This window comes from Musca domestica, unplaced genomic scaffold (assembly GCF_030504385.1).
Source record: "Musca domestica strain aabys unplaced genomic scaffold, Musca_domestica.polishedcontigs.V.1.1 107, whole genome shotgun sequence".
Classification (NCBI taxonomy): Eukaryota; Metazoa; Arthropoda; class Insecta; order Diptera; family Muscidae; genus Musca; species Musca domestica.
The window spans coordinates 1,224,741-1,499,516 of record NW_026712125.1 but is presented as its reverse complement, the minus strand read 5'-3'; the positions used below and the strand labels follow the sequence as shown (position 1 = coordinate 1,499,516).

The following is a 274,776-nucleotide window of genomic DNA, read 5'->3' as shown; positions in this document are numbered from 1 at the left end:
TTTAATAAACCAAAACATTAAATGACGTCAAACACAAATACAGTGGAGTATATTGTTGGGCAAATCCTCTTATCGGTATCGGGCGGCAAGTAACGAGTCGATGATTTGATTCGAAATTATTTGTTATATTTAAGTTCTGTATAATTTCCAGATCCTTAAATTTCTTCTGGCATGGACTTTTTACAGACCTTTGAGGCATAACATAACATTTTATGGAAATTAGCCCCAGAAACCTGATAAAAAACCTCTTTTTTATAGGTCTAAGAGGTTTTTGAAACGTTTTCAGTTAGAAGATATTTATAAAACAAAAATCTTCAAAGCCTCAGAGGCTCATAAAAAAATGTGCTTGAAAAATGCTATAGATCGTAAAGACCTTCGAAAATTTGGGTATTTTTGCATTTTTAGGGTCTCATGTTTAAAAAATTACGTTCATTTCTTAAAAAGAATGCTTGAAAGAACCACGTTAAGTCCTTGAAGAAAACTCTTTAAAAAATCTACGTCTATTGGTCTGATGGTCCTTGAAGAAAATTCTTTAAAACCCACGTTTATTGGTCTGATGGCCTTTGAAGAACATTTTTTAAAACATCAAGGTTTATTGGTTTGAAGGTCCTTGAAAAAAAAATTCTTTAAAAAATTAACGTTTATTGGTCTGGTGGTCCTTATTTTTCTTTAATCCACACTTATCGGTTTGAAGGTCCCTGAAAAAATTCTTTAAAAAAAATCACGCTTATTGGTCTGTTGGCCCTTAATTATACCCTCCACCTTGGAAAGGAGGGTATATTAACTTCGTCATTCCGTTTGTAACATCCTTAAATATTCGTCTTAGACCCCATAAAGTATATATATTCATAATCAGCATAAAATTCTAAGTCGATTCAACTATGTCCGTCTGTCTGTCTGTCCGTTGAAATCACGATACAGCCCACATTATTTGACGTAGAGCGCCAAAATTTAGCAGATCAATTTGCGTTGTGTCTAGGGTGGTTGGTATTGAAAATGAGATATATCGGTCCACGTTCTGGTATAGTCCCCATATAACGGTACCTCCCGATATTCGGTATTTTGATGATTTATGCCACATTTTTTCACGGATTTGTCTGGAAATTGGTATTTGTAGGTCATAACGGGTCCCTGAGCGTGTGGCAAAACATTGCATGTATAGGTCCACGTTGTGGCATAGGCCCCATATAAAGGTACCTCCCGATATTCGGTATTTTATTTTTTTTGCCACATTTTTTAACGGATTTGTCTAAAAATTGGTATTTGTGGGTCATAATGGGTTCCAGCTCCGGTGACGAAACATTGCATGTAAGGGTCCATGTTTTGGTATAGCCCCCATATAACAATACCTCCCGATATTCGGCATTTTAATGGTTTTTGCCACATTTCTTCTAATGTTTCTTTTACCCTAAGGTGGAGGGTATTAAAAGTTTGGCCCGGCCGAACTTTATGTTTTTTTACTTGTTTTTTTTAATTCTCGTTTATTGTTCTAATGGTCCTTGGAGAAAATTCTTTAAAAAATCCACTTTCATTGGTCTAACAGATCTTAAAAAAATCCGGTTTATAAACGGTTTTAGATTCTAGGTCACTTTGGACCAAATCCGTTTCAGGTTATTTGGAGTCGATCTAGCGATGTCCGTCACGATAATTCCCGGACATCGGAATATTATTATAAACCTTAGATCGAATTAGGATATTGGTTCACTCTTTCTGGTACCTCCCCCACAAAGGATCAACATTTTGAATATCAATGAAGCTCATAAAACGCGAAATAAACATAGGATTTCATTCAGACCTGGTACATCGCAATATGTCTATCAACACAAGATCTGTTATAGAGAAGGTAGAAATCGGACCATTTCTCCTGGTACCTCCCATACAAAGGGTCAAAGTTTTGAATAACAAAAATGATTATAAAATCCGAAATAAGTATACGGTTCTTTTCATATTTCACACATCCCAATATTTCTACTAATACAACATCTTCTCTGAAGATGGGATATATCGTTCCGCTCCATCAGGTACCTCCCCCACAAAGGGTCAATATTTTTAATATCCATGAAGCTCATAAAACGCGATATTAAAATCTGATTTCATTCAGACTTGGTACATCACAATATTTCCATCAACACCAGATCTATAATAAAGATGGTAGAGATCGGACCATTTCTTCTGCTACCGGTCCCACATAAGGTTCAAGGTTTAAAAAAAGCGAAATAAGCATCCAACTCTCTTCAAATTTCACAGCATTTTGGTGAGAATTTCCCAGACAAAAAGTTATTCGTCATGGAATTCAAGCGTGATAGTGTGATTTCTTTATATTTGGCTGGAGACCCACAAGTGGCTATCGTTAGAGCATTCCAACATTAAAATGTGAATAAATCTTTTGTGTTTCGTACCATCGCTCGTTAGCGTGATACTGGCAGTGTAGCCCGACGTCAAGGAAGTGGACGGAAGAAAACAGAAAGATCAGAAGAAATGGTTCGAAAAGTAAAGAAGTGACCGAAAGCGATCGAAACCCGCGTCGCAGTGGCCGAAAAATGGCTCGTGAGCTGAACATATCGCAATGCTCCATTCGGCAAATATTTGAAAAATGAGCTCGGGGTAAAGCCATTGACATTCCAAAAAGTGTAAGAACTTACACCGCAACAGAAAGAAAATAAACTCAAAAGAGCTAAAGAGTTGCTTCGCTTGGCCGAAAGTAGTGAACTGCCGAATTTTGGTTTCCACGTTGAGCAGTTTTCCAGCAGTTTGTAAACAAACAAAATGATAGTGGTTACTTGCCAAAGAGGTCAGCTGAAAATGTGCACCTTCGGTTGGCCACCAGAACTCCAGCGCCGTCCATGGAGATGGTTTGAGCCGCCATAACAGCCGATGGTCGCTCTCCGCTCGTATAAATCGATCGTGGCATCAGAATAAATGCCGAATATTATCGTGAAAATACTCTGGAAGGTGTATTATGCCTATGGGCTTGTAAACATTTTGGTCGCAGACCTTGGACATTTCAACAAGACTCAGTCACAAAATGAGGTTCCTCTCTTCATTTCCAGCACACAATGGTCACCAAAATCTCCGGATATGAATTCGTTAGCCTATTGTGTCTGGAGTATTTTGGAAAGCAAGGTTGGCACTAAAAAATACCCAAGTGTCGATCATCTCAAGCAAGCGCTTCGCCAGGAATTGGCCAAAATACCGCAGAGTAACATTCAAGCGGCGTGTGACGGTTTCATTGGCCGTTTGAAGGCCATAATTCGTGCCAAAGGTGACCAATTCGAAAAAATCTAAACTTATTCTAAAATTTGATGCTATTTCCGATATTTTTTGCTTTCATTTAATAAAAAAAAAAACAAGTCAAAAAGCGGTAAGTACGGCCGGGCGGAACTTTGAATACCCTCCACCATTTGGAACGAATTTGGAAATAAAATCCTTAAAAAATTCTGTTAAAATTTTAAAAATACCGAATATAGCCGTTATATTGGTGTTTATACGACGTGGACCCACACAGGTATTGTTTGTCATAAGCCATTACCATATTCAAATTCGAAACTTTAAATAAACGCTGAATAATGTAGCTAAAATCATCAAAATATCGTATATAGGGAGGTACCGTTATATCGGAGCTGTGCGAAGACCTGGACCGACATAGACAATTTTCTGTCATAGGCTGTAGAATCCATTACGAACTAAAAATACCAAATTTTAAACATTTCCGGTTAATAATGTCGCTAAAATCAACAAAATACCGAATATCGTGAGGTACCGTTATATGGGGGCTATACGAAGACGTGGACCTGCACAGACAATTTAATATCTTAGACTGTAGTATTCATTACGAACTTCAAATACCAATTTTGAAACAATTCTGGTGAATAATGTCGCTAAAATCATCAAAATACCGAATATAGGGAGGTACTGATATACGGGGCCTATACGAAGACCTGGACCCGCACAGACAATTTTCTGTCACAGACTGTAGTTCCTATAACGAACTTCAAATACCAAATTTGAAACAATGCCGGTGAATAATGTCCCTGAAATCAGCAAAATACCGAATATAGGGAGGTACCGTTATATGGGGGCTATATGAAAACGTGGACCTACATGGCCCATTTACGAACTTAACCTGCCTACTGGAAAAATAAACATGTGTGCAAAATTTTAGCCATCTATCTCAATTCATTCGAAAGATAGCGTGATTACAACAGACAGACAGACAGACAGACGGACAGACAGACGGACATGGCTAAATCGACTTAGAATTTTACGCTGATCAAGAATATATATGCTTAGTTGGGTCTGACATGAGTATTTCGAGGAGTTACAAACGGAATGACAAAGTTAATATACCCTCCATAGTATGGTGGAGGGTATAAAAACATTAAGTTCGGCCAGGCCAAACTTACCCTCTACCCAAGGGTAAAGGAAACATTAGAGCCCATTATGACCCACATATACCAATTTTTAGACACATTCATGCGAAAATGTGCCAAAAATCATCAAAATACCGAATATCGAGAATTACGGCTATATGGGGCTATACAAAAACGTGGACCTATACATACAGTGTTTCGCCAAAAGAGCTAGAAACCATTAAGACCTACAAATACCATTTTCTAGACAAATCCACGAAGAAATATGGCAAAAACCATTAAAATGCCGAATATCGGGAGGTACCGTTATATGGGGCGATACTAAGGCGTGGACTTATACATGCAATGTTTCGCCAAAGGAGCTAGAACCCATTATGACCTACAAATACCAATTTTTAGACAAATACGTGAAAAAATGTGGCAAAAATAATGAAAATACCGAATATCGCGAGGTACCTTTATATGGGGGCTATACCAAAGCGTGGACCTATACATGTAATGTCTCGCCACACGAACTGGGACCCGTTATGACCTACAAATACCAATTTTCAGACACATCCGTGAAAAAATGTGGCATAAATCATCAAAATACCGAATATCGGGTGGTACCGTTATATCGGGACTATACCAAATCGTGGACCGATATATTTCATTTTCAATACCAACTATCCTAGATACAATACAAATTGCTCTGCTAAATTTTGGACCTCCACGTCAAATAATGTGGGCTGTATCGTGATTTCAACAGACAGACAGACGGACATCGTTAAATCGACTTTGAATTTTATGCTGATTATGGGGTCTGCGACGTATAATTAAGGCGTTTGACTTTGTTGCAGTTTTTTTATTTCTCCCTGTATTTAAATCATATTTATTTACGTCCCATACGAAATGGATAATATTAGCCCATTTCTTTGGAACCTTCTCCATAGAGGCTCCACAAATTTGAATAATCATGACACAAGTCAAAATATATTTAAATAATCGAACATTGGCTGGGGGTATACATCTGTCAACAAAATGGACTGATACTTTTTAAATAGTTTTGTGTAAATTTTCTATAAAATTGTATCAACATCAAAAACTTTAGCATTTTTATTTCCATGGAATTTTTTATTTACGATAAGTTTTCCATCTAAAATGTATAGGCCTCCGGGGCTTTTATGCCAGTTTCCTATTCATATAACATTTTAAGCTTCCTATACTTATTTATTTAATTATCTCTTTAATGTTCTTTTAATACAATTCCTATTGGGAATTATTAGAACAGCTTGTCAAATACGAATTCAAAATGGCAGAAGCACAGCAATAAATCACCAACTGTCACACACTTTCGTTTTCAAGTGGTTTCCGTATTGACAAAAAAAAAATCAATGCTCACAATATTAACTGATTTATTTATTTGTATTGAAATATTAAAAAAAAAAATAAATGCAAGTACATATTATTTTTAGCTTACGAAATGATAAAATTGAGATTGGGAATTATTTTGATAAACCGTTTCGCTAAGTCAGGGAGGGACAAATGAGTACAAAAAAATAAAGTGGAATATGAGGAAAAAAATATTCGATTATAGGCCTTCTAGAAGATCCTTTAATGTAATCCATAAACCCAGAAATTTTCACAAATCGTAATGGATACTACAGCCTAAGACAGAAAATTGTCTATACAGATCTACGTCTTCGTATAGCCCCCATATAAGCGTACCTCCCGATATTCGTAATTTTGATGATTTTAGCGACATTATTCAGCGGAATTGTTTCAAAGTTGTTATTTGAAGTTCGTAATGGATACTACAGCATATGACAGAAAATTGTCTATTCAGGTCAACGTTTTCGCATAGCCCCCCTATAACGGTACTTCCCGATATTCGGTATTTAGGTGATTTAAGCGGCATTATTTATAGGAATTGTTTCAAATTTGGTATTTGAAATTCGTCATGGATACTACAGCCTATGACAGAAAAGTTTCTTTGTAGGTCCACGTTTTCTTATAGCCCCCATATAAGGGTACCTCCCCATATTCGGTATTTTGATGATTTTAGCGACATTATTCACCGGAATTGTTTCAAATTTGCTATTTGAAGTTCGTAATGGATACTATAGCCTAAGACCGAAAATTGTCTGTGCAGGTCAACATCTTCGTATAGCCCATATAACGATACCTCCCGATATTCGGTATTTTGATGATTTTAGCGACATTATTCATCGGAATTGTTTCAAATTTGGTATTTGAAGTTCATAATGGATACTACAGTCCATGGTAAAATAAAAAGGTAAGGTAGAGCTAGCAGCTGATTACAATGTTTTGTAATTGTGCCCGACTTCTGCCAAATTTTGGTCCGTTCCAGAACTGCAAGAATGTAAAGGTTTTTGCTACAAAGTGGATTTTCCCTTTATGATATCGACAAAAAATTGCATAACTTATAGATTCTTGCAGGTTCTGGAACAGCCCTTTAATGTATGTATTTATCGTTGCGAACAATGAAAACAAACTGCAACAAAGTCAAACGCCATTATTTTTACATTTTTTGTTTAAATTTGATTGAATGAAAGCAAAAAATTTCGGAAATAGCATCACATTTTAGAATAAGTTTAGATTTGTTCGAATCGGTCACCTTTGACACGAATTATGGCCTTCAAACGACCAATGAAACCGTCACATGCTGCCCGAATGTTACTCTGCGACATTTTGGCCCATTCCCGGCGAAGCACTTGCTTGAGGTGATCGACACTTTGGTATTTTTTAGTGCCAACCTTGCCTTCCAAAATACTCCAGACACAATAGTCCAACGGATTGCTATCCGGAGATTTTTGGTGGCCATTGTGCACTGGAAATGGACCATTCTTGTGTGGCGCGTGCTGAGTACAATGGTGCTGAGTCCTGTTGGGTTGTCCAAGGTCTGCGGCAAAACGTTTGCGTGCCCAAGGCTTTAATACACCCTCCAGAATTTTTTCGCGATAATATTCGGTATTTATTCTGATGCCACGATCAATTAATGCGAGCGCAGAGCGACCATCGGCTGTTAATGCGGCACACACCATCACCATGGCCGGCGCTAGAGTTCGCTAGAGTTCCAACCGAAGGTGGCATTTATTCTGATGCCACGGTCGATTAATACGAGCGGAGAGCGACTATCGGCTGTTATGGCGGCCCACTCCATCACCATGGCCGGCGCTTGATTTCTGGTGGCCAACCGAAAGTGTACATTTTCAGCTGACCTCTTTAGCAAGTAAACACGATCATTTTGTTTGTTTACAAACTGCTGGACAACGAATGTTTTCTCATCAGAGATTGGAGAAAACCAAATTCGACAGTTCACCACTTTCGGCCAAGCGAAGCAACTCTTTAGCTCTTTTGAGTCTATTTTCTGTCTGTTGCGATGTAAGTTCTTGCACTTTTTGGAATTTCAATGGCTTTACCCCGAGCTCATTTTTCAAATATTTGCCGAATGGCATATTGCGATATGTTCAGCTCACGAGCCGCTTTTTCGGCCACTGCGAAGAGGGTTTCAAGTCGCTTCTTTACTTTTCGAACCATTTCAGCTGATGTTGCTGTTTTCTTCCGTCCACTTCCTTGACGTCGGGCTACGCTAACAGTATCACGGTAACGAGCGATACGGGTACGAGACACAAACGATTTATTCACATTTAAGTGCTGGAGTGCTCTAACGATAGACACTTGTGGTTTTCCAGCCAAATATAAAGAAATCACACTATCACTGTTGAATTCCGAACACGAATAACTTTTTTTCTGGAAAATTCTCACCAAAATGCTTTTGTACACTTGTAAACAATATAATGAGCTGTCACTGGAATAATTTTAATAGCTGTCGGAGGAGTGGCTTAGAAATGACAGTAGTCTGAAGTTGGTTGCAGTTTTTATACCCTCCACCTTGGAAAGGAGGGTATATTAACTTTGTCATTCCGTTTGTAACATCCTTAAATATTCATCGTAGACCCCATAAAGTATATATATGTTCATAATCAGCATAAAATTCTAAGTCGATTTAACGATGTCCCTCTGTCTGCCTGTCTGTCCGCCTATCTATCTTTCCTCTGTCTGTCTGTTGAAATTACGATACAGCCTACATTATTTGACGTAGAGTGCCAAAATTTAGCAGATCAATTTGCGTTGTGTCTAGGATGGTTGGTATTGAAAATGAGATATATCGGTCCACGTTTTGGTATAGTCCCCATATAACGGTACCTCCCAATATTCGGTATTTTAATGATTTATGCCACATTTTTTTCACGGATTTGTCTGAAAGTTGGTATTTGTAGGTCATAACGGGCCCCAGTTCGTGTGGCAAAACATTGCATGTATAGGTCCACGCTTTGGTATAGCCCCCATACAACGGTACCTCCCGATATTCGGTATTTTGATTATTTTTGCCACATTTTTTCACGGATTTGTCTAAAAATTGGTATTTGTTGGTCATAATGGATTCCAGCTCCGGTGGCGAAACATTGCATGTATGGGTCCACGATTTGGTATAGCGCCCATATAAAGGTACCTCCCGATATTCGGTATTGTGATGGTTTTTGCCACATTTTTCTCACGGATTTGTCTGAAAATTGGTATTTGTTGGTCATAATGGCTTCCAGCTCCGGTGGCGAAACATTGCATATATGGGTCTACGATTTGTTACAGCCCCCATACAACGGCACCTCCCGATTTTCGGCATTTTAATGGTTTTTGCCAGATTTTTTCACGAATTTATCTGAAAGTTGGTATTTGTAGGTCATAATGGGCTCTAATGTTTCCTTTGCCCTATAATGGAGGGTATTAAAGTTTGGCTCGGCCGAACTTAATGTTTTTTTACTTGTTTCATTTCACCCTATATCTGGTACCTTAAATTTTCTAAAAATTATAATGTCTCTCATACAAAGTGAATGAAGTAGTTGAAATAGTCCAAACCTGGCACGTGGCTTTATTTAAATCAAATTTATTTTGGTCCGATGCGAAATAGATAACATTGACCCATTCCTTCGGACCCTACTTCATATAGGGTCTTTGTAACAGAAGTCAAAATATATTTAAACAAGAAAAAGAGCTGTAAGTTCGGCCGGGCCGAACTTTTAATACCCCCACCATTTGATACAAAATTTGGTAATTTCCAAAAAAAAAAAAAAAATAAATAAATAAATAAATAAAATCCGTTAAAAATTGTGTTAAAATCTTAAAAGTACCGAATGCTTATACGACGACGAAGACCTGCATAGGTAACTTTTGTCATAAGTTATTACAATATTTAAATGCGAAACTTGAAGAAAAATCTGTTTATAATGTAGCTAAAATCATCAAAATACCGAATATAGGGGGTACCGTTATATGGGGGCTATATGAAGACGTGGAGCTACATGGCTCATTTTTTGACTTAGGGTGAAGTATCCATTACGAACTTCAAATACCAAATTTGAAACGATTTCGGTAAATAATGTCGCTAAAATCACCAAAATACCGAATATCGGGGGGTACCGTTATATGAGGGCTACACGAAGACGTGGAGCTGCACAGATAATTTTCTGTCTTAGGCTGTAATATCGATTACGAACTTCAAATGCCAAATTTGAAACAATTCCGATGAATAATGTCGCTAAAATTATCAAAATACCGAATATCGGGAGGTACCGTTATATGGGGGCTATATGATAACTTGGACCTACATGGCCCATTTACGAACTTAACTGCCTACTGGCAAAATATACACGTGTGCAAAATTTTAGCCTTCTATCTCAATTTGTTCGAAAGATAGCGTGATTACAACAGACAGACAGACAGACACACAGACAGACAGAGAGACGGACATGGCTAAATCGTCTTAGAATTTTACGCTGATCAAGAATATATACACTGTTGGGTCTGACGTGAGTATTTCGAGGAGTTACAAACGGAATGACAAAATTAATATACCCTCCATAATATGGTGGAGGGTATAATAATCGAACATTGTCTGAGGATATACATCTGTCGGGCAAGTCCGGCTGATACTTATTTACTTGTTTAGCTCTCCTTTGGTCTAGGAATAGAAAACCTTTGAACCCTTTTAAACGTTTTATTTTATTTTATTTTATTTTCTTTTTCATTTTTTAAAAGACCTTCAACAAATCTGCAGTTTTTGAATTTTTTTTCTACGAATTGCCAGATAAGACAATATATAATCAATTAAAATTCAATAGTTTTAGTATCGGAAAAAAAGCGACACATACGTTTCACTTTTTACTTTCACAAATTCTGAAAAGTTCCACATTTGAAGTATGAGAGATTTGACTGACATTCTCGCTCTCTCTCTCTTGAGAGAATGAGATACAAAAAGCATTTGTTGCTCTTAAGCCATACTAAAGGCCATACTCCTATAAATAATTAGTTTTCCTGCTTCCGCTTTGGTGGGGTGCTAGGCCTGTAACTAGCTACTTCCGTAGGAAACATGCCTCCTCATTCTCAATTTCCAGAGATAAAAGCTAACATCGGCAGAATATCATCTCAACAGTATGCATACATACGTACGTGTGTACCTCCACACATGCCTGAGTGTTTAGGCCAAAATCGGTGACAGAACCCAGATAAGGGTTGAATACTTCGCACCTCATTAAATGATAATAGCCGGTGGCGGTGTTGTGTAGATGAACACAGCGTTTGCGATTTTTTTTCCCCAATTGCTGTTGATGTTGTTGTTGGTGGTGCTGCTGCTGCTATTTTCGATTTTTCGTTGTTCCCCCACAAAAATCATTATCAATTGTCAATTGTTAGACAATTGACTGACGATAAGGCTCGTGTTTAAGGAATATAAGAAGTGTTTTAATCAAATGGCGTAACTAGTGAATATTTGTCTTTTGCGAAGTGAACGTTGAAGAGGAGCAGAACTCCAAAAGAAACCGGATTTTTGGAGCAAAGCTTCAGATAAATTTTCGCGAGTTATGAGAGAAAAAGGTAAGGGCGTTTTTACAACAAGCTGTTACCACCTCAGAACAACTAACTAACTAACCAACCGCACGGCCCTGCCTCCTTTCTTCCCTCCCTGCAGTTATTTTATCATGGCTCCTTGTGGGCCTAAGTGTGGGCCTCTTGGAGGCCGTAGATATTTGTCATACGGAACCGGATGGCACCATTGTACCGGATCCCCTGGATTGCAGTCAATTTCTAGTGTGCAGCGGTGGTGCCATTGAATACATAATGTCCTGTCCCAACGGTCTGCATTTCAATAATGACCTAAAGATTTGTGATTTCAAAGAAAATGCCGATTGTGTGCCGCTGGGTGTGAAAAATGCAGCTGCAAAATTATTGCCAGCATCGACAGGTCCGTCGGGTACGACATGCCTTAATAATGGGCAATGTGATGGTATGCCCGACGGTACCTTGTTTGCTGCACCCAATTCGAATGGTTATATTGTGTGTCAGTGTGAATGTGAAATTGTAATGCCATGTGCCCCAGGAACGGCCTTTAATGAGGCCTTGCAAGTGTGCGATTACATTGACTGCGATGGCAATGGAAATTGCAGTCCATCGCCTTCTCCTGGACCATCTCCCTCACCCTCGCCTTCTCCAGGGCCAACTCCATCGCCATCACCTACACCTGGGCCATCTCCAACGCCCTCACCTACACCTGGGCCATCTCCCTCGCCTTCCCCATCACCGGGCCCTGAATGTTCTGACAACGATAGTGGACTCTGCCAAGGAAAACCCAATGGTTACTTGCTTCCAGGAGCCAACTCCAACAGTTACATTCAATGTATAAATGAATGCGAAGTACCCGAAAAATGCCCATCCGGAACAGATTTTAATGCTGATTTACAGAAATGTGAAGAAGGTAGTGGAGGTGGTTCTCCGACCCCCTCACCGACGCCCTCACCCTCACCCTCACCTTCTCCTGGCCCATCTCCCTCGCCTTCCCCCGGCCCAAGCTGTTCTTCTTCCGACACAGGCCTATGTTCCGGAAAGCCCGATGGTACCCTTCTCAAGGATCCCAACACGACTGGTTACATACAATGCCAAAATGGCTGTGAAATTCCAATGTCCTGCCCCGCTGGAACAACCTACAATGAGGCCTTGAAGATTTGCGACCAAACGGAATGCTCTGGCAATGGCAGCTGCAGTGGAGGAGGTTCTCCCAGCCCCGCTTGCATTGATCCTGGTATGTGCGCTGGAAAACCTGCAGGAACCCTGCTCGCTGACCCCAATTCGATGGGTTACATTGTTTGTGTCCATGGATGCGAATATGCCATGCCATGTGCCCCAGGAACGGCCTTTAATGAGGCCTTGCAAGTGTGCGATCACATTGCGTGCGGTGGCAATGGAAACTGCAGTCCATCGCCTTCACCTTCTCCAGGACCAACGCCTTCACCTGCTCCAGGACCATCGCCTTCACCTTCCCCAGGACCAACGCCTTCACCTTCTCCAGGACCAACGCCTACACCTGCTCCAGGACCATCGCCTTCACCTTCTCCAGAACCAACGCCTTCACCTGCTCCAGGACCAACGCCTACTCCTGCTCCAGGACCAACGCCTTCACCTGCTCCAGGACCATCGCCTTCTCCAGGACCAACGCCTACTCCTGCTCCAGGACCAACGCCTTCACCTTCTCCAGGACCAACGCCTTCACCTGCTCCAGGACCATCGCCTTCACCTTCTCCAGGACCAACGCCTACTCCTGCTCCAGGACCATCGCCTTCACCTTCTCCAGGACCAACGCCTACTCCTGCTCCAGGACCATCGCCTTCTCCAGGACCAACGCCTACTCCTGCTCCAGGACCAACGCCTTCACCTTCTCCAGGACCAACGCCTTCACCTTCTCCAGGACCAACGCCTACTCCTGCTCCAGGACCAACGCCTACTCCTGCTCCAGGACCAACGCCTTCACCTGCTCCAGGACCATCTCCTTCGCCATCGCCTTCTCCTGGACCATCATGCTCCAGCATTGACACTGGTTTATGTGTGGGAAAACCCAACGGAACCCTGCTCAAAGATACCGATTCTAATGGCTTCATAAAATGTGAAAATGGTTGTGAAAACCGAATGACTTGTCCACCTGGAACCGCCTTCAATGAGCAAACTCAATGTTGCTGCGGCGAGGGCTCACCATCACCTTCCCCATCGCCAGGCCCATCACCTGGTCCAGAATGTTCTGACAACGATAGTGGTCTCTGCCAGGGAAAACCCAATGGTTATCTGCTTCCAGGAGCCAACTCAAACAGTTACATTCAATGTATAAATGAATGCGAAGTACCCGAGAAATGCCCACCCGGAACATATTTTAATGCTGATTTACAGAAATGTGAAGAAGGTAGTGGTGGTGGTTCTCCCACCCCCTCACCGACGCCCTCACCGTCACCTTCTCCTGGCCCATCTCCCTCGCCTTCCCCCGGCCCAAGCTGTTCTGCTTCCGACACAGGCCTATGTTCCGGAAAGCCCGATGGTACCCTTCTCAAGGATCCCAACACGACTGGTTACATACAATGCCAAAATGGCTGTGAAATTCCAATGTCCTGCCCCGCTGGAACAACCTACAATGAGGCCTTGAAGATTTGCGACCAAACAGAATGCTCTGGCAATGGCAGCTGCAGTGGAGGAGGTTCTCCCAGCCCCGCTTGCATTGATCCTGGTATGTGTGCTGGAAAGCCTGAAGGAACCCTGCTCGCCGACCCCAATTCGATGGGTTACATTGTTTGTGTCCATGGATGCGAATATGCCATGCCATGTGCTCCAGGAACGGCCTTTAATGAGGCCTTGCAAGTGTGCGATCACATTGCATGCGATGGCAATGGAAATTGCAATCCATCGCCTTCACCTGCTCCAGGACCATCGCCTTCACCTTCTCCAGGACCAACGCCTTCACCTGCTCCAGGACCATCGCCTTCACCTTCTCCAGGACCAACGCCTTCACCTTCTCCAGGACCAACGCCTTCACCTTCTCCAGGACCAACGCCTTCACCTGCTCCAGGACCATCGCCTTCACCTTCTCCAGGACCAACGCCTTCACCTTCTCCAGGACCAACGCCTTCACCTGCTCCAGGACCAACGCCTTCACCTGCTCCAGGACCAACGCCTTCACCTGCTCCAGGACCATCGCCTTCACCTTCCCCAGGACCAACGCCTTCACCTTCTCCAGGCCCATCTCCCTCGCCTTCCCCCGGTCCAAGCTGTTCTGCTTCCGACACAGGCCTATGTTCCGGAAAGCCCGATGGTACCCTTCTCAAGGATCCCAACACGACTGGTTACATACAATGCCAAAATGGCTGTGAAATTCCAATGTCCTGCCCCGCTGGAACAACGTACAATGAGGCCTTGAAGATTTGCGACCAAACGGAATGCTCTGGCAATGGCAGCTGCAGTGGAGGAGGTTCTCCTAGCCCCGCTTGCATTGATCCTGGTATGTGCTTTGGAAAGCCAGAAGGAACTCTGCTCGCCGACCCCAATTCGATGGGTTACATTGTGTGTGTCCATGGATGTGAATATGCCATGCCATGTGCCCCAGGAACGGCCTTTAATGAGGCCTTGCAAGTGTGCGATCACATTGCGTGCAATGACAATGGAAACTGCAGTCCATCGCCTTCTCCTGGACCATCTCCCTCACCCTCACCTACACCTGGGCCATCTCCCTCACCCTCGCCTTCTCCTGGACCAACTCCATCGCCCTCACCTACACCTGGGCCATCTCCAACGCCCTCACCTACACCTGGGCCATCTCCAACGCCCTCACCTACACCTGGGCCATCTCCCTCGCCTTCCCCAACGCCCGGCCCATCACCTGGTCCAGCATGTTCTGCCAACGATAGTGGTCTCTGCCAGGGAAAACCCAATGGTTACCTGCTTCCAGGAGCCAACTCCAACAGTTACATTCAATGTATAAATGAATGCGAAGTACCCGAAAAATGCCCATCCGGAACAGTTTTTAATGCTGATTTACAGAAATGTGAAGGTGGTAATGGAGGTGATTCTCCGACGCCCTCACCTTCCCCATCACCATCTCCTTCGCCATCCCCAGCCCCTACTTGCTCGGATTCTGGTCGATGCCAAGGAAAACCTGACGGCACTATGTTAACAGATCCCAATTCATCTGGCTACATTGTATGTGTATATGGATGTGAATATGCCATGCCCTGTGCTCCGGGAACCGCCTTCAATGAGGAACTGGAAACATGTGATCACATCGATTGCGAAGTGAATGGAAACTGCGGTGGTGACGGCAGTGGTAATGGTGGCGGCAATGGCAATGGCAATGGCAGCGGTAACGGTAGCGGAAATGGTGGCGGCAATGGTGGCGGCAATGGCAGCGGTAACGGTAGCGGAAATGGAGGCGGTGACGCCCCCTGGACTGGACCCTCCGGAACTACCTGCTCTCATGGCGGACGTTGTACCGGCCAACCGGATGGCACCCTGTTTGCCAATCCCGATACCAAGGGTTACATTGTCTGTCAATGTGAATGTGAAATGGCAATGTTATGTGCCCCCGGTACGGCATTCAATGAAGCCCTCCAGACTTGCGATCATATCTGAGCGAATTGCGAGAAAATTTTAATCTACAAACCTTGACCATAATGAGAAGCTATTTCGAGAATTTTTTATACGTCACGATTATTTGATTGATTGATTAATTGTTCGATTAATTTTACACACATAAATAAAAAAAATAGGAAAGCAATACTACACATTTTGTTGTAATATTTATTTAATTGATAAGGGAAAAGTGTTTTTCGTGCGACAAAAAAGAAAACAAACCTGGGAAAGATGACGAGTGTGTAAAAAAATATTTAAAACCAGTAAAGAAAGTCTTAAAGTCGGACGGGGCCGACTTTATGATACCCTACACCACTTTGCTAATTTAGTAGAGCTCCACATAACAATTAAAAGTTTTTATGGGAGAATTCAATCATACAAGCTATGATTATAATTATAATTTAAAGTTCAAAGGACTCAATATGCCGAAGCATTTGTTTCTTGCCCATTTGGTGCATAAATAATTTAAAATCGGAGCCATATCCAAATCTGAACCGATCTCGATACAATTTGGCAAAGATATTTCTCAGCTGTATTTGATATATTTCCTTGAATATCGTTGTTACGGAGTGCATATTACGGTTGTGGGTAATAAATATAACAAATCGGATGAACAATATATATGGAAGCTATAGCTATATCTGAACCGATCTTCAGCAAATTTGACACACTAGCTTCTAGACCCGATTCGGTCGTAAGTCCCAATTTCCATTCCATTTAGACAAATATTAGACGATTGGTGCACAATAAAAGGCAAATCGGACGAAGATATATATGGGAGCAATATTCAAATCTGAACAGATCTCAATAAAATTTGGCAAAGATATTTCTGAGCTGTATTTTCTATACTTATTTCCCCAAATATTGTTGTTGCAGAGTGCATACTACGGCTGCGGAGGACAAAAATAACAAATCGGATGAACAATATATATGGGAGCTATAGCTATATCTGAACCGATTTCGATGAAATTTGGCATACTTATTTTCAGGTCCAATCTGATCGTACGTGCAAAATTCCATACCATTCGGTCTGATATTACACGTTTGGTGCACAATAAAAGGTAAATCGGACAAAGTTATATATGGGAGCAATATCCAAATCTGAACCGATCTCGATAAAATTTGGCAAAGATATTTCTGAGCTGTATTTGATATATTTTCCCAAATATTGTTGTTGCAGAGTGCATATTACGGCTGCGGAGGACAAAAATAACAAATCGGATGAACAATATATATGGGAGCTATAGCTATATCTGAACCGATTTCGATCAAATTTGGCATAGTTATTTTTAGGCCTAATTTGGGTGTATATGCAAAATTCCATACTATTCGGGCTGATATTACACGTTTGGTGCACAATAAAAGCAAATCGGAGGAAGATATATATGGGAGCTATATATAAATTTTGAGCGATTATCTCCAATTTCAATAGGGATCGTCCTAGGGCCAATCAAATGATCTGTGCAAATTATCATCTGGATCGGGCAATAAATGCGATCTGTACTTTGTTTACAAAAATACATGAACAGACGGACAGACTGATGGACAGACGGACGGACATGCATAAATTGACTCAAAATGTGATTCTATGCAGATCTTCAAAAGGAACTATGGGTATGACATAAGTCTGGGAATAGAGTTGAAATTGTAGATTTTTCCTCGAGTGTAAGCATGGGTTAGTCCGGGGACATTTTTTTGGATATCCGTACTATGTAGTGTACAAAAATATACGCAATTCCGTATGCAAAGTAAATTTTGGTAAGTGTTTAGGGTTAAGGTTTAAGATAATGAGGTACTATAACGTGTACGAAAATTGCTGATTTTCTTACCTACTTAATCCCAAATCCGAAACGATACCAGATATGCCTTCCAAAAACTCTCCAAGTTAAATCAAATCTGAAAAAGGCTCCCTTCCCTCACCAAAAAAAAAAAACAAGTTAAAAAGCAGTAGGTTCGGCCGGGCCGAACTTTGAATACCCTCCACCTTTTGGGACGAATTTAAAAATTTTCAAAAAATAAAATTCTTAAAAAATTCTGTTAAAATTTTAAAAATACCAAATATAGCCATCTATTGGGGTCTATACGACGTGGACCTACATAGGCATTGTTTTTCATAAGCCATTGCCATATTCAAACTTGAAACTTGAAATAAACAGTGAATAATGTAGCTAAAATCGTCAAAATATCGCATATAGGGAGGTTACGTTATATCGGAGGTGTGCGAAGACCTGAACCTGCATTGACAATTATCTGTCACAGGCTGTAGCATCCATTACGAACTTCAAATACCACATCTCAAACAATTTCGATGGGTATTGTACCTAAAATCGTCAAAATACCGAATATAGGGAGGTACTGATACATGGGGCCTATACGAAGACCTGGACCTATATAGACAATTTTCTATCACAGATTGTAGTTCTCATAACGAACTCCAAATACGTAATTTGAAACAACTCTGGTGAATAATGACGCTAAAATCATAAAAATACCGAATATCGGGAGGTACCGTTATATGGGGGCTATATGAAAACGAGGACCTACATGACCCATTTACGAATCTAATCTGCCTACTTGAAAAATAAACATGTGTGCAAAATTTTAGCCATCTATATCAATTCATTCGAAAGATAGCGTAATTGCAACAGACGGACATCGCTAAATCGACTTAGAATTTTACGCTGATCAAGAATATATATACGTTGTTGGGTCTGACATGAGTATTTCGAGGAGTTACAAACGGAATGACAAAGTTAATATACCCTCCATAGTATGGTGGAGGTTATAAAAAAAACCTCCGAAAAGTGCTGATTTTATTACCACTAATCTTCAATCCTAAACCAATCAGGTATGCCTCCCAAAAAATATTCAAGTTAAAGCAAATCTCAAGATATTTTTTTCTAAAAATGTATTTTGCTTTTGTTTTTTGTTGTATTTTTATTTAGAAGAACAAATTATTTAACATTCGCTTGGCAGTTCGCATTATAAGGCCACTCACAACGCAAACTTTTGCTACTGAAATGCAAACCCTTCGGACAGGCCATGGTGTGGGCTTTCCCTTGTAGACAATAGATAAAACGGCTGCAGTCGTAGGGGTGCGGCAGGGTACGATTTGATTTGAAGACCGAACATAAAACGGACAGATCACGGGTTCGTTTGATGTTCAAAGGTGGTTGGCGGTGGCCAGCAACGTTCGTTGGCCCCTTGGCGGGTGCCGTTGACATTGGAACGGAACCTGTAGGTAATGCCATCAATTGATTCGGTTTTTTGGTAACCTTCGCCGCTGTGGCATTCATCGGCAATGGAATCGTATAGCTACACTGGGCCTTATCGATGTCCATGCATTTCCGTTCGATTAAATTGAAATGTTTCTGGGGTTGACAAACTCGTCGCACAGCATATTTCTGATAGCAAACATAGTATAGGGAACAAGATTGTTTTTTGCCAAAGCTAAAACCTGGCGAAGCCTTGGCACAGATGTCATTGGCTTCAATGTCGGTGGATGCTTCCAATATGGTTGGATCATTTTCTTGACACCTGGCATTCAGGGGATGATCACAGATAGCCAGATCAGCATTGAAATGATAGAAACTGCCACAAGAACTGGCAATGGCATTGCCATCCACACAGAAAAAGAAACCGGAACAGGAACCAGGCATGGCCACCATAACACCATCTTTGCCGGAACATAAGGAAATTGTGACCGGGGTCTTGGAAGCCTCATCATTGGCCTAAGGAGATACGAGATGTTAAACTTTTCTTGAGTATTTTTTTTGTGGTTTAAGCTGTAAAACTCAAACAAGGGCTTACTTCGGCCGCCGATGCTTGCAGGCCATAGGTGGCGGCAATCAGACAAATTATTAACAGCATAGCTGTCATGTTGGGTAAGAGAAACGTTGGATTTACAATTGTTTTGCTTAGACGAGAGTTCGTCAACATTTATATGGGGTGTTGGGAGCAACGCATTTCGTGATACCACCCTAGCTCCGGTGGCAGCATTACCAATCATTGATGCTACAGGATGATACAAAAAGAACTCATTTAATATTCATGTTCCCAGCTATTTGTAAACAGATAGTTTATCTTTTGTGATTGAGAATTGATTTCTTGAGACAATTCTACCATTACTGATATTTATATCTTGAAACAAAACAAAACAATAAACGAGACAATTGCCAAATGTAAATGAGAAAAGCGCAAGCCCCCACGGACCCCCTTCCCCCATACTATAGAGCAATCATATATGGCGTCTCAAAAATTAGTTGTTATCATCAGCTATTGATTTTTGCGAATGCCAACCATCATGTTCAAATTTCAACAGATACAGTGCATTATCTGATATGGATGACTTTTCTGACTTTTCCGAGTCGAATATCAACTTAAATTCTTCCAAGGTATTTGCAAAACCACCCCCTATTGTAGCGGATGTAAATGTATCAATGAAGGAAATTCAACTTTTGACCGGAGACGGATGTACTTACAAACGCACTTCCATCGGCACAAAAATATTTCCGCAAACGCAGGAAAAATATGATTTCTGCATCAAGGTATTAAAAGAAGGATTGATTGAGTTCCACACGTTTAATTCAAAATCAAACAAGCTGTATACCACTTTCCTATACGGTCTCCCTAGGTTAAATGTAGATGAAATCATAAAAGATCTCATAGCATACAACCTACCTCCAGCATCTGTAACTGAAGTTCAAACAAGATTTAGTAGTGCTGATAACGCTGTGTACAAGGTTCAGTTTAATAGGAAATCCTTTAACCCCAATAATTTAAAAAATATTAAACTAATTTGTAAAATCCACGCAACTTGGAAAAAATATAAACCAAAACAATCAGAGAGACCTACAATATGCTGGAATTGTCAGATGCATGGTCATGGTGGTGACCATTGTAATAGGAAATCAAATTGTATGACTTGTGCAAAAGCACACAGAACTGATGAATGCCCTCTTACAAAAGATAATAAACGGCCCCATGTGTTCTCCTGTTTTAATTGTATAAAGGCAGGTCAACCAAGATCGGATCATGCCGCGAATGATGTTAATTGTCCTATGCGCCAAAAATATATAGAAATAAGACAAAAAGTAACCGCAAATCAGAGAAATAGGCACACAGTTGTACGTCCCAGACAAGCACGTACCTCAGCAAATATAAACAACACACATCATGTTTCGCCGTTGCTTGCAAACAACAACAACAACTCAACAACCTATGCCTCGGCAGTAAGAAATGAATGTCCCAATCTATTTAACATTGATGAACTATTCAACATTTTTTCCTCTTCTCTTGATGACCTGTGCAGATGTACGTCCAAAGTACAACAAATTCAAATTGTAATGTCTCTTTTAAGATATGCCTATGATCTTAAATAATTGCATAGAGACATTAAATATTTTACACTGGAATGCCAACGGTATTACTTCATATTCTCATATGTTACAATTACAAAATATTCTTAAAGAAAATAATGTTCACATAGCCGGACTAAATGAAACATTTTACAAAGAAAACCACAGACCATATTTTGAAAATTACAAAATCTATCGTAATGACCGACAAAATAGGGGTGGTGGGGGTGTTGCAATTTTGGTACACAAAAATGTAAACCACCGTTTATTACCGATCATCAATACTGAATTAATAGAAAACCTTTCAATTGAAATTGTTGTGAATAACAGAAAGGTTATAATAACAACAGCATATTCACCTAGATTTGCATCTTCTTTTACAAACGACATCAAACGTCTCACTCCTGATAATGTTGACTTCATATTAATAGGCGACCTTAATGCCAAACATTGCTCATGGAATTGTTCTTCTAACAACACCGCCGGTTGTGCTCTTAACAATTTGCAGCAGCTACAGAACTACTTTGTGTATTATCCGGACAAACCCACTTTGTACCCCCATCGTCAAAACAGCAATCCGTCCACAGTAGATATCGTATTAAGCAATTTAACGATTCCGATGGCAATCACATCTATGGATTACGTAATTCCATCTGATCATCGCCCTGTTCTCTGTGCAATTTCGGCTTATGTTAAGAAAGAAAATGCTACTCCATATTCATATAAACATACGAATTGGAATTTGTTCCAAAACATAATTGAAAATAGTATCAACTTGACGTTAGATCATTATGGATCCGAAACTGCTATAGATAAAGAGATTAAAAAATTCATAAAACTTATACTAAAAGCCAGAGATATGTCAACTTCACAATGCGTTCCAAAAAGTTACAATAATTTTCCGCGGGATGTATTATATTTGATTGGACAAAGGAAAAAATTCAAAAGAAAGCAGCTCCGAGCTCGGGACAACTCAGAATATAATCATTATGGTCAGTACACCTCATTTCTCACAAAACATATAGATAAGAGATTGTACGAATATAAAAACAGGAAATGGTCAAAGCTCTTAGAAAATATGAAACCGGGTGATAAAAGGTTTTGGAAGATTAGTCGATCCTTGAGAAACAAAGGGAACCATACTATTCCTGATCTTTTTGATGGTCCTACAAAATTAATTACGGATCCAGAAAAAGCGGAGTTACTTGCAAAATCATTCAGTAATTCACATATACTTACCTCTTCGTTTAGCCATTCCGTCGATGACACTGTTAACTTATCTGCATCACAGTTAAACTCTGTACCCCCGTCCATAGAGAATATAACCTACATATCAAATAATGAAGTTATAGATATTATTTCCCTGTTAAAGCCGTCAAAATCACCAGGTTTTGACAAAGTACCCAACTTTGTACTAAAGCATCTACCAGAGAAGGCAACACAACTTCTTGTTCATCTTTTTAACAATTCTATGCGACTCAATTATTTTCCTTCCGTATTTAAAGAGGCAAAGGTCATTGCAGTGAGAAAACCTAATAAACCTGCTAGTGATCCAACGAGTTATAGACCCATTAGTCTACTAAGTAATTTGGGTAAAATTTACGAAAAAATAATTCATTCAAGACTTTTGAATCATGCAACTGAATTGAATATAATTTCTGATAACCAATTCGGGTTCAAGAAAAACCATAGCACTACCCACCAAATCGTCCGTTTAAAAAACAAAATACTTAAAAACAAAAATAGAAGAAAATCAACCGGATTAATTCTTCTTGATATAGAAAAAGCATTTGACACAGTGTGGCACAATGGTCTCCTACATAAATTGTTGAAGGCTAATTTACCCATCTACCTCTGTAAAATTATTGCACATTTCATAAAAAATAGATCATATGCTGTTGCAGTTAACCAAAGTAGGTCTTCATTTAAAAAAATTCCAGCTGGACTTCCACAAGGTTCCATATTATCTCCTACGCTATATTCCATTTATACATCGGATTTCAAACCACCTCGTGAAATTGATACTGCATACTACGCAGACGATACAGCACTTATATCTTCTAGTAAATTAACATCGGCTCTCCTTAAAAAAATGGAGTTAAGCTTAATGGCGTGCAACAAATATTTCAACAAATGGAAAATCAAATTGAATTATAATAAAACTCAAGCAATAATATTCCCATTCAACAAGTCTCCAAAAAGAATTCCTAGAAGACAATTACGGTTCTATAGAAATGATATTAGCATCGCCGATGAAATAAATTATCTCGGAGTAACACTGGACAAAAAACTGACATTTAAATATCATGTCCAATCATCGTGCCAGAAGGCGTTAAAAGCCTCTAGAGCCTTATGGCCCTTCCTTAATAGAAGATCCAAATTATGCTTGGAAAACAAAAATTTATTATATAAAGGTGTAATACGGCCAATTCTGTCGTACGGGTCCCCTATTTGGTATAGAGCTGCGAAATCGCATATAAAAAAGTTCCAGATAATTCAAAATAAATGCCTGAAGATAATATACGACAAAAACTGGCATTTTCCTACCTCTACGTTACATGAAGAAACAGGATATGAACTATTCGCCGATTTCATAAAACGCCTCAATGATAAATTTTTTATAAAAGTTTCGACATCTCGTTATTCTAAGATAAGAGAATGTATAGAAGAATTTTAATATATTTTATATGACAAATTAAAATTATCAATTTGAAATTTATTGTATTAAAATTTGTTATATTTATATAATCAATTTTAATCAATATAGTTTCTAATTATATTTGAAATCTATTTTGTAGTTCAAATATAGGTTTTGTATCCTTTTTCCTATAAATCAATTAAAATCTAGTGCTCTTATTTATAAATTATTACATGAAATTTAATTGCTGTAAATCACTACGATATATCTCAAAAATTGTATTATATGTTCCTTAGAAAATAGTTATTGGATAAATAAAATTGAATTGAATTGAATTGCTTCATTAGCATTGTCAACGTGATAAATGAACAGGTTGGACCACGAGGTAAACAACTCCAGAGGTGTTCATGTAATTTTTTTCTTTAGGAAATACAAAGATTTTATCGTAGCTACAGAGGATCATAATCTAAACATAGATTTGTAGCTACTTCTTTCAACAATGCATTACAGAGTTTAAAAATTAAAGCATACTTTCAGGCGTTATGTGTTTTATATCCTTTAAACAACATGTAAACATAAAACTAGTTCCAAACTCTCGGGAAAAGATTGTGAAAACATAATTTGGGTAGTAAAAGAGAAGGGTTTTTTAGAGAAATTATTCAAAAGCAGGCCCATATTGGGTCTCTTATTACAGGAAAAACTTGAGCACGTTTTCTAAATCTACGGAAAGAAATGTATTTTCGGCCAAGACGTCTATATATGTAACGCCTAAAAAACGCCTCGTATATAGGGCATGCCATATATACAGGGTGAGATAAAAAAAATTAAGTTCGGCCGGGCCGAACTTTTAATACCCTCCACCTTAGGGTAATGGAAACACTAGAACTAATTATGACCCACATATACCAATTTTTAGACATATTCATGGAAAAATGTGCCAAAAATCATCAAAATACCGAATATCGGAACGTACCATTATATGGGGGCTATACCAAATCGTAGACCTAAACATGCAATGTTTCACCAAAGGAGCCAGAACCTGTTATGACCTACAAATACCAATTTTCAGACAAATCCGTGAAAAAATATGGCAAAAATCATTAAAATACCGAATATCGAGAGGTACCTTTATATGGGGACTATATCAAAACGTGGACCTATACATACATTATGACCTACAAATCCGAATGTCGGGAGGTACCGTTATATGGGGGCTATACCACAACGTGGACCTATACATGCAATGTTTGGCCACAGGAGCTGGAACCCGTTATGACCTACAAATACCAATTTTCAGACAAATCCGTGAAAAAATGTGGCATAAATCATCAAAATACTGAAGATCGGGAGGTACCATTATATGGGGACTATACCAAAACGTGGACCGATATATCTCATTTTCAATACCAACCATCCTAGACGCAATGCAAATTGCTCTACTAAATTTTGGCGCTCTACGTCAAATAATGTATCGTGCCTGTATCGTGATTTCAACAGACAGACAGACGGACAGACAGACGGACATCGTAAAATCGACTTAGAATTTTATGCTGATTATGAATATATATACTTTATGGGGTCTACGACGAATATTTAAAGATGTTACAAACGGAATGACAAAGGTAATATACCCTCCTTTCCAAGGTGGAGGGTATAATGAAGAGGGAGCTCTTCTTAGGTAGTCTTGAAATTTTCTAGAGAAAGCTAAGAGTCCTTTCTAACGAAGTCTTGGAATTTTGTTTTGAAAATTGTGGCTACATATGGCGAAGCTTAATGGGAATTGAAATTCTCCATGGACAATTGTTTGGCTTCTCTTTGGGATATCAATAACTTTCCATAGGAAATTGTGCGCATCAGATTTGGGATGAAATTTGGGACCAAGATTTTCGAATATATAGGGTGAGATAAGAAAACTGTAACAAAGTCAAACGCCATTACGTTTACATTCTTTTTTTAAATTTTATGTCGGAAATAGCATCAAATTTTAGAATATGTTTAGATTTGTTCGAATTGGTCACCTTTTGCCAAATGGAATATTGCGATATGTTCAGCTCATGAGCCATTTCTCGGCCACTGCAACGAGGGGTTTCGATCAAGTCTCTTCTTTACTTTTCGAACCATTTCTGCTGATGTTGCTATTTTTTTCCGTCCACTTCCATGACGTCGGGCTACGCTGCCAGTATCACTGTAATGAGCGATGGTACGCGGCACGACAGATTTACCACATCAAGGTTTCCTATCATAGAAACATGGTCGGAGACTAAAGTTTTCTACCATCGAAACCTTGGTGGAGACCAAGGTTTTCTATCATAGAAACATGGGTGGGGATCAAGGTTGCATCATAGAAACCTGGGTGGAGATCAAGGATTTCTATCATATAAATCTGGGTGAAGACCAGGGTTTTCTGTCATAGAAACCTGGATGGAGACCAAGGATTTCTAATATAGAAAGCTGGGTGGAGACCAATGTCATCTATTATAGAAAGCTGAGTGGAGACCAAGATTTTCCATCAAAGGAAGCTGGGTTGGAGTCCAAGGTTTTCTATCATAGAAATCTGGGTGGAGACAAAGGTTTTGCATCATAGAAGCCTGGGTGGAGACTATGGTTTTCTATCATAGAAACCTGGGTGGAGATCAAGGTTTTGTATTATAAAAACCTGGGTGGAGAACAAGGTTTTCTATCATTGAAGCTGGGTGGAGACTATGGTTTTCTATCACAGAAACCTGGATGGAGATTAAGGACTTCTGACATAGACACCTGGTCGGAGACCGAGATTTTCTATCATAGAAACCTGGGTGGAGACCAAGGTTTTGCATCATAGAAACCTTGGTGGAGACCGAGATTTTCTATCATAGAAACTTGGGTTGAGACCGAGATTTTCTATCATAGAAACCTATATGGAGACCAAGGCTTTCTAGCACAGAAACCTGGGTGGAGATCAAGGTTTTGTATCATAGAAAGCTGGGTGGAGACCTAGGTTTTCTATCATAGAAACCTGGGTGGAGGCCAAGGCTTTCTATCATAGGAACCTGGGTGGAGACCAAGGTTTACTGTCATAGAAACCTGAGTGGAGACCAAGCTTTTCTATCATAGAAACCTGGGTGGAGACCAAGGTTTTCTATCATAGAAACCTGGGTGGAGACTAAGGTTTTCTATCACAGAAACCTGGATGGAGACCAAGGTTTTCTATCAAAGAAACCTGGGTGAAAACCAAGGTTTTCTATCATAGAAACCTTGGTGGAGACTATGGTTTTCTATCATAGAAACCTAGGTGGAGACCAAGGTTTTCTATCCTAGAAATCAAGGTTTTCTATCATGGAGACCAATGTTTTCTATCATAGAAATCTGGATGAAGACCAGGGTTTTCTATCATAGAAACCTGGGTGAAAACCAAGGTTTTCTATCATAGAAACCTTGGTGGAGACTAAGGTTTTCTATCATAGAAACCTAGGTTTTCTATCATGGAGACCAAGGTTTTCTGTCATAGAAACTGGGTGAAGACCAAGGTTTTCTATCATAGAAACCAGACGAAGGTTTTCTTAAAGAAAATTATTGAAGACAAACTTTTTCCATTATCCTCCCTAGAACATTTGGTGAAGACCACCTCTTTCCATTGAGAACTTTGTTGAAGGGCATGGAATGTCATTTGAAATCCAGTCTATCATTGAAATCCAAGTTTAAATTTTCTGCCTGACCAATTTCCCTACCAATTCCCAATATTTTTGTCGTTAATTGCTTTTGAATTTGGCCAAAGTCCATTAAATTATTTTTATCACAGTTTGGCTTTATAATAAAAAAAGAAAACAATAAATATTTAAATTTTTTCATACATTTCTATATTATATACATGCCCATGGAAACAATAACTGTAATTATTTTCAATTAAAGCTAATTAGATAACGCGTGATCGATTTCAAATCACATTTGGCGGCATTTTTCAATTGTGGGAAAACATGTCGATCAATCAAACCACCTATGTAATGCAAAAAAAAAAAAAAATAAATAAATATAAAAAATTTATATATTTTACAAAACTATTTTTGGTAAGACAGGGGACGTGTTAAAAATAGAACTTTCCATTTCCGGGTGTTTCCCCGTTCTACAACATGTGTTAACTAAATTAATCTTATCAATTGGTTTTGGAGAGAGAGAGAGAGGGAGAGAAAAAAATAGCCTGTAATACGTCACATTTCCCATGTTTGGCCCATTCACGATATTGATATTGTTATCAACCTGGCCTTAATAACACACCTCATCAATATTTCAAAGAAAAAAAGAAAAAAACTTAATAATTGTTTTATATTTACATACTTACTAATTTTGCCTTGCTAACACCTACTCGAATGCTGTTGTCCGGTCTGGTGTTTCTTTAAGTTTTTATAGAATGTTAACTAAGTGAATCAATGAAGTATGATCGAGTGAGTGTCTAAGTAGGGGAGAGAGATAAGAATTTGATAAGCAAAAGACATTCATAAAAAATAAATAAATTAGCTTTTGCAAAAAAAAAATGAAAGTAGTGGAAATCTCCTTTCTTTGTGCAACGTCATTTTTACACAGGTTAACAGTTCTCAATGGAAAGTCAAGGTCGAAAACTTTGGTCTCCACCCAGGTTTCTATGATAGAATACCTTGGTCTCCACCCAGGTTTCTATGATAGGAAACCTTGATCTCCACCCAGGTTCCTATGACCTTGATCTCCACCCAGGTTTCTATGATAGAAAACCTTCATCTCCACCCAGGTTTATGTAATAGAAACCCTTGGTCTCCATCCAGGTTTCTATGATAGGAAACCTTGGTCTCCACCCAGGTTTCTATGATAAAAAACCTTGGTCTCCACCCAGGTTTGTATGATAGAAAACCTTGGTCTCCACCCAGGTTTCTATGACAGAATTCCTTAGTCCCCAACCAGGTTTCTAGGATAGAAAACATTGGTATACACCCAGGGGTCTAGGATAGAAAACCAAGATCTCCACCCAGGTTTCTATGAAAGAAAACCTTGCTCTCCACCCAGGTTTCTATGATAGCAAACCTTAGTCTCCACCCAGGTTTCTGTGACAGAAAACCTTGCTCTACACCCAGGATTCTATGATAGAAAAACTTGGTCTCCACCCAGGTTTCTATGATAGAAAACCTTGGTCTCTACCCAGGTTTCTATGACAGAATACCTTGGTCTCCATCCAGGTTTCTATGACAGAATACCTTTCTATGATAGAAAACCTTGGCCTCCACCCAGGTTTCTATGATAAAAAAACCTTGGTCTCCACTCAGTTTCCTATGATAGAAAACCTCGGTCTCCACCCAGTTTCCTATGATAGAAAACCTCGGTCTCCACCCAGGTTTCTATGATAGAAAACCTTGGTCTCCAACCAGGTTTCTCTGACAAAATACCATGAACTCCGCCCAGGTTTCTCTGACAGAATACCTTTGTCTCCACCCAGGTTTCTAAGATAAAAAAACCTTGGTCTCCACCCAGTTTTCTATGAAAGGAAACCTTGGTCTCCACCCAGGTTTTTATGAAAGGAAACCATGGTCTCCACCCAGGTTTCTATGATAGGAAACCTTGGTGTACCTGCAGGTGTCTAGGATAGAAAACCTTGGTCTCCACACAGTTTTCTATAGAAATCTCTACCTTCCCCGCGAGGTTTTCCCTGCCAAACCGTTTTGTGGATGATGAAACTTTTTTTAGATTCACAATTATTTTTATTAATCCAACTCAACTATTGGGCGCCACAAATGGCGCTCTTTGGGGGATTTTCCCAAAATTGCTGTCGTGTGACATTCCGTTAAGACCTTTCGAGAATAAGTTACTAATTGAACGTTCGACATGAGTGACACACTATTGACTCTCCACATTACTACTTCCTTTAGATTACTCATCGAACGAAATCTTAAGCCGCCATCCATCAATCAAATTATTTGTGCAGTTCTTTTTTTTTTGGCAATTTCATTTTGTGTTGAAACCTACAAATGGCTGGCATATGATTCCAAAACGTTTAGTCTATAACGAAACTTTGGAGAAATTGTAGGCAAAGAACAATATTTCTGGAGAAGTGAAAAAAATCGAAATTAGAATTCCAAAAAAAAAAAATTAAGAAAAAATGGAGAAAGGTAGTTTTTGAAGAAGAAGAAAAAAAAGCGGTTTTGAAATTTTATTGGAAATAAAAAAATATTTTTTTATATTTTTTTCCAGTAAGTATTCTCCTTTTTGTGGCCCTGATGGCCCTCTCTGTGGATACTCTGAAGGCTGATAGCTTTGTCAGCGATACCCTTTGCTATTCGAAGGCGGACGGAACTCTGCTGAGAATTTCGGATACCTGTAGCAGCTACATTTATTGCCTGAGCCAAAAAGCCCTTACAATCAACTGTCCCTCCGGTATGGGTTTCAGTAGCATGGCTCGTGGTTGTGTCCAATATTCACAGTCGGACTGTGCCAATGAGAAATCGAATGTAGTGCACTTTGAAACACAAAGTTCCGTGAATACCGATTCGACGGCCGATTCCACTTTCAGTTGGAGTATTTGCTACTCTCAGCGTGATGGCGCCTCCTTCCCGATAAAGGGTGATTGCAGAATGTTCATCTATTGTCTGGCCGAAATGCCTCTACCGATACCGTGTCTGTTTGGTAAGGGCTATAGTACGGCCTTGGGTATATGTGTACCCTATGATCAGTCGGATTGTGTGATAACATCAACGACCAGTACAACAGTGGCAACATCGAGTAGTACATCGGATGAATACACCACATTATCGACTTTGACGACAACATCGGCAAATATTCTGCCGGTTACAACTCCAACTGGTTCTACAACATCTCAGGTTGAAACCACATCCGCAGCAACAACAACCGTAGCTCAGAGTACAACCTCTGAAACTACCACTGGAGCTCCAACCACAACCTCAGAGACCACCACTGAAGTTGCAACTACAACATCTGAAGGTACAACTCAAACCACAACACCTGCAACTACAACTTCAGTTCAGACTACCACCTCGGAGAGCACCACAACCCCTGAAACAACAACTGCAGCTCCAACCACAACCCCTGAAACAACAACTGCAGTTCCAACCACAACATCTCAAACTACGACAGAAACTGACACCACAACCTATCCCAGCACAACCACAACATCTGTCAATACAACAAATCCTACAGTGAACATTCCACTGACAGTGTTGCCACTTACGAGCACAACAGCTGGTCCTACAACAAATACCACAGCAGGAGATTCGACAACAGAAGAGCCTACAACTCAAACTGCAACCACAACAGTTGGTTCCACGACCACAACTTTCGAAACTACGGCATCGGAAACTCCAGTTACGACCCCAACAACCACATCGCCCCTTACATCACAACCCACTATTCCACCAATTACCACCCCCACCACACCCAATCCCAGCCTATCAATCCTGCAAGAACTTTGTAAAAATAAGACAGCCGGCAGCCATGTCCCATATCCTTATGACGACACCGAATATGTCATCTGTCCCAATCCCTCGCCGGAAATTGTTAAATGTCCCACACACTCGGAATATGATCCCAAGACGGGCCAATGTAAATCGGATATTGGTTTCATAAATATGCCCCATTGTTTGGAGGTCGCCTACGGTCAGGCCATACCGTTCATCGGTGATTGTACCAAATATTATCTTTGCTTTGGCAAAAAAGCAATGAATAAAATTTGGCAATGCGAAGTGAATTGGTTGTTCAATGCCGAACTGGCCAGCTGTGTACCCCAGGAACTTTATCAGTGTCCTTGGTAAACTTCCGAGTAATATTTAAAAAATCAAAACATTTAATCATTAATTTATTAAAACAACAACAACAAAAATCGAACAAATATTTAAAAATCAAAATAGAATAAAGGCTTAAAGAGAAAGAGAAAACATTTTGTGTGTCTTGGCTACTCGAGGCACTCTCTCGGGTCAGAGGAAAAGAGAGGGAGAGAGAGAGATAAGTAGATTTTGGGGTACATTGTTCAAGGGCCTGCTACGCTTTTGTATTTGACAAGTGATGCCGGCTACTCTGCAGAAATTGACAACAAAGCTTGCTAATCTACATAAGTTGGCAACTGGGGTCAACTATTCTGCAGTAGTATGCAACAGACTAGAACTACTCTACAACGACTTTAATTGGGGACAGTTACTTTACAGTAATTGGCAACTGAGACCAGCTTCGGCAGAATAGTTGGCAACTGTGGCCACACAAGCTGGCCAAGCTACTCTACACCAGTTTTCAGGTGAGGCGAGTTACTCGTCAGTTGTTTACAGCTGCTCTACAGTAGTTGGCAACTGAGGTCAGCAACTCTACAGTAATTGTAACTGATGCTTGCTAATATACATCAGTTGGCGAGCGAGGTTAGCTATCCTGAGGCCAGCTGTTCTAGAGTAGTTGAAAACTTTAGTACAGCTTCTGTTGAGTAATGGCAACATAGGCAAGCTACTCTTCACCAGGTCTCACTTGAAGGCCAGTTACTCAATAGTTGTTTACAACTGTCCCAGCTGCTCTACAGTAGTTGTCATGTACATTGCACTAGTTGGCAACTCAGGCAAGCTACACTGCAATAATTGGCAACTGAGCCTGGCTATTTTACAACAGTTTTTAAGTTATTTAATTGTAGTTGACAACTGAGGCCGGCTACTCTGCAATAGTTGGCAATTTTCCCTATTCTACATCAGTTGGCAACTTAGGAAAGTTACTCTACAGCAGTTGGCTACTCTTCACTAGTTGGCAACTGAGGCCAACTACTCCAGAACAAATTGGAATAAGAAGTCTTTGTGATGATCAACTCTACAATTTAGGGCTCTGATGCAAGCTGAACTATAATAGAGGCCATTTTTGATAGCTAGCCGGAAGAAGAGTCCTCTGAGACAAGTTATTCAATATTAATTAGGCTCACCAGATGCCAGATATTTCAAAGTACTTGGCAATTGAGGTGAGCCAAACCATAGTAAGTCCAGCTACTCAACACTAGAGGTATCTCAGGTCAGTCATTTCAGAAAAGAGATTTTGAGGGCAGATATTCTGTAATAGCAATTATTAAGGTCACTAGACTAATTCCAGGTATTCTCTATTCTACATCAGACCCGCTACTTCCGAGAAGTTGGCAACATTGACACATGTTGCCAACTTCTCCAGAAAAATATAGCTACCTGTCACTAGTTGGCAACAAAGGCTAGCTACTTCCGAGAAGTTGGCAACAGAGGCCAACTACACCAGAACAACTTGAAATAAGAGTTCTTTCAGATTAGCTACTCCACAACAGAGGTCAGTGAAGCCAGCTGAACTACAATAGATGTAATTTCTGATAGCTAGCCGGAAGAAGAGTCCTCTGAGACAAGTTATTCAATATTAATTAGACTCAAAAGATGCCAGATATTTCAAAGTAGTTGGCAATTGAGGTGAGCCAAACCATGGTAAGTCGAGCTTTTCAACACTAGAGGTCTCTCAGGTCTGTAATTTCAGAAAAGAGACTTTGAGGACAGCTTTCCGCAAAAGCGATTATTAAGGTCACTAGACTAATTCTAGGTATTCTCTATTCTACATCAGGCTAGCTACTTCCGAGAAGTTGACAACATTGCCCTCTGTTGCCAACTTCTCCAGAAAAATATTACTACCTTTCACTAGTTGGCAACTGAGGCTAGCTACTTCCGAGAAGTTGGCAACAGAGGCCAACTACACCAGAACAACTCGAAATAAGAGGTCATTGAAATTAGCTACTCCACAACAGAGGTCAGTGAAGCCAGCTGAACTACAATAGATGTCATAACTAGCCCGAAAAAGAGTCTTCTGAGGCAAACTAAAGCATAGTAAGGCCTGCTACTCTATACTTGAGGTCTCTAACGTCAGTAAATGCAGAAAATATACCTTTGAAATCAGTTACTCTATATTAGAGGTCTTTAAGGTTAGCTAACACTAAGGCCATGTATTATCTACTCTACAGGAGTGGGGAATTGTGGCCAACTATTCTACAGCAGTTGACAACTGAGGCCAGCTGGTTTCGAGAAGTTGGCAATTAAACCATATCCATAAACCATAGTTACACCTGCTACTCTACACTTGAGTTCTCTAAGGTCAGTAACTCTAGAAAAGAGACCTTCGAGATTAGGTACTCTATATTAGAGGTTCTTTAAGGTCAGCTAACACTAAGGTCATGTATTCTCCTCTCTACAGGGGTGGGCAATGGTGGCCAACTACTCTACAGCAGTTGGCAACTGACGCTAGATACATTCGAGAAGTTGGCAAACCATAGTGAGACCAACTAAATCATAGCAACGCCTGCTACTCTACACTTGAGGTCTCTAAGGTCCGTAACTAAAGAAAAGAGACGTTTGAGGCCAAAATAAGACCAGGAATTCTATACTCTACAGCTGTTGACAAATGAAGTCAGCTATTACACAGCAGTTAGCAACTTCCTAGCAACTCAAAAAAAGAGGATGGTGATATGAGCTACTCTACAATAGAGGTCTCTGCAGCCAGCTACTCTACAATAGAGTCAAATTTTAATAGAAACAATCAACTCCCTAAAAGAGTCCCCTGAGACAGGTTGCTCTATAGTAATTGGACTAGATTACCAGACATTTCAAGGTAGCAATTGATGCCAGGTAATCCACAGTAGAGGATGTTAACACCCACTACCCTACACTAGAAGAAAATGAGAATTTGAGACCAGCTACTCCACTCTAGAGGTCTCTAAATTCAGCTGCTCAAGACACAATATTTTTGAGGACCACCAGAAGTAAATGAGGTCAACTCTGGGTCAGTTTCTGTAGTAGAGACCTGTGAAGTAAAAATATTGTCTAAATTAATTACAGTATTTTACTACAAAATTGTTTTTATTTTTGCCAAATCATTTATTGTGTATTTATCGCATTTATGACTTACCTTGTTAAATTAATTAAAAAATGGGAAATAAAATCTCAAAACAATTTATTTGCCACAAATGTTGTGATACATGTTCTTAAAATAGATAATGTCCATAGCCGATGTTCGGCGAAAATTAGTTGAAACACTTATCGCTCCACTTGTAGCCGCACATTGTGTGCGCGCGGTAATCTAACAGGAAAATGATAAACAATTAATCAAACGATGTCTTAAGCCAAAATAATACACTTTTTCCTAGAAAGCACCTTATTAAACGAAAATTTTAATTTGATATTTTTAGTCTATAACGAAACTTGAAATCGATCGGTTATATTGTACTAAAAGAAAACTATCGAAGGCGGTCGTCGTAAAATTGAATATGAAAAATTGTTGAATTTCAAGAAAATCATAAAAACAGAAACATGATACCAAAAGGTGAACAATTTGTTAAAAATCCGTTGCACATAAAATAAATTATAAAAATTGTGCTTTGAGTGGGAATTAATTGAAAAAAGTTAAAATTGAACTGATATTTTTTTGTAGATTTAAAGGGAAAATAAGTGAAAAAATAATTTTTCCTAGGATTTCAAAAAGGATTTTTGAAATCATGTTTTTTTTTAAGAAAATTTGTTTTTCCAAGGATTAACAGACAACCAAACGAGATCTTTTTAGAAAGACTTTCCAAGACTAAAAGAATTTTTTCAAGAATCAAATGTTTAAAAACCTAGATTTTTTGGGAAGATCACCAATCGTAGATTCCTAAAAAGGATTCTTTGAAGGATCAATAGTCTAACAAAAGTGGATTTTTTCAAAAGATTTTGTCCAAGTTCGAACCTAAAGTTGATTTTTAAGAAGTGAATGATTGGTAGTTAAATTTCGGAAAAGAACTTTTTTTGGTGGTTGCAAACACCAAAAAAAGTTCTTTCCCGGAATTTAACTACCAATCATTCATTCCTTAAAAGATTTTTAATCCAAGAATTAACATGGATTTCTAAAATTTTTTTCCAATGACCAATGGACCACTGAACTTTGAATTAAAAAAAAAATTTAATCCAAGGATCAATCCAGATCACCGAACGTACATTTTTCTAGAGTATTTTTGCGAAATTTTCCTAAGTTTTAATATCTGCGTGGATTTCTATTTCCATGGAAATCTTTTTCCTGGGGTATACTGTCCTCGATCATAAATTATTAAGCAGAAATAATTTGCGACGATGGCAACGCGAATGGGTATTTTTCCTACCTTGTGTATCCATTTGTTGTGTAAATCGTTGCAAATTTAAATAGCTTTTGTTGTTTATCCCCGAACTTGAAGAGTGATATTCAGTCCAGTCATTAATTTTCGTGCGGAATTCTATTCTATTTTTTCCAAAGATAATTTATGCAATCATAAATAACAGAGGGAAAATAATTTGCGACGATGGCAACGCGAAAGGGATATTTTTGTACCTTGTGTATCCTATTTGTTGTGCAAATTGTTGTAAATTCAAAGTGTAATTTATAGTAATTTATATCCGCGAGGATTTCTATTCCCATTGAAATAAAATTTATTAAATCATAAATAATAGAAGAGAGTTAATTTGCGACGATGGGTCTTTTTCGTACCTTGTGTATCCTTTTTCTTGTGCAAGTTATTGCGAATTTAAAGCCTCCGAATTTCAAGTGTGATTATCAGCTAAGAAATTCTATTCCCACGGAAAATATTCTATCGAAAAATAATTTATTCAATCATTAATAATTGAGAAAAAATAATTTGCGACGATGGCAACGCGAATGGGCCTTTTTCGTACCTTGTGTATCCTATTTGTTGTGAAAATTGTTGCGAATTTAAAGCGTTTTTGTTGCCCATCCCCGAATTTGAACCAAGTGTGATATTCAACCCAGTAATTTATATCCGTGAGGAATTCTATTCCCACGAAAAATATTCTATCGAAATATAATTTATTAAATCATAAATAATTGAGAAAAATAATTTGCGACGATGGCAACGCGAAAGGGTTATTTTTGTACCTTGTGTATCCTATTTGTTGTGAAAATTGTTGCGAATTTAAAGCGTTTTTGTTGCCCATCCCCGAATTTGAACCAAGTGTGATATTCAACCCAGTAATTTATATCCGTGAGGAATTCTATTCCCATTGAAATATAATTTATTAAATCAATTTGCGACGATTTGTCTTTTTCGCACCTTTTGTATCCTATTTCTTGTGCAAATTATTGCGAATTTAAAGCCACCGAATTTTAAGTGTGATTATCAGCCCAGGAATTCTATTCCCACAGAAAATATTCTATGGAAATATAATTAATTAAATCATAAATAATGGAGGAGAAATAATTTGCCACGATGCCAACGCGAATGGGTCTTTTTCTTACCTTGTGTATCCTATTTGGTGTACAAATTGGAAAAACTTAAAATTGTTTTCCAGATCATTCCCGAACCTGTGTGTGATATTCAGCCAAGTCATTGATATCCGCGAGTAATTCTATTCCCTCGAAAAATATTCTATCGAAATATAATTTATTAAATCATAAATAACAGAAGAGAATTAATTTGCGACAATGGCAATGCGAATGGGTATTTTTCGTACCTTGTGTATCCTATTTTTTGTACAAATTGGTGCAAACTTAAAATGCTTTTGTTGCTCATTCCCGATTTGAGACGATGGCAATGCGAATAGGTCTTTCGCACCTTGTGTATCCTATTTGTTGTACAGATTGTTGCAAGTTTTAAGTGATTTTTTATAATAATCAAGTAAATTTAACCTTTGCTGCTTTGTAGTGGAGGCCTCTTTGATAAGGGGCCTTTAAAGCCAGCTGCTTTACATTGAAGATTTTTGAGACTAGCTACTTTACAATGGATACCTGTAATGTCAGCTATTCCATAGCAGAGTCTTCTGAGGCCAGGTCAGTGGCCTTACATTGAACATGTCCGAGGCCAGCTACTTTAGAGTATAGCTCTCAGTGGTTAGCTTATTCACATTTAAGGTTTCTGGGGCCACCTATTTTTTAGTGTAGAGCTCTTGAGTCCAGCTACTTCAAATTGAGATTAGCTACTCTAAAGTAAAAAGGCCTGAGGACTGTTGGATTACAGTACTGGATTATAAAGCCATTGGCTCTATAGTGTACAATAGGTAGTTTTTATTTATTCCACATTTAACTATTCTCTGTTCAGCTGCTATTGAACTAAGTAGTTGGCCTTCTACTCACTCGTATTTATTGCTCCTCACATATATACGAAAGTTTTGGGAATCATAATAATCCTGGTTATTGTAAAATATTTCAATGCAAAGACAAGTATGTCTAGTCTTCAACCTACATACTTTAACAAACAAATGCATGTAAACAACAAGGTGAAAAGTAGTTATAAATACGAGTGAGTGAGAGAGAGCCACTTATGTCGTCACAATGAGAACTGTAAAACTGAGACTAATACATAGAGAAAAACATATGGAAAAGACAACACAAAAACAAGTACAAAAGATATAAGTTCGACCGGGCCGAACTTTGAATACCCTCCACCATTTGGAACGAATTTGGCAATTTTCAAAATAAAAAAAAATCCGTAAACAATTCTAAAAACTACCGAATGTAGCCATTATTTTAGGGTCTATACAATGACGTGGACCTGCATCGGCGGATACCATTATATGGGGGCTATTGAAGACTTCGACCTGCACAGACAATTTTCTGTCTTCGACTATAGTATCCATTACGAATTTCAAATACCAAATTTAAAACAATTCCGGTGGCTGTAGTATCCATTACGAACTTCAAATACAAAATTTGAAACAATTTCGATGAATAATGTCGGTAAAATCATCAAAATACCGAATATGGGGAGGTACCGTTATATGGGGGCTATATGAAGATGTGGACCTGTACACAACATTTTCTGTCATAGGCTGTAGTATCCATTACGAACTTCAAATACCAAATTTGAAACAATTCCGGTGAATAATATCGCTAAAATCGTCAAAATACCGAATAGCGGGAGGTACCGTTATATGGGGTATATACCAAAACCTGGACCTACATGACCCATTTTCAATACCAAAAGTCCTGCAGACATAATATACATTTGAGTAAAATTTTATCAACCTGATTCACCCAGTCCACTGTACGGACCTTTGTGGTGTGGGCCACTTTTTCCAGTCCCATGGCCTTAAAATACACCTTTATGTAGGACAATTAATTTTTGCAATCCTTTGAAAATACAGTTTATAATTTTATTTAATTTTTATTAATCTCTTCATCTTTCTAGAAATTCTACCACTTCTACTTATTGTGGGTGCCATTGCCATCCAGGCCTCCTTTGTGGCAACCGAGTCATTTGACTCCGATTTGGATGAGTTGATGTGTACAAATGAAGCTGATGGCACTCTGCTGCCCTTAACGGATGATTGCGAAGCCTATGTCTATTGTCTGTCCGGTATTTCTTTGAAAATACCTTGCATTTCTGGCATGGGTTTCAGTACCGTGCGGGGCGGTTGTGTCGACTATGCCAAGTCGAATTGTGTGCCACAGTCGCAGGAGGATGTAAAGCCAACAACAAAGGGCACTTGTGACAACGAACAGCGTCCGGAAAATCAGGCTGCCTGCGCTGGTCAGGCCTATGGTGCCTTGGTGCCATATCCGGGAGATTGTTCGAAATTTTTGGTCTGTATGTGTGAATATCCCACGGTAAAGGATTGTGCCGCAGGTACCTGGTGGGATAATTCGCTGAAAACGTGTAACTACCCTCAGTATGTGGATTGTCCTTGGAGTGGAACGGGTGGCAGTAGTTCAACGCCTGGCATCACTACAGCCAGTACCCCGCCGACTACAGATGGTGGATGGGGACTAAATTGTGTGGCGTATCCTGGCATGAGTGCTGACGTTTGTGTGGACTATGTTAATGGATATCTGTTGCGTTATCCTTACAATTGCAATGTCTATTTGAATTGTACCATGGGTTGTCCGGTCATGACCGATTGTCCTGTCGACAAGGTATTTAATGATTTGCTCAAGATTTGTGATACCCCGGAGACGGCCCAATGTGAAGAGTTGCCGTTGCCCAGTCCAACCACCACCACCACCTCGACCTCAATTCCAACCACCACTACTACCACCCCAATAGCCCCTGATACGACAACGGAGGAGCCCGACATTAACACCACCTTGGATTGGGGCAACAATTGTGAGGCCCCACCTGGCATGCAGTCAGACATTTGTTGGGAGCTGAAGAATGGCGTGCTCATGAGCTATCCCTATGATTGTAATGTCTATATCAATTGTACCAAAGGATGTCCGGTTATGGACTATTGTCCTGCGGATAAGGTTTTCAATCCGATTCTATTGATTTGTGATACCCCGGAGACGGCTCATTGTGTAGAGTTGCCAATGCCCACAACTACCCCAGTGGTGAGCACCCATACCACGGAGCTGTCCACCACGACAACGGAGGTGTCCACTACGACCACCGAGGAGATCACCAGCACCACTGAAGTATCCACAACCACCACCGAAGAGGATGTCACAACCACTCCTGGAATATGCATTCATCCCCCTGGAATTCTTGAAAACTATTGTGACGATCTCGTAGAAGGATCGGTTTTGGTATATCCTTACAATTGCTCAGCCTATATTAGCTGTCGTCACAATTGTCCCTATCTGGAATACTGTGAGGAGTCGAAGCTATTCAACAGCCTCTTGGGAATTTGTGATGATGCCAATAATGTGGAATGCGAGGAGCAACCCTATCCAACCCCCAGTACACCTGGGTCAACCACCACACCCGAATTGTCGACAACGCCTCAGCCGCCCTTTACACCCACCTTGCCACCCAGCGTGGATCAGGAAATGTGTCGCGACGAACCTGACTATACCGTTTTTCCCTATGAGGGAAATTGTGGTCAATATTTGGTGTGTTTGGATTCCAAGGTGGAGCTGATGGATTGTCCCAATGGCTGGTTGTTTAATGCCCAAATGAAGATGTGTGACGAGGCCGGAGAGGAGGTTTGTTACACCGAGAGCACCACAACGCCAGAGCCTACCACAAGCACCACCACCATCATCAGCACCACCACTACCTCGGAACCCATATTGGATTTGTGTTTGGGTCAACCTTCGGGCACCAGCTTCCCCTATCCCGAGAATTGCCAGAAATACTACTATTGCCGCAACAATGGCACCTATTATGTCCTTAACTGTCCCTATAACAATTACTATGATCCCATATCGGGTAATTGTGGTCCGGACATCTCACCCACTGCCTGCCAGGAGGTATTGACCACCACCACGGTGGCTCCCACGGAACCCACCACCCTAAGCCCAGAGCAGAAATGTGCTGGACAAGAGTTTGGCACGACCTTCCCTTATGAGGCCAACTGTAAGCAGTACATAATGTGTACGAATAATGGGGCCTATAAGATCATGAATTGTCCGGGAAATAATTACTATTATCCGGACACGGGCAATTGTGGGCCAAGTGATAATGTGGATATATGTCGTGGTACAACTACCACCAGTACAACCACTACCACCACCACCACTACGACCACCACTACCACTCCGAAACCAACAACAACCACCACCACCACAACCCCCAGCTCCCCAATTTCCCAGGGCATCTGTGGCAACTACACCCAAGGTGAACTCATTGAATACCCCGACAACTGCCACAAATACATTAGCTGTGTTCGACCCATACCCATTGGATTCTATTGCCCGGGTAACCTTTATTTCAATGTCGAGGAACAAAAATGTGCCTTGGAAGCCGCTGAGGGTTCCGACTGCTCCAGTTATCCCTCTAATGAAACCACTGTGGCTCCACCCACCCACATCTGTCAGGGCATGTCCGAGGGAGATACCCAAATCTATCCCGCCGATTGTCAAATGTATTATCAATGTCTGGGCAATGGTTACTACATGCTCCAGATGTGTACCCAAGGAGAATATTTCAATCCGCTGACACAGCAATGTTCCCATGACGTGGGTCCAAATTATTGTAAACAAAATTTCGATACCACCACCAGCACAACGGCCAGTACCCCCGTCACACCAACTCCCAAACCCCAGGGCGGTATTTGTTGGGAAAAACCGAATGGCTATAAGGTAGCCTATCCCAATGATTGTTCCAAATACATTGTGTGTAATACTCCCATACCGACGGGATACTATTGTCCAGAGGGTTTGCAATTTAGTTCGGAGGCCCAAACCTGTGTCCAGCCCCAGGAATCGGATTGTGGTCTAATAACTACCACAGCTGAGCCTCCACTACCCACAATGCCATGGAATGAGTGTACCGGCAAACCGGATTATACCCTGCTGCCCTATGAGGCCAACTGTTCCCTATTCATTGTTTGCATAAAGAATCTGGAACACAAAGCCTATTGTCCTGCGGGGCAATATTTTGATGTTATTCAGGGAAATTGTAGCGCTCAGGCCCATTCGGACTCGTGTATTTATGATTATGACACAACGACCACAGAAATCACTACAAGTACCGCCGTTACAACAACACCAACAACAAGCACCACACCCACGACTCCAAAACCCAACCTGGGTCCATGTTATGGTCAAGCCGATGGCACCAAAGTACCCTACCCCAATAACTGTAGCAAATACATTGTTTGCCACGATCCCATACCTGTGGCAACAGAGTGCCCTGAGGGTTTGGAATTCAACAGCGACCTGGGAGAATGTGTTCGACCCGAAATTGCCAATTGCAGTATCAAGACCACAACAGAGCCGCCAACCACCACCACAACCACCGCCAGTACTACCACGGAAGTCACCACACCCAAGCCACCGAATGTGTGTACCAATCAACCATCTGGCACCACCATCACCTATCCCTCAGATTGCTCCAAATACTATATGTGCCTAAACGGCAATCCCACCCTAGTCAACTGCATGCCAAATTCCTATTACAATCCGTCGAGCGGCCAATGTGATAGCTCATCACCGACAATATGTCAGCCCCAGACACCCTGTAATGGCAAAGAAAATGGCTATACCTATAGCTACAGCCAAGATTGTTCGAAATTTTATATATGCCTAAATGATAAACCCTATCTAACACAATGTCCCAGCAGCTCGTATTATAATCCGGCACAGGGTGTATGTGATCCCCAGACATCGGAATCCGAGTGTCAAGGCGATCAAAATACTACAACTGAAATGCCAATTACAACGATAGGAACTAGCAGTGAGTTGCCAACTACGACAAGTGAAATGCCTACACAGGAAGTGCCAACTACGACAACAGAATTGCCAACTTCTACAACGGAAATAACGTCAACAGAGACTACCACCGAGTTGCCAACCACTACAACGGAATTACCAACCACAGAGACTACCACAGAATTGCCAACTTCTACCACGGAATTACCAACCACACCCACGACTGTTACAACCACAACCGCAGCCACAACAAGTACCACTGAACTAACAACTCCAACCACAACCGAATCAAATCCCCCATCTCAAAGCCAAGGCAACATCTGTTGTGGCCAAGAAATCGGCACTCTCTTACCCTATCCCGGAGATAATACCAAATATGTAGTGTGCCTATATCCGGTGCCAGAAGTAGCCCAGTGCTTGGCCAATTCCACCTATGATCCGGAAACACAGAGGTGTCAAGCCCAGGACGACGGTTATGTTAGCATGCCCAGCTGTGCCACGGTACCCTTTGGCCAGGGATTGGCATACGAGGGTGATTGTACCAAATATTATCAATGTTTCGGTACAATGGCGAAAATTATGACCTGCGGTAATGGTTGGTATTTCAACGCCCAACTGGGTAGCTGTGTTCCAGCCGAACTTTACAACTGTCCATGGGATATGTAATAATGTATTGCGATCACTATATAAATAAATATGCACAAGAAAAATGCTAGTATTCAAAAGAATAAGAGTTTTAATGTTTCAGATTTGAGAATCAAGGTCGGAAAATAAGTTTGAGGTACTAAGTGTGCGAACTGTACTAAATGGTACTCAATTTGGAACAGTTTCGATTAAGGCAAACGGGTGAAGCTGGAATTTTGAAATTTTATATTGGGGTCCCTGTTAGCGGTAGGTTTGTGATAGGGTGGTGGTTTTTGAAAATTTGTACTAGAATTGTACGAAAAGTACTGAATAGTACAAAATTTGTTATTGGGTGAAGGGATAGAGATATAATTTTGAAATTTGATATTTAGAATACTGATGGTATCTGTGTTTGAAATATGGCAGTGGTTTGTGGAACTGCTTCCCATATTAGTACGCAAAAGTACTAAATGGTACTAAATTTGGTACAAATTGGAATGGGGATGAACCGACGAAGCTGGAGTTCTGAAATTTGGAACGAGTGTCACTGAGGGAGTAATATATGAAGGTGGTTTTGAAACTGTGTACTAAGTTAGGGAACTGTACTAAATGTGGAACAATTTGGTTTAATCTGAATCTGGATGAAGCTGAAATTTTGAAATTTTAGTACTGGGGTCCCTTTTGGTGATAAGTTCGTAATAAAGAGGGTTTTTCAGAAATGTGTACAACAAGTGCACGAAAAGTACTAAAAAGTACCACAGTGGGAAGAACTTGATATTGGGCGTATAGAGAGTGCTTGAAATCTGAAATTTGACATTAGAATCGCTGTTTATGTGTAGCCTGCACATATGGTGAGGGTTTCGGATATATGTACTATAATTGTAAGAAAAGTACTAAATGGTACTAAATTTAATAATGGGAAAAGGGATAGAGATATAATTTTGAAATTTGATATTTAGAGTTCTGAGGGTATCTGTGTTTGAAATATGGCGGTGGTTTGAAAATGTTGCCTATATTTGTACGAAAAGTACTTAATAGTACTAAAATTGGTATTGCGTGCAGGAATAGAGTTTTAATCCTCAAATTTGATATTGAGGTCTCTGTTGGTATCTGGAATTGAGATATGGAAGTAATTTTGGAAATGTGTACTATAATTGTTCGGAAAGTACTAAATGGTACTAAATTTGGTATTGGGTGAAGGGATAGAGATGTAACCCCGAAATTTGCGATTGAGGTCTCTCTTGGTATCTGGGATTAAGATATGGTAGTGGCTTTGGAAATGTGTTCTATAATTGTTCGGAAAGTACTAAATAGTACTAAATTTGGTAGTGGGTGCAGGAATGGAGTTTTAATCCTCAAATTTGATATTGAGGTCTCTGTTGGTATCAGAGATTGAGATATGGAAGTGGTTTTGGAAATGCGTACTATAATTGTTCGGAATGTACTAAACGGTACTAAATTTGGTATTGGGTGAAGGGATAGAGCTGGAATCCCGAAATTTGATTTAGATGTCACAGTGGTTGAGAGAAGGAGATGGTTTAGGAAATATGTCCTATACTTGTACGAAAAGTACTAAACGGTACTAAATTTGGTATTGGGTGAAAGGATAGAGATGGAATCCCGAAATTTGAGATTGAGGTCTCTCTTGGTATCTGGGATTAAGATATGGTAGTGGTTTTGGGAATGTGTCCTATAATTGTTCGGAAAGTACTAAATAGTACTAAATTTGTTTTTGGGTATAGGGATAGACCTGGAATCCCGAAATTTGATATAGATGACTGTTAGTGTCAGTGGTTAAGAGAAAGATATGGTTTTGGAAATGCGTCCTATACTTGTACGAAAAGTACTAAACGGTACTAAATTTGGTATTGGGTGTAGGGATAAAGCTGGAATCCCGAAATTTGAGATTGAGGTCTATTTTGGTATCTGGAATTAAGATATGGTAGTGGTTTTGGAAAATGTGTCCTATAAATGTTCGGAAAGTACAAAATAGTACTAAATTTGGTACTGGGTGCAGGAATGGAGTTTTAATCCTCAAATTTGATATTGAGGTCCCCTGTTGGTATTTGGAATTGAAATATGGAGGTGGTTTTGGAAATGCGTACTATAATTGTTCGGAAAGTACTAAACGGTACTAAATTTGGTATTGGGTGAAGGGATAGACCTGGAATCCCGAAATTTGATATAGATATCACTGTTGGTGTCAGTGGTTGAGAGAAGGAGCTGGTTTTGGAAATGTGTCCTATACTTGTACGAAAAGTGCTAAACGGTACTAAATTTGGTATTGGGTGAAGGGATAGAGCTGGAATCCCGAAATTTGATTTAGATGTCGCAGTGGTTGAGAGAAGGAGATGGTTTGGAAATGTGTCCTATACTTGTACGAAAAGTACTAAACGGTACTAAATTTGGTATTAGGTGTAGGGATAAAGCTTGAATCCCGAAATTTGATATTGAGGCCTCTCTTGGTATCTGTGATTAAGATATGGTAGTGGTTTTGTAAATGTGTACTATAATTATTCGGAAAGTACTAAATAGTACTAAATTTGTTTTTGGGTATAGGGATAGAGCTGGAATCCCGAAATTTGATATAGATGTCACTGTTGGTGTCAGTGGTTGAGAAAAGGAGATAGTTTTGGAAATGTGTTCTATACTTGTACGAAAAGTACTAAACGGTACTAAATTTGGTATTGGGTGAAGGGATAGAGCTGGAATCCCGAAATTTGATTTAGATGTCGCAGTGGTTGAGAGAAGGAGATGGTTTGGAAATGTGTCCTATACTTGTACGAAAAGTACTAAACGGTACTAAATTTGGTATTAGGTGTAGGGATAAAGCTTGAATCCCGAAATTTGATATTGAGGCCTCTCTTGGTATCTGTGATTAAGATATGGTAGTGGTTTTGTAAATGTGTACTATAATTATTCGGAAAGTACTAAATAGTACTAAATTTGTTTTTGGGTGAAGGGATAGAGCTGGAATCCCGAAATTTGATTTAGATGTCGCAGTGGTTGAGAGAAGGAGATGGTTTCGGAAATGCGTCCTATACTTGTACGAAAAGTACTAAACGGTACTAAATTTGGTAGTGGGTGCAGGAATGGAGTTTTGATCCTCAAATTTGATATTGAGGTCTCTCTTGGTATCTGGAATTAAGATATGGTAGTGGTTTTGGAAAATGTGTCCTATAAATGTTCGGAAAGTACAAAATAGTACTAAATTTGGTACTGGGTGCAGGAATGGAGTTTTAATCCTCAAATTTGATATTGAGGTCCCCTGTTGGTATTTGGAATTGAAATATGGAGGTGGTTTTGGAAATGCGTACTATAATTGTTCGGAAAGTACTAAACGGTACTAAATTTGGTATTGGGTGAAGGGATAGACCTGGAATCCCGAAATTTGATATAGATATCACTGTTGGTGTCAGCGGATAAGAGAAAGATATGGTTTTGGAAATTTGTCCCATACTTGTACGAAAAGTACTAAACGGTACTAAATTTGGTATGGAGTTTGAGGAGTTTGAATGGAGTTTTAATCCTCAAATTTGATTTTGAGGTCTCTGTTGGTATCTGGAATTGAAATATGGAGGTGATTTCGGAAATGTGTACTACAATTCTTTTCCGCTAATATTGAAAAATGAGCTCGGGGAGAAGTTTTTGAAATGCCAAAAAGTGCAAGAACTTACACCGGAGCAGAAAGAAAATAGACTGAAAAGAGCTTCGCCACCACCAAAAGGGGTGAATTGCCGAATTTTGGGTTTCTCTGATCTCCGATGATAAAACATTCGTTGTCCAGCCGAACAATGTAAACAAACAAAATAATCGTGTTTACTTGCCAAAGAGGTCAGGTCAGCTGAAAATGTGCACCTTCGGTTGGTTGGTATTATCGCGAAAATATTCTGGAGGGAGGTATTAAAACCTTGGACACGCAAACATTTTGGCCGCAGACCTTGGACATTCCAACAGGACTCAGCACCATCGCTTCAAGTACGAAGTTAGAAACAATACAGGAAAAGAGGTTGGCCAAAATCTTCTAAATGCCCAATATAGGTAGGTATCGTTATATGGGGGCTACATGAAGACGTAGACCTGCATAGGCAATTTTTTTGTGTCACAGGCTGTAGTACCCATTACAAACTCCAAATACCAAAATATCGCACGCACCACCCAAGAATGGTTACAAAATGAGGTTTCTCGCTTCATTTCCAGCGTACAATGGCCACCAAAATCGAATCAGGATACCAATCCGTTGGACTATTGTGTCCGGAGTATTTTGGAAAACAAGGTTGGCACTAAAAAATTCCAAAGCAAGCACTTCGCCGGGAATGAGCCAAAATACCGCAGAGCAACATTCGGGCAGCATGTAATGGCTTCATTGGCCTTTTGAAGGCCATAATTCGTGCCAAAGGTGACCTACATTCGAACCAATCTAAACTTATTCTAAAATTTCAGGCTATTTTCGATATTTTTTCTTTAATTCAATAAAATTTAAAAAAAAAACAAATGGCTTTTGACTTTGTTGCAGTTTTTTTTTATCTCACCCTGTATTTTCGTCTAGATTTCGGTCGTTTTTCTTTTCTTGAATGCTTTGTAAAGCTTGTTCTCTTTCATAACAAATAAATGTCGAACTGTTCATGTATCGCCATCTGAAGCCCAATGAGTTTTCATTCGAAACTATCGCACCTGTGAGCCACCGTACAATCTTGTAAGATATTTGCAAAACAAGATCAAATTGTTTTCTGATTCGAAATTAATTATCTGTAACACAATGTAGATAACATTTGTTTTGTTTTTATTTTTCTGGTAGTCATCAATTTTGGGAATTTTCTCCAGAACCTCCGAAGCAAATAAAAAGCAAAGACCGAATAAAATTTTCAATACATTCAACAATAACGTTGCAGAATGAGAGGAATAGCTTGCCTTCAACTTGGAATCGTCTTTCTTTTGCTTCATGGCGCCATGTGTGGTGACATAAGTTCAGAAAGTGAGGATGGAACCAACGACAATGGATCAAGCGGAGAACAAGGAACGAATAGAAGCAGCAGCATTGAAGAACTTGAAAATCCAGGGGATGTGTCGAAACCGGCGGTCACTCCCGATAATAAAGAACTTTTGGAGGTGAATTTTTTTTATTTTATTTTTTTTTTTTTTTTTTTTTGATTCTGAAAATATATTTTATTTTTACCTTCTTTACTCTTCTTCCTCTCAAGCTATGTGAAAATGCCCAAAAAGGCATCATACCATATCCAAAAGATCCTCAACTTTTTGTGGTGTGTCTTGTTAATCCACCCACTTATGGAGACTGTGGACCTCTGTGCTTTGATAAAACTGATAACACATGTAAGGGTTGTCCTCCAGATACTTTGTTATGTGACGGCAAAGACATGTTGAGCATAGTCAAGTCTGATTGCCACCAATATTATATCTGCATGGAGCCTCCCCTCGCAATAGAATGCCCCTCAAATCAACATTATTCCGAAGCGGTGAAAAAATGTGTGCCAGCCATTGACGCCGATTGTCTGCCATTTAATAGCTGGTGTAAAAATCAACCGGATGGCTTACGTTTCGAATCGAAAAACTGTTATGAATACTACGAATGTCAGAAGGAGCAAATCCTTTTGAAAACCTGCAATTACAATGAATATTTCCATAAAGAAAATAGCAGCTGTGTTCCCGGCTTCTGCGGCACCAGCGATGACAATTTAGTGGAACGCGAACCCATCTGTACACAGGCAATGGAGGGCATGAAGAGTACCCATCCCAAGTGTTATAAATACTATGTTTGTCTCAATAAGTTGGCCTATGTGGGCCAGTGTCCCACTGGGTATTATTTCAATGCAACGGCGAAAAAATGTGTAATCGACACCAATGAAGTGTGTAACGATGATTGAGGTCTTGATTGAAATATGTCATTTAAGAAAAAAAACTCAATAAATGCAGAATTTACAAAAAAAAAAAAAAAATGACATAAAATATTATTTTTGAAAGGACTAACAAAGAAAGGGGGATGGAATGCTGAAGATGAAAAGAAATCCGCAAATCCCAAAGATTTGTATCTTAGAAGATTCTTAAAGGATAGCTCTGTGGATTTTAAACCAGTCAAAAGTAGACAACTTCCAAATAACACGTATTACAGTTATATGGGGGGCTATACGAAAACGTAGATCTTTTTTCAGTCAGTTATCTGTGAGAGCAGGAGGTGCCTATTACGAAATTCAAATTCGAAATTTGAAAAAATATATTTACTGTAACCGACTTCAGACTGTTGTCAGTTCTAAGCCACTTGTCCGAAAGCTGTTAAAATTATTCCAGTGACAGCTTATTATATTGTTGACAAACGTTCGAAAACATTTTGGTGAGAATTTTCCATGAAAAAGCGTTATTCGTGATGCGTGATTCAAGCGGGATATGGTTGGAATTCAGCAGAAATGGTTTATATTTGGCTGGAAAACCACAAGTGGCTATCGATAGAACACAACAACATTAAAATGTGAATAAATCGTTTGTGTCTCGTACCCCTATCGCTCGTTACCGTGATACGGGTAGCGTAGCCCCCGATGTCATGGAAGTGGACGGAAGAAATATCAGCAACATCAGCAGAAATGGTTCGAAAAGTAAAGAAGCGGCTTGATCGAAACCCCTCGTCGCAGTGGCCGAAAAATGGCTCGTGAGCTGAACATATCGCAATATTTCATTTGGCAAATATTGAAAAAATGAGATCGGGATAGAGCCATTGAAATTCCAATAAGTTAAAAATCAGTAAGTTCGGCCGGGCCGATCATTGAATAACCTCCAATATTTGGAACGAATTTGGAAATAAAATCCTAACAAAAATTCTGTTAAAATTTAAAAAAAAAAATACCGAATATAGCCGTTATATTGGTGTATATACGACGTGAACCTACATGGGCATTGTTTGTCATAAGTCATGACCATATTCAAATTCGAAACTTGAAATAAACGGTGAATAATGTAGCCTAAAATCATCAAAATTTCTGCCATAGGCTGTAGCATCTATTACGAACTTCAAATACGCGTCTCAAACAATTTCGGTGGGTATTGTACCTAAACTCGTCAAAATACCTAATATAGGGAAGGAGGTAATGGTATGTAGGTCCTATACGAAGACGTGGACCTGCACAGACAATTTTCTGTCTTAGGCTGTAGTATCCATTACGAACTTCAAATACCAAATTTTAAAGAATTCCGGTGAATAATGTCGCTTAAATTGCAAAATACCGAATATCGGGAGGTACCGTTATATGGGGGCTATTAGAAGACGTGGACCTGTACAGACAATTTTCTGTCACATACTACAGCTCCCATTACGAGCACTAAATACGAAATTTGAAACAATTCTGGTGAATAATGACGCTAAAATCATCAAAATAGCGAATATTGGGAGGTACAGTTATATGGGGGCTATACGAAGACGTGGACCTGCACAGACAATTTTCTGTCACATACTACAGCTCCCATTACGAGCACTAAATACGAAATTTGAAACAATTCTGGTGAATAATGACGCTAAAATCATCAAAATACCGAATATAGGGAGGTACCGTTATATGGGGGCTATACGAAGACCTGGACCTGCACAGACAGATTTCTGTCTTAGGCTGCAGTATCTATTACGAACTTCAAATACCAAAATTGAAACAATTCCGGTGAATAATGTCGCTAAAATTATCAAAATACCGAATATCGGGAGGTACCGTGATATTGGAGCTATACGAAAACGTGGACCTACATGGCCCATTTATAATTTTTTATTTTAACCTGCTTACTGGAAAAATAAACATGTGTGCAAAATTTTAGCCTTCTATCTCAATTCGTTCAAAAGATAGCGTGATTACAACAGACTGACGGACAGATAGGCAGACAGACGGAAGTGGCCAAATCGACTTAGAATTTTATGCTGATCAAGAATATATATATACTTTGTTGGGTCTGACATGAGTATTTCGAGGAGTTACAAAGGGAATGACAAAGTTAATATACCCTCCATACTATGGTGGAGGGTATAAAATGTGCAAGAACTTACACAGCAACAGAAAGAAAATAGACTCGAAAGAGCTAAAGTGTTGCTTCGCTTGGCCGAAAGAGGTGAACTGCTGAATTGGGTTTTCTTCGATCTCCGATGAGAAAATATTCGTTGTCCAGCCGAACAATGTAAACAAACAAAATGATCGTGTTTACTTGCCAAGGAGATCAGCTGAAAATGTGCACCTTCGGTTGGTCACCAGAACTCAAGCGCCGGCCATGGTGATGGAGTGGGCCGCCATAACAGCCGATGGTCGCTCTCTGCTTGTATTAATCGACCGTGGCATCAGAATAAATGTCTAATATTATCACGAAAATATTGTGGGGGTGGTATTAAGGCCTTGGGCACGCAAACATTTTGGCCGCAGACCTTGGACATTCCAACAGGACTCAGCACCACCGCACCCAGCACGCGCCACCCAAACACCCAGCACACAATGGCCACCAAAATCTCCGGATACCAATCCGTTGGACTATTGTGCCTGGAGTATTTTGGAAAGCAAGGTTGGCACTAAAAAATACCAAAGTGTCGATCACCTCAAGCAAGCGCTTCGCTGGGAATGAGCCAAAATACCGCAGAGCAACATTCGAGCAGCGTGTGACGGTTTCATTGGCCGTTTGAAGGCCATAATTCGTGCCAAAGGTGACCAATTCGAAATCGTTTTAGCTTCATGGATATTCAAAATATTGACCCTTTGTGGGGAAGGTGCCGAACGGAGTGGACCGATACATTCCATCTTCACAGCAGATTTTGGATAAGTAGAAATAATGGGATGTGTGAAATATGAATAGAACCGGATTCTTATTTCGGATTTTTTAATCGGTTTGTTTATTCAAGACTTTTACCCTTTGTGGCAGGAGGTACCAGAAGAAATGGCCGGATCTCTACCAACTTCATAAGAGATCTTGTGTTGATTGAAATATTGAGATGTGTGAAGTCTGAATAGAGTCGGATGTTAACTTAGCGTTTGATGAGCCTCATGGATATTCAGAACTTTGACCCTTGGTGGGGGAGGTACAAAAATGAATTGTCCGACCTCTACCATCTTTATAACAGATCATGTATTAATAAAGAAATATTGAGATGTGCCAAGTCTGAATGGAATCGGATGTTAATTATGCGTTTGATGAGCTTCATGGTTATTTAAAATGTTGACCCTTTTGTGGGGGAGGTACCAGAAGGAGTGGACCGATATATTTCATCTTCTTATCTGACCTAACACTGATATAAATATTAGGATTTGCAAAGTAGGTGCAAAATGGGATTATCCTTCTTTCTCTTTCGGTGCAGTAAAATATTTTTTTTTTTTTTTTTTTTGAAAATTTCGACCTTTTGTGGGGGAGGTACCAAAAGGAGTGGACCGATATTGTCCATCTGATTTTATTTTATTTTTTTTTTAAAGATTTATTTTGCGCAGTACATGTAATCGGATTCTACTCCGCATTTGCAGACTACATAAAAATAATCACGCCTGGCCGTTGTTACCCTCTTAAATACGGTTCACACATCTATCGATTCGCCTTGGCCGCTTCACACTCACCCATCACACATGCGTTGACGATTTCATTCCAATAGGTATTTGCAGGACATATCATCAGAATGGCATTCTTGCCAATGCATTGTATAAATTGTCTACAATTCTCTGGGTCAGCTATAAATTCGGTAGTGGCATTTTGGCATATTGCCAGCTGTGGTGAATACAAGTCCAGGGCATGTTTTCCTGTACGATTTATTGTACGATTATTGTCCGCATTTGAAGTTATGACTTCATTGCTCCCTTCGAATTGCCTCACTTGGGGTTGGGTGTCCTGAGATGTTGTTTCAAAACTGACATCAGCATCTCTAGATTCGGAAGTTTGAGATGAAGAATATTGAGATGTTAACCTGGCAGGGGTGTCTGTTTCCGTGGCGTTTGAATAATCAGATTCGGTTTTTGTAGACTCTAAACTTTCAATGTTTGAATTCAGGGTTGTGTTTTCGGGGTTGATTTCCGCTCCTGGTGTTAATTCGTTCTGATTCGAAGAACTAACAGTATTTTCATCACCGGAAGTAGCAGTCCCGGCTTCCCATTCTGGTATCGAAGTATTCAGCTTAGTGATTCCTTCAGAGTCAGCGGTTTCTGAGCTAGTTGTTGAAAACTCATTTCCGGGATTCTGGTTTGTTGCTTCCGACATCTTTTCGGTATAAAAATCAACGAGCGTCTCCGTGGAGTTTAAAGACGCTCCTCCTGGCTTGTGGGTTGTAACTTTCGAATTTTTGTCGGTTTGAGAATCAGTATCTGAGTTTGTCAATCCCGTAGTAATTTTTCCCAATGAGTCTGAGGTTGTTACGTTAGTCTCATGACTGGGATTCTGGGTGGTTTCTGTGGCAGTGTGAGAATCTGCTACCACTTCTGTGGATCCTGAAGTTTCAAATACCGCAGTTTGTGCCGTTGTTGCCGACGAGATAATCGTTTGCGTGGCATTTGAATTGTCATCACCACTCGGAGAGTCAGTTGAGGGCTCCGTAATATCTGTGTTTTCAGAAGGGCTATACGTTTCATTTGATTTGTGGTCGCTCAGAAAATCAGCTTGAGGTTCCGTAGAGTTGGGAGTAGGATTCTTTGTCTCAATAAAATTTCCATAGTTCTCCGAGTCAGTTCCTGCTTCCGTGGTGCCTGAGATACCTGGTGAACTACTCGTTTCTGTAAAATTTCCATCACTCCGATAATCAGTCGCTGGTTCCGTCATTGTTTCTGAGATCCCAGCGGAGCTACTTGATTCAGTGGAATTTCCATCTCCATCACTCTGAGAATCAGTAGTTAGTTCAGTTGTTGTTTCTGTGGTTCCTGCGGAGCTATTTGATTCAGTGGGATTTCCATCACTCTCCGAATCAGTTACGACTTCGGTGGTACCTAAGGACCCTGGTGAGCTACTTGTTTCAGTTAAATTATCGTTGTTCCAAGAATAAGTCGCTGGTTCCGTTGTTGTTTCTGAAAATCCTGAAGAGGTAAAATTTCCATAACTCTCAGAGTCAGTTCCTGCTTCCGTAGTACCTGAAGTCCCTGGTGAGCTCCCCGTTTTAGTTAAATTGCCTTCACTCTGAGAATCAGTAGCTAGTTCCGTTGTTGTTTCTGAGATTGCTGCGGAGCTATTTGATTCAGTGGAATTTCCATACCTCTCCGAATCAGTTTCGGCTTCCGTAATACCTGAGGTCCCTGGTGTGGTACTCGTTTCAGTTAAATTCTCATCACTCTGAGAACCAGTTGCTGGTTCACTCGTTGTTGTTTCTGTGGGTCCTGCGGAGCTACTTGATTCTGTGGAGTTTTCATCACTCTCCGAGTCAGTTTTGACTTCAGTGGTACCTAAGAACCCTGGTGAGCTACTTGTTTCAGTTAAATTGTCGTTGTTCCATGAATATATTGCTGGTTCCGTTGTTGTTTCTGAAAATCCTGAAGAGGTAAAATTTCCATAACTCTCAGAGTCAGTTCCTGCTTCCGTGGTGTCTGGTGTGGTACTCGTTTCAGTTATATTTCCATCACTCGAAGAATTAGATGCTGGTTCCCCCGTTGTTGTTTCTGTGAGTCCTGCGAAGCTATTTGATTCAGTGGAATTTCCATCTCTCTCCGAGTCAGTTACGACTTCGGTGGTACCTAAGGACCCTGGTGAGCTACTTGTTTCAGTTAAATTATCGTTGTTCCAAGAATAAGTCGCTGCTTCCGTTGTTGTTTCTGAAAATCCTGAAGAGGTAAAATTTCCATAACTCTCAGAGTCACTTCCTGCTTCCGTGGTGTCTGAGGTACCTGATGAGCTCCTCGTTTCAGTTAAATTCTCATCACTCGGAGAATCAGTAGCTAGTTCCGTTGTTGTTTCTGAGATTCCTGCGGAGCTATTTGATTCAGTGGAATTTTCATACCTGTCCGAATCAGTTATGGCTTCCGTGGTGTCTGATGTCCCTGATGTAGTACTCGTTTCAGTTAAATTGCCATCACTCTGAGAATCAGTAGCTAGTTCCGTTGTTGTTTCTAAGGTTAAAGCGGAGCTATTTAATTCAGTGGAATTTTCATACCTATCCGAATCAGTTATGGCTTCCGTGGTGCCTGAGGTCCCTGGTGTGGTACTCGTTTCAGTTAAATTATCGTTGTTCCAAGAATAAGTCGCTGGTTCCGTTGTTGTTTCTGAAAATCCTGAAGAGGTAAAATTTCCATAACTCTCAGAGTCAGTTCCTGCTTCCGTGGTGTCTGAGGTACCTGGTAAGCCCGTCGTTTTAGTTAAATTGCCATCACTCTGAGAATTAGTAGCTAGTTCCGTTGTTGTTTCTGTGATTCCTGTGGGGCTATTTGATGCAGTGGAATTTCCATACTTCTCCCAATCAGTTATGACTTCCGTAATACCTGAGGTCCCTGGTGTGGTACTCGTTTCAGTTAAATTCTCATCACTCTGAGAACCAGTTGCTGGTTCCCTCGTTGTTTTTTCTGTGATTTCTGCGGAGCTATTTGATTCAGTGGGATTTCCATTACTCTCCGAATCAGTTATGGCTTCGGTGGTACTTAAGGTCCCTAGTGAGCTATTCGTTTCAGTTAAATTGTCGTCATTCCATGAATCAGTCGCTAGTTTCGTTGTTGTTTCTGAAAATCCTGAAGAGGTAAAATTTCCATAACTCTCAGAGTCAGTTCCTGCTTCCGTGGTGCCTGAGGTACCTGGTGAGCTCCCCGTTTTAGTTGAATTGCCATCACTCTGAGAATCAGTAGCTAGTTCCGTTGTTGTTTCTGAGATTGCTGCGGAGCTATTTGATTCAGTGGAATTTTCATACCTCTCCGTATCAGTTATGGCTTCCGTGGTGCCTGAGTTTCCTGGTGAGCTACTCGTTTCAGTTAAATTCTCATCACTCTGAGAACCAGTTGCTGGTTCCCTCGTTGTTGTTTCTGTGGGTCCTGCGGAGCTATTTGATTCAGTGGAATTTTCATCACTCTCCGAGTCAGTTATGGCTTCCGCGGTGCCTGAGGTCCCTGGTGAGCTACTTGTTTCAGTTAAAGAATCAGTCGCTGGTTCCGTTGATGCTTCTGAAAATCCTGAAGATGTAAAATTTCCATAACTCTCAGAGTCAGTTCCTGCTTCCGTGGTGTCTGAGGTACCTGGTGAGCTCGTCGTTTTAGTTAAATTGCCATCACTCTGAGAATCAGTAGCTAGTTCCGTTGTTGTTTCTGTGATTCCTGTGGGGCTATTTGATGCAGTGGAATTTCCATACTTCTCCCAATCAGTTATGACTTCCGTAATACCTGAGGTCCCTGGAATGGTACTCGTTTCAGTTAAAATGCCATCACCCGGAGAACCATTTGCTGGTTCCCTCGTTGTTGTTTCTGTAAGTCCTGCGGAGCTATTTGATTCAGTGGAATTTTCATCACTCTCCGAATTAGTTACGGCTTCGGTGGTACCTAAGGTCCCTAGTGAGCTACTCGTTTCAGTTAAATTATCGTTGTTCCAAGAATAACTCGCTGGTTCCGTTGTTGTTTCTGAAAATCCTGAAGAGGTAAAATTTCCATAGCTTTCAGAGTCAGTTCCTGCTTCCGTGGTGTCTGATGTACCTGGTGAGCTTGTCGTTTTAGTTAAATTGCCATCACTCTGAGAATCAGTAGCTAGTTCCGTTGTTGTTTCTGTGGGTCCTGCGGAGCTATTTGATTCAGTGGGATTTCCATCACTCTCCGATTCTGTTTCGGCTCCCGTGGTGCTTGAGGTCTCTGGTGAGCTACTCATTTCAGTTATATTTCCATCACTCGGAGAATTAGTAGCTGGTTCCCCCGTTGTTGTTTCTGTGGGTCCTGCGGAGTTATTTGATTCAGTGGAATTTTCATACCTCTCCGAATCAGTTATGGCTTCCGTGGTGCCTGAGGTCCCTGGTGTGGTACTCGTTTCAGTTAAATTCTCATCACTCTGAGAACCAGTTGTTAGTTCCCTCGTTGTTATTTCTGTGGGTCCTGCGGAGCTATTTGATTCAGTGGAATTTCCATACCTCTCCGAATCAGTTATGGCTTCCGTGGTGCCTGAGGTCCCTGGTGTGGTACTCGTTTCAGTTAAATTATCATCACTCTGAGAACCAGTTGCTGGTTTACTCGTTGTTGTTTCTATGGGTCCTGCGGAGCTATTTGATTCAGTGGAATTTTCATACCTCTCCGAATCAGTTATAGCTTCCGTGGTGCCTGAGGTCCCTGGTGTGGTACTCGTTTCAGTTAAATTATCATTGCCTCCTGAATCAGTCGCTAGTTCCGTTGTTGTTTCTGAAAATCCTGATGAGGTGTTGGATTCAGTAGAATTCCCATCACTTTCGAAGACAGTTCCTGCTTCCGTAGTTTCTGGGTTATCAGTTACCAAACCCTCAGTGGACGTTCCCAAGGCATCTGTGGTTTTGGTGACAGTATTTGAAGATTCATCCTCGGAATTTTGGGTTGTTGTTTCCGTTGAGTTGTCGCCAACTTTTTCTGTAGAACCTGAAGATTCATGTTCTGGATTTTGGGTGGAATCTTTTGTTGAAATATCTGTGGGAGAGTCCGTTCCTGTGACGGTAGATCCTGGTGTCTGATATGCCAAAGTTTGGGTTGTTGTATCAAAAGATATTTCAGTGAAGTCCGAAGTTTTTGAAACCGTAGCGGTAGTTTCAGATTCTAAGGTTTGGGTTGTAGTTTCCAAGGTTATGTCCGTAGTGTGGGAAAATCGATGCGCCACATTTGGAGTAGTTATTTGGGTATTTGTATTGGTTTGATTTTCGTCGGTCATTGTCCCAGTAGGATCGGGGGTAGTAGTTGCGGAGGTTTTGCCGGTAGTCGATGAAGAATTTTGAGGGCTGTTTCCTTCGGTGCTCGCATCCCATTGGGGATCTGTTACCGGTTCTGTAAAATCAGATGTAGAGATTTCAGAAACTGAAGTCTGAGCTGTAATCTCACCATTGCTTTGGTTTGTATCCGACGTCCCGTGTTCCAAATCTGGAGTCGCCGTAGTTATAGAAATGGTTGTTTGTGGGGAATTTGTGATGGGAGCCGTGGAATCGGTTATCTCGGATACTGTACTTGAAAACCCATTAGTTTCGGGATCGATGACATCTGTTGCAGGATTTATTTTTTCCGTAGTACTAATGATGGTCGTTTCGTCCTCACAAGTTCCCATAATACATTTCCCCTCATCCTTGTTCCAATAGGTGTGCAGAGGACAGGACAGGATTACTGCAATTCCTTTAAAGCATTGAATGAAATTTCGACAATTATTCGGATCGGGATGGAATGAAATGCCATCGCCGCAAAATGACGCCGTTGTACTTGTACCGGGAGTTGTGGAGGTGGTCGAAACGGTTGTTGTCTCTGGTTCGAGGGTGGTGGTAGTGGTGGGAATGAGGGTGGTGGTAGTGGTGGGAATGAGGATGGTGGTTGTGGTGGGAATAGGGGTGGTGATTGTGGTGGGAATGAGGGTGGTGGTTGTGGTGGGAATGGGGGTGGTGGTCGTGGTTGGAATGGGGGTGGTGGTTGTTTCCTGTTCCGTTACTACGGTGGTGGTTGTCGCCTCTGGAATTTCCGTGGTTGTTGTCGGCATTTCTGTAGTTGTTGTCTTAACGGAATTTGTAGTTGTTGTGGTATCAAATTTCTCAGTTGTAGATGTCGTCGAATTTTCACTGCTCGTTGTAGTCTCTTCGGGCCATGTAGTGGTAGTAGCTTCTGTTATGCCAGGGGTGCTGGTGGTAGTAGTTGTTTCCGGGTTTTCCACACATTCCAGTCTTCGGCAATTTCCTCCGGCACTAGCCCAAGTAAAGTGATAAGGACATGTTAGGCTAAAAAGAGTTCCATTCCAGCACTGCTGAAAGGAGTTGACATTGTTGGGGTCACCTTGGAAATTTTGAAGATAATTGCAGTGGCCCAGGCGTTTCCTGCAAGTACCCACAATGCAGGCGCCCAACGTGTCCTCCCAATAAGTAAATCGTTCACATGCCATTGTACTGGCGACTCCATCCAGGCATTGTATATAATTTCGGCAATTTTCCGGATCGGCATGATACGACAAGCCGTAGCTGGGACAAATGCTGGGCGAAAGTGTTGGCAAGGCGGGTACAGTGGTGTTGCCAACAGTTTCGCATAGTTCCTGGCCCACAATGCAGGCCTGGATTTTCTCATTAAAATATAAATCATACGGGCATTTTCTTTTCTCCAATCGACCCTCAATGCATTCCCAGTAGTGTTGGCAATCGTAGGGATCGGCATGAAGCTCCTCACATACATCACATGGTGGATTCGAAGAAGTGGTGGTGATGGTGGTGGTGGGTGAAGGATACTCGGTTGTTGTCACATTTGGCCAATAAGTCGTGGGAGTTTCGGATGAGTTTGAGGTTGTTGTTGTGGCAGGTGAAGTTCCAGCTGTAGTTGTGGGGGTTGTGTGTGATGTTGTGGTTGGAGGGCTAGGTGTGGAAGTTGTGATTGATGTTGTGGTTGAAGGGCTACAAGTGGGAGTTGTGTGTGATGTTGTGGTTGGAGGGCTAGGTGTGGAGGTTGTGGTTGAAGGCCTACAAGTGGGAGTTGTGATTGAAGAACTTGTGGTATAGCCACAATGCTCCGATGATCGAATGCAAGTCAAATGATCTTGACTCCAGTAGGTACCTGGAGCACAGGGTTGCCGTATGGGTACACCATTACTGCACTGTATAAAATAGCGACAATCTTCTGCATCAGGATGATACATTTGACCATTTGCACAGATATTTCCAGAAGCTGTGGAGGATGACGTACTACCAGTTGTGGAGAATTGTGTAGAAGTGCTCCCAGCCGTAGTGGGGCTAGCAGTAGTAGAAGAACTCTCGGTGGTGGAACTTCGAGGCGTAGAAGATCCTCCCGTCTGCATTTCACAATGATCCGATGTACGAATACAGGTTAAATACTCTTGACTCCAATAGGTTCCGGGGGCACATGGTTGCCGGTAGGCCACCCCGTTACTGCATTGTAGAAAATAACGACAATCGCCTGGATACGGATGATACATTTGACCGCTTAGACATATCGAATTGTCCACACTACGTCCTCGGACAGGATTCACATAAACTATCGACATGGCCAAAGCCAAGGATATGAAATATTTCATGGTATATTATTTCCTTTCTTTTTATCCGAAACGATTTGAGCTTTAAAAGAAATTTTCAACAAATAATTTTCCCAACCTCCGAACGGTGGCTATTTATCAATTCTTTTCTATTTGCTTTCTTTCAGCGTCAGCGTTGTGAGTTCTTATCATTTCATTAGAACTAAACATTGAATATTTTGAAATCGTTACGTTTATTTGATAAAAGTACAGATAAGAGTTAATCAATTTAAATTTACATAAACGGAACAACCCCCCCACCTTTGTTATACACCCTCAGCCATATGGCTAGAGAGAGGGTGTATATCATTTGATATGGCCAAAACGTGACTCACCGAAATTACGTTTGAAGACCCTAGGTCTCTTTGAACCAAATTCATTTCAGAACATTGAGAGTCGATCTAGTGATGTCCATCCGGGTGCGCACCATAACTTTCAAAGGAAATATCCGATTCGGTCCAAACTTAAGACATCGTAACATTATCCTCAAACTTAGATCGAGTTCGGAGATGGGCAATATCGTCACACAAAAGGTCGAAATTTTCAAAAAAAAAAATATTTTACTGCACAGAAAGAGAAACGATCATCCGATTTTGTTACAGCTTTGCAAATCCATTTTTTTTTTCATCCGTGCTAGGTCAGGTGCGAAAATAGACAACTTCCTTACAAAGGGTCAAGATTTTGAATAATTTTAACTCTCATAAATGTGATGTAAGAGTCCGATTGTCCTTAAATTATACACAGCCCATTATTTCTACCAACCCACAGGATCTGCTGTGAAGATAAAATATATCGGTCCATTCCCTCTGGTATCTACCCCCAAAAAAGGTTGAAATTTTCCAAAAAAAAATGGTTTACTGCACCGAAAGAGAAAGTACCATCCGATTTTGCTCCAACTTTGCAAATCCATTTTTTTTCATCCGTGCTAGGTCAGTTGCGAAAATAGACAACTTCCCCACAAAGTGTCAAAAATTGTTGTGGAGGACAGGACAGGATTTTGAATAATTTTAACTCTCATAAAATGTGATGTAAGAGTCCGATTGTCCTTAAATTATACACAACCCATTATTTCTACCAACCCACAGGATCTGCTGTGAAGATAAAATATATCGGTCCATTTCGTCTGGTATCTACCCCAAAAAAAGGTCGAAATTTTCCAAAAAAAAATGTTTTACTGCACAGAAAGAGAGAAGATACTCCGATTTTGCTCCAACTTTGCAAATCCTAATATTTTCATCAGTGCTAGGTCAGTTGCGAAAATAGACAATGTCGGTCCACTCTTTCTGGTACCTTTCCCACAATGTGTCAAAATTTTGAATAATTATAACACTTATAAATTGCGATGCAAGAATCCGATTGTCTTCAAATTACACACATCATAATATTTTTATTAAACCAATGTCCAGTGTGAAGATGGGACATATCGGTCCATCACTTCTGGTACCTCCCCACAAAGGGTCAATATTTTGAATATCCATGAAGCTCATAAAACACGAATTTCAATATTTCTATCGACACAAGGTCTGTTATAAATATGGTAGAAATCGGACTATTTCTTCTGGTACCTCCCCACAAAGGGTTAACATTTTGAATAACCAAAACGATCATAAAATCCGAAATAAGCATCCGGTTCTCTTCATATTTCACACATCCGATTATTTCTACTAACACAAGATCTGCTGTGAAGATAGAATATATCTGTCCATCACTTCTGGTACCTCCTCCACAAAGGGTCAACATTTTCAATATCCGTAAAGCTCATAAGACATCCGATCATGAACTCCGATTCCATTCATACTTGGTACATTTCAATATTTCCATCAACACAAGATATGTTATAAAGATGGTAAAGATCGGACCATTCTTTCTGGTACCACCCCCACAAAGGGTCAAAGTTTTGAATAACCAAAACGATCATAAAATCCGAAATAAGCATCCGGTTTTCTTCATGCTTCGCACATCACAATATTTTTATTAGCCCAAGGTCCGGTGTGAAGATAGAATGTATCGGTCCACTCCTTCTGGTACCTCCCCCACAAACGGTCAAAATTTTGAAAATCCACGAAACTCATAAAACGCGATTTTAACATCTGATTCCATTCAGACTTGGTACATCTAAATATTTCCATCAACACAATATCTGTAATAAAGATGGTAGAGATCGGACTATTTCTTCTGGTACCTCCCCACAAAGGGTTAAAATTTGGAATAACCAAAGCTATTGTAAATTCGGAAATAAGCATTCTGTTCTCTTTATATCTCACACGGCCCATTATTTCTATTTACACAAGATCTGCTGTGAAAATTAAATATATCGGGCCACTTCAACATTTTGAATATCTATGGAGTTCATAAAACGCGAAATTCTTATCCGATTCCTTTCAGCCTTGCTACATATCAATATTCCCATCAACACAAGATCTGTTTTAAGGATGAAATATATCGCAAATATATCGACCCACAAAGGGTCAACATTTTGAATATCCATGAAGCTCATAAGACATCCGATCATGAACTCCGATTCCATTCAGACTTACATCTTAATATTTTTATCAACACAAGATCTGTTACAAAGATGGTAGAGATCGGACCATTTCTTCTGGTACCTCCCACACATAGGGTTTAAGGTTATGAAAATCAAAAGCTCAAAAATAGCGAAATTAGCATCCGACTCTCTTCAAATACACACACATACAAACTTATATACATACACAAATAATCAACTACATTATACCCCATAAGATTAGTTTGAACAGCAATTGTATATGGTTACGGTTATGGAAATATTTCGACTCTCTTTTTAAACTAATCCAAGCTAACCAAGCAGGTTGTCATAATTTCCAATAACACTTTATCTCATGGCTATTTCGATTTCTTGCCATAAAAATGTGGAAGTTTCTTTAAGACGGAAACACACACACTTCGATATTATCAACATCTAACAAAGACCAAGAAAAAAGTTAAACATTTCAAGACAACAAAACACTTAAAAACACACAAGTATTTGTTGAAACGGCTACTTGTTATTGTTTTTCCTATTGATAAGGAAGATACATTTTGAAATGTGATACCGCTTCCACCGATCTATCATGTGGTAGCAAAATGCTTGATTTATGACCATAAAAACGGCTGCATTAGCATTACTCTAATGAAAACAATTAAAATATAAAGCATACTTTTAGGCAATGCCTGTAAATAAATATATATGAAGGAGTATTGAAATAACTGGGGCTGACTGACCAAGAATCGATGACAGAAATTTTGCACGAGGGTCAGTCTTGGTGCATAAGGCCGGGTTTTTGGGAAATTCGTACCAAAAATGATACGCAAAGTACTAAAATATACAAAAAATTGAATATCTTGTAGTGGACAAACCAAATGAGCTAGGAATCTGAAATTTGAGTGCAGTATAGATATACCAAAGGGTTTTTGGAAATTCGATCGTTAAGGTTATGAAACGTTCTAAAATGGTACTAAACTTCCAAAAAGCATGGTACCATTTCGTATCATGTTAAAAACTTGAAATTTTCAATGGGAATCAAGATTGGGAAGTAGAGTCAATGGAGGGAGGTAGTTGTGGAAGTGTTTACTCATGTATACGAAAATGTACTAAACGGTACTAAATTTAGTACAATTTGAAGGAACGAATAGAGCTGGAATCCTGAAATTTAAAATTAACATTTCTGGCGAAGTGTAGGATTGGGATATTTATGTAGTTTTGGAATTTTTGTACTTATATGTACTAAAATGTACGAAATAAAGTACAATTTTATTTGGGTGAACCAACAGGGGTGGAAGCCTAAAATTAGGAATTGGCATTACTGTGGGAGTGTAGGATTGGGGTATGTAGGAAGCTTTGGAACTTCGTAGATAAGTGTACAAAATGGTATTTTATTAACATTACCGGCGGAGTTTGGGATTGGGATATTTTGGTAGTTTTGGAAATTTTTACTTATATGTACTAAAATGTGAGAAAAAAAGTACAATTTGTATTTGGATGAACCAACAGGGGTGGAAGCCTAAAATTAGGAATTTGGTCGAAATTGGAATTGTGATGAACCGATGAAGCTGGAATTCTGAAATTTTGAATCCGGGTCACTGATGGAGTGATAAATGAAGGTGGTTTTGGAAATATGTACTAATTGCGGGAACTGTACTAAATGGTACTAATTTAGGAACGTTTTGGTTCAGTGTGAACGGATGAAGCTGAATTTTTGAAATTTTTTATTGGAGTCCCTGTTGGTAGTAGTTTTTGCAATAAAAAGGTGGTTTCAGAAATGTGTGCACGAAAAGTACTAAATAGTACCATATTTGGTACAATTTGGTTTTGGGTGAACAGAAAGTGCTCGAAATTTGAAATATGGTATAAGGGTTGGTAGCCTGGACATATGGCGGTGGTTTCGGATATTTGCACTATAATAGTACGAAAAGTACCGATGGGTACAAAGATTTGGTATAGGCGGAAGGGATAGAGATAAAATTCTAAAACTTGATATTTAGATTACTGAAGGTATCTGTGCTTGATATTTGGTAGTTGTTTGGAAATATGTCCTATAATTGTACCATAAGTACTAAATAGTACTAAATTGGGATTTGGGTGCAGGAATGAAGTTTTAATCCTCAAATTAGATATTGAGGTCTCGGTTGGTATCTGGAATTGAGAAATGGGAGTGGTTTTAGGAATGTGTACTATAATTGTTCGAAAAGTACTAAATAGTACCCAGTTGGATATTGGGTGAAGAGATAGAGCTGGAACCCTGAAATTTGATATGGATGTCACTGATGATATGGTGTCTGTGGTTGAGAGAAGAAGCTGGTTTTTGGATTTGGGTACTAATATTGAACTAAATGGTACCAAATTTGATAATGAGGAAAATTAAAGAGTTGAAATCCTGAAGTTTTTTTTATTAACGTCTCTGTTGGTATTTGGGGTTGAGATATGGAGGTAGGAAGAAATGTCTACTGTAATTGTTCAAAAAGTACTAAACTGAACTAAATTGGATATTCAATGAAGGGATAGAGCTGGAATTCCGAAATTTAATATTGATGTCTCTGTAAGTGTCTGGTGTTGAGACATGGATGTGGTTTTGGAAATGTGTACTGAAATTGCACGAAAAGTACTAAGTGGTACTAAATTGGGAATTGGGTGAAGGGATAGAGCTGGAACCTTAAAATTTTAATATGGATGTCTCTGTTGGTGTCTGTAGTTGAGAGAAGAAGCTGGTTTTTGGATTTGGGTACTAATATTGTACTAAATGGTATTAAATTTGATAATGGAGGAAATGAAAGAGCTGAAATCCAGAAATTTAATATTAAATGCCTTTTGGTGTCTGGGGTTGATATTTGGAAATATGTTCTATATTTGTACGAATAGTACTAAATGGTACTAAATTTGATATTGGCTGAATGGACAGAGATAAAATTCTGAAAATTGATATTTAGATTCCTAATGGTATCAGTGCTTAAGATATGAAGGCAGTTTGGATATACGTCCCATATTTGTACGAAAAGTACTAAACAGTACTAAATTTGATATTGGGCGAAGGAGTAGAGATAAAATTCTAAAATTTGATATTTAGATTACTGATGGTATCTGTACTTAATATTCGGTGGTAGTTTGGAGACATGTCCTTATTTGTACGAAATGTATTAAATAGTACTAAATTTGATATTGGATGAATGGACAGAGATAAAATCCTGAAATTTGATATAGATGTCATTGTTGGTGGCTGTGATTAAAACATGGGGGTGATTTTTTGGAAATGTGTACTATAATTATACGAAAAGTACTAAGTGGTACTAAATTCCATCGTTAGCAAAAAAATCACCTTTAAGTTTTAGTTTCTTTCCAACAGATAATATTAGGCCTTTTATATCCTGCACCATAGTATGGAGGGTATATTAAGTTTGTCATTCCGTTTGTAACACCTCGAACTATACATTTTAGACCCCATAAAGTATATATATTCTTTATCAGCATAAAAATCTATGTCGATTTAGCGATGTCCGTCCGTCTCTGGAAATCACTCTAGCTTCCGAACGAAATGAAGTAGATTGATAAAATTTTTCTTAAATGTATATTATGTCTGCACGACTTTTGGTATTGAAAATGGACCATGTAGTTCCACGTTTTGGTATAGCCCCCATATAACGATACCTCCCGATATTCGGTATTTTTATGATATTTGCTACATTATTCACCGGAATTGTTTCAAATTTGGTATTTGAAGTTCGAAATGGATACTTTAGCCTAAAACAGAAAATTGTCTATAAATGTCCACGTCTTCGTTTAGCCCCCATATAACGATACCTCCCGATATTCGGTATTTTTATGATATTTGCTACATTATTCTCCGGAATTGTTTCAAATTTGGTATTTGAAGTTCGTAATGGATACTACAGCCTTAGACAGAAAAATGTCTATGCAGGTTCGCGTCTTCGTGTAGCCCCATATTTCGGTTGGTCCCGATATTCGGTATTTTGCTGATGTTAGCTACATTATTCATCGGAATTGTTTCAAATTTGGTATTTGAAGTTCAAAATGGATACTTTAAACTAAGACAGAAAATTGTATGTGCAGGTCCACGTCTTCGTGTAGCCCCCATATAACGATACCTCCCGATATTCGGTATTTTGATGATTTTAGCGACATTATTCACCGGAATTGTTGTAAGTTTGGTATTTGAAGTTCGTAATGGATACTACAGCCTAAGACAGAAAATTATCTGTGCAGGCCCACGTCTTCGTATAGCCCTCATATAACGATACCTCCCGATATTCGGTACTTTGATTTTTTTGGCGACATTATTCACCGGAATTGTTTCAAATTTCGTATTTAAAGTTCGAAATGGATGCTACAGCCTATGGCAGAAAATTGTCTATGCTGGTTCAGGTCTTCGCACGGCTCCGATAAAACGCTACCTCCCTATATACGATATTTTGATGATTTTAGCTACATTATTCACCGTTAATTTAAAGTTTCGAATTTGAATATGGTAATGACCCCAATATAACGGCTATATTCGGTATTTTTAAAATTTTAACAGAATTTTTAAAGGATTATTTTGTTTTTGAGAATTGTGAAATTCGTTCCAAATGGTGGGGGTATTTAAAGTTCGGCCCGGTCGAACTTACAGCTTTTTTACATGTTTAGAACTCAAAATCAAAACTTCAGGATTTCTGATTTTTATGTGCAGTTTAAGTTTATTTTTTTTATTTTTTGGCTATTAGAAGAGGTAATACGAAACTATTTACCTTCTTCAAAATCATTCATTTTGAACATAACCAAGGAGGATATTAGTAAAACCATTACACAATGGACCCAAATCGAATTTTTTGGTCCAAAACAATTTCAACGTAAAGACGTTGTAAAGTCTGGAAACCAACAATAACCTTCATATTAAATTTCAGAATTTCTGCACTATTTCCTCATCCAATATCAAATTTGGTGCTATTTAGTACTTTTTGACCAATTATAGTTCGCATTTTAAGAACAATCTCCATATCTCAACCTCAGATACAAACAGTGGCCTTAATGTCAAATGTCAGGATTTCAGGTTTTTAAGGAATAAAAGTTTAAAATAATTTTTTTTTTATCGGAGATCTATGGCTAAAATCATTTGAATTTTCAAATAGAATTTTTTTTCTGTCAAATCAAAAAATATTATTTTTTTAACTAATAATCAGAGCTATGGAGGTGTCTGCAAACTTTATCCTGCATCTTTAAACAAAAATTTAAATTTTTAATTCCCCCCCCCCCCTTTTTCGAATAAGATCCGAGGCGCTACCGTGTTTCCGCCTTAACTTCAGGTCCAAATTGATTTCTTATCGCCTCAGCCCTATTACGAATGCGGATCGAGTGTCTGGTAGGTACACACCACAGCATAGTCCATGATGCTAATGAAACAATAATTGTCATAACCTATCATTTGATTTCATTTATTATCGAACATTCCATTGATAATATCAACATTTTGTCATGTTATACGTTTTTATTTTTTTCTTTTTTTTGGTTTTTATCAGCAACGTTTCCGTTTGGACCCATTTTTGACAAGAGCTATTGAATTTTATCAAAATTTTTTTAAAATATTTTTTTCAATGTCATCTTGTGTCAGCATATTAGATATTGAGTGCTTTTGGAGTAACAGATAGGGAAGGTCAACATTGGTCAGTGGGTATTCAAAAAAACCCTTTGTTAAAAAAAAAAAAACTAGTAAAAAAGCTGTAAATTCGGCCAGGCCGAACCTTGAATACCCTCCACCAATTGGAATTAATTTGGCAATTTTCAAAAAATAAAACCCGTTTAAAATACGATGACATGGACCTGCATAGGCAACTTTTAACATAATATTAAAATGCGAAATTTAAAAAAAATTCGGTGAATAATGTAGCTAAAATCATTAAAATACCGTATATAGGGAGGTACCATTATATATGGGGGCCATGCCAAAACGTGAACCTGCACAGACAATTTTCTTTCTTAGGCAGTAGTATCCATGACGAACTTCAAATACCAAATTTGAATAATGTCGCTAAAATCATCAAAATACCGAATATCAGGAGGTGCCGTTATATGGGGGCTATATGAACACATGGATCTCCACTGATAATTTTCTTTCTTAGGCTGTAGTATCCGTTACAAACTGCAAATACCAAATTTGAAATATTTCCAGTGAATAATGTCGCTAAAATCATCAGATAACCGAATATCAGGACGTGTCTTTATATGGGGGCTATGAACACATGTACCTCCACTGATAATTTTCTTTCTTAGGCTGTAGTATCCGTTACGAACTTCAAATACCAAATTTGAAACAATTCCGGTGAATAATGTCACTAAAATCATCAAACTACCGAATATCAGGAGGTGCCGTTATATGGGAGCTATATGAGCACATGGACCTCCATTGACAATTTTCTTTCTTAGGCTGTAGTATCCGTTACGAACTTCAAATACCAAATTTGAAACAATTCCGGTGAATAATGCCGCTAAAACCACCGAATATCAGGAGGTGCCGTTATATGAGGGCTATACGAAGACGTGAACCTGCACTGATAATTTTCTTTCTTAGGCTGTAGTATCCATGACGAACTTCAAATACCAAATTTGAAACAATTCCGCTGAATAATGCCGCTAAAATCATCAAAATACCGAATATCGGGAGGTACCATTATATGGGGGCTATACCAAAACGTGGACCTACATGGCCCATTTTCAATACCGAAAGTCCTGCAGACATAACATACATTTGAGAAAAATTTTATCAATGTATTTCAATTCGTTCGGAAGCTAGAGTGATTTCCACAGACGGACGGACATCACTACATCGACATAGAGTTTTATGCTGATCAAGAATATATATACTTTGTGGGTTCTAAAATGTGTATTTCTAGGTGTTACCAACGGAATGACAAACTTAATATACCCTCCATGATATGGTGGAGGGTATAAAAATCTGATGGTTCTATGAAAAAAAGGATTTCTTCTACGAATTTTTCTAAGGAGATAGAAATTAAAAAAAAAAAATCAAATCCACATTTATAGGCCTGAAGGATTCTACACAAAATCCTTCTTTTTGAAAATCCAGGTTTCTAGGGCGGAATTTAAAAAAAAAAACAAATATTCTTTTAAAATATACGCTTAGAGGCCTAATTTATTTTGAAAAACTTCTTAAAAATCCCCGCTTATGGTTTCGAGGGCAGTTGAAAATTCATCTTTAGGGGCGTGATTGCCCTTGAAAAATGATCTCTAAATTTTCCGGAACTAAAAAAAATATTCTAAAAAATCCACGTTTAGAAAAAAATTCTCTTCAAAACCCATAATGACCGTTGCAGAAATCCTCTGTAAATTCCAGGTCAAATGTCCCTTGAATATTTCTTCTTAAAAGTTCACATTTAGATGCCTGAGATAAAAAAAAAAACAAGTTTATGGCCTGCTAAATCGTAAAACAATCTACCAAAACATCCGCGCTTACAGGTCCTATCAAAAAAATCCTAATTTAAAAGGCCAGATGACTGTTGAAAAATTTAAAAATCCACATTTAGAGGGCGGATGTCCTTTGGAGAAATACGAAAAACCACGTTTATGGACCTGATAAATCGTAAAACAATCTCTCAAAACATCCATCAAAAAATTCAATCAAAAATCCAAATTCAAAAGGCCAGAAGACTTTTGAAATATATTCTCAAAATCCACGTTTAGAGTTCTGACGAATCATAAAAAAATTACCTCAAAAAAGAAAATCTTCATGAAAATCCCGGTTTATAGGCCTAATAGTAAATAAATAATAGTAAATAAATTTGAGGCCCAGTGGACCTGGAAGAAAGACCTCAAAATACACAGGCTAAAAGGCCTGGTGACCCTTGAAGAAATCTTCTGAAAAATCCAGTTTTAGAGGCATTGAATCCTTGAAATTGTTTTCTTAAAATCCAAATTTAGAGGTCTAATGCCCTTAAAAAATTTCGAACATACAAGTATAAAAGGCCAAATGATCCTTGAAAAAATATCCTCAATAATCCACGTTTGGCGGGTCATAAAAAATAACCTCAAAAATAATGTATAAAAGGCCTGATGACCCTTTCAAAAGTCTTCTTTAAAAATGCCCATTTAGAAATTTGATGTTTGACGAAAAATTAAAAAAAAAATCCTACCATAGAAGAATATCAAAATGTGGAGGAGAATGCCCCAAAAAGGCGTTATAACAGCGAAAAATCAATACCGAAATGGAATACACATATTGCTCTTGGAAACTCTGTTAACTTAACAGAGTTATGTATAACAGACGAGTCTTATATTAAAACGGTTCTGCCGAACAATTCCGAAATCTATGCAAATGGTGAATTATCCAATATGGAACGGCCTACAAATGAAAGTTTGAAGTTCCTATGCTGTTAACTTAACAGAGCGCATGTTAACAGCAGAAACTGCTATGTCTTCTGAAATCGTTTCTGAAACTCATCTAAACACTGAATTATCGACTTTGATTCTGTCAGCAATTGAAAATTTTCTAGAAAATTCTGTTAACTTAACAGACCTATGTTAACTCAACAAAAAATGCTATGGCTTCTGAAATCGTTTTCGAAGCTCATCTAAACACTGAAATATCGACTTTGATTCTGTCAAACAATTGAAAAATTTAAATTTCTAGAAAATTCTTTACAGAGCCAATGTTAACTCAACAAAAAATGCTATGGCTTCTGAAATCGTTTCCGAAACTCATCTAAACACTAAAATATTGACTTAGATTCTGTCAGCAATTAAAAAATTTAAATTTCTAGAAATGTTAACAACAGAAAATGCTATGGCTTCTGAAATCGTTTCTGAGACTCATCTAAACACTGAATTATAAACTTTGATTCTGCCAATAATTGAACAATTGAAATTTCTGGAAAATTCTGTTAACTTAACAGAGCCCATGTTAACTTAACATAAAATGCTATGGCTTCTGAAATCGTTTCTGAAACCCATCTAAACCCTAGAATATCGACTTTGATTCTGTCAGCAATTGAAAATTTGAAATTTATAGGAAATTCTGTTAACTTAACAGAGCCCATGTTAACTTAACAGAACATACTATAGCTTCCGTAATTGATTTTTTAAATTATCTAAACACTAAACTATCAACTTCGATTCTGTCAACAATAGAAAAATTTGAAATTTTAGAAAATTCTGTTAACTTAACAGAGCTAAGTTAACTCAACAGAAAATGCTATGTCTTCTGAATTCGTTTCTGAAACTCATCTAAACACTGAATTATCGACTTTGATTCTGTCAACAATTGAAATTTCTGGAAAATTCTGTTAACTTAACAGAGTCCATGTTAACTTAACAGAATATGCTATGGCTTCCGTGATTGCTTTTGAAAATCATCTAAACACTGAATTATCGACTTCGATTCTTTCGACAATAGATAAATTTTAATTTCTAAAAAATTCTGTTAACCTAACAGAGCCCATGTTAACTTAACAGAAAATGGTATGTCTTCTGAAATCGTTTCTGAAACTCATCTAAACCCTAAAATATCGATTTGGATTCTGTCAGCAATTGACAATTTGAAATTTATAGAAAATTCTGTTAACTTAACAGAAAATGCTATGTCTTCTTAAATCGTTTCTGAAACTCATCTAAACATTTTCATTATTTCAATAATTGAAAAATGTAAATTTCTAAAAAATTCTGTTAACTTAACAGAGCCCATGTTAACTTAACAGAAAATGCTATGGCTTCTGAAATCGTTTCTGAAACTCATCTAAACCCTAAAATATCGACTTAGATTCTGTCAGCAATTGAAAATTTGAAATTTATAGAAAATTCTGTTAACTTAACAGAGCCCATGTTAACTTAACAGAAAATGCTATGGCTTCTGAAATCGTTTCTGAAACTCATCTAAACACTGAATTATCGACTTCCATTATGTCAATAATTGAAAAATTTAAATTTCTAAAAAAATTCTGTTAACTTAACCGAGCCCATGTTAACTTAACAGAATATGCTATGACTTCCGTAATTGCTTTTGAAAATCATCTAAACACTTTCATTATGTCAATAATTGAAAAATTTAAATTTCTAGAATATTCTGTTAACTTAACAGAGCCTATGTATCCAACAGAAAATGCAAAGGCTTTTGAAATTAATTCTATAACTCATCTAAACACTAAACTATCGACTTTGATTTTGTCAACAATAGAAAAATTTTAATTTCTAAAAAATGCTGTTAACTTAACAGAGCCCATGTTAACTTAACAGAAAATGCTATGGCTTCCGTAATTGCTTTTGAAAATCGTCTAAACACTGAATTATCGACTTCGATTCTTTCAACAATTGAAAAATTTTAATTTCTAGAGAATTCTGTTAACTTAAAAGAGCCCATGTTAACTTAACAGAAAATGCTTTGGTTTCTGCAATCGTTTCTAAAACTCATCTAAACACTGAATTATCGACTTTGATTCTGTATACAATTGAAAGCTTGAAGTTCCTAGAAAATTCTGTTAACTTAAGAGAGCCCATGTTAACTTAACAGAATATGCTATGGCTTCCGTAATTGCTTTTGAAAATCATCTAAACACTAAATTATCGACTTCGATTTTTTCAACAATTGAAAATTTGAAATTTCTAGAAAATTCTGTTAACTTAACAGAGCCCATGTTAACAACAGAAAATGCTATGGCTTCTGAAATCGTTTCTGAAACTCATCTAAACACTTAATAATCGACTTTGATTCTGTGAACAATTGAACAATTGAAATTTGTGGAAAATTCTGTTGACTTAACAGAGCCCATGTTAACTTAACAGAAAATGCTATGGCTTCTGAAATCGTTTCTGAAACTCATCTAAACACTTATAGAAAATTCTTAACAGAGCCAATGTTAACTTAACAGAGAATTCTATGGCTTTAGAAAATTCTGTTAACACAACAGAGCTATGTTAACAACAGAAAATGCAAAGGCTTTTGAAATCATTTTTTATAACTCATCTAAACACCGAACTATCGACTTTGATTCTGTCAACAATTGAAAAATTTTAATTTTTAGAAAATTCTGTTAACTTAACAGAGCCCATGTTAACAAGAGAAAATGCTATGGCTTCTGAAACTCATCTGAACCCTGAATTATCGACTTTATATTCGACAACAGTTGAGAAAAATAACTTCCTTGGAAATGATGTTAATTTAACAGAGTCTATGTTAACTGAGAAAAAGAGACAACTAATCTCGAAAAATTTTCAAAGTACCAGTTAACTCCTAAACGTTGCTGATTTTCTGGGGGAACGAAGGCCAATACGAAAATTGATCGACTATTTTAAGATTAATTTTCCAGGATCCATTAGGCCACTAAAGGTGGATCTTAAAGATCTGATCATTTCAGGGTTAGTTTTTCTAAGGCTAATCAGGACTGTTAAAACTGAATGTGGAAAGCCTAATTTTCCAAAAAAAAAAACCGACAATCAAACGAGGTTTTTACGGCCGATTTCCAATGACCAGCGGAGCGAAAAACGTGGATTTTTTAAAGCCAATTTGGGACAAAAAACCAAGACAATTTAAATTCGATTTCCAAGAACGAATAGATGCGGAGATTAAAATAGAGTTCTTAAAGACCTAAGGCAAATAAACGAAAACAAATTCAAGATTTCCAATTTCTTAAGTCCAATTTGCGAAGAACCAAACGTATTTTATTAAATCATATTACCATACCAAGGACCCTCAAGTGTAGGCAAAGAGCCAAATTTTCATTCAAATCTTCTTGATGCTTGGTTTCATGCCATTGGCAAAAGAATACCAATTATCATTTTAAGATCTTATCGATACAATGTCACTGCGACACGATCATAACATCTGTTATCTTTTGAAATCGTGTTGTGATGTGTTGTGTTAATTTCATATTTCTTGAAAATTTGCAGGATTGATAAGAAAACTTTTGGAAATCTTAATTTTTTTTAGGGAACAAAAAGTGTATTTCAATTCCATTTAAATATTTTTTATTGGAGATTTAATGGATTCATCTACAGGTATAAAAATTAGACACCACATCTTCCTATCGGCCTTCTACTCAGATCAAAAAAAAAGGTTTTGTGCCTAAAAACAATTAATCTTAGAACGTAATGTGTTCAGTCCAACAATTGGGCGCCATCTGTTTCAAACAAAAAAAAAACCTTTTATACTCGTTTAAATCAACATGGTATTGATTGGGCGCCATTTGCAGCAAACCAACTACCATGAATAATCACTTTTGTGAGCAGCTAAAAATAGTTTTTAGTTTTTGAGGGAAATTCACCCAGAGTTTTACAATTGGGCGCCATTTGCTACGAACGAAAGTAATTCTTCCTTTGCTACGAACGAAAGTAATTCTTAATTTTTTGTCTGAAGATATATCAATACGGCTAGCGATTGCATGCCATCTAGCATTAGATATGTGTGATATTACTTGCAAATGGCGCCCAATCAGTACCATTGTAAATTTCCTAAAATGCTAAATTAATAATCGATTCTTTAACTTCGCCCAACACACCTGTATAAGATTAAATGTGAGTATGGAACATATTGGCCGAATCCTTCTGGCGTCACCCCACAAAGGGTAAAAAATTTGGAATTGAATTATAACTGTCACGAAATGCGAAACAAGTCAGGGATTATCTTCAAACTTAGTGTATCTTAATATTTTACTTAACCGGATATATGATGTGAATATGGATTTTTTCCGGACCCACTCTATCTGGTACCTGCCCCACGAAAGGGTCAACATCTTGCATAAGTAAAACCCTGTACATATATATAAAGGGTGATATGAAAAAAAAAACTACAACCAACTTCATACTGCCGTCGTTTCTAAGCCACCCTTTCGACAGTTGTTAAAATTATTCCTGTGACAGGTCATGATGGATGGATGATGGAATTCAAGCGCGATAGTGTGATTTCTTTATATTTGGCTGGAAAACCACAAGTGGCTATCGTTAGAGCACTCCAGCATTTAAATGTGAATAAATCTTGTCTATCTCGTACCATCGCTCGTTACCGTGATACTGGTAGCGTAGCTCGACGTCAAGAAAGTGGGCGGAAGAAACATCAGCAACATCAGCAGAAATTTTTCGAAAAATAAAAAAGCGACTTGATCCAAAACCGCGTCGTAGTGGCCGAAAAATGGCTCGTGAGCTCAACATATGGCAATATTTCATTCGGCAAATATAGAAAAATGAGCTCGGGGTGAAGCCATTGAAATTGCAAAAAGTGTAAGGACATACACCGCAACAGAGAGAAAATAGACTCAAAAGAGCTAAAGAGTTGCATCGCTTGGCCACCACCGAAAGTGATGAACTGCAGAATTTGATTTTCCCCGATCTCCGATGAGAAAACATTCGTTGTCCAGCAGTTTGTTTACTTGCCAAAGAGGTCAGCTGAAAAAGTTCACCTTCGGTTGGCCATCAGAACTCAAAAGTGGGCCGCCATAACAGCCGATGTTCGCTCTCCGCTCGTATTAATCGACCATGACATCAGAATAAATGCCGAAAATTATCGCCAAAATATTCTGGAGGGTGAATTAAGGCCTTGGGCACGTGAGCTGAACATATCGCAATATTCCATTCGGCAAATATTGAAAAATGAGGTCGGGGTAAAGCCATTGAAATTCCAAAAAATGCAAGAACTTACACAGCAACGGATAGAAAATAGATTCAAAGGAGGTAAAGTGTTGCTTGGCCACCACCGAAAGTGATGAACTGCCGAATTTGATGTTCTTCGATCTCCGATGAGAAAACATTCGTTGTCCAGCAGTTTGTTTACTTGCCAAAGAGGTCAGCTGAAAATGTCCACCTTCGGTTGGCCACGCACCAGAACTCAAGCGCCGGCTACGGTGATGGTGTGAGCCGCCATAACGGCTGATGTTCGCTCTATGCTCGTATTAATCGACCATGGCATCAGAATAAATGCCCAATATATTATGGCGAAAATATTCTGGAGGGTGTATTAAAGCCTTGGGCACGTAAGCTGAACATATCACAATATTCCATTCAGCAAATATTGAAGAATGAGCTCGGGGTAAAGCCATTGAAATTCCAAAAATGCAAGAACTTGCACAGCAACGGAAAGAAAATAGACTCAAAAGAGCTAAAGAGTTGCTTCGCTTGGCCACCACCGAAAGTGATGAACTGCCGAATTTGGTTTTCTTCGATCTCCGATGAGAAAACATTCGTTGTCCATCCCAACAATGTAAACAAACAAAATGATCGTGTTAACTTGCCAAAGAGGTCAGCTGAAAATATGCACCTTCGGTTGGCCACCAGAACTCAAGCGCCGGTCACGGTGATGGTGTGAGCCGCCATAACAACCGATGTTCGCTCTATGCTCGTATTAATCGACCCTGGTATCAGAATAAATGCCGAATATCATCGCGAAAATATTCTGGAGGGTGTATTAAAGCCTTTAGCATGCCAACATTTTGACCGCAGACCTGGGACATTCCAACAGGACTCAGCACCACAATCGCACTCAGCACCATCGCCACCCAAGAATGGTTATAAAATGCGGTTCCTCGCTTCATTTCCAGCGCACAATGGCCACCCTAAATCTCCAGATACCAGTCCGTTGGACTATTGTGTCTGAAGTGTTTTGGAAAGTAAGGTTGGCACTAAAAAATACCAAAGTGTCGATCATCTGATGCAAGCTCTTCGCCGGGAATGGGCCACAATACCGCAAAGCAACATTCGGGCAGGATGTGACGGTTTCCTTGGCCGCTGTGAAGGCCATAATTCGTGTCAAAGGTGACCAATTCGAACAAATCTAAACTTATTCTAAAATGTTATGCTATGCTATGATGCGTTTGGCTTTTGCTGCAGTTTTTTTCCTTGGCGCCATTTGCCCAGGGAAAGCATATATTTTCCTGAACAGCTATCGTATGGGAGATTAACAATTTTCAAATATGTACTCCAAAGGATATGCTTTCAACCCACTTGTCAATTTAACAATTTTGAGACATAAACTACAACGGATACGCTTTCAATCCTCTTTCCTAATTTTTTTATACCCTCCGCCATAGTATGGAGGGTATATTAAGTTTGTCATTCCATTTGTAACACCTCGAACTATACATTTTAGACCCCCCAAAAAGTATATATATTCTTGATAAACATAAAATTCTATGTCGATTTATAAATGTCCGTCCGTCTATCCGTCTGTAGAAGTCACTCTAGCTTCCGAACGAAATGAAATAGGTTGATAAAATTTTAGTTAAACGTGTACTATGTATGCAGGACATTTGGTATTGGGCCATGTAGGTCCACATCTTCGTATAGCCCCATATAACGATACCTCCCGATATGCGGTATTTTGATGATTTTAGCGACATTTTTCACCGGAATTGTTTTGATATTTGAAGTTGGTAATAGATACTACAGCCTATGACAGAAAATTGTCTGAGCAGGTCCACGTCTTCGTATAGCCCCCGTATAACGGTAGCCCCGATATTCGGTATTTTGATGATCTTAGCGACATTATTTACCGGAATTGTTTCAAAATTAATATTTAAAGTTCGTAATCGATGCTACGGCTTAAGACAGAAAATGGGCCATGTAGGTCCACGTCTTCGTATAGCCCCCATATAAGGGTACCCCCCAATATTCGGTATTTTGATGATCTTAGCGACATTATTTACCGAAATTGTTTCATATTTCGCAATTGAAGTTCGTAATGGATACTACAGCCTATGACAGAAAATTGTCTGTGCAGGTCCACGTCTTCGTATAGCCCCCATATAACGGTACCCCCGATATTCGGTATTTTGATGATTTTAGCGACATTATTTACCGGAATTGTTTCAAATTTCGCATTTAAAGTTCGTAATGGATACTACAGCCTATGACAGAAAATTGGCTGTGCAGGTCCACGTCTTCGTATAGGTCCCATATAACGGTACCCCCCGATATTCGGTATTTTGATGATTTTAGCGACATTATTCACCGGAATTGTTTCAAATTTCGCATTTGAAGTTCGTGCAGGTCCACGTCAGGTCCACGTCTTCGTATAGCCCCCATATAAGGGTACCCCCCGATATTCGGTATTTTGATGATTTTAGCGACATTATTCACCGGAATTGTTTCAAATTTCGCATTTGAAGTTCGTAATGGATACTGCAGCCTATGACAGAAAATTGTCTGTGCAGATCCACGTTTTATAACCACAATGGTATCTTCCTATATTCGGTATTTTGATGAATTTAGCTACATTAAAAACTGATTTTTTTCAAGTTTCGCATTTGAATATTGTAATAGCTTCTGACAAAAATTGCCTATGCATGTCCACGTCGTCGTATAGACTCTAATATACGGCTACATTTGGTATTTTCAAGAATTTAACAGATTAACGGATTTTATTTTTTGAAAATTCTTAAATTTGTACCAAATCGTGGAGGGTATTCAAAGTTCGTTCCGGCCGAACTTACAGCTTTTTTACTTGTTTTTAAAAAATAAAAAAATGCTTCAAAACCACAAGCAAGCTGTTGACTATAATACTCCATTTACTTAAGCATAATGATAATCCAAAATCCTGATATCTAAACATCTATTCCATCGAAAAAAAAAACTTAATAGAAAAGAATCGAATTGTATCAATGCCAATTGATTGGGCGCCATTTGCCATGGAATGTATTTACTTTCCTGAATACGCTTTCAATCCACCTTAACATTAGTTTAGTAGTCTTCTCAATATTCTATCATTAAAGTTTTTTTTTTTTGACAAAAGAAAAGATCGCTTCCAATTCACAACTAGAGAACTCCATTTACTTGGGCATAATGACATTCCAAAATTGAATACTTCATGTTTCATCTCTCCTCTGACATCGAAACATGTATTCCAACGAAAATTTTTCATTGGAATTTCATCCCACCCTTATCGTTGTTATCAGATTTTTAACTATTGTTTTTTAATAATTTTTCCATTAGCTTTGATGGCATCGAATAAATTGCCAAATTTTATTTAATTTTTTTTTTTTCTTTTCAAACTCATTGAGGACAACAACAAATTTAAGATAGATTGATAATGTTTTCGTGTAAATGATAGCATCTTCTTTATCGAACGACAAAAAACAGAACATGCCAGACATGAGCATTTTTTTTTTTTTTTTTTTTTTTTTGGTTTCAATGGACCCTAACAACCTATAAAAAGGCAATAAAATTTTCACATCGGCACAGAGTTACTGAAGTACTCTAAAAACTAGCAAATCAGTTTTCGAAGTTCGAGTGTGTAATTTAAGTGCGGACCGCGAACCAGAAAGGATACACGCACGGAAATGAGGAGTAAGTTTTGAGTGAAATTTTAAGTGAAGTGAAGTTAAGTGTCATCCGGGGGCAGAGAGGCTGCTATTGGATTACTAGATGCAATTTTTAATGAAGTGCTGTGAAAATTTAAGACGAGAATGCAAAACCAAGGATACATTTGTGAGAGGCGAAACAAGAGTTTCGAAATTTTCAAAAAAAGTGTTTCAATGTGTTTTTAAAGTCTCCATGAAATATATTTTTTTTCATTGCTGAAAAACGATTGGGCGATTGGGCAAACTGTCAGTATTTTACACTTACAGGTGTATGTACATAAGAAGCTTGCAGTCATGGCTAGACATATTTTGTGACATTTCAAAAAAGGGATTACAGAGCCGCACTAAAATCCTGCCGTCGTTTTCCACTAATTTTTTAATATGCCTAGCCATGACCTCAAGCTTTTGTATGTACTTGAACCTTTAGCCTCCTTTTTGAAGCAAAAATATTCCCCAAGGATTGTCTTTAGAGTATCGCAACCCAAAAAAATCCTTCTAAAGATTTTCAAAATTACTATTACATTTTTTTTTTGCCTCCCCTACAGCGTACCTCTTGGCTCTGGCAGTTGTTACTGCTTTGGCTGCCATCTCATCTGCGGCAGATGAGGAATGTGTGCAACGCAAATTGCGTGGCCTAGCCCTACACTGGCCCAACCCCAGGGACTGTTATTCGTTCTACCGCTGTACCAACAAAGATGTTAAACGGGAAATTGCCTGCCCGGCTGGTCGGCAGTATAATCGGCGCACCGGAAAATGTGCCCCGGTGGGCAGAAAAGTTTGCAGGCTAAGTTTATTGGCTCCACTGCAGGAGGTAAAAAAATGTTTACTCACACACACGCACCCAGGTATCTGACTCGCCCTTCGTTTTCTTTTCAGGCCGACAATCCATGTTCGGGTGAAATATCCGGTACATATTTGGCCGATCCCAAGAGTTGCCGCAGCTTTAACATTTGCAATGCCAATCTGGCCTATCCACAGACCTGCAATCCGGGCAGCTATTTCGATAGCGCCAAATCAGCTTGTGTGCCGGATACGGACACCACATGTTGGGAAAATCTCTGTTTATCCAAGGCAAATGGTGTGTATGTGGCAAATGAAAACGATTGTTATGGTTTCTATGTTTGTGCGGATAAAACGGCCGTGAAACAGGCGTGTCCAAGCGGCAGCTACTTCAATAAAGATTCTTTGAATTGTGTTCCCGGTGTGTGCCCATCGGATGTGGTTGTAACCACACCATGTCCGGAAGTAACCACTACGACCAAACCAGCAGTTGTAACAACGCCATGTGCAGGTCAAACCACCACAACCAAAGTTGTAGAAACAACAACATCCTGTTCGGAAAAGACAACAACGCCAACGGTTGTAGAAACAACAACATCCTGTTCGGAAAAGACAACAACACCAAAGGTAGTGGAAACGACAACATCCTGTTCGGAAAAGACAACAACACCAAAGGTTGTTGAAACGACGACTTCCTGCTCCGAAAAGACAACAACACCAAAGGTAGTGGAAACGACCACTTCCTGCTCCGAAAAGACAACAACACCAAAGGTTGTTGAAACGACGACTTCCAGCTCCGAAAAGACAACAACGCCAAATGTTGTAGAAACGACAACACCAAAGGTAGTGGAAACGACAACTTCCTGCTCTGAAAAGACAACAACACCAAAGGTTGTAGAAACGACAACACCAAAGGTAGTTGAAACGACAACATCCTGCTCTGAAAAGACAACAACGCCAAAGGTTGTAGAAACGACAACAACGCCAAAGGTTGTAGAAACGACAACACCAAAGGTAGTGGAAACGACAACTTCCTGCTCCGAAAAGACAACAACACCAAAGGTTGTAGAAACGACAACACCGAAGGCTGTTGAAACGACAACTTCCTGCTCCGAAAAGACAACAACACCAAAGGTTGTAGAAACGACAACACCAAAGGTAGTGGAAACGACAACACCGAAGGCTGTTGAAACGACAACTTCCTGCTCCGAAAAGACAACAACACCAAAGGTTGTAGAAACGACAACACCAAAGGTTGTAGAAACGACAACACCAAAGGTTGTGGAAACGACAACTTCCTGCTCTGAAAAGACAACAACGCCAAAGGTTGTAGAAACGACAACACCAAAGGTAGTGGAAACGACAACTTCCTGCTCCGAAAAGACAACAACACCACAAGTTGTAGAAACGACAACTCCAAAGGTTGTTGAAACGACAACTTCTTGCTCCGAAAAGACAACAACACCAAAGGTTGTAGAAACGACAACTCCAAAGGTTGTAGAAACGACAACATCCTGCTCCGAAAAGACAACAACGCCAAAGGTTGTAGAAACTACAACACCAAAGGTAGTGGAAACGACAACTTCCTGCTCCGAAAAGACAACAACACCAAAGGTTGTAGAAACGACAACTCCAAAGGTTGTAGAAACGACAACTCCAAAGGTCGTAGAAACGACAACATCCTGCTCCGAAAAGACAACAACGCCAAAGGTTGTAGAAACGACAACACCAAAGGCTGTTGAAACGACAACATCCTGCTCTGAAAAGACAACAACGCCAAAGGTTGTAGAAACTACAACACCAAAGGTTGTAGAAACGACAACACCAAAGGCTGTTGAAACGACAACAACCTGCTCTGAAAAGACAACAACGCCAAAGGTTGTAGAAACTACAACACCAAAGGTAGTGGAAACGACAACTTCCTGCTCCGAAAAGACAACAACACCAAAGGTTGTAGAAACAACAACACCAAAGGTAGTGGAGACGACAACTTCCTGCTCCGAAAAGACAACAACACCAAAGGTTGTAGAAACGACAACACCAAAGGCTGTTGAAACGACAACATCCTGCTCCGAAATGACAACAACTCCAAAGGTTGTAGAAACGACAACTCCAAAGGTCGTAGAAACGACAACATCCTGCTCCGAAAAGACAACAACACCACAGGTTGTAGAAACGACAACACCAAAGGTTGTAGAAACGACAACACCAAAGGTTGTGGAAACGACAACTTCCTGCTCTGAAAAGACAACAACACCAAAGGTTGTAGAAACTACAACACCAAAGGTAGTGGAAACGACAACTTCCTGCTCCGAAAAGACAACAACTCCAAAGGTTGTAGAAACGACAACTCCAAAGGTCGTAGAAACGACAACATCCTGCTCCGAAAAGACAACAACGCCAAAGGTTGTAGAAACGACAACTCCAAAGGTTGTAGAAACGACAACACCTAAGGTAGTGGAAACGACAACTTCCTGCTCCGAAAAGACAACAACACCAAAGGTTGTAGAAACTACAACACCAAAGGTAGTGGAGACGACAACTTCCTGCTCCGAAAAGACAACAACACCAAAGGTTGTAGAAACGACAACACCAAAGGTTGTTGAAACGACAACACCAAAGGTTGTAGAAACGACAACACCCTGCATACAAGGAGATTGTTCAGCTGTAAGTAACGTAGACAAAGGCCAATTGATTTTCAAGCAAAAATTATGACTTCTATCCTCTCTCATTGTAGAACAATTGCGATCAAACAAGCTGCTTGAATGCCGAGAACCACATCGCTTTCCCAGCCAAAAACGACAAAACCCAATACTGTGTTTGCATGAATAAGCAAGCCATTTGCCGTGTCTGTCCGGAGGGTAGTGAATTCGATAGCCAAATCAATGTTTGTAAGCCAATTGTAGTAACGACTACACCCTGTCCAACGACTACACTAGCCACAACCACCGCCTCAGTTGTAGTGACAACCACACCCTGTTTACAGGGGGATTGTTCGGCCGTAAGTCACAAAAGTTTTCCTCTCTTTTGGTAGCTTAGCTAAAACCTTTCTCATTTTAGAACAATTGCGATCAAACAAGCTGCTTGAATGCCGAGAATCACATCGCTTTCCCAGCCAAAAACGATAAAACTCAATACTGTGTTTGCATGAATAAGCAAGCCATTTGCCGTGTCTGTCCGGAGGGTAGTGAATTCAATGGGCAACTAAATGTTTGCATGCCTAAAGAGGTAAGTGACAAATATTGAGAAACTCGATTCGAAGTATGGTTTATTTTGAGAAAGTTTGTATTGGGCGCCATCTATATTTGCAGATTATTAAAAATCCTCTCTTCCTGTCAAATATTCGGCACATTTCATTATCTGTCTTTTGAGATTTTTGTGAAATTGAGTTAAATTTTCTTGGTTTGTTTTCAGCTAACAACCGCATGTCCCGAGGCCGCCAAACACGCATCGGTTAAATGCGCCGGTGGCTACGAAGAAGGTGATCTAATTATGCATCCCAAAAACCGTCAACTATTCTACATCTGCTTCGATGGTAAATTCTTTGAAACCAGCTGCGGTGAAGGTAACTACTACAATGCCGAAGAAAAGAGTTGCATGCCCGATTATGAGCCCAAGCAGTCGCGTTCCAAACGCAGTGTTATGAAGCACGAAGAACATATCTGTCCCGGTGGTCTGCAAAATTTCGAAAGTGTTGCTCATCCATTGGATTGCAACAGAAAATTGGTGTGTCGCGACGGTCGCATGATAGAAGAATCCTGTGAGCGCGGTTACTATTTCAATGAGGCAGTCAAAGCCTGTATTAAGGATGTGAACAATATCTGCCCATTATCTTCGAGGGCGGCCTCTACCACATGTGTGGATGGCACATTCAAGGTCAACGACAAAGATTGCACAGCCTACTTCAGATGCTGCACCAATACCTGGAAAGAAGCCAACTGTGCCGAAGGAGAATATTTCAATCCGAAAAAATTGCAGTGCGAGAAGGATGAAAAGTATTATTGTCTGCCCCCACCTGTCGTTCCTTGTGTAGAAGGCAAACAATATCAAGATCCGGCAAACTGCTCAGCATACTTCCTATGCTGTAGTGGTGAGCTGGTGTCAAAATCTTGTGAAACAGGATACTATTTCAATGGTAAAGAATGCGAATTGGACGTCAATAACCAGTGCTGGCCTAAAGAGGTAGAACCAATCTGTGTCGAAAATGCTCAGAAGCCCGGTACCAACTGCTCCTCTTACTATCGTTGTTGCGGCAATGATTGGGTCGAAGAATTCTGCGACGAAAATTACTACTACGACGAGAAGAAGGATAAATGTCTAGCCGATACCAATAACGTCTGCTGGCCTAAAGTGGTAGAACCAAACTGCGTCGAAAATGCTCAGAAGCCCGGTACCAACTGCTCCTCTTACCTCCGTTGTTGCGGCAATGATTGGGTCGAAGAATTCTGCGACGAAAATTACTACTACGACGAGAAGAAGGATAAATGTCTAGCCGATACCAATAACGTCTGCTGGCCTAAGGTGGTAGAACCAAACTGCGTCGAAAATGAGCAGAAGCCCGGTACGAACTGCTCCTCTTACTATCGTTGTTGCGGCAATGATTGGGTCGAAGAATTCTGCGACGAAAATTACTACTACGACGAGAAGAAGGATAAATGTCTAGCCGATACCAATAACGTCTGCTGGCCTAAGGTGGTAGAACCAAACTGCGTCGAAAATGAGCAGAAGCCCGGTACGAACTGCTCCTCTTACTATCGTTGTTGCGGCAATGATTGGGTCGAAGAATTCTGCGACGAAAATTACTACTACGACGAGAAGAAGGATAAATGTCTAGCCGATACCAATAACGTCTGCTGGCCTAAAGTGGTAGAACCAAACTGCGTCGAAAATGCTCAGAAGCCCGGTACCAACTGCTCCTCTTACCTCCGTTGTTGCGGCAATGATTGGGTCGAAGAATTCTGCGACGAAAATTACTACTACGACGAGAAGAAGGATAAATGTCTAGCCGATACCAATAACGTCTGCTGGCCTAAGGTGGTAGAACCAAACTGCGTCGAAAATGAGCAGAAGCCCGGTACGAACTGCTCCTCTTACTATCGTTGTTGCGGCAATGATTGGGTCGAAGAATTCTGCGACGAAAATTACTACTACGACGAGAAGAAGGATAAATGTCTAGCCGATACCAATAACGTCTGCTGGCCTAAGGTGGTAGAACCAAACTGCGTCGAAAATGAGCAGAAGCCCGGTACGAACTGCTCCTCTTACTACCGTTGTTGCGGCAATGATTGGGTCGAAGAATTCTGCGACGAAAATTACTACTACGACGAGAAAAAGGATAAATGTCTAGCCGATACCAATAACGTCTGCTGGCCTAAGGTGGTAGAACCAAACTGCGTCGAAAATGAGCAGAAGCCCGGTACGAACTGCTCCTCTTACTATCGTTGTTGCGGCAATGATTGGGTCGAAGAATTCTGCGACGAAAATTACTACTACGACGAGAAGAAGGATAAATGTCTAGCCGATACCAATAACGTCTGCTGGCCTAAAGTGGTAGAACCAAACTGCGTCGAAAATGCTCAGAAGCCCGGTACCAACTGCTCCTCTTACCTCCGTTGTTGCGGCAATGATTGGGTCGAAGAATTCTGCGACGAAAATTACTACTACGACGAGAAGAAGGATAAATGTCTAGCCGATACCAATAACGTCTGCTGGCCTAAGGTGGTAGAACCAAACTGCGTCGAAAATGAGCAGAAGCCCGGTACGAACTGCTCCTCTTACTACCGTTGTTGCGGCAATGATTGGGTCGAAGAATTCTGCGACGAAAATTACTACTACGACGAGAAAAAGGATAAATGTCTAGCCGATACCAATAACGTCTGCTGGCCTAAGGTGGTAGAACCAAACTGCGTCGAAAATGAGCAGAAGCCCGGTACGAACTGCTCCTCTTACTATCGTTGTTGCGGCAATGATTGGGTCGAAGAATTCTGCGACGAAAATTACTACTACGACGAGAAGAAGGATAAATGTCTAGCCGATACCAATAACGTCTGCTGGCCTAAAGTGGTAGAACCAAACTGCGTCGAAAATGCTCAGAAGCCCGGTACCAACTGCTCCTCTTACCTCCGTTGTTGCGGCAATGATTGGGTCGAAGAATTCTGCGACGAAAATTACTACTACGACGAGAAGAAGGATAAATGTCTAGCCGATACCAATAACGTCTGCTGGCCTAAGGTGGTAGAACCAAACTGCGTCGAAAATGAGCAGAAGCCCGGTACGAACTGCTCCTCTTACTATCGTTGTTGCGGCAATGATTGGGTCGAAGAATTCTGCGACGAAAATTACTACTACGACGAGAAGAAGGATAAATGTCTAGCCGATACCAATAACGTCTGCTGGCCTAAAGTGGTAGAACCAAACTGTGTCGAAAATGAGCAGAAGCCCGGTACGAACTGCTCCTCTTACTACCGTTGTTGCGGCAATGATTGGGTCGAAGAATTCTGCGACGAAAATTACTACTACGACGAGAAAAAGGATAAATGTCTAGCCGATACCAATAACGTCTGCTGGCCTAAGGTGGTAGAACCAAACTGCGTCGAAAATGAGCAGAAGCCCGGTACGAACTGCTCCTCTTACTATCGTTGTTGCGGCAATGATTGGGTCGAAGAATTCTGCGACGAAAATTACTACTACGACGAGAAGAAGGATAAATGTCTAGCCGATACCAATAACGTCTGCTGGCCTAAAGTGGTAGAACCAAACTGTGTCGAAAATGAGCAGAAGCCCGGTACGAACTGCTCCTCTTACTACCGTTGTTGCGGCAATGATTGGGTCGAAGAATTCTGCGACGAAAATTACTACTACGACGAGAAGAAGGATAAATGTCTAGCCGATACCAATAACGTCTGCTGGCCTAAAGTGGTAGAACCAAACTGTGTCGAAAATGAGCAGAAGCCCGGTACGAACTGCTCCTCTTACTACCGTTGTTGCGGCAATGATTGGGTCGAAGAATTCTGCGACGAAAATTACTACTACGACGAGAAAAAGGATAAATGTCTAGCCGATACCAATAACGTCTGCTGGCCTAAGGTGGTAGAACCAAACTGCGTCGAAAATGAGCAGAAGCCCGGTACGAACTGCTCCTCTTACTATCGTTGTTGCGGCAATGATTGGGTCGAAGAATTCTGCGACGAAAATTACTACTACGACGAGAAGAAGGATAAATGTCTAGCCGATACCAATAACGTCTGCTGGCCTAAAGTGGTAGAACCAAACTGTGTCGAAAATGAGCAGAAGCCCGGTACGAACTGCTCCTCTTACTACCGTTGTTGCGGCAATGATTGGGTCGAAGAATTCTGCGACGAAAATTACTACTACGACGAGAAAAAGGATAAATGTCTAGCCGATACCAATAACGTCTGCTGGCCTAAGGTGGTAGAACCAAACTGCGTCGAAAATGAGCAGAAGCCCGGTACGAACTGCTCCTCTTACTATCGTTGTTGCGGCAATGATTGGGTCGAAGAATTCTGCGACGAAAATTACTACTACGACGAGAAGAAGGATAAATGTCTAGCCGATACCAATAACGTCTGCTGGCCTAAAGTGGTAGAACCAAACTGTGTCGAAAATGAGCAGAAGCCCGGTACGAACTGCTCCTCTTACTACCGTTGTTGCGGCAATGATTGGGTCGAAGAATTCTGCGACGAAAATTACTACTACGACGAGAAAAAGGATAAATGTCTAGCCGATACCAATAACGTCTGCTGGCCTAAGGTGGTAGAACCAAACTGCGTCGAAAATGAGCAGAAGCCCGGTACGAACTGCTCCTCTTACTATCGTTGTTGCGGCAATGATTGGGTCGAAGAATTCTGCGACGAAAATTACTACTACGACGAGAAGAAGGATAAATGTCTAGCCGATACCAATAACGTCTGCTGGCCTAAAGTGGTAGAACCAAACTGCGTCGAAAATGCTCAGAAGCCCGGTACCAACTGCTCCTCTTACCTCCGTTGTTGCGGCAATGATTGGGTCGAAGAATTCTGCGACGAAAATTACTACTACGACGAGAAGAAGGATAAATGTCTAGCCGATACCAATAACGTCTGCTGGCCTAAGGTGGTAGAACCAAACTGCGTCGAAAATGAGCAGAAGCCCGGTACGAACTGCTCCTCTTACTATCGTTGTTGCGGCAATGATTGGGTCGAAGAATTCTGCGACGAAAATTACTACTACGACGAGAAGAAGGATAAATGTCTAGCCGATACCAATAACGTCTGCTGGCCTAAAGTGGTAGAACCAAACTGCGTCGAAAATGCTCAGAAGCCCGGTACCAACTGCTCCTCTTACCTCCGTTGTTGCGGCAATGATTGGGTCGAAGAATTCTGCGACGAAAATTACTACTACGACGAGAAGAAGGATAAATGTCTAGCCGATACCAATAACGTCTGCTGGCCTAAAGTGGTAGAACCAAACTGTGTCGAAAATGAGCAGAAGCCCGGTACGAACTGCTCCTCTTACTACCGTTGTTGCGGCAATGATTGGGTCGAAGAATTCTGCGACGAAAATTACTACTACGACGAGAAAAAGGATAAATGTCTAGCCGATACCAATAACGTCTGCTGGCCTAAAGACGTTGAAACCTGTAGCGATGGCGAATTGAGACCTGACGATGACAACTGTGCGGCATATTATAAATGTTGCAGCAATGGCTGGGTAGCAGAAGTTTGTCCTGACAATGAATACTTTAACTGGGAAACGGAAGCATGTGAATTTGATGCGGAACATGAATGTCGCGAAGCCGCACCTTGCAAAACTGGTGAAAAATATGCCGATCCAGAAAATTGTTCAGCCTACTATGAATGCTGTGGAGGTGTCTTTAAGCCACAGTACTGCGAGGCGGGTTATCTTTACGCAAGCGCAGAGGCAGAATGCGTGCTGGACACGAAAAACGAGTGCTGGACCGATGAAGAAGACGACAATGGTTGCAATACGGACTGTCCCGGTGGTTATAAAAATGGTACATTTGTGGAAGGCGATGATTGCGATACCTTCTACATTTGTGTCAATGGCGAACTGCAGCTGCAATCGTGCGGCTATGGCATGTATTACAATAACGTTAGTAGGTCATGCGTCGCCGACACCGATCGCACATGCTGGACAAATGTCTGTGCCGATGAGAAAAACGGTGTCTACCTACCCGTACCCAAACACTGTAGCATGTTCTACGAATGCATGAATGGCCAATCAAATGCACTTTACTGTGAGGAAGGTGACTATTTCAATCCGGACACATCGGCGTGTGAGCCTGACTTGAATGCCGTTTGCTACAATCCATGTGCCGAGGTCGACAAGGTTATGACTCTACCCCATCCCAATTGTAATCAATACTATTGGTGTAATGACAAGACAACCCTGGTGGGTACTTGTCCGCTAGGTGGTTTCAATGCCAGTCTGGGTTCATGTGATGCCAGTACCAGCTGCTCGAACTACAAGTGTAACGGTGTACCGAACTATGTGCCCTTCCCCGACGAGAAGGATAAGACGTTGTACTATATTTGTATAAATGGTGTGGCTGTTGAAAAGCAGTGTCTGCCAAATCAGGAATTTAATGGATTTGCCTGTCAATACGTCTCAAGTGTAAGTTATTTAGGGTTTCCATTCATTATATATGAGCCGGCGATCTTTGGTTGTTCAGTTCAGACCGCTTTATTTCAGGCACTATCGGAACGGAAGGGGTTTTGCATATGTGCTGATTGTGATGTGTGATTTTTAGCAATATTTTTCAATGGAATTATTTAGAAATCCTTGTGGGAACTTTATCTCTTGGGAAGAGAATTGTCTATATAGGTCCACGATATTGTATAGCCCCCCCCCCCTATTTATCGCTACCTCCCTATATTCGGTATTTTGTTTAGCTATGTTATTTACCGGAATTTTTTCAAGTTTCGTATTTGAACATTGTAATGGCCTGTGACAGAACATTGTCTATGCAGGTCCACGTCTTCGTATAGACCCCAATATAAGAGTATCTCCCTATTTTCGGAATTTTTAAAATTTTAAAATAACTTTTTTCGGATTTTATTATTTTTTTCAAGTCCCAATTTGTTCCGGGTCGAACTTACTGCTTTTTTTATGGCTAGAGAGGCTTTATATATCATTTGATACGGTTAAAACGTGCCTAGGCGAAATAACGGGTTTAGACCCTAGGTCTCTTTGAACCAAATCGATTTTGAGGACATTTGGAGTCGATCTAGCGATGTCCGTCCGTCTTTCTGTCTGGCTGATGGGCACGATAACTCTCGAAGAGAGTATACGATTTGGTTCAAACTTGGTATATCGCAATATTTCTGGCAAACTTAGATCGAGTTCGGAGATAGGAAATATCGGTCCGCTCCTTCTGGTACCTCCCCCACAAAATGTCGAAATTTTCAAAAAAAAAAATATTTTTGCACAGAAAGAGACAAACGACAATCCGATTTTGCTCCAACTTTGCAAATCCTAATATTTGCATCAGTGCTAGGTCAGGTGCAAAAATGGCCAATGTCGGTCCACTCCATTAAGTACCTCTCCCACAAAGGGTCAAAATTTTGAATAATTACAACTCTTTTAAAATATGATGTAAGAGTCCGATTGTCTTCAAAAATTTCACACATCCCCATATTTTTATCAATCCAAGGTCTGGTATTAAGTTGGAATATATTGGTCCATTCCTTGTGGTACCTGCCCAACAAAGGGGTCAAAATTTTGAATATCCATGAGGTTCATAAAATGCGAAATTAATATCCGATTCCATTCAGACTTGGTACATCTCAATATTTCTATGAGCACAAGATCTGTTATAAATATGGTAGAGATCGGATCATTCTTTCTGGTACCTCTCCCACAAAGGGTCAACGTTTTGTATAACTAAACCTATTATAAAATCCGTAATAAACATCCGATTCTCTTTATATTTCACACATCCCATTATTTCTAATAACACAAGATCTGCTGTGATGCTGGGATAAATCGGTCCATTCCTTGTGGTACCTGCCCCACAAAGGGTCAAAATTTTGAATATCCATACAGTTCATAAAACACGAAATTATTATCGAAATCACACGATATGGAAAACTTGACATTACAAAGATTCCGTCCGATAGAGCCTTTACCAAATAATTGTATAATTTTTTTTTTTTTTTTTTTTTTGAGAAAATGTTTTAAAAATCCTTTTCTTATTCTTGCATGCTTAGCCTGACTGTAATGCCACATTGTGCGATACATTGCAACCATATGAGAGCTTCCCAACAATAAATGGATCTGAAACGGAATTCTGCATGTGCATTAAGGGTTTGGCCCAGAAAGAAAGTTGTCCCACTGATTATGTTTTCAATGAAACAATGAAGATGTGTGCTTCCGTAAGGATTACGATTTTGAAAAAAATGTATATATTTGTTTAATTGTTTTTATATTTTGCAGAACATACCATGTAACTCTATGATTTGTAAAACCAACGACAATTACTACACCTTCGCCAACAATGATGATCCAGCGACATTCTGTATATGTATCAACAACGTGGCCGTGGTTGCGGATTGTCCAGCGAAGCAGACCTATAATCCATATATAGACGCATGTACCGAATTGGTGTATTCTGTAAGTCTATATAAACTATATTTTAATTAGTCGACAATTTATCGATGAGGGCAAAAAAAAATCGATTTTTTCCACAGCAATTTCAAGAGAAAAATATTCTCTTGATGTCATTAGAGGCTCATAACACACTGCAGTGCGATTCTGACGAAAACGAAATTTATCGATAACAGCAAAAAATCGATTATTTTTTTTATCGCAGACAATTTTTTAATGGGAATATCAAAATTTGATTAATTTGCAGAGAGCTTCACAATTTTAGGAGAAATATGATCTTGATGTCATTAGAGGCCCATAATTCTGCAGTACGAAATTTATCGATAACTGCAAAAAATCGATTATTTTTGTATCACAGACAACTTTTATTGTGATTATCAAAATTTGATTAACTTGCAGAGAGCTGCGCAATTTCAGGAGAAATATTCTCTTGGTGTCATTAGAGGCCTATAATTCTGCAGAACGATTCTCTAACTAGCCAATGACTGAATTAATGAAATTTATCGATGAGAGCAAAAAAATCGATTATTTGTTTATCACAGAAAATTTTTTAATGGGAAAATCCAAATTTGATTAATTATCAGAGAGCTGTGCAATTTCCGGAGAAATATGCTCTTGATGTCATTAGAGGCCCCTATAATATTACAGCAACATTTGCAATGATCTCTGAATGAAAACAAAAAATGTCGGAGATAGCATCAAATTTTAGAATAAGTTTCGAATTTGTTCGAATTTGTCACCTTTGGCACTAATTATGGCCTCCGAACGGCCAATGAAACCGTCACATGCTGCCCGAATGTTGCTCTGCGCTAATTTGGCCCATTCCCGGCAAAGAGTTTGCTTGATTTAATCGACACTTTGACACATTTTTTAGTGCCAACCTTGCTTTCCAAAATACTCCAGACACAATAGTCCAACGGATTGGTATCCGGAGATTTAGGGTGGTCATTGTGCGCTGGAAATGAAGCGAGGAACCTCATTTTGTAACCATTCTAGGGCGGCGCGTGCTAAGTGCGATGCTGGTGAGTCCCGTTAGAAAGTCCAAGGTCTGCGGCCAAAATGTTTACGTGTCCAAGGACTTAATACACCCTCCAAAATATTTTCGCGATGATATTCGACATTTATTCTAATGCCACGGTCTATTAATACGAGCATAGAGCGACCATCGGCTGTTATGGCTGCCCACATCATCACCATGGCCGGCGCTTGAGTTCCGGTGGCCAACCGAAGGTGCACATTTTCAGCTGACCTCTTTGGCAAGTAAACACGAGCATTTTGTTTGTTTACAAACTACTGGACAGCGAATGTTTTCTCATCGGAGACCATCAAACCAAATTCGGCAATTCACGACTTTCGGCCAAGCGAAGCAAGTCTTTAGCTCTTTTCAGTCTATTTTCTTTCTATTGCGGAATTTTGGAATTTCAATGACTTTACGCCGAGCTCATTTATCAATATTTGACGAATGGAATATTGCGACGCGGCTTTCGCTTCTTTACTTTTCTAACCATTTCTGCTGATGTTGGTGTTTTCCTCCGTCCACTTCCTTGACGTCGGGGGGCTACGCTACCAGTATCACGGTAACGAGCACGAAATGGCACGAGACACAAAAGATCTATACACATTTAAATGCTGGAGTGCTCTAACGATAGCCACTTGTGGCTTTCCAGCAAATATTTGCATCATTGCTAGGTCAGGTGTATAAGTGGGCAGTAGCGGTCCACTCCTGCTGCTACCTCCACCACAAAGCGTCAACATTTCGAATAAACTCTTATAAAATATGATGTGAGCGCCCGATTCTATTGTTGTATTACACAGATCACAATTTTTTTATTAACCCCAGGTGTGGTGTTAAAATGGGTTATATCGTCGACCCACTCCTTCTGGTACCTCTCCCACAGAGGTTCAAAATTTTGAATAATCACAATTCTTTTAAAATATGAAATATTTCACAAATCACAATATTTTTTATTAAACCAAGGTCTGGTGTGAAAATGGGTTATATCGTCGACCCACTTCTTCTGGTACCTCGCCCACAGAGGTTCAAAATTTTGAATAATCACAACTCTTTTAAAATTTGAAATAATTCGCCCGATTATTTTCAAACATGGCACATATTCTTATATCTACCACCCCTTAAAATTTCTTGCACCCCTTCAGGTACTTCCTCAACATAGGGTCAAAATGTTTAATAACTTAAACCCTCACAAAATGCAAAATAAACTTCCGATTATATTCCAATTTGACACACTCCAATATTTCTAAAAACACAAAATTTCCAATAAAAATGGTACAGATCGGACCACTGCTTTTGGTACCTCTCCCACACAAAAGCTTCAAAAATTGCCAATAACTTTAACCCTTCAGATTTTCATTTTTCATGCATTGTTTTGGTTGTTGTCTTTTTTTCTTTTCAGAGCGATTGTGACCAGACCGTATGCCTTAAGGAAGACGACTCATATACATACGCCCCCAAAAATGAATCCCTCAATGGCATCTGTGAGTGCAAATCCAATGTGGGCATCTTCGTTGAATGTCCACCGGATACGGTCTTTGATTCCTTCCTGAATATCTGTAAATTAATTGATGTACGTACACAAGCCACTGCCAATGATCGAATGATTGACGAATATCTTTTACTTCTTTTGAACTTTAGATCAATTGTCAGTCGTCGAAATGTGTCGGTGCCGAAGACAATACCGTATTCCCAGCCCTGACCACGGATGAGGGCTATTGTCAATGCCAAAAGGGTGTGGCCGTCTATCAGAATTGTCTGGCCTCGGAGTCATTCAACGATACAGTTCTGAAGTGTGTACCATCCTTGTGTGATCGTTCTAAATGCGCCGATCAGCCCCCAAATGTGGGATATCCTGCTACGGATAATAAATACGGTTTTTGCATGTGTGACGAAAGTGGCAGTTCCACATTCCGTCCATGTCCCAATGACACAGAATTCAGTAGTGTGACCAATGCCTGTAAGGTGCCGTTACAAAACTGTGCAGACACCGAATGTGTGGGTGTTGCCGATAATACCAAGGTGCCAGCCTTGTCAACAGTTCACGGTTATTGTTTGTGCCAGGGTGGCAAGCCGACATTCGAGGAATGTCTCAACAATTGGGTATTCGATAGTGTTTCACAAATATGTGAAGCTCCCAAGGTTGCGATTGAGGTAAGTTGATAGAAAAACAAAAACAAAAACACGTGTGTCTGATTCAGGGCACAATTAAAGAGGTAGTCTCTGTTGCAATATCAGATTTTTTTGACTTGACTTGTTTCTTTAATCCACGTTTTCAACAGATACCCTCCGCCCTACATAGTATGGAGGGTATATTGAATTCGTCATTCCGTTTGTAACTCATCGAAATAATAATTTTAAACCTAAAAGCGGAAAATTCCAAGACGATTTAGCCCTGTCCCTGTCCCAACCGTCTTTTGTAAATACGCTAGAGTCAAAACAAATTAGCATAGAAAGCTACAATTTTGCTCAGATCAGCCTTTTGTCTGCAGGCAGGTCAAGCTCGAAGATGGGCTGTATCGGTCCACGATATCGTATGACCCCCATATAAAGGTACCTCCCAGATATTCCGTATTTTGATGATTTTATCTGAAAATCCACTCAAGGAGTTCCCTCTGAATGTTTTACCCCCTAGAAGAGAATTATCTACATAGGTCCACGATATCGTATAAACACCGTACAAAGGTACCTCCCAGATTTTCCATTTTTTTTTTTTTTTTTTTTTTTTTTTTTTTTTTTTTGATAATTTTAGGCATATTTTTCAATGGAATGATCTGAAAATCCACGAAAGGAGTTCCCTCTGGATACTTTACTCCCTGGAAGAAAATTGTCTATATAGGTCTAGGATATTGTATAGCCCCCATATAAAGGTACCTCCGTATTTTGATTATTTTAGGCATATTTTTCAATGGAATTTTCTGAAAATCCACTCAAGGAGTTCCTTCTGGGTATTTTACCCCCTGGAAGAAAATTGTCTACATAGGTCCACGATATCCTATAACCACCATATAAAGGTACCTTCCAGATATTCGGTATTTTGATGATTTTAGGCATATTTTTCAATGGAATTTTCTGAAAAGCCACACAAGGAGTTTCTTCTGAACACTTTACCCCCTAGGAGAAAATTGTCTACATAGGTCCACGATATCGTATAACCACCATATAAAGGTACCTCCCAGATATTCCGTATTTTGATGATATTAAGCATATTTTTCAATGGAATTTTCTGAAAATCCACTCAAGGAGTTCCTTCTGGGTATTTTATCCCCCGGAAGAAAATTATATATATAGTCGATATTGTATAGCCCCCATATAAAGGTACCTCCCAAATATTCGGTATTTTGATGACTTTAGCTACATTTTTCAATGGAATTGTCTGAAAAGCCACACAAGGAGTTTCTTCCGAACACTTCACCCCCTAGGAGAAAATTGTCGTAAACGATATCGTATAGCCCCATATAAAGGTACCTCCCGATATTCGGTATTTGAATGACTTTAACCATAATTTCAATGGAATTATCTTAAATTCCACCCAAGGAGTTCTTTGAGAGCACTTTACACCCTGGAAGAGGATTGTCTATATAGGTCCACGATATCGTATAGCCCCCATGCAACGGCGGTACTTCCCGATTATTCACCGGAATTGTTTCAAATTTCGTATTTGTACTTCGTAATGGCTACTACAGTCTATGACAGAAAACTGCATATGAAGGCCCGGGTCTTCGTATAGCCTCCCCATATAACGATACCTCCCCATATTCGGTATTTTGATAATATTATCAACATTATTCATCGGAGTTCTTTCAAATTTCATGTTTGAAGTTCGTAATGGGTACGCTACAGCAGGTTCCCGTCTTTGTATGGCTCCCACATAACGGTACCTCCGCTTTTCAGTATTTTGATGATCTTAGCGATATTTTTTGACCAAAACTGTTTCAAATTTCGTATTTGTGCTTCGTAATGGCGGAATGATTGTCTATAAATTTACATTTGCAGAAAAGCAATTGTCTAATACCAATACCAAATCTTCTTTCCGAATTTTAGGATGTCTGTGACATGAATTACTGCAACCTGCCTGGAAATGCTTTGAAAAAATATCCATCCTACAGCAATATCTATGGCTTCTGCCAATGTAGCGCCGCTGGACCTAGCTTTGAGTTCTGCCAAGCAGGTTATATCTTCAATGAGTATAGCCTGGTGTGTGTACCCTCCGCCGAGGTATGTATGATGCCCAGAGATCATTTTCGGAGTTGAATTATTTAAGTTTTATTTTCTTGTGTTCTCAGAGCATGTGTGACATTGCCCTGTGTGCCGATGCAACGCCTGAAAGCCCCTATGGCATTCCAGCCAAGACCAGCAACACGGCATTCTGCTTATGTTCCGGTCCCGACAGCATCATGGTACTTAACTGTGCAGATGGCAAATTCTTCGACAAAACTTTGGGATATTGTGTCAGTAAACTCGAACAGGGTTGCGGCTGTCCAGATGGCATGAAGACCGGCGATCGGGCTCCCAACGCCGAAGACTGTACCCAATACTATGAATGCCAATCGGGCAGTATGCAATTGAAGAGCTGTCCTGCTGGCCAATACTTCAACACCAACACCAATTGTTGTCTGAACAATGATGGCACCTGCGACGCCAACACTGCCTGTACCTGTCTGGGTCTGTATCGCGAGGGCGAACGCATCATCCACCCGCATAACATGCAATTGTACTTTGTCTGCGAAAAGAACAACCTTCACGAACGCAACTGTGGCTCGGGACGTATCTTCAACAAGGCCATTAACCAATGCATGCAGGCCACCCAGGCTGCCACCTTTAGCAAGCACTTTATGCGCAAACGTTCCGCCGACATTGAAGAAGTAAGAACTTTGAAAAAAGTAACTAATTTTTTTAGCAGATTTCTTTGGTAAACTTAAGAAATATTCCGCGGTCCAGCGCTTGGATCACTCCACCCATAGTAGGCCTTAAGCATTTATAGTATCTCCGCTTGTTTATTCCAATTTCCAATATGCCCATTACTTTAGAGAAAATAAAACAAACAAAACAACGTTTGAAAAAAAAGCGAAATTCTTTTATTTTTTGGCTGTATTTTTTTTTAGAAAAACTAAAACAAAATTCGTTTCCATGTGTTAGAGCCCATACTGGGCTTAAGGTTTTGAACCGCACAAGCATGCAAACAAACATAAACGGATTTCGCTGAAGAAAAACGTTTTTTTGTTTGTTTCCAATGTTGGCTCTTCAAAGCTTTGCGGCACATGAGGAATGATGGAAGGAAATGAATGGAGCAGAAAAATAGGGTCCTGAGGACTTTTTACAACGGTATACTCCACTAGCAACTGCGGACTTTTTTCCATAAAAGAAAAATGTTCCCTCAGTAACCTGAGAAATAAAATTTGTCCTAAGCCCGCTGAATACTTTTCACTCAGAGAAAAAATGCTTCCTTTCTTGGACACCCGAGAGAAGTGGTTTCCTTAGACAAAAAAAATTGTACTCAGGCCCCCTCAGGCAGAAGACTTTTTTCTATCGAAAATCCTGCTACGGATAATAAATACGGTTTTTGCATGTGTGACGAAAGTGGCAGTTCCACATTCCATCCATGTCCCCTGAGAAATGAAGGCCGCTGAGTTTCAAAGAGAGAGAAAACATCCTGGAACCCCCAGGAGAGAACTGTTTTCTTTAGACAAAAAAACTTGTACTCAGACCCCTGGGTGAGGACTTTCTTTTGCCGAAAGGAAACTGTCCGCAGTCCCTCAGGTGGATTTTTTATACCCTACACCGCATAGTCATTTGGTATTATGTCATTGTGCATTTGTTTGTTACATGGAGAAGGAACCCATAGTTCTGCTTGTAAGGATCTGCAGAGAATCACTTTCTGAGTTGATTTATGCATGTCAGTCCATCCGTCTGTCCCTGTATTTTTGTCACATTTATTATCCGATTAAGATGAAATTTTCCAAACAATATTTGTTTGGCCCATGGACGAAGCCTATCGAAATCGGTGAGAATCGGTCCAAATTTAGATAAAGCTCCCACACATATATCTTCAACCAATTTCGGGTTAATTGTGCACCACATGGCCAATATCAGTCCAAATGACCTGAATTTGGGCACATTCAACCGATTTCAGCCTAGAAACAAATTTTTGTAAAAATCGGTTCAGATATAGCTATAGCTCCCATATATATTTTTTTATCCGATTTGGGGTTTTAAGTTCCTCACATGCCTAATATGCACCCTACAGCAATAATCGTTGGTACCAGATATCAGATACAGCTTAGAAATAAGTGCCAAAAAATTTGTCAAAATCGGTTCAAGTTTAGATATAGCTCCCATATATATCTTCAAACGATTTCCGAATTATTGTGCACCAAATGGCCAATATCAGTCCAAACGACCTAGATTTTGGCACATCCAACCGATTTCAGCCTAGAAACAAGTACTTCAAATTTTTGGTGACCATCGGTTCAGATATAGCTATAGCTCCCACATATATTTTATATCCGATTTGGGGCTTTAAGTACCTTGCAAGCGTAATATGCACTTTACAAGAATAAAATTTAGTACCAGATATTAGATGCAGCCCAGAAATACCTCTGTTAAATTTTATTGAGATCGGTTCAGATTTGGATATAGCTCCATGTATATCTTTATCCGATTTCCGAATTATTATGCATCAAATGACCAATATCAGTTCAAATGACCTGAATTTTGGCACATTCGACCGAATTCAGTCTAGAAACAAGTACTTCAAATTTTAGTGAAAATCGGTTCTGATATGGCTATAGCTCCCATATATATGTTTCATCCGATTTGGGGTTTTAAGTTCCTCGCAAGGGTAAAATGCACTTTACAAGAATAAAATCTAGTACCAGATATTAGATGCAGCCCAGAAATACCTCTGTTAAATGTTATTGATATCGGTTCAGATTTGGATATAGCTCCCAATATATCTTTATTCGATTTCCGAATTATCAATGCATCAAATGGCCAATATCAGTCCATATGACCTGGATTTTGGCACATCCAACCGATTTCAGCCTAGAAACAAATACTTCAAATTTTGGTGAAAATCGGTTCAGATATAGCTATAGCTCCCATATATATTTTATATCCGATTTGGGGTTTTAAGTCCCTCACATCCGTAATATGCACTTCACAAGAATAACATTGGATACCAGATATTAGATGCTGCCCAGAAGTACCTCTGTTAAATTTTATTGAGATCGGCTCAGATTTGGATATAGCTTCAATATATATCTTTATACGACATCAGGTTTTTTGTGAACCAAATGGATAATATCAATCCAAATGACCTGGATTTTGGCACTTCCGACTGACTTCAGCCTGGAAATAAGTAATTCAAATTTTAGGGAAAATCGGTTCAGATATACCTATAGCTCCCATATATACAGTTCCCAAATTGTGAATATTCTAAGGTCATGATACGCATTCAACTAAGGTTCATAGTTAGTATGATCTACATCAAATAAATTTCAAATTTTAATATTTTTTTTTGTTACGGCAGCTCTCCTAAGAACGTCCGACTTTTGACCTCTCCTTACCGTTTTTTTTTTTGTTTTTTGAACGAATTTCCCTCTTCAAAATAAAGACGTTTTCCCATCGAAAAACACAAAACAATTTTATATATCTTCTCCCTTCTCTTCTCCCCACTCTCCCCCCCCCCCCCCCCCCAATTACAGTTTCCTTGTTTAGCTAACGAAAAGCGTTCTGTACCGTCCAACTGTTCTCAGTATGAGTTGTGTATCAACGAGACGTGGCAACGTCAGACATGTCCCAATTCCTACTACTACAATCCGGAACAACAAAAATGTCTGGAGCCCCGTGACGATACTGTATGCGAATATGCCAAGGCATCGAATCTTCCGCCCTGTAACGCCAAAAACGAACAGCGTTTGCACAGAGGTCGCACCTGTCAACAGTATTTCCGTTGTCAAAATTCCAAATGGCATTTGAATAATTGTGGCAAGGCTCTGTACTATGACGAGGCCTACGGAACATGTTTGCCCCATAACATGGGACAGAAATTTGAGTGTACGCAGCTGGAGAATAAAACTCAAGGCCAGCAAGTTATTGCAACTGAATCGTGTCACCACCTGGCTGTGCGTTCCTATGATGAAAACTGTGCCATGTATCTGATGTGTTTGGAGGACCAGTGGTGGTATCACTATTGTCCCTTGGGCATGTACTTTAATGGGTCGCTGAACTATTGCATACCCGATACAGAGAATGTGTGTCCGCAGGCCATTAAGAAAAAGGATGTTTTGGAAATTGAAAATTTCGCTCTTGAACCCTGCCCCCAGGAGGGTCTGCTCCGGCCCTCAGCCTTGGCCTGTAATCGTTTTTACATCTGCATTGCTGGCCGTTGGCAGCAGCAACAATGCACCCAAGCCGGACAGTATTACGATGCTGAGGCAAGTAAATGTGCCAGAGACACCGAAGGAATTTGCACCCAACTACAAATGGACTGTGTGCCCCAGGAGAGACGTAGTTTTCCGCTGAATTGTTCAGCCTATGAAGAGTGTTCCACGAGTGGGAAATGGGAAAAACGCATTTGTGGCAGGGATGAGATGTATGATGATTTATTGGGTGGCTGCATTCGAAATGATGGCATCTGCTCGGCCAGAGGTTTGAAAAGGGTCTGTAATGGCCAGGAATTACGTTGGGTGCCGGGCAATTGTTCCCTGTTCTATTATTGCCTCAGGGATAGCTGGGCCCTGGGTAGTTGTGTGCGGGGCCATATGTTTTCCCCCAAGGAGGGTAAGTGTGTGCCACATAGCCTATTGGATAAATGTAAGACTCTGGGCGAGCTGGGAGTTCAGCAGTTAACCGAACAGGTCCATTTGGCCGAACAGACCCAAGTGTGTGAAAATCAACCTGAAGGTGCCTCTGTGATTCATTCCGGCGACTGTTCACGTTACTATATTTGTGTGACCCCCACCAAACCCTATGAAATGCAATGTGTGATGGGTAGCTTTTTTGATCCGCAACTAGGCTATTGCAGGCCCAATGATGGTTCCTGTCGCCTACCCTTGACCGGGGAATGTGCCAATGCCACAGATGGCAGCCTGGTGGCACATCCCACCAATTGTCAGGCCTATTATTCCTGTTCCACTCTGACCGGTCAGCAGCTGCTCTACTGTCCAGAGGGTCAATACTACCATAAATTTACGCGGCAATGTCGTGCCGACCACGGGGAATGTAAGGGAGCTGTAACGAATGAAAACTCCAAATGTGCCAATGCCAGCCATGGCACCCGCCTGGCCCATGAGCGATATTGCAATGTCTACTATGCCTGTGTCCGGGGCCTGGCCATACCCATTGAATGTCCCGAGCAATATCAATTTAATGCCCTGCTGGGAAAATGTCTTTACGATGCCACGGGTCAATGTCAAGATGGCCATCTGGAGGACACGAATCAAACCACCTACAGCTGTGGCACACTGCCTGATGGTTCATATCTGCCCGATCGCAAGGACTGTACCCGTTACTATATCTGTTCGGAGGGTCAAGCCCAGCCCAAAAAATGTTCCGGCAGTACCTATTTTGATTCCCAACAGCTGCTCTGTGTTCCGGATGATGGTTCGTGTCCCTTTGTCGACGAAGATGCACCCAATCAACATCCCGTACCACCAGATCCCATTGTGTGTGAGGGCAAGCACGGCTACATCATGGCGGATCCTTTGAATTGCAACAATTTCTATGTTTGCCTGGACGGCAAGTTGAGGCATGAACGGTGCTATGATCAGCATTTCTTTAATACCACCAGTAATCAGTGTCAAAAGAAACCCCTGGAATCGGCTCTGGATGAGGAAGCTGTCACCGAGCCTTTAGCCGGTAATCTTCTCAAGTCCCAGCCGCTGCGACAACAGCAACAATGCACGGACAACAGCACCTCTGTGGAACAAATGTGCAAGGAGTACTCCGACGGAACCACCATAGCCCAACAGGGCGATTGCCGTTACTTTATAACCTGCCAACCGGAAGACGAGGCACCTCTGCTGCAAAAGTGTCGCAATGGCGAAAGTTATGACAGCTTGCTGGGTTTTTGTCGGCAAAATGATGGCACCTGCCTGCTGGAGAACGGCAAACGTGTTGGCGAGTGCAATGACCGCCATGGCCAAATGACCAGAGATCCCAACAATTGTCGTCAATATTTCACCTGCATCAATGGCCAAAAGATACCCCAAACGTGTGGCGAACATGAATACTTCAGTAAATCGCTGAATGCCTGTGTCAATGACACGGCCAATACCTGTAATCCGGAACAACAACAACAATTAGCTGAAGAGCCGCAAAAGCAAACGATGCAACAAAGTTGTGTGGGACTCAGTGAGGGTATGCTCTATCCCTATGTGGCGGATAATTGTCGTTCCTATTTCCAATGTGTTAAGGGTGTGGCGGAAATCCATCAGTGTGCCGATGGTTTGTATTTCGATGTGGCGGCCATAAAATGTGTGAAGGAAATAGAAGAATGTACAATGGCGCCCAAAAGTATGCAGCGGACATTGCAATTGAAACAGAAAACATATGATCAGGTAAGGAGATTTTTTACTGGGTTTGTTTTCAGCCGAATATTATCTCAAAAAAATAAATTCGATGTCAAACGAAAACTTTGATCCCTAAGTTTTCTGGAATTTTTTTCTGTGGAACAATGTTAAGGGTCCTTAGAAAGTTTAATTTTTTTACCAGCAAGATTCCAAAATTGCCAAAAAAATTATATATTTTCCTTTTTTATTTTTTTTTCTCCTCCCCCGCATAGCTTTGCCTAAATCGTAAACCCGATACCACTTATGCCCATACGGAAAATAAATGTAAATCCTATTACACCTGTGGCGCTCGCGGAGAAATTACCCACGCCCTTTGTCCATTGGGAATGGCATTTGATGGCCGCGCTCAACGTTGTCTACCCGAAAACCAAGTGATTTGTATGTAATTTGTTAAGAAATAAAAGAAATCCAACCCCCGCCCCGGCACAGAGTGGTTTATTGAGTGTAATATGTGTGTTCGAGTTTTGGGTCCTAAAATAATCATTGATTGGAATTTTTATCTAAAAATAAAGGCAGGCAAACATGAAACACCAACAATGACGTTTTACTGGGTGAAAGTCATTGAGAAAGGTTAGGAAAACTTGCTCAGTTCATAGAAGGCATTAAGAAAAATGAAAAATGATTTAGTTGAAAAATTCTACAAAAAATCCACGCCTGAAGGCCTTTAAAAATTTGTTTAAAAATTCTTTAAAAAATCCACGCCTGAAGGCCTTTAAAAATTTGTTTAAAAATTCTTTAAAAAATCCACGCCTGAAGGCCTTTAAAAATTTGTTTAAAAATTCTTTAAAAAATCCACGCCTGAAGGCCTTTAAAAATTTGTTTAAAAATCCTTTAAAAAATCCACGCCTGAAGGCCTTTAAAAATTTGTTGCAAAATGCTTTAAAATTCTTTAAAAAATCCACGCCTGAAGGCCTTTAAAAATTTGTTTAAAAATTCTTTAAAAAATCCACGCCTGAAGGCCTTTAAAAATTTGTTTAAAAATTCTTTAAAAAATCCACGCCTGAAGGCCTTTAAAAATTTGTTTAAAAATTCTTTAAAAAATCCACGCCTGAAGGCCTTTAAAAATTTGTTGAAAAATCCTTTAAAAAATCCACGCCTGAAGGCCTTTAAAAATTTGTTGCAAAATGCTTTAAAATTCTTTAAAAAATCCACGCCTGAAGGCCTTTAAAAATTTGTTTAAAAATTCTTTAAAAAATCCACGCCTGAAGGCCTTTAAAAATTTGTTGAAAAAATTCTTTAAAAAATCCACGCCTGAAGGCCTTTAAAAATTTGTTGAAAAAATTCTTTAAAAATCCACGCCTGAAGGCCTTTAAAAATTTGTTGAAAAAATTCTTTAAAAAATCCACGCCTGAAGGCCTTTAAAAATTTGTTGAAAAAATTCTTTAAAAAATCCACGCCTGAAGGCCTTTAAAAATTTGTTGAAAAAATTCTTTAAAAAATCCACGCCTGAAGGCCTTTAAAAATTTGTTGAAAAAATTCTTTAAAAAATCCACGCCTGAAGGCCTTTAAAAATTTGTTGAAAAAATTCTTTAAAAAATCCACGCCTGAAGGCCTTTAAAAATTTGTTGAAAAAATTCTTTAAAAAATCCACGCCTGAAGGCCTTTAAAAATTTGTTGAAAAAATTCTTTAAAAAATCCACGCCTGAAGGCCTTTAAAAATTTGTTGAAAAAATTCTTTAAAAAATCCACGCCTGAAGGCCTTTAAAAATTTGTTGAAAAAATTCTTTAAAAAATCCACGCCTGAAGGCCTTTAAAAATTTGTTGAAAAAATTCTTTAAAAAATCCACGCCTGAAGGCCTTTAAAAATTTGTTGAAAAAATTCTTTAAAAAATCCACGCCTGAAGGCCTTTAAAAATTTGTTGAAAAAATTCTTTAAAAAATCCACGCCTGAAGGCCTTTAAAAATTTGTTGAAAAAATTCTTTAAAAAATCCACGCCTGAAGGCCTTTAAAAATTTGTTGAAAAAATTCTTTAAAAAATCCACGCCTGAAGGCCTTTAAATATTTGTTGAAAAAATTCTTTAAAAAATCCACGCCTGAAGGCCTTTAAAAATTTGTTGAAAAAATTCTTTAAAAAATCCACGCCTGAAGGCCTTTAAAAATTTGTTGAAAAAATTCTTTAAAAAATCCACGCCTGAAGGCCTTTAAAAATTTGTTGAAAAAATTCTTTAAAAAATCCACGCCTGAAGGCCTTTAAAAATTTGTTGAAAAAATTCTTTAAAAAATCCACGCCTGAAGGCCTTTAAAAATTTGTTGAAAAAATTCTTTAAAAAATCCACGCCTGAAGGCCTTTAAAAATTTGTTGAAAAAATTCTTTAAAAAATCCACGCCTGAAGGCCTTTAAAAATTTGTTGAAAAATTCTTTAAAAATCCACACATGAAGGCCTTTAAAAATTTGTTGAAAAATTCTTGAAAAATACTCGCCTGAAAACCTTTAAACATTTTTTGAAAAATTCTTCAAAAATCCACGCCTGAAGGCCTTTAAAATTTTGTTGAAAAATTCCTTAAAAATCCACGCCTGAAGGCCTTTAAAAATTTGTTGAAAATTTCTTTAAAAAATCCACGCCTGAAGGCCTTTAAAAATTAGTTGAAAAATTCCTTAAAAATCCACGCCTGAAGGCCTTTAAAAATTTGTTAAAAAATTCTTTAAAAATCCAAGCCTGAAGGCCTTTAAAAATTTGTTGAAAAATTCCTTAAAAATCCACGCCTGAAGGCCTTTAAAAATTTGTTGAAAAATTCCTTAAAAATCCACGCCTGAAGGCCTTTAAAAATTTGTTGAAAAATGCTTTAAAAATTCTTTAAAAATCCACGCCTGAAGGCCTTAAAAAATTGTTGAAAAAATTCTTTAAAAAATCCACGGCTGAAGGCCCTTAAAAAATTTGTTGAAAAATTCTTTAAAAAATCCACGCCTGAAGGCCTTTAAAAATTTGTTGAAAAATTCTTTAAAAAAATCCACGCCTGAAGGCCTTTAAAAATTTGTTGAAAAATTCTATAAAAAATCCACGCCTGAAGGCCTTTAAAAATTTATTGAAAAATTCTTTAAAAATCCACGCCTGAAGGCCTTTAAAAATTTGTTAAAAAATCCTTTAAAAATTCACACCTGAAGGCCTTTAAAAATTTGTTGAAAAAAATTCTATAAAAAATCCACGCCTGAAGGCCTTTAAATTTTTTTTTTTTTGAAAAATTCTTTAAAAATCAACGCCTGCAGGCCTTTAAAAATTTGTTGAAAAATTCTATAAAAAATCCACGCCTGAAGGCCTTTAAAAATTTATTGAAAAATTCTTTAAAAATCCACGCCTGAAGGCCTTTAAAAATTTGTTAAAAAATCCTTTAAAAATTCACACCTGAAGGCCTTTAAAAATTTGTTGAAAAATTCTTAAAAAATTCACGCCGGAAAGCCTTTAAAATATGTTGAAAAATTCTTTAAAAATCCACGCCTGAAGGCCTTTAAAAATTTGTTGAAAAATTCTATAAAAAATCCACGCCTGAAGGCCTTTTCAACTTCAAAATAGTGTCAAATCAATTTCTTTCACAACGTCATTGCTTTTGTATTCCCATTATTAATAATGGCCAATTAAATACATATGTCCATACATCAGTCATATTAAGTTATATGATATTACAACGTCATATATACATACGACCACCACATATCTTGGCAATCACGTCAATTGGAGGTACATTCTAGAGGTCAAATACGTAAAAAAGCTATGAGATGGTTGACGGAAATGTAATAACGCCATAACACGTCATATCATCCGTAGCAATGAATGTCACACACACCCTCGTAAAAGAGCGATCAAAAGACACAGAAGAATTGAATTATTGCCCAGCGTATTAGTTATAAGCATACTCATACGTACCCTGATACGATAAGAAGAATGTCGAACATAAAGTATTGTATGTTTTCATAGATTTTTCTATTAAAAATTCTGGGGAGCGTCTAAAAGTATGCTTTAAAATTTCTTGGATAAATGTCAAATAACTCACTTTACATATGTCACTAACATAATGTGTAATCCGGGCTTTAAGAAACTTACGTTTGTGGCCCCTTTAAAAATCCACCCTTATTAAAATATCACATTGGGACCCGGAATATACCTCTGTAAAATGAGTTTAATGAACCTGAAAAGATTGTTGTTAAGTTTAAATTAAAACCACGCTCCTTCTACGTATTTGAATCTCTATATATCCCCTTCACAACTCCTTCCTTAAACGCATTTACCTTCTACTTACCTTTTATTAAGTTTACGTTTCGGAACCTTTATGTACCCTCCTTCACAACTACTTTCTCAACCACATGTAAGGGCCATTATATTAAGGTCCTATTTGCCTTCTTTAGAATCCACGTTTTGGGATCTCCATATACCCCCCTACTTACCTTCTTTAGAATCCACATTTTGGCATCCCCATATACCTCCTACTTACCTTCTTTAGAATCCACGTTTTGGAATCCCCATATAACCCCCTACTTTCCTTTTTTAGAACCCTCGTTTTGGGATCCCCATATACCCTCTACTTACCTTCTTTAGAATCCATATTTTGGCATCCCCATACACCTCCTACTTACCTTCTTTCGAATCCACATTTTGGGATCCCCATATAACCCCCTACTTACCTTTTTTAGAATCCACATTTTGGGATCCCCATATACTCCCCTACTTACCTTCTTTAAAATCCACGTTTTGGGATCCCATATACCCCTACTTACCTTTTTTAGAATCCACATTTTAGCATCCCCATATACCCCCCTACTTACCTTCTTTAGAATCCACGTTTTGGGTTCCCCATATACCTCATACTCACCTTCTTTAAAATCCACGTTTTGGGTTCCCATATACCCCCTACTTACCTTCTTTAGAATCCACATTTTGGAATCCCCATATACCCCCTACTTACCTTTTTTAGAATCCACGTTTTGGGATCCCCATATACCCCCTACTCACCTTCTTTAAAATCCACGTTTTGGGATCTCCATATAACCCCCTACTTAACTTTTTTAAATCCACGTTACTTTCTTTAAAATCGACGTTTATGGACCACCATATACCCATATATCCACAGCTCCTACCACATCAACGTTTAAGGACCCTAATATACCCTCTATTCACCTTTTTTTTAAATCCACATTATAGAAAGGCTATATACTCCCTACTTGCCTTCCCTAGGGACCACCATATACTCATATATGCACACCTCCTCCCACATCACCGTTTGAGGATCCCCATAGGATCTACTTACTTGCTTTAAAAACTATGTTTTGGCACCCTTCCACACCGGCTTTCATTCCAATGTTTTGGGCTTAGAGACATCTAAATACTCCCTTCTTAATAACACTTAAAACCGCTTTTCAGATTTTTTTCTAAGGATCTTATCCACGATATACCCACCACCATATACCCATATATGCACATTTTCTCCCACATCACCGTTTCAGGATCCCCATATTCCCTCTACTTACCAGCTTTAAAAGCTAAGTTTTGGCACCCCTTCACACGCCTTTCAGCGTTTTCTCTAAAGATCTTTGAAGGGAGTTTCTTCTGAGCGATAGCGTGAATTTTTGAGGACCTTTAAGAACTTCCAGTATGGGAAATATTCAGAGTTACTAACGCGGTTCTTTTAAACGACATTTGACGGACTTTTAAGCGTATTTTTTTGAGAAGTTTCGAGAACTTACATTAGGGATGTTGATTTTTCAGGATATATTTGAAGGTCCTTTGGAGAACCCCCATTCAGAGTTTTCTCTAAGGATCTTTAAAGAAAGCCTCTTCTGAGCGATAAGCGTGTATTTTTAAGCACATTTAAAGAGCTTCTAGGGTGAACATTTTCAGATTTTTAAGGATATTTGGAATTCTAAGGATATCTGAAGCCCCATTGAAGATGACAAAATTTGAGTTATGATTGCGGATTTTTGGGAAATTTGGAGGCATATCTAAAACTTTATAATAAAACACTTTAAAAAATGTCCACGTTTGTGGATTTCAAGATATCCTCCAAAAAAATTCGTCAAAGTATCTTAAAGACTAACATTCCGATTATTCACAAAAATATCCTTTTTAAGTTCTTTAAAGTCTTGTAAAGGGCACAGAAAAAAATTATAAAAATGTTCTTCTAAAATTACTCGAAAAACTACTCAAACATATCCTTCGAAAAATTCTCACAGTATACTTCTAAAGTATCATTAAAATCCCCAAAAACATAGATCGTAAGTACCATAAAAAATGTTTATCAATACAAATTACTAAACCACAAACCCCCCTTTAATAAACCTCTAATATCCTTCCAAAGAATTATTCCATAATTTCCATAAATATGAACTTTAAACAATCAAGCCATTGAATTCATTCGTTCTGGTTACTGATTTCAAATCCCACCTGTATTCACTCAATATCACACACATACACTTATACGTGTGTGCATGAGAACAATTTTTCCCACTCAAAAACAAAAAGAGACAATGGAGTAAAGCAGCATTTAATGACAACAATTATCGCTAACTTCTGTTGGTGAGTTTACACTGGTCATCAGCCACAATGCTCTAAAAGTAAAAGGTCAGTAAGACATTGGACATGTAATCGATGAGGATTGAAACTGATTTGAGACACATAGAAATCTTGAGAATTTTCTAAGATTTTTTAAAATTTAATTTGCCCTTAAGTTTTTCTTCATGGACGAAATTATGAGTTTCTTCGATTTTTCATGTTAGCCCAGGACTTTTCAGCCCTGGCCTAGGAGCCGCATTTTCTGATCAATGCTTTTGAAATTTCATACACATAAAATGTAGGCGAAGCTTTTTCAAATTTATTCAGTTCTGTATAAATTTCTTCCAAACAGGATATTAATCCCTTGTAGCCCGGAACTTTTCAGCCCTTGCCTAGAAGCCACATTCAGTGATCAATGCTTTTGAAATTTCATACACAGCAAATGAAGTCGATGCTTTCACGATTTACGCAATTTGGTGTGAATGTCTTGCAAATTAGACATATGTCCTTTTTAATCCGGAACTTTTCAGCCCTTGCCTAGAAGCCAAGTTTTCTAAACAATGCTTTTGAAATTTCATACACAGCAAATGCAGTGGATGTTTTCACTATTTACACAGTTTGGTGGGAATACCTTTCAATTTGGACATACATCCTGTCTAGTCCGGGACTTTTCAGCCCTTGCCTAGAAGCCACATTTTCTGATCAATGATTTTAAAATTTCATACATAGGATATATAGTGGATCCTTTCACGATTTACACAGTTTGGTGTGAATACCTTTCAAATAAGACATACATCCTTTCTAGTCCGGAACTTTTCAGCCCTGGCCTAGAAGTCACATTTACTGATCAATGCTTTTGAAATTTCATACACAGCAAATGAAGTGGATGCTTTCACGATTTACGCAATTTGGTGTGAATGCCTTGCAAATTAGACATATGTCCTTTTTAGTCCGGAACTTTTCAGCCCTTGCCTAGAAGCCACATTTTCTGATCAATGCTTTTGAAATTTCATACATATCAAATGTAGGCGAAGCCTTTTCAAATTTACTCAGATCGGTATAAATTTCTTCTAAACAGGATATTGCTCCCTTGAAGCCCGGAACTTTTCAGCCCTTGCCTAGAAGCCACATTTTCTGATCAATGCTTTTGTAATTTCATACACAGCAAATGCATTGGATGCTTTCACGATTTACGGAATTTGGTGTGAATGCCTTGCAAATTAGACATATGTCCTTTTTAGTCCGGAACTTTTCAGCCCTGGCCTAGAAGCCATATTTACTGATCAATGCTTTTGAAATTTCATACACAGCAAATTTAGGCGATGTTTTCACTATTTACACAGTTTGGTGTGAATACTCTTCAATTTGGACATACATCCTGTCTAGTCCGGAACTTTTCAGCCCTTGCCTAGAAGACACATATTCTGATCAATGATTTTGAAATTTCATACATAGGAAATGTAGTAGATGCTTTCACGATTTACACAGTTTGGTGTGAATACCATTCAAATTCGACATACATCCTTTTTAGTCCGGAACTTTTCAGCCCTTGCCTAGAAGTCACATTTATTCGCCAATCCTTTTGAAATTTCATACACATCAAATGTAGGTGAAGCTTTTTCAAATTTACTCAGTTCGGTGCAAATTCTTTCCAAATGGAATTTATATCCTTTCCACGGGTCTTTTTAGCCTTTACCCTGAAGGCACATTTCCAGATCAATTCCTTTGAAATTTTTAACCAAACTCTTTAACTTCGACGATTTAGGCAGTTTGGTGTGATTTCCTTGCAAAATGAACACAGACCCTTTTCTGGATACTTTTTAGTCCTTTTCAATGAAAAAATCTCCGGAATTTATTTTTTTTTTTAATTTTCCGGATTTTTTTTTTTTTTCTGAAAATGGAATTATGTCCATTCTTGTTGTCCAGTGTCCCACGTTGGAAGACAACACAAATGTCACAGCCACTACATGCACACATGCACAGTTTTATTAACATTTTTGTTAGTATACTTGTGATTGTTGTTGCTGCCATTGTCCTGCATGAATTGATTATTGGAGTACATATTTCATGGCAATTGTTTTTGTAGTTGTTGTTGTTGTAAACATTTTTATTAACAACCAGTAGCTGTTTTTTTTTTTTGTCATTACCAACTCTCAGTTCTGGCTGTGTGAGTTTTTTTTCAACAGTTAACATGTGTATATGTATGTGTGTGTGTGTGTTGTCAGTATTAGTGTGGTAAAAAGGACACATGTTTGACGCTCCGAATATTAGACACTCTCACACACACTCTCTAACTCTCAAACACACACACACAACTATACCTTTAACAACAAAAAGGAAGGAAGTGCAACTTAAATGCGTGTCTATTCGAAGGAATGACATTTCAGAATGTTCGCTGGTATTTAACAACAAAAACAAAAACAAATGAGAATTAAATCGTTTTTATTACCAATCGAGCAATCATTCAACGGCGAGCGTTTAAACGACAAAGTTCTTCTAACGGTTCAAAATTTATTTTTGGACATTTTGTGTGGAAAGAAAATCCAATGAGATTTGAATGAAAAGTGTACTTACATAAATTGTTTGTTATACAAATAAAAACACAACAACAACAACAAGAGCAATAAATATCAAGTGTCATTTACGTGCAGTCCTACCAGAACAAGTTAATCTGATTTTTTTTGTTCATATAATTGTGAATATTTTATGTGAAACAATGGCACGTGCCTAAAAGTATGCTATGATTTTTTTCAACAATTCATATTTGCAAGGAAATTTCATAATTAAAAAATTAAGAAAAAAAAATGTTTGAAATATGGCAATTTTGAAAATAATAAATTTACAGAAAATTCCAACGGAGGCTCCACAATTGGATGGGTCTGAATTCCATTCAAATTCAAACAAAATTAAAAAGGATTAAAAACCAAAAAACTACAACTATTTTAAATTGCTTGGAGAAAATTGCTTGGAAACTATAAACCATTAAAAAAAGTCTGAAAAAAAATAAAAAAGGATTAAAAGCCAAAAAACTACAACTATTTTAAAGTGGTGAAACAAATTGGAAACTAGAAACAATTAAAAAAAAAAAATCTGAAAAAAAAAATTCAGTGGAAAACATTGGAATCTCAATCAGAGTCCTTCGAAAAGTTTTGAATGTTTGAAAAAGGTATAAAAGAAACAATGTTTTATATTGCAAGGAGTCACGCAAATTCAAAAATATTGATTTATGAAGATTTTTTTTTTTTTTTGGAATCACAAAACGAAATTTTTGACCAAAAACATGGATTTTTAAAATATCCAGATTTTTATGTATTTTTTAAGGTTTTCTTTTTCCGAATGAATAATAGGAATATGTTTATCTTTGATTTTAGGGAGTACCGTTTAGGATTTTAGTACCATTTAGTACCATTAGTACCAAAAACTACCTTCAAATCTCAATTCCAAACACCAACAGAGATCCTAATATCAAATGTGAGGATTCCAGCCCTATCCTTTCACCCAATACCAAATGAAGTACTATTTAGTACTTTTCGAACAAATATAGAACGCATTTCCAAAACCACCTCCATGTCTCAACCACAGACACTAGGAGTGATATCTATAGCAATTTTCCGGATTTCATCTCTATTTCTTCCCCCAATACCAAATTTAGTACCATCGCCAAATTTGAATTCCCGATACCTACCGAGACCTTAATAACAAATTTGAAGATTCCAGCGTTATCCCTTCACCCAATACCCTATTTAGTACTGTTTTGCACTTTTCGAACACATATAGCACGAATTTCCAAAAACCACCTACAGATCTCTATCAGAGACACCAGGAGTGACATCTAAATCAATTTTCAGGATTGCACCTAAATTTTACCTATTTTTTACGACATAAATTTTACATTTTTTTTTAAATTTATTGGATGAAAGCAAAAAATGTCGGAGCTAGCATCAAATTGTAAAATAAGTTTAGATTAATTCAAATTGGTCACCTTTGGCACGAAAAAATCAGATTTAACAAAAAAAAACAGTAAAGAAAGTCCTAAAGTCGGGCGGGGCCGACTTTATGATACCCTACACCACCTTGCTAATTTAGTAGAGCTGCGCATAACAATTAAAAGTTTTTATGGGAGAATTCAATCATACACGCTATGATTATAATTATAATTTGAAATTAATTTGAAATCGGATAAAAATATATATATGGGAGCTATATCCAAATCGGAACCGATCTCGATAAAATTTGGCAAAGATATTTCTGAGCTGTATTTGATATATATTCCTGAATATCGTTATTACGGAGTGCATATTACGGCTGTGGGTAACAAATATGACAAATCGGATGAACAGTAAATATGGGAGCTATAGTTATATCTGAATCGATCTTCACCAAATTTGACATACTAGCTTCTAGACTCAATTCGGTCGTAAGTGTCAAATTTCATCCAATTTGGGCAAATATTAGACGTTTGGTGCACGTTTAAAAGTAAATCGGACGAAGTTATATATGGGAGCTATATCCAAATCTGAACCGATCTAGATAAAATTTAGCAAATCTATTTCTGAGCTGTATTTGATATATTTCCCCAAATATTGTTGTTACAGAGTACATATTACGGTTGCGGAAGACAAAAATAACAAATTGGATGAACAATATATATGGGAGCTATAGCTATATCAGAACCGATTTCGATCAAATTTGGCACACTTATTTTCAGGCCTAATTTGGGTGTATATGCAAAATTCCATACTATTCGGACTGATATTACACGTTTGGTGCACAATAAAAGGCAAATCGGACGAAGATATATATGGGAGCTATATCTAAATTTTGACCGATTATCTCCAATTTCAATAGGGTTCGTCCTTGGGCCAAACAAATGATTTGTGCAAAATTTGATTTGGATCGGGCAATTAATGCGACCTGTACTTTGTTTACAAAAATAAATGAACAGACGGACAGACGGACGGACATGCATAAATCGACTCAGAATGTGATTCTATGCACATCATCAAAAGGAACTATGGGTCTATCTCGTTTTCTTTTGCCTGTTACAAACAAATGCACAAAGACATAATACCCTGACCACCTTGTGGCGTAGGGTATAAAAAATTAGACATATCGCAACTAAAGTCTGGCTGTGGGAAGAATGACGAAAGGGCGTATGATTATTGAGATTCAATAAAAGAGATATAAATATTCATCATACGTCAGATAGGATATACCCTCAGCCAATACGGATGAGATAAGAAAACGGCAACAAAATCAAACGGCATTATTTTTACATTTTTTTTAATTTATTGAATGAGGGCAAAAATATCGGAAAAAGAATAAGTTTAGATTTGTTCGAAATGCTCGCCTTTGGCACGAATTATAGCCTTCAAACGGCCAATGAAACCGTCACACTCTGCCCAATTGTCGCTCTGCTGTATTTTGACCCATTCCCGGCGAAGAGCTTGCTTCAGGTGATCGACACTTTGGTATTTTTTTAGTGCCAACCTTGCTTTCCAAAATACTCCAGACACAATTGTCCAACGGATTCGTATTCGGATATTTTGGTGGCCATTGTGCGCTGTAAATGAAGCGAGGAACCTCATTTTCTAACCATTCTTGGGTGGCGCATTCTGAGTGCGATGATGCTGTGTCCTGTTGGAATGTCCAAGGTCTGCCTCAAAAATGTTTGCGTGCCAAAGGCCTTAATACACCCTCCAGAATATTTTCGCGGTAATATTCGGCATTTATTCTGATGCCACGGTCGATAAATACGAGCGGATATCGACCATCGGCTGTTATGACGGCCCACATCATCACTATGGCTGGCGCTTGAGTTCTGGTGGCCAACCTTAGGTACACATTTTCAGCTGACCTCTTTGACAAGTAAACACGATCATTTTGTTTGTTTACAAACTGCTGGACAACGAATGTTTTCTCATCGGAGAAAACCAAATTCGGCAGTTCACCATCACCACTTTCGGCCAAGCGAAGCAACTCTTTAGCTCTTTTGAGTCTATTTTCATTCTGTTGCGGTGTATGTTCTTGCACTTTTTAGAATTTCAATGGCTTTACTCAGTTTTCAATATTTGCCGAATGGAATATTGCGATATATTCAGCTAACGAGTTATTTTGAGGTGAGGTGAGGCTTTACCCCGAGCTCAGTTTTCAATATTTGCCAAATGGAATATTGCGATATGTTCAGCTCACGAGCCATTTTTCGGACACTGCGAAGCGGGTTTCGTTCGCTTTCGGTCGCTTCTTTACTTTTCGAACCATTTCTGCTGATGTTGCTGTTTTCTTTCGTCCACTTCCTTGATGTCGGGCTACGCTACCAGTATCACGGTAACGAGCGATACGGGTACGAGACACAAAAGATTTATTCACATTTAAATGCTGGAGTGCTCTAACCATAGCCACTTGTGGTTATCCAGCCAAATATAAAGAAATTACACCATCACGCTTGAATTCCATGACGAATAATTTTTTTCTGGAAAATTCTCAAAAAAAAGCTTTTGGTGCGCTTGTAAACAATATAATGAGCTGTCACTGGAATAATTTTAACAGCTGTCGGACGAGTGACTTAGAAATGACAGCAGTCTGATGTTGGTTGCAGTTTTTTCATCTCACCCTGTACTCTAAACAATTAAAATCGCCGCTATTTTTAATTGCCTAAAATACATCCGAAAATATTCCCTTAGAATATGGATTATATTCAATCAATATTTTTGTAAAAAAAAAATATTTTTTAATAATATTTACAATGTAACCCACCACATTCACTCAAATTCCATTTCCCTCCTCCCCAAAGCATTTATACGCTATTAACGTAATTGCCTGCAATTCAAATTAAAAAATATAAAAATAAAAACCAACAACAACAACAAATTTCAAATGCAAAGTCACAAGGTGCTAAGTCTGTGTCTGCATCGCAAAATAGCTGGCCGTTATAGTTATATTGAAATTATGGAAATTTTTTACGAAAAAACTTCCGACTGAATATTTACAAAAGAAATTTCTTTTAAAATATTCATGACATCTGCAATTCCTCGCTTTCCCTCTTTTCCCTTTCCCACAAAGTTGTCTTTTTTAATTAATCATATTCTAATTTCTTGTTTGATTTCATTAATGTGATTAGCTAATGTTTGCTAATGTTGTTAAATAAGTCAAAGACCAAGCATTGACAGGGCTTAATTAGGAGGAATAAAGTTTTCTTCCCGCCTGAAAGGAATCACCATTTTCGTTGAAAACCAAATTGCCTGAAATATTCTAAAGAGAAAAATATTTCCTGGAGACTTTTCTAGAACCCTTAATGCCAAAATTTGATTTTTTTATTTTATATTAAGTAAATGTTTTAGTCGGTTTTGCCGAAAGATGTATGCCCTCAGCCAATGTACGATTATTTTAATATATTTTCACTTCTGTGCTTCGATGCTTATTATGCTTTCTTTGAGTGTTTTGTTTTTCAAAATCTGTGTGGGAGGTACCAGAAGAAATGATTCGATCTCTACCATATTTATAACAAATCGTGTGTTCATGGAAATATTGAGATGTACCAAGTCTGAATGGAATCGGATGTTCATTTCGCGTTTTATGAGCTTCATGAATATTCAAAATTTTGACCATTTGTGAGGGAGGTACCGCGAGGAGTGGGCCGATATATTCCGTCTTCACAGAAAATCTTGTGTTAGTAGAAATAATAGAATGTGTGAAACGTGAAGAGAACCGGATGCTTATTTCGGATTTTATGATCGTTTTGGTTGTTCAAAACTTTGACCCTTTGTGGGGGAGGTCCCAGAAGAAATTGTCCGATCTCTACTATATTTATAACAGATCGTGTGTTCATGTAAATACTGAGATGTACCAAGTCTGGATGGAATTGGATATTCATTTCACGTTCTATGAGCTTCATGGATATTCAAAATGTTGACCCTTTGTGGGGTAGGTACCACAAGGAGTGGACCCATAGATTCCATCTTCACAGCAAATCTTGTGTTAGTAGAAATAATGGGATGTGTGAAATATGAAGAGAACCGTATGCATATTTCGGATTTTATAATCTTTTTTGTTATTCAAAATCTTGAACTCTATGTGTGGGAGGTACCAGAAGAAATGGTGCGATCTCTACCATATTTATAACAAATCGTGTGTTCGCTGAAATATTGAGATGTACCAAGTCTGAATGGAATCGGATATTTATTTTGCATTTTATGAGCTTCATGGATATTCAAAATTGTTACCCTTTGTGGGAGAGGTACCAGAAGCAGTGAACCGATATTGTCAATTTTCGCACCTGGCCTGGCACTGATGAAAATATTTAAATTTGAAAAGTTGGAGCACAATCGGATTATCCTTTCTCTTTCTGGGCAGTACAATATTTTTTCTGAAAATTACGACCCATCTCCGAACTCGATCTAATTTTGAGCATATTACGATATACCATGTTTGAACCAAATCAGATATTCCCTTCGAGAGTTATCGTGCGCTCCAGCCAGACAGACGGAATCTATCTAGCGGACGGATGGATATCGCTAGATCGATTCCAAATGTCCTGAAAAGAGACCTAGGGTCTAAACCATATGGCAGAGGTCATAAAAATTACATATTGAGAATGAGATATATTAAAGTAGAATACAAAATTTGGATTTCAATTTACCGCAAAAAAATTCCATCTATTTGTTATAGAATGCCTGTAACAGAACTTTCGAAATACAATGTCGATCATCGCATTAAATATGCCTAAAAGGAATCGATGATAGTCATCAGGTGATTGAGTTATATTCACTTCTATGTCCTACTCAATTGCAGCCAAATTTTTTCTTAATTTATTCTCGATATATCCTTATCTAATATTCCGAAAAGAAGATGATCCTATTTGTTATGCATTGTCCATAATAGAACTTGAGAAATCCAATGTCGAACATATCATTAAAGATACCTCAAAGGAATCGGTAATAGTCATCAAAATATTGGGCTATATTGACTTCTATATTCCACTCAATTATAACAATTTTTCTTCGTTTATGGCCCATATATCCTAAATCAAGATTCTGCAACGAAGTTCAACCTATATATTATACATTACCTGTAACAGAACTTTCAAGTATTTACCCAAGTTTACACTCTTGAATCCCAAAATTCGCTATTAAATATCTTTGGATTTCCCGAAGCTCATTACTGACAAGTCTTACAAAATTGAGTCTCCCTCCTTAAGGGTATAGTGAAGCCGGATACCATAGACATCGACTCAAGAAATTTGCCCAACATTAAAGCGGATTTGGCTTAAGAAAAGTGTCAGTGTGTATCCTAATTCTGCCCTATTAAATCCTAATAATTTAGATTTTCAGCTTGGAGTTCCTGTAGCTATTACCCAGTCTCTGAAGCTTAAACCCATGCTTCCTTGTTCTAAAATAGTGAAATCGTATTTCCCTAGAGTGTCTGAAGGAATTTGATTAGGATAAGTGTGATTTTTGTTAGAGAAGATTATCGGCTCGCCAATGACCACCGTTGGACATCCAAAGCCTTAATATTTTGTAATATATCCAATGGACTTTGTATGTTTTATGGGTAATATTTTCGCCAAAATTGGTATATCTCGTCTCTAAATACCTAATTTAGAGCCCTTTTGAAATCTCTGGAGGAAATTTGGAAACGATTTGCATATAAATGCTCATAGAAATCTCTCAATCTATAAATTACCACAGTTAAGTCGATTGAATATCACTACAGGGATTTCTTGTTGATCGCATCCGACATATGAAGCCAAAATCAAGTCTAAATTTTTATAGAATAATGAAGAGAGATTATTCGAAGAGTATCTGAAGAAATTTGGGTACAACTTTAATGGGTGCTAAAACAAAAAAGGGAATTTTTTCAGACGACCACTGTTGGATCCTAAGCATTAATATTTTGTAAAAATTTCCCATGCATTTCCCTCATTTCGTGGGCACTATTTCCGACTAAATCGGGATATTTTCTTATCGAATGCTCAATATAGACTCCTTTAGAAATATCTGTGGAAATTTGGAAACGATTTTCATGGAAATGTTCATAGAAATGTACCAATCTATAAATTAACGCAGTTAAGTCCTTTGAATCTCAGTACAGGGATTTCTTATTGCTCCCGTCCGTCATTTGAAGTCCAAATCAAGGCTACATTTTTATAGAATAATGAAGATGGATTGTCCGAAGAGTATCTGAAGAAATTTGGGTACAATTTTAATGGGTGTTAAAAATATAAAAGGGAATTTTGCAGATGACCACTGTTGGATCCTAAGCATTAATTTTTTGTAAAAATTTCCCATGCATTTCCCACATTTCGTGGGCACTATTTCCGACTAAATCGGGATATTTTCTTATCGAATGCTCAATATAGACTCCTTTAGAAATATCTGTGGAAATTTGGAAACGATTTTCATGGAAATGGTTATAGAAATGTGTCAATCTATAAATTAACGCAGTTAAGTCCTTTGAATCTCAGTACAGGGATTTCTTATTGCTCCCGTCCATCATTTGAAGTCCAAATCAAGGCTACATTTTTATAGAATAATGAAGATGGATTGTCCGAAGAGTATCTGAAGAAATTTGGGTACAATTTTAATGGGTGTTAAAAATATAAAAGGGAATTTTGCAGATGACCACTGTTGGATCCTAAGCATTCATTTTTTGTAAAAATTTGCCATAATCTTCCAACATTTCGAGGGCACTATATACGACCAAATTGGTATATTTTCTTATCGAATGCTCAATATAGACTCTTTTAGAAATCGCTGGTGGAATTTGGAAATAATTTTATGGAAATGGTTATAGAAATGTGTCAATCTATATGTTACCACAGTTAAGTTCATTGAATCTTATTACAGAGATCTCTTATTGCTCCCATCCGTCATTTGAAGACAAAATCAAGGCTAACTTTTTATAGATTAGTGAAAACAGATTCGTCGAAGAGTATCTGAAGAAATTTGGGTACGATTTTAGTAGGTGTTAAAATATAAACAGAAATTTTTCAGACGACCACTGTTGGATCCTAAGCATAAATATTTTGTAAACATTTCCCATACATTTCCCACATTTCATGGGCACTATTTCCGACTAAATCGCGATATTTTTTTTACCGAATGCTCAATATAGACTCTTTTAGAAATCGCAGGTGGAATTTGGAAACGATTTTTAAGGAAATGTTCATAAGAATGTTTCCACATATCAACGACCACAGTTGGATCCATTAAATCTCACTACAGAGATTTCTTATTGCTTCCATACGTTATTTTAAGTCCAAATCAAGGCTAAATTTTTATAGAATAATGAAGACGGATTGTCGGAAGAGTATCTGAAGAAATTTGGGTACTATTTTAATGGGTGTTTGAATAAAAAAAGGCAATTTTGCAGATGACCACTGTTGGATCCTAAGCATTAATATTTTGTAAAAATTTCCCATAGACTTTCCACATTTCGTTGACAATATTTCCGACTAAATCGCGATAATTTGTTATCGAATTCTTAATATACATTCTTTTAGAAATCTTTGGGGAAATTTGGAAGCGATTTTCATTTTCATCCCTTCGTAGAATAGTGAAGAAGGATTCTTCAAAGAGTATCTGAAGAAATTTAGTTACAATTTTAGTGGGTGTTTACATAAAAAAGAAGAATTTTGCAGACGACCACTGTTGGATCCATTATATTTATTTCTTAGATATTTTGTAATAATTTTCCATGGACTTCCCACGTGTCGTAACTAATATATTCACCAAAATGTCGATATTTCTTTTCAAAATACTCAATATAGATTCTATGAAAAATATCTGAAAAAAAGTTAGAAACGATTTTAAGAGAAATGGTCATAGTAAAATATGAATCTATTAATTTCCACTAACTGGTTTTATAGAAACTCAATACACGGATATCTTGTAGATCTTTTTCTGTACTTTTAGGGAAAAAACCCAATCTTACCAAAATACCAAAATCGGATTCATTGAATAGTATCTCAAAAAATTGGTTACGATAAGCATGGATTTTGATAGAGAAAATCGTACCAATGCCTTGAGGAATATGTAAGAAAATGTAGTTCGGATTTGAGTAGATATGTGTTTGGAAAACGACAAAATATACTAATGACAATTGTTTGCAACAAAGTTCTTGGCCCTCCTGGAAATGTCAAAAGTTTATTTCCATGATCATTTCTATAGAAACTCCTTATATAAAAGACTTGTAAAATGTCATTTTCTCAATTAAATAACTTTCGAAACATACTTTATTTCAGCCCCAGTGTAGCACCCACAAAATATCTCACGGAAACGAAGGCGAAACATTCAGACATGCCATGAAATATTTCTCGATAAATTATTAGAAAATTGTATTTTAAAAATTCATTTGTCTTCGTTCATAAATTCCCTGGCAATGGACTTCCCACTTACCCTTGCCTGAGAAAGAAAACTAAAGAACCATTCAAACCACCCAACTAACAACCCAACCTCGCTACCATGAACACTTGCTGGCTGTCTGAAGGCCAATATCATCATAACCGCTAGAAAGTATACAAAGAAATGAAAAAGAACAACAGAAAAAAAAGAGAAACCGACAAAACTTGTTGCTCAACAAATCCAAATGGTCAATATTCCCACAAATTATAAACGAGGACTAATAGTTAATACGAAACTTACAAACACTGGTTAGGTTGTGTGAAGCTATGCCATATTTTGTGGCACATGAAGACGTACATATATCTCCATGCATGCAGTGGTGTTTGTCATGGCCTATATCCTCTTCATTAGACTTGCTTCATTCCTTTCCCTATTTATTTATTTATTTCTATGAACTGTTCGAGAATGTACGTGTGTGTGTGTGTGTCCAACTTGAATTTTGAGTGATTCCACAAGTTTTGAACAATTGATATCACCTTGCCTTTGATGACGACCACACGAAAAATCAGATTGTATAAATAGTTGAAATATCAAAAGGATATTCCCCCACTACCAGGCCACTTCGAATAGCAACAAGAACAACAACAACAATAATAATAAAAATGACAATGAATTGCTGTTCTTTCATAAAGCCGCTTAGCTTTCGGGTTTTCGAAATTATTATATACCTCCGACAGAGGAAAATTATATATCCCGCGTTTATTTTTAATATGTTATAAAATAAATATGTACTTGTGTTCGTTCGTGAGCGAATGAATGAATATGTCCATTTGTTTGTTGTAAATATAATTTGTATTACCACCAAGTTGTCTTTGTTGTTGTTGCTGTTGTATTAACCAGTTAACTGGACGTAGTGGCTACCATATGAATTCATGACACGCCACCGTCATTATCTCGAGGCACTCAAATGTCCAGATATAAGGGAAGTGGGAAGTGTCTAAAGAATGTGAAAACTTGGATTCGACTAGGATTTATTGCTGCAGAAAAAAATCATTCCAATTAACCTTTTTCAATGGCAATAAAGTGCCACGTTCGACCGGGCCATTTGGAACGAATTTGGCAATTTTCAAAAAAACAAATCCATTAAAAATTCTGTTAAAATCTTAAAAATACCGAATGTAGCTGTATTTTAGGGTCTATACGGCGAAGTGGACCTGCATAGACAATTTTTGTCATAAGCCAATATTCAAATGCGAAACTTGAAAAAAATCGGTGAATAATGTCGCAAAAATTATCAAAATACCGAATATCGGGAGGTAACGTTATATGAAGGCCATACGAAGACGTGGACCTGCAAAGGCTATTTCCTGTCATAAGTTGTACTTTCCATTACGAACTTCAAATACCAAATTTGAAACAATTCCGGTGAATAATGTAGCTAAAATCATCAAAATACCGAATATCGGGAGGTATCGTTATATGGGGGCTGTACGAAGACGTGGACCTGCACGGGCTATTTTCTGTCATAGGCTGTAGTATCCATTTCGAACTTTAAATACCAAATTTGAAACAATTCCGGTGAATAACGTAGCTAAAATCATCAAAATACCGAATATCGGGAGGTATCGTTATATGGAGGCTATATGAAGACGTGGACCTGAACAGGCAATTTTCTGTCTTAGGCTGTAGTATCCATTACGAATCTCAAATACCCAATTTGAAACATTTCCGATGAATAATGCCGCAAAAATTATCAAAATACCGAATATCGGGAGGTACTGTTATATCGGAGGCTGTACGAGGACGTGGACCTGCACACGCAATTTTCTGTCATAGGCTGTAGTTTCCATTACGAACTTCAAATACCAAATTTGAAACAATTCCAGTCAATAATGTCGAAAAAATTATCAAAATACCGAATATCGGGAGGCATCGTTATATGGAGGCTATACGAAGACGTGGACCTAAACAGACAATTTTCTGTCATAAACTGTAGTATCCATTTCGAACTTTAAATACCAAATTTGAAACAATTCCGGTGAATAATGTAGCTAAAATCATCAAACTACCGAAAATCGGAAGGTATCGTTATATGGAGGCTATACGAAGACGTGGTCCTGCATAGACAATTTTCTGTCATAGGCTTTAGTATCCATTACGAATTTCAAACACCAAATTTGAAACAATTCCAGTAAATAATGTAGCTAAAATCATCAAAATACCGAATATCGGAAGGTGCCGTTATATGGGGTCTATACGAAGACGTGGACTTGTACAGAAAAATTTCTGTCATAGGCTGTACCATCCGTTGCGAACTTCAAATGTTAAATTTGAAACAATTCCGGTGAATAATTTCGCTAAAATCATCAAAATATCGAATGTCGGGAGGTACCGTTATATGGGGGCTATACGAAGACGTGAAACTGCACGGGCTATTTTCTGTCATAGGCTATAGTATCCATTACGAACTTCAAATACCCAATATGAAACATTTCCGGTGAATAATGTCGCTTAGATCACAAAAAAAAAACGAAAATAGGGAAGTACCATTATATGGGGGCTATACCAAAATGTGGACCTACATGACCCATTTTCATTACCAAAAGTCCTACAGACATAATACACATTTTAGTAAAATTTCATTAACCTACATCATTTCGTTCGGAAGCTGGAGTGATTTCCACAGACGGACGGAAATCGTTTTGTTTTTCAAAATCTTGAACCCTATGTGGGGGAGGTACCAGAAGAAATGATCCGATCTCTACCATCTTTATAACAGATCTTGTGTTGATGGAAATGATGGAGATGATCCAAGTCTGAATGGAACCGGATGTTAATTTCACGTTTTATGAGCTTCATGAACATTCAATATTTTGACCCTTTGTGGGGAAGGTACCATAACGACTGGACCAATATATTCCATCTTTACGCCAGACCTTGGTTTAATAAAAATATTGTGATGTGTGTAATTGAAGAAAATCGGACTATTACATCACATTTTATTAGAGTTGTAATTATTCAAAATGTTGACCCTTTGTGGGGGAGGTACTTGATGGAGTGGACCGATATTTTCAATTTTCGTAGCTGACGTAGCACGAATGCAAATATTAGGATTTGCAAAGTGCGAGCAAAATCCGATTATTCTTTCTCTTTCTGTGCTGTAAAATTTTTTTTTTTGAAATTCGTGACCCTTTGTGGGGGAGTTACTAGAAGGAGTGGACCGATGTATTCCATCTTCACACCAGGCTTTGGGTTAATAAAAATATTGTGATATGTGTAATTTTAAGACAATCGGACTCTTACATCACATTTTATAAGAGTTGTAATTATTCAAAATTTGTACCCTTTGTGGGGGAGGTACCTGATGGAGTGGACCGATATTGTCCATTTTTCCACCTGACTTAGCACTGATACAAATATTATTTTCTTTGAAAATTTTGACATTTTGTGGGGGAGGTACCAGAAGCAGTGGTCCGATATTGCCCATCTCCGATATTGGGCAATAATATTACGGATGTCCTGAAACGGATTTGGTCCAAAGAGACCTAGGGTCTAAAACCGTTATTTCGATGAGGCATGTTTTGACCGTATCAAATTATATATACCCTCAGTATATGGCTGAGGTTATAAAAAATGCCAAAGTGTCGATCACCTTTAGCAAGCGCTTCTCCGGAAATGGGGCAATGCCGCAGAGCAACAATCGGGCAGCGCGTGACGGTTTTATTGGACGTTTGAAGGCCATAATTCGTGCCAGATGACCAATTCGAAACAGTCTAAAGTTATTCTAAAATTTGATCCTATTTCCGACATTTTTTGCTTCCATTCAAAAAAAAAAATAAAAAAAATTAAAAATTATGGCGTTCGAGTTTGTTGCAGTTTTTTATCTCACCCTGTATATACTCTCTATGGCTAAGGGTATAAAAATCGAATATGACTGAACGATCCTGTCTTTCTTAGTAGTTATATTATCCTCCATAGTTTGTAGGTAATTTAGAAACTCTTTTCCAAATACCTAACTAAGTAAAACTCTTGAATTAATTTTTATTTTTAATTATTTCTTCCTTTCCATGCTGCCTTTCGAATTTTTACTACGAGGTCATGACGTGTGACCTCAAAATCCATTTTAAAATTAGTTGTTTTCTTTTTTGTAGGACCCCAAGTTTTTTTTGTCTTTCGTGTCACCGTTATGACGTTTTACTCAGGTAGCCTTTAGCCTGCCACTCATTGGAGATATAAATAATAAATATTTTCAACCTACATATCGAGGTGGGCGTGAAAACAATTCGGCTATTGGGAATCCATCCATGACCACATTGATTTGTTATATATAGATAGTGAAATTCCTAGTGAGGAGACATTAGGGTGGGATGGTATTCGAGAGTTGAAATCATCCTTTTTTGGAGTATATATGACTTTTAAATGCTTACGAAAAAAAGAAAAATCATAATTTAAATCCAAAAATAGATTCTCTCCTCAAAGCCCATGTATGCCGTAAACATTCTCTGACACACTAATACATACATATATATACATATACAGGTAATATACAAATGTATGTACATACATACCCTCCCACATGCATTCCATTTGATTTATAAGAACTTTGACCTAAAAACCTAAACAAACACCTCCTTCCCATATACCCCGCCTCTTGCATTTGCCAGTTGGACAGTAGTTGTCAAACTATTAATAAGTCTCCCGAAAACAAAAAGTTGTGGTTTTTGTTATTCTGCCATCCATCCATCCATCCAATCCTATCCAATCCATTGTGTTATGATTTATTTAACTTCACTAATTTGTTTTGCCTACAAGTGTACATTTCATTTTCGTTAGGCTCACACATGGCATGGCAGCGTGATGAATGCAATGGCAATGACACAAAAGAGCCGGACAAGAGAAGAGCGAGATATATCGGCAGACATTTAATTTCAAAAATTAATAGTTTTCTTCACTCACCCCCTGGCAGAGAAATTCTATAAAAATAGTTTTCGATTAAAGGATTTTTAATAAGGCGTCATGATATAAATAGCTGCTGAGAGCTGAGGTCAAATGTAGCTTAAAATGAATTTCAAATGGAAATGGGTCAAAATGGAATGGATCAATTAAATGGGAATACGCGTCAAAATATAATTTTAAACAAGTAAAAAAAATGAAAGTTCGACCGGGCCGAGCTTTGACTACCCTCCACCATTTGGAAAGAATTTGACAATTTTCATAAAAAAAAATTCGTTAAAAATTCTGTAAAAATGCGAACTTAAAAAAATAGGTGAATAATGTAGCTAAAATCATCAAAATACCGAATATCGGGAGGTACCGTTATATGGGGGCTACACGAAGACGTGGACCTGCACAGACAATTTTCTGTCATAGGCTGTAGTATTCATTACGAAATTCAAATACCAAATTTGAAATAGTTCCGGTAAATAATATCGCTAAAATCATCAAAATACCGAATATTGGGAGGTACCGTTATATGGGGGCTATACGAAGACCTGGACCTGCACAGACAGTTTTCTGTCCTAGGCTGTAGTATCTATTACGAACTTCAAATACCAAATTTGAAACAATTCCGGTGAATAATGTCGCTAAAATCATCAAAGTATCGAATATAGGGAGGTACCGTTATATGGGGGCTATACGAAGACGTGGATCTGCACAGATAATTTTCTGTCTTAGGCTGTAGTATCCATTGCGAATTTCAAATACCAAATTTAAAACAATTCCGGTAAATAATGTCGCTAAAATTATCAATATACCGAATATCGGGAGGATCCCGTTATATTTGAGTAAAATTTTATCAACCTACATCATTTTTTCGGAAGCTAGAGTGATTTCCACAGACGGACAGACAGATAGACGGACGAACATTGCTAAATCGACATAGAATTTTATGCTGATCAAGAATATATACTTTGTGGGGTCTAAAATGTATATTTCGAGGTGTTACAAACGGAATGACACACTTAAAACGATTTTTATTCAGTTTGGAAGTCACTAGAAGCGCTTATGATATTGGGCGCCATTTGCAACAGATGTCTGAGAGTAGGCAAGGTTAGACTAAATACCTTAATAATATTGGTGTATTTATATTAGAATAGTTTATAGTTTCTGCTGCAATGGAGAAAATAAAAATGGGCCATAATTAGTTTTCTACCCACGAATATAGAGTAGAGGTGATGAGAACTTTGGCATCATGGCCTATGATATTAATGTCTAATTATAAAGGATAACGACGGTGGGATTCTAGTGTGGTTCTGACACCCCTTTAAAATTTGCCAAAAAAAATATGTCACGACCTGATGCCAATCTGCTTAGGTGTCATCACCTTTACTTTATATTCTTAAGTTAAAAACTAATTATGTCCCATTTTTATTTGGGCGCCATTTTCTCGTTGCAAAAGAAAATTTTTTATACCCTCCATAATTTTTTTTTTTTGTTTCTCGATAACCCAACAGTTAAATCCTGACAATGAAGGAAGTAAGGCTGGTATTACTAGTGCATATTTGGTGCACTGAATCCTTTGGGCGCCATTTATAGATATTTTTTCTTATTTGTAAGCTTTAAATTCCTTGTTTTCAATCCAGGAACTTTTATTGCGCTTGGCAAATCGCTTGAATCATTCATGAAAAGTTGGGAGCCATTTTTGATACGCACATTGACTTGCACATTGACGGTTACCAATCATATTGGGCGCCATTTGTCCTGTTGAAAAGAAAAGTAAGATTTTGGGCTTTTTCTGGGCTCAAAGGAATCACTATCATTAGATATTTGCCACTTTACTTTCTGACCCCCATGCGTTCTATTCCTGCCGAGTAATTCAATTCAGGTTGACTCAAATATAGATTAGAGTCTATATTGGGCGCCATTTGTTTCAACCATTTTTTCACTGGATAACTCAGCAATACAGTTGTGGTCGAGGTTTGATCTGTGGGGTTTCACAGATTACGGCTGTCATTTGAGCAATGTTACTTACTTCTGTAAGGATATTTTGTCGACGATAATATTGGGCGCCACTTGTTTCAAATCGTTGGCATAAAAACACTAGCATATCTTTAGGATGTCTTTTGACATTTGACGAATTGATTGTTGATAACATTGGGCGCCATTTTTTCACAAATTCCTTTGACTGAGATAAAAACAAATTGGAATTAAGTTGAGTATATAAATGACTTATCTTGTACTTACTTCTAAAATTTAAGCTGTTAACCCTCCTTATCACTTTGGGTACCATTTTTGTTAATGAACTCCGACTCTAAGTGTGATTTAATAATTACTCCTTTATCATGTTGGGCGCCATGATAAAGGCGCCGGCCGGTTTGGTTGCTGTATAACTCAGCAATCTAGTTCTGATCGAAATTTGAAGTTTAGATTAATTGGTTTCTGTTACCCATCTCAAGTTTGGGGTGAACGACACTTTGGTATTTTTTAGTCCCAAGACACAATAGTCCAACGGATTGATATCCGGAGATTTTGGTGGCAATTATGAGCTGGAAATGAAGCGAGGAACCTCATTATGTAACCATTCTTGGGCGGCGCGTGCTGAGTGCGATGGTGCTGAGTCCTGTTGGTATGTCCAAGGTCTGCGGCCAAAATGTTTGCGTGCTCAAGGCTTTAATACACCCTCCAGAATATTTTCGCGATAATATTCGACATTTATTCTGATGACACGGTCAGCTGACCTCTTTGGCAAGTAAACACGATCATTTTGTTTGCTTACAAACTGCTGGACAACAAATGTTTTCTCATCGGAGATGGGAGAAAACCAAATCCAGCAGTTCACCACTTTCGGCCAAGCGAATCAACTCTTGAGCTCTTTTGAGTCTATTTTCTTTATGTAGCGGTGTAAGTTCTTGCACTTTTTGGAATTTTAATGGCTTTACCCCGAGCTCATTATTCAATATTTGCCGAATGGATTGTTGCGAATTGTTCAGCTCACGAACCATTTTTCGGCCACTGCGACGCGGGTTTCTATCAAGACGCTTCTTTACTTTTCGAAACATTTGTGCTGATGTTGCTGTTTTCTTCGGTCCACTTCCTTGACGTCGGGCTACGCTACCAGTATCACGGTAACGAGCGATACGGATACGAGACACAAATGATTTATTCACATTTAAAAGCTGGAGTGCTCTAACGATAGCCAATTGTGGTTTTCCAGCCAAATATCCAAAGAAATTACACTATCACGCTTGAATTCCATCACGAGTAACCTTTTTTCTGGAAAATTCTCACCAAAAATCTTTTGTACGCTTGTAAATAATATAATGAGCTGTCACTGACAGCAGTCTGAAGTTGGTTCCAATTTTTTCATCTCACCCTCTATGTTGGTAATGTTGAGCGCCATTTTTGTTGCCAGACTCTTTGTGGAAAAATCCAATGATTCTCTCAACTTATTGTCTTATACCACCTATACACTGGTAAAGTTGGGCGCCATTTTTGATGTCAAATTCTTTGAGGAAAAATCGAATAATTCTCCAAACGGGAATACATCCAGAACATAAACCCATTGGCAGGATATCTTCAGGTGTCGGATGTTGACAATTTCCAAATTCTTTGTGGAAAAGTCCAATGATTCTCTAAACGGGATCACTTTCAGAATATAAACCCACTGACCTTATATCTTCAGATGTCGGATATTGGCAATTTCTTTAGTTGGGCGCCATTTTTGTTGAATGCTATGTTGGGCGTCATTTTTGGAAAAGTCAAATTTCTTTTTGGAAAAGTCCAATGATTCTCCAAACGGGAGCACATTCAGAATATAAACCCATTGGCAGGATATCTTCAGGTGTCGGATGTTGACAATTTCCAAATTTTTTGTGGAAAAGTCCAATGATTCTCTAAACGGGATCACTTTCAGAATATAAGCCCACTGACCTTATATCTTCAGATGTCGGATATTGGCAATTTCTTTAGTTGGGCGCCATTTTTGTTGAATGCTATGTTGGGCGCCATTTTTGGAAAAGTCAAATTTCTTTTTGGAAAACTCCAATGATTCTCCAAACGGGAGCACATTCAGAATATAAACCCATTGGCAGGATATCTTCAGGTGTCGGATATTGACAATTTCTTTAGTTGGGCGCCATTTGTATTGAATTCTATGTCGGGTGCCATTTTTGGAACAGTCCAAATTCTTTGTGGAAAAATTCAATGATTCTCCAAACGGGAGCACTTTCAGAATATAAACCCATTGACCTTATATCTTCAAATGTCGGATATTGGCAATTTCTTTAGTTGGGCGCCATTTTTGTTGAATGGTATGTTGGGCGCCATTTTTGGAAAAGTCAAATTCTTTGTGGAAAAATCCAATGATTCTCTTAAGGGGAGCACTTTCAGAATATAAACCCATTGGCAGGATATCTTCAGGTGTCGGATACTGGCGCCATTTTTGTTGAATTCTATGTTGGGCGCCATTTTTGGAACAGTCCAAATTCTTTGTGGAAAAATCTAATGATTTTCCAAACGGGAGCACTTTCAAAATATAAACCCATTGGCAGTAGATCTTCAGATGTTGGATATAAGCAATTTCTTTAGTTGGGCGCCATTTTTTGGTGTCTGCTTACTTAATTATGGAAATCCATTCTCAAATCAAAAAAATTCGTTGGATTCCGTGGAGATCTGATAAAATCAATCTTTTCTCCATTCAAATGGAAATTTATTTGATTTGAAAATTGAATTTGAGTGATTTTAACTTATTCTTAATTTACCACAGCAAAATGACCGCTTTATACCTGAACGCAAATAAAATATTCAACAAATAAAAGAGTAACCTCCTCCTCCTTTATGAAATATTAAATATGTAACTGGGAACAGCTGTTGGGGATCCATAAAATTAAATTGGAAGCACAAAAAAAGCACTTTCCCACACCATTGCAAACGAGTAAAGAGCAATTAAGTAAAAATTCGTGTAAACCTAAAAACAAGCATAAAATTTCAATTTCAATACAGCAACGAGAAAAAAAACTATTTAAAGACACATTTTCCCAACCCGGAAATGCCAGGACATTAAAACTCAAAATCGATGGCATTGAAAATTGAACATGAATGAACAAAATAATGCACTTAAACGTAATGGCACTAGCACCAGCAGCCGTACATCGTCATCGTCGACCAACACGCAACGCCAGCAGCAACAACAGCAACATAACCCGCCCTATGCAATTCGCATAGATAGCCTGGAAGAGGATACCAGTACGGCACCCATTACCGAATCGAATTCACATGAAGACCTCATTGTACGAGATCCGGATGAAGACGAAGAGTTGGCCGAAGACGGAGAGGGCGGACGAGGCAGTTCACGTCACAGTCGTCTATTCACCTCTGCCACGCAACAATTTCCACGTAAGTCAAATCAATCGACCCGTTTTTTTTTTTTTTGTCAGTCGCTCAGCCAGTCACACCGACTGCTTGGCTGGTTCTACTTATTTAATGCAAATTCAAAAAGAGCTAATAAATAATTAAGAATCTCAACAATACAACTTTGTTGTTTTTGCTTGCTTTCATTTTTTTTTTTTGCTATTTTTATAGGTTTCCTTTCGGTGCCGGCTTTGCGAAATGCCCCCCTACGCTCCACGTTGGGTAAACGACAAATTGTCTCAAGTCCAGCCAAAAGTGAACGCATGGCAGCTCGCGGCAACAGTTCAAATAAGAGTTTATACGCACGTCGTTTGAGTCAGGATAGTGGCATTGTTGCAGGACGTCTATTTGCGGGAGCGGTAAGTGGGAAATAAAATTAAAAATTTTAAATAAATTTATTTTTGGCTAGCTATAATTAAGAGAAGAAGAAGAATCGCAACAAAAATCATTGTTTGAAAATTTTTTAGAAATTGGTTTTAATTTGCGCATGTTGGGCGCCATCTGCTACAGCATATGATTTAGGTTTCCAAATAAGCTCAAATCACAGATAAAGACTTGACTTTATTTTATAACAACGCTTACAGCAAGTACCTCTCTCAGATGAGTGAATACTTTTTACCTTTTACGTTGGGCGCCATTTGCAATAGTCCCTGGCGGAGAAGATTTTGGGGAATAAAGGCATTTGGAAATCCATTTTAAATTAATTTTTCCAATGATTTGGCCAAGCATTCAATCGATTTTAACATTTTTTAAAAATTCAGATTTTTTATTTCTGGTGGCCTCCGTAAATGTTTGATTTTCCATTTGGACGTCATTAGTAACAAATAATGCCGTTGGGCGCCATATGCAAACATCCTTGCGCAGTGCAGGTATTTTATAATACATTTTGGGTATATTTATTTGGTAACCTCTGTAAACGATGCTGTAGCTTATTCCAGATGGTCGGCATTAGTAATAACAAGTTCGAAAGTATCAGTCGGGTTTGCCGACAAATGTATGCCCTCATTCAATGTTCGGTTATTTAAATATATTTTGACTTCTGTTATGATTTATATTCAAATTGTTGACCCCCTATGGAGTAGGTCCCCAAGGAATGGCCGAATATTGTCCATTTCGTATCGGACCTGAATAAATATTACGAGGTGCCAGGTTTGAACTATATCGACGACTTCTTGGATGTTTATATCGCTTTCTTTGAGCGTTTTGTTTTTTTTTCAAAATCTTGAACCCTATGTGTGGGAGGTACCAGAAGGAATGGTCCGATCTCAACCATCTTTATAACAGATTTTGTCTTGATGGAAATATTGAGATGTACTAAGTCTGAATGGAAAGGGATGTTAATTTCGAGTTATATTGGCTTCATGGATATTGTTGACCCTTTGTGGGAGAGGTACCAGAATGAGTGGATCGATATATCCCATCTTTATAAAAATACTGTGATGTGTGAAATACGAAGAGAACCGGATGTTTATTTCGGATTTTATAATTGTTTTGGTCAATCAAAACTTTAACCCTTTGTGGAGGTGTACCAGAAGAAATGGTCCGATCTCTACCATCTTTATAACAGATCTTGTGTTGATGGAAATATCGAGATGTACCAATCCTGAATGAAATCGGATGTTAATTTCGTGTTTTATGACCCTCATGAATCTTCAAAATTTTGACCCTTTGTGCAGGAGGTACCAGAAGGATATATCCTAACTTCACGGCAGATTTTGTGTTAGTAGAAATAATGGGATGTGTGAAATATGAAGACAACTAGATGCTTATTTCGGATTTTATAATCGTTTTGGTTATTCAAAACTTTGACCCTTTGTGGGGGAGGCACCTGAAGATTTGGTCCGATATCTACCATCTTTATAACAAATCTTGTGTTGATATAAATATTGAGATGTACCAATCGGATGGAATCGGATATTAATTTCGAGTTATATTAGCTTCATGGATATTCAAAATTTTGACCCTTTGTGGGGGAGGTACCAGAAGCAGTGGACCAATACATCCCATCTTTACACCAGACCTTGGGTTAACAAAAATATTGTGATGTGCGTAATCTTTTACTTCACATTTTATAAGAGTTATAATTATCAAAAATATTGACCCCTTGTGAGGGAGGTACTCGACATTGTCCATGTTCGCACCTGACTTAGCACTGATGCAAATATTAGGATTTGCAACGTTGGAGCTAAATAGGATTATCCTTTCCCTTTCTGTGCTGTAAAATATTTTTTTTAAATTTTCGATCTTTTGTGGGGAGGTACAAAAAAGAGTGATCCAATATTGCCCATATCCGAACTCTATCTAAGTTTGATAATAATATTACGATGTACCAAGTTTGGACGAAATCGTATACTCCCTTTGAGAGTTATCGTGCGCACAAGCCAGACAGACAGACAGAAAGACAGGCGGACTGACAGACATCGCTAGATCGACTCCAAATGTCCTGAAACGAATTTGGAGACCTAGGGTCTAAAACCGTTATTTCGTTGAGACACGTTTTGGCCGTATCAAATATATATCCACCCTAGCCATATGGCTGAGGGTATAATAAACCATGCGCTGCTGATACCCTAGACAGAAATTAGGTAGTTCCATCTACTTGGTCTATTCCTTTCTTGATCCTTGATGGATGACTGACGTTAGAACTGGTTGTGGTTAATTAAATTCCGTTAAATTTCCAAGTACAACTTTTCATTTAAATGCTTGGTACGTTGGGCGCCATTTGTTATGATTCACCTGATAATTATGTCGAGAAATGAGTTCTGCTAACTTGTTGTTGCAAACATTTTTACAAACGGTCCTAATAACATTAAGGACATGTTTCTATGATCACCGGTGCCCAAAGTTGTTCCTTTTCTAAAAACTGAAATTTGCTAAATTTCACGTTGGGCGCCATCTACAAAGGTTCCCTGGTAAAGAAGAGAAGTTTAGCATGCCCTGGAAAAGGAATTTTTGGTATCGGACATTTTCAACATTTTTCAAACGGCCCCTATGTCATTGAGGACATCTTTCTATGATCGCCTGAGCTCAATGATTTTACTGTTCGGAAAACTACAATTTGCTGAATTTCACGTTGGGCGCCATCTGCAAAGGTTCCCTGGTAAAAAAGTTTAGCATGTCCTGGAAAAGGGACTTTTTGGTATCGGACAATTTTAACATACTTCAAACGGCCCCTATAGCATTAAGGATGATGATAGGATTATAGGATGATACTTTTCGGAAAACTGTAATTTTCTGAATTTCACGATGGGTGCCAGCCTGGAAAAGAAGTACAATCCTGTCCATGTCCTGGAAAAATAATTTTTTGGTATTAGAAGCTTTTCGTGCATTCTTCACAAAAATCACGTTGGGCGCCATCTGTGTCAACATTTCACTGGCAAGTGATAAGTAAAGCCATAGTTCAAAAGAATGTTGCATCTTTTCACATTGATCGACAGTTTTCAAGGTTCCTCAATGAGAAAGGTTAGAAAGTTCTGTTTCGGTGGCATAATATAAGATTTTCCAGTAAAAGCAAAACTTTTTAAGAAAACATTTTCCCGATTAAAAATTTTCTTGGTGCCCAAGGTTATTTCTTTCTTGAAAACTACAATTTCCTGAATTTCACGTTGGGCGCCATCTGCAAAAGGTTCCCTGGTAAAAAAGTTTAGCATGCCCTGGAAAAGGAATTTTTGGTATCGGACATTTTCAACATTTTTCAAACGGCCCCTATGACATTGAGGACATCTTTCTATGATCGCCGGAACTCATAGTTGTTACTTTTCTGAAAACCGTAATTTTCTGAAGTTCACGATGGTTGCCAATCTGGAAAAGAAGTTTAGCATGTCCTGGAAAAATAATTTTTTGGCATTAGAAGCTTTTCGTGCATTGTTCACATCTGTAAAAAATCACGTTGGACGCCATCTGTGTCAACATTTCACTAGCAAGTGATAAGAAAAACCATAATCCACAACAATTGCATATTTTCACATTGGTTCACAGTTTTCAAGGTTCCTCAATGAGAAAGGTTACAAAGTTCTGTTTCGGTGGCATAATATACGATTTTCCAGTAAAAGCGAAAATTTAAAAAAAAACATTTTCCCGATTAAGAATTTTTTTGGTGCCCAAGGTTATTTCTTTCTTGAAAACTACAATTTCCTGAATTTCACGTTGGGCGCCATCTGCAAAAGGTTCCCTGGTAAAAAAGATTAGCATGTCCTGCAAGAGGAATTTTTGGTATCGGACATTTTCAACATTTTTCAAACGGCTCCTATGACATTCAGGACATCTTTCTATGATCGCCGGAGCTCAATGTTGTTACTTTTCGGAAAACTGTAATTTTCTGAATTTCACGATGGGCGCCAACCTGGAAAGGAAGTTTAGCATGTCCTGGAAAAATTTTTTGGTATTACAAAATTTTTTGGTATTAGAAGCTTTTCGTGCATTGTTCACAAAAATCACGTTGGGCGCCATCTGTGTTAACATTTCACTGGCAAGTGATGAGTAAAGCCATAGTTCAAAAAATGTTGCATCTTTTCACATTGGTTGGCAGTTTTCAAGGTTCCTCAATGAGAAAGGTTAGAAAGTTCTGTTTAGGTGGCATAAGATAAGATAACGAATTGGGTAATTTTTTCCAGAAAAGCCGAAACTTTTTAATAAATATTTTTCCGTTTCCGTATTTTTCATTAATTCTTTTATTTTCCCCCCTTTTTTCTTAGGATCTAAGTCTCTTCGACCCCACACCTTTCCAATCTCACAGCGCCCACGATCCGCTACGATCTTCATCGGAAAATATCTACTCTTTGCTGATTAACGATAGCGAAAATCAAAATTTGGATAGACACACACCGACTAGTATTTACGCTCAACAACAACAGCAACAACAATCACCGGAAACGGAAATGTCTGTATTACCCATTTCCTATTTAAATAGCAATAACAACAACCACAATACAAACAACCACAGCACAACTAATACCCACCGAAATAGCCTACCCGGCAGCAACAACAATAACACCAACAACACAAACAACAATCATTACAATGAAAAATGGCGCCCAAATTATTTCAAAAGTCACAGCATGGCCATACCCTTGCCCACACATTTGGAATACGACTCGGCCGAGCCCAGTCCCACCCAAGCTTTTGGACCTAAAATTGATAATTTAGAAAATTTACCCGGAACCGCCATGCATCGTTCGCTAGGCTTACATCTGTCGGCTCCGCCCACACCTGAAACGGAGGACCAGCTGACCCTTGCCAATGGCAATGAGAAGAGTCCAAGGCAGGACGATTTGGAAAAATCCGTGATAAAATCCAACTCATCGGTGCTGGAGGATCAATTTGGCTACAAACAATTGGTGCCCTACGAGAAATCTCTGCAAACCTCCAAACCCTCATCCATGGAGTCCAGTTTGAATGGCAGCTTCTTTAACAATAGCCGCAAGGAGAGTAAACGCAACTCCATGGAAGATTCGCAATCGCGTCGTGTCAGCAAACAAGATCGTGAGGGTCTGGATTCGGAGTCGTTGATGTTTCGTGATGGACGGCGTAAAATCGATATGGTCCTGGCATGGGAAGAGGAAGATTTGGGTGTTATGACCGAAGCGGAATCCCGTAAACGTGACTATCGTAAAACGTTCATGGATAATTTAATCAAAGAAGGTCTTGAGGTGGAATTGGAGGATAAGACGCAATCGTTTAATGAATGCACATATTTTCTGAAAATTCATTTACCCTGGCGTTTGGAAACCAGACTGGCGGAGGTTATGAATTTGAAGTTGCCGGTAAAGAGATTTATTACGATTTCCGTGAAGTCGCCGTGGGTAAGTAAGGGGAGTCAGGGGTGGGAGAAGCTGGTAGCAATAATTGGGTACTCTTCTGTAGAGAGAAGGCATTTGGATGATGTTCTAGCTATTGAAGAAATGTCGGAGGAAAGGAGATCTCTAAAGGTATTCACTTAAAGTCTTCTCACCACGGAAGAGCTGTAGACGACCTTTAGAAGGTATTTTATCCATAGTTGAAGAGAGTCGACATTTTCCCTTCAATAGAAAGTATGTGGAAGTTATCTCTTCTAAGAGAGGCCTCTTAGGTGTCTTTATTTAAGGAGGACCTTGGAAGGTCTTATATCTTCAGCAGAGCTCAGGAATGTCTTCTCTCTATAGAACACCTCCGAAAAGTCTTCAAAAAATATTTATTCGCAATAACACTCAAAAAATCTTCTCTCTCGCTCTTTTTTTCTCTCTCTCTCCTTCTCCTAGGATGAAGAGAACATTGTGTCCCGCAACCTAATCTATTGGAAAGATGTCTGGCAAAGATTGACCCAGAGAATTCAATTAGACAAAAGTGTGTTAGAGGGTGAAACCACATTCAAGGCTGCCACAGCTAATGGCAATCCCGAAGAACAGTAAGTTTTTCAGAGAAAATAACCCAACAATTCTTTTAACGAATAAGTTTCCCTTTCTTCACAGATTCATTGTCAAAGATCGGGTCACATCGTTCACCAGCGCCCAACGATCCCTCATGGTAATGCAGGTCCTCCTGCGTACGCCCTTCGATGACAGTGATCGTTGTGGCATACGTCGTCTGCTCAACGATAACACCTACTTGGCCTGTTTTCCACTGCACGAAGGACGTTACGATCGTCCCCATTCGAGTGGTGTGTCGCTGGATCGGCGTATTCTCTATCAAACTTGGGCCCATCCCTCGCAGTGGTATAAAAAGCAGCCACTCTGTTTGGTGCGCAAATATTTTGGCGATAAAATTGCCTTGTATTTTTGTTGGCTTGGTTTCTACACTGAAATGTTGGTCTATCCATCGATTGTGGGAACCCTATGTTTCATTTATGGATTGGCAACACTCGAATCGGAAGATAATACACCAAGCAAGGAGATTTGCAATGAATGGGGACCGGGAAATATAACATTGTGTCCGTTGTGTGACAAGGCCTGTAGCTATCAGCGGCTTTATCAGTCATGTTTGTTCTCAAGGATCACGTATCTGTTCGATAATCCTTCGACGGTGTTTTTCGCCATTTTTATGTCGTTTTGGGGTAAGTATATTATACTGGCGAGAAAATAGTAAAAAGGTATTGACTTTCTGTTGCTCATACAAATGGCGCCCAATGTGATAAGCGATTTTAGTCTGAAATGTTGTTGGTTGGCAATATTTTAAAATGAGTTGAGAGTTGCCATTTACTGCTTAGTATTGCCATATTCTGAAATCTTATCTAAACAAATGTTATTTCTTAAATTTAAATTCTTTAAATTTAGCCACCACATTTCTGGAGTTATGGAAGCGAAAGCAATCGGTTATCGTTTGGGAATGGGATTTGAACAGTGTTGAATCGGATGAAGAAAATCGGCCCGAATTCGAAACAAATGCCACAAATTTTCGTATAAATCCGGTGACAAGAGAAAAGGAACCCTACATGTCAACATGGAGTCGAACGATACGTTTTGTAATAACCGGCAGTGCAGTGTTTTTCATGGTGAGTTGGGGAACAAATTTAATCAACATTTTATAAAATTAATTGCCAATAAATCTTTCCGCGCAGATTGTAATAGTTCTCTCAGCCGTTTTGGGTACCATCATCTATCGTATATCCATGGTGACGGTCATCTATGGTGGTGGTGGATTCTTTGTCAATGAACATGCCAAGCTGTTTACCACCATAACGGCGGCCCTTATTAACTTGGTGGTGATTATGATATTGACAAGGGTAAGATGTTTACAAATCCCAGAAGATATAACAATAACAAAACTGTTTCCTTTTAGATCTACCATCGCTTGGCCATACGTCTGACGAATCTGGAAAATCCCCGAACCCACACGGAATATGAAGATTCCTATACATTTAAAATTTTCTTCTTTGAGTTTATGAATTTCTATTCATCGCTAATTTATATAGCCTTCTTTAAGGGTCGTTTCTTTGACTATCCCGGTGATGATCAGGCTCGCCGCAGTGATTTCTTTCGCCTGAAAAATGATATCTGTGATCCGGCTGGATGTCTCTCGGAGTTGTGTATCCAATTGGCCATTATCATGGTGGGCAAACAATGTTGGAATAATTTTATGGAATATCTATTTCCGAAATTCTACAATTGGTGGCGCCAGCGCAAACATAAACAGGCCACAAAGGATGAAAGTCATTTACATATGGCCTGGGAGCAGGATTATCATATGCAGGATCCAGGACGTTTGGCATTGTTCGATGAATATTTGGAAATGAGTAAGTGTTTTTATTTTATGAAATCAATGATCTTTTAATACATTGCAACACATTGGAACTTTTGTTGATTGGCAACTTTTTATATAAAATATCGTTATTAGCAAATGTTTCTGCTATTTAGGCAAATCTAGTTGACGTGTGGCCATACAGCTTTAAATTACGCCACAATGCATTTTTTTATGTTTGGCAACACGTTTATCAAATAAATTGTGGTTGGCAACTTTCAATAATTTTTTAGTGTGGTCCGTTTGTTTTGCGTCACCTAACCATAATAAAAAACGCTCCACAAACATTTTATAATATTTTGCAACAACAAAATATTTTTAATTTAAATATTTCTTTCAGTTCTTCAATACGGCTTTGTCACTCTATTTGTGGCAGCATTTCCCCTAGCTCCACTCTTTGCTCTGCTAAACAATGTAGCCGAAATTCGATTGGATGCCTACAAAATGGTAACGCAAGCCAGACGTCCCCTGGCTGAACGTGTCGAAGACATTGGTGCATGGTATGGCATTTTGAGGATTATAACCTATACAGCTGTGGTCTCGAATGCCTTTGTCATTGCCTATACCAGTGATTTTATACCCCGCATGGTTTATAAATTTGTATACTCTGAATCAAATACCCTGGTGGGTTATATTGAACACTCGTTGTCGATGTTCAATACGTCGGATTACAAAGAAGAATGGGGTGCCAAAACGGAAAAAGATCCAGATCAATGTTACTATAGGGGTTATAGGTAAGTGGGGAGTTTTGAAGGCTTAACTCTAGTTTAGTAAAAACTCTTCAATTTTTTTTTGAAATTTTTTCCAGTTGTGGGTATTTTAATCCTGATTCCAGGAAACTATTTTTATTTAGGGGACGGACCCGGGGCCCAAGATTTTTGACCCGAAAAGGTTTAAGGCTCGGGCTAGGCCCGGATTCACTTCTCCGATATAAAGAATATAGGTATCGTTGAAAAGCTTATGAAAGTACCTAACCGGCCCGAAAAGCTATTAGCACAAAATGTAACAATTTGGAAAGGTAGGAGTCTCAGCTATATTTTGGCATGAATCTTTTTGAATCCCATAATAGGCCCTTTGTCAACTTTTTGGGGGTTTTATAAAAAAAATCGGGGTCCAAAAATTCGATAATTTGGCTATAACTTCCGAACCGCTTATAACCACTTGTTGGATAGATATTTTCAAACGATACCTATATTGTCTATATCGGGTAAGGGGATCCGGCTCTAGCCAGGGGCTAGAACCCCGAATTCGGATCAAAAATCAGAGTTCCCGGGTCCGTCCTCCAAGAAAAAAATAATTTCGCGGAATTAGGATAAAAATATCTACCTCTGGAAAAAATTTTCGAAAAAATCGAACAGTTTTTACTAAACTAGAGTTGTTTCATTTTGAAAAGAAAAAATTCTGAAGAAATAACAAAATGTCTTTTTTCAGAAACGGACCAAATGATTATGAGCCCTATGGCCTTAGTCCTCATTATTGGCATGTTTTTGCAGCCCGTTTGGCATTTGTGGTGGTGTTTGAGGTAAGAATCAAGTTTTGGTATTCAAAATTCTAAATTAATATTTCGTTTCAACCACCAGCATGTAGTTTTCGTCATCACCGGTGTCATGCAATTCATTATACCCGATATTCCCGCCGAAGTTAAGACCCAAATGCAACGCGAACAACTTCTGGCCAAGGAAGCCAAATATCAGCATGGCATGAAAAGGGCCCAGGGAGATAGCCAAGATCTAATGAGTGTATTTCGGGAGGCTGGCAGTCGTCACAGCAATGCCAGTTTACAATTTCCCGGTTCAGAAGGTGGTGGCGGACCATTTGCAACACGTCGCAGTTGGGCTAGACGTTTTTCACGTTTAAGTGATGGCCTAGATGCTCATGTAGAAGTTGCCTCAAGGCCAAGACGTTCCATGGAGTCTACTGTATGGGAAGTTTCTTGACATGAAGAGGAAGCTGAATCACAGAATGATATTCTATATGCCAAAAGTAAACATTAGATTTTTAATTTGAAAAAAAAAACACAAAAATGGGAACAAATAGATTTGTGAGTTTAGCATATATTTTCCTCCTGTTTATTTCAATTTAAATGTGGTTGTATATGATTTTAAACAGAGTTGCATTATTCAATATTGTTATATTTTATGTAAATAAATGTCCTTTAAAGTTCTTTAGAAAATTTAAAAAAAAAAACTTGTTTCATTTCGATGATACCATTATTTCATATCTGATAAGTCCTTGCAGAAATTAAAACCTGTTCATCGAAAACACATTTTCTATATTATTTCCTAATGAATTATCCTATATAAGACATATCGAATAAGGAGTTATATTGTTTTCAGTGTTTAATTTAAAAGCATATTGCAATTTAAAGTGTGGCCTGGCCGTTTGATTAACCGTATATGTGTTGCCAACAGTCCCTTCTCAGTTAAAAGTTTCTGTATTTCTTTCAAATGCCTAAATTACCATAATTTAGTTTGGAACACACACTTGGCTAAATATTTTACATTCTATTTTCCAAAGTTTTGTTCCAAAATACAGAAATATTAAAAAGATTCAACAAAAAATGTACAATTTAATATGTTTTCGTGGATCGCTTTTAGTTGGGATTGCAATTGGTGTGATTGGTTACGCGGAGCATTCATCACTTTCTACCTACCGTTACTCTGTTCATTGTTTCAGCTATGAATTTCTCTTTGCATTGGTTATTGCAATATTTCTAAATGGGCGTTGGGAAAAATATTACTTTTTAAATATAAAATATTATCGTCTTTTCTTTATTAACAAGGAGTGTTTATTATTTGGCGTTCAGTCGAATTCGTGTTTTAAGTGATTGGCAACGCGCATCAAATGTCGTTTAACCGTTACCATAGACGTTGTTGATTTGTTTCCACAATTTTCCATAAATAAAAGCGCAATGAACAAAAAACTTACACCTGAGGATGCCTTCTTTGAAAACCTCTTATTGGGATTAAATAATACTTTGGGTAAAAAAGTATTAACTTATTTTGTTGCTATTGTACTTTAAATATCCATTGTTTGCAGCCGATGTACCTCGTGTCTGTAATGTCAGTGTGGAAAAGCGTCAACCCTGTGAGAAGTCACAACTTGTAACCTGGGAACAAAGGCATGGAGTCTATTTACCAGAGGATATGAAGAAATTCTATCTCTCCACAGACGGGTTTATACTGCAATGGAGTTATCAATATGCTCGTAAGGAAGCAATTCACAATCTAACCATTTAAATTAGCTATTATACTTTTCACTTCCAGCCAATGACATACGTAAGGTGGGTTACATACATTTTCGCCATTTGCTGGAAATCACATTGCTAAGGGAAAATGTCGAGCCGGTGTTTTCAAACAATCCGGACAACACCCAGCCGATTTCCGCCAACATGGGAACAGCTAATTTTATATCATCTTTAAGTAATTATAACCAAACAACGACCACATCATCACCAAGCACCGATCAATGGGGTAATCCTTTACCCATAATTGGTCCAAAAACTAAAATCTTTGAATTGAATACCGTCAACGAAGTGGCAAAGGTTTGTCTACTCTACGACTCATCGGGCAGCAATACTCCTAAAGTATATCTTTTGGAATTATCCAATTTAAAATGGGTGTTTTTGGCTGATAGCTTCAGTGAATACTTACGTATGGCAATTGCCCATTTAGGTTTACCCTATTGGGAGTTGTGTTTTGCTTCATGTGGTCTACCCTCATGGACGGAGCAATTATTTTTACTTTTAGCTCCGCATTTGCTAGAGGAAAATGAACCCCGGCGTAACAGGGTTATCAATCCCGGTCCTGAACATCCTCACAATTTATTGGATCCGAATATATTTCGCGTTAAGTTCAAGGCAACAACCAACAAAACCAATTTACAAGGAAAACACAAATAATCTGTTTTTCATTTTCACATATTATTGCAAAAAAAACTGTATGAAAATTATGCTACTGCATTTTGTGGCGGACATATAAATAAAAAAAATATTTTCTAACAAATACTTGTACATTGTTTCTAGTAGAAATCAATATGATTCTCCAAATCAGCAAACATTTTATCCTTAATACGTGGCCTGGGATCTTCCTTAATCTCTGTGGGTACGGCACCGGCTTCACCCAACATGAATTCCAATTCCTCTTGTGTCAACTTATCACCTCTCAATTCCAGCGGGCCAACATATTGTTTTCTCAGCTGACCTTCGAAATAAATGAAAACTGTTGGGCAATTCTTTTCGGGGAAATTTGGTATACATGTTGTGGCAACAGAACGCAGGAATTTTGTTTGAGGAAAACGTTGGGCCAATGCCTGCATATGATGATGAATCAGGGCACACAATGGTACACCGTTGGCATACAAATGCAAGACCACCCAAATACCTTCACCAGCCTTGGTCACCTCATCAACATAATCGGTGCCAGCAATTTCTCTGACTGTACCGAATTTGGCCTTTTCAGCAAACGCCCTCATCTCGGCCATACGTTGTTGACGATATCTTTCCAATACCTCTTCATCTTCGGAATCTTCCAACTCATCGAGTTCGTCTAAATTCATATCTTCAATATTTTTACGTCCATCGCCCAAATCGGTACGTTTTTGAATGGCTTCATCGATCATGGCCTGGATTTGATCTTCCGTTACCTCGGCTTCTTTGGGTTTTTGTGGTATAATGCCTTTGGCACGTAGCACATCATTCCATTCAGTATCTTCATTGTAATCGGGTTCCTAAAACAATGAAAATTGATGGAAAAATTAATGTTATGAAAACAATGCACATTTTTTCTTTTGTTTATTTTTAGTTTCCTAGCTATTGTTGTTGTTGCTCAACGATTGTATTCATTCCATATATGGAAGTGGAACAAATGCTAGTGCATGAACCAGAGCAAGATTGTTTATGCACCTGTTCATGAATTGTTAAAACGTTCACTTAAACTTACCATTTTTATTGTAGATATTTATAATATGTAACAGAATAGAGTTGAATAAATAGTATTTATATAGAATTTTATTAAAAAATAAAAGATTTATTGTCTGTGGGAGGTGACTAATCCACCCGACTACAAAGAAAATAAATGAAATGTTATCGGGATAAGGGATGAATAGGTCGAGAATTGACTATTTGACTATTCGATTTGTGAGTTGCCAATCAATGAAATAATCGACTTGTTCTTGAGCGGAGTACACATTATGAATTTTGTGGCCGTTAACTCATGTCAGTTATAGTCGTCATGATTACATATCATCGAAATTGAGCGTATCCTGGTTGTTGTTGTTGGAAAGTCAAAAGCCATGGCAGAAAGGACGCCTCCGCCATGGCCTTTGCAATTTATAAATTATTGGCCTGTTCCAGAACTGCGAGAATGTAAAAGCTTTTACTACGATAACCGATTTTCCCTTTATGATATCGAAGAAAATTGCAAAACTAGTAGATTCTTGCATGCATTAGAACAGAATAGATATCAACTCGATTTTTAAAACCGGAATTACAAACATTTCTTGGGCACAATGCTCTTATGAAAATATGATTATCACAATTTTCGGTAAAGGGAATAGTCAAATTCCAGATATAATAAAGCGTTGAGTCGAAATTAGTTCTATGACATACCTCATAGACTAAAGCGACAGTGTGATTTGTGAAAATTCGATCAAAAGGGTTCCGAACACACTATCGCCAAGAAAACAGTTGCATGTACACTAAAGAAAGTCTTCATTAACCGGTTCATTCTAAATATTTTTACCGATTTGGAATAAAGTTAATTATACATTTATAATAAAAAATATCACATTTTCCGCCCTAACTTTTCAAACCTCCTTAAATACCTTTTTGCCCTGTCATGGTTTTTTATGTCAACAGTAAAACGTCATCGATTAACAATTTGTAATTTTACATAAATATGCATTTTTAATTATGTTTTTATTTGAATTTTTTTTTTGTTGTAAAGTTTTTCAATTCGTTTCGATTTTGTGGTTTGTTTGTAAGTTTATTTTACAGAACAAAAAAATTGTAGTATTTTTTTAATTTTTAATGAGTAAGCAGAAAATTAATTAAAATGACTTAAAAACTAAAGATAAAGGCTTTTGTTTTTACCCCCCGCTTCGCAAGAACATTTAAACAACAAAGCATAAGAAAATGCTCTTGATCTACAAAAACCAAAAATAAAAACTAGTATTCCTTTCCAAAAAAATATCCTCCGGGAAATATGAATAAATTGTGGCATTTTTTTAAATTGAAAATGAAAAGATTAATCTTCTAATTTTCTTTTTTTTTTTATAAAAAGCTCAGTGTATAGGTTTAGATTTGACATAGAGCGCTTTAAGTTTTCTAGTCAAACTGATAAAATAATTTGGAATTAGAGACCCACTGCTACTCTTCTTTCGAAGAAGGATTTATCGAAATCTCTTTGGGGCTTTGGGGAATTTTGTGTGTTTGGAAAGGAATATCTTCTAGCATTATTTGCATACAATTTTGTTTTTTAAAGTATTAAATATCATTATAGTAGGTGTGTGTGTAGTAATAGTAGTAAATTATAGGAGGCTATTTGTATGTGTTGTTTTTTTCTGGTTTTTTTGTTTCATTGCAGAGGTTAGAGCAAGGTGTGTTATACTAACTTAACTCGTCGCTGGGAATTTATTACAAGGCTGAATAATTGAAGTTTTACGCGCAGGCACAGTCTCTGGTGTGGGGATGGCTTCACCGGTTGTATTTTTATTGGCAAACACCTGTTTGATGCCACCACCCTTTTGTTTGGCCATTTGATAATCACCAGAATCAAAATATTTTTGCTAAAAAAACGACAAAAATTTATTAAATTTTCAAAACTACACGCTTCGGGACTTACCCCTTTTTGTAATCTCTTTTGCAAGAAGGCGGTATGGCCACCAGGGCCTCTCAATCCAACTGGATATTTTGATTTCAATTTCTCCTCTTCGATTTTTTCCAATTCACGGGCATTTGACTATAGGGAAAAATGAACTAATAAGACAGTTCCCGGAAAGTCACAATCAACAATGTTTACCTGTGATTCTTCGGGGCCATCCTGTGGTGTTGTGGGTTGGCTGCTGGTTTCTTCGGTTGAACTCATATTTAAAATATAACTCCAAGAGGATTCTTCTTTAATGAATTAGAAAGAGAATTTCAAGGGCTAAAAGGAAGAAAAACTAAAAATTATTTGTGGAAGGCTTGGAACTTTCCAAACATAAAATACACTAATAACTCATAATACTATCAAGTCATACCCCCAAAAAATTTCACTGAATCTTTGATCTTAAGAAGACCGGAAGAAATGCCTATCCACACAAAATCTGAGAACCTACAAAAACCCTATGAAATTACGTTTACCGGTTCCGTTCCCATTGAAAACCCATGTGCTACAGAATACATTGTTCATTTACGAAATAAATATTGTCAACATTGAGCAATACCTATGAAAATTTCATTCGACATTTGCTTTTTGATATTCTAAACCTGAACAATTGTGACTTCAGGGCCCACTGTAATGATATTTCACAAGGAAGTCAATTATTAATTCTGCCATTTCATGGTTGAACGATAAACATTTCATTTTTAACGAGTTCATATTTTGTTTTTATTTCTATATTTTCTTGTAACGTCACTGTATCACGCTCAATAAATTAACATCAATCATTTCTTTTGTTTATTTATAATTTTAGAAGTTAATTGCTAATTATAATTATAAATATACCTTCCTGCTCTCAACAGCCAATTTAACCAATGTCACTTTTCCCACACTACCTTCTCTCTCGCACCTTCTTACTCACTCTCTCTCTCTCTTTCATTTACACACAGTTGTTTTAGTTCAATGCTAATAACAATCAATCATGTAGTTGGCAACACGTATCACCAAATATTGACAGTTATAATTGTACAAATGGAATGGAACTACAAAAAGAGAATGAGTATGGCTTGTCTCAGCCTGCCTGCTGCCGCCGCACAATGTAAACAAATGCCAACCAAATATGAGGAGAAATGAACGAGGAAAAGAAAACAGCGCTAAACAGAAAAGAATTAAGCAAAAAAAAACGGCTGAAAGTAATGCGCGATTTTCCCCCATCCCATGGGTAAAAAATCAATTGTTTTCCTCCTTTTCAATGAATCATTTACCATACACAATATAAACAAGAATTTTTCTGTTTTTACTTATATATGACACCAAAAAATATTTTCACTATTTGCAGTTTTTGTTGTGGTTTGCATCAAAATGGCGGAGTAAGAAAACCACTAGAAAAAAACTGCAACGCTAAGCAAATAAATTAAGAAACACACACAAAAAAGCAAGCAAGGGCAACCACTTCTAGAAGAGGTTAGCTAGCCAGAGTGCAGTGCTGTTTCTCGAACTGATATCTTAACAAGGAAATTTACTCATTAATAATGCAGGCAATTCAACTTTTTTTCTTCTCTACGATTTGTTCAACTATTTCTTGTTCTGAAAAATTTGCAACTTGTTCGGCCAACTTACCTAGCTTGATAAATTAAAACAAAAATGCCTGAGCAATTGTTTTGTAATTGCCTGACAAAAAAAATCAACCTTAATACACTACACGTAATACAATTAATCTCTTGTTCCAATGGTGTTGTTATTGCGAATCGATCTAATTAGTTTTGTGAAGTAATTTTCAATTGCTAGATATTGCAAATTATTTCTTCTTTCCTCGGTATTTTATGTATTTTCTATATTTTCACACAACAGACAGTAAACGACTGAACATACGACAGAGTGAAACGATTGAAACGATAGTGTATTGAAATAATGTATTTCATTTGGCTTCATTCCCCTACCTCTTTCTACTTGTGAACAGAATGTCACCCTGTGGTATGCGTGACATTGCCAACCATTTGAACTTGTTTTGTCGTCCAAAACAAAATGATAACACATCCCCACTCTTGTTTGCTCTGTTCCAGAGACAGCAAGAATTTACTAGTTCTGTAAAAAAATTGTACATTCTTGCAATTTGGAACAGAGCGCATATAACAACAATTTTTGACACTTCGTTCTTCTGTTACATTTACCACTAAAATGTACGGGAACGTACAATATATAAACGAAAAAACCCCGAAAACTTTTCAAAATCAATTTCTATATATCTCTAAACATTAATTACGCCAAAAAAAAGTAAATTCGTTGTATTAAGGATTTTGATTGAAACTGATGCTCTGCTCCAGAACCTACAAGAATCGACTAGTTTTGTAATCTCTTCCGATATCGTAAAGATAAAATCGGTTATCGTTGTAAAAACTTTTACATTCTTGCAGTTCTGGAGCAGATAATGAATTTTTCTTTTCATATAATTGAAAAGAATACAAAATTGATGTCTGTAGCCAAGAAAATTAAAAAAAAAATAATTTAAAATGATTGTTAGCTTTGCCTTACCATGATTTTTTGCATAACTCACACAAAGTACGACTTTAAACCTTACGTTTTTTTTAATATTTATACATTTCTTCCATTTAGGTAAGTTTTATAGAACGTTTATATATATGAGGGTTAACCCACTGGATTTGGATTTAAATTGTCATATCCATTACTTTTACTTCAAATAAATCCTCTCACATGGCATTAGAGTCTAAAATTAAGACTGTTGACGTCTTCTGGGACCTATAGAATTTTATGACAAATAAATTTGTTGAGTATTTTGGCAAGCTACGACCACGTATAAAAGGAATTTTTAACCATATTTTGAAAATGGTTAAAAAATACCCCTTTCTTACAAAATAGTCCTCCCATTATTATCTGTAATATAGTTGAATGCCTATATACCATGGTAGAAGAATACAGGTAGATGCATCAACGCTTGGAAACATTAATTTGTAAAAAACTTTAAAATGTTTTGTCAAAAATAAGTTTATTTTTATATGTTTTCTTATACGACCAAAGTCGGAGGTTATTAAAATTTGCGTTTTTCAACAATTTTTACAAATTTAAAAAAGGTTTTAAATTACAAATTTAAAAAAGGTTTTAAATCAAACATTTCCAATTCCAAAATTGGCTTGACAGTTCATTGTTCCAGCAGCTTTGTCGATGCGTCTACTTACATTCTTCCACCATGCTTATATTCCTAAAATAAACGAATTCCATGGAATCTTAATCAGAAAATGTACAAAACTGAAGAATAGGGGGAACTTGCCCCCTCTATTTAGGTTTCTTTGTGATGTAAACAAACTATCACTTCTCAGTGAGTACTCCGTTGAACATGTGCAGTTTGTGGAAATCAGCTGTTTTCTGGGCGAAAATGTGTTTCTAAAACCCTACATCAGAAAAGTCCGTTTTCGACCTATAAAAACCTCACCGTTTGTCTCTGTTTTGTTTTTCTTTACGGCGGTGCTGTTCCTTAATATGAACTTTGTAATCTGCAGTTTTTCTGATTGAATGACCATTGTTATTTGTTTTGTTTTCACATCACTCTTGATAGGAAGTAATTTTTTAATTTTTGTCAAAACACACAATTTATCTAATTAAAGAAAACCTTGCCTATAGCCTCCGGCCGGCGTGATAAGCCGCCGCTGGAACTAGGATACTCGCTTCGCGGCTCATTAAATTAAAATCATTTTCCAGCTTATTGCGTTATCGTCATGTCTTATTCGTAAACAACGGGTTCTCGGAAATTGTGCATTACACTCATTCGTAAACAAGAGATTTCTCGGGGATTTTGTTTTCTGTTTATTATTTATTTGACATTATGTTTTATCTTTCCTATTCTTTGGGACGTCTTTTAATTTGGTTTCACAGAGTAAAATAACACAAGAGTACGGAAATCTTCTTGGAATCTCCTCGGTTTCCTTTGAAAAAAAAAAAGATATTTGTACGGCTGATCCTTTGGAAATGAGAGAATAGACTAATCTCCCAGACAACAACAGTTTAAATTTGACAGGAAGGACTTAAGAAGCGATTTAAATTTATTTGATTTTGTGAATTTCTAAGACACCAATCGATATGAGTTCAAAGGACAAAGAGCTGACCAGATCAAAATTAAAAACATTCTTGAAGAATGCCAAGAATCCGGCAGGTAAGCTAACATTGGACTACAGTTTTTAGGATTTTTTTCACATTTTTTACGCATTTCTAGGTTCTGGCAGTGAGCGATCTTTGCGACCGGAAACCGAACGGGAACTGCGTCCGGAACAACCAGTTGCCCAGCGATGTAAATTTCTTAAGGATTTAAGTGATATCCATTTACCCTCCCAAAATCTGGATGAAACGGCCATAGTAAAACTATGGGATACAACCAAAGATTTGTTAGTGCCCACCAAATCGGCTGAGTGTCGCCAGACGGCCCTAACATTCTACAAAAGACTTATTTATACGCAGTACAAGAATTTAACCTATATGCGGGAGCAATTCTTTTTGGTAATACAAAATCATGAGGTTCCCGAAGATTTAAAACATCGTCTGGAGCTGTTGGATACGCTGACGGAAAATGGCAAGGATATTAAGAACTTGGAAGATAAGGTTGGGCCGGAAAGGACATCAATTACTTATAAAGTTTCGTTTTTAATGTTTTGTTTACGGTCGTTTTGCAGATCGGCCATTTCATGTTACTCTGGCTACCGGCCATACATCAGGCGAATCTTTTACGTCCCTATTTGGATATGTTGGGTAATCTGATAAAATTCAATGCTGCCCATTTGGATAATGACATTATCATTGGCATTGTGCAGTAAGTTGTGTTGTGTGTGTTTCTTTGAGGAAACTTTATTTGGTATCATTTTCTCTTCTAGAAATGCCTGCAATTTAAGTTGTTCCGTTTCGGATGAAGACATTGGCCTGCAATGCCTTAATATCCTTGAAATGGTAATGGGTTATACGATTTTCCCCAGCGATCCATTGCCTCAGTTTGTGTTCACTTTGTGTCGCACAGTGAATATTGGACCCTATTGTCGTGCCTCTTGGAAGGTAAGTGAAGTAAAAAATTGTTGGCCAGTATGATTGGTAATATATCCAACAGATAGCCAAAAGATAAGCCAAATGCCAGTACAACTAGAGACATCTATTTCCTTCACAATAGAATCAGAGTTTTAGGTGAAGTAGAATTTAGTTTGCAACACACGAAGATCGAAATCTCCAGACTACCGAAAGCTATAGAAGGTCCAAATGGTTTTCAAATACTCTCCACTAAGAGAAGATATTAAAAAAGTTATACACAGATGATTTGCAAAATGTTCTGGCTTCGCAAAAAATATTTAGGGAGTCTTCTAGCAACAGACGGCCATACAGGGTGACATAAAAAACTGCAACAAATTCAAAAGCCGTAGTTTTTCATTTTTTTTTTAACTTTATTGAATGAAAGAACAAAGTGTCGGAAATAGCATCAAATTTTAGAATAAGTTTAGATTTGTTCGAATTGGTCACCTTTGGTACCAATTATGGCTCTCAAACGGCCAATGAAACCGTCACACGCTGCCCGAATGCTAATTTGCGGTATTTTGGCCCATTCCCGGCGAAGCGCTTGCTTAACGTGATCGACACTTTGATATTTTTTAGTGCCAACCTTGCATTCCAAAATACTCCAGAGTCCTGTTGGAATGACCAAGGTCTGCGGTCAATATGTTTGCGTGCCCAAGGCTCTAATACACCCTCCAGAATATTTTCGCGATAATATTCGGCATTTATTCTAATGCAACGGTCGATTAATACGAGCGGAGAGCGACCATCGGCTGCTATGGCGGCCCACACCATCACCATGGCCGGCGCATGAGTTTTGGGTGGCAATCTAATGTGCACATTTTCAGCTGACAAAACTAAACACGATCATGTTGTTTGTTTACAAACTGCTGGACAACAAATGTTTTCTCATCGGAGATCGGAGAAAACGAAATTCGGCAGTTTACCGCTTTCGGCCAAGCGAAGCAACTCTTTAGCTCTTTTGAGCCAATTTTCTTTCTGTTGCGGTGCAAAATTCTTTCACTATTTGGAATTTCAATGGCGAGCTCATTTTTCAGTATTTGCCGAATGGAATATTGCGATATGTTCAGCTCACGAGTGTTGGACATTTAGCACTTGTTTTCAAAAAGCATCCAAAAGTGGAGACTTTCAAATTGAGCTCAAAGTCATACACTCTTATTTTTAAAATTAATACTGAAGTAAATATTCTCAATTCTTTAATAGATTCCTGACTTAGAAAATGGTTTTCAAAACATCTCCAATAATTAAAAATTTTTAAGATTGTCTTAAAGTCAAAGATTTTCATTAACATTTATAACTTAATAATTAATTTAGATAATATTTATGAAATTTTATTTATTTTTATCTATCTCATATCAGTGGAGGTTTTGAAAATACCATAAAAAAGCCGAAATATATAAAAGTTGCAATAGTCAAACATCATTAAAATTTCGTATTGAAGTCTCCAAACTTCAAGATTACTTGGCAAAAAAGTTAAAAAAAAACCAAAAAAAGAAAATGCTAAAAATATTTAGAAAATGTAAAAAAAAATTATTTTTTTTTTTTAAATTAAAAACATTTTTAAAATCAATATTTTTTAGTAGCATTTTTATGTAATCAACTTGTTAAAATAATATTGAAATGAAATAATTCAAATATCCCCTTCTATAGCTAGTTTTTTGGTTGGAGACTTTTGAAATTCATTTAAAAGTACCCCAATTGAATTTTACATTGAAGATAATTGAAATACACGACGTCCGCACTGTTCTTCATAAAGTCTCCAAAAGTGGAGACTTTTAAAAATTTGTAAAAATATTAATTTTTATATTATGGAAATTGTTATAATGCCAAAATCGATTTTGTTAGGTTTCCACAAACTTAAAATATCAAAATTACTTGGCAAAAAAGTTAAAAAAAGTGCTAAAATTTTTTTGAAAATTTAAAAAAAAATATTTTTTTTTAATTAAAATTTGTTTTTAAGTCTGTATTTTTCACTAGCATTCTTATGCAATCAATTTGTTAAAATAATATTGAAATTTAACAATTCAAATATCCTTTTCTATAGATGGTTTTTATGGTTGGAGACTTTTGAAATTCGTTTAAAAGTGCCCCAATTAAATTTTACATTGAGAAAATTGAAATACTAGATGCCTGCACACAGACTTTAAAAAATTTGCTAAAATATAAAATTTTGTATTACGGAAACTGTTATTATGCCAAAATCGAATTTGTTAGGTCTCCACAAACTTAAAATATCAATATTACTTGGCAAAAAAGTTAAAAAAAAGTGCTAACAATTTTTTGAAAATTTAGAAAAAAATATTTTTTTTTAAATTAAAATTTGTTTTTAATTCTGGATTTTTCACTATCATTCTTATGTAAGCAATTTGTTAAAATAGTATTGAAATTTAATAATTCAAATGTCCTCTTTTATAGCTAATTTATATGGTTGGAGACTTTTAAAAATCGTTGAAAAGTACCCCAATTGAATTTTACGTTGAAGATAATTGAAATACAGGACGTCCGCACTGTTTTTCAAAAAGTCTCCAAAAGTGGAGACTTTTAAAAATTTTCTAAAATATTAAATTTTATATTATGGAAATTTTTATAATGCCATGTGACATGCCAAAATTTGTTTTTTTGGGTCTCCACATTTATAAAATTGCTCTCAAATGAATAATTTAGGAATAATCATTTAGCGACAGTTAAGAAAAAATTGTGGAGACGCTTTAAAATTTTAAAAACCTCACAATTTTCAGTAGAAATCAGAAAAAAGGAGACTTTGTGTTGCAATAAAAATTTAACAAAAAGTTAATTTTAACCAAAAAGGATTAAAAATATTTCGGTGTTACCAAGTATTCTTGTTTTAAAAGAAGGTGAAAATTTTTGAAATCATATTCATAAACTCAAAATTTTATTTTTTTTAAATTTTAATTTTACACATTTTGCAAGCATATTAATGTAAAAGCCGTTTTTAATGATTTTTGAAAAGTCTCCAAAAGTGGAGACTTTCAAAATTTTCTTAAAATATAAATAATATGATTCTCTCTTCTATAAAAAATATTCTAAAACTAAATTTTAAAGTCTCGAAAATGTCAAAAAATTACACTGTCGAAATAACCCTATCCCAATCGACTCCACAATGTCTGGGCCCATAGAGCAATTGGAAAAAATCCCCCCTTTTAATTCAAAAAGAAATTGGAACAAAATATAAAATAAATTATTCTAATACCCCTCTCTGGCTGTCAAAAGATTATTGGCCTCCATTTCGAGTAATCTCTACAACATGTCATTAATTACAGTCAACACTTTTTATGAAAGAAAAATATTTTGACTTGTAGTTTCAATGATAGCTTATCACGCCCCAATGAAATACAACTGTTTTGTTTGAAGTTGGTAACAATGTCAGTCCCTGCCTGAACTTTTCAAAAACACACTCAAAAAAACATGTCTTGAGATTAGATTACACATTCCATTCAAATTTTGCAAATAAATAATACTTTAATTTTTTATTGGTTAAATACAATCGTACATATATATAGTATTGGGATCTTAAAACTAGTTTATAATAATTGAGGAGGTGTTATGGGCTATACATATATACTAGAATTAGACAATGACCATCCGAACGTCTGTCCGTCCGTTCGTCCGTCCTAATTAAAGAAAAATTCCAGGTACATTGAGAGGCGAGAATCATATTATTCATTGTTTATCGTTCAAGATATAAACACGTTTTAATATTTCATGTGACCGGAGGCGATTTCCTGGGGCGAGACAACGATTTTGGGCATGGGAGCAGCTGCTGGCGTTTCAACGGCACTCAGTCCATTCTGCTGGCATTTCTGATTCGAATCAAAAACACAGAATTTCTTGTTGTCATCGAAATAGAAATTTTGCGGGCATTTCTGGATGTGCAACTGGCCATTGGCACAGACAAAGAATTGGTTACAGTCGCTGTCAGAGGCATAGAACGTGATCTGATCATTTCCAACATTTTGACACATCGTTTCCATGGCATTCTTGGCCAATTTCTCAACATGGGACTTGATTTTTAGCAAAGGTGATTTGGTGGGTTCCATCAGGCAAATGGCATCCAAATCGGGCAAACACGAATTATATGTGGCATTATAGTATTCACCCAAGGGACAATTGGTGAGGATGGCCTCACCATCTTCACACAGATAATAGGTTTCACAGTTGTCATAGTTCGACATTACCGTGTGATCGGGCACCACACAATTGCACTTGTAATTGGCATTGTAGAGAATGGGTTTGCAAGCCAACTTGGAGGCATCAAAGTAATAACCAATGTGACACTTGATGTTTTGATATTGGCCATTAACACACGACTGATAAATGTAACAATCGCCCTCGACTGCGCGTACACTGCCATCCGAACATTCGCTGGGAACTTCCTTGTTTTGACAATCGCCACCCTCCATGCACGTAAGCGAGAATTGATCGAAATGATAACCATCGTCACAATTGTATTCATGGGCCATGCCATTGGCACAGACATAGAATTTATGGCAATCATTGTAGTCAGCAAAGCGGGTATCATTTTGGCGGTTTTTGCACAAAGTCAATACATTTTGGGCCTAGAAAGAGAGGGAGAAAAAAAAACAATGAAATTAATAAACATTAGAGACTCATAAAAACAAACTCAAAACGGTCATATTTCATTTTAGGAGAGATTCCATGAAGATGACATTGTTTTTTCGGCATTTTCAAAAAGTCTCCAAAAGTGGAGAGTTTTGAAAATGACTACATATTGAATATTTTTGATATTAGATATTTTTAAAAATGTTTCCAAGTAATTTAGAAAAAAAATACTCATTCAAAATTTACACTATCTTCCGTTTAGCTATGTGTAGACTTTTTAAATAAAGTCAAAAATTAATAAAAATTATTCTGTAAGTACAAACATAAGTTTAGAATGCTTGGGACATAATTTTTTTAAAGTCTCCAAAAGTGGAGACTTTTCAAAATTGCTCAATTTTGCCATTGGCTATTGTAAAAAAATTCTCTTAACATCTTTGAGCTACAAATAATTCAAAATTTCCCATTACTTTAGCTCTAGGGTAGTGTAGACTTTTAAAAAGTGGCTAAAAATTAACAAAAATCATATATTATGAATTGTCATCAAGCAGGAAATGATTTGCTATAGTTTCTAAAAAGTCTCCAAAATTGGAGACTTTGTCAATTTTATTTGGAAATGGGTTAATTTTTCAATTAAAATTCATTAAAAATTATTCTTAGTTATTTTGGAGGGAAATCGTATCAACATTTTGTTGTTTGCTTCTTTTTAATGCTGTGTAGACTTTTTAAATGTGGTTAATTTTTTAGAGAAACTAGTTTTTGTGAAAGTACGTTAATATAGAATGCTGTTGTGATGATTTTCAAAAGTCTTTAAAAGTGGAGACTTTTTTTAAATGTTTTAAAAAAGGGTCAATTTTACGAGGGAACATCCAAAAAACTATTCTCAAATATTTTGGAGGGAAATATTTTCAAAATTAACCTCACTTCTATTCAATCGCAATGCAGACTTGAGAAAAATTCACAACATTTCTAAAATTCTTCTGTTTTTTTTTTATGAAATATTTATAAGTTATTTGGGTTTTAATTTAGTTTTGTTGAGAAATATGTATTTTTCTTAAGTCTCCAATAAGTGAAGACTTAAGAAATCCACTATTTTTAATGAAAAATATTTTAAATTCTTGTTTCTGATAAAATATCTGAAAAAATATCCACAAAACTCCAGCAATTGCAGAATTAAGAAAATTATGTTTTCTTTGTAGAAATGTTTGCATAATTTTTTTGAACACATATCCCACAAGCTTTCAATTCAAATAACAAAAAAAAAATAATTAAAAAATATGACCTTTTTAAAGTCTCCAAAAATTGTAGAGCTTAGAAAACTGAGATTTTCGATGATTTTGAGTTGTTAAAAATGATAAATCTGTATTCAGTAAACTTCTCTAAATTTTTGCAATTAAATAAAGCTAAAAAAATATAGAATTTAAAAAGTCTCCAATAGCCTGGGAGTTCAGAAATTGATTGATTTTACATGAAAACTTCTATTAACTGCCACAGTTACATTGAGACACATATTTTACAAAGTTTTTCAAAGATTTTAAAATTCTCCAAAAGTGGAGACTTTTGGTTTTATTTCAAAATACAAAATTTTAAAGCTTTGTATTGAAATAGAGGTACAAATATGATTTTTTAGAAGTCTCCAAAAGCTGTAGAGTATTAATTTTGTCTGTGAACTACTACTTTAATTTGTATTGGATTAGATATTTCACAAATTTTTTAGAAAATTATGCAAGTCTCCAAATTTTTCACTTTTACTATTTTATTGTAAAAAGTTTAAATTTATGATTTCGTTTTTTTAAGTCTCTCAAAGGGTTTTGAATTCGTTTTTTTTTAATTTTTTTCAAATACTTACAATTTCATTAATTGATTCACGAAGTTGAGGTAAACTCAGGCCATGGCCCATGGCCAATAGGCTCACAAAAATTACGAGTTGCTTTGCAAATTTCATTTTTCTTTTAAAGTTTTTCTTTTTTAAATTTTGTGTTGTTAATTTTTTTTTTGAACTGGATTCTCACTTTTCTTCAAAATTTTTGCCAATTGGTTTTTTTTATGCTGTTGTTTTGTTAACTGCTTTGCCAGAACTGTCCCTCTCAGCCAGATGTCAAACTCTTTTAAATGATTTCCACTCCCAATCTAATCAAATTACCGATTGTATTCAATATCAGTATTAATGTTTTTTGTTTGTTTTATATTCACAGGAACCAAAACTGATAACTTCCGTTGCCGAAATGTTTAATTGTTGTATTGGCTTAGATAGAGTCTGGGCCAAAGAATAAGGCAAGACGCAAAAAATGTGTTATCTGCCTAAACTGTTTGCGTTTTTTTTTTACTTTCCGCGGAAAGAAAACTAATCTGTCAAAACAAAAAAATCAAGGCATGGCCAAATATCTTAGGAAGTGGCTGGCTGGCTGGCTGGGTTACACCTCCCATGCCATGTTCCCATGCTTACTTATCGTGTTGGGGACACGATTTTTCTTATCAAGTGAACAACACGATTCTCCATGTTTTTTGGGTGTTTTATTTAATTAGGCTTCTTAATTATCGACAAATTATTGTGAACTTTTTTTTCAAATGATAAAGCAGAAGAAGAAGAATGACATGTTTTATTTATAACCCGAATTGTGATGAATTAATGGGAACACTTGAAAAAAAAAATATTTTGTTTTAAAAGGTTACTGAGTCATGGCTATGTTATGTTTCCAACTAATTGACAGCAAGAAGATAGTTAATTCAATTAATCAAAATTTTGCGAAAAACAAAAACAAAACAACATTTGTTGCATTTCTTAAAAAAAAACCAAACAAGGACAACAATGGCCCCACATTGTTGGAATTCCATTGCGATATTTTTTTCTATTTGCAATTCTTGGAAACGAATTTTGTGTTTGGTCTTAATTAAATGCTGTAAACATTTTCCTAGAGTCCAAAGGTTGCGTGTTCCCTAAGTAGACGTATTTTTTTCCGATAATGCCAAATGTCTAGATGGACCCCAGTGATAATCTATCAAAGTTTTGTCTTAATAAATCAAATATTTAATAGATTTTTATGACACCCATTGAAATAATCTTGGGAAAACGTGCAACAATGGCTATGAAATAAATAATGCTTGGTTATCGAATTCTTGTTGGTTACTACCAATATAAATAATATTATTATGAAAGTATTTGAAATATATATTTTATTATTTTCTTAATATTTTCATATCTTCTATGGAATTTTTTCCATTTAAAATTTGAAAAAAAGAACTTTTGTGGAGACTTTTTAAAAAAGAACGAATTTTTGAACAATTTTAAAGAACTCTCCAAAAGTGGATACTTTTCAAAAATTACTATAATTAATTGATATCAGTTGTAAAAGTAAAAAAAAAAACATTTTTCGAAAAAATTATTTTTTTTACCACTTTTAGTGGATATGTTATGAATTTTTGCCAATAACCCTCAGCCATATGGCTAGAGAGGGTATTTATCATTTTATAGGGCCAAAATGTGACTCATTGAAATAAATGTTGTAGACCCTGGGTCTCTTTGGACCAAATTCGTTTCAGGACATTTGGAGTCGATCTAGCGATGTCCTTCCGTCCGTCCGTGGAAATTGTGAAATTCAATGAAAATTACTATACTACGGGTCAAAGTATTGTAATTTGAAAAATTTTGAAATTTTGAATAAGTTTTGGAAACTTTCCAAAAGTGGAGACACTTTTTTCTTTTTGTAATTTTCAGATTTTTCTGCACGAATAGAAAAAAGTGTTGGAATTATATTCTTTAAACGGAAAATCCAAAAATGTTCCTTTGAGATTATTTGTTTGTACAAAATCAAGTTTACAAAATCATTTTGTAATTGTCTTGAAATTGGAAAAAATGTGTTTCTGATTTTTTGTAGAAGTTTGCGAAATTGAATACCTCAAATATTTTCACAAGATTTAACGCAATTCTTATTTTCATTCGAAATTGCCTTCGACAGAAAAAACTTAATCTTCAAAAAGTGGTATGTTCGACGACGAAAAACTCTCGTAAAATCTTAAAAATACCGAATATATATGAGCATATACGAAGACGTGTCATAAGCCATTACAATATTCAAATGCGAAACTTGAAAAAAAAATCCGGTGAATAATGTAGCTAAAATCATCAAAATACCGAATATAGGGAGGTACCGTTATATCGGGGCTATACGAAGACCAGGACCTGCATAGACAATTTTCTGCCACAGGCTGTAGTACCTATTTGGAACTTCAAATACGTAATTCCAAAAAATTTCGGCGAATAATGTCCCTAAAATCATCAAAATATCGAATATAGGGAGGTACTAATATATGGGGCCTATACGAAGACCTAGAATATTTTAAACATAGGCTGTAGTAACCATTAAGATATTCGAATACGAAATTTGAAACAACTCTGGTAAATTATTTCCCTAAAATCGTCTAAATATCGGAAGGTTCCGTTGTATGTGGTCTACACTATATGGTGGACCTATATATACATTTTTCTTCCAGGGGATAAAGTACTCAGAAGGAACTCCTTTTGTGGATTTTCAGTTAATTTCATTGAAAATTTTGACTACAATCATTAAAATACCGAATATCGGGGGGTATTGTTATATGGGGGCTAAGCGATATTGTGGACCGATATATCCCATCTTCGAACTTGATTTACCTGCAGACAAAATACTGTTCTGTGCAAAATTTTAGCTTCCCATCTTAATTCGTTTTGATTCTAGCATGACTACAAAAGACGGACAGACGCACGGACAGGGCTAAACCCTCTGAGAATTTAACGCTGATCAGGAATATATATACTTTCTTAGGTCTAAAATTATTATTTCCATGAGTTACAAACGGAATGACGAACTTAATACGCCATGCTCCATACTATCTATGGTGGAGGATATAAAAATTATAATTTTTTATTTGACTAAACTGAAGGATATTTAGTGGTGTCTTTTTAACATATTTTTCATTTTTTTTTTTTTTTGGAAATTTTCAATATCTCTGTTAAAAATGTCCATACCTTAAAAAGTATTTACAAAATGCATTTCCTGTTTGAATATAAATATTTGAAAATTAACTAGGAGTTTTGTGGAATCTTTTTTTTTGAGAACATTGTCAGTTTTTATTTTTTTTTTTAAGTTATAACAATTTTTAATAGATTAATACAAAATTCAGTTTTCTTTTTTATCAATCTAAATATTCTAATATTCCCGTTGCACAATGTTCGTAAACCACAGTTTAATCATATCAGCCATATCTTCAAATCCTATCATCTGGGGAAACTCGTAGAGATTATTTGACATTTCTCGCTAAACTGTCAACGATACGCAGTTATAATTTATGTAGTTAGACCATAATACAATATTCAAACGTTTATCGAAAAAATTTGCAATATTTTCTTATCGCTTAATTTTTATTAATCGCCTTGGCATGTTCTTTGACAAGAATCTGTGTGGCCGCCGGTGAATTATTGATGATTGATCACCTGAGAAAAAAAGTTATACCATAACAAATTGTTTGCCATAAAGATTTTTGAAAGCTAAAAGATATGCCAAGATATAAACGATAATATGCGTATTACGAAAAATAATGAATCATGCATAAAGTTGTAGCTTCTTATCGAAATTCTGGCTTCTTGGCGTCTTACGAAATAGGAGCAAATATTTCCAAAGGAATTTTAAACAAGATAACCATATTTTTGCAAAAAAGGGTAAAAAAGGAGCTAATTAATTTAGAAATTTTAAATAAATTGTTTGAAAAAATTAAATTTTTTATATTTAAGTTACAATTTATTAAATAGTTATTGTTCATTATCACATTTTAATTATTGTTTTGGAATGTTCTTTATTGTCAATGTTGCTAAAAAAAATTCTCTGATGTCAAAATATTAAACTTAAACTATTTCTTAAAGTCAAAACATAATTATATTTCTTTAATCTGAAACTGATCGATTTCATCATAACCTCTGCGCTGAATTTTAAATGCTGCCGCTTGATTTGCATAGCGCACAGCCTGGCTCAATGGCTTTTTAAGGAAATGTAAAGCATAGATACATGCTGCCAGAAATGTGTCTCCTGCACCCAAGGAATCCACTACTTCATTTACGTGGAATGCTGGAACCGAGTCATATTCTCCAGACGAACTCAAACAATCCGAGCTGACAGAACCCCAAGGGCAAATAATATCTGTCGTTGGCCTTTTGAAATTATCTTCTGATTTTTCTTTCTTCCGCATGTCATGAATAATTTCTTTGGCACCATAAACTGCCTCCTTGGCCGTTTTCCAACCCATATGTTCGGCAATATCTTTAGATACGAACACTACATCAGCTCGGCTGGCTAATTCAAACAAATCCCGGTTCAACTTTTCCAATTCCACGGAGATTTTTATTTCATTATTCTTCATCTCTTGGTTGTGCTTACGAATCCATTCAATCATTTGCCGTGTTTCCTCAACATTACGGCCCTCGAAATGTATCCAACTATACCACGATAAATCGATTTTCTTAAAATCTTCATATGTGAGAATTGGAAATCCTGGATTGGAGTGAACTATGGTTCGGGTGCCTTTACTCTTGACCAATATTATACTTGAAAACGGCGGATCCATAGCTGTGGTTGGACATTGTTCTATGTGAATACCACGCTGGCGACAATCTTCATAGAGAAATTGAAATGCTGGTGATGTACTAATCATTCCCAGAAATTCACATGGGGCACCCAATTTTCGCAGCACTGTGGAGTTATTTGAGGCATTTCCACCCCGTTGCCAATAGCCATTTTGACAACGTCTATCCGTGTCCTCTTGGGGATATTCAGCACACACATGGATTATGTCCAGCACACACATGCCAACGCAGAGGACTCGTTTTTCCGACATAGCTGAAAAAATGAAGGCGGAGAGGAGAAAGAAAAGGAAAAGTGGTATTAATGACGTGATATGAATATGAAAAGTTTTTCAATTTTAATTTGTCCTTCCAATGTTTAAGAAAAATTCAGGGCACATTTGCATCTTTTATTGGACGGGAATAACATTGAAATTTGAAATCAATTTGGTTGGCCATACAGGAATTTTTACATTTATTGTGACCTTTAACACCCATAATGGTATAATATTTTTTCCCGATTTCACCTCCATATACAGGAGAATTGTAGAAGACGTCTATTTTTTGAAGACATCCTTAATGTCTTCCAAAGATATTTAACCTCACCAAGGTCTTCCTAGAATAAAGGATGTCCTCAAGGTCCTCTATGGATTGAATAGTTCTTCAAGATCTTTTACAGATAGCAAACCTCAGAAAAGCATCCAGGGGATGGAAGACCTCCAAAAATTCTTCATGAGGCATTTAGAAGGCCTTATAGCCAAGGACTACCTTTAGGATGTTTTAAATCTATATAGTGACATCTCAGGAGATCAAGTTATAGCTTAAATTATTTTAACTAGAGCTTTGAAATTTCCAAGTTGAAATTTCCAATCAGCGTACATTTCGGTTAGTCCCCTATTTTGTCCATTCTTCGGTATATTCTCCATCTACAAGTATTTAGTGATTTTCAATATTTTCAAGACTTCCAAGTTTACAACTGAATTGGCTGCTATGTGGCCATATGGGTATGGAGGTATTGAATGAAAATACGAATTATGAACAATTTTCAATGGTGGTTCACATTTTGGCTATGCCACCTATTGCGGTAACAACCGATTTTGGTCATATCTTCCGGCCAAAGCAGCAGCAGTTTAATATTTTAAAATCTCATGACATAGGTCAAATCGTGGTGCCCTGAGTACGATACTATTATTGGGGATCTCAATACTTCTGAAGTTACGAGGAGGGGGCTCTAACCCCTCATCGTATTACTGATAATTGCAATAGTTTTCTGCTCTATTACTTGATTATAAAAATTGCATTTTCCTTTTATGAGACCGGTACTTTTCAGACCAAATATTTTATTGCGACTGTCGTGATTACCCTTCGATTGATCTGGTAATAGCTCTTTTGCATACAGTTTTTGTGGAAGACTTCGGTCATCTATGAATGTTGTTTTGAGGGCGTTCTAATTTCTAGGTTCAGGTTTGGCTGGCAAGACGTAGAACGATCAATACATTGCAAAATCAATTCATGAACGCAAATAAAACTTACCTTAATTTGCATTAAATTTAATTTATTCTTTCGCCTGTCCCCTATGAATTGATCTCAACTAATTTCAAATTGCAAAGTTTCGACCTTTGCAATTTCTTATAAAACTACTTGTACGTCTCAAAAACAGTTTATTTTTTGATTGGCAAGCCACACTTTCATTAGAAAAACTTTTAATTTATTTTTACTCTTTTTATCTACTCAAGGTGTGTGATCACATCAAAATGTTACAACTAATTATTATTTGTTTGTTTTAAATTAATATTTCGTTTTTCGTCGTTTGCTAATCTTAAACTGTCACAAAAATGTACTTTTCAAGTGTGTTCACATATGTTTTTTGACATTTATTAATTTTAATCTCTATTGAGGTAAACAGATACGGCTGTTGGCTCCATTGTTATGAAAACAACAAAGAAAGTATGAAAGAGAACCATAGATCAGGAGAAAGAGTTAAATCAATGAGCTCTACTATGTGTAGAAAGAGAGAGAGTTGTTGATAAACAATTGTTGGGGTTTGCATGCTTTGGTAATGGGGCTGACTACTTGAGAGTGGGGACGCAAATTGTCAAAAACATTAAGAGAGTTGAAGCAATAAAGAGAGCTTGGCTCCATGAAAAGAAATGAGAAACAAATGAAACAGCTCATTTGCCGCCTTTTTCCGTTAAAACAAAGCTTTTGGTTATGAAATTATGTTAAATTTAAATTGTTTGTGTATTTAATATCCATTACATATTTAAATGTATTAATTTGTTGTTTTTTTCTCACTTTTAGATAATGAAAAATCTTTTGGGCACAGAACTGGGTTATCATTCCATGAAAATGATGTGTAACATCTTGAACGATCGTTCCTCATACGAGGATGAATATTTGCTGAGAGGCGCAGTATTTCATTTGAATATGAACATCTTTAATGCACCAATGGTATTTCAGGTATCACCATTGTTCTATGCCTCAATGGTGTTGAATAGCTTTTTGAGGGTAAGTTGAAATGCCTTTATATGAGTAAGTATTATACAAAGAATCCTAAACACAGGGGTCTATACTCTACTCCCTATAAACAAGCTTTTATGGCCGTATATAGTGAAATCTTAATGAACTACTATTAGAGAGTCATTGCCGATTAATAGTAAATATGTATTTATATGTCCTTTTAATGCAGTTTTTACATAACCGGAGAAGGGAATTATAAGCTTCTTTCAAGAGTCCTATAAAGGATTTTATATAGATACCCCTAAAAAGCCTTTACTGCCAGCTATAGATTTCTAAAAACAGTCTGTGGATTCCTATAAAGACGTTTTCGTAAGGGCATCTCTATATGACAGTTGCCATAGACCCCTTTTATTGATTTCCTTTCCTTACTTTTTAATTTATCTTCTTTTTATTTCAGGCTCTGGACAGCCGTCATGTCTGTGTCACCTATGAGGTCATCTTAGGCATACACATTGTGATAACTAAATATAAATCCGAATTACCCGAAATTATTTGGGATCGTATATGTGATATAATGTCGGCCATTGTGGATAATATTGAATATTATGGTAAACTAAATACTATCAGCTTTTCCTTGAAAATAATACATAATTTCCACTCCCTTTTGCAGAAAGAGTTTTCAACAAAACCAACGACTTAATTCACCTAAAAAGTCATTTTCACGAAAATATCAACTGGATTGAAAAACTGCTGCAAGATGAAAAGACCAAAATTCTAGCAAATTATGAACGGATTTATGATCTCATTGAAAGAGTTGCTGAAAATCGTCCCGAATCTTCAGTGCTGCTTCTCATCGACTATCGCTCATCGAAGATAACAGCCACGCGCCCCGAATGGCTGCAATTGTTGAACACCTTCGTACAGCGTTTCTATAAAATGTCCAATACACCGATACGCATCAAGGTCATACAAAGTTTGGTCAATATTATGGATTTAAATCGTTCCTGTTATGAGGAGGAAATTTTGGAGCGGGTTGTGCTGCCTTTGTTCTCACAGGTCTGCAATGAAACCGATGTCCAGTTGCGTTGTGCCGTTGCCAATGCTTTGATAAATTTTGCCCGTCACTGTGATACCAAACGCTGTGGCGAACTCTTAGATCTACTGGAGAAAATCATAAATCGTCCCTATGAACAATATAAATTGAATGGGGTGGAAATAAAAACCGAACAGGATATACAAGATGTGGTGACGGCGGTGGATGGCCTTATTGAAGTTTTTCTGGTGAAATTATATCGCCTGCCCTCATCGCATGCCATAAAAATATTTAATATTTTAATTAGCCACTTGGAGTTGCATTACAACAATCCCAAGGTTTTTGAACAAATCAATATTGTGAGATATAAGGTAAGATATAGATAATGTATCCAAAAGTATGAAACTTAAATTTCCTTCGTTTCTTTTAAAGATTTTCGCCTGGATGTTAAAGGCCCGGGCAAATGCCCTCTACCACATTGGCTTTCCGGATCCCACAAACAATGATGCTATTAAGTATAGTTATTATTTGGGTATAGATTCCAGTATGCCAGCCGTCCATGATATCTCAGCACATCATCATCAGCCCAGACATCAGTTGATGTCTCAACTTTCGGGACATGATCAAATTGTGCCGAATCCCCATTTTACTACAATTTCTATAAAAAGGGCCTGTGAAATGATTGTCAAATGTTTGGAAAAGGATAGGGGTAAAAAAAAACGGAATTGAAATATACCCAGAACATTTTTATAACTATCATTATTTTTTGTAGATTTTCAAATCTTCCAATTGGTCATCAAGGAATTGCCAAAAATAATGCAAAACAAGGCCTTGATCCAGGGCAATGATATCGAGTCCCTGGCTGCTGCTCTATTTAAAATAATTTTCGAAAGCAACAAGACACTTCATATCACCTACAAGTCGAGTATTGATGAGTTAAACTCTTTGGTATTGCCGGCCATTGCCTCATTGGTTATATATCATCAATATATCCAACCCTCAAATCAATATAAAATTATTGAGGTTTTGAAAATTGGCATTTTATCAGGCATTGCAAATATTTGTATAAATACCATGACAACGATTATTTTGGAAATGCCAGAGGCCTTAATGCGAAAATTGCCTGATATTCTGTTGCAAATGTCCAAGATGTCCGATACACCGGCTGTGGCCATTTCGGTGTTGGAGTTTTTGTCAAGTAAGTAATGAGACCATTTATCTACATTTTCTGCTTGCCTATCCAGTGGTCGTCTGAAGTATTTTTCCTTAAAATTCTGTAAAATTTTTCGTTATTTCTCTTTCAGTTTTAAGCCGTCTACCCAATGACCTCTTCACCAATTTCACACCCCGCCAGTATATGTATGTCTTTGCCATTTCCTTGGCCTACACCAAACCACATCGTTATGATCACTACATTGTTTCATTGGCTCATCATGTCATTGCCGGTTGGTTTTTGAAGTGTAAACTGGAATTGCGCAAGAACTGTGTTACCTACATTATATCGGTAGGAAATTCTCTCATTCTCAAGTTTTGCTCTTCCTTTTTTAATTCCAATTTTCTTTACAGTCGATTCAGTCAAATGCCAGCATGTTGTATGACGATATCAACAAGCTGTCGCGTAACTTACAACGTCAAGATTTGAATAGCCTCAACGAGGACTCGTCAAATCGTAAACGTAGTACCAGTTTAACTGAACGCGGTAGTCGCAATACATCTGCCATGGGGAGGGGTGATTCCGAAATGCGTCCCTTAATGACGGCCAGTTTGAAATCTTTTCATGCCGAACTAGCAGAGACATGTATTGACTTTTTGGCTCGCCACACTTTTTCTCCATGTTCGGCATTGCCAAAGCGGTAGGTATAATACAGCTATAATAAATTTGTTCTATTCTGATTTTCTAATATCTTTCCAGTCTTCCGGCTGTTGAACATCTACTCAAGGATGGCCACTCCCAGACCTGGATAGTGGGTCATAATCTTGTAACAATCACCACCTCAGGTTGCCCATCGGCACCAACTCGTAATGGTCTGTGTGATCGTTGCTCGCAATTGGGCAAAGCCTACACGCTGAGTCCCAAGAACAGCACAGATACGAATTCCGGAACAACACCACTTTCACCCGAAATTAACCAACAAAACCAAGCCGCACCCAGCTATGAACATCGTTACACCAAGGTGTCGCTACAGCACAGCAGTGGCAATGAATCGGCCGGTAGTACCGATTTAACTTCATCCTCCTCCTCAACATCACACACAACACAGAGGCAAACTTCTAACAGCTCTACAGCTTCTTTGGAAGCCCTATCACGTCGTGGTTCTAACCCTGAGGCTGGTAGCACCGATTTGGGCGTGGGTGGCAGTTGCGTTTCTCTGCTGGGCAATTCGCTGTCATCATCTAGTGTTTGCGCCTCTCCCATTTGTGTGCGTTCGTGTACCGGGTGGGCAGAGATATTTATACGTCGACCCACGGGAAATATATCCTGGATAACACGCATTCAAAATCCCATATCCAATGAATGTTTTGGTTATGAGGTGCCGTTCAGTAGTATGGTTTCGTTGTTTTTGCCCACTGCTCAGGGTGGGGTTTTTGGACCAGATTTTATGCAAAATGAACCCCAGATGGGAGATTTGAATATTTCTACTGACTCGAAGGAGAGAACCCCAACGCCCATACCAGTTGAAGTTACGAAGGAGGAAACTAAAAAAGAAGAAGAAAATCGCACAAGATCCACCAGTAAAACTAGAACTCTGTTGCGACAGGAAGAGATATCTTCTTCAGCTGTGGCCGTGGCCTCGGCTGGTACGGCTGCCATTGATATACCCAAGAAACCGGCTGGAAAGCGTGGCAAGGAAGCCCTCTGTGGCAGTGTTAGTGATGGTGAAGCTGATGAGGAGTACATGAACATCGATGGAGGACAAATGAGGGCACGTAAACCTGTGCGTCGTGTAAATTCCAGCCCGGAAATGAGTTCCAGCTGGCGTAATACCTTCTTGGCAAATAAGCCGGCCCCCTTGGGCCAGGAATCGAACGTGGCGGCAGATCCGCCCGTAGATCCAAATCAACAACAACACTTACAACAAATGCAACAGAAAAAGAAAACTGTGCAGTATAGCAAGGTTAGCTGTGAAGCTATTCCGGAAGAGATTGCGGGATCAACCCCACCGCAAAATGTGGCGGCGAATAATGATGGCACTTTGAAGGCCCCTGATGCTGGAACTTTGCCTCCCAAACAGTTGTCGGCCGATGATGTTAGCCAAAAGGGGTCAAGTGGCCAGATTCCGGTGCAACAATCGGCCTCTTCCACCTCGCTGAAGTCAACAGGAGCTGGAGCCGATGAAAAGGTGGTAAATAAACCGCCACTCTCACCAGCCCCACAACATTCGCCACGCATGGAAAAGGGCCATGCTCCAGCGGTTAAATCCACCTCTTTTGGATCTCACCAGGGCTTGGCAAAGTCGAGCAGCGGTGGTAATAATGTCAATATGGCTTCCTCGGCCACAGGAGGTGGCAGCTCCCAGAATGATTACAACAATGGAGAAATGCGTGGTCGTTCCAAAACCATCTCCGTTGTGCGAGAAGTAAATAATGGCAAAACTCGTCCCACTGCCAGTTCTTTCTCGCGTTTCGGCAACAATAAGCCTCAGCTGAATACCAAGCTTTGCATTAATCCAAGTTTCATATTTATGCAACTCTATCACACGGGTCATGTTCAGGTAACGGATACACCAATTAAAGTGCCTCCCGAACAGATGAGTGCTGTGAGCCTGTTGGATTTGGCGCCACCCTTTGAGACGCATAAAATTGGTGTGCTTTATGTCGGCCAAGGGCAATGTAATAATGTCGTCGAGATTTTGAGAAATTCTCATGGCAGTACCCGTTATGTGGAGTTTTTGAGAGGTTTGGGAACATTGGTTAGCCTCAAGGAGGCTGCACAAAATAATTTGTTTATTACTTTGGATACTTGTGGGGCCGATGGAAAGTTTACCTATGTGTGGAAGGATGATATTGTGCAGGTGAGAAGAGAATTTTTCATGAACCCTCTTTGTTAGGACCGTCAGTGCTAAAAGAGTTGAATTTTTAAGAATACTTTGATAGGACAATCAGTGCTAAAAACGTGTATTTTTAAGAATACTCTTCTGTAGGACCATTACTGCTAAAATCGTGAATTTCTCCTTTTCAAGAGCACCCGTGTTTTGTATTACTTTAGTTAAATCCTTAATTATTTATTCAATTAATTTTATTTTCATTTCAGGTAACTTTCCATGTTGCCACTCTAATGCCCACCAAACTGCAAAGTGATCCAAATTGCAACGAGAAAAAGAAACATATTGGCAATGATTATGTGAATATAATTTACAACGAAAGTGGTGAAGAATATAATCTCAATACAATTTCGGTGAGTTGCCATATTTTCAACATCCGATTCCCGATACATATACTTAATTCGAAAAATATTTTATCCTCAGGGTCAATTCAATTATGCATGTGTCATTGTGGAACCTCTGGAGTTGAATACCAATCGGATTTATGTTAAAGTTCGGCCGGAGATTGCCACATTTGTTTATCATCCAGTACCGAAAATTGTGTCCGATAAAAGTGCCCCATTGTTGGCCAGGCAATTGGCATTGCATGCGAATGTAAGTTCGTTTTCTTTTTTTATTAATTTAATATAGTAATTTATGTTAATATGTTTTTCTCTTTTTAAGTTGGCCTCCAATGTCTATCAAAGTTTGCAAAAGAAAAATCCCTATGCTTCCAATTGGTTGGAAAGATTGCGTAGCATTAAACGTCTAAGGGCAAAGGTGGGGATTTTATTTTTTATTTATGTCTTCTATCTCTAATTTCTTCTTCTTCTCTTTTTCCAGCTAATTGAAAATCAAGTCCAAGGTGGTGTCACCGCTGCCCATGCCGACATAGATGATCGTCCTTCGGAAGCCTTACACAAACAAAATACAAATCGTGACTTTACAAAATACACTTAAGAAATGTTACCACCAACACCTTCACACAAAATACTAGCAACTATAAACGACATTTATGGATTTTATGAAATTTAAAATAAATTATTTATATTTCGTAAAAAAAACGATACAAAAAGAATAGAATTCTTTGACAAAATAATATTTAAACTTGTTTAGCTGTGCTTTAATAATTCATTTTCTTTTATTTTTTTTTCTTTTTGTTCATCCTTATTATTTCTAAGATTTATATGTGTTAGGTTTAAGAAATGTTAAATACGACAATTCTTGTTAACGACAACAACAAATATAAACATATATAAATATTCAAAACATACATAATAAATGCTTTGTAGCTTTTTATATAAAAATAATGTGAAATGATTTCTTTACTATTACGAAATTTTCTAAACATTTTGAATGATATTATATATTGAACGACGGTATATATATTTTGTCTCAGATATTTGTAGAAGACATGTACAGGCCATTTTTATCAATTTTTTATAGGACGTTTAGAAGGTTAGAATATGGATTTTTATGGATATTTCCATTTTCCATCAATATATTGTATTTAGAGTATTCTTTTGTTCGGAGACCTATAGTGAAATGTTCTGAGGAATAATTTTTTCTACAAGGGAAATCTTCTTATATGTTGATTTCTACCAGAAATTTGCACAATTCGAAAAGACTACCAAAAAATACCCTGAAATATTGAAAGTCTAAATTGTAACTAATTTTTCCCGGTAATAGATTATATTTAGCAAATTCTTTTGTTAGGAGACCCATAGTGAAATGTTCTGAGGAATAATTTTTTCTACAAGGGAAATCTTCTTAAATGTTGATTTCTACCAAAAATTTGCCAAATTCGAAAAGACAATTAAAAAAATACCCTAAAATATTGAGAATCTTACATACCCAAATTGTAACTAATTATTTCCCGCTAAAAGATTATATCTATAGTTTTCTTGTGTTTGGTGGCCCATAGGGGAATTTTTTGAGGAATATATTTTTCTCCAACAGCAATTGTCTTAAATGAAGATTTCACTGACAAATTGAGTCAATTCGAAAAGACTACCAGAAAAGTTCTTAAAGTTCCTAAATGATAATTTTCTTAAATATATAAATTTAAACGAATTATTTTCCGCTAATTGATTGTGTTTATAGATTTTTTTGTTCGGTGACCTATGGTGAAATCTTCTGAGGAATATTTTTTTCTTTAACATCAATTACCTAAAGTGTGGTTTTCTACGAAAAATTGACCCAATTTGAAAAGACTACCAAAAAGTGCCTTAAATGATTGCATTTTTAAATACCTAAATTTAAAATTATTATATCCGTCGATAGATTATACCTAGAGCTTTCATGTGTTTGGTGACTCATAGTAAAATTTTCTTAGGAATATTATTGTCTCTAACATCATTTACCTAAAATTTAGTTTTCTACGAAAAATCGAACCAAATCGAAAAGACTACCAAAAAAAGTCCTGAAATAATAATTTTTTTCGATACGGAAATTGAAATTTCTTATTTTCCGCTAAGAGATTATATCTAGAGAACTTTTTTGTTCAGAGACCTATGTTGAAATCTTTTGAGGAACATTTTTTTCTTTAACATCAATTACCTAAAGTTTAGTTTTCTACGAAAAATTTACTCAAATCGAAAAGACTACCAAAAAGCGCCTTAAAATTATTGCATTTTTAAATATCAAAATTGAAACAAATTATTTTACGCTAAGAGATTATATCTAGAAAATTCTTTTGTTCGGTGACCTATTGTGAAATCTTCTGAGGATTATTATTTTCTTTAACATCAATTATCTAAAATTTAGTTTTCTAAGAAAAATTTACCCAAATCGAAAAGACTACCAAAAAGTGCCTTAAATGATCGCATTTTTAAATACACAAATTTAAAATAATTATGTCCGTCGATAGATTATATCTAGAGATTTCATGTGGTTGGTGACTCATAGTAAAATTTTCTCAGGAATATTTTTTTCTTTAACATCAGTTAGCTAAAATTTAGATTTCTACGAAAAATTGACCCATTTCGAAAAGACTACTAAAAATGCATTGTAATGTTGAAATTTTTACATACCCGAATTGTATCCAATTGTTTCCCGCTAAAATATTATATCTACAGATTTCATGTGTTTGGTGACCTATAGTGAAATGTTCTGAAGAATATTTTTTTCCGTAAATAAAGATTTCTTTAAGAAATTGGTGAAATTAGAAAAGACTATCAAAAATGCCCTGTAATAATGAAATTCTTACATACTTTAACTTATTAAAAAGGGATTATTCAAAGAATTGTTGTTATATTATAATTTCCCATTTTATCATTTTAGAAAAGGAAAATTTTCCATGGATACCAAAAGAAAATTTTCTATACATACCTTTTATAAAATAATTTACCCAAGTTGAAATAAAAATTTATTTTTTCAATTTTTTTCTATAATTCAATATATTTTATTAGCTTTAATATACTTTGCTTTATATAAATATATATTTATTAATTGTGTACTGTCAAGTATTTTCCATTTTTAAATTAATTTTTTAATAGTGTTTTCTTTTGAAATTGCTAGTCAAATTACCATTGACATATTCCCAAAAAAGATGTTCGTTATAATTTCCTCTAATCTTTTTTTTTTTTTGGTTAACATAAAAAACTTTTAATTTTTTTTTGTATTTAATCTAAAAAATATATTTTGCAATATATATACTCTTTGATTTCCTTTTTTTATTATTAAATATATATGTTTAAACAAAATTTCCTTAAATGCTACAAATTGCTTGCCATTGTTTTTATAGTAACTTTTCTAGATTTTATGTACATATATTTAGTTTTTTACATATGATTTTTTTTGGTAAATAGTTTTTAATAATAATTAAACCAATATACATTTAATTGTTTGTTTAATAAATATATTTTGATTGGTCAAATATTTTTTTGTTTTGATTATTTATTAAGTAATTATTAATGTCTTTATATGTATATGCAAAAGTAACTTATTATTATAATTTCTCTATAAATTGTATGTGTTAAATAGTTTGGTATGTGGTTTTTGTTTTTGTTGTTATAATGCTTCTCTTTAAATATTTATAAATGTAATTTAGAACTTTAGTTACGCTTTAATTTGAAAAATACATGATTTATTTATTTTTTTTGGTTTCGTATTTCTTGTTTATCTAACACATTTAGTTTCCAATTTCTTTTTTTTTTACAAAAATGTATTTTCTTAATCTGACATTCGTAATGGAAAACAGTATATATATAGAGATGTTTATTCATAATAATAACGAAAATTATGGGATAAAATGAAGGACATTTTAAAAACAGGTTTCCTTTTATATTTTCGCGTTTTTCATGCATAAATCCAATATCTACAAGTTTCTTTTGTTCGGCGACCTTTAGTCAAATTTAGTGCAGAATCTTTGTTTCATTGACATCTTTCGCCTAAAATGACATTAAGTGGGTGAAAATGCCTCCAACTCGAAAAGACAAGAAAGTTGACTATAAAACCCCATCCTACATTATTAAGGTAGTTTTCCGGTTCCATATTATGTCTACATACAACTTATATTTAGAGACTCCAAATGAAATGCCATTCACAAGATTTTTTCTATTGACAGCATCCACTGAAAATATAAATTTTGCGGAGAAATCACCTCTGTGTCAAAGCGGTGGCAAATTCTCCCTCGGAAGAAATGTGTTCTTTTTCTAATATAACTATATATTTACTTATATTAGCTCGTTACATATAGTATTTAGAGATTTCATTTGTTTGGCGACTTATAGTGAAATTTTCCGAGGAACATTTTCACCATTGACAAAATTTGCCGAAAATGTTTAGATTTGGGAGAAATTGATGCAATTCGAAAAGAGTACCCAAAAAACCCAGAAACGACAACTTTTTTAATTACACAAATTGAAATTAATTATTTTCAGTAATATATTATATATAGAGAATTCGGTGACCCATAGTGAAATTTTCTGAGGAATATTTTCTTCTTTGACCGCAACCCCTGAAAATGTAGATTTCTATGATAAATAGACCAAATTCAAAAAAAGTACCCAAAAAAACCCGAAATGACAATTTTCATAATTACCCAAATTGAAATTAATTATTTTTCGCTAATAGATTATATCCAGAGAATTATATTGTTCAGTAACCCATAGTGAAATTTTCTGAGGAATATTTTTTTTCTTTGACCTCAACCTCCTAAAGTGTAGATTTCTATGAGAAATAGGCCAAATTCAAAAAAGTACCCAAAAAAAACCCGAAATGACAATTTTCATAATTACCCAAATTGAAATTAATTATTTTTCGCTAATAGATTATATCTAGAGAATTATTTTGTATGGGACCTATGGTGAAATTTTCTGAGGAATATTTTTGTCTTTGAACTCAACCCCTTAAAATGTAGATTTCAAAAAGAGTACCCAAAAATAAGAAATTACAACTTTCTTAATTACCCAAATTGAAATTAATTATTTTTCGCTAATAGATTGTATCTAGAGAATTATTTTGTTCAGTGACCCATAGTGAAATTTTCTGAGGAATATTTTTTTCTTTCATCACAATCCCCAAAAATGTAGATTTCTATGAGAAATATACCAAATTCGAAAAGAGTACCCAAAAAAAAACAAGAAATTACAACTTTCTTAATTACCCAAATTGAAATGAATTATTTTTCGCTAATAGGTTATACCTAGAGAATTATTTTGTTCAGTGACCCATAGTGAAATTTTCTGAGGAATATTTTTTTCTTTCATCACAATCCCCAAAAATGTAGATTTCTATGAGAAATAGACCCAATTCAAAAAAAGTACCCAAAAAATCAAAAATGACAACTTTCTTAATTACCCAAATTGAAACTAATAGTTTTTCGCTAATAGATTATATCTAGAGAATTATATTATTCAGTAACCCATAGTGAAATTTTCTGAGGAATATTTTTTTCTTTGACCTCAACCCCCGAAAATGTAGATTTCTATGAGAAATAAACCAAATTCAAAAACAGTACCCAAAAAAACCCGAAATGACAATTTTCATAATTACCCAAATTGAAATTAATTATTTTTCGCTAATAGATTATATCTAGAGAATTATTTTGTTCACTGAACGATTTTTTCCTTAATAGAGTATAACTATTACTGATAGTCAATTTTTCCAAGGAATATTTGATTCTTCAACATCAATTCCCTAAAATGCAGATTTCTATGAGAAATTGAGCCAATACCAAAAGACTATCAAAAAATCCTCAGAAATGATAAATTTCTTAAATACGAAAATGGATACAACTTTTCTCTACGTAATAGAGAATATCTAGGGAATTTGTTTGTTTGATAATTTATGTGACATTTTCCAAGGAATACTTTTTTCTCTAACAAAAATTCCATGTAATGTAGATTTCTTTGAGAAATTGACCCAATTCGAAAAAACTGCCAAAAAAAAAAAACAGAAATTACCAGTTTTTTTAATACCCAAATTGAAACAATTTTTTCCGTTACAGAATAAATGTAAGGAATTTTTGTGTTTGGTGACCTATAGTGAAATCTTCTGAGGAATATTTTTTCGTTTAACATCAATTACCGAAAATGAAGATTTGTATGAGAAATCGACCCAGTAACAAAAGACTCAAAAAAATGCTCTGAAATGGTATCTTTTTTAAACACCCAAATTGAAAAAAATGTATTTCGTAATAAAGAGAGTATCTAGATAATTCCATTATTTACTGACTTATAGTGATATTTTCCAAGGAATATTTTTTCTTTCAACATCAATTCCAAAAAATGAAGATTTCTATGGGAAAATGATGCAATTCAAAAAGTCTAACAAAAAAATTCTCAAAATATCGAATAATGGGTGGTACCGTTGTACGGGGGCTATACGATATCGTGGACCGTTATAGCCCATCTTCGAACTTGACCTGCCTGTAGACAAAAGACTGATCAGTGCAAAATTTTAGCTTCCTATCTTTATTCGTTTTGACTCTAGTGTGAATACATAACATACTTTGTTATGTCTTAAATGATTATTTCGATGAGTTGAGAAGGGTATAAAAATTACTCATTTGGGTTTTTTATATATGTGTCCAAAATCTTGTAGTTTTTTTTTTTCAATTAAAATTTGTCGAAATTCTCCCACTTCGTCATTATTATGAATAAAATCTCTATATTTATATGTTTTTTTTTTTTCAAATTAAAATAAAAAAAGTATAAATAGCAAAATTGTGGATTTATCTCGCATACAGAGTCATTATTCTGATTTGTTAATGTGGGTGTGTATTTTTAAGCATAATAATAACAATAATATTTTACTGTTTTTTTATTTATTTTTTTTAATTCAATACCTTAAATATGAGACCATATTGTGATCCAAACTTTGGTATATATAGTTGTTAGGAATTAATCTCCTCTATTTATTTTTATTATTAATAACTCATTGATGTTATTTTCTTACAGTGTTGTTTAGAAGGGTTATATTTTTTATAAATTTAAAAAAAAATTAAAATATTTTTTTAAAACTTTGTATATACATACATAAATAATTAATACATAAATAATTAATACATTTAATAATTAATACAATTAATTAATTTAAAATTATTTTTTTTTTGAAATTCAAAATTATTACAACTACAAATAACCCTATTTTGTGTATATATTGAAATAAATATGTATCAATATAAGTTTATATTTATACTAAAATCTATGTAGAAAGGAAGATCTTTAGTTTATTTTTTTAATATTTTATTATTTTTTTTTTATTTAAAATTTTGAGTTGTCAATTTGTTGTAAGCTAATTTAGAAGGCCAATTTCGGTTGATAGTTTACTATGGTGAAGTTATTTCGTAAAGAGAGATTTTAAATTACATCTAGGGCAGATTTGTAGTGGGGTGGGAGAGAAAAGTGACTCCTAATGAAAATTTGGTAGACTATTACGTAAAATGCTTTCTTCTAATTTCACCTTTTTTTTGCTAAGAAAAAAGTGTTTTATTAAAGCTTTTCTTTAATTTTTTTATTATAAATTTTTATGAATATATATACATGAAAAAAATCATTATGAAGATGCTATATCTGACTACAATAATATTTTGATATGACATGTCGGCTATAAAAGATTTTTATGTTAAAAAAATAATAAAATTTATTATTTTTCATTTAGATACACGTGATGTGTTTATATATTAAAATATACACAATTTCCCTATATGTTGTCTTATTTCATTCATTCAATAGAAATATTCACAATTTTGTTTATAAAAACGAACGAAAAGTCAGAATTATTAATATTTACATTCAGAGCTAAGTGAAAGAATATAAAAATAATAATAATAATAATAATAATAATAATAATAATAATAATAATAATAATAATAATAATATAATAATAATAATAATAATAATAATAATAATAATAATAATAATAATAATAATAATAATAGTAATAAAATAATAATAATAATAATAATAATAATAATAATAATAATAATAATAATAATAATAATAATACTAATAATAATAATAATAATAATAATAATAATAATAATAATAATAATAATAATAATAATAATAATAATAATAATAATATAATAATAATAATATAATAATATAATAATAATAATAATAATAATAATAATAATAATAATAATATATAATAATAATAATAATAATATATAATAATAATATAATAATAATAATAATAATAATAATAATAATAATAATAATAATCATAATATAATAATAATAATAATAATAATAATAATAATAATAATAATAATAATAATAATAATAATAATAATAATATAATAATAATAATAGTAATAATAATAATAATAATAATAATAATAATAATAATAATAATAATAATATAATAATTAAAAAAAAAAATCAAAATAATTAATTTCCAATGTATATAAAGAATGTAAAAATATAAAATAAACATAAATTCAAAATTCTTAGCATAGTTTTAGGCAAACACATTTAATGCTTGCACTGCATCTGTATTCATTCCACGAATACTTTTCAAGACTTCCAAGTGAAGATTATTATGTAACAAGTAAAAAAGCAGTAAGTTCGGCCGTACCAAACATTGAATACCCTCCACTATATGGAAGAAATTTGGAAAGTGGCCTTTTTAAATAATATTTTTTGCTCGACATTTCTAAAGCCATATAGATGCGGAATGTAAAAAAGAAATATTTATGACATGTTATTTTCTGGGCCCATCAGGATGTGGACTTTTTACGTGGACTTTGTAAAAAGATTTTTTATTTTCCCTCTCTTCATAGACTTATAATTGTGTATTTTTATAAATGGACATATATATGTGTATTTTTTCGAAATATTTTTATCATAGGCCCTTTAAATGTGGACTTCCTTTCATGGATATTTTTTCTTAAATATCCCTCTAAAGTTACAGTTACAGGTAAATATTTTTTTACGTTGTTTGTTTTGGGAAAATGTTAAATCTTTCCGAATCTTTGCTGTTTTCTCTTACAATGCTTCATTCTAGCAAAGGGGTCTCAATGGAAGAAGTATTCCCCATCAAATTCGAGTACAGGTTACGGAACGTGAGAAATCTCTAGATATAATATATCAAGAGGAAAATTAATGAAATTTTTGTATTTCGACAGAAATTATTAAATTTAGTTTAAATTTGTATATTTTCGAATTGTTGTCTCTTTTTCCATAACGCTTCGTTTTAGGCAAGTGATGTCAATGGAAGAAAGATTCCCCATAAAATTCTACTATGGGTTACAGAACATGACAAATCCCTAGATATAATATACCGGACGGAAAATAAATGAATTTCCGTAGAATTTTTTAACTTGATTTATTTTTGTATCTTTTCGAATCATTGTCCTTTTTTGCCATAACACTTCATTTTAGGCAAGCAATGTCAATGGAAGAAATATTCCCCATAAAATTTCACTATGGGTCACAGAACAAGAGAAATCTCTAGACATAAAATATCGGAAGGAAGATAAATGGAATTTTGTATTTCGGTAGAAATTGTTTATGGGGTTTGTTTGGACTAATTTTGCATAATTTCGATTATTTGAAATTTTCTCGAACAAGGCTTCATTTTAGGCCAGTGATCTCAATGAGAGAAAGATTCCCCATTAAATTTCATGGGGGGGGTCACGGGACTAGAGAAATCTCTACAAGCAACCCATATCAAAAAATAGACCTGTTGGATGTACATCTACAAAAATAAGAAGACATTTTATGTATCGATAGAAACGATGTATTTTTCTCTATGCGTTGTTTTTGTGGTTTTTTGAGTCGATGCCATTTTCAGCCAAAATTTTAGGTTTTAGACAAATTATGTCAATGGAAAAGTTATGCCCCATTAAATTTCACTATAGGTCCCCGAACAAGAGAAATCTCTACATACAACCCATACCAAAAAATAGATCTGTTTTAAATTTGGTTTATCAAATATATCCTCAAAATTGTTTATCGTATTCATTTGCGCAAAATTCTTGCACTTTCAAATCTATGCCTTTTCTCCCTTAAAGCTTCACTTTAGGAGAGTGGTGTCAATGGAAAAAATATTCCTCATGAAATGGTACTATAAGTCACAGAAGAACAGATATATGTAGATCTGATATATATGGAGAAAAATAAGCAGAAATTGAGTGTGTGGACAGAAACGATGTATTTTTATTTTATAGATTGTTTTCATTGTTTTTTGAGTCGATGCCATTATCAACCACAATTTTCGGTTTTAGACAAATCATGTCAATGGAAAAAGTATTCGTCATCAAATTCTACTATAGGTCACCGAACAAGAGAAGTCTCTACATACAACCCATATCAAAAAATATACCTATTACAAAGTTGGTATATCGAATATATCCTCAAAGTTTTTTATTGAGTTCAAATGCTCAAATTTCGTATAAGTTCAAATCTATGCCTTTTCTCCTTTAATGCTTCACTTTAGGCGAGTGGTGTCAATGGAAAAAATATTCCTATATTCCTCAGCCAATTTTACTATAAGTCACAGAACAACAGAATTTAGGAGATTGGATGCATCGACAGAAACTTTATATTTTTCTTCCATAGGTTGTTCTCATGTCTTTTTGAATCGATGCCATTTTCAACCACATTCTCGGGTTATAGACAAATTATGTCAATGGAAAAAGTACTCGCCATTAAATTTCACTATAGGTCACCGAACAAGAGAAATCTCCACATACAAGCCATATCAAAAGGACACCTGTTTTAAATTTTGGGGTCCAAGATGTTTGCCTCAGTGACAAAAAAAACACAAAGTCTGTTTGTATTTTTCATTACATCTCCAAAAATTTCGACCATAGATCAATTGTTCCGAACATATGAAACTGGAGGCTTCTTATATTTTTCGAATTAACCCAATCAAATACGATGCCAAATATAATCATCATCATGATGGCAAAAATCTTGAAACGTTTACAATTTTCGCAATCTAGTACAATTATACAAAAAGTGTAGCATACTTTAAGGCGTAAAATTCTTTGAGCGCAACAGTGGGTAACAAAATATTTTAGAATAAAATAAAGAAAATTGATATTAAAATAACTTTAAAAACAACAAAAAAAAAGAGAAAAAATATTACAGAAAATTGATATCAAAAAATAAAATAAAAAAAAAATAAAATAAAAAATGAAATTTTATTAATTGAAAAAATTGCAATTTTAATAAAAAATAAATAAATAAAAAAACAAATATATCTATTTTGAAATTTTTCGATATTTTTATTGGTAAATCATTTTAATCACTTAGCTCTCTATATTTTATATAACATAAATACTGGTTTGAAAATAAGCATTTTTTTACAACATGATCTTTTGTTTTTTATACGACTGATTTTAAATAATATATATAAAATAATTAACGGAGAATTAAAATGGATGTTAACAAAAAACAAAAAAAAAAAAAAAAATTTAGGGGGGAAAATAAATGTACAAAAGTTGGGATTAAATGGAAAAACATTTTTTTAAGGAAATTTACAAAAATTACAAGGGAAATTAAAAAAAAAAAAAACAATATTATACATGATTGTGGAAGTGTAATTATACCCTTTTGGGCCAATAGATGGCATTGTTTTATTAAATATTTTATATTCCATATCCTCTTTTTATTCTTACAAACCTAGTCCTTGATTCCATAAAAGCTTAGATATTGCAGGATAGGGAATTTCGGGGTCCGGGGGGAATTTCATTGGGTTAAAAAAAATCCCAGAATAGTTTAAGGTTATGTTTCTGTAATTTTGGTTTTTTTATGAATATATTTTTGTTGTCGTTTTTAAAAATTTAACTAAGCTACTTGATTTTGTGGGTGTACGTGTGTGTTCTTTGATTTGTTACTATTTTGTTGTTTAATATTAAAATTTTGTTTTTTTTTTATTTTATTTTAATTAAATTTAATTTTGGTTTTTTCCTTCTTTCAATTTTAAATTTTTTTGGATTTGATTTATTTTTTGAAAGTATTTTGTGTTTTTGATTTTTTGTCTTTTTTTCTTGTTTGTATATTGCCGTAATTACTACATGCGGATTGATGTAGTAAAATTTGGTTATAAAAAGTATTGCTATCTTTAAGAGGGGGTATGGCGGTCGAAGGTAGGGGAGTTTGAAATTTTCTTTATCATTTCATGAAAAATTTACTTTTCTTTCGTTTGAAAAAGAATCAAACATCCGTTTCCGTTGAATTCGATAACTGGGTTGATAAAATAATGGGATTTGATTGTTGCTGCTGCAGCTGCTGCTGAGAGCCACCACTGGCGGCCTCACTTTCCGTTAGAGTATTCACTGCCAAATTACTACTACTATTGCTGGTTACACTAACATTATCGGGTGTATTCGGTGCCAGGGCCTGGCGACTGGGCGATGTGTGCTGCGATTGGGGACTGGTGGGTGTGGGCGTTGCTGGAATCTGATGCCAATTTATGCTATTCTGTGAGGTTAATTTACGTGTCTTCTCTAAGGGTGGATATTTAATGGAATTGGAAAAGGCCATGCCACGTCTCAGTGGTACCCTGTTAAAATTTGTTTTTTTTTTTGGGAGGAGAAAATTTGAGAAAAAAAATTAGATTAATTAAAAAATTAATAAATTTATAATTTTTATACAAATTTATATATATTTTACAGTTTGTGTATTGTGTCCGGTAGTTAGAGTATTGAAAAATAATTGTTAATAACAAATGGGATTTTTTTTTTGAAGAATGGAAAATTTTAAAATAAATTTTAGGAATTAGTAAATTTTTATATAAATATATATATTTATAGAGATGGAGAGAGAGAGAGGGGGGAGACATACACACATTCCTGGAACAAGTAAGTGAAAGAGAGTGATGGAATGGAAGGGAAACATAGATGAAGAAATGGGACGATTCAACACCCATATCAGTCTAATTGTTTAGATAAGGTCATGTCAAGATTACCTCATTGCGAGGGTTAAAATTCAAACCTGTTGTTGTATATTATCTTGGGTCGAAAATAACATATTGGAGTTCTTTAGAGTTGTATTTCCGCGCCGGAACCTCAAGCCAAGGAGAGATCATTATTTTAACATAGAAAAAAATTTGAGAGATTTTTTGCATTTGATTCGGTTTGACTTCCCCAAGCCAAAGACCAGAATTTTTGTAATAAAATCTAAAACGACAATATCCGAGGTAGAACCGATTTATCTTTGTAATCCAACATAAATTTTACAACGATTTGAGAGGTTATGAGAAAAGAAATACATTTTTCATGACAAAAACTTCATAACATTTTGTGAAGAACTCACGTGGACTTCCCACAGCTTTTGGCTGATAATTGTGGAGGAATCGGACCAATTTTTTTTTCAAAATAGTTAAAAGGGATCGGTCATGTAGATCCTGAAGAAATTTGGAGTCGATTTGAGTGAATATAAGTGGAGAAAGACACAAATTTCCTAGGGACCATCGTTGGATCCTACGAACCAATTTTTCCAATATTTTTTGAAGAAATCTTAGTTGTTTTTTACAGAACGTAGAGGATTTTTCGAATTGTTTTCAGACAAACCTACAATGGAATAGTAAAATTCGATCTCTAAAAGAAATTTTAAAACGATTTGAACAAATATGAGGATAGAAAAATACTTTTCATGACAAAAACTTAATAATATTTTGTAAAGAACTCACGTGGACTTCCCACAGCTCGTGGCTGATATTTATGGTGGAATTTTGCCGACTTTCTTTCAAAATAGTAAACAGGGATTGGTCGTTTAGATCCTGAAGACATTTGGAAACATTTTGAGCAAAGGAAAGGGGAGAAAGACACAAATTTCCTATGGACCATCGTTGGATCCTACGAAAGAGTTTTTCCACTATTTTTTGAAGAAATCTCTGTTGTTTCCTGCAGATCGTAGCTGATATTTGGGCTTGTTTCGAGTCAAACTTTTAATGTAATAGTAAAATTCGATCTATCGTTGTATTCCAAAGGAAATTTTAAAACGATTTGAAGGAATATGTGGATAGAAATAAATTTTTCATGATAAAAACTTAATAATATTTTCTGAAGAATTCAAGTGGGCTTCCCACAGCTCGTGGCTGATATTAGTGGTGGAATTGGTTCGACTTTCTTTTAGAATATTAAAAAGGGACTGGTTATTTAAGTCCTAAAGAAATTTGGAGTCGATCTGAGCGGATATAAGGGAAGAAAGGCACAAAATTGACAGGGTCTATAATTGGATCCAGTTTTAAAATTTATTTCAAATTTTTCCATTTCTTTCTAAAGAAGTTTTGTTAAAAGTACTTGGCATTGTTTTTAACAGAATATTGGACCTAATTTTCATTAGGAATATTTGAAAGCCATTTGACAAAAATTTTGATTCCAGTTGAGTATAAAGTACCGTCTTTCGAGATCTTATCTGAACTCCAAAATCTTAAAAATTTCAATCAAGTTCCTTCGACTTCCCAGAGATTATTTTCGGTAGTTGAGGGATAAATTTTGGATATTTTTTCGCAGATTAGTGCAGCCAATATTATCAGGGCCTATTTGGAAAAAAATTCAATAAGATTCGAGAGGAAATGGACACAGAAATCTTTTGAAGTGTAAGTAACCATTGGTGAATCGCACTTCCAATTTTTTTTTCGAGAAAAAATAGAAGGGAAGAGTTGAAATTTTTGTTGGAATTTTTTAAAGGTCCTGTGGCAAGAAACCTGACGGAAGTCTGATCCTAGAAAATTGTTTTGAAAATATTTATGGAAAATTTATTAGGGAAGCTGACAAACTATCAGCATTCGAATAAAGTGTGATTCCAGGACCCATTCCACTGAAAATTACAAGAAATTTAAATTCCAGCTGAATATTAACTACCGTCTTTCGAGCCTTACTTAAATTTAAATATTTCAATCTACCCCTTCGACTTTCCAGGGAACATTTTCGGTAGTTGAGCTCTAAATCAAGGATATTTTTCGCAGATTAGTGCAGTCAATATTGCGGAGGCCTATCTGGAAAAAATCTAATACGATTCGAGAGGAAATGGGAATTGAAATATTTTGAAATGTAAGTGACCAATTTTGAATTGCGTTTTCAAATATTTTTTCAAGAAAAAGTAGAAGAGAATAGTTGCCATTATTGTTGGAATTTTGTAAAGATCCTGTGGCAAGCAACCTGACAGAAATCAGATCCAAGAAAATAGTTTTAAAAATATTTATAGAAAATTTATTAGGGAAGCTGACAAACAATCGGTATTCGAATAAAGTGTGATTCCAGGACCCATTCAACTGAAAATTACAAGAAATTTAAATTCCAGCTGAGTATTAACTACCGTTTTTCGAACACCTTTCTGAACTCGAAAACTTAAATATTTCAATCTAAGAAGATTATTACAGAAAATTTGTTAGGGAAGCTGAGAAAATAATCGATATCTGAATAGAGTGTGTCTCCAGGACCCATCCAACAGAAAATTCCATTCAAAAACTTTAACCCGGTGTATCATGTGTGTTGGCCATTATTGTGTGGGAACTTGAAAAGTAGGTTGGTTGGTTGGGTTGGGGAAGTAACATAAACTTACCTCGTTGGACTTGGTGGTGGATACGAAATACCCCGATGACTAGGTGACAATAGTAAATTACCCGATTGTGTGCTGCTTGTATTGGCTGCACCCGGTACCAATAGGGTATTATTACTATAAGTATGGTAAAGATTACTAATGGAGACCAGGTTCAAATGCACATCATCATCATCATCATTAGAGAACACACAGATATACACACACAGGTACGCACAAAGACATTGATTCAGTGATGTTGGCATACATCAAAGATAAAACCAAAATTTTTGTTTTGCATTTTAAAAAAAAGCCAATTAAAATTTGTGGCGTGAATTTGATCAAAAAAAGAAAAGAAGAAAACAAAGGAAGACGAAAAAAACAAATCAGGAAATTAAAAAAATTGTTGTATTTTTCATTACGTGTTGTTTTTGTATATGCTATAAAGGATAACGGCAGGGGCATGACAAATATGATGACGAAGATGAAAATGCTGGGGATGATATTGCAAACGATGAAGATGTCTGGGTTATTTAATGAGTTCCTAGCTCTGCTGGACACTACTGAGCAAAATTGTGTTACAACATAGAGAAAGGAAACAAAAATAAACGTAAATTGTATTTTTTCTATAAAAGCTAATTTGTTGCTAGTTTTCTAATATTTTCTAATAACATATTTTCTAATAACAGGCCGGCCGATCGGCAGGGGCTACTTACGTATGGCTGTGATGTAAATTTAAATCGGGCAAACTTTGTCCCAAATGATTTAGCGGCTGGACTGTCAAGGTGTTGGAAGAACTGGTGTTCACTTTTAGTTTCTGTGGACTAATGGTGGTTACCGGTTTGCCCTTCAAAGGAAAACCATGGGCCCCTGGAAAAAATGTCCGCCAAAAAAACGGAAATCAATCAATTTTTGTTCTCAATAAAAAATTTCTCAGCTACTTACCCAAATATGCACAACCCTCATCACTGGACAGAGAATTTGTCTTGTCAAACTCCACGGATATGTTACGCGAATCATTCCACTCCACCGAACCACTATGGCTGTTATTGGCACTTGTCACATGACTACAAATGGATGAGTTCAGCGGCGATTTCTTGACACCCAAACTATCAACAGTGCCAGCACTGATCATACTGCCGCCAAAACGCATTGCCTCCCAATTGGTGGCCGTCGAAATGCTACTCTGCTTCATGCGCGTATATATCGTGCGTGCCCTTTTCAGGGCCTCATACCATTTCTGGGCCTCGGAGCATTGCAGTGTAAACGCGTTCACGGCCACTTGGAATTCGTTTACATAAACACAACTTAAAATATTATTGGAATGTTGGACAATGAGTCTATCGGTTAGATAGGGTTGTCGTATCACCTTCAAGGTGCCCAGACCTTTTTTCGCTATCGATTTGCAAACCAACAGCATATCGGTGAGTAGAAAACAATGCACATCGGCCTTGCCGAGATTGTCTTTGTATTTGTGATCGCCCTCCATGAAGAGATGGCGTACATGCTGAGAGGCACAGCCTTTCATGGGTGCACACAGATCGAACATTTGGCTATGTTGTTTGATCATTTTCTCCAAATGTTCGTTGTTGGTGTCCTGCGGGGAGCGGGATGGAGAGAAGCGTTAAAAAAATTGTAAATTGTATTAAAAATTCTCCCTGAACTTACCACCACATCGTATGACTCAATGCGAGCCATGACTCCTTTTAAGCGTTCATTTTCTTGTCTGGTCGTTAAATGGTTGTTAACACTACATACAAAATGTTCGGTGGTTTGGATCTGAAAAAAAAAAACAATAAAAAATGGAAATTAAGTAAAATATATCATACAAAATCCCATTAAAAAATATTATTCAACTCTGCAATTTGGGTAAATATTTTGAATCCATTTCCAAATTCACAGGAATCGATAATAGTCATCGAAAGATTGGGAAATTCGAAAGACTATATTCTGCTCAAAGGCAAACAATTTCGTATAGATAATGCCTATGTGAAGACGAATTCGTCGAGGTGTATTTCGAGGAATTTGGAGACGATTTGCTGGAGCAGCATCCATGTGCCACTGACCATCGTTGAATCCCAAGAACAATTTTTTTAAGAAATGTTTTTTTCGCAAAGTTCCTACGAACTTTCACCATTTAGTTGGTATATTTTTCGCAATTTCTGATCATTTCTTTACCGAGGACAATATTCAGACTTCTGGAAAATATCTTATGGAGTTTGGAACCGATTCAAACGAATATAGGTACCGAAAATAGCCAATCTGTCAATGAACATTGTTGCATTCATTGAATCTTAATACTTGGACTTTCTCTTACTGGGATCCGGTATTTTAGGGTAAATTCAAAATAATTCCTTTTCAGAATAGTGAAGGCGGATTCGTCAAAGTGTTACAGAAGAAATTTGGTTTCGATTAGAGTGGCTACTGGTGGAAAAAATAGCCATATGTCAGTGACAACCGTTAAATCCTAAAAATCATTTTTATGATATTCCGGAGAAAATTCTCATGGACATTTCGTAGCTAATATTTTGTGCAAAATTATATATATTTCTAACAGAATACTCAACAAGGATTCTTCGGGGAAAGCTAGATGAAATTTTGAAAAGATTTGAATAGATATGGGCATAGGAAATGTCAATCTATCAATGATTACTCTTGAATTCTTTGAAACTCAATTCTCGGATCTCCCCTGACTTAGATCCGGCATTTGGAGGCAAAATCTAGATTTTTCCTTTTCAGAATTGGGAAGAGGGATTCGTCAAGGTATATCTGAATAATTTTTGATACGATTTGTGAGACTATTGAGATAAGAAACTAGTAATATGAGAGTAACAGCCGCAGAATCCAAAAAAATCTGTTTTTATGGCATTTGGTGGAAATTTTTCCCACAACTCAGAGCTAATATTTTTGACAAAAAAGGCAATTCTTTTATGAAATACCTAATAGAGAGTTTCTGAGGAAAGCCTGCTGATATTTCGAAAAGGTTTAGAAGGATGTGGGCAAAGAAAAGTGTCAATCTATCAATGAGCACTCTTTAATCAACTGAAATTCAATTCTCGGATCTCCCCTGACTTAGATCCGGCATTTGGAGGCAAAATCTAGATTTATCCTTTTCAGAATTTGGAAGAGGGATTCTTCGAGGTGTATCTGAAGAAATTTTGATACCATTTGTGCCACTTTTGAGAAAAATATAACTAGAAATATGTGATAGCCGTTGAATCCAAAAAATCATTTTTTATGATATTCGGCGTAATTTTTTCAAGGAGTTCACACAACTCAAAGCTAACATTTTTGACAAAATAATACATTTTTTTACGGATTACCTAATAGAGATTCTTCGAGGAAAGCTGGATTAAATTTTGAGAGATTTGAATAGATATGGCCATAGGAAAGTGTCAATTTATCAATGCGCAATCTTGAATTCTCTGAAACGCAATACTAGGATGTCCACTGGCTTAGATCCGGCATTTGGGGGTAAAATCTAGATTAATACTTTATAGTATTGGGAAGAGACATTCGTCGAGGTGTATCTGAAGAAATTTGAAAACGATTCGTGAGACTATTGAGACATAAAACTAGCAATACGTTGGTGACAGCCGTTGAATCCAAAAAATAATTTTTTTATGATATTCGGTGTAATTTTTTCAAGGAGTTCCCACAACTCAAAGGTAATATTTTTGACAAAATGAGACATTTTTTGCAGAATATTAAACAGGGAGTTTTTGGGGAAAGCTAGATGAAATTTTGAAAATATTTGAATAGATATTGGCATAGAAAAATGTCAATATATCAATGAACAACTGAAACTCAATTTTCGGATTTCCCCGGGCTTAGATCCGGCATTGAGAGGCAAAATCTAGATTAATACTTTACAGAATTGGGAAGGGGGATTCGTCGAGGTGTATCTGAAGAAATTTGGATACGATTTGTGCCACTATTGAGAAAAAAACTAGAAATACGTCGGTAACAGCCGTTGAATCCCAAAAATCGTTTTTAATGACATTCGGTGGACATTTTTCATTGACTTCTTACAACTTAAAGCTAACATTTTTGACAAAGCAGGACAATTTTTTTACGGAATACTTAATAGAGAGTCTTCGAGGAAAGCTAGATAAAATTTTGAGAGATTTGAATAGATATGGTAATAGAAAAGTGTCAATCTATCAATGCGCAATCCTGAATACACTGAAACGCAGTACTCGGATCTCTCCTAGCTTAGATCCGGCATACAGAGGTAAAATATAGATTAATCCTTTACAGATTTGGGAAGAGAGATTCGTCGAGGTGTATCTGAAGAAATTTGGATGTGATTTGTGCCACAATTGAGACGAAAAAAACTGGAAATACGTCGGTGACAACCATTGAATCCCAATATCTAATTTTCCTCGAGCATGTTTTTCATTCTCACTGCTAGTATTTGGGACAAAATAAAGGCTACTTCTTTGCACGGAAGTGAAGTAGCTATCTTCGAGAACAACTCAAGAACTTATCCAAAGATTTGAACGGATACTCTACCAGGAGATCTGTAATAAGCCACGAACAACAATTGAATCCGGTAAATCGCAATCCATTTGGAATAATTACAGCTATTCTTTGGCATTTGGGACAAAATCAGGACTACTTTTTTACAGAATAGGGAAGAATGATTCATCGAGGAATATCAGAAGAGATTTGGTTGGAATTTGAAAGGATTCAGGTGCTGAGAAATTTAATATCAATTCAGTCCTTAGAATTAATCCTGTGTAGTTTTGCTGCGACCTTTCCAAGGTTTGTTTTTGATATAAGGAGCAATTTTGATTCGGTTTCCTTATGGACTAATGAAAATGAATGCCTCGTGGTATATGTGAAGAAATTTGGGAGGGATAGGAGGGGATATGGGTATAGAAAACGATCAAGATCACATCGATTATTGTTGGATCCAATTGTTTGGCTTTTAAAGAAGAGTTGAAAAATGAAGTTCTTTTTACTGGGCGCTCAATCTAGTTTAGCTCTTTTGATGGGAATTGCTTGGGACGTGACTAGTTCATAGTTCACCATCTAGTTCAATCCTTCGGCTCAGAATTGTTTACTTTTTTCCCATCTCTCTCTCTTTCCTCTCTTTTAGACTTACCATCGTTTCTAAAGCCTCAATTTCTTCGATGTCTGTCATATGTTTCTTTATAGCCGTCAGCAGCAAGCTGTACTTTGTCAAACGTTGCATGGGGCGCACCAAGATATCGGCCAGCCTCAAGCGATTACACATTTTCTGGGCCTCACACCATGCCAGATACGAGGTAAACAGCGAATTTGTACGATTCAATTCTTTGCAATAGAATTGACAGGTACTCTGTTCCGCACAGTACTTCTTATAGGGGGCGAACAGATTTGCAAAGGCAATAAAACCCGGCTGGAAGAAACCTATGCGTAGCGGTTCACGGGTTTGAATGCTATGCGCCACCATGGGATACAAATAGAGAGTCCAAAATTTTAGATTAGCCTCACAGATATCGCGAATATTGGCAAACAGACGATGTTGATCGACCTCCTTGAGCAGGCCCTCCTCCTGCACCGATTCCAGGCAGGCCAAGAAGAGCTGTAAGTAAAGAAGAGTTTTTTGTTTTAAGGGAATATTTTTTCATTTTCTAAGGGTCCCACTTACATCTGTCACCGTTTGCAGACAGTGTATGTAGTCCACCTCCGTGGTCACCAATTCCCAGATGGCAGTCTGTATTCTCATCTCAACATCATTCATGCTACTGCATTCCACAAAATCTGTCCAGGATTTGTGCATTTTATCCAAATACTCTATGGCATTATCCAGATCAGGATGATCGAAATTCAAGGTGGCAGGCGTTCTCTGGGGTACCCCATTTTTCGAATAGCTATTTAGCAATTCACATAATTGACTTTGTTGGGGATTTTTGACACCGAACAGGCCGGACCAACGCTGTTTGGGCTGTTTGCCGGTTATATTGACTTCCGAAGACTCATCTGTGGAGGCAGATGACAAAAGGCGGGGTGGACGGGCTCGGGAACCCTAAAGAGGGAAATTGAAAAAAAAAAAACAAAATATAAAACTGGATTTTTTTGTTGGAGCACAAAACCTACAAATGATGCTGCTTTCTGTAGGGTTTTCTTTGAACTGTCCTTGTCACTGACAAACAAATGATGGCCTGCCAAATTTTCCACTTCCGTATTTTCATCCAGTGAAATTTGTAGCGGTGAAGATCCTGAAAGTATATTTGCTTTTATTAATTTTCCAATATTTTTTTGAAGACCCAGAACTCACCTGCTCCCAAAAATGCTGAGGTCTGATTATTGTCATAACTGTCGGTTATTGTTAATTGGCTAAAACTTAAATTACGTTTTCTTAAAGCTTGACTTAAAGCGTTGCTAAAAATAGAAAAATTATTGAGGATTGAGATCAAAATCAAAGACTCGAAACTTACGCCAGAGTAACTCCTTTGGCGGCAGGGAAAAACTCATCTTGACAGCCGGATTCATTGCAAAAACTAACCAAAAAGTATTCTGAACTAGAAACCTGAAAGGCAAAGAAATAAAATTGTAACATCAAGGATTTATTGGAAAAAATTAAATAAAAAATTAACTGAAAAAAAAAATTAAAAATTAAAATTAAAAAATTTTAAAAGTAAGAAAATTAGGCCCTTTTTAGGGCCTTAATTTAATACTAAATTGTGGTATTCAATTTATATTTCAATGGATTTGAACATGGTTATCTTGAAATCATTTAACCTTTTAAATGAAGCAAATCGATGAAAAATAATGAAAATTAGAAGCAAATCATTTAATATCGAACAAAATAACCTCTATTAATAATAATCATACGCTACAGGGTCCCACAGGGAAATATAATTATTATTTATCATACGTTACGGAGTCCAATAAAGAATTATTTTCAAAATATCTTACAATGATGATGAATGAAAACTAGGAATGAAGAAAAAAATTAGGTCACATTTTAAAGATTCCAAAATTCGGGGCAAATTTCCGTATTATTTTGAAATTCTCTAAATATTAAAAAACATTTTTAATATTTTTAGGAGTATGGATATAAAACGTCAATATTTTTGAAATAAATTACATCAAATGAGTCTATATTGGTTTGGAAGAGCTTGAGAAGCTTTAGTCGAACTCTCGAAACCTTTTGAAAATTATTGTGGATTTGCCGATAGAATTACAAACTGGCCGGTCATCTTGGCTGATTAATAATTTAAATTGATGTCTTAAAGACCTCCTGATATAATTATTTTCACGAAAGTGATTATTTGAGGAACATCATGAGAACCCTGCTTCAATATCAAGCATTGAATCCGATAATCACCTTTAGAAAAATATATAATCCAAACTATGTCCATTTCTCCCTCTAGGATTGGATTTCGGAGGTTGGTATCAAAGAGGAACGTATTCTACATTGAATTCCACTATAAGTCCCCGAACAAAACAAATCGCTAAATATGAGATTTATCGATTAAATATCAGTTCCAAATTTCGGACATTTTCATTGATTATTGATCAAGTTTGCTTTGCTAAAATTAGGGCATTTCGTCCCTCTCCGAGTCATTTTAGAGAGTTCCTCTTAAAGAGTGAAATATTCTACATCGAATTTCACTATGAGTCACTGAACAAAAGAAATCGATAGATATAATATTTATCGATAAAATATCGAAATCAATTTGAGGTTAATAAAATAATTTTATGGATTTTTGTTCCCGATTTCGCCTTCTTTGATTTATGTCAAGAGAGTCATTTTAGAGAGTAACTGTGAAAGAGAGAAAAATTCTCCATCAAATTTCACTTTGGGATTTCAAGCAAAATATATCGATAGGTATGCAATTTATCGATAAATAATCACTATCAATTTGGTTATTATGACAATATTAGTTAATTTTTTTTGGTGATTTTACTCTATGAGTGGACTTAGAAGCTTGGTATCAAAGAGAAAAATATTTTATATCGAATTTCGCTATGAGTCATTGAAGAAAAGAAATCGATAGATATAATATTTATCGGCGTTATATCACTACAATTTTTTAATAAATTAAGAATTTTTTATTGATTCTTCGATCAAATTTACTTCCTTCAAAAAATGGCAAATCGACCCTCTTTTAGTCATTTTAGAGATGTGCTTTCAAAGAGAAAAAATTTCCTCATCCAATTTCATTATGACTTCCTGAATAAAAGAAATTCATAGCTATGATATATATTACATACATTCCTGTTCGAATATGGGGTTGTGAGTAAAAATATGATTTTTGGCCAAAATTTGTAATATTCTGAATATGGGTCGTTTTCCTTACTAATACTTCATCCTAGGCATTTCGTGTCAATGGGAAAAATTTACTCCACCCAATTTTACTATAGGTCTCAGAACAAGAAATTTCGGTATATATAACGCATAGCGGTAAAATTTCCCTTCAAACTTGACTTTGTAGACAAATCAGTCGGATTTGCATTAATTTCATATCTATTGGCAACTTTGGATGATTTTTTCAGTAATGCTTAATCCTAGGCTTTTGATCCTAATGGATAATTTATTCGTCACAAAATGTAACTATAAGTCACTGAACAAGACAATTTGGTAAATATAATACATATCGGATTATCCACCTTTAAGTGTGAGCTTGTAAGCAAAACTGTAGATTTTGTTATCATTTAATACTTTTTCAAAATTTTCAACGATTTTTCAATAATGCACCATCCTACGTTTTTGGTGTCAATGGAGAAATTATTCTACACCAAATTACGCTATGGGCCACCGAATAAGAAAATTCGGTAAAATCAATACATAATGGTGAATTTCCGTATCAAATTTGGGTTCGAAGGCAACAATGTAGCGTTTGTTCCATTTTCATAAGCATTCTTAAAATTGGCCGATTTCTTCGATAGTACTTCATTCTAGGCTTTTGGTATCAAAGGAAGAAATATTCCTCATCAAATTTCACTATAGGTTACCAAATAAGAAAATTCGGTAAATATAATACGTATCGATTTATCCACCATGAAAATTGAGCTTGTAAGCAAAACTGTAGACTTTGCCATAATTTCATACATATTCATAATTTTTGAGGATTTCTTCAAGAATACTTCATTCGAGGCTTTTGGTGTGGATGGAAAAATTATTCTAGATACAATATCACTATGAATCTCAGAACACGAAAATTTGATAAAAATAGTACAAAGCGGTGAATTTATCCTTTACATTTGGGTTACTACGCTAAAATGTAAATTTTGCCATAATATCACACGCATTTCCAACATTGACCGATTTCAACAATAGGACTTCACCCTAGGCCTTTGGTGTCAAGGGAAAATTTGTTCTACATCAAATTTCACTATAACTCACCGAACAAGAAAATTCGAAAATTCTTATAGATAACGGTTAAATTTCCCTGTCAAACTTTGGTTTATAAGTGAAACTGCGGTTTTTGAAAGAATTTCACTTGTATTCACAGTCTTTAAGGATTTCGTTGGTAATACTTCATCCTAGGGTTTTGACGTCAAGGGAAATATTATTCCAGACAACATTTTATTATAAGTCTCAGAATAAGAAAATTTGGTAAAAATAGTACATGACGGTGAATTTCTCATTAACATTTGGGTTACTAGGCAAAAATGTAGGTTTTGCAATAATTTCATACACATTCCCAATATTGATCGATTTCAACAACAGGACTTCACTCTAGGCCTTTGGTGTCAAAGGAAAATTTATTCTACACCAAATTTCACTATGTCTGTCCTAAGAAAAATTCGGATATTCCAATAGATAATGGCTAATCTTTCCTATCAAACTTTGGTTTATAAGAAAAACTGCGGTTTTTGCCAGAGTTTCACATGTATTCTGAGTTTTTAAGAGTTTCGTTGATAATACTTCAACCTAGACTCTTAATGTCAAAGAAAATATTATTCTAGACAAAATTTCACTATAAGTCTCAGATCAAGAAAATTTGGGAAAAATAGTAGATACGGGTGAATTTCTCCTTTACATTTGGGTTACTACGCTAAAATGTAGATTTTGCCATAATTTCACACACATTCCCAAAATTGACCGATTTTAACAATGGGAATTCATCCTAGGCCTTTGGTGTCAAGGCAAAATTTTTTCTACACCAAATTTCACTATAGCTCACCAAACTAGAAAATTCCAAATTTCCAATGGATAACGGTTAATTTTCCCCGTCAAACTTGAGTTTGAGGCAAAAGTATAATATTTCATCCAATTTTGTGGTTATGCCCAACTTTGCAGATTTTCTTCAGTAAAGCTTTATCCCAGGCATTGGGTCTTAAAGGGAAAATTGTTCTTCATAAAATTTCACTATAAGTCACCGCAATAAAGGAATCGGTAAAAATTCTTTATCTCTTGGAAAATCCCATCGCAAAATATTGGATCTTCTATTTTTGATACTTTTTTATTTTAGATAATTTTAGTCTTAAATTGAAGGCAAATTGTCCTCAAAAAATACGAGGTAGGTTTATGGTGACAAAGAAAAAGTTTTTCTATATTAAATTTCACTATAGGTCTCCGAAGAAACCAAATCGGCGGATCTACTATTTTGGGAACAATCATGCATACAAACTTGGGTTCGTGAGCAAAATTAAATTTTTGCGCTAGAATTTCGTAATCATACCCAAAAGCGAACGATTTTTTGAGTTATACTTCATCTTAGGCATTGGGTCCCAAAGGGAAAATTGTTCTTCACAAAATTCCACTATAAGTCACTGAAATAATGGAATCGATACAAAAAGTATATATGCGAGAAATTTTATGTCTAATATTAGGTTTGTTATTTTTATTTTTTAACATTTTTGAATATACCAAAACCGAATTGAAGACAAATTGTCCTCAAAAAATACAAGATAGGTTAATGGTGCCAAAGAAAAAGTTTTTCTATATTCAATTTCACTATGGGTCTCCAAAGAAACCAAATCGGTGGATCTGATATTTATACAAAAAAAATCATGCATACAAACTTGGGTTCGTGAGCAAAATTAAATTTTTGCGCCAGAATTTCATAATCATACCCAAAATCGAACAATTTTTTTAGTAATACTTCATCCTAGGCATTGGGTCCTAAAGGGAAAATTGTTCTTCATAAAATTCCACTATAAGTCACTGAAATAATGGAATCGATACAAAAAGTATATATGCGAGAAATTTTATGTCTAATATTAGGTTTGTTATTTTTATTTTTTAACATTTTTGACTATACGAAAACCGAATTGAAGACAAATTGTCCTCAAAAAATACGAGGCAGGTTTATGGTGCCAAAGAAAAAGTTTTTCTATATTCAATTTCACTATGGGTCTTCGAAGAAACCAAATCGGTGGATCCAATATTTTTGGGAAAAAATCATGCATACGAACTTGGTTTCATAAACAAAATTAAATTTTTGCGGTAGAATTTCGTAATCATACCCAACATCTAACGAAGTTTTTAGTAATACTTCATCCTAGGCATTGGGTCCTAAAGGAACAATTATTCTTCACAAAATTCCACTATAAGTTACCGAAGTAACGGAATCGATACAAAAATTATATATGCGGGAAATTTTACCTCAAAGTTTGTTCCTTTACTTTTACGTATTTTTAATTTTTGATTATACCATATTCGAACTGAAGGCAAATTGTCCTCAAAAAATACAAGATAGGTTAATGGAGCCAAAGAAAAAGTTTTTCTATATTCAATTTCACTATGGGTCTCCGAAGAAACCAAATCGGCAGATCTAATATTTTTGGGAAAATTCATGCTTTCGAACTTGGCTTCGTTAGCAAAATTAAATTTTTGCGCCAGAATTTCGTAATCATACCCAAAATCGAACGAATTTTTTAGTAATATTTCGTCCTAGGCATTGGGTCCTAAAGGGAAAATTGTTCTTCGCAAGATTCCACTATAAGTCACCGACGTAAAGGAATCGATACAAAAATTATATATGTTGGAAATTGTATCTCAAAGTTTGTTCTTTTACTTTTACGTATTTTTAATTATTGATTATACCAGATTCGAACTGACGGCAAAAATGTCCTCCAAAAATACAAAATAGGTTAATGATGCCAAAGAAAAAGTTTTTCTTTATCCAATTTCACCATGGTTCTCCGAAGAAACCAAATCGTTGGATCTAATATTTATGCGAAAAAAATCATGCATACAAAACTTAGGTTCGTAAGCAAAATTAAATTTTTGCGCCAGAATTTCGTAATCATACCCAAAATCTAACGATTTTTTTAGTAATACTTCATCCTAGGCATTGGGTCCTAAAGGGACAATTGTTCTTCGCAAAATTCCACTATAAGTCACCGAAGTAAAGGAATCGATATAAATAGTATATATGCGGAAAATTTTATCTCAAAATTTGTTTTTTTACTTTTACGTATTTTCAAGTTTTAATTATACCACAATGGAACTGAAGGCAAAAATGTCCTCCTAAAATAAAGATAGGTTAATGGAGCCAAAGAAAAAGTTTTTCTATATTCAATTTCACTATGGGTCTCCGAAGAAACCAAATCGGTGGATCTGATATTTATGTGAAAAAAATCATGCATACAAACTTGGGTTCGTAAGCAAAATTGATTTTTTTGTGCCAGAATTTTGCAATCATACCCAAAATCGAAAGATTTTTCAGTAACACTTCATCCTAAGCATTGGGTCTTAAGGCAATAATTATTCTTCACAAAATTCCACTATAAGTTACCGAAGTAAAGGAATCGATACAAAAAGTATATATGCGGGAAATTTTACCTCAAAGTTTGTTCTTTTACTTTTACGTATTCGAACGAGATTCGAACTGAAGGCAAAAATGTCCTCCAAAAATACAAAATAGGTTAATGGTACCAAAGAAAAAGTTGATCTTTATCCAATTTGACTATGGGTCTTCGAAGAAAAAAAATCGGTGAATCTAATATTTATGCGAAAAAATCATGGATACAAATTGAGGTTATGTAAAAAAGGGATTAAAAATGTTTATGATTTTATATAGCTTCCATTGATTTTTTATTTATTTAATTATAATTTCTATTTATTCTTAGGAGTACCTTATTACCCGATATTTAATCATTTTTAAATAATAATACTCATACGCTCTCCTTACCCCTTGAAAAATAATATCAATTATACGCAACATTGTCCATTTCAAGAAATTCCTAAGAAAATTATTGTTTATTTTTATTTTCTTTTTTTTTTTTTTGAATTACAAACAAACGTCTGCTCATATTTCTGTTTGTCTAAATAGGTCAAGGATATTATCCTTCAAAGCTAACCCTTATTAATCCAAATGAACTTCTTCCATTATCTGTCGAAACGTGGCCAAGCAGTAGGAAAACTATGAAAGATAGCTTGTGGATGGTATTATAAACAAATTATGCGCTTTTACACTTAATGTTCTTTCAAACCCCGAAAAGGGTTGGTGGGGGCCAAGCGGAGACAAGCCCCCACAAAAAGATGTCCATTACCCTCTTCACTTCGTCATAATAATCTTTTGTCGCAAGTGTGAGAGGACAAATGTTTAAGGTACTTATTTCAAACCCCTTATCCCCTCCCCTTGGCCGGCTGAATTCCCTGACCAGGGGAACAAATAGAGTGGGGGTCACAAGTTTGTTCTTCTGCCCGAAGGATTCCTTATGTCCTTAATTTAACCCATGAAGGTTGAACTTTAAGAAAGAAGGAAGAAAAAATAAAAAGCAGAATACAAAGAAAAGTATCAAAAGCAGTTGTTCAAAACGAAACGGAAACCAATGAGAAAATGAGTTCATAAAACCAAAACCCAGGTCTGGGCTGGCTGGATGTGAGACAGACAAAGAGCCAGCCAGCGGAGATGGAGAGTCAAACAGACATAGAGAACCGGATGTTATGGTGACGATGCCAACGGTAACTCATAAAATTAATGCCAAGGAAATTGTGTTAAAGTACTCTCATTCATTTCATTTTCAGGATTTTTTTTCATCATCATCATCGTCATCATGATTTTCTTTATGCCAGGCACTTGTTGTCCATTTTTCGCGCTGTTATCCTTTTCTGCCAACCAACTCAACATTTTTTGTTGATCTTTGAGGGGATTGTATTTGATTTAACTTGAAATCCATGCTATTCGTTTGGATTTTTATTTTATTTTTTTGAGGATATGGATAATAAAAGGAGGAATCTTTAACTTGGGGTAAGGGGATGGGGTTCTTGATTTATTTTTCTTATTAAAAATTATGAACGTAAAACTGTAATAAAAAGAGGAAATTGTTATAAATTCGAGTGGCGTATACTTAAAAATATATTTAAAATATGTCATACGCCCCAAAGGCCACCTTGAATAATTCCAGTTATAGGAATAAAAAAAAAAATATTATATAATTAAAAATACAAGTAAATTTAGTATGACTAATAAAACATTTTTGTTTCTCAAGGGTGTCATTTTTAATCCATAATTGTAAGTATGTAATTTTTAATCGGCAAATTTTAGCGGTTTATATTTTATACAGCAATTTCTTCTGGTTGGCGACCCCTAGTGAAATTTAGTGTAGAAGATTTTTTCCATTGATATCAACTCTCTAATTTGAAGTACTCTGGGAGAAATTGGCATAAATAAAAAACTCTAATGAGAGAAATTTAAAATACTTTTTTAATTGCGTATACTTTATATTAGTTAATTTTTAATGATCATACGCCCCAAAATCATGGGGATTAATAGTAGTTATACGCCCCCTAGGAAGAGATCGTTTATATTTTAATAAAATACTGGAGAATAATTAATTTTAATTTAAAAAAATTTAACTGGATTTAAAAAAACATATTTTTCAATTTTTTACTACACCAATATTTAACATCAAATTTAAATGCTATACGTTATATATACCGATTTATTTTGGTCGAAGACCCCTAGTGAAATTTTTTTGCGGAAGATTATTTTCATTGACATTGTCGATAATTTAGGAGTATTTTGAGAAAGTCTCCCAAAATAACTACCTAAATTTTGATAGATATCTATATCTAAATTTTCATGATATCTATTAAATATACAGGTTTCTAGTGTTTGGCGACCTATAGTGGAATTCGGTGGGGAATAACTTTATCTTTGAACTGTATAGTCTAATGTGAAGTATTTTCATAGAGATCGGTCTTTTTCAGAGTCTTACGAAATAGAACCAAATTGCAAAAAAAAAAATTAATAAATTTGAGCAATTTTACTTCGGAATTTTACTTCATATCTAGAGACATTTCATGTTCTACAACCTATAGTGAAATTTGATGAGAAAGATTTTTTCCGTTGACATCTTTCCCCGAAAATGAAGCCCAATGGGAGAAATTGTCGAAATTGAAGGAGTACTTTGAGAACATCACTTAAAATAAGGTAATAATGAAATACCCGAACTTTGATAGAACTTTTCATGATATCTATTATATATACACGTTCCTTGTGTTTGGCGACCCATAGTGGAATTTAGTGAGGAACAACTTCGCTTTTAAACTTTGTAGTCTAAAATGAAGTATTGTTACAGAAATCGACATCTTTCCGAGTCCTACCAAAATAAACCCAAATTGAAAAAATTAAAATATGTAGTAAACAAAATGTGAGTTATTTCCCTCGAAATATATCATATTTGGAGACTTTTCCTGTTCCACAACCCATAGTGGAATTTGATGAGGAAGATTTTTTCCATTGACATCTTCCCCCAAAAAAGAAGCACAATCGGAGAAATTGTCGAAAATTTGGGCGTATTTTGAGAAAATCTTTTAAAAAATAAATACCTGATTTTTATAGGCATTTATATTGATATATATTATATATACAGATTACTTGTGTTCGGAAGACCTAAGTGAAATTTAGTGAGGAATAAATTTTCTCTTGAACTTGATAGCCTAAAATGAAATATTGTAGTAAAAATCAACCTTTCTTCAGGGTCCTACCAAAATAAACCACAAATTGGAAAAAATAATACATTACTCAATTTATGAGTAATTTTCTCCGGAATAAGTGGTTGACGACCCCTACTAAAATTTGATGAGAAACAATTTTCCCCTCAACGCTGGTTCTCTAAACTTAAGCAGCATAGGAGAAATGACCTAGCCTCGCAGAAGAAATTTTACTCATTTAAAAAATTATACCATAACATATTTTATTCATTTAATAAATTGGGAAATAATTTTTTTATATAGACCATATTAGAACTGGTTTTTTCATAATAAATATTAAAAATTCTGATTTCTTATATTTGGGGACCTCTAGTAAAATTCGATGAAGGACATTTTTTCTTTTCACGCCAAATCTCTAGAATTAAAATATAGAGGAGAAATGAGCGCCAAATAAATTTGCTTCATAAAATTTAAAAACATACATACATTTCTTAATGAACCCGAATTGGAACCAATATTTTCATAATATCTATTATATTTACAGATTTCCTGTGTTTGGCGACCCCCACTAGAATTTAGTGAGGAAAATTTCTCTTCTTAACATTACTCCTTTACAATTAATTTTTATAGGAGAAATGGCCTACGATTCGTAGAAGTATTTTTACTTATTTAATAAAATGAGAAAATTATCTTTCTTTTTATAGGTCAAATTGAAACCGATATTTTCATGATAAATATTAAAAATACTGATTTCTTATTAATGAAGACCTCTAATGAAATTCGATGAAGCATATTTTTTCTTTTAACACCAACCCTCTAAGATGAAAACATCAAGGAAAAATGAGCGTCAATTAAATTTGCTTCAGAAAATTAGAAAAAATATATTTTTTTTTAAAAACCTGAATTGAAACTGATATTTTCATGATTTTCATCTCTTCTATTTACAGATTTCCTGTATTCGGCGAACCCCAGTAGAATTTGATGAGGAATGTTTTTCTCTTCAACATTAGTCCTCTAAAATTAATTTTTATTGTAGAAATGACCACAGATTCGCAAAACTAATTTTATTAATTTAATAAATTTGCAAATTAACTTTTTTATATAGACATATTAAAACCGGTTATTTAATAAGAAATATCAAAAATTCTTATTTTTTATTCCTCGACCTCTAGTAAATTCGATAGGGAATATTTTTTCTTTTAACACCAACTCTCTAACATGAAAGATTTAGGGAGAATTAGGCGTTAATTGAGTTTGCTTCAAAAATTAAGAAATATATATTTTTTATTAAACCAAATTGGAACTGATACTTTTATGATATGTATTATATTTTCAGATTTATTGTGTTCGACGACCCCTAGTAGAATTTGATGAGGAAAAATTTTCTCTTTAACTCTGGTCCTCTAAAATTAGGCATTATAGAAGAAAATGATCTCAGATTCGTAGAAGTATTTTTACTTATTTAATGAAATGAGAATAAAATCTTTCCTTTTTATAGGACAAATTGAAACCGATATTTTCAAGATTATTATTAGAAATACTGATTTCTTATACTTGGCGATCTCTAATGAAATTCGATGAAGAATATTTCTTCTTTTAACACCGACTCTCTAAAATTAAAATATCAAGGAGAAAAGGGCTTCTTCAAAAAATTAAGAAATATACATATTTTTTTTAAAAACCTGAATTTGAGCCGAAATTTTCATGATAACTATTATATTTACAGATTTCCTGTGTTTGGCGAACCCTCAAGCTCTGGTCCTCTAAACTTAAGCAGTATAAGAAAAATTTTACTAATTTTATAAAATGAGAAAAAGTTGCTCTTTGTATTAGACCAAATTGAAACCGATATTTTCATGATAAATATTAAAAATGCTGATTTCTGGTATTTGGCGCCCTCTGGTGAAATTCGATGAAGAATATTTTTTCTTTTAACACCAACTTTCTAAAATGAAAATATCAAGAAGAATTGGGCGTCCATTAAATTTGCTTCAAAAAAAAAAAAAAAAAAAAAAAAAAAAAAAAAAAAATGAGAAAAAATTATATTTTTATTAACCCAAATTGGAACTGATATTTTCGTGGTATCTATTATATTTAGAGATTTCCCTGTGTTCGGCGACCCCTACTAGAATTTGATGAGGCAAAATTTTCTCCTCTACATTGGTCCTCTAAAATTAATTTTTATAGAAGAAATTATCCTTAGATTTGTAGAAGAAATTTTCCTCATTTAATAAAATGAGAAAAAATCATTTATTTGTAGATTAAATTAAAGCCGATATTTCCATGATATATTTTATATCTATCGATTTCTCTTATTTGGTGACCCCTAATGAAATTTGACGAAGAACACTTTCGCCATTGGCTTAATTTCGCTAAAATGAATTCTTAAAGGAGAAATTGGCATATTTCCAAAAACATATTTTCAAGCCGATTTGAGTGCGTATACTTTATATGATTTAAACGATTGTTAATTATACGCTCCATGAATTATTATTAATCATACGCCACCAATAGAAAATAATTTATTTTAAATTCAATATTGTTGTTGCATTCAAATTCCAAAACTCTCCTGCAAAATATTCCCATACTTCTTTTTTATTTACTTATGGACCGGTATTTGATGAAGTTGCTTGCTTGCTTTATTTTCCTAGGATTTTCAAATCAACTTGGCTGTAACAAAAATCGATACAAATGTTAAAAAAAACAAATGAAAAAAAGACAACATAAAAAACTCAGATTAAACTTAAAGCAAAGCAAAACGAAGAAATAAAACCTTGAAAAGTAATCTCTTACAGGAATTATATTGCAATAAAGGAAATAAAAAAATCTAAAGGACATTGAAATTCCCTCTCGCTCTTAATGCTCTTCTTCTCTTAGTTTTCCATTATTACACTACATTATTACAATGATAATAAAAAAACAACAAAACAAACTTTTTTTAAGGATCACTGGAAAAATGTTTTTAAAGTTTCATTTTCTTTGGCACGTCATTTTGTCTTGCCTTCCTTAGCTACTGCACATTAAAAACTACTTTTGGGGAAAGAAGTGGAATCAAATTTGTTCAGCATTTTTCGTTTTTCTGATTTCATTGTTTTGATAGTATCTTGACAACTGGCACTTGGGATGTCATAGAATTGCAATGATAATTTTCGCTGACTAAGAAGGTGAAGGAGAAAAACCAAATTTAAGTGAGGCGCACATAAAGAAAAATTCAAAATCGATTAGAGAGGTGTTTGATTTTTTTTTTGTGGAAAGAGAGAATAAAATCCGAAAATTTTTCCCTCTCACTCTCCGGAAAAAAAAAATAATTCCGATTCTAACATCTGCCAAATTTCCGCTTAAATTTCAACAATATTTAATATTTCCACGACTTTCCATGGGAGCGTATAATTAATAAGAAATATTAGCGTACACTGGGGCGTATAATTGCTGGTGAGGGCAAAACAAATAACGTATACGACTGAATGGACTCCTAAACAGACTAAAAGTAATAGAAAATGGTTTTAGAAAACTTCCAATAAATTAAAAAAAATCCCATGATTTAATTTTCGATAATTTTTGTTCCCCACAACCTTGCCATAAAAAATTCCATAATTTCTATTTCGTTTGTTTAAGCTCTCCACAACCTTGTTGTTTGCCTTGAAATTGAATCGAATGTTTATTTCCAACAATTCAGTTTATCTTTCGCCATCTGTAATTGCAATCCAGACACAATTACAATTAATATTAATCATACGCCAAGCATGACTACTTTGAAGCATTCAGAGCACGTTTTGTCTGCCTGCCTGCCTTCTCTTAATTATCGGTTTTATCGCTTCTAGGTGGGTTCGATGACTGATATATGGACAGGTTTTATTATTTATTGCTCGTACTTTACGTTTGGCTTTCGGGCAATGTGAGTGAGTGGCGTTAAAGAAATGGAACGTGTAAACGATATTCTTTAATATGTGATGCTATCGATAACAAATTTTTTGAAAAATTGTGTTATAAAAAGCATATTCTATAGAAAATGTTGTAATTTATAAAAATGTAGTTATCTATGACATTTTCTATATAAAAAGTTGTTTCGATGACAGTTTCAAGAGAAAATTTTGTTATCGATTACATTCTGTTTGAAAATATTTGTTATCGAATATATTTTTTAGAAAATATTTGTTATTTAATATATTTACTTTGAGAAATATTGTTTTCGATGACATTTTCTATATAAAATGTTGTTATCGATAACATTCTCTTTGAAAATATTTGTTATCGATAAAGTTTTTTATAGAAAATGTTGTTATCGAAAAAATTTTCTATAGAAAAAGTTGTTATTGGAAAAATTTTCAATAGAAAATCTTGTTATCGATGACATTTTCTAAGGAAAATGTTGTTATCGAAAAAATTATCAATAGAAAATGTTGCTATCGGTGACATTTTCTATAGATAATTTTTGTTATCGATGACATATTCTATAAACAATGTTATTATCGATAACACTATCTATAAATAATGTTGTTATCGATGATATTTTCTATAGAAAATGTTGTTATCGATGACATTTTCTATAGAAAATGTTGTTATCGATGACACTTTCTATAGAAAATGTAGTTATCGATGACATTTTCTATAGAAAATGTTGTTATCAATGACATTTTCTATAGAAAATGTTGTTATCGATGACATTTTCTATAGAAAAATTTGTTATCGAAGACATTTTCAATAGAAAATGTTGTTATCGATGACATTTTCTATAGAAAATGTAGTTATCGATGACATTTTCTATAGAAAATGTTGTTATCGATGACATTTTCTATAGAAAATGTAGTTATCGATGACATTTTCTATAGAAAATGTTGTTATCGATGACATTTTCTATAGAAATAGTTGTTATCGATGACATTTTTTATAGAAATAGTTGTTATCGAACAACTTTTCTATGGAAACTGTTGTTATCGAACAACTTTTCTATGGAAACTGTTGTTATCGAACAACTTTACTATAGAAAATGTTGTTATCGAAGAACTTTACTATAGTAAATGTTGTTATCGATTACATTTTCAACAGAAAATGTTGTTATCGATAACATTTTCAATAGAAAAGGTTGTTATCGATAACATTTTCAATAGAAAATGTTGTTATCGATCGTATTTTCAATAGAAAATGTTGTTATCGATCGCATTTTCAATAGAAAATGTTGTTATCGATGACATTTGCAATAGAAAACGTTGTTATCGATGACATTTTCTATAGAAAATGTTGTTATCGATTACATTTTCTATAGAAAATGTTGTTATCAATGACATTTTCTATAGAAAATGTGTATGTGCGAACAACTTTTCAATAGAAAATGTTGTTATCGAACAACTTTTCTAGAAAATGTTTCTTAGAAAATGTTGTTTTCGAATAGCTTTTTTATAAAAAATTTGTTTTCGACAATTTTTTTGTTGAAAAAGTTGTTATCGAACAACTTCTCTATAGAAAAAGTTATTATCGAACAACTTTTCCATAGGAAAAGTTTTTATCGAACAATTTTTCTATAGAAAATTTTGTTTTCGAACAGCTTTTTATAGAAAATGTTGCTATCGAACAGCTTTTCTATAGAAAAAGTTGTTATCGAAAAACTTTTCAATAGGAAATGTTGTTATCAAACAACTTTACTATAGAAAATGTTGTTATCGATTACATTTTCTATGGGAAATTTTGTTATCGATGACATTTTCTATAGAAAAATGTTGTTATCGATGACATTTTCAATAGAAAATGTTGTTATCGAACAACTTTTCTATAGAAAATGTTGTTATCGAACAACTTTTCTGTAGAAAATGTTGTTATCGAACAACTTTTCTATAGGAAAAGTTGTTATCGAACAACTTTTCGATTGAAAATGTTGTTATCGACCACATTTCTATATAAAATGTTGTTATCGAACAACTTTTGTATAGAAAATGTTGTTATCGAACAAATTTTCTGTAGGAAATGTTGGTATCGAACAAATTTTCCATAGAAAAAGTTGTTATCGAACAATTTTTCTTTTGAAAATTTAATTATCGAACCCAATTTTTACATTAAATTATTTTATCGTGTTTTTTTTCTATTTTGCAAAAACATTTCAACATCATAACCTCAACATGCCTACCTTAACAATGTACTTATTGCAGTGCAGTGCCTAAGGACATTTTTTGAGGGGGGGGGGGACTAGCCCATTAAGAAATCAGTGAACACTTTCCTTAATACACTTGACTGACTTCATTGGTTTATCGCAAAGGAAGCCTATGGCTGAATGGTTAACGAGGAGACGTCAGCTACAAGTACCACTTGCCAGCTAGCTGGCTGACTGACTGACTGACTGAATAGCTGCAAAACAAATTCTCGCTCTGTGTCACAGGCAGCTGTTACAGCTGGCAGATGGACAATGAATTGCATCATTTGCAACAGGAGGGGGGGGGGGGGCATGTAGAGGGGAGGGAGGCTCGGTGAGAGACTGAGGGAAATTTTGTTACATTCTGAAATACCCAAAGGCAAACACTTGCACTTATTTGCATGTACAATAACAACATGTTAAGTAACTAAGAGAGGGAGGGAGGGAGGTAGCATAGAGAGGAAGAGAGTGTAGAACTGAACAAGTAAAGGTGCATGAAGGCCATAGGTACAAAAGCTTTTGTTAAAGGATAATCAAGCACTTGCTGTGGCATAATTTGTGTACGTGAGTTTCTTGTCAATCTGAGCTCCTGATTTCACATTGATATGGCCCATATGTTGCCAGACAAGAGAATGGAAAACTTGTTTTGGGAAAAAAAAGAAAAAAAATGGAAACATCAACAACTTTTGTCTCCACAACTGAACTTTAAACTTTTCACTTTTCAGTCTTTGTTAGCTGCCTTTGCAGAAGACAAAGCCCGATGTAAACTTTAAGAATTGTTTGCCTAGCTTGAATCTCTGTGCTGTTGTTGTTGCTGCTACTGCTTCCTAGTGAACTGATCTCTGTGTTGTCTTTTCATTTTCTTGAATAACAATTCAAGAAATTATTTTAAAAGCTTTTTTTTTTGTGTTTCATGCTTTTTTTTCCTGTTCGTTGACAACATAAATCGGATTAACGACATGAAGAAGAAGAAAAATAAGTAGAATTTTTCCCAAGTAAACATGGAGATATTCCTGCATAATTTATCGTATGTTTTACATTTATTTTAATATATAAAAAGCTTGTGTTCAAAATTTACTGAAATGGAATAAATGTAGATAAAAATGCACATATATTTTATGTTAATGAGAATCCAAGATTTTTTAAATAAGGATAAAGTAATGACAAAAAAAAAAAAAAACGTAAGGAACAACAAGATTTTAGGAAGAAAATTTCATTGTTAGAATTTTTTCCACGAAAACGATAGCAAAATTTCCCTAAGAATACCTTCCGATGACTACTAGTCTATGAAAAATGTCTCAGGCAAAAGCATTTTTGCAAGAAAATGTTATCGATAGTGACATTATCTGTAGAAAATATGTTCGATAACAAATTTATCAAAAGAAAATGGTTCCGATAAGAAAATGTTCTACAGAACGGGGTTTGGATAATAACTTTTTTGAATGTCGATAATGACATTCTTTGTTTAAAATTTTATCGACAGCAAAATTTCTTATGGAAATTGCATCGATAACACATTTCTCAAAAAAAAAAAAAAAAAAAAAAAATGAATAAATAAAAAATAACAATAAATAAATCAATAAATAGATCGATAAAACAGTTTTCTATACAAAACAACAATAATAACAGGTTTTTCAAAAAAAGTACTTCGATAAAAAAAAAAACTAAAAAATGTCATCGATAAAAAAATTTGTACTGAAAATTATTTCGATAAGCTATTTTTCGTTAGAAATCGACTTCGATAGAAACCTTATGCTTTGAAAAAATTATATCGATAAATATTTTTTACGGGAAATTATTTCGATAAAAAATTTTTCTTTAGAAATCCACTTCTATACCTACATATTTTTGTTATCGATGACATTTTCTATAGAAAATGTTGTTATCAATGGCATTTTCGATAGAAAATGGTGTTATCAATGACATTTTCTATAGAAAATGGTGTTATCGGTTACATTTTCTATAGAAAATGTTGTTATCGATGACATTTTCTATAGAAAATGTTGTTATCGATGACATTTTCTGTAGAAAATGTTGTTATCGATGACATTTTCTGTAGAAAAATTTGTTATCGAAGACATTTTCTATAGAAAATGTTGTTATCGATGACATTGACATTGGATAATGTTGCTATTGATGCTATATTCAACAGAAAATGTTGTTATTATACATATTCCACAGAAAATGTTGTCATCGATAACGTATTCCACAGAAAATGTTGGCATCGATGATATTTTCTATAGAAAATGTTGTTATCGATGACATTTTCTACAGAAAATATGGTTATCGAAACCGATTTCTAAAGAAAATGTTGTTATCGAACAACATTGCTAGAGAAAAAGTTGTTATCGAACAACTTTTCTATAGGAAACGTTGTTATCAAACAACTTTTCGATTGAAAATTTTGTTGTCGAACAACTTTTCGATTGAAAATGTTGTTATCGAACAACTTTTCTATACCTACATTTTTTTTGTAAACAATGACATCGATAACAACATTTACACTGAAAATTATTTCGATCAGCTATTTTTCGTTAGAAATCGACTTCGATAGAAACATTTGCATTGAGAAAAATTATATCGATAAACATTTTTTTACGGGAAATTATTTCGATAACACATTTTTCTTTAGAAATCGACTTCTATACCAACATTTTTGTTAACAATGACATCGATAACAACATTTGTACTGAAAATTATTTCGAAAAGCAATTTTTCGTTACAAATCGACTTCGATAGAAACCTTATGCTTTGAGAAAAATTATATCGATAAACATTTTTTACGTGAAATTATTTCGATAACACATTTTTCTTTGGAAATCGACTTTGATAACAAATTTTTTTTTATAAACAAATTCATCGATAACAACATTTGTACTGAAAAGGATTTCTATAAATTCGTTAAAAAATCGACTTCGATAGAAACCTTATGCTTTGAGAAAAATTATATCGATAAAAATTTTTTACGTGAAATTATTTCGATAACACATTTTTCTTCAGAAATCGATTTCGATGCCAACATTTTTTATAAATAAAGACATCGATAACAACATTTTCTATAGAAAAGGTCTTCGATAATAACCTTTTCTATAGAAATTGTCTTCGATAACAATAATTATTACGGAGAATTATTTCGATATCATATTTTTTTTATTAGAAAACGACTTTGATAACAACATTTTCTATAAACAATGGTATCGATAACAATATTTTCTATAGAATATATCTGCAATAACAAAATGATTTATTGAAAACTATCTGGAAAACATATCGATAATAAAATTTTCTAAACAAAATGTCTTCGATGAAAGCGTTTTTACTTAAAATTATTTCGATAAGACATTTTGCGTCAGAAAAATAAATAAATAAAGGCATTGATGCCAACATTTTTAATAAATAAAGACATCGATAACAATATATTCTATAGAAAATATATTCGATAACAATATTTTTACGGAGAATTATTTCGATAACAATTTTTTTTTATTAGAAAACGATTTTGAAAACAATATTTTCTATAAATAATGGCATCGATAACAACATTTTCTATAAAATATATCTTCAATAACAAAATATTTGATTGAAAATTATCTGGAAAACATATCGATAATAACATATTCTAAAAAAAAGTTTCTTCCATAAAAACGTTTTTACTGAAAATTATTTCGATAAGACATTTTGCATCAGAAAAATAAATAAATAAAGGCATCGATAACAACATTTTTTTTATAAACAATGACATCGATAACAAGCTTTTCTATAGAAATTATCTTCGATAATAATATTTTTTACGGAGAATTATTTCGATAACATATTTTTTTTTTATTAGAAAACGACTTTGATAACAATATTTTCTATAAATAATGGCATCGATAACAACATTTTCTATAGAATATTTCTGCGATAATAAAGTGTTTTATTGAAAAATATCTGGAAAACTTATCGATAATAACATTTTCTAAAGAAGATGTCTTCGATAAAAACTTTTTTACTGAAAATTATTTTGATAACAAAATGTTTTATTAAAAACTGTCTGGAAAACATATCGATAATAACATTTTCTAAAGAAAATGTCTCTCCGATAAAAACTTTTTTACTGAAAATTATTTCGATAAGACATTTTGCGTCAGAAAACGGCATTGATAAAAAAATTTCCTTTAAAAATATGACATCGATAACAAAAAAGAAAGATTTTAGAAGCTGTTCGCTTACAACATTTTCGTTAAAGAAGTTGTTCGATAATAATAATAATTATTCGAAAACAACATATTCTGCGAAAATGTTGTTCGATTACAACTATTTCTGTAGCAACGATGTCCGATAGCAATCTTTATCCGATTATAATATATAGAGCAGTTGTTTGATAAGAATATTCTCTTTGGCATAGATGCTCGATAACTGCAAAATTGCCCTATAACAATGTTTTCTGTAAAAATGTCGATCGTTAACAACGTTTTTGGTAGAAATGTTGTTCGATAACAACTTATTCCATAAAAATGTTGTTCCATAACAGCGAAGTTTTTCGATATCAATAATATCTATGGAAAAGCTTTTCGATAACAAAAATTTATGCGTAAATATAATTTGACAAGAATTTTTCTAAAAAAAATTTTTTTCGATAACCAAAAATTCGATAACAGCCAATTCTATATATAAACAGTTCGATAATAATATTTTCTATAGCAATAGAGTTTGATAACAACGTTTTCTATAGAAGTTATTATTCGATAACAATTTTTCATACAAAAATGTTCTCAAATAACACCACTTTGTACCACTTTCGATAATAATAATTTCCGTATATAAGTTGCAACGATAACACATTTTCGATTGGGGAGCTGTTCGATAACAATGGTCTTTAGAAAAATGTGTACGATAACAAAGATATTGTACTATAACTATGAACAAAATATCGACAACAGTCGTTTTTGCAAAAAAAAAAAAAACATTGACCAAAAAAAAAAAAAAAAAATCCAACAAAAATGTTATTCGATAACAGTTTTCTTCTTTACCGAATATATGTTCGATAAAAACTTTTTTCTATAGAAAAGGGGGCCGATATCAAATAGAAATTGGTTTCGATAACAACTTTGTTTTTTGGAAAATAGAAATTGGTTTCGATAACAACATTTTTCACCAAATTTTCTATGTGAAAAGTGTTATCGATAATTCCATTTTCTATGCGAAATATCTTTGGATATTTTCTGTGTAAAAAGTTGAAAAATTTTCCAATAAAAAAATTTGCTGTACAAAAAATTTGTTATCGAAAAAACGTTTATATACAATGTACTGATATCGAACTATATTGTTATCGAAAATATTTTTCTATGAAAATGTTGGTTTCGAACCACGTTTTTTTATAAATATGTTGATGTCAAACAACTTTCCTACGAAAAAGTGGTTGGTGTTGGATTTTTTTTGTTATCGATCAACTTTTGTGGAAATGCAAATTTTGAGATTTAATCGATAACAATACATTTTATTTTTCTATGAAAATGTTGGTTTCGAATGAAGTTTTTTTTTAAAGTGTTGAGGTCAAACAACTTTCCTACGAAAAAAAAATATTGGTGTTGGATTTTTTTTTTGTTATCGATCAATTTTTGTGGAAATGAAAATGTTGAGATTTAATCGATAACAACACATTTTTTTACACCAACCTTTATTTTTTCTGGGGCAAGTTGTTTGACAGCAACATTTTTATAAAAGGAACGTGGTTCGACAACAAAATTTTCCCTAGAAAAAATTTTTCGATAACAGCATGGTTCGATTTTAGAATTTTCTATAGGAAAGTTTTTCGATAACCATTTTTTTGTGTAGCAATTTTTTTATCAATATTTCCCCCCAGAAAATCTGCAACTTCTAAGGTTTTCTTTTTCGATAACATGTTCGATAACAATTTTTTTTATATTAAAAGCCTGTAGCTTGTTGTACAACACAATTTGTTTTTGGCGTGAAATAACAAAAAAACAAAAAAAAAAAAAAAAAAAATACCCCGTATTACCGCTAATCGTAAATAAACCAAAAAAAGAACAAAAAGTATTGCATACTTTGAGGCGTTACAAAACAAAGAGACGCAAAATTAACACGAGCATTTTAGATAATGAAGATTGTCACTTGAGGCTAAGAAGGGGGGATAGTTGGTTGGGTGGGTGTGTGTGACAGAATGCAAGAAATGCAAATGTTTTGCCACGCACAGAGATTAATTAAAAGAGAGAAGAGAAAGGTGTGAAGGAAGCAAGGAAAACAGAAAACAGAAGAAGGAAAAAAAGCAAACAATGAAGAAAGTAAAGGTTAAGTAACGGCTTAACTGAATCGTGTTAACCCCTATAAACGGGGGTTTGCGGGGAGGTTTGCATATTTTTTTTCGATTTTTTATTTTTCAATATTTGTTGTTGTTTTATTTTGAAAGCAAAAAAGTTAGTCACTCACCTCACTGCGTGTGAGTATTGGCTTTTTACGTTGCAAAAACGAGGACTTCTTCTTGTGACTGGCCGCGGTGTTGCTGAGGCTGGTGCTGCTGGTGGGCGTGAGACAACCCCCACCACCGCCGGCGCCGCCGCTGCTGCCATGTGAATACGGATAGAGGCTTGATGTGGATGACATGGAGCCGGAACCCATTTGGTCAGCGGCCCCCAATGACCCATAGGACAGGGTTGCAGTGGTGGTGCTCGTGGTCGTGGCAGCGGCATTATTGTCGGCATAGGAGCTGCCGCCAGCCGGCAAAGGCAATGCTAGTGGCTTGAGCGTATGCTGGGAACTGCTGGAGGGTGACGATGATGAAATGGCGGCAATGGCACTACTGGACGACTGGACAACAGCGTCACTCTGAAATTTATTGGTATGATAATGGTGATGAGAGGAGAATTGTTGTTGTTGATGGTGTTGTTGTTGTTGTTGTTGCTGTAGATTACTGCTACTGCACGGGGCACTGCCTATGTGGGATGAACAAATTCTACTGTTACAGCAGGCTGCAGTCGTGGTGGTGGTGCACGACGACGACAACAACGATGCCTCATAGTGGCCGAGGTGGTGGTGCTGATGGTGTGGATGTGGATGAGGGTGGTGGTGTTGGTGAGCAGTGGGTGAATTTAAATTATTGGGTAATGATTTGGTGGTGGAGGGTGCGGTAGGTGGTTGCTGGGGCGCCTGGGTATAAATGGTGGGAGTGCGTCGCGACGCCGCCAGCCTGCTCGAGGAATACAATTTGGGATGTAACGAACGCACAGGTGATAGGGGTCGTGAGGGTTGTGGCTGTGGTTTAACATTATTGCCACTTGCCTGATACTGGGGCAGAGGAGGTGATAGGGACGATGAGGGTGACAGCGGATAAGCTGTGGTAAGCGTGGATGTAATGGAGGCTAATGTCTGGAGGTGAAGGGCAAGTGTTTTGGCAGTGTGTTGTCAATGATGGCCAAGAGGTACAATAGAATTCGTTGTGTTTTTTGGGTGAACAGAAAGAAAGGCATGTGAAAAGAGGACGAGAGAGAGGTAGAAGTAGAAGAACACAGATCCAAAGTATACGAATGGAGGAGAAAAAATACAGAGGAGAAAAATGAAATTACATTAAGTTTTACTTGGAGGTAAATTTGAGATATTCGCTAGGCAGTTATGTTTATTTTGGCAACTACAACTACTATGGGGAAGGGGGGAGAGAGGGGGAAGAAGGAGGGGAAAAAAAGTACAAAAACATTTTCTTAGGCTGAAAGCTTTTTGGTGGAAGGGTGCATAAGTTAGAGTATAATTTACCATTTTTAATTAACAAAAAAAAAAAAAAATGGAAAACAGTGCATACTTTTAGGATGATTCATGCTGAACATTTCTAAAATACTACTTTGAATGGTGCATATTTTTAGGGGTGGGATGTTAAGGCATGCATTGGAAATTTAAAAAAAAAAAAAAATATTTACGAAAATCGTTTGCAGGTCTTCTATAGAAAAAACTAGGTGGTGTGGGGAGTGGGTAGAGTTAGAGGTCGAGGATAAATAATAAAATCTATGAGGGAATATAAAGACAGGTATCTACATTCCACCTCCCTTGCAGGAGGAGGTGGACATTTCAAAACCTAATTATATTCTCAGCCAGAGAGGCTGGAGAGGGTATATATCATATGATACGGCCAAAACGTGCCTCATCGAAATAACGGTTTTAGACACTAGGCCTCTTTGGATCAAATCCGTTTGAGGACACATGGAGTCGATCTAGGGATGTCCATCCGTCCATCCGTCTATCTGGCTAATTCTCGAAGGGAGTATCCGATTTGGTCCAAAGTTGCTATATCGTAATATTATTATCAAACTTATAACGAGTTCGGAAATGAGCCATACCGGCCCATTCCTTCTACTAACTGCCCCACAAAAGTTCGAAATTAAAAAAAAAAATACTGCACAAAATGGGAAAGGATAATCCGATTAGGCTCAGAATTTGCAAATCCTAATATTTTCATCAGTGCTAAGTCAGGCGCGAAAATGGACAAAATCGGTTCACTCCATCAAGGACCTCCCACCCAAAGGGTCAAAATATTGAAAAATTATGACTCTCTTAATATGTGATGTAACAGCCCGATTTTCTTCAAATTACATACATCGCAATATTTTAATTAACCCGAGGTCTGGTGTGAAAATGGAATATATCGGTCCACTGCTTGTGGTACCGTCCCCACAAAAGGCCCAAAATTCGGAATACACATCAAGCTTATAAAACGCGAAATTAACATCCGATTCCATTCAGACTAGACATATCCAAATATTTCTATCAACACTAGATCTGTTATAGAGATGGTAGAGATCGGACCATTCCTTCTGGTACCTCCCCCACAAAGGGTCAAGGTTTGAATTACCAAAACGATCATAAAATCCGAAATAAGCTCCCAGTTCTGTTCATATTTCACACATCCAATTATTTCTCTAACAAAAAATATGCTGTGATGATGGGAAATATCGGCGCACTCCTTCTGGTACTTCCCACACAAAAGGGTAAAAATTTGAAATACCCATGAAATTAACATCCATTCAGACTTGGTATATCTCAATATTTCTATCAACACTAGATCTGTTATAGAGAGACTCTCATTCCATCCACTTGAAAGTATTGAATTTTTAGTACATTTTAGTACTTTTCGTACCCTTTTTGACCCTCGACTGATCAAAATTTCAAGACTCTAGCCACAGCCGTTATGTTTCGTCGTTGATTCTCAGTCAGTCAGTTATTTTACTACTCTTTTTTATACATAGGTGGCATTTTAATTTTTATACCCTCCACCATAGTATGGAGGGTATATTAAGTTTGTCATTCCGATTGTAATACCTCGAAATACACATTTTAGACCCTATTATATTATATATATTCTTGATCAGCATAAAATTCTATGTTGATTTAGCGATGTCCGTCCGTCTATCCGTCTGTGGAAATCACTTTAGCTTCCGAACGAATTGAAGTAGATTGATAAAATTTTACTCAAATGTATGTTATGTCTGCAGGACCTTTAGTATAGAAGGTCCACGTTTTGGTATAGCCCCCATATAAGGGTACCTCTCGATATTCGGTATTTTGATGATCTTAGCGACATTATTCAACGGAATTATTTAAAATGTGGTATTTGAAGTTCGTAATGGATACTACACCCTATGACAGAAAATTGTCTGTTCAGGTCCACGTCTTCGTATAGCCCCCCTATACCGGTACCTCCCGATATTCGGTATTTTGATGATTTTAGCGACATTATTTACCGGAATTGTTTCAAATTTCGCATTTGAAGTTCGTAATGGATACTACAGCCTATGACAGAAAATTGTCTGTGCAGGACCACGTCTTCGTATAGCCCTCATATAATGGTACCTCCCGATATTCGGTATTTTGATGATTTTAGAGACATTATTTACCGGAACTATTTCAAATTTTGCATTTGAAGTTCGTAATGGATACTACAGCCTATGACAGAAAATTGTCTGTTCAGGTCCACGTCTTCGTATAGCCCCCATATAACGGTACCTCCCGATATTCAGTATTTTGATGATTTTAGCGACATTATTTACCGGAATTGTATCAAATTTCGCATTTGAAGTTCGTAATGAATACTACAGCCTATGACAGAAAATTGTCTGTTCAGGTCCACGTCTTCGTATAGCCCTCATATAAGGGTACCTCCCGATATTCAGTATTTGGATGATTTTAGCGACATTATTTACCGGATTTGTTTCAAATTTCGCATTTGAAGTTCGTAATGGATACTACAGCCTATGGCAGAAAATTGTCTGTTTAGGTCCACGTCTTCGTATAGCCCCCATATAACGGTACCTCCTGATATTCGGTATTTTGATGATTTTAGCGACATTATTTACCGGAACTATTTCAAATTTTGCATTTGAAGTTCGTAATGGATACTACAGCCTATGACAGAAAATTGTCTGTTCAGGTCCACGTCTTCGTATAGCCTCCATATAACGGTACCCCCCCCCCCCCCCCCGCTATTCGGTATTTTGATAACTTTTTATACCCTACACCACAAGGTGGTCAGGGAATTATGTCTTTGTGCATTTGTTTGTAACAGGCAAAAGGAAACGAGATAGACACATAGTTCCCTTTGATGATCTGCATAGAATCACATTCTGAGTCGATTTATGCATGTCCGTCCGTCCGTCTGTTCATGTATTTTTGTAAACAAAGTACAGTTCGCATTTATCGCCCTATCCAGATGAGATTTTGCACAGATCATTTGTTTGGCCCAAGGACGAACCCTATTAAAATTGGAGATAATCGGTCAAAATTTAGATATAGCTCCCATATATATCTTCGTCCGATTTGCCTTTTACTGTGCACCAATCGTGTAATATCAGCCCGAATGGTATGGAATTTTGCACATACAACCAAATTAGGCCTGAAAATAAGTATGCCAAATTTGATTGAAATCGGTTCAGATATAGCTATAGCTCCCATATATATTGTTCATCCGATTTGTCATTTTTGTCCTCCACAGACGTAATATGCACTCTGTAACAACAATATTTGGGGAAACATAGCAAATACAGCTCAGAAATATCTTTGCTAAATTTTATCGAGATCGGTTCCGATTTGGATATAGCTCCCATATATAACTTCGTCCGATTTACCTTTTGTTGTACACCAAATGTCTAATATTTGTCCAAATTGGATGAAATTTGGCACTTACGACCGAATTGAGTCCAGAAGCTAGTATGCCAAATATGGTGAAGATCGGTTCAGATATAGCTATAGCTCCCATATATAATGTTCATCCGATTTGTCATATTTGTTACCCACAGCCGTAATATGCACTCCGTAACAACGATATTCAAGGAAATATATCAAATACAGCTCAGAAATATCTTTGCTAAATTTTATCAAGATCGGTTCCGATTTGGATATAGCTCCCATATATAACTTCGTCCGATTTACCTTTTATTGTACACCAAATGTCTAATATTTGCCCAAATGCGATGGAATTTGGCACATGCGACCGAATTGAGTCTAGAAGCTAGTATGGCATATATGGTGAAGATCGGTTCAGATATAGCTATAGCTCCCATATATATTGTTCATCCGATTTGTTACTCACAGCCGTAATATGCAACCTGTAATAACAATATTTAGGGAAGTATAGCAAATACAGCTCAGAAATTCATTTGCTAAATTTTATCGAGATCGGTTCGGATTTGAATATAGCTCCCATATATAACTTCGTCCGATTTACCTTTTGTTGTACACCAAATGTCTAATATTTGCCCAAATGCGATGGAATTTGGCACATGCGACCGAATTGAGTCTAGAAGCTAGTATGTCAAATTTGGTGAAGATCGGTTCAGATATAGCTATAGCTCCCATACCTATTGTTCATCCGATTTGTGGTATTTGTTACCCATAGCCGTAATATGCACTCCGTAACAACGATATTCACGGAAATATATCAAATACAGCTCAGAAATACATTTGCTAAATTTTATCGAAATCGGTTCAGATTTCGATATAGCTCCCATATATAACTTCGTCCGATTTACCTTTTGTTGTACACCAAGCGTCTAATATTTGCCCAAATGGAATGGAATTTGGTACATGCGACCGAATTGAGTCTAGAAGCTAGTATGTCAAATTTGGTGAAGATCGGTTCAGATATAGCTATAGCTCCCATATATACTGTTCATCCGATTTGTTGTATTTGTTACCCACAGCCGTAATATGCACTCCGTAACAACGATATTCAGGGAAATATATCAAATACAGCTCAGAAATATCTTTGCCAAATTTTATCAAGATCGGTTCCGATTTGGATATAGCTCCCATATATAACTTCGTCCGATTTACCTTTTGTTGTACACCAAATGTCTAATATTTGCCCAAATGCGATGGAATTTGGCACATGCGACCGAATTGAGTCTAGAAGCTAGTATGGCATATATGGTGAAGATCGGTTCAGATATAGCTATAGCTCCCATATGCTTCGGCATATTTAGTCCTTTGATTGAATTCTCCCATAAAAACATTATGTTATGTGGAGCTCTGCTAAATTAGCAAAGTGTTGTAGGGTATCATAAAGTCGGCCCCTTCCGACTTTAGGACTTTCTTTACTGGTTTTTAAACATGGGTGACATTTTCATTTTTTTCCGATACTTTTCTGAAAACCAGAAATTGTACCAAGGACCTTGTGATTTTTTTCTCCTTTCCATTTCAATCCCAGCAGAGGAGTAATTTTTCATTCTCTGTGTTACCTTTGTTATTTGTCATAGTTCTGTGTGTTTTTTTTTCGTTTTGTTCTAATTTCATTTTTAATTGATCTTCCGTTTCTATATCAGTAACATGGAATATGAACCATGTTTCCTTCCTTCGCACACACACACAAGGACCTTCAGTGTTTCTCCAAGGACTATCTGTGTGTGTGTGGTGTGGTCAGGTTCTCTTCTGCCACGTCTTGTGTGCTGTTTTTACATATTTCCTTCAACAGATTTGTAATTTGATTTATGACAATATTCTCCAGTTACTTTAAAATGAACTGGGGGAACATTGTCCCCCCTCTCTCCCTTCCCCTTCTCCCCTATCACCAATCATTTTGTCTCTCTTCTTTGCTTTACAACTTGTCTAGTTTTCCATTAGGGTTCTTCTCGCTAGTTTATATCTTTGTCAGCAGTTTATTTATGACACAATTTTTGGTGTCACACATTTCTAGCTTCCTCACACCCCCTCTCTTCCTGCTCCTCCTCCTCCCGCTCTCTACTCGAACAGATAATGATGAAATCATCAGCATTGTTGTAAAATAAATTGAAGTTGATGTCATTGTTAACACACAATGACATTTTTTTGAGCTAACAAATTAACAGGACCTTTTCATTGTCTCTTTTTCATGATATTCTCCTATTGCGGGTGCTTCTTCTTCATTAGTTATTAATAGTGTATTTTGTTGTTAATAAATTTCCATTATCTGCTTTTTTTCTCAAACCATAGTTTTTTGTGGCCACACTTCCAATTCCATTGTTTTATAAATTATCTCCCCAAAGTATGCTATTGTTTTTGGGCAAATTTGCTAAATTCTCATTTGTCTCTCTCTATTTCTCTCTCTGGATGGTGATTTATTAAGTCATAAAACCCCAAAATGATAATTAAAATTTTAATGATCCACAAATGTCATAGATGACATGCCACATACCAGGAAATATTTTCCAACGCCTTAAAGTAGGCAACACTTCATCTTTCACTTGGAATACGCAAATGGAATTCATAACAAATTAATAGGAATTTATGGGGAATTTTAAAGAAATGTTTGGCAAAAATGCTTTGGGCGGTTTTGGAACGTTTGACCTCCTTTGCCCACTCTTCAAAATATATATTACCCCCTATCCCTGTGGGAAATTTTTCCGATTTTCTTCTTAATTTTGTGTTAAATGGCAATTAATTTTTCTGGGAAATAAATTTTGCTACTTTTATGTAATTAATTTCAATATTAATTTCTAAAATGAAACCTTAGGGAATGATAATATTCAACAAAAATTAAGAGGCAGTTTTGTGGTTTCTACTAATATGGCCTAAAAGTATGCAATATTTTTGTCGATCGAGATAATGGATATTTTCAAAAATTTTAAATATTACATATTTTTCCCTTTTTCTTAAAACAAATAAAAATCAGGTTTATCCTCGCCAAAATTATTTTAAAAAACTCCAATTTTATTTTTGGAAAAATATTTTTAAAAATTCTAATTTTTGTTTTCCAAAAATCTAGTCAAAAAGCCCTGAAAATATACTATTAAAAAATCCCCTTTTTTAGGACATGGAGATTATGTCCTAAGAATTCAGATAAAGTTTAAATCATAAAAATATTCCCTTCGGTTTTGAAGTTATGGCTCCTCGTATATTGTGACGAAAAAAGTGAAGAATTGTGAAAAAATTGAGTAACTTATAAATTTGTGCAATATCTCGGTCATTTGATGGGTTATATAAATAAAAGTGGTATGAATTTAAAGGGCAGAAGTCCCTTTTTAAAAGTAATGCTCATTTTTAAATGCCAAATTTATCTGGAGTAAAAATTCGCCCTGTTCATTGAAATGCCTTTTTTGTCACAGGCAGAGGTTTGTTATCTTCACATTCGATATTTTGTATTTTCTTGGGTTTTTTTAAGATAACTTTTATAAAATTAAGATCACATTCGAACACCATGTTCATAGTAATTAGATAAAATTCGAATCATAAAAATATTCCCTTAAGTTTAGAAGCTATGGCTCCCCGAATATGGTGACGAAGAAAAAAGAAGAAATGTGGAATAATTGAGTAACTTATTTATTTGGGCCATATCACGGTTATTTGATGAGTTATTTGAATAAAAGTGGTATACATTTAAAGGGCAGGAGTTCTTCTTCGAAAATCATGTTCAATTTTACCAACCAAATTTATCACGAGTAAAAATACGCCCTCTACAATGAAATGTTAATGTTAACCCAGGCATTTTATATTAACCAGAGATTTTATATTTTGTATTTTTTTGAAATGCTTATAAAAGAGCTATTTTATAATTGATAGCACAATTGAACACAAGGTTCGTGGTATTCATATAAACTTGGAATCATTAAAATGTTCCCTCAGATTCAGAAGTTATGGTCCATCGAATATGATTACGCAAAAATGTAAGAATTATTGGAAAATTGAGTAACTTCTTCATTTTGGGCATATCTCTAGTAGTTGTTGGGTTACAGGGATAAATGTGGTATGTCTTAAAAGACCAGAAGCTCCTCTTTAAAAACAATGCTCAATTTTACCAACCAAAATTATCACGAGTAAAAATTCGCCCTCTACAATGACATGTCAATTTTAGCACAGTCAGAGGTTAGTAATCTAGATATTTAATATTTTTGTACTTTTTTTGAGATTTTTTTAAGAGAACTATATTATAATTAAGATCGCACCTGAACACAAGGTCCATAATATTCAGATTTGGCTAAAATCATTTAAATATTCCCTGAGATCCAGAAGTTATGGTCCATCGAATATGATTACGCAAAAATTTAAGAATTACGCGAAAATTAAGTGACTTCTTTATTTTGGGCATATCTCTAGAAGTTGCCGGGTTACAGGGATATAAGTGATATTGATTTGAAGGACAGAAGTCCCTCTTTAAAAGTCATGTTCAATTTTACTAACCAAATTTATCGGGAGTAAAAATTTTGCCATCGCTAATGAAATGTCAATGTTAACCCAGGCAAGGTTTAGAAACCTACAGATTTAATATTTCCAATTTTTCAGGATTTTTTAAGAGAACTTATAGATACCTTCTGTCGCAATAGTAAAAAGGGGCTGTAGTATTCAGATAAAGTTGAAATCATTGAAATATTCCATCAATTTTAAAAGTTATGGCCCTTGGAATATTGTGACGCAAAAAAATTGAAGAATTGTGGAAAAATTGAGTACCTTTTCATTTTCCTAATATCTCTGATATTTAATGGGTTATATGACCACAAATTTCTGTACTGTTGAAGGTAAGGTATTCATCTCTCCAAATAATAAAAATTTTTTCCCAACCACATTTGTTGTCAGGAACAATTTTGCTCTAAATCGAAGAACACATTTCTTCCACGCATAGATTGGAAAAAATGGAAGTCAATTGTTTTTTTTTTAATTTTTGCCTAAGTTTTCAAGGGGACTTATATAAACTCAAGGCCACAGTAGGAGCTAAGACCCATTAAATTTCAAAAAAGTAAAAATCGTTAAAATATTTAATCAAGTTTAGAAATTGTCGCTCCCAAAATAAGATGACAAATAAAAATTGTATAAACTTTACAGTTTAAGACACTTCCTAATTTTTACCATATCTCTGGTAATTTTTAAGCTATATGGGTAAATTTTCTACTCATTTAAAGAAAAGATACCCCTCTTTGAAAATTGTGGTAGTTTGGCTCCATGGACAGCATCAGAAGCAAATATTTTATTTCTGAAATAAAATGTTTGAATTTTTCTATTTTCATATTTTTATATTTCCCAGCCAAGTATAGTTTTCTTTTTTTTCCAAATAAATATTCAATAATTGCTTTAGTCATGGACAAATGACTTATCTGAGATCTAAATTAAAAAAAAAAATTGTGTTTGTGCTCTTCCTTCCACACCTCCTCCCCTTACAATTTTCCCCCGTATCGCATTCAATTAGTGGTTGGCAGTTAAAGGCAGAATAGCTTCCAAACAAACAGCGATAATATCTAGACTGGTCTCCTTCTCTATCTTTCCCTCTGTGTGTGTGCGTTGATGGTTTAAGGATTTTATTGTTTTTTGTTTATCCGCACTCAAACACAGCCACCACACACACACGCATTCTTCGAAATTGAAAACAATGCCGTTAAAGAAAGCAATCACTGAAGCAAAAATCTAATTTCAATGGATGTTGGCTGGCATCAGAGGCATGAAAGGCCGGCTATCTTTGCTCGCTAGCCATCACAAGTTGACATCTGGCCGATGCTCCATGGATGGACAATTGTTTTTTGTTTAGACTTTTTTTTGTATTTTGTTAATTGTTTACGGCTTCCTCATTCTAACTCCATGGTCGAGATACTGTGGCTCTGAAAGTGAGCAGTGACTAAATCATTCACTTAGTCAATCACACCGTGTGTGGGTGAATTGACGGTTGACAAACTGATGGACGGAATGTGTGCGGAAGTTCATATCATGCTCCAGTTATCTGAATTCTCTTGAGAAAATTGCAATGGAAATCAGAAGGTCAGTGAGGGAAGTTTTCAAGAAAATAGACACTGCATAGCTTAAAAGGTTTATAGGAAGATATTAAATTTGAATTTCAAAAAAAAAAAAAAAAAAAAAAAAAGAAGAATTGTGGAAAAATTGAGTAACTTATTAATATGGGCCATATCTCGGTCATTTAATGGGTTATGTGAATGAAAGTAGTATGCATTTCAAGGCCAGAAGTCCCTCTTTAAAATTATGTTCATTTTTGCCAAACAAATTTACAACGAGAAAAAAATTCTCCCTCTAAAATGAAATGTCAATGCTAACTCAGCAAAATTAAGTAACCCTGAGATTTCATATTTTGTATTTTTTTCTGAAACTTTTTAGAAGAGCTATCATATTATTAAGGTTACATGAGAACACAAGCTCCGTAACATTCAGATTAAGTTAAAATCATTATAATACTCCCTCAGATTCAAAAGTTATGGTCCTTTGAATATGATTACGCAAAAATTTCGGAATTATGAGAAAATTGAGTTACTTATTCATTTTGGGCATATCTCTAGTATTTGTTGGGTTACGTTAATAAAAGTAGTATGCATTTCAAGGCCAGAAGACCCTCTTTTAAATTATGTTCATTTTTGCCAAACAAATTTACAAGGAGAGAAAAATTTCCCCTCCACAATGAAATGTCAATGTTAACACAGGCAAAGTTTAGTAACCCTGAGATTTGATATTTTGTATTTTTTCTAAGATTTTCAAAGAGAGCTATTATGTAATTAATGTTACATGAGGAGACTAGGTCCGTAGCATTCAGATTAAGTTAAAAACATTATAATATTCCCTCAGATTTAGAAGTTAGGGCCCATCGAATATGATAACGCAAAAATTTTAGAATTATGAAAAAATTGAGTGACTTATTCATTTTGGGCATATCTCTAGTAGTTGTTGGGTTACAGGGATAAATGTGGTAGTTATTTAAAGGCCAGAAGCCACTTTTTAAAAATCATACTCATTTTTACCCACCAAATTTATTACCAGTACAAATTTACCCTCTTGTATGAAATGTCATTGTTAACCCAGGCAAAGTTTAGTAACCCTGAGATTTCATATTTTGTATTTTTTCCTAAGATTTTTTAAAAGAGCTATTATATAATTAAGGTTGCCTGAGAACACAAGGTTCGTAGAATTCAGATTAAGTTAAAATCATTATAATATTCCCTCAGATTCAGAAGTTAATGTCCATCGAATATGATTACGCAAAAATTTTAGAATTATGAAAAAATTGAGTGACTTATTCATTTTGGGCAAATCTGTAGTGTTTGTTGGGTTACGTTAATAAAATTAGTATGCATTTAAAGGCCAGAAGTCACTTTTTAAAAATCATCCTCAATTTTACCTCCAAAATTTATTACTAGTAAAAATTTGCCCTCTACAATGAAATGTCATTGTTAACCCAGGCAAAGTTTAGTACCCTTGAGATTTAATATTTTGTAGTTTTTTGGGATTTTTTTAAATAGAACAATTTTATAATTTATAGCATATTTCAACACAAGGTCTATAGTATTCAGATAGGATTGACATCAATAAAATATTCCTATATGTTTAGAAGTTATGGTCCATCGAATATGATTACGCAAAAATTGTGGAATTATGAGAAAATTGAGTGACTTATTTATTTTTGGCATATCTCTAGTAGTTGTTGGGTTACAGGGATAAATGTGGTAGTTATTTAAAGGCCAGAAGCCCCTCTTTAAATTTCTAAACAATTTTCCCAAGAAAATCTATATTTCTTTTAAAAATGTACGCATTTTATTTAAGTTCTTTTTTTAATTTTGAATTTTCAAAAAATAAATAAATAAATTAACTAATAAAATTACTCAAAAGAACTTTTAAATATTTTTTAAAAATAAAAATATTGATGACTCTTTTTATTTTTTTGAGAAAAAAATGTTTAACTTCCTAAATATATATATTTTTTTTATCAAATAGGAGTCATGAGATTGCAAATTCTAAAACACATCACAATATTGATGGCGTATACATAATTATCCACTCGTCATTACTTATACGCCCTAATACTCCAGAGAAATTAATATCAAGTATACGCCCTTTTTCCCATTCTTTGTTCTTCCGGCAAATTTTTCTCATCTCCATAAAATCCCAAAATACACAATTTGCCAAAAACTTTAACAATTAGAATATTTTTTAATTGACAAATAACCCTCTCGCACTGCCATCCTTCTGGCTCTCATCAAAAAAAAAAAAAAAAAAAAAAAAAAACAGTTTACAAAAACAAAACAACATTCATACAAATAGCAATGAATGACAGACAATATAAGTTTTGTGTGAGAAAGAGCGAGAGAGGAAGAGCGATAGAGAAAACTATTAAATAATAAAAATTTTGTTTCAGCATATCAGTCTGAACTTAAGCTATCAGATTCATAAAGTTTTTGCTAGTCACCCATCAGCAGCATCATCATTGTTGCAAGTTATGGTGAAAGCGAGAGGTGAGAGGGGTTCGAATAAAATGTAAACTTTTGTGCAATTGAGTTGCAGAAAACAAAACAATACAAAGTTTCAGATAAAAAATAATTTAAGGAGGTATATGGAGGGCGGTAGGCGACATGGTATACGCACTACTCTGGAAGAGACACTTTTCTTTGGGGGTTGACGAAAAATTGTTCCTTTGGAAAGATTTTTTTAAATTATGGAAATTTTTTCCCTTTCGAAAGGATCATGAGGTAATTTCAATAAAATGTAGTTGATATAATAAAGATATATAGCTTGGTATACAAAATATGACCCCGGAATTGAAAACGGAAAAATTTAGAAATTTGTTGAAAATTTTCGGTTATTGTACAATTTTTACGATACCTCTGGAAAATAGAGAGTAATATAAAAAAACATTTGTGTGCATTTAAAGGTAAGAACTTAGTCTTTCAAAATTAGATAGGATTGTCTCAGCAAAACAAGCCAGAAATGCCAATATTGGCTCAGGAATGAAGTGTTCATGTTTTACTTCATAAAGGACGAAAATACAAAATTTCTTATTTTTAAAAATTTTCTGGAGATCTATTGATATAGTAATATAATATTATTAAAAATAGTGTTAGGAGAGTTATTCGGCATTACAATAAAATTTAAATCATAGAAATATTCCCACAGGTTTAGAAGTTATGGCCTCTCGAATATGGTAACGCAAAAATTGAAGAATTTCAGGAAAATTGGGTAACTTATTATTTTGATCTATATCTATGGTATTTAATAGGTTATGGGGATAAATGTGATTCGCATTTAAAGAACAGAAATTCCTCTTTCAAAATCCTGCTCATTTTTGTCAAACAAATGTATTGCAAGAAAAAATCTGAACTCTGTAGTGAAATGTCATGTTCGCTCAGACAAAGGTTGGCATCCAAGAAGGCCAATATTTCTATTCCTTTTAGGAAATTTTTCATGAGAACTGCTATACAAATAAGATTGAATCTGAACAAAAGGTCAATAGTATTCAGATAGTATGAAAATTATAAAAATATTCCATTAGATTTAGAAGTTATGGTCCCTCGAACATGGTGACGCAAAAGTTGAAGAATTTCTTGAAAATTGAGTAATCTTTAAATTTGCGCCACATCTCGGTTATTTGATGGAATATGTGAATGAAAATGGTATGAATTTAAAGGCAAGACGTTCCTCTTTTAAAATCCTGCTCACTTTTACCAACTAATTTTTTTGTAAGAAAAAAATTTACCTCAACAATGAAATGTCAATGTATACCCAGACAAAAATTGGCAACCTAGAAATTTAATATTTCTAAATTTTTGGGTTTTTTTTTTAAAGAGAACTTGCATAAATTCAAGATCACAGTAGACCACAAGGTCCCTAAAATTCAGATAAAGTTTGAATCAAAAAAATATTCCCTCAGGTTAAGATCTTATGGTCCCTCGAATATGATGACCCAAAATGTTGGGAATTTGTAGAAATATTGAGAAACTTTTTAATATGCACTAAAACTCTTGTATTTACTTGGTTATGTGGATAAAGGTTTCTTGTATTTAAAGACCAGATGTTCATCTGTCAAAATTATGCTTATTTTATCAAACAAATTTATTGCAAGAAAAACCAGAACTCTACAATGAAATGTCAATGTCTGCTCAGGCAAAGGTTGAGAACCAAGGAGGCCAGTATTTCTATCTTTTAAAGAAATTTTTCATGAGAACTGTTAAGACGCCATTTGAGGTCACGGTCAATAGTATTCAGATTGTAATAAAAACATTAAAATATAACATCAGGTTTAGAAGTTATGGTCGATAGAATATGATCACGCAAAATACTAGGAAATTGTGGAAAAATAGAGTAATATAGTAATTTGCGGCATATCTCTGTAATTTGATGGGCTATGGGAATAAAAGTTATTTGCATTTAAAGGTAAGATGTTCTTCTTTAAAAATCTTGCTCATTTTTACATCTAAGTTTATTTCAAGAAAACAATTTGAGCTCTATCATGAAATATCTATTTTTACCCAGGCATAGGCTAACAACGTAGAGACTTATAATCTCTTATTTTTTGAGAAAATTTTCAATATAAATGGTATATACTTGAGATCGCATTAGAGCACAAGGTCCATGGCATTCTCATAAGTTTGAAATCATAAAAATATTCCCTTAAGTTGTGGAGTTATGGGCTCCAGAATTTGATGACGCAAAAAAATAAGAATTTCTTAAAAACCGAGTAACTTATTTATTTTTACCCTATCTCGGGTATTTAATGACCTATACGGATAAAAGTTGTATGCATACAAAAAAGAGATGTTCCTCCTTCAATGGCATGTAAATTTAACCTCAAGAACATGATTAGAAAAAATATTTTGTTCCTCAAGTAAAAGACTTTAGACTGCTTTTGTGAAAGATTAAATTATCAAATTTTCCTTTTCCGGTTTTAGTGTAAAATGTTAAAAAATAATCCTTATTTATTTCTAAATATTCTTAAACTAGAGGTCAATTTCGTTCAAATTTGATTCGAATCATTAGAATATTCCTTTGGGTTCGAAAGTTATGACACCCGAAATTATGTGATGCAAAAATTTAACAACTTCGAAAAAATGTGTATTTTCTTAATTTTTGCCATAACTCGCGTGTTTGATGAAAAAGGGTTTTCCAAAACCATCTAAATATTGCTAAAGGTTATTAAAACAGGGAAATAAATCTAAAAACAAAGAGCCATGGAAATATCCTGTTTAGTTCACAGGTTATGACCATTTGAAAGTCTTGCGCCAGAAATTTAATATATTGAAAATTTTAAGCATGTTCAGACTCTTTATCATATATTGGGCATTTGTAGAGATATATTGATAAAATGTGTACCCATTTAAAGTCCAGAAGGTCCTAAGCTCGAATTATGTCAAAAAATATCGACTTAACTATTTTCATTCTATGAAATTTACTTTACATTAAATTCACTTAATTTTTCCACGCAAGAGTTACACATGTTGAACCAAAACGTTTCTAATTTATAGAGGTTTTTTCAGAGGAATCCTTATAAATTTCAGATTGGTTTAAAGCTCTCTGCTAAAACCTATAAAGATTAATTTAGTTTGTGTGAATATCTCACTTGATTCCCAAGTTATGGCCCAACGAAAATGCTTGCCCGGAAAAAGACAAAATTTTGTAAAATTTTGTAACTTCTTCATTTTGGTCATATCTCAGGTATTTGAAGGGTTATGTTGATTAAATTTGCATCCCATTTGGGCATAAGAAGAGTCACTTTATTAATCTATTTTAATTTTGTAGCTAGAAATGTTAGCAGACATTAATTTGACCTTCAAATCAAAATGCTGAAAACTTTCTATGAGAGTTTGTTACTCTCGGAACCCCAGTTTTCTTGATTTTATGGATAATTTTCCCAAGAGTTATCTTTATTTTTTCATTGATTATTCAATACCGGGCATGTATCTTCAAAATAAATGTGGAACTAAAAGATATCGCTCTTGGTTCAAAATTTATGGCCCATCGAAAGGGCTTGCGCAAAAAATCCTTATTTTGGCAAATATTTTGTGCATGCACAAATTTGTCCATAACTTTGGGATTTGATGGGTTATACCAATGATTTGCATATCACTGGAAAGGTTAGACACTATTCTTTCCAATTTAAGTCATTTTTATTGGAAAGTGAGGCTTGGTTACCCTTTTTTTGGCCTTAGATGCCTATATACGTTTACGTGGAAGTCGTTGCGTATACATTGTGACAATACTCATACGCGCTCGTGTTTCATGCTGTTATCAAGCAAATATTTATCATTTCTAGTTGTATAGGGTACACAAACAACACATGAACTCTATTCACACACACTTTAACACGTTCATATACACAAACAATGGCATAGTGTGTATGTGACAAATACTTAAAATAACATTGAAGGAAATGACTTTTTTTTCCTCTTCAAGATTCCTTTGAGAAAATGCGATATAGTGTGTGTGTGTGTTGTGTGTGTTAAAGAGGAACTATAAGCATGTCATTGTTATGTGGCGTTGCTATTTACATTGGTATTGGTGTGATATCTTTGGTTTTGGTTTATAACTTTGTCGTTGTGTTTGTATTGTTCATAGAGTGCACAAAGTGAAAGAAAAAAAATCTTCTATGATTTCTTTGTGTGCGGAAGAGTGCGGGCGTGTAAGTACCATTAAACTACTGAACTGAGCAACAGCTTCAATTTCTGGGGATTTTTTCCCTCAAAAAAAAAAAAAAAAAAAAAAAAAAAAAATTGAAATAAATAAATCAAAGAAGTCACGTTCACATTTAATACAGATATATACAAATAATAATATGGGATTTCAGCTTTGCGATTTACACGTATTCCGTATTGAGGGACAAAATTTTGAGAGGGAGGGGAATGGCAGAGAGATAGCAAATAAATAATCACAGAACGGTGCATTGAACTTCAAGGTTGGGTAACAAAATAGAGGAAAATGTAGTCATGCAGTAAACTACGATTTGGCATGCCAAGGACTAAACATCTATAAAAATAATTTTTAAATGTTGAAATCGAAAACAGAAATTTTAAGAAACCAATTTTCAAATAAAAATACTTTTCATTTTCAAAAAATAATTTTAAGAAAAATTTGTTGCATTAAAAAATAATTGGGCCAACATTTTTGATTTGCTTCTATGTAGCGGGATTTTCGTAGCACATAGCATCTAACACATCTTGATTCTAGGCACAGACATATATCTATATTTTTTCACATATATATTTTTGGGAAAAACAATTATATTTTCAATTCAAAACTTACAGTATTGGAAACCAATTCCGATTGCAGGCCATCGAGGTGAGTAAGACTTTTGGATTTTAACTGGAAAATAAGATGAAGGGGAAAAACACATATTATAACGACTGAAACTTCGATTCGAATTAGAAAAATATTTATAAAAATAAAATTTAAAAAACATATAAAAACAAAAATTAATAAATAAAAAATAAAAATAAATAAATAAAAATAAATAAAAAAATATTTTTGTTCTTTAAAAAATTTTGTAAAACTTTAACCATACAAAAGGCGTGGATTTTTTTAAAAAATATTTTTTAATAACTCAACAGTCGGTGATTTAAATAAAAATATTTTTTCAATAACTCAACAGCCGTGGAATTTTTAAAAATTATTTTTTCAACAACTCCACAGTTGTGGATTTTTAAAAAAATATTTTTTTCAAACACTCAACAGTCGTGAATTTTTAAAATAATATTTTTCCAATAACTCCACAGTTGTGGATTTAAAAAAAATATTTTTTCAATAACTCAACATTCGTTGATTTTTTAAAAAGTATTTTTCTAATATATCAACATTCGTGGATTTTTTAAAAATATATATATTTTTTTCAATTTTTAAATATTTTTTTAACAACTCAACAGTCGTGGATTTTTTTGGTGAGTTCCACCTGTCGTAGGTGAAATTTTTTAAAAAATATTTTTTCAATAACCCAATCGTCGTTGATTTTTTAAAAAATATTTTTTCAATAACTCAATTGTCGTGGATTTAAAAAAAAAAATATTTTTTCAATAACTAAATACTCGGGGATAATTAAAAAAATATATTTTCCAAATAACTCAGCAGTCATGGATTTTTTAAAAAATATTTTTTCAATAACCCAGTAGTCATGGATTAAAAAAAAAAATATTTTTTCAATAACCCAGTAGTCATGGATTTAAAAAAAATACTTTTTCAATAACTCAACAGTTGGGGATTTAAAAACAAATAATAATTTTTCAATTATTTTTTAAAAAATATTGTCAACAGTCGTATATTTATTAAAAATATTTTTGCAATAACTCAGCAATCGTGGATTTTTTTTTTTTTTAATATTTTTTCAATAACTCAACAGTGGTGGATTTTTTAAAAAAAAATTTTTGTCGATAACTTAACAGTCGTGGATTTTTTGAAAAAATATTTTTTCAATAACTCAACAGTCTTGGATTTTTTTTAAATATTTTTTTCGAATAACTCAAAAGTCGTGGTTTTTTTAAAAAATATTTTTTAAATAACTCAACTGTCATGGATTTAAAAAAAAAATATTTTTTTCAATAACTCAACAGTCGTGGATTTTTTTTAAATATATTTTTCCAACTGTCGTGGATTTTTCAAAAAAGAAAAAAAATCAATAACGCAACAGTTATCGATTTTTCAGAAATATTTTCTCAATAATTAAACAATCGTGGATTTTTTTTAAAAAGTTTTTAAGTAAATCGTCAAACCTGGATTTTTTAAATTAAAAAAAATGTTCAATAAATTGACATTCTTGGATTTTCTAAAAATATTTTTTCAATGAATTACCATGCGTTGTTTTTTTAAAAAAAATATTTTTTGACGAATGTGTTCCTATAGATAGCCAGCACCGCTGAGGATTTTTCCTACTGACAAAAATGTTGGCCTCAGCAGCAGTGGACTTTCCTCTTGAAAAAAGTCTCCCACTACAGATGGGCAATATTCTTCTGAAAAAAAAAATCTTCAGTAGTTTAGGTATTATTTTCGGTATGGAAAAACAGTCCTCCTTAAGTCCTCCTCTCAATTTTATCCTTTAGACAAAAAGTCTTTCTCGGCAGATTAGGATTTGTTTCTTATAGGAAGACAATTATCAACAACTATTGAATATTTTCCTCTGGGAAAAAGTTTCCTCATCAGCTTTCGATTTTTTTTCTGTGGAGATTAATTGTCCCCAGCTGCTGACAATTTTTTGCTGTAGAATAATTTTTTCAGCACCTTATAATTTTTTTATAGAAAAAACCGCTCCACTGCAGCTAAAAAATGTTTAAAGAAAATAAAATTCCTCAGCAGCTGGATTCCTTCCACTCATTATCTCCCAATTGATGTACAATATTCATTTCTCAAGTTAATATTTATGTTTAATAAGCTTCAACTTAGTCAAAATTCCCCTCCCCAATCATCAGCATCATAGTTCCCATTATTATCATCTTCATCATCACCATAATTCCCATTATTATCCCCTTCATCATCACCATCTCCAACTTTACTAGCATAAATCCTACAGATCATCCTGATAACTATAGTGAAGACATAAAAGGTCATATATCTTCCGCTGACACAGATAGTGCTTCCAGCTTGGCTTTTCTTCTTCCAGCACATGCTATGCACCTCTTCTCTTGCCTTGCCCCATCCGCCTTGCCCTTGCACCAAGTGTAGCAATTAAATAACAATTATGTTAATGTCGTTTTTTGTTATTGTTGTTGCTGGTGTCTGAGTGTGTGTGTGAAAGGATATATCCTGCTCTCCGTTTTCACTGGAACTCGAGTGACTCACATTAGCAAACAATGAAATATGAGATTTGTCAGTTGAAATGAAGGGGCGGGAGGAGAGGGGTTCAAAACGGGGTACGGGTGTTGGAAGTAGTGGCTGTAGTTGCTGTTAAGCAGGTTAAGTGTGTGACAGCATATGTAAATGATATTTATATTAATTTTTTCTCCGTTTGTTTTCTTTTCTGTTGCTGACATTTTCGCAAATGTTCTCCTCCTTTGGCTCACCCTTTTTTGCAAAGTGAGGAGAGCTAACATGATAAACTAAAAATGCCTCCATAGGGCCCAGATGTTATTCCTGGGAATTTCGAGTTAATATTTGTTGGGGGAACATTTTTTTTGGTATTCATAATGAAATCACAATTCTGACTGGTAGTTATGAATGTTGGAATTTTATGTGTAATATTAACTTTTCAATTATGGGTACTTTTAAAGGGGAGCGGGAGGAAGATCTGATTCCAAAAAAAAAAAACACAATTCCTTTACCTCAAATACTAATGCCAAATGAGAAATATTTTTCTTTCTTTTCCATGACAAAAAAAAAACGAAACTAATTAGTATTCTTCCCATGACAAATGAATAAATGGTGCGTATGAGTGTTGGCATTTCAATGGTGGCGTATTAAGACATACATCATACGCCCCCATGCATGGGAATAAATAATAACACTCATACGCCCCCGTATGATTACATCCACAACTAAGACAAATTGAAACCACTCCCAATTGATTCGAATCCCAAGCAACAACGATTCCTTTTCAGTTTCGTTAATCAATTATTTAAGGAAAATAATTGAATTAAATGTTTACCCAGGCGTATCGATGGCAAACACTACACCTCCCTCCTCCCGCTTCCACAGAAACCCAAACAATTCGTGACGAAATGATATGGCAATGGATGCGTGAGACCAAAACTTCAATACCAAACAACGTTATCTGTTGTTGTTGTCGTAGTCGACGAAAACATTTAAATTTTTAACAACTGCATCTGTTTGTCTGCCATTCTGTCTGTCTGTCTGCCAGTCTGTCTATTTGCCCAGGAAACAAACTCACCAAAGCCACAACACTACTTTCTGGCAATGAGAGAGTGTAAGACTCAGACACACACTCACACACTCACACACATGACCATTTCACATAAATATATGTGTGTGTGTCTGTAAATAGACGACGTGACTAACGTGCCAGCTCAGCTGTTTTTGTCCCATGTAGGCCACAACACTGTAGCATGGCCTGCAATTTTCCACATGCCTTCTCTCTTGGTTTCGGGGCTCCAACAATCAAGGAAATCCTTTAAGTCCTTAAAAACGATATTTATTAAATACAAATTTGTTGCCAGAAATGTGGCAGGGACATGGCATGGACTACGAATATGGGTAATAGGGTGGATTCGAAAAAAAGTATTACAAATATACCAAATTTAAAAAAGAAAAAATTAAAAATCCAAGATTTTATGAAAAAAAAAACTCTATTGAAAATATATTCGATTTTCAAGATTTTTAAAAAATATTTTTTTAATAAAAGACCAAACTTGGATTTTCTAAAAAAAATATTTTTTTAATAAACAACCAAACGTGGATATTCTAAAAAATATTTTTTTAATAAAATACCAAACTCTGATTGTCTAAAAAATATTTTTTTAATAAACGGCCAAAGTTAGATTTTTATAAAAAAAAATTTTAATAAAAAATCAAACGTGTATTTTTACAAAAATATTATTTTAATAAAAAGACCAAACGTTGATTTTCTATAAAATATTTTTTTTAATAAACGGCCAAAGTTAGATTTTTATAAAAATATTTTTTGATAAACAACGAAATGTGGATTTTTTAAAAAATATTTTTTCTAATAAACGGTCATAGGTCGATTTTTTTAAATATTTGTTTATAAAATGGCCAAATATGGAATTTTTTAAATATTTTTTTTATAAACAACCAAACGTGGATTTAAAAAAAAAAAAAATATTTTTTGTTAATAAACAGCCAAACGTGGATTTTTAAAAGATTTTTTTTTATTAAAAGACCAAATGTAAATTTTTTAAAAAATAGTTTTTCTTAATGTGGACGACGATTTTTTAGAATTTTTTTTTTATAAACAGCCACAAGTGGATTTTTAAAAAAATATTTTTTCAATAACTCAACAATCGTGGATTTTTTTAAAAATATTTTTTCAATAAATGGACATTCCTGGATTTTTAAAAAAATATTTTTTCAATAACTCAACAGTCGTGAATTTTAAAAAAAAAATATTTTTTTAATAAACAACCAAACCTGCATTTCTTTTAATTTTTTTTTTTTTAAACTCAACAGTCGTGAATATTTCTTAAATATATCTTTTTCAGTAATTCAACAGTCGTAGATGTTTTAAAATATATTTTTTCCAGTAACTCAACAGTCGTGGATGTTTTATTTTTTTTTAATAAATTAATTGTAGCGGATATCTTATAAAAATATATTTTTTTATAATAAATTAATTTTAATTTTTAATTAAAAAATATTTTTTTTTCAATGAACTAAAATACGTTAATTTTTTTAAAAAATATATTTTTTCAATAAATTAACAGTCATGAAACCAAACGTGGATTTTCTAAAAAATATTTTATTTTATAAAAGACCAAGCGTAGATTTTGTAAAAAAATACATTTTAATAAAAAAAGCCTGGATTTTCTTAAAAATATTATTTAACAAAAAGATCAAACGTAGATTTTCTAAAAAATATGTATTTTAAAAAAAAGTCCAAACGTGGATTTTCAAAAATTATTATATTAATAAAAGACCAAACGTTGATTTTCTAAAAAATATTTTTTTAATAAAAGGCTAAAGTTAGATTTTTATAAAAATAGATAATTAGAAAATATTTTTTTTTTAATAAACATCCACATGTGGAAAAATATTTTTTCAATAACTCAACAGTCGTGGATGTTTTAAAAAAGTTTTTTTTTTCAATAACTCGACAGTCGTGGATGTTTTAAAAAATATTTTTTTTCAATAACTTGACAGTCGTGGATGTTTTAAAAAATAAATTATTTGTCGTGAATTTCTTCAAAAATGTGTTTTTTTTTTCATAAATTAACAAATGTTAATTTTTAAAAAATATATATTTTTTTCAATAAATTAACAGTCGTGAATATAAAAAGATATATTTTTTTAAGAATTAACAATCGTGAATTTTTTCCTGAGCGCGATTTTTTCTGTAGGAAAAAATGTCCTGAGTCTTTTTGTTTTTTTTTTTTTTAATTTATAACATATCCCATTAAATGAGGTTTCTGGGAGCGTATGCGTGTTGCCCTTTAAATAATACTCATACGCCATGAAATCAGCACACCACCCCATTATACCAAAAATAATTGCTCGCCATATATCAAAATAATGTATTTCAATTTGCAATTATCTTATACTCAGCACCACCTCCCCGCCCCCCTTCGATCTGTCAATAAATTACCCCTTCCCCCCTTATTTCTGCCAAATGGCAACAAATTTTGCATTGAAACAAACAAAACCACTGAACTCTGAGAATTGAAAAGCATTCACTATGGCGAGGATGCTGATTACGATCTGACTAAGTGGTTGTGTATTTGGGGTTATACTGCCAGTATATTCATTGAAAACTTCTGAACATGCTCGTAATTAATACACAAGCTTACCGAAAAGTGGCAGGACAACTGGATGGCACACGGCATAGTTGAACCGAACCGAACTGAAGTAGGTCAAATTGCGGTAAATCAGTTAAAGTATAATGAATGAATGAAACACACCGAGTACGAGCATGATATATGAGTGCAGACAATGTTCTTCCTCTAGGGACCTCCGCATCATAATTATCTGCAGCAAAATGAAACATGCAATGGTTAAATGAAAAGATTGGAAATCGATATTCGAAAGAATGGATATGGTAAAGAGATAAAAAAAATTATTTCTAGAAGGAAGTTTAAAAAAAAAAAAAAAATACGAGTACTAACCCGTACTTTGGAAAACATATTTGAAAAAATCCATATTTGTTGACATATTGGGGAAAATGTTGAACTAAAGCCATAAATTAAATCCGCAACTTTTTTGCAAAAGCTTTCCGTTTATCTGTACATTTTTTGAAAAAAAAAAATATTTTTTAAAACATCCACCAAAGTTAATTTATTAAAAATATTTTTTAAAAAATCCATGCTAATTTGTTGAAAAAATAAATTATTAAAAATTCAGGTTTGTTAATTGATTGAAAAAATATTTTTTGAAAAAATCCATGGCTTTTAATTCACGGAAAAAATATTTTTTAACAAAATCCAAGGCAGTTAATTTATTGAAAAATAATATTTTTTTAATCCAACAATGCTAATTTATTGAAAAAAAATTTTTTTTTTAATAAATCCTTTTTTTAATTGGTTGAAACATATTTTTTTTTAACAAATCTACTTTTTTAATTGATTAAAAAATATTTTTTTAAAAAACTACGTGTGGTAATTTATTGAAAAATATATTTTTTTAAATTCCACAAATGTTGATTTATTTAAAAAAACACGACTGTTGAGTTATATAAAAATATATATATTTTAAAAAACACGCGACAGCTATTTTATTGAAAATGCATTTTTTAAAAAATCCACGACTGATAATTTATTAAAAATCTATTTTTAAAAAATCCACTACTGTTGAGTAATTGGAAAAATATTTAAAAGCAGACACGTCTGTTGAATATTTGTAAAAATATTTTTTAAAAATGCTCGACCGTTAGTTTATTACAAAAAATATTTAAAAAACACGTCTGTTGAATAATTGTAAAAATATTTTTTAAAAAGTCCTCGACCGTTAGTTTATTACAAAAATAATAAAAAAACACGTCTGTTGAATAATTGCAAAAATATTTTTTAAAAAGTCCACGTTTTTTCTTTTATTGAAAAAATATTTTTATAAAAATACACGTTTGTTAATTGAAAATATTTTTAAAAAAATTACGTTTTTTTAATTTTTAGTTTAGTTTAGTTTTATTAAAAATATTTTTTTTTTCAAAAACCACGTTTATTTATTATTTATTATATAATATTATATTATTTTAAAAAATCCGCTAATGTTTATTTATTGAAAAAGTATTTTTTAAAATATTCATGACTGTTAATTTACTAAAATTAATATTTATTAAAAATTCTACGACTGTGAATTTATAAAAAAAATATTTTTTAAAAAATCCGCTAATGTTAATTAATTGAAAAATTATTTTTAAAAAATCTATGATTTGTTATTTATTGAAAAAATATTTTTTGAAAAAATCCAAAATTAAGTTTTTAAAAAATATTTTAAAAAAATTTACGTTTGTCAAATTAATGAAAAAAAAATATTTAAAAAAAATCTACGTTTGCCAATTTTATAAAATAATTTATTTTTTTAAAAATCGATTTTTTAAATTTATTAAAAAATATCTTTTAAAAAATACACGTTCGTTAATCTATTGAAAAAAATATTTTTTAAAAATCCACTATTTGTTGATTACAAATTAAGAATTCCCAACAAACCCTCTCTTCCCCCTTTCCCCCACCCTTTGTGCCACATCAAATGTCAAACCACAATAATATTAAATTTGACAGCATTTGGTGTTGTCGCACGTACATCGGCGGCAAGCTTCGGTTTGTTGATTTTCCTTTCATGCCCGTGCTTCGCTTCGCTTCAGTTCAGTTCTGTAGGCCAAAACTAAGTTACTCAGCAGCTTTGTTGCGTTGGATAAAGGAGACAATTGTGAATTTGCTTTATTCGAAGGATTTGGTGGATCCATAAATCTAGTTTGCAATTCATGCTGGAGTACATCCCGCAGTCTCTACCCCGCCAAACTATAGTTGTCACACACACACACCAACACAAGGATAATAAAATTTTTATTGTTTGTTATTGTATCAAAAATATTTTATTTTCGGAGCTCCTGTCGCTGTTGTGCCTGAATTTGAGAGTGTGTGGTTGTAAGGACACACCAACCGCCAGACGTTACAACAGCGAGGAAATGTGACACAGACAGCTGCGACATTTACCAAAGACCAGCTGGGGCGGAGAAGACGCGGTGAGCGGAAAATAGCATTAGTTGTAATGGCTGAGAATAGAAAAATTTCGTGAGAGGGGGGAAAGAGACGGGCTTGTTTGCCGTACTTGTTTCGATCCATTTCGTTGCGGATTTGAAGGATATGGTTCAAGGTTAGATTTTTTATTTTCCCTCGCTTATTTTTTCTGTTACAACATTTTTCAATTGTGTTGACGTTTGTACGTTTGTATATTATTTTGAGATTATTGCAATTGCGATTCGTATTCGTATTTGTTTTTTTTCTATTTTGGTTTTTGTGCCAGCGTTCGGTACTACACTATAACTATTTTTGGGATCGACAAGACTTTCATCTGTAAGCTTTTTATTAAATAAAGGATATATATTTTTTTTTTGGTTCGCTATTCAATGTCATTATATTTTGTTGCTTTGCTTCGCTTCGCAGCGACGAAACAAAGCATATCAGAATAATCATCATCAGCTATTCCCCAAAGGGAGTGTTAACGAATTTTTCTTTTTAAATCAAATTTATATTTTCTTCTTCTGTGAATTGCTACAAGGCTTGGATGTGATAGCAAAAAAAAAGGGGGAATAAGAAACCCAGTGAATAGTTAAGCATAGAATTAAAGGAAAAAAATTACGAAATTTAATTCGCATATTTAAAATACCAATTTGGATAATTCGAATCAAATATGCGTATAAGTGTTAGGAATTCAATTTAAAAAAATATTGGTCATACGCCTGGGTGATAGGGAGAAATAATAACAATCATACGCTCTCAGGCACCCATTGAATTTTTCCCTTAAAATTAAATAATTAACGAACGTGGATTTTTTAAAAATTATTTTTTCAATAAATTAGCAAACGTGGATTTTTTAAAAAAATATTTTTTCAATAATTTAACAAACATGGATTTTTCAAAAATTATTATTTGAATAAATTAACAAACGTGGATTTTTAAAAAAATTATTTTTTGAATAAATAAATAAACGTGGATTTTTAAAAAAAATATTTTTTCTATAAATAAGCGAACGTGGATTTTTTAAAAAATAGTTTTTCAATAAATTAAAAAACGTGGATTTCTTAAAAAAATAGTTTTTCAATAAATTAAAATACGTGGATTTCTTAAAAAATATTTTTCAATAAATTAACAAACGTGGATTTTTTAAAAAATATTTTTTCAATAAATCAACAATCGTGAATTTTTTAAAAACTATTTTTTGAATAAGTTTACAAACGTGGATTTTTTAATTTTTTTTTCAATAAATTAACAAACGTGAATTTTTTAAAAAATATTTTTTTTCAAAAAATTAACAAACGGGAATTTTTTAAAAAATATCTTTTGAATAAATAAACAAACGTGGATTTTTTAAAAAAAATATTGTTTCAACAAATTAAAAAACGTGGATTTTTTAAAAAATATTTTTTGGATGGATTTTTTTAAAAATTTTTAAAAAAATATTGTTTCAACAAATTAAAAAACGTGGATTTTTTAAAAAATATTTTTTGGATGGATTTTTTTAAAAATTTTTAAAAAAATATTTTTTGAATAAATTAACAAACGTGGATTTTTTAAAAAAATATTTTTTGAATAAAAAAACAAACGTGGATTTTTTAAAAAATATTTTTTGAATAAAAAAACAAACTTGGATTTTTAAAAATTATTTTTTTTCAATAAATTAACAAAGATGGATTTTTTAAAAAATATTTTTTTCAATAAATTAACAAAAGTGGATTTTTTTAAAAAAAATATTTTTTCAATCAATTAACAAACGTGATTTTTTTAAAAAAATATTTTTTGAATAAATAAACAAACGTGGATTTTTTAAAAAAATATTTTTTGAATAAATAAACAAACGTAGATTTTTTAAAAAAATATTTTTTGAATAAAAAAAAACATTTTTTCAATAAATTAGCAAACACGGATTTTTTAAAAATTATTTTTTCAATAAATTAACAAACGTGGATTTTTTAAAAATTATTTTTTTTTTAAGAAATTAGCAAACATGGATTTTTTAAAAATTATTTTTTCAATAAATTAACAAACGTGGATTTTTTAAAAATTATTTTTTCATGAAATTAGCAAACATTGATTTTTTAAAAATAATTTTTTCAAGAAATTAACAAACGTGGATTTTTTAAAAATTATTTTTTTTTAATAAATTAGCAAACATGGATTTTTTAAAAAATATTTTTTTCAATAAATAAACAAACGTGGATTTTTTAAAAAATATTTTTTCCAATAAATTAACAAACGTAGATTTTTTAAAAATATTTTTTTCAATAAATAAACAAACGTGGTTTTTTTAAAAAATACTTTTTGAATAAATTAACAAACATGGATTTTTTAAAAATTACTTTTTCAATAAATTAACAAACGTGGATTTTTTAAAAATTATTTTTTCAATAAATTAACAATCGTGGATTTTTAAAAAAATATTTTTTCAATAAATTAACAAACGTGGATTTTTTAAAAAATATTTTTTCAATAAATTAACAAACGTGGATTTTTAAAAAAAAATATTTTTTCAATAAATTAACAAACGTGGATTTTTTAAAAAACATTTTTCCAATAAATTAGCAAACGTGGATTTTTTAAAAAACATTTTTCCAATAAATTAGCAAACTTGGATTTTTAAAAAAATTATTTGTCCAATAATTTAGCAAACGTGGATTTTTTAAAAAAATATTTTTTCAATAAATTAACAAACGTGGATTTTTTAAAAAAATATTTTTTGAATAAATAAACAAACGTGGATTTTTTAAAAAATATTTTTTCAATAAATTAACAAACGTGGATTTTTTAAAAAATATTTTTTGAATAAATAAACAAACGTGGATTTTTTAAAAAACATTTTTCCAATAAATTAACAAACGTGGATTTTTTAAAAAAATATTTTTAAATTAATTAACAAACGTGGATTTTTTAAAAAAAATATTTTTCAATTATTTAACAAACGTGGATTTTTTAAAAAAATATTTTTCAATTAATTAACAATCGTGGATTTTTTAAAAAAATATTTTTCAATTAATTAACAATCGTGGATTTTTTAAAAAATATTAAAAATATTTTTTTTTAACAAATTAACAAACGTGGATTTTTTAAAAAATATTTTTTTAATAAATTAGCAAACGTGAATTTTATAAAAAATATTTTTTTTTAATAAATTTCCAAACGTGGATTTTTTAAAAAATATTTTTTTCAATAAAATAACAAACGTGGATTTAAAAAAAAAACATTTTTTCAATAAATTAACAAACGTGGATTTTTTAAAAAATATTTTTTCAATAAATTACCAATAGTGGATTTTTTAAAAAATATTTTTTCAATAAATTAACAAACGTGGATTTTTAAAAAATATTTATTGAATTAATTAACAAACGTGGATTTTTTATAAAAATATTTTTTTCAATAAATTAACAAACATGGATTTTTAAAAAATATTTTTTGAATAAATAAACAAACATGGATTTTTTTTAAAAAATATTTTTTCAATAAATTAACAAACGTGGATTTTTTAAAAATATTTTTTCAATAAATTAACAAATCAAAAAAATTTTTTGAATAAATAAACAGACGAGGATTTTTTAAAAAATATTTTTTGAATAAATAAACAAACGTAGATTTTTAAAAAAATATTTTTTTCAATAATTTCATGAACGTGGATTCTTTAAAAATATATTTTTTCAAATATTTCACGAACGTGAATTTTAAAAATTTTTTTTTTTCAATAAATTAACAAACGTGGATTTTTTACAAAATATTTTTTGAATAAATTAACAAACGTGGATTTTTTAAAAAATATTTTTTAAATAAATTAACAAACGTGGATTTTTTAAAAAATAGTTTTTCAATAAATTAACAAACGTGGATTTTTTAAAAAATAGTTTTTCAATAAATTAACAAACGTGGATTTTTTAAAAAATAGTTTTTCAATAAATTAACAAACGTGGATTTTTTAAAAAAATATTTTTCAATTAATTAACAAACGTGGATTTTTTAAAAAAATATTTTTTAATTAATTAACAAACGTGGATTTTTTAAAAAAATATTTTTCAATTAATTAACAAACGTGGATTTTTTAAAAAAATATTTTTCAATTAATTAACAAACGTGGATTTTTTAAAAAATTATTTTTTCAATAAATTAACAAACGTGGATTTTTTACAAATTATTTTTTCAATAAATTAGCAAACGTGGATTTTTTAAAAAATATTTTTTGAATAAATAAACAAACGTGGATTTAAAAAAAAATAATAAATAAACAAACGTGGTTTTAAAAAAAAAAATAATAAATAAACAAACGTGGATTTAAAAAAAAAATAATAAATAAACAAACGTGGATTTAAAAAAAAATAAATAAACAAACGTGGATTTTTAAAAAAATTATTTTTTCAATAAATTAACAAACTTGGATTTTTTAAAAAATATTTTTTCAATAAATTAACAAACGTGGATTTTTTAAAAAATATTTTTTCAATAAATTAACAAACGTGGATTTTTTAAAAAATATTTTTTCAATAAATTAACAAACGTGGATTTTATAAAAAATATTTTTTCAATAAATTAACAAACGTGGATTTTTTAAAAAATATTTTTTCAATAAATAAACAAACGTGGATTTTTTAAAAAATATTTTTTCAATAAATAAACAAACGTGGATTTTTTAAAAAATATTTTTTGAATAAATAAAAAAACGTGGATTTTTTAGAAATATTTTTTTTTTCAAAAAATTTGAAAAAAAATTATTTTCGAAAATTTTCCATGTGTCTCCCCAGGTAAACAACAATTACTATTTGTTTTTGTTTTCTCTTAATTACAGCTTTTGATTTCTCTGTCAACAGAGTGCTCAAAACTGCTCATTAGTTCGGTTGGATATTTATTTAAAATTCTTTTGTTTTTCAACTGATTGCAATCACGATTTGGCTGGATGTGATATTTAGGAAACCCGGTAAATAATACTCTACAAATATTTGGTTGAAACAGCGCCATTTTCCCTGGCAATTGTTTGTTGACTATTTTACATAAAGTTGCAGTGAATTTGAACAATTCTATGATTTTTTTTATCAAGGATTGCGTGATTGTTTTATTTTGTCAGGGCAATTTGTTCAAAGGCGGCTCTCATGGATGAATATTCACGGAATTTTTGTGTTTTTTTTTTGATTTTATGCATTTCAATTGTTTTTTTTTTTTTTGTGATAGATTGTTGACCACGATTGAGAGAGTGACATGTTGATGTGGGGCGTAACGTTTGTGGAGTTTTTATTATTGTATTTTTTGTCTGATGCCATGATTGAAAAATTCAAGGATTTTGAAGGATTAGGGATAAGGTCTTTAAAATTCTCTAAAATTTTTTCGCTGTCCCAAATGGGAGGGAGGGTTTTAATTTTTTTTTTTTCAAAGTGGCCTAAAACAGTTTACAGAATATTTTTTTTTGGTGCCAATGACCCATAAAATTTTAAAAAATATTTTTACAGGCCCCAGGTTACCTGATTTATTTTTTGGAAATTTTTTAATTTTTCCCTAGTATTTTTTCTGAGGATTTTCATGGATCTTGATTGTCAATTTCTTTATAGACCTGGGAGGGCTTATATAATACTTTGGGAAATAAATGAGAGACCCACAAAAATTCATTGAAAACTTCGTAATTGGCCAAGTCAAAATATATTGGAATTTAGAGGTTGGCAGAATCGAGGGATACCTTCAAACCTGTTCTAAATATTCAAAGGTCTTAGAGACTTCTTAAATAACTTTTCATTGTGGCTTATAAGTATTTTTAATTCCTCAAATCACTAGGACGTATGATGAATATTTATTCCTCCTTCTCTACATCTACAATAATCATACGCCCCATCTTCATTCTTTCCATGTCTCATCATTTTTTTTTATACCCTCAGTCATATGACTAGAGTGGATATTTATAATTTGATACGGCCAGAACGTGCCACATCGAAATTAAGGCTTTAGATCCTAGGTCTCTTTGGACCAATTTCGTTTCAGGAAATTTGGAGTCGATCTAGCGATGTCCGTCTGTCCGTCTAGCTGGCTGACTGATGCGCACGATAACTCTCGAAGGGAGTATCTGATTTTATCCAAACTTGGTACATTGTAATACTTAGATCGAGTTCAGAGATGGGCAATATCGGCCCACTCCTTCTGGTACCTCCCACACAAAGGGTCAAAATTTTGAATATTCATGTAGCTCATAAAACACGAAATTAAAATCCGATTCTTTTCAGACTTGGGATATCTCTATATTTCCATACACATAAGATCTGTTGTAAGTATGGCAGAGATTGGCCCATTCCTTCTGGTACCTCCCCCACAAGGGGTCAAAGTTTTGAAGAACCAAAATGATCATAAAATCTGAAAAAAGCATCCAGCTCTCTTCAAATTTCACACATACAAACATATATCTGCGAACCCCCTCTTGTATCTCACCAACAAAGGTCACAATTTTCAATACTTTTATCTGTCATAAATTGCGAACTATTGAGATCTAGAAATTTTTACCGGTTTTAATTTTTTTTCGGTTAAAAAAAATTAAAACTAGAAGTTTTTTTTAAAAAAAAAAAAAAAATCATCAAAAAAAAAAAAAAAATTAAATAAATAACTAAAAAATTGCATCTATTCTCATAGGTTTCTACAATCCAAATAATCTTATAAACATATTTCATTGCCGTTTTAGGGCTATAAAAATAAAAAAAAAATCAAAATAATTAATTCTTGATACTCAAACGCTCTCATGGCATCAAAATTATTAATACGCTACCATGGATCCCTTTAAAATTATTCATAACCATAGAGGCCTGATAAATTTTGTAGAATTTTTTTCATAAGGCTCTGAATCCTAAAATTTTTTATAGTGTTTTTTTTTTTCGTGGAATTTTTTTTGATACAAGAAACAATTTCCGTCAATTCTCATAGGTTTCTACAATCCAAAAAATCTTATAAACATCTTTCATTGTCGTTTTAGGGCTATAAAAACCAAAGAAAAAAATCAAAATAATTAATTCTTGATACTCATACGCTCCCATGACATCAATTGAAATTATTCATACGCTACCATGGATCCCTTTGAAATTACTCATAACCATATAAGCCTGATAAATTTTGAGGAATTTTTTCATAGGCCTCTGAATTATAGAATATTATTTTGAAGTTTTTCGTGGTCCTGGAAAATTGTAGATTTTTTTTGATCCAAAAAAAAAAAAATTGCATCTATTCTCATAGGTTTTTACAATCCAAAAAATCTTATAAACATCTTTCATTGTCGTTTTAGGGCTATAAAAATTAAAAAAATCAAAATAATTAATTCTTGATACTCATACGCTCCCATGGCATCAATTGAAATTATTCATACGCTACCATGGATCCCTTTGCAATTACTCATACGCTCCATTGGCCTTCTATTAAAAATTGCTCATATGCTGCATGGTTCAATTGCAATAAAATTATTTAATATTTATTAATATTTCCATTGAACTTCAAATTTATTACGAACTATTGACATTTACATAAAATCTTCCTGAAAAAATACAATTTTTTCATTTAGGTAAAGCTCTTCTAAAACGTTTACCTTTTCACAAAAGCCACATAAACACAAATGCATATTTATATGTATGTATTTGTGTTTTATTTATTTTAGAATTAATTACACTACATTAAATATTGTAATTGAATTAAATACAAAATGAATGTCAACAGGGCGTTTTTGTTGCGTAAATATTTGCATATTTAGAAACATTTGCATAACTTTGTAATAAAGAGCTTTTTCAATGGAGAATATTTGTCACGTCCAGGGAGATGGGGGTGGGGTGAAGGAAAATCCCAAAAAGGCAGCAAGGAAACCTGATATGAAGAAGAAGTACTCGTAAGGAAAGTAACAGATGTTGAGCCAAATTTTTAATATATTTAATTTCTTTTAACAAAAATGTAATCTCACATCCCTGTCAATGTCTGAATCCTGTTTTAAAATCATTTTTCTACACAAAAAAAAAAAAAAAAGATTTCGTAATAAATATTTAATAAATACGGTCAACCACATTTCCCTCAACGTAATTTTTATGGGCCTTTACAGAGCATTTTTGATTAGCAAATGTGGCAGAGAATTTTTTTTTCGATTTGCAACTGAATGCCACCATTGCGGTCAACCGAACTTCATTTATTCATGGCAACCAAATAAATTGCACAAAAAATGCAATTAGTTATTTTGAAAGGCATTTGCACAAATCACAAAATGGAAATTTCGCATTAAAATATGTGGGCGAATGATGTGTCAGATTTACAAAAAAAAAAAAAAAAAAAAAAAAAAAAATAGAGATATCGCATTTAAGTGTTTGTCTGGAAAGGCTGAGAGCGGGGCGTATGATTATTGAGGTTAAATAAAGAGGCATAAATATTCATCATACGTCCTACGAACCTGGGAAATTCATGACAATTTGAAAAGCATCGGTAAATTCCATCTTCACAGCTTGGGTTAATAAAAATATTGCGATGTATGTAAATTGAAGACAATCGCACTATTCGAAAATTCTACGGCTTTAATAAAATTATGTCGTTAGGGGCATGGATTTTTTGCACACCCACATCTTTTAGGTTAAAAAAAATATTTAAAAATACTCTTGTTATTAGCCATTGAAAAATTTGTAAAAATCAACATCATTTGCACGTCCTATAGGTTCTTTAAAAAATATTTTTTAAAAAATCCACGTCTTATAGTTTCTTCAAAAAAATATTTTTTAAGAATCCACGTTCTATAGGTTCTTCAAAAAATATTTTTTAAAAAATCCACGTCTTATAGGTTCTTCAAAAAATATTTTTTAAAAAATCCACGTCTTATAGGTTCTTCAAAAAATATTTTTTAAAAAATCCACGTCTTATAGGTTCTTCAAAAAATATTTTTTAAACAATCCACGTTTTATAGGTTCTTCAAAAAATATATTTTAAAAAATCCACATCTTATAGGTCCTTCAAAAAATATATTTTAAAAAATCCATGTCTAATAGGTGCTACAAAAAATATTTTTGAAAAAATTCACGTCTTGTAGGTTCTTTAAAAAATATTTTTTAGAAAATCCACGTCTTAGTAGTTCTTGAAAAAATATTTCTAAATAAATATGGCTTTGAAAAAATATTATTTTTTTTTCAATGCCTTAGTTCACCTTTCATAGGTCCTTGATTTTTTTTAAAAAGTCTACGCCTTATAGGTTCTTCAAAAAATATTTTTTAAAAAAGTCTACGCCTTATAGGTTCTTCAAAAAATATTTTTTAAAAAAGTCTACGCCTTATAGGTTCTTCAAAAATGTATTTTTAAAAATCCACGTATTATATGTTTTGAAAAGGTGTTTTTAAAAATCCACGTCTTATATGTTTTGAAAAGATATTTTTAAAAATCCACGTCTTATTGGTCCTTTGAAAAGGTAAATTTTAATTCCACGTCTTGAATGGCTTTTAAAAAATTTCCATTTATAGGACTTTGAAAATAATTTAAAAAAATGCGTATTTAAAAGGGTTTTGAAAAAAAATATAGAAAATCCACGTTTATCTTGGTCTGAAAAAAATGAAGAATTCAGGACTTCAAGAAATTTTAAATAATTGTATAGATTTTTTTTAAAGAATCCACCTTATATGGTGTCTTAGAAATAATTTAAACAAAAAAATATTTTTGGGTCTTGAAAAATATTTTCTTTAAAAGATTCCGGTCTTAGAGGGCTCGAAAAAATATTTTTAAAAAATTCTACGACTTATGGGTCTTAAAGCTATGTTTTGTTTGTAAAACCACAACTTATAAGTCTTAAAAATATTTGAAAAATTCTACGTCTAAAAAATTATACGGGACTAAGAATCTACGTCGTTAGGGGCCTCGATTTTTCCCACATTCACAACTTTTAGCATTTTTTAAATAATATTAAAAAATACTCTTCTTATCAGCCTTTGCAACAATCTGTAAAAATCGATATCTTTTGGGGCTTGAAAATACCTAACATTTACAAAATATTTACGATTTAAAGAGTCATATAAAAATTAAAAAAAAATCCTTCTTGAAAAAATGTAGTAAATATAAACATATACAAATTTTCCGAATACAAAATCAAAAAAAAATCTCCTGAAGAATTCATTTAAAAAACCAAGAAATAATAACAAATGATCCGTGTAGCGTATACGTATTGTCAATACTTATACGCAACCTTGTTGTTATGGTAATTTCATTTGTTTTTTAATTTTTTTCCAATCACTTTTTTTTGCAGGCTCATGCTCAATTTCATTTACTTTACCATTTGCCCACAGAAAATGCCAGTATTTGTTTCAAATCATTCGTTTTAAGTAAACCACTTTTAGCAAAATTGATATTTTCTTTGTAATGGCATGTCTGGCACCGGCACCCACTCGAATGTGATTTTTCATTTTCCACTAGACCAACAACTACTATAGTTTTTGCATTTTAAATGGGATTTCATTTAGAACAGCAACAACGAAAAAAAAAATCCTTTGAATACAACAACATAAATTACCAATACGCATTAGGAATTCCATTGGAAAATACCAAAAAAAAACCCTCACTTCATTTACATGATTCTTTAGAGAAAATGAATTTTATTCGTTATTGAAAAAATTTACTTTTTTGTGTGCTTTTCGAATGGCTATAATGGCCACCTGTTTGTCCTTCTTTGTTTCATTGACTGTTCCCCGCCTTCGCCACTTGACTCTTGACCCTCCCAATCTGGCATTTGATTGCAATGAATGCATTCGATTTGATGCATCTAATCTAGACAAAAGAGCTTTACACAAAAACAAAAAAACAAAAAAAAAAAAACAATTTCCATTTTCCATTCAATTCGCATGGAAGTCCTGTTGATGGCCACAAGGACTCCCGGACAAACTTAAATGGCTTGAATATGTTTTCGTTTTATTGATCTGCAATATATATTCAGACACACACACAGACACTCTCGTAAATGAAAAATGCATGACTTAACACAATCAATTGTAAATCCAAAGTGGAATTTATTTAAAGTTTAGACAACAAATTGAGAAACATTTTTTGGCACGGAAGCAAAAAAAAAAACTCATTTTTATTTGGAATTTCAAGTTGTTGTGGCATCTAGCTTTAAATAAACGGAAAGCAAAAATAGCACTAATTTATAAAAAAAGATACCTTAATAAACAGTTTTTAATAAATTAAAAAAAAAGTTAAAAAAACAATTATTTAAAAAAATGCATTTTAGGGGTCAAATTTTTTAAAGTACAAAATAATTTTTTTTACTTCACGTCTCATATGTTTTTGAAAATAATAATTTTTAAAAAATCTACGTCTAATAGATCCTTGAAAAAAATATTTCTAAAAAGTCCTATGGAACTACAGTTCATTAAAAAAAATATTAAAAAACTCCATGCCATATTGCTTTTTAAAAAAAATATATTTAAAAAATCCACGTCTCATAGTTCCTTGAAAAAAAAATATTTAAAAAAATCCATGCCATATTGGTCCTTAAAAATATTTAAAAAAAAATTAAATTTTAGAGGGCCAAAAAAAAAAAATTAATAAAAATAAATATTTTTTTTAATTCACGTCTCATTTAAATATTTAAAAAAAATCCAAGTCTTGAAAAAAAATTTAAAAAGTCAACGCCTTATAGGCCCCTGAATTTTTTTTAAATCCACGTTTCATAGTTCTTTGAAAAAATATTTTTAAAAAATCCACGCTATATTGGTCCTTAAAACAATATTTTTAAAAAATCCACGTCTCATAGTTCCTTGAAAAAAATATTTAAAAAAAATCCATGCCATATTGGTCCTTTAAAAAAAAAATATTTGAAAGAAAATCCAGGTCTCATGGATTTTTAGGGTCCTTCCACTAAATAATTTTAAGAAAATTCACGTTACATATCCTTGAAAAAATATATTCTTTTAAATCCACGTCTTGTAGGTTCTTCAAATAATATTTTTTAAAAAATCCACGTCTTATAGGTTCTTCAAAAAATATGTTTTAAAAAAATCCACGTCTCCTAGTTTCTTCAAATAATATGTTTTAAAAAAATCCACGTCTCCTAGTTTCTTCAAATAATATTTTTTAAAAAATCCACGTCTTATAGGTTCTTCAAAAAATAATTTTTTAAAAAATCCACGTCTTATAGGTTCTTTAAAAAATAATTTTTTAAAAAATCCACGTCTTATAGGTTCTTCAAAAAATATTCTTTAAAAAATCCACGTCTTATAGGTTCTTCAAAAAATATTTTTTAAAAAATCCACGTCTTACAGGTTCTTCAAAAAATATTTTTTAAAAAATCCACTCTTATAGGTTCTTTAAAAATATTTTTGTAAAAAATCCATGTCTCATAGGTTTTTCAAAAAAATATTTTTTAAAAAATCCACGTCTTATAGGTTCTTCAAAAAATATTTTTAAAAAAATCCACGTCTTATAGGTTCTTCAAAAAATATTTTTTAAAAAATCCACTCTTATAGGTTCTTTAAAAATATTTTTGTAAAAAATCCATGTCTCATAGGTTTTTTAAAAAAATATTTTTTAAAAATCCACGTCTTATAGGTTTTTCAAAAAAATATTTTTTAAAAAATCCAATTCTTATAGGTTCTTCAAAAAATATTTTTTAAAAAATCCATGTCTTATAGGTTCTTCCAAGAATGTTTTTAAAAAAACCACGTGTTATAGGTTCATGGAAAAAATATTTTTTAAGAAAATTCACGTCTTATAGGTCATTGAAAAAAAATATTTTTAAAAAAATTCACGTCTAATAGTTGCTTGAAAAAAGTTTTTAAAAAATCCACGTCCCATAGTCCTAGAAAAAATATTTTTTAAAAAGAGCATGTCTTAAAGTTTCAACAACGGGAATTTGTTAAATAATCTAAGTCTGAGAGGTTCTTAAAAAAATATTTTTTATAAAATCCTCGTCTTATGGGTCCCTAAAAATAATATTTTAAAAAAATTCACGTCTTATGGGTTATTGAAAAAATATTTTTTTAAAAATGCACATATCAGAAGACTTTTATTTTTTTTTAGAAAATCCACGTATTAGAAGACCTGTAATTTTTTTTAGAAAAGCCACGTTCTTTGATCCCAAAAAAATATTTTTAAATAATCCACCCCTATTGAGACCTTGCAAAAAAAAAAAAAAAAAAAAATAAACAATCCACATCCAATGAGTCTTTAAAAAAATATTTTTAAAAAAAGTTCAAGTCTTGGAAAATAGATTTTATAGGAGTTTGAAAAAAAATATAAATCCCTAAATAGTATTTTGAAAAAATCCAGCCGATGTAGGCTCGTGAAAAAACTGTTTTTAAAAAATCCAGGTCTTATACGAGCTTGAGAAACTATTTTTAAGAAATCCACGTCTTATAGGTCATCGAAAAAATATTTTTAAAAAATCCATGCCTCATGGTTCCTTAAAAAAATATTTTTTAAAAAAAAAATCAGGTCTAATAGGTCCTTGCAAATTTTTTAAAAACTCCACGTCTAATAGATCCTTGAAAAAATACTTTTAAAAAATCCTCGTGTTAAAGGTTCATAAAAAATGTCGAAGAAAATATTTTAAAAAATATTGAAAAAATATTAAAAAAAAATTGAAAAAATCTACGTCTTATAGGTCCTTAAAATAAATATTTTTATAAAATACGCATATTAAAGCCCTTCAAAAATATTTTTTAAAAAAAATGCATGTCTCATAGGTCCTTGAAATAAATATTTTTATAAAATTCGCAAATTAGAGGTCTTAGAAAAAATATTTTTAAAATATCCACGTCTCATAGGTCCTCGAAATTATTTTTTTTTATAAAATTCGCATATTAAAGGTCCTTGAACAAATATTTTATAAAAAATACACGTTTTATAAATCCTTGAAATAAATATTTTTCAAAAATCCACGTCTTATAATTCCTTGAAAAAATATTATAATTTGAAAAATAATTTTTTAAAAAGGTTCCAATAGCACCTTCAATTTTTGTTTTTAAAAAATTGAAATCCCTGCAAAAATTTTAATAGATATTAAAAATTAATAACACTTATACGCCCAACTGCCCGCATTGTATTTAAAACACTCATACGCTCCCTTAGACAGCTTTGAATTTAATTTATTTTCGTTTAAAAAAAATCTCAAAATCCATTTTAAATCCACCATAAAATATTCAATGTTTCTGTTTTCTGTCATATTATCGTTTTTATTACCCTGCTCCATAAGCCCAGTCTGTCAACATATTATTTTATTGCTTAGAAAAAAAAATCTGCTGCTGCTGTTATTTTACATTTAAACGAATGCTTGTCGTCGTGGCAAATGAAATCAAAACAATTGATAAGTGTATGTTTTTACAACTCAAAACAAAGCCCATTACATTAACAGCGTTATTTTATGTGCACCGATAACCGAAACGCCCACAAAAATCCCATAAAGCTAAACATTTTCGAAAAAAAAGGAGAGCAAAAAAAAAACATGTGACAACAATAATTCTATGTACTTTGAATGGTTGACTGACACACACACACCATCACACTCGAAAATTTTTACGACCTTTAATTTTGCATAAAAATGTAAATGAGAATATTAAATTAAAAACGTGCCGCAGATTGAGTTACAAACATAATGGACTCCGAAAAATGTAAGCAAATAAAAAGGATTTAAATATTTTTCGGCGTTAAAGAGTTAAAAGAGCCAAGAAAATGTTGGAGGCAAAAATTAAATAGTTAAATCTGTTTGTTTGGCTTTCAAATGCGGAAATAATAGAACTTTCCTTAAAAAATATTTAAAAAAATCCAAGTCTTATGGGTCTTTGAAAAAAAATATTTAAAAAAAATCCACGTCTAATAGGTCCTTGAAAAAAATATTAGAAGACTTTTTTAAAATATGTTTTCATCGACACATAAGACGGGGATTTCTCAAAAATATAAACCCATAAAATTTTTTTAAAAACAATTGTATTTTTTAAAAATATTTTTCTAAAAATATTTTTTCAAGGACACATAAGACGTGGATTTTTTAAAAATATTTCTTCAAGGACACATAAGACGTGAATTTTTCAAAAATATAAACCCATAAAATGTGGATTTCTTTCAAGACCCTGTAAGACGTGGATTCTTTCAAAATAAATTTTAAGGACCCATATGACGTGGATTTTTTTAAAAAATATTTTTAAGGACCCATCAGACGTGGATTTTTTAAAAATATTTTTTTCCAATTACCCTTTAGACGTGGATTTTTTTTTTTAAATATTTTTTTAAGATCCAACAGACGTGGATTTTTTAAAAATATTTTTTTTCCAATTACCCTTTAGACGTGGATTTTTTTTTAAATATTTTTTTTCCAATTACTCTTTAGACGTGGATGTTTTTAAAAAATATTTTTTTCCAATTACCCTTTAGACGTGGATTTTTTTTAAAAATATTTTTTTTCAATTACCCTCTAGACGTGGATTTTTTAAAAATATTTTTTTCAATTACCCTCTAGACGTGGATTTTTTAAAAATATTTTTATCAATTACCCTCTAGACGTGGATTTTTTAAAAATATTTTTTTCAATTACCCTCTAGACGTGGATTTTTTAAAAATATTTTTTTCAATTACCCTCTAGACGTGGATTTTTTAAAAATATTTTTTTCAATTACCCTCTAGACGTGGATTTTTTAAAAATATTTTTTTCAATTACCCTCTAGACGTGGATTTTTTAAAAATATTTTTTTTCAATTACCCTCTAGACGTGGATTTTTTAAAAATATTTTTTTCAATTACCCTCTAGACGTGGATTTTTTAAATATATTTTTGTAATTACCCTTTAGACGTGGATTTTTTAAAAATATTTTTTTCAATTACCCTTTAGACGTGGATTTTATAAAATATATTTTTTTTCAAGGATGTATAAGACGTGGATTTTATAAAATATTTTTTTTTTCAAGGATGTATAAGACGTGAATTGTTTAAAGAATATTTTTTTAATTACCCTTTAGACGTGGATTTTTTAAAAATATTTTTTTCAATTACCCTTTAGACGTGGATTTTTAAAAAAATATTTTTTTCAATTACCCTTTAGACGTGGATTTTTAAAAAAATATTTTTTTCAATTACCCTTTAGACGTGGATTTTTAAAAAAATATTTTTTTCAATTACCCTTTAGACGTGGATTTTTAAAAAAATATTTTCTTCAAGGATCTATAAGACGTGGATTTTTAAAAAAAAACATTTTCTTCAAGGATCTATAAGACGTGGATTTTGAAAAAAAAATATTTTCTTCAAGGATCTATAAGACGAGGATTTTTAAAAAAATATTTTTTCAAGGATCTATAAGACGTGGATTTTTTAAAAAATATTTTCTTCAAGGATCTATAAGACGAGGATTTTTAAAAAAAATATTTTCTTCAAGGATCTATAAGACGTGGATTTTTAAAAATATTTTTTTCAAGGATCTATAAGAAGTGGAATTTTTTAAAAAATACTTTTTTCAAGGATTTATAAGTTGTGGGTTTTTAAAAAAAAATATTTTCTTCAAGGATCTATAATTTTTTAAAAATATTTTCTTCAAGGATCTATAAGACGTGGATTTTTAAAAAAATATTTTCTTCAAGGATCTATAAAACGTGGATTTCTAAAAAAATATATTTTCTTCAAGGATATATAAGACGTGGATTTTTAAAAAAAATTTTCTTCAAGGATCTATAAAACGTGGATTTTTAAAAAAATATTTTCTTTAAGGATCTAAAAGACGTAGATTTTTAAAAAATATTTTCTTCAAGGATCTATAAAATGTGGATTTTTAAAAACATATTTTCTTTAAGGATCTATAAGACGTGGATTTTTAAAAAAATACTTTCTTCAAGGATGAAGGATGTGGAATTTTTTTAAAGATTTTTTTAAGACGTGGTATTTGCAAAAATATATCTTTCAAGGACGTGGAATTTTCCTAAACATATTTTCAAGGATGTGGAATTTTCAGATTTTTTTTAAAGACCTGGACTTTTCAAAGATTTGTTTTCAGGGACGTGGAATTTTCTAAAATGTGTTTTCCAGGACGTGAACTTTTCAAAAATATATTTTGAAGGACTTGAAATTTTCAAAAATATAATTTTTCAAGAGCCCATAAGACACGGAATATTTAAAAATAATTAATTCAAGGACCCATAGAAACTGTTTTTTAAAAATATTTTTTTCAAGGACCATAAGACCTGGATTTTAATTTTTATACCCTCAGCCATATGGCTAGAGAGGGTATATATCATTTGATACGGTCAAAACGTGCCTAGTCAAAATAACGGTTTTAGACACTGGTTTCTTTGGACCAAATCCGTTTCGGCACATTTGGAGTCGATCTAGCAATGCCCGTCCTGTCTGTCTACTGGCTAGCTGGTGCACACGATAACTCTCCAAGGGAGTATCCGATTTGGTGCAAACATGGTACATCATAATATTATTGTCGAGTTCGAAGATGGGCAATATCGTTCCAATCCTTCTGGTATCTCCCCCATCAAAAGTCAAAATTTTCAAAACAAAAATTTGATGCATTTTTCGAAAAATAATTTTTTCAAGGACCCATAATTTGTGGATTTTTAAAACTATTTTTTCAAGAACCCATAAGACACGGATATTTTAAAAATATATATTTTTTCAAGGATATTTAAGGTCATGTAAGACGTGGATTTTTTGGAAAATATTTTTCCTCAGGAAGCCATAAGTCGTGGATTTTTAAAATTATTTTTTGAGGACCTTTAAGACATAGATATTTTAAAAATAATTTTTTCAAGGATATTTTTGATGATGTACGACGTGGATTTGTTGAAAAATATTTTTTTAAGGACCTATAAGTCGGGGATTTTGAAAAATATTTTTTAAGGACCTATAAGTCGTGGATTTTCAAGAATATTTTTTTTCAAGGAGCCATAAGACATGGATATTTTACGGATGGATATTTTTCAAAAATATAATTTATTCCAGCCGATCATTGCTACTAAAAATTTTTACTGGGCCTATCGATTTTTCGTTTTTTCGAAGTATTTTTCCAAGTCCTATCTTTTCTATTAAGTTTTTCCTTAAATTTTATAAATCCAAGGTTAAGAAACGTTTTTAATGTTTTTTTTTTTTTAGGGTAACATTGCGTATACGTATTGTCAATATGTATACGCCAAGAAGCCTATCTGTCTCTCTTGGCATTTTGCCAGTATTTTGCGTGTTTTAATTAATAACATCAGCTTTCGAGAGTCATTAATTAGAGGTCTTATGAGGGGCTTCACAGTGCGTGGCTGCAATTCCAATCCAGGCAATTATAAATTGCACACATGTATACACTCCTCTCTCCATATCCCTCTTCCTCCCTATCTCTCTGTCTACCCATAAAGGCGTATGAGTATTTTAAAGAGTTCTGCATACTCCGCCCAATTTCCTCCCTCCTAGAGCGTATAAGTAACACATTAATTCAAAAACAATTATCATTATTATTACTATTTGTATTTGTTGTTGTTGCGCCCATTATGGCACGCCATAAATGTTTTCCCATTTGAACTTTGTTAATTTTCAATTAAAAATTCATTTCTAGATCCTCGACCCATTGTAATGCGATAATTACATGGCATTGACATAATTTATTTACTGTTGCGGCGTTAAATCAAAGCCCACTTTGGCTGTTTGCATTAAATCCCCACAAATGTTAGCTGTTAATTATTTATTTAAAAACTGGGAGTGTTTGAAGGGAAAGGGAGGCGTTTAAAAGAGGCGCAGACAAACATAAATAATTATTTTTTAAAAAAAATAATAATTGTTTTAACAAAAAGGGCCTAATTGTTGTCAATCAATTATGCTGCGAATAAACACGCAATTAATGGCAATTAATATGTCAAGCGGGGCTGTGGGAGGAACAGAATACGGGTTCTCAAGGGAACATAATACAAAATGGATTTTTTAAATATTATTTTTTAAAGAATAAATGACTTATTTTCCAAAGATCAGAAAAAAAAATATTTTTTCATTAAGCAATAAAATGTAGATTTTTTAAAAAATATTTTTTTTAGTTAACCATAAAACCTAGATCAAAAAATATTTTTTTATTAATTAAAAAAAAAAAAAACGTGGAGTTAAAAAAAAATATTTTTTTTTTCAATTCAAAAATATAACGTGGATTTAAAAAAATATTTGTTCAATAAACAAAACATGAATTTTTCAAAAAACTATATTTTTTTCAATTAATTAATAAAACGTGGATTTTTGAAAAAAAAACACATTTTTTCAATTGATCAACATAACGTGCATTTTTTCAAATAATTTTCAATTAAACAACAAAACTTAGATTTAAAAAAAATATTTTTTAACCAACAAAACGTGGATTTTTTTAAAACATAATATTTTTTTTTCATTTAATCAACATTAAGTAGATGTTTTTTTTAAATTTTGAATTAACAAGCAAATCAAGTATTTAAAAAACTGTTTTTTTTTTCTTTAATCAACAAAACGTGGATTTGTTTTTTTTTTCAATTAAGACGTGGTTTCTTAAATTTTTCCTAGGACCCACAAGACGTGGATTTTTTAATTTTTGTTCCAAGACCTATAAGACATGTTTTTTTTTAATATTTTTGTCCAAGACCCATAAAACTTGTATTTTTTAAGAGTATTTTTCCAAGACCTATAATATATTTTCCTATAACATATGGATTTAGAAAAAAAAATTTTTGAAGGTACGTGTGTTTTAAAAAAATATTTTTTAAGGACCCATAAGACATGAATATTTCAAGGACCCATAAGTCGTGTATTTTTTAAAAATGCTTTTTTCAAGACTCAGTATATGCATTTTTTAAAAATATTTTTATCAAGGACCCATAAGATGTGAATTTTTTAAAAATATTTTTTAAAGACCCAGAAGATGTGTGTTTAAAAAAAATATTCTTTAAACACTCATACGACGTGAATTTTTAAATATATATTTTTTTTCAAAAGATCTATAAGACTTGGAAAAATATTTTTTAAGGACCCATATGATCTAAGCTTTTTTAAAAAAGGTTGTTTTTAAGGATCTATAAGACTTGGAGTTTTTAAAAATATTTTGTTTCAAGGACCCATAAGACACGGATATTGAAAAAATGTTTTTTCAAGGACCCGAATGTCGTGGACTCTTTGAAAAATATTTTTTCAGGGACCCATCGTGGATTCTTTTATATTTTTTTTTTCATGAACTTATTTTTTCAAGGACCTATAAGACGTGGAGTTTTCTAGGACCCTGAAGACACGGATATTTTAAAAATATATTTTTAAGGACATTTAAAGCCATGTAAGACTTGAATTTTTTAAAAAATATATTTTTTTTTTTAAGAACCCACAAGTTGTGAATTTTTTAAAATATTTTTTTCAAGGACCCTTAAGACATGGATTTTTTTAAAGGATACTTAAGGACATGTAAGACGTGGATTTTTTTAAGAATATTTTTTTCAGAGAGCCAAGGATTTTTAGATTTAAAAAAAAATTTCAAAGACACATAAGACGGCGTTTTTTAAAACAATTTTCAAGGATCCACATTTTAAAAGTATTTTTTTTTCAAGCATATACAGGGTGATATGAAAAAATGCAACCAACTTCAGACAGCTCATTATATTGTTTGCAAGCGTACAAAAACATTTTGTTGGGAATTTTCCAGAAAAAAAGTTATTCGCGATGGAATTGAGGCGTGATAGTGTGATTTCTTTATATTTAGCTGGAAAACCACAAGTGGCCATCGTTAGAGCGCTCCAGAATTTGAATGGGAATAAATCTTTTGTGTCTCGTACCATCACTCGTTATCGTTATACTGATAGCGTAGCCCGATTGAAACCCGCGTCGCAGTGGCCGAAAAATGGCTCGTGAGCTGAACATATCGCGATATTTCATTCGGCAAATATTGAAAAATGAGCTCAGGGTAAAGCCATTATTTCAAAAAGTGTAAGAGCTTACACCGCAACAAAAAGAAAATAGACTCAAAAGAGTCTAAGAGTTGCTTCGCTTGGCGGAAAGTGGTGAACGGCCAAATTTGGTTTTCTCCGATGAGACAACATTCGCCGTCGAGCAGTTTGTAAACAAACAAAATGATCGTGTTTACTTGCCAAAGAGGACATTCCAACCGGACTCAGCACATTTCGCACTCAGCACTCGCCATTCAAGTATGGTTACGAAATGAGGTTCCTCGCTTTATATCCAGCGCACAATGGCCACCAAAAAATCTCCGGATACCAATCCGTTGGACTATTGTTTCTGGAGAATTTTGGAAAGCAAGGTTGGCACTAAGAAATACCAAAGTGACGATCACCTCAAGCAATCTCTTCGCCGGGAACGAGCCAAAATCTCGCAGAGCAACATTCGGGCAGGGTGTGACTGGGTTCCTTGGCCGTTTGAAGGCCCTAATTCGTGTCAAAGGTGACCAATTCGAACAAATATAAACTTATTCTAAAATTTGATGCTATTTCCGACATTTTCGGGTTTCATTCAATAAAATTTAAAAAAAATTTAAAAATTATGGCACTTGACTTTGTTGAATTTTTTTTATCTCACCCTGCACATATATTTTTTTTTAAGTTTGCTAGTCCATTACGGATCTTATATTTTTTCAATAAAAAAAAATCTGCAGTCTTTGAATACTCTAACAATTATTTTTCATAATTTTTCTAATATTATATCATATTTTTTTTAAAAAATTGAAAAATTATTTGTTAATTATTCCACGTTTTGTTGTTTAATTTTAAAATAATTATGAAAATTATATGTACTGCTGCAAGACAGAATGTTTAAAAAAAAATCAAAACACCAAAATCAAAATAAAAAAGATCTGCAATTCCTGAAACATTTACCAATTACTTTTCACAATTTTTCCAATATTTTGTTGTTTTGTATCCCCCTTCTTCTCCTTGATTTTGCAACAATGCCAATACTACCACTACTACTTCTGCTGTCATAATTTCTAGTTTTGCTTTTCCGCAATGCCGCTGCTGACATCATGCGAACCAGTAACAGTTTCCGTTTTCCACTCGAATCGTTTTTATGCCGCACTTAACTGGGTGGGTTTTTGTTACATTGTCCGTTTTGGCTGTGTTGTGATTTTTGTCACCAAATGTCGTTACGTTAAGCACTTTGTCAGCCAGCGAACGAACGACCCGTCGACCAAACATAAGAGGTTTCTAGCTGAGAACAGACATTAAACGTTGTAAAGTCATTCAACTTGAAATGACACTGATAGCAAAACTGCAGAACTATGTTTGGGTCATAAAAGCCGAGTGGCAGGGTCACAAAAAATATCAATGGTAGCTGAAGGTGAAGAGACATGGTGGAGGAAAAGGAAGGGAAATTCCAATGCTTTAGGAAAGGTTAATCAAAATAAAATAAAAATAAAAAAAAAAAATCCACATTGTTTAGATTTTAAAAAATAATAATTTTTTAAATCCCTGTTTTATCGGTTAATTAAAAAAAATTCTTATAAAAATCCACATTTTATTGATTAATTGAAAAAATATACAGGGTGAGATAAAAAAAAACTGCAACAAAGTCAAGCGCCATAATTTTTACATTTTTTTAAATTTTATTGAATGAAAGCAAAAAATGTCGGAAATAGCATCAAAATTTAGAATAAGTTTAGATTTGTTCGAATTGGTCACCTTTGGCACGAATTATGGCCTTCAAACGGGCAATGAAACTGTCACACGCTGCCTGAATGTTGCTCTTCGGTATTTTGGCCCATTTGCGGCGAAGCGCTTGCTTGAGGTGATCGACACTTTGGGATTTTTTTTAGTGCCAACCTTGCTTTCCAAAATACTCCAGACACAATAGTCCAACGGATTGGTATCCGGAGATTTGGGGTGGCCATTGTGCACTGGAAATGAGCCAATCTTGGGTGGCGTGTAACCATTCTTCGGTGGCGCGTGCTGAGTGCATTTGTGCTGAGTCTTGTTGGAATGTCCAAGGTCTGCGGCCAAAATGTTTGCGTGGCTAAGGCTTTAATATACCCTCCAGAATATTTTCGCGATAATATTTGGCATTTATTCTGATGCTACGATTGATTAATACGAGCGGAGACCTACCATCGGCTGTTATGGCGGCCCACACCATTATCATGGCCAGCGCTTGAGTTCTGATGGCCAACGAAGGCTTTAATACACCTTCCCGAATATTTTCGCGATAATATACATGCAGTTATTTTGATGCCACGGTCGAATAACACGAGCGGAGAGCGATCGTCGGCTGTTATGGCGACCCACACCATCACCATGGCCGGCGCTTGAGTTCTGGTGGCCGGCCAACCGAAGGTGCCCATTTTCAACTGACCTGACCTCTTTGGCAAGTAAACACGATCATGTTGTTTGTTTACAAACTGCTGGACAACGAATATTTTCTCAACGGAGATTGGAGAAAACCAAATTCGGCAGTTCAGAACTTTCGGCTTGTGGTTTTCCAGCCAAATATAAAGAAATCACACTATCACGCTTGAATTCCGAACACGAATAACTTTTTTTTCTGGAAAATTCTTAGGAAAATGCTTTTGTACGCTTGCGAACAATATAATGAGCTGGCACTGGAATAATTTTAACAGCTGTCGGACGAGTGGCTTAGAAATGACAGCAGTCTGAAGTTGCTGGCCCTTTTTTGATCTCACCCTGTATAAAGGCCTTCCAGGTCTGTAAATTGTCAATCAAGACCCATGGAAATCTTTTGAAAAAAAAAAAACTTTTAAATTCAAAGGAAAAATGAAAAAAAAATCAAAAAATGAATCGCGTTTCCTCGGGGGCTATAAAAATATTTTTTTAGGTCATTGGCACCTATAAAAAATATTCTTTAATAATTTGGAGGCCACTTCGAAAAAACTTGTTTTTGATGCTATATTTAGCAACAAAACATGGATTTTTTTTAAATATATATTTGTAAAATAATAAAAAACGTGGATTTTATTTTATTGTTGAAAAAATATAAATGATGGTCTAGAAGATTTCCTCCTTAAAAATATAACGAATATTTGTCAATATATTTTTCAACATGAGATATTTGAAATTATTTTGGGATTTTTTAACGATTTTTATTCATTTTTTCGACCCTCAAAAAATGTTCCTTTAAAATTTCTAAATAATTTTGATATTTCCCAAACCTTGCCACCGCTATGTATGAGTGATGATGCCACTCATACGCCGCAGAGCACTAGTAAAAATTTATTGTTTTTAAATAAAATAGTAACAAAAAGACCTTTTAAAAACTTATTTTAAAATACATAAACCACTTAATGGCCAAAACATGAAATCTACTTCCCGTTTCCTCTTTAATTCCATGAAAATACCCCTTGCCCCCTGCCATATCCCTTTCACTAAAATTTCATTAACATAAGTTATGCGAAGTCCTGTTTTTTTAAGCTTCCTTTCATTTGGCTCTGCTGCACCAACACTGAATTCATTAACCGGTTTCCGGTTTTCGTGGTGGTAATTTATACCTTATGCCGCTCACGTTCGCCTTTCGCTCTCTCTCTTTTCCCCCACACCAGGTAGTGAGACGGCCTTTCAGCACCTTTGAAAAAATAAAATAAAATACGAAAACCTGTTTTCAGTTGCCACAACGGAAATGTTTGCGGTCACAAAATGAAATCGCCATAAAACCCAACAGCAACAACAATAACGGTGAAGTACTCAAAAATTTGTTGTATAAAAATACATTTGCATAAATAATTAATAATGCCCGTGCACAAAAGTGTGGAAAGCAGGAAAAAAACAACTGAAAATCCCCAAACTTTGTCATGAATGTGTTTCATTCGAAAATGGTTTAAACGCAGATTTATCCAAAAGACTTAAAGGGTCATTAGCAGTTCATTTGCTATTGTCAAACTTTTTGTTTATTATTATTTATTTTTTTTTTTTTTTGGTTACTCTTCCAGGATTTGAGGAGAGGGAGGGTGGGGTCTTTTCTATTGCTATTTGAAACAATAATACGCTTATTGGAAAAGTTTTGTCGAAAATTAGCATTAGCGGGGCACAAAAAAAAATAATTAAAAATTTTTGAGGAAAAGGAATTTAGAGAATTAATTTTTCTTAAAAAAATTGAAAAATATTATTTTTTCCAAAAATCTTAGAACATGGATTTTAATTTTTTTTTCATTTTTTTTTTTGTTTAAGAAAATATTTTTTTATAAAAATTTAAAGTACCTAAAACAAATTTTATTGACAAAATTTGGCACTTGTAAAGATGTTTTGTAAAAATATAAATATGATGTGGATCATTAAAAAATATTGTTTCGACAATTTTTAAAAATATTTTTTATTAAATTATTATTTTTTTTTTTTGATAAATAGTTGTTTTTAAATCCATTGGCTTGAAAATATTTTTTTTTAACATTTTTTAATTTGGTTTTCACTTCCTGAAAGAATAAGAAAAGTCAACGTCCATTAAATTTACTCCTGGTCGAAGGGGTTATCTGGCTGCGTTTTTGGAAATTTGTACTAGAATGGTACGAAAAGTATTAAAAGGTACACAATGGTACCATTTGTATTTGAGGAAGCAATAGAGCTTGAACTCTTGCATTTGCATCCAAACCCACAGGCGTGGAACTTTTAAGAATATTTTCTAAAGGACTGCCAGAGCCTCAGCCGTGGATTTTTAAAGAATATTTTATAAAGGACTGCCAGAGCCAAAGGCGTGGATTTTTAAAAAAATATTTTCTAAAGGACTGCCAAACCCACAGGCGTGGAACTTTTAAGAATATTTTCTAAAGGACTGCCAGAGCCTCAGCCGTGGATTTTTAAAGAATATTTTATAAAGGACTGCCAGAGCCAAAGGCGTGGATTTTTAAAGAATATTTTCTAAAGGACTGTCAGAGCCTCAGGCGTGGATTTTTTAAGAATATTTTCTAAAGGACTGCCAGAGCCTCAGGAGTGGATTTTTAAAGAATATTTTCTAAAGGACTGCCAGAGCCTCAGGCGTGGATTTTTAAAGAATATTTTCTAAAGGACTGCCAGAGCCTCAGGCGTGGATTTTTAAAGAATATTTTCTAAAGGACTGCCAGAGCCTTAGGCGTGGATTTTTAAAGAATATTTTCTAAAGGACTGTTAGAGCCACAGGCGTTGATTTTTAAAGAATATTTTCTAAAGGACTAACAGAGCCACAGGCGTGGATTTTTAAAGAATATTTTCTAAAGGACTAACAGAGCCACAGGCGTGGATTTTTAAAGAATATTTTCTAATGGACTAACAGAGCCTCAGGCGAGGATTTTTAAAGAATATTTTCTAAAGGATTGCCAGAGCCACAGGCGTGGATTTTTAAAAAATATTTTCTCAATGACTTTCAGAGACAAAGGCTTGGATTTTTATAGAATATTTTCTAAAGGACTGCCAGAGCCAAAGGCGTGGATTTAAAAAAAAAATTTTTCTTGAGGACTTTCATAGACAAAGGCGTGGATTTTTAAAAAAATATTTTTATGAGGACTTTCAGAGACAAAGGCGTGGATTTTTAAAAAATATTTTCTTAAGGACTTTCAGAGGAAAAGGCGTGGATTTTCAAAAAATATTTTCTTAAGGACTTTCAGAGAAAAAGGCGTGGATTTTTAAAAAACATTTTCTTAAGGACTTTCTGAGCCAAAGTCGTGGATTTTTAAAAAATATGTTCTTGAAATATGCACTGAAGGTCCAGTGCGAAAGGCGTGGATTTTTAAGGAATATTTTCTAAAGGACTGCCAGAGCCACAGGCGTGGATTTTTAAAGAATATTTTCTAAAGGACTGCCAGAACCTCAGGCGTGGATTTTTAAAGAATATTTTCTTGAGGACTTTCAGAGACAAAGGCGTGGATTTTTAAAAAATATTTTCTTGAGGACTTTCAGAGACAAAGGCGTGGATTTTTAAAAAAATATTTTCTTGAGGACTTTCAGAGACAAAGGCGTGGATTTTTAAAAAATATTTTCTTGAGGACTTTCAGAGACAAAGGCGTGGATTTTTAAAAAATATTTTCTTAAGGACTTTCAGAGGAAAAGGCGTGGATTTTCAAAAAATATTTTCTTAAGGACTTTCAGAGAAAAAGGCGTGGATTTTTAAAAAACATTTTCTTAAGGACTTTCTGAGCCAAAGTCGTGGATTTTTAAAAAATATGTTCTTGAAATACGCACTGAAGGTCCAGTGCGAAAGGCGTGGATTTTTAAGGAATATTTTCTAAAGGACTGCCAGAGCCACAGGCGTGGATTTTTAAAGAATATTTTCTAAAGGACTGCCAGAACCTCAGGCGTGGATTTTTAAAGAATATTTTCTTGAGGACTTTCAGAGACAAAGGCGTGGATTTTTAAAAAATATTTTCTTGAGGACTTTCAGAGACAAAGGCGTGGATTTTTAAAAAATATTTTCTTGAGGACTTTCAGAGACAAAGGTGGGATTTTTAAAAAATATTTTCTTGAGGACTTTCAGAGACAAAGGCGTGGATTTTTAAAAAAATATTTTCTTGAGGACTTTCAGAGACAAAGGCGTAGATTTTTAAAAAAATATTTTCTTGAGGACTTTCAGAGACAAAGGCATGGATTTTTAAAAAAATATTTTTTAAAGGACTACCAGAGCCTCAGGCGTTGATTTTTAAAAAAATATTTTCTTAAGGACTTTCAGAGGCAAAGGCATGGATTTTTAAAAAAATATTTTCTTAAGGACTTTCAGAGGAAAAGGCGTGGATTTTTAAAAAAATATTTTCTTGAGGACTTTCAGAGACTAAGGCGGATTTTTAAAAGAATATTTTCTGAAGGACTGTCAGGGCTTCAGGCGTGGATTTTTAAAGAATATTTTCTAAAGGACTACCAGAGCCAAAGGCGTGGATTTTTAAAAAAACATTTTCTTGAGGACTTTTATAGCCCAAGGCGTGGATTTTTAAAAAAATATTTTCTTGAGGACTTCATAGCCCAAGGCGTGGATTTTTAAAAAATATTTTCTTGAGGACTTTCATAGCCCAAGGCGTGGATTTTTAAAAAATATTTTCTTGAGGACTTTCATAGCCCAAGGCGTGGATTTTTAAAAAATATTTTCTTGAGGACTTTCATAGCCCAAGGCGTGGATTTTTAAAAAATATTTTCTTGAGGACTTTCATAGCCCAAGGCGTGGATTTTTAAAAAATATTTTCTTATTGTATGAAAAGTACTAATTCGTACTAAATTTGGTATTGGGTGAAGAGATAGGGCTGAAAGACTCAAATGTGAGATTGAGATGACTGGTATTTTTTTAAGGTTTACGTATATTTTAAAATAATTATTTTCAATAGACCTTGAGGTTTAAATTAAAATAAAAAAATGAATAAGTTTTTTTTTTAACAAAAAATTTCATCTAAAAATTAAATATAGAAAATAATAAAAATAATGGAAATTATTGTAAACTTTATAAAAATATACAAAAATAAATATTTTAAATAATTTCAGGATTTATTTTATAATTTTAATTTTTTATTTAAAAAATAAATACAAGATTATATCAAAAATAAATATAATTCCTACAAAAAAAAAAAAAAAAAAATAAAAAATAAAAATAAAATAAAAAATAAAAATATTTATTTTTAATGAACCGTGTGTCTTAACTTCAAATTTTAAGCACAAAATATTTTTTTTAATTTTCATTTACAAAATATATAAAAATAAAAGGTTATTTCAAAAAATAATAATTTTAATAAACAAATTAAAAATAATAAATATTAAAAAACTAATAATATATTTAAAAATAATTATTTTTAGTGGACTCTGTGACTTAAGTTAAAATAAAAACACAAACAAATTATTTTAAATAACAACATTTTATTAAAAATATTAAATAAAAAATTATTACAAAAAAATTATAAAAATAATAGAATTTTTTTTATAATTATTCTTTAAAATATATAAAAAAAATTTAATATTTTTTCAAAATATTTTTAATATTTTATCAAAATATTTTTCATATTTTTTCAAAATATTTTTAATATTTTTTTAAAATATTTTTAATATTTTTTCAAAATATTTTTAATTTTTTTTCTAAATTAAATTACCTGCAACCTTGAGGATGGCGGCGATACAACCAAACATATTTGCATTGTGGCCTTGAGGAATTCCTCTCTCCTGGCGTTCAGGTCTCGCAATGGCCCCGATCCCGACATCTGCTGCTGCGGCGAATTGCTGTGATGATAGAAATACGATTGATGTTGGCCTGTGGCTGTCGGTATGGCAATGGGCGAGGTAACAGCCTGCTGTTTAAATGGTCCCATACGTTGTTGTTTGTTTAGACTACTCGACGAGGAGGTTCGTTGCGGTGGCGACGATGATGTCACCGTCGTGGAAGGCAAGAAAGGATTAAGGCTACGCACTAGGTTGCAGGAAGATGAAGAAGAAGTAGTTTTTGAGGCATTCGAATGTTGGGAAGATGTCTGACTGCTGCTGGTAATGGCTGGCTGGGTGGTGTTGTGGGGGAAATCCAGTTTGGTGGGTGTGGAGAGGCTAAACAGTTTACGTTTGTGTTTTCCCGGTGTGGAGGTGGTAGCCAAAGAGGAATTGGAGCTATCATAACGATTCGAACCGGATAGGCCACCATATGCCCCGCCTGCATAATCACTGTGGGTGGATTCCTGCGAACCTGTTCTGCTATAGTTCGGTGTGGGCAGCTGGGCCGAGTGACAGCCAATGCGATACTTTACCGAGGTCACATTCGAATCGAGTTCCTCTTCCAGCTCCCTATCCTCCTCCTCCTCTTCATAGGTACTGTGATAGGTGCGGGCTGTAATTTCGGGTAGAAATGGGTTACTGGGCGAGGCCAGGGTATATTGGTAGTAATTCCTCAGCGAACCATTGGAGTCACTTAGATTTTCTTTTTTATTCCTCGATGCCTCCTCCGGTTCCATGGCCAGCGGAAACTGGCCGGTGTCTTCGTTGTGGGCAACACTCTGACTTGTGGACGGGAAGTTACAGAGATTTTCCCATTCCCCCGAAGAGGAGTTAAATGAGGATATGGTAAAGCCCTCATTGGAATGGCCCTGGATGCTACGCGAACTTTCATTGCTGGACTTGAAGAGGAAATTCTGTAGCCTTGTCAGCTTAGCAGCGGTGCTGCTTTCACTGGCCGTGCTACAGCTGCGACTGTCCGCCGTGACACTGGGATGATCTGCACCTCCACCTCCCCCACCACCCTGCTCACTTTTACTGCTGCTTTGTTGCTCCAGACGACGATTGGCACGGTTGCCGGTACCACTGGCCCCAACCTCTGTTTGGCTGGGAGCCGTTAGATTTCGATTCGCCTGATTTGAGTTCGGATTGGAATTTGCTGTGCTCACCTCTCCGCCCATGTTGTTGTTGTTCATGTGCCAGGCCCAGTAGCTGATGCTGGTGGTTGGACTCTCACAGAAATTACTCTCGAGCGAGGTACTGGAATTCGTCGTTGCCACACTACTCAAATGGCGATAGGCAAATTCGGGAGGGGTACTTTCGTCGGGACTATCCAAGAGCAGAGCTGGATTTATGTGGCCACCCAGACCTGGTAGATTTGTCAGCGAGAAAATCGATGCCGAATTCTGGAGCTGTTGATGCAAAGGCCTTAGGCCACCACAACGCTCGGCATCGAGCTTATCCTGTCGCTTGATTTCCAACGACTTGTGTTCAGCCCTGCGAAAGCTACGTCGAAGTTTTTCAGCAAATTTCGATTCTTTGTGGGGTTTATGCGCCTTCCCCTTGTCGCCCTTTGAGGACGGGGGCGTTTTGTCACACCCGTCGTTTTCCAAGAGTTTTTCGTGCATTTGTTTGGTGGTGGCAGGAGGCTGTTCAGAGGAAGGATGTGCGCTTCCTGGCTTTGTGGATTCGTTGTTCGTTAATACCGCTACAGTGGTAACAGCGTTGTCGATATAGTCTCTGGTATAGGCAGCCGTGGGAGGTGTCACAAAACCTCCACCCATTACGCCTGAGACTTGCTGGGGACCGGGTCTGGAATTTAGAAAATTCTCAGCATCATCGGAATCGAAATTATCTGTGGATCTCTGCAGGCGATGGCGTCGTCTGGTGGATCTGGGAGAGGGTGAGTTTGATATGCTTTCCGGTTTACAAGCTAGACTTGGTGATGAGGATGATAAAAATTCCAGTTGCTGCTGTGGGCGGTTTTGTTGAAAATTCGTACCAACTCTTTGCTCTCCAAGAGTTGGCTTCTTGTCCATAATATTTTCTCCCCTTCCGCACAGCAAAACCAGAGAGGATGATGATGAGGATGATTTTTTTTTTCGGTTTTCTGATTTCACTTAGAGTTAAGTTATTTTAATCCTATAAAGAAGCGTTTCGGTTTTCCCCTAAAACGTAGATTGTAGTTTTGAAGTTTTTCGTTTAATTCTCTACTTCCAGTCGTTTTGATTTTTTGGTTTCGTTTTGGTTTCTTTTTTTATTTTTGGAATAAAAACTTTTGACTACTTTCCTTGTTTTGTAGAATATTATTTTTTTTTAAACTAGAATTATCGATAAAAATATGAATTTTGTTTGGGTTACTTAAAACTTAGTTATTTTTAAAGCCAATTAATTTAGTTTAAACATTAATTAAGTTTGGGAGAGTTTTTCGGATGTCTTTGATGAGTTTCTTACAAAAGAAGTTTG

At 35.1% G+C, this 274,776-nt stretch overlaps 16 protein-coding genes across 73 annotated transcripts; 9 read left to right on the top strand and 7 right to left on the bottom strand.

Annotated features, from left to right (window-relative positions):
- Positions 1-11,147: 11,147 nt before the first annotated feature.
- On the top strand, positions 11,148-16,018 carry LOC101895259 (cell surface glycoprotein 1). Its single transcript, XM_005185698.4, has 2 exons — positions 11,148-11,303; positions 11,398-16,018. The coding sequence occupies exons 1-2, from the start codon at positions 11,291-11,293 to the stop codon at positions 15,864-15,866; spliced, it is 4,482 nt and encodes a 1,493-aa protein (XP_005185755.2). The 5' UTR covers positions 11,148-11,290; the 3' UTR covers positions 15,867-16,018.
- A 2,757-nt stretch (positions 16,019-18,775) lies between these two features.
- Positions 18,776-19,813, bottom strand: LOC131805752 (probable chitinase 10). The gene is made up of 2 exons (XM_059129325.1): positions 19,677-19,813; positions 18,776-19,597 (listed from the first exon to the last, which is right to left on the bottom strand). Exons 1-2 carry the CDS (start codon positions 19,803-19,805, stop codon positions 18,821-18,823), a joined length of 906 nt encoding a protein of 301 aa, XP_058985308.1. The 5' UTR covers positions 19,806-19,813; the 3' UTR covers positions 18,776-18,820.
- Positions 19,814-29,943: 10,130 nt separating this feature from the next.
- Positions 29,944-31,653, top strand: LOC101898714 (uncharacterized). The gene is made up of 2 exons (XM_005183516.3): positions 29,944-29,968; positions 30,051-31,653. Exons 1-2 carry the CDS (start codon positions 29,959-29,961, stop codon positions 31,622-31,624), a joined length of 1,584 nt encoding a protein of 527 aa, XP_005183573.1. The 5' UTR covers positions 29,944-29,958; the 3' UTR covers positions 31,625-31,653.
- A 3,351-nt stretch (positions 31,654-35,004) lies between these two features.
- On the top strand, positions 35,005-43,615 carry LOC101899061 (mucin-2). Its single transcript, XM_005183518.3, has 2 exons — positions 35,005-35,159; positions 38,983-43,615. Exons 1-2 carry the CDS (start codon positions 35,147-35,149, stop codon positions 43,548-43,550), a joined length of 4,581 nt encoding a protein of 1,526 aa, XP_005183575.2. The 5' UTR covers positions 35,005-35,146; the 3' UTR covers positions 43,551-43,615.
- A 4,751-nt stretch (positions 43,616-48,366) lies between these two features.
- On the top strand, positions 48,367-49,413 carry LOC101898880 (uncharacterized). Its single transcript, XM_005183517.4, has 2 exons — positions 48,367-48,617; positions 48,710-49,413. The coding sequence occupies exons 1-2, from the start codon at positions 48,402-48,404 to the stop codon at positions 49,388-49,390; spliced, it is 897 nt and encodes a 298-aa protein (XP_005183574.1). The 5' UTR covers positions 48,367-48,401; the 3' UTR covers positions 49,391-49,413.
- A 3,520-nt stretch (positions 49,414-52,933) lies between these two features.
- Positions 52,934-60,664, bottom strand: LOC101900204 (mucin-2). Its single transcript, XM_005183525.4, has one exon. The coding sequence runs from the start codon at positions 60,630-60,632 to the stop codon at positions 53,052-53,054; it is 7,581 nt and encodes a 2,526-aa protein (XP_005183582.2). The 5' UTR covers positions 60,633-60,664; the 3' UTR covers positions 52,934-53,051.
- Positions 60,665-80,307: 19,643 nt separating this feature from the next.
- LOC101900380 (uncharacterized) lies at positions 80,308-98,904 on the top strand. 50 transcript variants are annotated; one of them, XM_059129303.1, is made up of 15 exons: positions 80,308-80,406; positions 80,966-81,231; positions 81,297-82,358; positions 82,479-82,550; positions 82,935-83,006; positions 83,103-83,867; positions 83,938-84,201; positions 84,261-84,428; positions 84,615-90,833; positions 92,429-92,593; positions 92,655-92,831; positions 95,240-95,410; positions 95,479-95,991; positions 97,882-98,055; positions 98,124-98,904. In XM_059129303.1, the coding sequence occupies exons 1-15, from the start codon at positions 80,400-80,402 to the stop codon at positions 98,751-98,753; spliced, it is 10,725 nt and encodes a 3,574-aa protein (XP_058985286.1). In that variant the 5' UTR covers positions 80,308-80,399; the 3' UTR covers positions 98,754-98,904. The 50 variants fall into 50 exon arrangements, with proteins under 50 accessions (XP_058985286.1, XP_058985247.1, XP_058985288.1 ...); XM_059129264.1 differs by adding an exon at positions 82,743-82,766 and having other exon boundaries at positions 82,479-82,598; positions 82,911-83,867; XM_059129305.1 differs by lacking the exon at positions 82,935-83,006 and having other exon boundaries at positions 82,479-82,766; positions 83,079-83,150; positions 83,415-83,867.
- Positions 98,905-99,663: 759 nt separating this feature from the next.
- LOC131800503 (uncharacterized) lies at positions 99,664-104,797 on the top strand. The gene is made up of 3 exons (XM_059128809.1): positions 99,664-99,690; positions 101,544-104,399; positions 104,624-104,797. The coding sequence occupies exons 1-3, from the start codon at positions 99,664-99,666 to the stop codon at positions 104,795-104,797; spliced, it is 3,057 nt and encodes a 1,018-aa protein (XP_058984792.1).
- A 28,008-nt stretch (positions 104,798-132,805) lies between these two features.
- Positions 132,806-143,817, top strand: LOC101900553 (anoctamin-5). Its single transcript, XM_005183527.4, has 11 exons — positions 132,806-133,567; positions 133,754-133,941; positions 138,277-139,383; positions 139,819-139,964; positions 140,029-140,609; positions 140,830-141,047; positions 141,114-141,278; positions 141,335-141,788; positions 142,134-142,527; positions 143,225-143,315; positions 143,374-143,817. Exons 1-11 carry the CDS (start codon positions 133,267-133,269, stop codon positions 143,728-143,730), a joined length of 4,002 nt encoding a protein of 1,333 aa, XP_005183584.2. The 5' UTR covers positions 132,806-133,266; the 3' UTR covers positions 143,731-143,817.
- Positions 143,818-144,412: 595 nt separating this feature from the next.
- LOC101900730 (tubulin polyglutamylase complex subunit 2) lies at positions 144,413-145,887 on the top strand. The gene is made up of 3 exons (XM_005183528.4): positions 144,413-144,774; positions 144,833-145,000; positions 145,060-145,887. Exons 1-3 carry the CDS (start codon positions 144,705-144,707, stop codon positions 145,692-145,694), a joined length of 873 nt encoding a protein of 290 aa, XP_005183585.1. The 5' UTR covers positions 144,413-144,704; the 3' UTR covers positions 145,695-145,887.
- LOC101899232 (viral IAP-associated factor homolog) lies at positions 145,695-146,893 on the bottom strand. The gene is made up of 2 exons (XM_005183519.4): positions 146,734-146,893; positions 145,695-146,521 (listed from the first exon to the last, which is right to left on the bottom strand). Exons 1-2 carry the CDS (start codon positions 146,734-146,736, stop codon positions 145,814-145,816), a joined length of 711 nt encoding a protein of 236 aa, XP_005183576.1. The 5' UTR covers positions 146,737-146,893; the 3' UTR covers positions 145,695-145,813.
- A 771-nt stretch (positions 146,894-147,664) lies between these two features.
- Positions 147,665-150,535, bottom strand: LOC101899413 (alpha-endosulfine). 3 transcript variants are annotated; one of them, XM_020036750.2, is made up of 4 exons: positions 150,274-150,535; positions 148,813-148,954; positions 148,636-148,752; positions 147,665-148,579 (listed from the first exon to the last, which is right to left on the bottom strand). In XM_020036750.2, the coding sequence occupies exons 2-4, from the start codon at positions 148,876-148,878 to the stop codon at positions 148,406-148,408; spliced, it is 357 nt and encodes a 118-aa protein (XP_019892309.1). In that variant the 5' UTR covers positions 148,879-148,954; positions 150,274-150,535; the 3' UTR covers positions 147,665-148,405. The 3 variants fall into 3 exon arrangements, with proteins under 3 accessions (XP_019892309.1, XP_005183577.1, XP_005183578.1); XM_005183520.4 differs by having other exon boundaries at positions 148,813-148,938; positions 150,274-150,534; XM_005183521.4 differs by lacking the exon at positions 150,274-150,535 and adding an exon at positions 149,500-149,636 and having other exon boundaries at positions 148,813-148,938.
- Positions 150,536-152,518: 1,983 nt separating this feature from the next.
- Positions 152,519-173,546, top strand: LOC101900032 (tuberin). The gene is made up of 16 exons (XM_005183524.4): positions 152,519-152,818; positions 152,879-153,261; positions 153,333-153,469; positions 153,531-153,705; positions 167,183-167,389; positions 167,799-167,949; positions 168,012-168,745; positions 168,807-169,083; positions 169,147-169,572; positions 169,679-169,878; positions 169,941-170,227; positions 170,287-172,387; positions 172,627-172,770; positions 172,841-173,011; positions 173,081-173,176; positions 173,240-173,546. Exons 1-16 carry the CDS (start codon positions 152,746-152,748, stop codon positions 173,354-173,356), a joined length of 5,679 nt encoding a protein of 1,892 aa, XP_005183581.1. The 5' UTR covers positions 152,519-152,745; the 3' UTR covers positions 173,357-173,546.
- On the bottom strand, positions 157,169-160,358 carry LOC101899863 (peritrophin-48). Its single transcript, XM_005183523.4, has 2 exons — positions 160,142-160,358; positions 157,169-158,291 (listed from the first exon to the last, which is right to left on the bottom strand). Exons 1-2 carry the CDS (start codon positions 160,235-160,237, stop codon positions 157,428-157,430), a joined length of 960 nt encoding a protein of 319 aa, XP_005183580.1. The 5' UTR covers positions 160,238-160,358; the 3' UTR covers positions 157,169-157,427.
- LOC101899690 (ketohexokinase-like) lies at positions 164,004-166,740 on the bottom strand. 4 transcript variants are annotated; one of them, XM_059129088.1, is made up of 3 exons: positions 166,415-166,716; positions 166,244-166,351; positions 164,004-165,158 (listed from the first exon to the last, which is right to left on the bottom strand). In XM_059129088.1, exon 3 carries the CDS (start codon positions 165,154-165,156, stop codon positions 164,200-164,202), a length of 957 nt encoding a protein of 318 aa, XP_058985071.1. In that variant the 5' UTR covers positions 165,157-165,158; positions 166,244-166,351; positions 166,415-166,716; the 3' UTR covers positions 164,004-164,199. The 4 variants fall into 4 exon arrangements, with proteins under 4 accessions (XP_058985071.1, XP_058985074.1, XP_005183579.1 ...); XM_059129091.1 differs by lacking the exon at positions 166,244-166,351 and having other exon boundaries at positions 166,600-166,740; XM_005183522.4 differs by lacking the exon at positions 166,244-166,351.
- Positions 173,547-184,056: 10,510 nt separating the features above from the next.
- On the bottom strand, positions 184,057-274,541 carry LOC101900908 (uncharacterized). Of its 4 annotated transcripts, none has more exons than XM_020036749.2 (13): positions 272,205-274,541; positions 234,738-234,797; positions 216,723-217,118; positions 194,769-194,860; positions 194,609-194,712; positions 194,428-194,549; positions 193,979-194,356; positions 193,451-193,912; positions 190,009-190,119; positions 189,286-189,937; positions 189,057-189,210; positions 188,365-188,499; positions 184,057-185,359 (listed from the first exon to the last, which is right to left on the bottom strand). In XM_020036749.2, the coding sequence occupies exons 1-13, from the start codon at positions 274,347-274,349 to the stop codon at positions 185,011-185,013; spliced, it is 5,160 nt and encodes a 1,719-aa protein (XP_019892308.1). In that variant the 5' UTR covers positions 274,350-274,541; the 3' UTR covers positions 184,057-185,010. The 4 variants fall into 4 exon arrangements, with proteins under 4 accessions (XP_019892308.1, XP_058985023.1, XP_058985029.1 ...); XM_059129040.1 differs by having other exon boundaries at positions 188,365-188,478; XM_059129046.1 differs by lacking the exon at positions 216,723-217,118 and having other exon boundaries at positions 272,205-274,539.
- Positions 274,542-274,776: the final 235 nt, after the last annotated feature.

What these genes read in the sequence shown, in the direction of transcription:
- LOC101900908 (XM_020036749.2), bottom strand. Translation starts at nt 274,349, where the DNA reads ATGGACAAGAAGCCAACTCTTGGAGAGCAAAGAGTTGGTACGAATTTT. An exon ending in CAATACTCACACGCAGTGAG is followed by an intron (nt 194,861 to 216,722) that starts GTGAGTGACTAA and finishes TTTGCCTTTCAG; the next exon opens with GTTTCTAGTTCAGAATACTT. An exon ending in TTGAGTCATACGATGTGGTG is followed by an intron (nt 189,938 to 190,008) that starts GTAAGTTCAGGG and finishes CGCTCCCCGCAG; the next exon opens with GACACCAACAACGAACATTT.
- LOC101899690 (XM_059129091.1), bottom strand. Translation starts at nt 165,156, where the DNA reads ATGTCGGAAAAACGAGTCCTCTGCGTTGGCATGTGTGTGCTGGACATA.
- LOC101900553 (XM_005183527.4), top strand. Translation starts at nt 133,267, where the DNA reads ATGAATGAACAAAATAATGCACTTAAACGTAATGGCACTAGCACCAGC. An exon ending in GACGTCTATTTGCGGGAGCG is followed by an intron (nt 133,942 to 138,276) that starts GTAAGTGGGAAA and finishes CTTTTTTCTTAG; the next exon opens with GATCTAAGTCTCTTCGACCC. An exon ending in GCAGTGCAGTGTTTTTCATG is followed by an intron (nt 141,048 to 141,113) that starts GTGAGTTGGGGA and finishes CTTTCCGCGCAG; the next exon opens with ATTGTAATAGTTCTCTCAGC.
- LOC131805752 (XM_059129325.1), bottom strand. Translation starts at nt 19,805, where the DNA reads ATGTTGACGAACTCTCGTCTAAGCAAAACAATTGTAAATCCAACGTTT. An exon ending in TGCAAGCATCGGCGGCCGAA is followed by an intron (nt 19,598 to 19,676) that starts GTAAGCCCTTGT and finishes GTATCTCCTTAG; the next exon opens with GCCAATGATGAGGCTTCCAA.
- LOC131800503 (XM_059128809.1), top strand. Translation starts at nt 99,664, where the DNA reads ATGGAGAAGGAACCCATAGTTCTGCTT. An exon ending in AGGAACCCATAGTTCTGCTT is followed by an intron (nt 99,691 to 101,543) that starts GTAAGGATCTGC and finishes CCCCAATTACAG; the next exon opens with TTTCCTTGTTTAGCTAACGA. An exon ending in AACAGAAAACATATGATCAG is followed by an intron (nt 104,400 to 104,623) that starts GTAAGGAGATTT and finishes TCCCCCGCATAG; the next exon opens with CTTTGCCTAAATCGTAAACC.
- LOC101899863 (XM_005183523.4), bottom strand. Translation starts at nt 160,237, where the DNA reads ATGAAATTTGCAAAGCAACTCGTAATTTTTGTGAGCCTATTGGCCATG. An exon ending in GTGAATCAATTAATGAAATT is followed by an intron (nt 158,292 to 160,141) that starts GTAAGTATTTGA and finishes CTCTCTTTCTAG; the next exon opens with GCCCAAAATGTATTGACTTT.
- LOC101900380 (XM_059129125.1), top strand. An exon ending in GTACCGAATTGGTGTATTCT is followed by an intron (nt 92,832 to 95,239) that starts GTAAGTCTATAT and finishes TTTTCTTTTCAG; the next exon opens with AGCGATTGTGACCAGACCGT. An exon ending in CTCCCAAGGTTGCGATTGAG is followed by an intron (nt 95,992 to 97,881) that starts GTAAGTTGATAG and finishes TCCGAATTTTAG; the next exon opens with GATGTCTGTGACATGAATTA.
- LOC101898880 (XM_005183517.4), top strand. Translation starts at nt 48,402, where the DNA reads ATGAGAGGAATAGCTTGCCTTCAACTTGGAATCGTCTTTCTTTTGCTT. An exon ending in ATAATAAAGAACTTTTGGAG is followed by an intron (nt 48,618 to 48,709) that starts GTGAATTTTTTT and finishes CTTCCTCTCAAG; the next exon opens with CTATGTGAAAATGCCCAAAA.
- LOC101900730 (XM_005183528.4), top strand. Translation starts at nt 144,705, where the DNA reads ATGAACAAAAAACTTACACCTGAGGATGCCTTCTTTGAAAACCTCTTA. An exon ending in GGGATTAAATAATACTTTGG is followed by an intron (nt 144,775 to 144,832) that starts GTAAAAAAGTAT and finishes CATTGTTTGCAG; the next exon opens with CCGATGTACCTCGTGTCTGT. An exon ending in ATGGAGTTATCAATATGCTC is followed by an intron (nt 145,001 to 145,059) that starts GTAAGGAAGCAA and finishes TTTCACTTCCAG; the next exon opens with CCAATGACATACGTAAGGTG.
- LOC101900032 (XM_005183524.4), top strand. Translation starts at nt 152,746, where the DNA reads ATGAGTTCAAAGGACAAAGAGCTGACCAGATCAAAATTAAAAACATTC. An exon ending in GGATAATATTGAATATTATG is followed by an intron (nt 167,950 to 168,011) that starts GTAAACTAAATA and finishes TCCCTTTTGCAG; the next exon opens with AAAGAGTTTTCAACAAAACC. An exon ending in ATGTTTGGAAAAGGATAGGG is followed by an intron (nt 169,084 to 169,146) that starts GTAAAAAAAAAC and finishes TATTTTTTGTAG; the next exon opens with ATTTTCAAATCTTCCAATTG.
- LOC101900204 (XM_005183525.4), bottom strand. Translation starts at nt 60,632, where the DNA reads ATGAAATATTTCATATCCTTGGCTTTGGCCATGTCGATAGTTTATGTG.
- LOC101899413 (XM_020036750.2), bottom strand. Translation starts at nt 148,878, where the DNA reads ATGAGTTCAACCGAAGAAACCAGCAGCCAACCCACAACACCACAGGAT. An exon ending in ATGGCCCCGAAGAATCACAG is followed by an intron (nt 148,753 to 148,812) that starts GTAAACATTGTT and finishes TTTTCCCTATAG; the next exon opens with TCAAATGCCCGTGAATTGGA. An exon ending in AAAAGAGATTACAAAAAGGG is followed by an intron (nt 148,580 to 148,635) that starts GTAAGTCCCGAA and finishes TCGTTTTTTTAG; the next exon opens with CAAAAATATTTTGATTCTGG.